The sequence below is a fragment of the Rhinatrema bivittatum genome, chromosome 7, assembly GCF_901001135.1.
Source record: "Rhinatrema bivittatum chromosome 7, aRhiBiv1.1, whole genome shotgun sequence".
NCBI classification, from domain to species: Eukaryota; Metazoa; Chordata; class Amphibia; order Gymnophiona; family Rhinatrematidae; genus Rhinatrema; species Rhinatrema bivittatum.
In genome coordinates this window covers 189,549,050-189,820,598 of record NC_042621.1, presented here as the reverse complement: position 1 = coordinate 189,820,598, position 271,549 = coordinate 189,549,050, and the positions used below count along the sequence as shown (strand labels likewise).

Sequence of the window (271,549 nt, the reverse complement as noted above, 5' to 3'; positions counted from 1 at the left end):
CAAGGAAAGCAATTCATTTGGTAGCTAGTTTTTGTTTAAAAAAAAAAAAAAAAGGAAGAGCGGTGTGGGGAGTTCCTGTTTGGGGCTTTCCCTTGGCGGCAGGGAAAGGAGACACCAGTGGCGATGTGAATTCACCGGGTTCAGGCCTTGGGCCCGCGGGACGCAGATCGGGAGCCCTCCTCTGACTCAGACCAGGAGCAGGGCCGGTGGCCCCTCTCCATCCCTCGGACGACCCGGATGTCTGCGCCACGGCGGATCAGGTCCCTCCGGTGGAGAGTGATAACCATAAGGTGGTCTGCCTGTTTCAGAAGCACAAACTGATGCCCTTAAGTCCTCACATTTTGGCCAAACTGGGTATCGCGGACCCCCTACGGAGTCCGGTTACGGTGGACCCGGTGTTAGCTGGATTACGGGATCTGGCACGTACTTTTCCTCTTCACGAGATGTTACGGCAGATGTTACTCCGGGAGGGAATTCACCAGAAACGGGCCTTAAGGTTAGCGGGGCTATGGACAGGTTGATTCCCTTGCCTGAGGATGTGTTGGAGTTGCTATGGAGTCCTAAAGTGGATGCTTCAGTTTCCGTGGTTACCAAGAGAACTATAGCGGATGTGGCGCTGAAGGATCTGCAGGATCGCAAACTGGAGGGCTACCTCTAAAGGATTTTTGAGGTTTCTGCCTTGGGCATTCAGGCTGTGGTTTGCAGCAGCTACTTGTTTCGAGCAAGCCTTGCAGAATGCCAAGGGTCTTGAGCCGGTGGAAGTGAAGCAAGCAGAGTGGTTAGAGGCTGTGGTCGCCTATGGGTCAGATGCCCTCTATGACCACCTTCGCATATCTTCACGCACAATGGTCTCTGCAGTGTCAGCCCAGAGACTTCTATGCCTGTGGAATTGGTATGTGGATGTCTCTTCCAAATCTCAATTGGCTCTTCCCTTTAAGGGTAGGCTTCTATTTGGGGATGAGTTGCAGCAGCTGATCAAGAATTTAGGCAAAAATAAGCTAACCAAGCTTCTAGAGGACAGGCCATGAGGGCAGAAAATGTTCTCTTCTTCCCGCTCTCATTTCCGGGGACAATGGTGCTTTCTTCAGAGCAGAGCACAGAATGTGGGCAACAGGGAAACCTCGCCGAGGTTTCAGTCTTGGTCTTCAGCTTACCATGGATGGCACATTCCCCGGGGCGGGACAAGGCACCACGGGAGGCAAGTTTTCACAATGAAGTGAGGCTGGCTCACTCCATGGATCCCGTGATAGGGGGACGGCTGTCTTTTTCTCCAGGAGTGGGTCCATATCACATCGTACTGGTGGATTCTCAATGTGATAAAACACGGCTAAACATTACAACTTGCTTGTCCGGTCCGAAATCTGTTTCTGGTGTCCCCGTTGGCTCCCCAGCAAAGGAGTTGGCCATTCGCCAGACCTTGGCACGTCTCCAAAGTCTGGGGGCTATTGTACCTGTTAACATAACATAAGAAATTGCCATGCTGAGTCAGACCAAGGGTCCATCAAGCCCAGCATCCTGTTTCCAACAGAGGCCAAACCAGGCCACAAGAACCTGGCAATTATCCAAACAGCAAGTAGATCCCAAGCTACTGATGCGATTAATAGCAGTTAATGAACTTCTCAAAGAACTTGTCCAAACCTTTTTTGAACCCAGCTACACTAACTGCACTAACCACATCCTCTGGCAATAAGTTCCAGAGCTTAATTGTGCATTGAGTGAAAAAAAAAAATTTCCGATTAGTCTTAAATGTGCTACTTGCTAACTTCATGCAATGTCCCCGTAGTCCTTCTATTATCCAAAAGTGTAAATAACCGATTCACATCTACTCTATCAAGACCTCTCATATGCCCCCTCAGCCGTCTCTTTTCCAAGCTGAACAGCCCTAATCTCTTCAGCCTTTCCTCATAGGGGAGCTGTTCCATCCCCTTTATCATTTTGGTTGCCCTTCTCTGTACCTTCTCCATCGCAATTATATCTTTTTTGAGATGCGGCGACCAGAATTGTACACAGTATTCAAGGTGCGGTCTCACCATGGAGCGATACAGAGGCATTATGACATTTTCCATTCTATTAAACATTCCCTTCCTAATAATTCCTAACATTCTGTTTGCTTTTTTGACTGCTGCAGCACACTGAACAGACAATTTTAAAGTATTATCCACTATGATGCTTAGATCTTTTTCCTGGGTGATAGCTCCTAATATGGAACCTAACATTGTGTAACTACTGCAAGGGTTATTTTTCCGTATATGCAACACCTTGCACTTGTCCACATTAAATTTCATCTGCCATTTGGATGCCCAATCTTCCAGTCTCGCAAGGTCCTCCTGTAATGTATCACAATCTGCTTGTGATTTAACTACTCTGAATAATTTTGTATCATCTGCAAATTTGATAACCTCATTTGTCTTATTCCTTTCCTAGTCATTTATATATATATATATATATATATATATATATATATATATATTGAAAAGCGCCGGTTCAAGTACAGATCCCTGAGGCACTCCACTGTTTACCCTTTTCCACTGAGAAAATTGACCATTTAATCCTACTCTTTTCTGTCTTTTAACCAGTTTGTATTCCACGAAAGAACATCACCTCTTATCCCATGACTTTTTAGTTTTCTTAGAAGCCTCTCATGAGGGACTTTGTCAAACGCCTTCTGAAAATCCAAATACACTACATCTACCGGGTCACGTTTATCCACATGTTTATTAACCCCTTCAAAAAAAATGAAGCAGATTTGTTAGGCAAGACTTCCCTTGGGTAAATCCATGTTGACTGTGTTCCATTAAACCATGTCTTTCTATATGCTCTATGATTTTGATCTTTAGAATAGTTTCCACTATTTTTCCTGGCACTGAAGTCAGGCTCACGGGTCTATAGTTACCCGGATCGCCCCTGGAGCCCTTTTTAAATATTGGGGTTATATTGGCCACCCTAGTCTTCAGGTACAATGGATGATTTTTAATGATAGGTTGCAAATTTTAACTAATAGATCAGAAATTTTTTTGTTAGTTCCTTCAGTACCTTAGGATGCATACCATCCGGTCCAGGTGATTTGCTACTCTTTAGTTTGTCAAGCTGGCCTACTACATTTTCCAGGTTCACAGTGATTTGGTTCAGTTTGTCTGACTCGTCACCCTTGAAAACCATCTCCGGAACTGGTATCTCCCCAACATCCTCCAGCGGAGCAAAGGAAGGGATGTTACTCCATTTATTTCGGTGTCCCCAAGAAAAAGGGAACTTTTCGGCCTATCTTGGATTTGAAGAAGGCCAGTGTTGCCCTCAAGGTACCCTGTTTCCAAATGGAAACGCTTTGATCTGTCATCGCAGCTGTGCGACAGGGCGAATTCCTGGCGTCCCTAGACCTGACAGAGGCCTGTCTTCACACAGGCATTCGACAGGACCACCAGAAGTTCCTCAGATTTATACCATTTGTCCTTGCCACAGCTCCGTGGACGTTCACCAAGGTAATAGTGGTGGTGGCGCGGCATCCCTGAGGAAGGAGGGAGTGCTGGAGCATCCCTATCTGGACGACTGGCTCATTCGGGTGAAATCGGCAGCCCTGTGCTCGCAAGCTGTAGAAATGGTTGGGTGGTCAACCTCACCAAGAGTCATCTTGTTCCCTCCCAGGTTCTGGAGTTTTTGGGAGCCTGTTTCGACACGCAAATCGGCAAGGTTTTTCTTTCTGGGACAAAATCATCAAATTGCGTGGTCAAGTGCAGTCCCTACTGCGTGCCTTCGTGCCCAGAGTCTGGGATTACTTGCAGGTCCTTGGTCCCATGGCTTCGCACATATGAAGCCTCTGCCAGCGGCCTTGTTATCCTGTTGGAATTCTCGGGAGAGTTCTTTCTCCCGTTACCACTTACGGATATTGCCAGGTCCAGTCTCTCATGGTGCCCAGTGCAGCAGCACTTGGAGCGGGGCATGGATTTGGAAATACCCCGGTGGATAGTGGTGACCTCTCTGGTGTGTTGGGATTGGGCAGTGAGGGCCAGTGGTCTCCAGAAGAGTCGTCATGGTCGATCAATCGTCTCGAGACACGGGCTGTTCGCTTGGCTCTGGAGGGTTTCCTCTCCATTCTGAGTCACCAGGCAGTGCAAGTGTTGTCGGACGATGCGATGACGGTAGCCTATATCAACCTGCAAGGCGGAACAAGGAGTCATCCTGTGGTGCTTGAAGCGAATCTATTGATGACCTGGGCAGAATGCCATCTTCAAATGTTGGCAGCATCACACATTACATATAGGTGGACTTCTTCAGTCACCACCAGCTAGACCCAGGAGAATGGGAGCTGTCCGAAGCCATGCAGCTGATATCCCGCTAGTAGGGCAAGTCTCACGTGGATCTCATGGTGATCCATGCAAATGCCAAGGCATCTCACTTCTTCAGTCGCAGAAGGGATTACCAACTGGTCTCCCCGCAGGAAATCTGCAGGGCAGCTACCTAGTAATCTTTGCACACTTTTGCTAGACACTACTGTTTAGATGTCCAGCAAGCGGAGGCTTGCCATTTTGGAGCCAGTGTTGTTCAAGTGGGACTCTCACAGTCCCACCCTGTTTAGAAGAAGCTTGGGTACATCCCAGCAGTCTGCACTGATCCAGGTATGTACAGGGAAAGGAAAATTGGTTCTTACCTGCTAATTTTCGTTCCTGTAGTACCATGGATTAGTCCAGACGCCCACCTACTAATGAGTTGAAGGGTGTAGAAGAAGAGTCCGCTCGAACTGGTCTATGTTCTCTAATTTCTCCTGAAGAGAGGTATAGGTTTGTCCTATCCGTTTTAAGGCTGATTTTTGGTCTTTTTTCAAAGTTCTATGTTTTCACCCTCTGCTCATTTGGAGGGATAGATGTTAGGTTAATTCATGAGTGTTTTATCTATACAGTGATTTCTGCTTGGGTATGAATAAATACTGAAGAGCAGCAGGTGGCTCACCAGGTTGAGAAGGCGCTTTCGAAGTTTTTCTGTCTCCATCTGCTAGAAGGGGGAGGCAAAACCCAGCAGTCTGGACTGATCCGTGGTACTACAGGAACGTAAATTAGCAGGTAAGAACCAATTTTCCTATCTGGGGCTGGTGACTAAAATTGATCAAAAATAAACAAAGTTCTTTTGTCTTTTCTTTGATCATGTTGAGGTTGTGCTGTGGCTGGTGGCTCTCTGAGGTGAAGGGCTGGTGTCTGGTTCTTGTCGAGGCGAGCAGGTCTCCTGAGACAAGGTTGTGACAGGCAGCACTTGCTGAAATTCGTGGTTAAGGCTAAATAGAAAGGGCTTCTGCTATGGGTGCATTTTTGGTGGGGAAGACACATCTGGAGTGCTTCCCTCATATTCCAAGCCTGTTTCGGCACAAATATTCAGGCCTGCAGCAAGGAGTTTTGCTCTCAGCACAGGAAAGTCAGCCATTTTGTTACCTGGTGCAGGGCCATTGGCAGCAGCAGAGGAAGCCCGAGAATCCCCATCGTGACTGCCTCCTGAAGTGGCTGGCCCCTAGGGAGTCGGGGGGGGGGGGGATCAGGACTCAGATATGGAAGATTTTCCCCTGGATTGGGGGACTGAGGCAGAAGATTGGGATTCTGATGTATCCCAGGCCTTAACAGCTGATTTGTTCTCATGCGCAAGGTTTTTTGGCCAGGAAAGCAGCAGCTCATCACTCTGGGTCCCAGCCTGTGGTTGTCTGTCTGCTCCATCTGAGAAAGTGTATGGATGGCATTTGGTGTGTTTTGACCCTTTCCTCACCATCTGGTGGTTAAGGGAACATGGATGACTCCAAGGGTCCTGATGCAGTGGCAGGAGACTCCCCGGATGCAGATGTGGCAGACCTGGATTGGGAACAAGAGGAGGTTCCTGTGTCTGAGGGAGATACCACCAAAGTGGTGCGCCTTTTTCAGAGAGAGGAACTCTGGCCTTTGATTCCGTATGTTAAAGAACTGGGAATCAAGGTATCAGAGAGGAATCTGAAGTGGAGGAAGCGGGTTGGACAGGTTGTGCAGTCTGGCGAAGGCTTTTTCCTTTCATAAGTGAGTGAAGTTGGTAGTTTGGGAGCGGGACACTCTGGAGTCCAGTTTAAGGGTTGGCAGCACTATGGCAAAGCTTTATCCATTACCAGAAGATATATTTGAGTTAGCTCTTCCTAAGGTCGACGCCTCTGTGTCTGTGGTCAGTAAGGAGACCCCTATCCACTTTAAGGGAGTGCACAATCACAAGTTGGTGTTTCACCTCAAAAGGATTTTTGAGGTTGTTGCCCTGGGCATAAGGGCTGCAGTTTGCAGCGGTCATGTCTGTGTTGGATCCAGCAATTGCAGGAAATGCAAGCTACGACAGGAGCGGCAGCGTGGAAGGCCGTGTCTGGAAGAGGCTGTGGTATTTGGGGCTTGATCAGGACGTCTTCCAGGATAGTGTCAGCAGTGTCTACCAGAAGGTTTCTGTGGTTGTGAAACTGGTCACTTGGGGGCTCTTAAGAGCAAGCTCTTGTTTAAGAAGGACCTGGAGAAGATAATGAAGCATCTGGGAGAATCCAAAGTGCATAAGTTGCCAGAAGATAGGCCAAAGGGAAGAAGGCTTTTTCTCCCAAGACAAGCAGGATCATAGTCCTTACATGTGCGTGACATCATTGGATGGATCCCGGCCAGAAAGCTTTTGTTTGTTTCTAGAAGCTTTGACCTGTACACTAAGAATGCCAGCATGCCACTATCTGCTTGTCCACGCAGTTTCCCCCTTCAGTCTCTTTTCCACAGTGCAGTTGCCTTGTGGTTCGTGGAGCTCCACCTTTTTCTTGTTTTTGCTGAAAAGTAGTCTCTCTCCCTGGTTTCATCATCGGGTCCCCCTTTATGGTTGGTCCTTAGCATGGTAGGCTAAAGTTGCTGTTTTTCACTTCTTTGCGGTCTATTCCAGGCACTTTGCCTCTTCGTGACTGCCGGTCATCACCAGCATGTCAGGTACCTTTTATGGTGCCGTCCGGCTTTCGTTGGCTGTGGACCATATCCATCACAGATCTGCATGAGGTTTGTATTCTCTGCCTGGGGCCCTCGTATGACTTCCATGGGTGTCAGCTGTGTGACCAGATGACCACCAAAGGTTGTGCATGCCTTGATAAGATGGAGGAGCTTTTTGGCTCTGCAAAGTCTTCCGCATGCACATCCATCTTGGATTCATTGATGTCGAGGGGAGCCCCTCAATCCATGCCCTCTTGCTACTCCCTTCTTCACCTCGTTGAAGGATTGTGAGGACAGTGACCGATCCTCCATGATCTCACCAGTGTCCCGGACATCGGGATCCTCCGCCTTGGCACTGGGGAAAGACGGGCCGAGCAATGTGGGAGATGCTGCAAGCATTGCCATTGGCGTGTGGTGCCGGTGGCTGCATCACCACTGAAGCAACCCTGTCCATCGGAGGCCCCATCCTCTAATGTCCCTGAGAGTCCTAGGCATTCCTCACCGATATCGGTGCCTGGCACTGTGCCATCTCTGTGGACAGAGGAAGAGCCAGTGACACCTCATCCCCCTCTCTGTCCTGGCCTTCCCAGACTTTCAGGAGGAATTGGACTGCAGCGTGTAGACTGGTGCTCAGAGCTCTTCAGAGCATCGAGCCGCTCGCACCACTGGTCCCCATACCGGTGCTGAACCCCCCACCATCTATCCTAGCACCTCTGCTTGAGGGTCTGGACATCCTCTTAGACACCCTTCTGATGCAACCAGTGCCTGGGGGGCCTTTGGATCCCCAGTGGCCACAGATGCCCCCTTCGAGCGATTCCTATTGTTTCCTCTGAGGAGGAAGATGTGGCCGGTGCCAAGTTCCCGAAGCCTTAGTTCCCCGAGACTTTACCTGGTCTCTCTAGCCTTCCGCAGCCCCTGATCCTCTTGATGCCAGGGTAACCTTTGATTCCCGCAGTGCCCTAGAAACCCCTGAAGCTGTTAGAGCCCAGGGCTGATATCCCCCACAGGCCTTAGTGAGGAGGAAGGACCTTATGATCCCTGGGATAATGATTCCACAGTCTTACTCTGAATACTCAGACGGTCCCCTCCAGAGGATCTGTCCTTCGGGGGCTTGGTCAAGGCCATGGCCAAGGCTATTCCAACTGCTTACAGAAGAGGATGGGTGACAAAAAATGTTGGCCCATGACATATTCAAGGACCTCCTTTTTTGGATGTGGAAGCACCCGATCTCCATCTCCCCCGTCAATAGGAAGGCAGATGCCACCTATGTCTCGGCCCCTCCAGGCTGTGAGCATAGGGAGCTCGCTGCCTTGGGCCACAAAGTCTTCCAGGGCAACTATGCTCATCGCCTGCATTGCCACCTATCAGTTGTACATGACTCAGTACAACCAGAATCTATGGAAGTGGGTCCAGGATGCACTTTCGACTATTGTCCTGCAAGGTTTGAAGGCTGGCAAACATGAGGCACCTATGATGCCTTTGAAACTATTGCTTGTGTAGCTGCTGTGGGCATCAATGCCCATAGGATGGCTTTGCTCAGGGCCTCTGACCTCCATCCGGAGGTGCAGGAAAAGCTAGCTGACCTCCCCTTATCCTCTTTGGGGATAAGGTCCAAGATGTGCTGGCCCAGTTGGACCACATGTCACCCATCAGCAGTTCTCCACTAGTGCCTCCGATGCCCCTTCCTCTGCCAGCAAATCTTCCAGGCCCAGTTCCAGGAAGCCTGTTTACCAGCAAAGGAAATAATATCCTCTGGCCTCCAGAGCTTGCACACTAGCTCTAGGGGCTGCCCTTGTCAGCAGCGAGCACCCAGGCCTCAGCCAGTGCCCCCGTAAGCCTCAGCTGCGGAGTGTTGACTAGTGGTGAGGGAGCATGTCAGCTGAGTATACCCCTGATGCCAGATCCCTCAGGGGACAGGCTCCACATGTTCGCTCATCGCTGAGAGGAAATCACCTCGGACCGATGGGTCCTTACTATAGTCCATCAGGGGTACAGACTCAGCTTCAAACGGCTCCCAGAGACCTCTCCATGTCTGTCGTGGGGTTCATCCGCCCAGCAAGCTATGCTTTGGACAGAACTCTGCCCTTCTCGCGGTGAGGGCAGTAGAACCCATCCCTAAACCTCAACAAGGCAGAGGGTTTCATTTGAGGTATTTTCTTAAACCAAAGAGAAGTGGAGGCCTGTGCCCCATTCTCTACCTCAGGGCATTGAACAACTTTCTGGGTATGCTGATGCTTCTCTTCAGAAGAGGAAACTGGCTCTGCTCCCTCAATCTCAAGGAGGCTTATGCTCATGTAGTGATCTTCCCCAGCCCCAGGAAATACCTCTATTTCATGGTGGGGAAAGCTCACTGCCAGTGCAAGGTGTTGCCTTTTGGGCTAGCTTTAGCCCCTCGTCTCTTCACCAGATGTCTGGCGGTGGTAGCTGCGTATCTCTGTTGTGCAGTACACGTCTTCCCTTACCTAGATAACTGGTTGATCAAGAGCAACTCCTGACCAGGGGCCCTGAGTGCTCTGGATCTAATGGTGCCAGACACTGCAATCCTTGTGGTTTGTGATCAACTACCCCAAATCTGAGCTCTTGTCTCCTCAGCTAGACTTTATAGGGGCTGGGCTGGACACTGCAGGCCAAAGTGTTTTTGCCTCATGACCAGCCCCTTTCTCTTGCTGGCAACCTTTTGTGCGCAGCAACCGGCATGACTGCCCACCTTCTGCTCCGCTTGTTAGGCTACATGGCGGCTTCGGTCCATGTTATCCCTCTTGCCCACTTGCACATAAGAACATGCCATACTTGGTCAGACCAAGGGTCCATCAAGCCCAGCATCCTGTTTCCAACAGTGGCCAATCCAGGCCATAAGAACCTGGCAAGTACCCAAAAACTAAGTCTATTCCATGTTACCGTTGCTAGTAATAGTGGCTATTTTCTAAGTCAACTTAATAGCAGGTAATGGACTTCCAAGAACTTATCCAATCCTTTTTTAAACACAGCTATACTAACTGCACTAACCACATCCTCTGGCAACAAATTCCAGAGTTTAATTGTGCATTGAGTGAAAAAGAACTTTCTCCGATTAGTTTTAAATGTGCCACATGCTAACTTCATGGAGTATCCTCTAGTCTTTCTATTATCTGAAAGGGTGCAGTGGCAATAGGCCTCCCAGGACCTTGAGGCTTCTCTGTCGGTCACAGAGCCTTTGAGGATGTCCCTGTCTTGGTGGGAGAGCATCTCCAACTTGCAGCAGGGAATTCCTTCCAGGTGGCACCACCTCATGTGCTACTCACTACCGATGCATCGCCGCAGGGCTGAGTAGCCCATGTGGATGGGCTCAACACACAAGGTCTCTGGACTGCCCGTGAAGCTTACTGACATTTTACCCTCACCTACATGCACATGAAAGAGAAAAACAAGTGTACGTGCTAGATTGTAAGCAAGCTCTGGCTTACTATTAAAGGACACTTTCTTTTTGGCAGATGTCACAGCTCTTCATGACCTATGACCCCAATTGCATGGGCACAGCAGTGTCAAAAAAACTGGCAAATTTGTTGGGTAACTGCATTCATCACTGTTATGAAACTGCCCAGTTGTAACTCTACAAGCCCAAGTCAGGGTTCACCAGATTTGAGCTACGGCCTCCTCTATAGCAAATCTCAAGACATCCCCTGTAAAGACATTTGCAAAGCGGTCATCTGTACACGTTTTCACTTCTCATTATGGCCTGGACACACAAGCAGCAGTGGATAGTGCTGTAAAGAAAAAAAAAAAAAAGCTGTGCTGTCCAGGTCATTCCACTCAGAGAAGAGGCTGGATTGTGAAGTGAAAAAAACTAAACACATTGCACTCTGCTGCAACCCTCAGCTTGGGACTCCTCAAAGATTGATGGCTAATTCAGCCTACTTACTGATGGGGGGGGAAAAAGCAAGTATTCTTACCATAAACAGTATTTTCCATAGATAGGATGACTTAGCCATGTGCTCTCTTCCCCCCCCCCCCCCCCCCCCCCCCCCACCACCCCACCCCCCCCCCCCCCCCCCCCCCCCAATACAGAGAGTAGACTATAGCTAGTGGGAGCTATGTTACAGACTGAGGAGACTGAAAGGCAACACCCATGTGGGAATTTGAGTATGTTCAGTAGAGTCAAAAACTTTACTAGCTATTGGACTCATGAGTCCTTCAATGCTTGTAAAGTCTGTTCTGTGCCACCAGATGTCACTCCAAAGATCATGGCTAATTCATCCTGCTAACTAAGGAAAACACCCTTTATGGTAAGCAAAAGTGCTTTTTCCATTGGAAGCTGATTGATTTCAAATATTTAGAGTTATAAATGTCAAATGGTATAAATTTGTCCAGAGTTGGTTTGTTGCAGGTTAAACTGACAAGCTGAGGTCAGTGAGAAGGTACATAAGGGGTGACATCCGTAAGTTTGTTCTGTCTCCATCTGTGGGTCAATGGGCATAATCTATAGATCATCAAGGAAAATAAATTAACAGGTAAGAACTAATTTCATCATATTGGTAAACTAATATTTACAAAAGTATCTTGAGTTATCTGTAGACTCCTTTCACTGTTTTATTCCTTTTGTCTATATAGTTTAGTTTTGAACATGATGGTGGCAAAATTGAATTACTTTCAATTGCACAACTTTAGTCTGAAATTGACAAGTCTTTCATTGCATGGGTATGACAGGATTAGTTATAAGTAGAAATTAATCATTCTTGGCTACCTGAAAATTTATGCCTAGCACTGTGGTGGATCAGGTCCAAAAACAGCTGCTAAGCATTTTTTCACTTCTGTAACAAGATCTCAAATTCTCTATGCCTCAAAATGAAGAATAGGGAGGATGATGGTGTGCTATATAAATAGTATTCAAGGTAAAGTGTGTTTTTTTTTAGTATTCAGCATTTAAATTTTCCACGTATGTAATCTTTTTTGGGAAGGGGAGTAGGTAATGAATTGAAACTTTCTCGGCCTGGGTTCTCCCCTTTTTTTTTTTTTTTAAAATATATTTTTCCTTATCTTGCCCTATCACTCTAGACAAGTGTTATGGCCAGGGCCCCTTGTCTTCTATGACTTTGGGAATTTTGGTGGAATTTGCAGGTCACTATGGGAGGCCAGGTTCAGTCTGTTCTCTATGGATAAGCTTCAAAAAGCAGTCAAGGAAGATGGTGATGACACCCTGTGCTTTATTCTTACCTAGCCCAGAAACTTCTAGAATCCCTTCTGACATGGGCAGATGTTCCTGTGCTAATGTTGCCATAGGCCTCTCCCTCAGTCTAATTTCATTCTTTATGAATGGTTGAATTTTTCCACTCTTCTTGTTGAAAAAATAAATAAATAAAAATTCATAGTAGAAAACATCTAACAAAACAGCTCTGAGATCTTCATCTTTGGAAAAGATAGGGAAGATTTCCTTTAAGTTCTGTTAAAAATGCCATCCTCCAATAGCCACAGCTGATCGGTATTCCTTGTGCCCGTTACGTAGGCTCACAGTATATCAGGTGTGCCCTTTGGCAGAATATCACAGAGGTCTCTGATGTACAGCGATTTAAAACTCAAGAATGAGCTTAAGGGTTAAAAAGAGACATGAAAATAAAAAAACATAAAAAGAGGGAAAGATTCCCCTTTGTCTGCTACTTGAACTTCATAAGAACCAGTGATAAGTCATCAGCATGAAAAGATTGAGCAGAAGTCATCTCTGTAAATAGCAACACAAAGGTTCTGAAACAGAAATGGATGTCTGAGCAAGAATGTGCCACATAGGCTGGTACCATTCCTTCTCAGTACCATAGACTATTTACCATCTCACTTGCAGGTCAATACAGTAAAGTGCGGCTGCGGTTACCCTGCTCCTAACCCGCTTTCTACCCACTTTCAGCCGCGTTAGTCCAACCTGCGATACACTATCCCCTTTAACCTACTCTTACCGTGCCTGTAAATCACCGGGTAACCCCTTCCGCCCATGGCATGTATATTACATGTAAACGATTGAATTAGCTATTCCCTCCCATGCAGTAACGTGCGCCCCGACTATCGCTTTTTTACCCTGCCGTTTTGCCGCACGTTTAACCTGCTAACTTACCACCTACGTTCACAGTCTGCACTGGATGCCATGAATGTTCCTCCAATATCCATCAACACAGCGAGGTCTTTGAATTGTTCATTTTGAGTTACAAACGACAACATAGATGACAAATTTGAAACCACTTTGTCTTTTATTTTCTCATCAACAACGAATTTGAAGTCATTGTATTGATCAACTACTGTTAACTCCTCAGGCAGAAACTCTTTATATTGAGCACAAAGTGATTTTATGTTATCAATTCCGAAATCGAAGTCATAATTGACAAGTGACCAAATATCAAATGCAGCCCATGCCTGTACTTCCTCTTCTGGAAACCTTTCATCCAGATGGACACACACAAGAAAGAGACTGATAAATGTGATAAGTGAACTTGTGTCGACTGCACTATTGGTTGGTACCTGTAATAGTGCTTTAACACTGAGTCCACTGAGGTGAGCTTGTTAGATATTGGCTTCTGATCTTGTTCAGTTTGCCTCGAGCTAGATGGTGAGCTTTTAGTGTTGTTAAACCCTTCTTCTTCTGAAGAAGAGACAATGAAGCCAAATCTGATAGAACATCATTCAAAATTTCCAGACCTACCCTAAACTCAGAAGTGCTCAGCTTCTTGAAACAGTAATTGGCAATTGGGTCTTTCCCCCACTCTTCCTCGAAATATTGTAACAAAACAGCATAGTTTTGAATTATAGCTTGCACAGCAAAATGCCTCAACAGCCATTGCACTTCATTTAAAGATCTGAATGCCACTGAATCATGCTCTGAGGCGTCAACGATTTCTAGAAATTTAACTCTTTTCGAAATAGATCTACTAAACTTCGAGAACACAGTTCTGATAAGAGTTTCAATGTCTTGCATCAGTTTGACTTCTTTCCATGTATCAGTTATTCCTAAATCTTCACGATGTGTTGCACAGTGTTGCTGAATTAGGTGTGGGATGTCTTTTTTCAACTGTGCTGCTACTCCATTTTTTCTTCCTAACATAACAGAGGCTCCGTCCGATGTAAACCTAACCATCTTCCTTAAATCAAGCTTATTTGCTGTATAAAAGAGTTTGATGGCAGATACGATTAAAGCAGCATTGCAGTGTTCTAATCGCAAAATGCCACCAAATGATACTTTGTAATCCAAAGCATTGCTAGGCCGATACTTAAAGTATTAAGCATTTGGTCAAAGATATGTCAGTGCTTTCATCAACGGTTAAAGTGTGGAACAATGCTGAAGAAATTTCTTGCATTATATCATTTTCAACAACGCTGTTGATGACTTCAAGAAATTCAAATGTGTAATTTTTACTTCTCCAACTATCTGGCAGCTTTACAAATTTGGTCATGTGTTCATTTATATCTGTAACAGCCAGCATAGAGGAGTTCAATTTGATGGCTAGCAAGACGCTGTCAATCAGGACCTTTATCTCATCTGGATTTGAACGCTTCAGTTCTACAACAATTTGCCTCCTTTGCTTTTCTTCTGGAGTCTCTAGTAACAGGTTCTTCAACCCACCGTGAAATAGTGGATTCATATTTTTCAATTTTGTTACACTGTCAATGTGAGATTTACTTACTAGATGTCTTTTGAGGAAATCCAGTTTCCAGACCTCGTTCCAACTTTTACCGGTAGAAAACTCTCCTACGGCTTTCGCTTCAGCGCAGATCACACAAATGACTCCTTTATCTTCATCATACGAAAAAATTTCGCGCAGAGCTACACGAGTTAGGCCGTGCGACTTCGCGGTATTAGTTTCAACAGTCTTATCTAGCCATTCGGATTTAAATGATGTAGCTGTTCTCTTGTGTTTAACACCTTTACTCATTTTGGTTTTTATGTGTTCAAATCTTATTATCTTAATTGTTATTAACTTAAATATTATCAACTTATTTAAACTTAACCAGTTGACACTAACTTTTTCTAATGTTCTTTATAAATGATTTATATTACCACATGGTGTCATATACTCATAGATTATATGCTGACGCAGAGCATAGATTCTTGTATGTGTGTGTATTGTGTAGCCTAGCAATGCCAGTATTCCTCCCTTCCACACTGTGTTGCTGTACCCTGAACCGCTGCAGCTATGCCATTGGAGGTTGGGAGTATGAACTCTCCCTGACCTCATCCCATTAATGACCTAGCAGGCTAGCAGTCAGTTCTAAGTAACAGGTGGCATCCTGGCCTCCGTCAGAGAGCCGCATCAGTGTGTGCACTTAGGCCTAAATTCACTGGGGTTACAGAAACTTTGGAGCAAGTGTTTAAACCAATACTATGGACTGTGTAGAGATGAGTCAGAGATCTCTTAACCCACAGAGTGGCACAGACATTATGTAGTGCACGTTAGGTGTCTCCCATCATTGCTGTGCAAGTATAATGATTTTATGCCTAATAATTTGCCTAGTTTTTGGAAAAACTCTAGGATTAAAAACTGTGTGCTAAACTTTGTACCATGTGCACGGCCTTCACGGGTCGTGTGCACACGTGCTCAGCTTAGAGGGAACACTGCCGCCTGGCCCCAAGAACACTGTTGTTAGCCCCACTCTGCAGTACTGTCTATCTGTAGAAGTCTGGGATGTCTACAGTGAAGGCTCAGCTCTCCCTCAGGTGACTACCCTGGGACAATAAGCAGATGATGAATGAGTCATTATTGTGGTATGAAGAGATTAAGGAAGGAGTGATCCAAAAAAATGGGAGGAATATCTTGAGTTTAATGACTGAAGGAATGGATGTCTGAGTGATACAGGAGGTGGGAAAAGCCATCTTAAGGGGACACTTCACTTCAGTGGCATTGTTTAAGAAGTAACAGCTGGAAGGCAGGATATTTGTGCTTGAAGTGGAAGCTGCACAGTTAGAAAAGTCTCACAATCAGAATGGTACGGATTGCTTCAAGGCACTGTGTAGGGCTGAATGTATTGCTGAAAGAATAGGTTGCCCTCATGCAATCCACTAAGTTTTTTTTTTGGTTTTTTTTTAAAGGCAATAGGCTGGAAGGTCTTCTGGTAAGGCAGAAGAGTCAAAAGCACTATTAGAGCGCTCAAAGTGAAGGACTAGATAATCTCTACCCTAAAGAAATTATGGAGGAATTTCTGAATTTTTATGTGCAAGGGGAGGCACCTGGAGAAAAAAGGGCAGAATATCTGCTGGATACAAATCTTCCAACATCAGGGGACTGGGAGAGGTCAGATGCTCCTGTTATGGAGTTGAAGGTACTTCAGGCCATTAAAACTTTAAAGTCTGGAAAGGCCAGTGGATCAGGTTTGGCATCAGTTTTTACAATAGACCAAATGGAAAATGAGGTGCAAGGGAAATTACATCCGTACATAAAAGTTTTTATTAGTTCTTCTTTATTGCCATTATATATTGGAAATTTTTCCTGCCTGCAATGGGCTTCAAACAGTATCAGTGTTAGGCACCGATTCTCAAATCATTTACCAAACCTCCCTTTATTAACACGAAAAAAATGTCACCCACAAAAAAACCTGTGAAGGATTTCAAAGGGGCATGGGATAAACACTGGATCCCTAAAAGGCTAGAGGATGGGAATAAATAAAAAAGCTAAACCGGCACGGAGCGACAGTTTCTACCCTTAAGAGAAACATGGGGGTAACCTGCACTGAGCAGCAGTGACTGTCTTGGGAAGCTTGCTGGGCAGATTAGATGGACCATTTTGGTCTTTTTCTGCCGACATTACTATGTTACTATATATATCTTTTTACCAAAAAAAACTTTTCTAAAAAATCTGCTGAAAAACACTTATCTTAGAGAGTGCTGACATGGTCCATGTTTCGGCATATCACGTTGCTTTCATCAGGGGTTTAGAACAGACATCTCACACACTCCTATCTGGGGACAGGGAAATAACTATAGTACCTGAATATAATCCGCTTTGTAGTGCCAAAAAGTGAAATATAAAAAACCCCCCAAAAAACCCCAGACAATTTTAAAAGTGCTGCTCGTGCAAAAATGCCCACATATGTATGTGGGCTGCATGCAAGCAACAGGGATTTTAAAAAGCCACAAACTATGTGCATATGTATCCATGCACTTGTGAAGAATGGGTGGGGGGAAGAAGCGGGGCCAAGACTTACACATGTATCTCTATTTTAATACCAATAACTGCAGCGCACATATGCGAGATATCTGCGTAACTTTACTGTTGCTCCTGATGAGGAGCAAGTCTGTAGATCTCGAGTTTTAGGGCTTAAAGGACAGGGTGAGAGGTCTGAGTCAACTGGGAGGCATGCAGGATGAAGAATCCGAAGGATCTGAAAGACCTTGATAACTGGACAAAACTGGTGGACTAATTGGAAAACTGGGAATGTGCCTTGCGAGTAAAAGCCAACAAAGTCCTATGGAAGACACGTATGCTAGCTGTGTTCGAATAATCTCTTAAAATTAGCATATTATGCACAGTTGATGTAATTTAAAATATATGCATGCAAGTACGTGCACGACTAAAAATTGCAGCGTACCTTTGCTCGCACATCGATGCATGCGTATTATGGGTACATGTGCACTCGTTTTGAAATTACCATCCCTGTGATGATAAAGCCACTGTGATGATAAAGCCACTCGAAATTCTGCACCTACGATAATCTCCAAATCTGAAGGGAAATTTTGTTTTCAACTCTTCCCCTTGTAGAAAGATTTAGGTGCTGTGTTAGCTATTTTCTTTGTCCCTTTTTTTCCTGGTTGGGATTTGTTAAAGCCTATGAGGTTCCTATTCAAGCTGCTGGCCAGCTAGGAAAGTTAGCCCAGGTTTGGACACGCGTTTTCGATGCGCTAGCTTTACCCCTTATACAGTAAGGGGAAATAGCGATATTAAGTTGGAGGCCCCAAAATTTAAAAAAAATTAAAAATTAAAAAACAAATAATTTTAAATCGGCCAGCAGCCCGCGGGTCAGAAGACGAACGCTCAAGCTGGCATCCGTTTTCTGAACCCGTGGCTGGCAGCGGGCTTGAGAACCGATGCCGGAAAAATTGAGCGTCGGCTGTCAAACTCGCTGACAACCACTGCTCCTGTCAAAAAGGAGGCGCTAGGGATGCGCTAGTAACCCTAGCGCCTCTTTTTACTGCAGGCCCTAATTTGCATCTTCTTCCCCCCTGAATCGTGCGCACAGGAGAGCGGGTGCTTGCCCGCTCTCCCGCAACTTTTACTGAATCGGCCCGTAACTTAGTTGGGATATTCAGCAGTGTGGGTGTGCCATTCAATGTACTCAGCCATCTTAAAGTTGGCTGGAAAAGATTATCCAGCTAACTTTAGGATTGTTCTTCAGCTGCCCTAAAGTTATTTGGTTATGTTTGCTAGATAATGCAGAAATTTGGTATTTATCCAGCTGAGGGGCCGATGCAATACAGTGTGCTCAGCTGAGCGCACCGTATAAACCAGCAGTCTGACGTGGGTTGAATAGGCGCTGATGAATCCCCTAATGCAAATTCATGTGTTTGAGGCTATTAGCATTCACTCCAGATGCAAAAAAAAAAAAAAAAAATGTGCATCTAGGGACGCACATCTAGCACTCAGCAATTAACGCCTGTCTGGAGCAGGCATTAATAGCTGAGCGCTCCTTAAACCAGTACAGAAAAACAGAAAAAACGGCTTTTCTGTACTGCCTCCTACTTAATATCGTTGTGATATTAAGTAGGAGGAAAAACAACATTAAATAAAGTAAAAAAAAAAAAAACCAAAACACTGGCAGTCGGGTGCAGGAAACAGAGGCTTGAATGACCAGCGTCTGTTTCCTGAACCCCCCTGGCTGCGCGGCGTTTAGGAAAACCGACACCGATAAACTCTGCGTCTGTTTTCCTACCGACGACAATTGGGTTCGCATTAGCAAGGAGGCACAGGGGCGCACAAGCAACCCTAGTGCTTCTTTACTAACGTGACCCCCTAATTTAAATATTGCATGGCGCCACCCCTTGGGGCGCCTGGGGCGGGTTAAGAAAGCGGACGCTGACTGTTCAAAGCCCACTTTCTACGCAAATTTATTGCATTGGCCCCTTAGCCAGATAAGTGGCTCTATCCCTGTGTTAGCCAGCTAACTTTTTAGCCAGCTGTCTCAGGAATAGTCAGTGCTGCAGAATTTTCAAATCCTGCCATTTGTCTGGCTAAGCCCAAAAGAACCAAACGGTAGTGGCGAGCAAAGGTCTAAGAGCAAAGGTCTAAGAAAAGAGACCATATCTCCCCAGTGCTACAAGACCTCCACTGGTTACCAATTCATTTCAGAGTCATTTATAAATCCATCACCTTGATATACAAAATCATTCACCAACATACCACAATCGATCTACAAATTCCTCCCCGCTTCCACAAATCCACAAGACCGACCAGGGAAGCCTACAGAGGATGCCTCATTGTTCCACCCACGAAAACCACTAATCACAGCACCTTAAGAGACCGAGCCCTTTCCACCGCAGGCCCACAGTTATGGAACTCCATCCCTCCAGAACTCAGAAACGAACCATGTCTCCTAACCTTTAGGAAAAGACTCAAGACATGGCTTTTCAGGCAAGCCTTCTCGAACTCTACCTAATATGCACCATAAACAAACTCTCTACTCAGAGACTGTACATATGAGACACCATATTTATATTGAACTTTTGTACATAATTATTCTCCTCTATCTCTTTCTATTTCTTACATTCCCAGTTCATTAGCCCTTGTTAATTGTAACTGCTTCTCTTCATCACGTTATTTATGTTTTTTGGTTGTATTATCCGCACCCCTGTTTTCTGTAAACCGACATGATGTGAACGAGTTCATGAATGCCGGTATAAAAAAACCTTAAATAAATAAATAAATAAATGCAGTGACGTCCAGGTGGCGGCCCTGCAAATCTCTTGCGGAGAAACCGATTGACTCTCCACCCAGGAAGTAGCTTGAGAACGTAGCGAATGAGCCTTTAGGCCCTCTGGAACCGCCCGACCTTGGCAAAGATAGGCCGAGGAAATCGCCTCCTTCAAACCACCGTGCAATAGTGGTCTTAGAAGCTGGTTTGCCCCGAATGGGACCACTCCAGAGGACAAAAAGATGGTCCGAGACCCGAAAGTCATTGGTGGCCTGAAGATACCGGAGTAGAACTCGTTTGACATCCAGTTTACGAAGATCGCCTCCAGTGGTACCTGCAATCTCCTCTGGGGAGAACGCTGGAAGCTGACATGGAAGGTGGAGACAACCTTTGGCAAGAAGGAAGGCACCGTCTTGAGGGAAACACCTGAATCAGAGAAGCGCAAAAAAGGTTCCCGACAGGACAAGGCTTGGATCTCGGAAACCCGCCGAGCGGAGGAGATAGAAACAAGGAAAACTGTCTTGAGCGTGAGGTCCTTTACCGTAGCCCAACGGAGAGGTTCAAATGGGGCAGCACAGAGGGCCCGGAGGACCAGATTTAGACTCCATGGCGGGCAAGTAATGCGAGCGGGCGGACGCAGGTGTTTGACTCCCTTCAGGAACCGAACCACATCCGGGTGGCCCGCTAGGGGATGACCCTCGACCCGTCCAAGGAGAGAGCCGAGAGCGGAAACTTGCACGCGCAAGGAACTGAAGGAAAGGTCCTTGGAGCGCCCCTTCTGTAGAAAAGAAAGAATCAACGAGACCGGGGCGGAGCGTGCTGAGACACCTGACTCCTCACAAACAGCCTCAAAGACCTTCCAAATGTTGCACGTAAGCTAGAGTCGTTGGCTGCTTCCGGGCTCGCAGCAAAGTGGAGATAACCTCCTCCTTATAGCCCTTACGCCTCAGGCGTCGCCGTTCAAAAGTCAGGCCGCTAGACAAAAGCGATCGGCCTGGTCGAAAAATATGGGCCCCTGCTGAAGTAGACGAGGAAGATGGCCTAGCCGGAGGGGTCCATCCGTCGTCAGGTTGACGAGATCAGCGAACCATGGTCTGTGAGGCCATTTTTGGGTGCTACCAGAACCACAGGCCTTCGGTGGAGTTCTATTCTCCTGAGAACATTTCCCACCAGAGGCCACGGGGGGAACACGTACAGAAGGACGTCCATGGGCCAAGGGAGAGCCAGAGCATCCACGCCCTCCGAGCCGTGCTCCCTCCAGCGGCTGAAGAACCGATTTGCCTTGGCATTGCGCAAGATTGCCATGAGGTCCAGGTGAGGGGGACCCCACCTGTCGACAATCAGATCCATGGCTTCTTCCGAGAGTTCCCACTCTTCCGGATCGAGCAATTGACGACTGAGAAAATCGGCCTGAACATTCTCCTTGCTCACGATGTGGAAGGCCGCCAGGCAATTCAGATGTCGTTCCGCCCAGACGAGGAGATGGCTGGCTTCTAGGGCCACCAGGCAACTGCGGATGCCCCCCTGATGGTTGATGTAAGCCACGGTGGTGGAGTTGTTGGAAAGAACCCTCACCGCTTTGCCGCATATCAGGGGCAGAAACTTCTGCAGAGCCAGACGCACCCCTCGGGCCTCCAACCGAGTGATGTGCCAGCGAGTCTGAACCGGCGACCAGATCCCCTGAGTGGACTGGGACAGGCAGACCGCACCCCAGCCCGAGAGACTGGCGTCCGTGGTTACTATCGTCCAGTGTGGAGATTGAAGGGGCATTCCCTGGAGAAGATGAGGAAGTGAAAGCCACCACTGCAAGGTGGCGATGGTAGAGTCCAAAAGAGGGAGGACTATGTGAAGCTGTTCCGACACCGGCTGCCAACGGGATAGCAAAGCTTTCTGTAACGGTCGCATATGAGCAAAAACCCAGGGAACTAGGTCGATGGTGGAAGCCATGGACCCTAAGACCTGCAGATAGTCCCAGGCCGTTGGAAGAGGCAGCAAAAGCAGATTCCGAACCTGGTCGATCAACTTGAGGGCCCATGCACGAGGCAAGAATATCTTGCCTACTCGAGTGTCGAAGTGGGCTCCCAGGAACTCTAACACCTGGGAGGGCTGAAGCTTGCTCTTGGAAAAATTCACTATCCAACCGAGAGACGCAAGGAGAGCTAATACCCAATCCACCGCCTGTCTGCAAAGAGCCTCCGACTTGGCCCTTACAAGCCAGTCGTCCAGATAGGGGTGGACTGGGACTCCTTCCCGGCGAAGGGCCACCGCCACCACCACCATGACCTTGGTGAAGGTGCGTGGTGCGGTCGCGAGGCCAAAAGGCAGTGCCCGAAACTGGATGAGGATGTGAAAGCGAAGATACTTCTGGTAATCGCGGTGAATTGGAATATGGAAGTACGCCTCTGTCAAATCGAGCGAGGCATGGAACTCTCCGGGGCAACCGCCGCAATGACCGCTCACAAGGTTTCCATGCGGAAACGTGGGATCTTGAGGGCCCAGTTGACCCTCTTGAGGTCTAAGATCGGCCGAAAAGCCCCGTCCTTCTTGGGAACCACGAAGTAAATAGAATGCTGGCCTGTGCCGAGCTCCGCTTTTGGAACCGGGACAATTGCGCCCAGACTCAGTAGTCTGATGAGGGTTTGCTCTATCGCTTCCCACTTGAGACGACCACATGGGGAGAATACGAAGAGATCCGGTAGGTCCCGAACAAATTCGAAAGCATAACCGTCCCAGACAATGTTGAGGACCCACTGGTCCGACGTAATTTTAACCCATTCCTTGAAGAACAGGAAGAGTCGACCGCTCAGATAAGGGACCGAGGAATGGGTCGACTGTGTGGCAGGCTTTGGGGTGGGGCGCTGGAACTGGCCCTCGCGAAAGGAGCGACACCCATGAGAGGGCTGAGACCAAGATTGAGACCGAGAAGAATAACCCCTAGAGGAGCCACCTCATCTGCGGGGCGTATACCTCCTCTGTCCCCGGAAGCGAGGACAGGAGGGTGTAAAGGAACGAGATTGTTTCGGACGGTCCTCTGGAAGCTTATGAACCTTATTTTCCCCCAAGGAGTTGTTAAGCTTCTCAAGGTCCTCTCCAAAATGCAACTTACCTTTGAAAGGCAACGTGCCTAGCCGTGCCTTGGAGGACGGATCGGCCGACCAAGTGCGCAGCCAGAGGAGCCGTCTAGCGCAGTGGTTCTCAACCTTTTTTCTGTCGGGACACACCTGACAGATGGTTCTCACATGCGTGACACACTGACCCATGATCGTCACAGGGCTAGATGTAAATGTACAGTTTGCATCCACGGGAACCCCCCTGATCCACAATAATGGATGTAAAGCAGAATTATGACATTCCCCATTCAACTCATCTACAAAAAGATATTCTGGTTCTGGTGTCATCTCAGTAACAGCAACTCAAACTCCTTCTACTTTCAGGCTCAATAGCCCTACTTATGAAAAGACAGCAGTTTACCACCAATGCATGTCCTCTTGAGAAAACGCAACAAATAAGACTGATAAAACACTTACATGCTAGTAAAATATCTCTGTAACAGACACAGAACCGACCTAACATACTCCCAGGATCTGTAGTAATGCACATAAACTAATACACACACAGTTACACCTGTATTATGGAATACACTCAAACAGGAGCAACCCTATCTATGAAAAGGCAACACTATAAATATTAAAATCAGGCCCTAAAAACCAATACACCTCTTATTAGGAAAACAGAACTAACAAGCAGCTATAGATCCCCACACAGAAATAATTGTAAAACTATACTAATAAGCAGAATAAATGTTTCACAACAACTATGAACAGAATAACATCCAACAATTAAAAACTCATAAAAACTATTAAAAATTCTCCAAACACCAATAAAATATTTCAAAAAAAGCAGACACATCACATAATATTAAATAATTAAAATGGCAGTCAATCAAGAAAAATAAACTTAAAAAGCCACCTTTACTTACCCCCTCCAGCAGCTGTCCTACTCCTCTTCCATGCAGGCTGTAGCACACACCAGAAGCAGCAGTAGTGGCTAAGCTCTATACTCATGGTCCTCTTCCTTAGGGCCCATGTCTCTCACACACACACACCATACCAGTCATGCCCCCATGACCAGTTTCTGTCTCTCACACACCAATCATCTCCCAGTCTTTGACAAACACACCAGTCACCTTCCTGAACAGTTTCTCTCATGCCATACACACACACACAGGCTTCCCACTCCCGTGTTCCACTTACATATATGGGCTTCTCACTCTCATAATCACTTTCTCTTTCTCACATACACTCACCAGTCTCTCACTCCCATGCTTGTTCTCTCCACATGCACAGGCTTCTCATTCCCATAATCACTTTCTTTCTCTCACACATACACACACACCAGTCACCTGATCTCTCTCATGCATACACACACACAGGCTTCCCACTCCCATGTTCTCTTTCAGATATACAGGCTTCTCACTCCCGTGCTGTATCTCACACACTCCCATGCTCACTCTTCACATGCACAGGCTTCTTATTCCCATAATCACTTTCTTTCTCTCTCTCACATACACACAAACACACACCAGTCACTTGATCTCTCTCATGCATATACACACACACATAGGCTTCCCACTCTCATGTTCTCTTTCAGATATACAGGCTTCTCACTCCCATGCTGTGTCTCACACACACACAGGTTTCTCACTCCCATGCCCACTCTTCACCTGCACAGGCTTTTCATTCCCATAATCACTTTCTCTCTCTCACACATACACACACACCCGTCACCTGATCTCTCTCATGCATACACACACACAGGCTTCCCACTCCCATGTTCTCTTTCAGATATACAGGCTTCTCACTCCCGTGCTGTATCTCACACACTCCCATGCTCACTCTTCACATGCACAGGCTTCTTATTCCCACATACACATACACACACACCCGTCACCTGATCTCTCTCATGCATGCATACACACACATACACAGGCTTCCCACTTCCATGTTCTGTCTTACATACACAGGCTTCTCCCTCCCATGCTGTGTCTCACACACACCCAGGTTCTCACTCCCATGCTCACTCTCTTCACATGCACAGGCTTCTCATTCCCATAATCACTTTCTCTGTTACACACACATACACACACACCAGTCTCTCTCTCTCATTTCCATGCTCGCTCTCCACGTGCACAGGCTTCTCATTCCCTGAATCACATTCTCTCTCTCACATTCACATACACACCAGTCACACCGTCACCTTACCAACCAGTCTCTCTCATATACATGCACACACACAGGCTTCCCACTCCCATGCTTTCTCACATACCCAGATTTCTCACTTCCATGCTTTTTCTCTCTCTCTCTCACACACACACACATCCCTGACTGTCTCACATACACATCAGTCATCTCCTTGAGCAGTCACTTTCATTGTCTCTCACATATACACATACATCAGCTCTCTGACCAGTTTCTCTCAATCACACACATACTCTCGATCAAATACATTCTCTCACTTACACACAGGCTCTCAATCACACACATTCTCTCACACACAGGCTGGCTGGCTGCTTCTCTCTCTTTCTGTCACTCACTTCCTCTCTCTCTCCCTCCCCCCCCCCCCCCCCCCCCCCCAACGGTAGCTGCTCCTCCTCCAGCCCCCGCAGGCCAATAAGGAAGAATTCCATCGATCGCGGGAGGCTCCTGCTGCTCTCTCCTCTCCCGATTACCGTCTGCTGCAATAGCTTGGGGGCCGATGCTGCAGCGGCCGCTGCTACTTCATCACGCGGCACGGCCTTTCTTCTTCCCGCGCACCGCGTATCACTTCCTGGTCCGGGGGGGGGAATGCAGGCGCGGGAAAGAAGAAAAGGCCAGCCGCGGATGCCACAGATTTTTTTTTTTTTTGCACCGCTGCCGTTGCCGCTGGGCTTGAACGTGCTGATAGCCCGGCGGCAACGGCAGCGGTGCAAAAAAAAAAAAAATCTGTGGCATCCGCGGCTGGCCTTTTCTTCTTCCCGCGCCTGCATTTCCCCCCCCCCGGACCAGGAAGTGATACGCGGTGCGCGGGAAGAAGAAAGGCAGCTGCTAGTTTATCACGCGGCACGGCCTTTCTTCTTCCCGCGCCTGCATCCCCCCCCACCCCGGACCCGGAACAGGAAGTGGTGCGCGGGAAGAAGAAAGGCCGTGCCGCGTGAGAAAGGCCGTGCCTGCTAGTTTATCACGCGGCACGGCCTTTCTTCTTCCCGCGCATCACTTCCTGTTCCGGGTCCGGGGGGGGGGGGTGCAGGCGCGGGAAGAAGAAAAGGGCAGCCGCGGATGCCACAGCTTTTTTTTTTTTTTTTGCACCGCTGCCGTTCCCGCTGGGCTTGAACGTGCCGATAGCCCGGCGGCAACGGCAGCAGGGAAGAACGAGCAGCGGGAGGGACCGGGAGCCACGCGACACACCTGCCGGTGCTTGGCGACACACTGGTTGAGAACCGCTGGTCTAGCGGATACCGCCGAGACCATCGCCTTCGTCTGGACGTGGAGGAGGTCGTAGAGCGCATCAGCCCCATTTGCGATGACTGCTTCCAGATGTTCAGCCTGCTCCGCCTCTGCAGACGGGAGGTCCTGGGTGCCGAGTAATTGTTGAACCCACCTGAGACCCGCCCGCTGCATGAGACTGCTGCAGATAGTCACTCGGACCCCCAGAGCCAGGGCTTCAAAAATGTTTCAGATGGGCCTCGAGCTTACGATCCTGTCCGTCCTTCAGAGCCGTCGATCCCACCACAGGGATAGTGGTGTGCTTGGTGACCGAGGAGTCCACGGTGGGGATCTTCAACATATCTAAGCATTCCTCCGGGAGGGGGTAGAACTTATCCATAGCCCGCCCCACCCGGAGTCCCGCTTTGGGAGCCTCCCATTCACGCAAGAGCAGCAGCTTGTGCAAAGGATGAAAAAGAAAAGCGCTTGCCGGGGCCCTGAATCCCGCCAGGACCGGGTCCATATTTTTGGGCAAGGAGGCCGTAAGGGTATCCGCAGGGGGCCCCTCCAGCCCCAATTCCTGGAGGACAAAGGGGATGAGGGGCTCCACGCTGAAACATGCGGAGAACCCTAGGATCGTCCCTTTCCAGGGGTGGGAGGGCGCTCGCTGAATCTGAAGTGGGATCTGGAACAACTGGGGCCACCGGGGGTCAGGGATGGGGGGCCACCCCCGGAACCACCTGCACCCGAACAAACCCCGGAGGTTCTGCGGCAGGGCAAACAGGTAACGGCGCGGGGCGCGGAATTTTCGCAGGGGGGAGCCCTCCTCCTCCTGCAAGCTAGCCAAATAGGATTTATGCAGGAGGAGGACAAATTCTGAGGAAAAACAAGCCTTGGATTTCGGGGGGGAGGGGGGTCAGGGACCACATCCTGGGGGGCCTCAGGGCTCAAATCGGGGGGGAAATTGCAAAAATCTGGCTCCCCAGGCAGCTCCGAATCGGGAGCTGCAGAAAAACCCCAAATGGCCGCTGTTCCCGGTCTTTGCCGACTTGGGAACGGCCTGTCCATGCGCTGGGGGTTCTGTCCCCGGGCTAAATTTGCCTGCCCTGCCGAGGAGGGGCCTTCCTCACCAGGCAGGCTGAGCAGAGCCCCTCGCGCAATAGGCGCGACGAGGGCTGCCCACAAGCTAGGCAGGCTGCTGGCCACGGCATCCTCAGCAAAGAGGAGCCGCGCACTGAAGAAAAAAAGTTAAAAATAGAAACGATTGGCAGCCCGCCGGCAGGAGCAGAGGCAGGGGAGTGAAGCCTGCACGCTCCTGTCTGGCTGGCTGCCGGTTCGAATCCCAGGTAAAACAAAAAGTTAAGTCTTCTTATCATTTTATTTATTTATTTATTTTACTTTAAACTCAAACTGAGCACCACAATGGAGCACTATGCTCCCTAGGCAGCCGGGGGGGGGGGGGGGGGAGAGACGAACGACTGGACCACCAGCCTCGGTCCCCACACCTGGAAGCAATCACGGACTCAGGCTATGCTCCGCACAAGGGGCGAAGCCCCCCTGAGTCCGGCAAGAGCCAGGAGACAGGACAGTCTCCTGCAGAGAATAAAAATTAAACTCTTCTATTTTTTGTATTTTTTTTTTAAGAAAGAAATCCCACCAAAATCCCTAAGGAATAAGTACTTGCTTGATCCAAGAAGAAAAAAGAAGGCTGACTAGCCTAAATCAGGAGACCGAAGGGTGAGCTGATCCACCTGCTGGAGACAGACAAATACAGAAGGGCTGCAGGGTAGGCTCTGTCCTCATATAGGATACCCTTTCCGTTTTGGTCTGTCTCCACCTGCTGGAAAGGAGGCTCAACCACGGTCTGGACTGATCCGGGTACGTATAGGGAACAGTCAATGAATTCAAAGGGGAATAGGATAAACCCTGTGTATCCCTAAAGGCTAGAGGACAGAAAAGAAGAAGAGGATGCATGGGGCTAACCTGCACGGAGCAGCAGTTACTATTAACAGAAGGCATCAGGATTACTACCCTCAATCACTAGCCTTGTTGCTTTTAATGCAACTGTAACATCACTCTTCGCTTTGACAGGTGGGGGGGGACGGGGACGGGGACGGACGACTGGATCCAGACAACCACCAACATGGGCCCTGACTTTTATGGTCTGGGGTACTGATATGCAGACCTAAGGGAAAAAGCACAGGATAACTTCTATGGCCAAGTCCCAAAGCAAAGAACGTCAAGCAGCATTGTCCAAATTATCAAGGCGGCTCCTCACCCAGTAAAAATGTTGCTAGCAGTAATTTGGGGTTTGACAGTTACTTGGTTTTGATTGATTGTAAATATTACTATCCTTATCATAAGGCTTGGGGATTACTGCATGGAGTGGAAGTTACTAGCAGATACTACCATAAGAAGCTTGCTGGGCAGACTGGATGGGCCATCTGGTCCTTTTCTGCCATCATTACTGTATCTTACGATCTAGTCAAGACAAACACACATGACAAACAAGAGTCTATAGGAAAGTGCATTTATTGTAGAGAAATTCTTAGGACTTAAAAGCAGCTTCCAAAAGTGAGTTTTTAAACTGAATTTGATTATGGCCAGAGGGGGAACATGGCGTATTGACTTTGGAAGTCTATTCCAGGCATATGGAAAGCACAGAGTTGGGAATTGGCGGTGGAGAAGGGCACAGATAAGAGCAACTTGCTCTTTGAACAAGTTCATGAGGAAAAGTGACAAAGAGATAGGTAAAGGGGAATTGCTTGCACAGCTTGTAGCAAAGGCAGGCAGCTCAGTGGCTGCTACTGTTTCTGGGAGAGAGGAATAGAGGCTGTGAAGCTCAAGGTTTGTGTTAAAACCATTTCATTTGGCACTTTACATACACAATGCTCAGTTCTGGCCTATCAGAGCAGCAGAAGGGGCTTCTTGTGAGTGTGTGGAGGGGCAGCTCTGCTATACCCAGGGTTTACATATTGTAGAGAAAGCAGGTAGCTGAGTGGTAGCTGCTGTTTCTAGCAGAGAGAAATAGAGGCAGTGAAGCTCAAGGTTTGTGCTAAACCATTTCAGTTGGCAATTTAAGATGTCTGTCTGTATATAAACAGCACTTAGTTCTAGCCTTTCAGAGAAGCAGAAAGGGCTTCTTGTGAGTGTGGCATTTTCAACTTTTTTGTTTAAATATGTACAGCTTGAAAATGTCTGCCATGGTTCCTGAGTGCCAAACAGTTCTGAAGGGAGCGTACGTCATTAAAAACTGAATCCCAAGTACTCCATTCTTTGCACGGAATGAAGTTACAGATCTACAGTAACATCTGCCAGCAGAGTGACCATAAGAGCAAGAGTTAGCGTCCCTGTAATTTATAGTGCACCATGTTTAATACTTAGATTTTAAAACTACTGCTTAAGACTGCAGAAAATCATGTGTTTGCTTTCTTTTGGATATGTAGGGTGCATTAACACAATCCATTATTAATAGTTCAGTCCTTTACCTAAATGTCCCAAAAATAAGTGCTCTGTCCAAGTTGCTTGTTAGCAGATGGCTCACAATGTAAAGCAGCGAGAAAAAGCCTGGTGGTGCAGAATCCTATGCCAAGTGAGAAGAACATCTCTGCAGCAGCATCGCATGGCACGTGTCACAGACTCTGACAGGCTTTGGGGATGAAGGCAGAGGCAGTTCATTGTCTGAGCAGGAATTGCAGAAAATTTCACCGCAGTTCCTGCAATGATGCTAAAAAAAAAAAAAAAAAAAAAGTAAGACAAAAGCAGTAATTCAAACTTCTGCATGGACTTCATGTAAACCTATCAAACATTTCAAGCTGTACATAATGAATATTAGTATAGCCTATGCAGGGTCAAGTTTCAGAATCAAGTACTGTAAAATGCATACAATACTGTACACAGATGCTGGCAAATACTGCTAATGTTTATATGGTGCACACCAGTCGGCAAAAATGGGTACCACGAAGCATTTATATCAACATTTTGGGTTTGATTTTCAAAACAACTTACACTGTAACATAGTAAATGAGGGCAGATAAAACCAAAAAATATTCCTCCAGTCTGCCCAGTCAGGTGTTTAGGGTTATAACTGCCGCTCTGTGCAGGTTACCCCCCACCCCCGTGCAGAAATGTTACATCAAAATTATCATTTCCTTCCTCCAGCCTCTAGGGATCCTCTGTGTTTATCCCACACCCTTTTGAATTCTGCTACAGTTCTTGTCCTCACCACATCTTCCGGGGGGGGGCCTTCCAGGCATCCACCACCCTTTCTGTGGAAAAGTAACTCCTCCTTACGCACATACAACCCTGCTTTATGCAAAAAGCATTTTGAAATCAGAGCCCAAGACCTATAAGAGTATGGGCATAAGTCTGTGTTGGGGTGGGGAAACCATATACACATGCACGTTCAGTTTTCAAAAGTATATGTGTAAATCTACACACACATATTTACAGCTGTTCGGAAGCAGATGTAAGTGCAGGCGCACATCTGTAAATTTTCAAGGTGGACTTATGTGCATTATTTTGATTTGAAACTTCAGTCTAAAGTCTACAGGTACTTTGTACACTAAGCTGCAGGAAACTTTTCAAATATTTTTGCACTAGTAGTGCCACTCATGGTGTTAATGACCATTTCATCTATAATATGATGCATCTGTGCAACAGAGCGTAGCCTCAATGCTTAAGTCACAAGAGGTCTTCATGGAAGGAATGGCACCCAGCCAAAACTAGAGGTGAATGAACCATGGAGCACTGTTCATGTTCCTGGGTAACTGTGATCATGCTCCAAGGAAGTCCAGTTTCAGGGACACCATAGACACATCCCACCTGAGTACTGCATTCATACCATTACGAGACTGTATAAAACATTAATTGCCTTTTTTCTGAAAGAAGAATGTACTTTTCTTTAAAACAGTTGGGAGTAAGATTTGTGCACTGTGTAGGAGGAGGCCTTTATTTGCATCCCAAGTAGGGCTATCAGACATCACTGAGTAAGAGTTAACTGATTGATTTAAGGGTAGCTTTGGCTAAACTTTTGTAGGTCGTTGTGATGGATAGTCTTTGTCTAAAGTGCCAGATCAATTATGTGGGGCAGTGCACAGAACTTTGACTAGGCACAATGAGCAGGCCCTATACCACGTGTCCACACGGGGTCCCTCTTCAGCCTCGTAACATAGAATTATGATTAAAAATAAAAAATAGGAGAAATCCAACTCTGCGGGGTGGCGGGTGGGTTTTGTGAGAACTAACATCTTGTTGTCCTTGTAGAACACCTGTTACAGGTAAGCAACTCTGCCTTCTCCAAGGACAAGCAGGATGGTAGTCCTTATACATGGGTGAATACCTAGCTACAGGCTGCTCCCCAACACAAAAGGGGACCAACAGACAACTAACCAGGTGCCAATGGGTGCAACAATACCGGTGCCGTTGGTAACAGAGGGGGAGACAGCCTCAACCCAAACAACGGGCCCTAGGTTGGGAGACATGGGTTCTACACCTCAAACAGCTTCTGAAGGACTAACTGGCCAAAACTTCTGTCACGTCTGTCATTCCTATCCAGACAGTAATGTGATGTGAATGTGGGGAGAGAACTCCATGTCGCAGCCTTACAGTTCTCCTCCATAGGAACTGCTTGCAAGTGGGCCACCGACGCGGCTCTGACAAAATGAGCCTTGACATGACCCCCAAGATGCAATCCACCCTGAGCATAATAGAAGGAGATGCACTCTGCTAGCCAACTGGATAGTATCTGTTTGGCAATGGTAATGCCCAACTTATTCTTAACAAAAGAAACAAAAAGTTGGGTGGACTGTGTATGGGCTTCTGTCCGCTCCAGACAGAAGGCTAAGGATTGCTTGCAGTCCAAACTGTGCAGTTCTCGTTCACCTTGGGGCGAATGAGGCCTGGATTAAGATGGAAATCTGTCACCACCTTAGGCAGGAACTGTTGTGATAAAATTCAGTATAAGTTGGATAAGTCACTAAGGTCTGGAGCTCACTGACCCTGAGTGCTGAAGTGACTGCCACCAAAAATATGACCTTCCAGGTCAGGTATTTCAGGTCACAGGTGTACAGCGACTCAAAAGGAGCTATCAGTTGAACTAACACCACGTTGAGATCCCAAGACACAGCAGGAGGTCTTGAAATGTACAATTATAGGCTGTACAGAGATTGGCATACCATCTACACCAGTGGTTCTCAACCTTTTTCCCATCGTGACACACCTGACAGACCACGCTCACATGTGTGATACACTGCTCATTACAATTCACAGCAGAAATAAAAAAATAAAGGTCCAGTATTATTTTTATTGTTAAGAATGACACAAGGAAAAGATATGTATTCTGTCTGAACAGAAATTGCATAAATAGTAAACATCCTACACCAAAACAGCACCAATTTCCAGCACTTAAACAGTAACCACCTTACCAATATTATGAGCTTCTACTCAAATTCAAAGCTAGCCAGCCAGAGAAAGCTGATGAAACCAAACTTTGTAAAAGATTCTACAAAATTAAATTCGCTTACTGTCCACAACTTTAATTCCTCCATAGTTTGTTTATACCTTTTAAACAAAAGCCAGTCTCTTTACCTGTCAACCCAGTTAATTCTCCAGTTGCCAGTGCTGAAACTGCTATAACAATCAGACATAAAATAAAAAACCAGAGTGCAAATTATACTTTCCCAACACTTCGACTTACAACTTATACTATTGTTATTTTTTCAGTACACATTTTATTAACAAATATACAGACAAATAATTCACAATCACTCTTAATAAGTACTCCTTGAATAGAATGGTCTACAATAGGCATCCCCAAAGTAGAGAAAAAAAAATAGTGCACTGTTGTTTGCAATTGGCCAAAAAGATATCTTTTACCTAGAAAATTACATTTGCAAATTAATTATATAGGCATGATTAACTACTTACAGATCTGTCTTCCCATGGGGTGTACTCACATCTTCCGGATACTACTTTTGTTTTCTTCCAGAAATCAGAAACCTCTGTTCCTAGGTATCACTATGCAATAAACAAAACTACAAAACTTCATCCAGAAATCTTTATCTGGGTAAAGCCTTCGGACAAGATTGGTCCGAGTATCACTAATGGTCCGAGTATTAGTGTTAGATCTGAGCCTGCCTGCAGAATCAGATGCAAGACCCCACAATAGATAGCCACATGTAAAGCAAAAAAAAATTTCATAGATAGCCACAGCTATCAAGTCCCTTGTTCAGAGTGCCAAAAATGTTAAGCTTACTCTGTGCTTATGGCCAGGGACACAAGAACACTCAGACTCAATAAAAGTATAATGGATATTTATTAGTCAATATAAGTGTTCTCGGGAGATGCTGAGTACTGGGTGCCCTCAGGCTTTCGAACTGTCTAGCATCTCCCCGTATACAGAAAATGATCCTTGTTTTATAGATTACATTCAAATACAGGGTAGAAGGTTCCAGAGACTTGCATGACTGCCCAAAGGATCATTTACATAAGTTGTGATGTTAACTGCATGATTAAATCATCGCTAACTATCCCTGATTGGCTTCCCAGGATGTGTAGCCCATTTCCCATGACTTTCTTTGTTCTGGTTAAACTCTTACTGGTCAAGACAATCAACAGGTCTGTAACTGTGTGGATTACAAACTCCTGAGAATAGTGCCTGAAGTTCCCCTGTGGTGACTCTATGAATAGACATCACCTGTCTGGTGCCAGCTTGCCTCCTCAGATATCCAGGGACATTCTGTAAGTCACTCAGAGTCCATTCAGCTCAGGCAGGCCAAAGACACGCAGAGGCTTCTGGGATTTCCTTCTCCATGTTGGTATACTTCTCATATACTAATTTTTGCTCTAAAAAGATGCGTTAGGGCTTATTTTCAGGTGATGTCTTATTTTTCCATAAACAACAATCTATTTATTCTTGAACAAAAAAATCAACATTTATTCAAATATAGTCATCATCACATTCTGGAACATCATCATAACTCTCCAACCCTGACCCTTCACCAAGAAAAGCAGACACCCCCAAAAGAATCGCACTCAAAATAGCCTATGAGACCCAAAACAATAAGGATTAGCAAGTGCCGGGCTCTCACACAGATCGGGTAGTCCTGCTGGCATCACTCCTGTCACACAGACATGCTGTCAAGGTCCCTTGGCGTTTCAGCTGCTCTCTTTCATGTTCCACTGCAGCCAAGTGTAGCAGTTGGCTCCCCCTGGTGACCGGAAGCAGCCACAATGCTCTAATAGAATGGGCTCTGGAGTGACGCCAGAGGGACTACCCAATCTGTGTGTGAGAGCTCAGCGCTTGCTAATCCTTATTGTTTTTGGTCTCGTGGAGTCTTTTGAGTGCGATTCTTTTGGGGGTGTCTGCTTTCCTTGGTGAAGGATCTATCTGTCCTGCTGCATTCTATTGCCAATTGATTTTACTTTTTTACATGGACACTATTTAAATTGACTTTTTTATGAACTGTAACTAGGGCTTATTTTTGGAGTGGGGCTTATATTTCGAGCATCCTCAAAAATCCTGAAAAATCATGCTAGGGCTTATTTTCTGGGTAGGTCTTATTTTTGGGGAAAAACGGTATTAGGAAAAAGGACCAAGTCAGGCTCTATAGAGCCCTACACAGAAACTACACGCCAGCAGAAAACCTCACTTGAATCACATGTGCTAACCCTCACTTAACAAAGAATAAAGAGACCAAAACGCATAGCTAGAAGCATGCAGACAAAAACTGAATTGGAAACCGCAACAAGCCAGAGTCTCTGTTTGCAGGGTAACAAAGGAAAAAAAGAAACATCACCCATCCTTATAAAACAAATCAAGAAATATAAAATCTGTAGCAGTAAAACCATACTAACAAAAATAACAGATTACCGTATTTTTCGCTCCATAAGACGCACCTGACCATAAGACGCACCTAGGATTCAGAGGGAGAAAATTAAAAAAAAAAAAGTGTGCTAAACCAGCTCTGTCTCCGGGCGTCTGTGCATTTTATGGAGCAGATTAGGGGACTGCATAACATTTTTTTTCTCCACATGTTGTTTTCGGGTCTGGGGAGGGCCATTTCGGTCCATTCCCCAGATCAGAAAACCTTTGTCTTTCTATTTCTGTGGGGAACCCCCCCCCCCAAAAAAACCCCTATCCCAACTCTTTAAATTAACTAACAACCCCCCACCCTCCTGACCCCCTGCCAAAAGTCCCTGGTGGTCCAGGAGTGGTCCGGGAGCGATCTCCTGGACTTGGGCCGTCGGCTGCCAGTAATCAAAATGGCGTCGGTGGCCCTTTGCCCTTACTATGTCATTGGGATCGGCCAATGGCAGTGGTAGCTCCTGTGACATAGTAAGGGCAAAGGGCCGTTTTTCATGGTCAGTTTTTCATGGACATCTTCATGGATGGCAATGGCTCTCAACCAAGCCATCCTGCGGGCCCCTATAGCCACCGCCGATGTTTCAAAGGCTTCGTATACTGTGAGTAAGCCCTCTGGGGATAGAGAAATACCTACAGTACCTGAATGTAAACCGATGTGATATCTCAATTGAGATTGAATGTTGGTATATAAAAATAAATAAATAAAATATGAACATAACACCTCTTCCATGTCCATGAAGGGCTGAGGCAGCACAACATCCACGAAGCCCTCATCAAAATGGGGCTTGATAGATTGTAAACACTCATGGAAATCCTGAGTGATGTAGAATTGATGCTGCTGTATTTTCATAACAAGGCCACCTGGAAGGCCTTCCTCCCGAACTTGTCCAGGTAGCGATTGTCCTTGCCAGCAGGACACTGGAATGGAGCCTAGATTTCTTTGCTTTCTTCATGGCCGATTCCACTACAATGGAGGCATGCAGCAACTGCACTGCACCATAAACGGAGATCTTCTCATGTGAAACTTCAGGTTCGTTTTTCTCGATGTTGCAAGTCCCAAGAAGGGGGACTCCCAGGTCTTTTCCATTACCGAATCTAGGACCGCATGAGAAGGCAGTGCCATAGTGTCAGATAGGGCCTCGAAAATTTTCAAGATGCCAAGGACTTCTGCTCTAGGATCTGGTATCTTTTTAGACTCCACTTTGAGCAGAAACCCCACTTTCTCTATAAACGTGGAGTAAGAGAGGTCCTCAGGTGGCAAGGATGACTCCGGAGGTTCCTCAGGCGGGTTGGACGGAGTGCCCGTAGAAGACCCTGGAGAAGAAGGCGGGGAGTGAAGTGGCTCTGAGCTTGACTGTGGTGACAACTGTGGGCTATGGACTATGTTGGTGAGGAGGGGATTTATTCCACGGAGACAATTCCTCCGACGAGGGAGGTGAAGAGTTGAAGAGATTGTTAAGAATTTCTGAAATCTGGGTCAACACCTGGGAGGCTAGGCCACCTTCTGTGGTGGTAAGTTGCTCCTTCTATGCGACAGCCATCGTGGTAGTATGCCAGTCCTTTCCTTGAACTGACCGGGATCATTTGGTACCTGCAGGTAGTGCAGCCAAGAGTATGTTGGAGGTAGCCCCCTGTGTGTGCCCACCGTGCTGGATGGTCTGTGTCTTTTTGCCAAGGGCTCCTGAAGCTGAAGTGAATGTCTCTTTTCCCGGGAGACTGATGACAGATCCGAGTATACCCTTTGCGCTGTCTCCGAGAAGCCCTCCAACAAGGGAGAATCCGAGAGTGTGCCCACATCTGAGAAACCCATGCCCAGAAGTTCTTGCAGTATAAAGACAACCTGAGGGTCCAGCTGGGGTTTTTGCATCGACGTGGGCTGAGTTTGAAGGGGCTTGCATTATCCAGATTCTGCCAGTGTCTTCCAGCTTGATGCATGTGTCATCAGGGTTGGATGCATTGTGGGTCTGTGCGCTGAGTTGGGGGCTCTGCGTCGACGCTTGTTTAGTAGCTTGTTGTGTTGATGGGAGCGGGCTTGGAACTCCCTTTTTAGAGCGTCATGGCCCTTCAATGCATCAGTGCATCAGTACCGACTGTCTTCGACGCATGCGCCTGATCCTTATGATGCAGAGCGTCGTCCTTACTTCGTTGCGATGCATGCTTCGACACAGAAATTCCAGCTTCCGTCCGAGTAGCGCATCTCCCGACTCCCGATGTTTTAGTGGGTCATGGGGGGCAGAGAGTCCTGGGGACACTGGACCCACTCGGCTCTGTTTTTGCTTACCCTGAGGTCTCAGGGAAGAAGCTCTCTTCTTTTTCTCCGAGTGGTCTGTCTTTGGCCCTGGGAACGAGTGGGTCGAATGGCGTTCTGACACTGAAGCATAAGAACCGGCGTCTTCATCCTGCAGGCGCGCAATTTTGTGTGCGCGTTGCCTCTGGGCCCTGGGCGACATACAACCACAGTCTCAACTGGTCATGCTCAGGCCCTAGACAGATAAAACAGCAGTTATGCCTATCTGTGTGGACATAACTTTACCGCACTGACAGTACTTGAAGCCAGGCGGTTTGGGCACCACTGTAGAACTGAAAAGTGCTGTTCGTATTTTTTTTTTTTTTTTAGAAACTCCAAGGAGAGGAGAGAGAACTCCTCCATGTGCGATTGGCAGTGTGGAAAAACAAGACTGAGGAGAAAATGGATGATTGCACGGGAAGACGCATGCAGCTGCACAGAGCCAAAGCTCTGTAATCTCCGAGAGAATTTCCACCTAGCGGCCGCAGGAGCACATCCCAAACAGCATGGCTAATTCAGCCCTACTATTGACAGGAAAATACTTTTTTCTGTATTACATTTTAAATTAATTACTTAAACACTGTCATGTAAATTGTGTTATTTTGACCAATATAAAGTATGCAGAATTTTGCAGAATTTTAAATTTTTGTGTGCAGAATTTAAAATTATTTTGCGCAGAATCCCCCCAGGAGTAAGCATTGCACAGGAGTAAGCAGACAGGCACAGCTGTGGTTACAGTAAATGCGATCCCAGTCTGGCCATCAGAAAAGGAAATATTACAGTAGTGGTGGAATTCCTGCATCATGCTGCTCGGGAAACACTCTTCACTTACCTTCCTCCGTGAGAGAGAAAACTCCTTCTCGCAAAGCTTGCAGCATGAGGCTTCTTCGTCTTTCAGCCAAACCTGTCCCTGGTGAGATAAGAAACTCACTCATTTCTGCAGCTCACAAGTGTCACTTTCATTTTCACTATAAATACACATGCGTATTACTAACCTGCAATGCCTTGTTTGCTTCCTTTATGTCTTCTATTTTAAGCTTTGATCTAAACAAGATTAGGAATAGACATACAATACACATTATTTGAAAGACAATTAAAATGGAGAAATTACTTACCTGATAATTTCGTTTTCCTTAGTGTAGACAGATGGACTCAGGACCAGTGGGTTATGTGCTATTCTGCTAGCAGATGGGTGATGGAGTCAGTTTTCAAAGCTGATGTCACCCTAGATATACCCCTGCAGTGACTTCAGCTCCTCAGTATCCTCCTCGAAAAGCCATTGTGGATATATATCTTGCATAAACAATTTGATTAAACTTCTTAAACTTGATTAAACTGATTAAAAAAACTGGAGACCGCCAGTACACGCAACCAAGTAAACGCCGACACCGGACTAACTGTGGGTGTCTTGAACTAGGGGTAGACAATCTCTTACTTGTAATTGTTTAGTCTCAAGGTTAGCTTTCCGAGGTCCTCCTTTTCTGGGGCAGCCGTAGGTGGGATGCTGAGTCCATCTGTCTACACTAAGGAAAACGAAATTATCAGGTAAGTAATTTCTCCATTTCCTAGCATGTAGCCAGATGGACTCAGGACCAGTGGGATGTACAAAAGCTACCCCCGGACAGGACGGGAGGCTGCCCATGGCCCACTTAGTACTGCCCTTGCGAAGGCTGCGTCTTCTTGGGTCTGAACATCCAGGCGGTAGAACCTGGAGAAGGTGTGTAGGGAGGACCACATTGCCGCCTGACAGATCTCGGCGGGCGATAGCAGCTTGGTTTCTGCCCAAGATACTGCCTGTGCCCTAGTAGAATGAGCCTTAACCTGCAGTGGTGAAGGCTTTCCTGCCTCTATGTAGGATGCCTTGATTACTTCCTTGATCCAGCGGGCTATGGTTGCCTGCGAGGCCGCTTCTCGCCGCTGTGAAGAACGAACAGGCGATACGTCTTGCGCACCGGTTCCGATCTTTCCAGGTATCGCAAGAAGAGTCTGCCAATATTTAGATGGCAAAGAAGGAGGGAGTCTTCCGAGCCCTTATGTTCATCTGGAGATGGCTTGGTTCAAATGAAACTCGGAAACCACTTTCGGTAGGAAGGAGGGAACGGTAGGCAGCTGTATAGTTCGAGGAGTGAATGTAAGGAACGGTTCCTGACAGGATAGTGCCTGCAGCTCGGAGATGCGATGGGTAGAGCATATTGCCACCAGGAATACCGTCTTCAGTGTTAAGAGGCATAGTGACAGAACGCATGTTGGTCTGAAGGAAGCCCCCACTAGGAAGTTTAATACCAGATTGAGGTTCCATAGGGGCACCGGCCACTTTAGGGGTGGCCGAAGTTGCTTAACCCCTTTTAGGAAACGGGTCAAATCCGGATGAGCTGATAGGCGGATTCCGTTCACTTCAGCTCTGAAGCAGGAGGAGGGCTGCTACCTGAACCTTGAGGAAGTTGAGAGACAACCCCTTCTTCATACCGTCCTGTAGGAACTCCAGAATCATGGAGATCTCGGCTGCCCGCGGGAGTATCCCGCGGTCCTCGCACCAGGCTTCGAATATTCTCCAGATCAGTATGTATGCCACAGATGTTGAGAACTTTCACGCGCGGAGCAGGGTGTCAATCACGGCCTTTGAGAAACCGTGCTTCTTCAGGTGAGTCCTCTCAAGGGCCAGACCATAAGAGAGAATCGAGATGGATCTTCGCGAAGAATCGGGCCCTGATGGAGGAGGTCCCTGTGTGGAGGTAAGTACAGAGGACTCCCCGCAAGGAGTCTTTGCAAGTCTGCGTACCATGGGCTTCTTGGCCAATCTGGGGCCACTAATAGAACTAGTCCCCTGTGGGTTTCTATCTTGCGGATGACCTTGCCCAGTAGTGGCCATGGGGGGAAGGCGTACAGTAATTCTTCCTCTGGCCAGGTCTGGACAAGAGCATAAATCCCCTGGGAGTGTGGCTCTCGTCTGCGGCTGAAGAACTTGGGGACTTGGGCGCTGGGATAGGTGGACAGTAGGTCCATGGCTGGGAGGCCCCAGCGATTTACTATCAGTTGGAAGGCTGTGGTCGACAGCGTCCATCCCCTGGGTTCAGGCTCTCTCTGCTGAGGAAGACTAATGAAACGTTGTCTTTTCCTGTGATGTGGGAGGCTGAGATCCCTTGTAGGTTTATCTCCGCCCATGTCATGAGAGGGTCTATCTCCAGAGACACCTGCTGGCTCCTGGTTCCTCCCTGATGGTTGATGTAGGCAACCATTGTAGCGTTGTCCGACATTACTCGAATCGCTTCACCTCGGAGTCTGTGGCTGGATCGCAGGCACACAAGTTTGACTGCTCGAGCTTCCAGGTGGTTTATGTTCCATCCCGCCTCTTCCTTGTTCCATTGTTCCTGGGCCATCAGTTCCTGACAGTGGGCTCCCCATCCTCGCAGGCTTGCATCCATGGTGGAGATAGGCTTACTCCTCTGCTTAGGTGGCCTTCCTGTAGCTACCACTGAAGCTGAGAACGTACCTCTGCTGGTAGTTGGAGGTGAATTGAGTAGTCCTGGGACAGTGGGTTCCAGCGTGAAGGTAAGGAGTGCTGGAGTGGTCGCATGTGGGCCCTTGCCCATGGGACGACCTCCAGGGCTGAGGACTTGAACATAGTCCCATATCTTAAAGGCGTGCATTGGTCATCAATTGTCGTAAGTGTTTCATCAGTTTCCTTCTCCTCGGGGGAGGGAGGAAGACTTTGTTGTTTGGTGTCGAAACGGGCCCCCAGGTACTCTAGAGACTGAGAGGGCTGCAGACTGCTCTTGCCCGTGTTCACAGCCCACCCGAGCTCCTACAGTATGTTCTTGACACTGCTGGTCACCTGCCGGTTCTCTTTCGAAGACTTTGCCCTGATCAGCCAGTAGTCCAGGTAAGGGTGTACCAAGATCCCTTCCTTCCTTAGTGTTGCCGCCATGACCACCATAATTTTGGAGAATGTTCTGGGGGCGGTTGCTAGGCCAAAGGGTAGTGCTCGGAACTGGTAATGGTGACCCAGTATCGTATAGTGTAGAAAACGCTGGTGATCTTGATGGACTGGAATTTGAAGGTAGGCTTCGAAAAGGTCCAGGGAGGTTAGGAACTCTCCTGGTTGTACTTCCATTATTACGGAGCAAAGAGTCTCCATGCGGAAGTGTAGTATCTGCAGATGATGGTTTACATTCTTGAGATCCAAGATGGGTTGGAATGATCCTTCCTTCTTGGGAACGATCGAACAGATGGAATAGCACCCCATATTTTGTTGGGGCGTAGGCACCGGAGTTATTGCCTTCAGACTGAGTAGTCTTGTCAGAGTGGCTTCCACTGCCAGTCTCTTGGTGTGGGAGTAGCAGGGTGACATCATAAACTTGTCCCGAGGGATGCTGCAGAACTCCAGAGATTAACCTTCTCGAATGATGTTTAGTATCCATTTGCCTGACGTGATCTCGACCCATCTTTGGTAGAAGAGGGCAAGTCAACCCCCATTTCCTCTTCCTGTGGATGGGTCGGCCCATTCTCATTGGGGAGCATGGCTGGAGCCTGTCCCTGGGCCTGTTCCTCTCTTGGTCTGTCGGTTCCGAAAGGGCTGGGACCTTCTGGAGAAATGAGGTGCCTGGAACTGCGAGTTCCTGTAGGGTCTAAAGCGTTGAAAACCTCTGCCCCTGGTTCTTCTGGGGGAGGGTAGCTGGGATCTTTTACCCCTGTCTTCCGGTAGCTGAGGCACTGGGGATTTGCCCCTCTTGCTGGCTAACTTCTCCAATTCACTTCCGAATAGAAGGGCATTTTTGTGAGATTCGCTTTAGAGGTCGTGTCAGCAGACCAATTCCGCAGTCATAGTTGTCTTCTGGCTGCCATTACCGAGGCTACTCCTCTGGCTGAGGTACGCACCAGATCTGAGCTTGCGTCCGTCAGGAAGGCTGCTACAGGTTCCATCGTCTCACCAGTATACATTCCGGAGTTATTTGCCTCTCTCGAGAGGAGCAAGCAGGAACGTGCCACCAGTGCGCAGCAGGAAGCAATCTGCAGTGTCATTGCTGTTGCGTCGAAGGCCTGCTTAAGAATGGATTCCAATCATCTATCCTGAGTATCCTTCAATGCAGCCCCTCCCTGAATGGGAATGGTTGTTCGCTTTGAGACAGCACAGACCATCGCATCCACTTTCGGAAAATGCAGGCGTTCCTTGGTTGCTGGTTCCAGAGGGTATAAGGCTTCCAAGGCCTGACCCCCTTAAAGCTGGCCTCCAGGGCATCCCACTCCAGGTCAATCAGTTCCTGGATGGCTTCCATCATTGGGAAGTAGCATGAGGCTTTATGAAGGGACACCAGGATGGGGTTCTTCTTTGGTTCTGCCATAGGGTCTGTGCCTGGAATACCCAGAGTCTTCAGAGTCTGGGAAACAAGGGCTGGTAATTCATCCCTGTGGAAGAAGCGAAGCATGGTTCAGTATGGTTCCAGGCCTGGAGGGATTTCTCCTTCTTCCAGGGAGCCGCCATCATCATCTGAAGTGTCTGGGTCCCCGTCAGGGAAATTTTTGGTTAGGCGAGGCATGTCTCGAGGCATCCGAGTATGGCCAGGAAGATCCTGTGCTTCCGGCAGGGGTTGAGCCCGGGCTGACTGCACCTGATCGAAGGCTTGCAGCCCTTGGAAAAATTCTAACCAGGAGAAGGTCCCTAGGTCCATGTTAATCCAAGGGGGAGTCGGAGTAGGGGCCCCTGAGGTGCCCTCTTGTGGAGAAGCCATCTCGGAGTTGCATAGATCCGGGGAGCTATCGTATGTAGTAATTCCGGACCCATCCTCAGACAGTGAGGGACCAGGCTTTGGTCCCCCCTGGGCTTCTTCGCAATGCTGACACAGTCAGGCAACCAGTTCAGGCTGCGTGGCTCTTATGTGGCAGGCTGTGCAAAGAGAGTGCCTTCTGGCCTTCTTGGACGCCGGTGCCATTGCCTCTATGTCTAGGCGCACAGGTAATGAGCTTCATTGCGAGCGTATAGTTTTGCGCGTGGCTGTGCGTGTAATTGTGCACGTGGCTCAGTTGTGTGCGCGGTTATGCGCGCTGCTGTGCGCGCGTCTGTATTGGACACGCACAAGTTAGGCGCATGGCCATCCGGCCTGTCCCGTGTGTACCGCCGGTCGAGAAGGGAAGATTGTGCTGCCCGCCGCGCGTAAGATGGTGCTCCCCGAGGGCCTCTACGTGTGTGGACCCTTGCACTGGATTGGGGCCTAGCCCAACCAAGGCTGCTCAACCCGATCAGTGCTCCCTTTTTACCTCGCCCGAAGAAAGGAGAATCAGTACGGCAATCCGAACTCTGGAGACCGGAGACCTGAATTTAAAGTTTTCTGCTTACCTGGTCTCGGCGCTTACCGATTGTGTGCCGGACGGTCTCCATCTGCAGGGGGAGAGGGTTTTACCTTCACCGCCGCGCTCGGTTATGCACCTGCTGCCTTTCAGCCACTCTGGGGGCTAAGTCAACGCCGAGAGCCAGCTACTGGACCAAGGCACACCTCTGAGGGATATCGGAAATCACCTCAGGAATTCTCAACTGGGACCCTTAGGTATCACCGCAGGAGAACGGGGTTCGATCTTTTTTTAAGGTAATTTGTCTTCTTGCTGTAATTTTCCTAACACTGTGCTAGTGTATGGGGTAGTGTCCGCATCTGCTAGGAGACGGAGATATACTGAGGAGCTGAGGTCACTGCAGGAGTATATTTAGGGTGATGTCAGCTTTGAAATCTGACTCCATCTCCCATCTGCTAGCAGAAGAGCACATAACCCACTGGTCCTGAGTCTATTTGGCTACAAGCTAGGAAATTAGCAATTTAGCCGGCCTGTTGGCCCAGGGGCAGTGCAGTGCATTGCCATGCAGAGAGACCTGGGCCTGATATTCCACACCCCGCGTCGATGCTCCTGAGGTAGTTCTCTCAGCTCCTGAGGGAGAATGGGGCATGGGGGTAGGAAGGTGTCCTGGTCATCCACAAAGGTTACATCTTATGGCTGAATTTAGAATCTAAGATACAGGGTTCTGGAAGGAGCTCCCAACCTTAGGACCGTTGCTGCAATCACCAGGCTTGGAACAGTGGGAGGAGGGGGTCTAATAAAACAGGGAAACAATCTCAGGCAGCTATGAATAAAGGCTCACAGGTTTCAGAATCTCAGCACTAGTTCCCAGTGAGTTTGAAGAAATCAGAGAAAGGAGGAACTATTTGGCATTAAAATAAATTAGGAATCTGATGATTAGAAAGTGTATTGCATCTCGCTCTATTTCATTGATCAACAATGAAATAGAGCGAGATGCAAATTCTATTCTATTTTGTTTGCTGTGTATGAGTCAAGCATGGGTAGGAACACACAATTTCATGTGCCTGAAATATAGATACAGCAAGAGTAATTTTACATTTAGGTGGCTGAGCCAGACAATTACATTGGGATTTACAGCGTATATCTCTGTAATATCTCCCTCATCTGTGGATTGGGTGTCGAGTCTTGTGTGTTCCCAGGTCTGCTCTGGACGGCTGCTATCGCACCCGAGGCAGTCTTTAATTTGTTAGGAGGCACTGATAACAGTTGAGTGGAAAGCCAGCTGCAGATCTCAGTTTCTCAAGGGACGTTCCCCCTAAGAAGAGCAGTAACTGCCCTTTGCTCCAGCCATACTAGCTTCCAGCGCAGTATGAAGGAATTTTAAATAAATAAATACCCAGGAAGATTGTGGGTCTGCGAGCGCAGCAAGCTCATTCTCAAAGGGAAATGTACTGGGGGAGTAGTCAGTGCATGTACTCATGAAATCTACACCTGCACTGAAGGGGACGTCTGAAAGTCTGCACAGTGATTTCAAAATAAAACCTCCGCAGATACTTTCCTTCTCCCACACTAACCCTGCCCACTTTTTAATGTGGGTAAAAAAAAAAAAATGCCCCTACATTTACCTGCAGTAAGGGGAGCAATGTTCAAACTGTGTTTTATATGCAGGTAAATACGCATTTTCCCAGGTAAAATCTTTGCTTCTGGCATTCGTTAGCACTGTACTCAAACGGCAAAATACTAGCCTAGAAAAGAGGGAGAATGCAATACAGGGGAGGATGTAGCAGGAGGCACAGTTAGAACACTGTGTGGCAAAACTGACCTTCTGCATGAGCTTGTTTTTGACATCCTGAGTTGCAAAAAAACATTTCTAGTAGCAGAGTTGTCAGTCCACTCTCCAGGTTTTCCAACAGTTAGTGCATTTTACCTAATGTTTGCCATTTTTATTCCATAAGGAGGTAAGCACTGTGGATGTGCATAGGGAGGGTAATTTTCAAAGGGACCTTTTCAAGTAAAAGGAGTGCTTTATTTACTGAAATGGCCCTTGTAGAAAATTGCACCTAGATGTACCCATACACACACTGGGGGTAATATTTAGCCACTGGCCGGCTTGCACAGTTAGCCAGATAACATATCAGGCTAACTTTAGTAAGTGCAGCCGCACCATTGAATATAGCCGAATTACCTTAAAATTAGTCGGATAAGTTTATTCAGCTAACTTTTTAGACTGCTCTACAGCACAACCAGAGTTATACAGGTAAATTAGCCAGATAACTTATCCAGTTATTAACTTGTGAGTTATCTGGCTAAATGCTGTTGAATATGAGCCCACTATGCACATAGTGAGGAGGCTTCCAGGGAGAAGACTCTGGGCGCAGTTGGGACTTACCATTATGTTCCAAATTTTTTAAGAGGCTGTCCTCTGAATAGGACACTGGGACATAATATGTTAAAAAGTATGTGCATAAATTCTCTCTGCAAAATTAGGCACACCAAATAGCAAGTCTAATTGTATGCTCCTGGTTTTGCTGGGATAATTTTCTAAATGGACTCATGCATGTAAGTCGTCTTTGAAAATTAGCAGCCTCTTAGGAGGATCCTAAAAAACTATCTCCTTTGCTAATTTATTTTTTTTTGGACTGCAGGAATTGTACCTCTGCCATTTGCTGGAGACAGAGAAATACTGAGGGACTGCAGGTGGCACACAAGGTTCTATGGAGGTCAGTGAAACTTTCTCTGTCTCCATCTGCTGAAAGAGAGGCAAAACCCAGGAGTCTGGACTGATCTGGGTATGAACAGGAATGGCTTTTAGAAAACTGCCTTTATGTGTGGACTTTAACCCACAGGGAGAGAGGCATTGCCAGGTGTGGGGTTGGGAGGGGTTTGCAATCATGTGCATATGTTTACATTTTCAAAAGTATGCACATAACTTTTCACAAATAAAAAAAACCTGCAAATATCAGCAGGAGTAAATACATGCAAGTATTGTTTCTGGGATCATTTTTAAAGGGAAAGTACACATATAATTCAGGGCCAGTGCAAGAGTATCTGGCACCCTAGGCAAACCTTCAGTCATGTGCCTCCCTCTCCATCTTAACTACTGGTGGCAGCTCCAGCACAGCACTCCTTCCTCACAGTGCTCCCCTTCTTTAGCAGTATTAGATCTGGCACAGCACCCCTCTAATCCTTAGGCAGCCGCCTAGCTTGCGTAATGGATGCAGAGACTGTATCACGATCCTGTGCTACGTTAGGGTTACCAGGTTATTAAGCATGCTCTTAGGAAGCAGAGGAGGAAAGACTTACTCGCTTAGCTTGTTAGCGAGGTCTTGGAGGGCTTCCTCTTGTTCATGACAGATCTTTCTCATCTGCTTATTTTCATTCTGTAGTTTAAGAAATTCCTGAAAAACACAAAATGTGGGTTTTAAGGTCTTTAATAAAATCTTGGGGATAGGACGTCTTTTAAACGTGCGCTTGCTGGCATGAGGGAGTTGTGGGTGGGAGGGGGACTTTTTAAAAAGTCATGACCTACAAAATCCTTCAAATAAGAGTAGATTTAGGGTTCAATTCATTCAAACATTATTTTGGCCTCTAAAGGCCAAACAGCAACTATTGCAAAAGGAGATATTATTGAGAAGGTCAATATTTAAAAGCCTCTAAAACAGATATCTTAACGAGCTAAAACTAGCCAAATAAGTGATCCAGATATTCAGCGGGATAAATGTCCCACTGAATATCAATGACTAATGCTATCTGGCTAACTTTTTAAGCTATCCAGCTATGTTTGAATATAGACAGGATTAAAGTTATCTGGTTAAAAATTGGCTGGAAAACTTTAAGCTTAACCAGATATATTCAAAACATATATAGCCGGTTAAGTGGCCACAGCAAAAAAAAAAAACCAAAAACAAACAACAAAAAAGACAAAAAGAGAAGTGTGCCTAATCACCCATCCCCCACCCAAGTGAGGATAAGCTTGAGCCTGCTGGCTCAATCCCCCCTCTTCCCAAGCCCCTTCCCCCAAGAAAATTGCAAAGTGTAAGGTCTGCCGGCTGATCGGTACCCCATCCCACCAGGTTGTTGAAAATAACTTAACCCTGGCCGATCCATCAGCTCGCTGCCTCCCCGTTATGCCTAGCCTAACCCTCCCGCCGCAGCTAGACCCACCTAAACCCCTACACGTGATGGGAAGCTCAGAACTAGCATCTAGCTCCCAGTTCATCCAGCGTCGCCAAAGTTTCATTCTTCCCATTCACAGCCTCACTTTTCTAATTCAAAGCCTCTCGTTTGTTTTTATCTGACTTATGATACTCCATACCTACACTTCACACAAGAAAGGAGAAATTACTACTTACCTGATAATTTAATTTTCCTTCGTGTAGACAGATGGAGTTAGGACTAGTGGGTTATGCTCCCCTGCCAGTAGATGGGAGACAGAGCAAGCTGACATCACAGTATATATAGTCCTGTAGTGACCCCAGCCTGCCAGTATTCTCTTCAAAAGCAACTGAGGACAGACTAGCAAAAAACTTGATTAAAAACAGTCAACCATTACTGTACTCAACCAACAAGAAACACTGAACTCAAGCAAGGAATGTGTGTACCCCAATCTAGGGACTGGAAGAACACTTGCCAGTAATCCCCTGAAAACGTAGCCCCACAGGAGGGCGGGAGGTTGAGTCCAACTGTCTACACTAAGGAAAACAAAATTATCAGGTATGTAGTAATTTCTCCTTTTCTAGAGATGGACTCCTGAATAGGGTGGAAGGCTACCAGTGGTCCAGTCAACACCGCATGTGCAAAAGCTGTGTCCTTCTGGGCCTGCACATGCAGATGATAAAACCTGGAAAAAGTGTGTAAGGAGGACCACATCGCAGCTCGGCAAATGTCGACGGGAGACAACAATCTAACCTCCGTCCAAAACACTGCCTGAGCCCTAGTGGAATGAGGCTTAACCGGAGTAGGCAACAACTTTTCAGCATCCACATATGTGGTTGTGACTACCTCCTTAATCCAGTGAGCTACTGTAGCCGCGAAGCTGGTTCGCCCTGCTTCCTTCTACCATGAAGGACAAACAGGCGATCTGTCTTTCGGAAAGGTTAAGAAACCTCCAGATTCCGCACAATATATCTCTTGACATCCAAGGGACGCAAGAGGTGATACTCCTCCGCATCCCTAACCTTATCCAAGGATGGCAAGGAAATGGACTGATTCAAATGAAATTCTGAGACCACCTTAGGCAAGAAGGATGGAACAGTACGTAGCTATAACACCCCTGGAGTAACCCGAAGGCCTGTAACTTGGAAATTCGACGTGCAGAACATATAGCCACCAGGAAAACTGTTTTCAAGGTCAATAACTGCAAGGAAAGGCCATGCAGCAGTCGGAATATAGGCCAAGAATTCCAACAACAAATTAAGACTCCATAATGGAACAGGTAACCTCATGGGAGGCCGAAGATGCGTCACTTCCTTTCAAAAAACAGGCCTCATAAGGATAAGATGATAAGGAATCACCATTCACCTGACTCCTGAAACAGGCTAGAGCCACAGCCTGAACCTTCAAGGAATTAAGGGCCAATCCTTTATTTAACCCATCCTGCAAAAATTCCAAAATGAGCAGGATCTTAACCGAACGAGGAAGAACACCTCAATCCTCACACCAGGCCTCAAACACTCTCCAATCCTGCACATAGGCCAAGGAAGTGGAGAACTTTCTAGCGCAGAGCAAGGTAGCAATCACTGCAGAAGAAGATCCACGCTTCAACAAGTGAGCCCTCTCAAACCGTAAGACAAAACAGAGTTGGATCTTCATGAAGGACAGGTCCCTGCTGCAACAGATTCTTGTGTGGTGGAAGACGAAGGGGGCTCTCTACCAGGAGTCTTTACAGATTTGCATACCACGGTCATCTGGGTCAATCCGGTGCCACCAGGAGTTCCACCCCTCTGTGGCCTTTGATCCTGCGAATTATCCTGCCCAACAAGGGCCACAAAGGAAAGGCATAAAGTAATTTGTCTTCCAGCCAGACCTGTATGAGAGCATCTATGCCCAGGGACCACGAATCTCTCCTGCGACTGAAGAATCGGGGAACCTTTGCCTTGTGAGAAGTTGCCAGCAGGGCTAACAATGGAAGGCCCCAGCGATCAACTATCAGCTGAAACACCTCGTCCGACAACAGCCATTCTCCTAGGTCCAGACTTTTCCTGCTGAGAAACTCTACTCTTACGTTGTCTTTTCTTGAAATATGAGAGGCTGAGATCATCTGTAGATGTCCTTCCACCCATTCCATAAGTTGGTCTATTTCCTGGAACATTTACTGGCTCTTGGTTCCTCCCTGTCGATTGATGTAGGCCACCGTCGTTGCGTTGTTCGTCATCACTCGGACCACTTGATCCTGTAGTCTGTTGCTGAACTCATGCCAACTGGACCGCCTGGGCTTCCAAGCGATTAATGCTCCAGAGGGACTCTTTGGCATTCCAGCACCCTTGGGCTGTCAGCTCCTGACAGTGAGCTCCCCAACCCTGGAGACTCGCATCTGTCATGAGAATCAACCAGTTCAAGGAGGTCAAGGAAACACCCTTTCTCAGATGATCCTCTTGTAACCACCTCTGGAGGCGAGAGCAGATTTCCATCGGCAAGTGGAGCTGAACTGAATAGTCATGTGACTGCAGATTCTTTTTTTTTTTAATTTATATTTTATTGTAAACAGATAACCATGCCAAGTACAGTCGTTTACCATATTCAAAGCAGAATATAATGTTCAACGCATTCAAGAAAATCATAGGTTGAAACAGGGAACAGCTAACAGCCTGTATGCATAACTATATACAACGTAAATACAATACAACAGAAAGGGTGGTGGATGCCTGGAATGCCCTTCCGGAGGAAGTGGTGAAGTCTAAAACTGTGAACGACTTCAAAGGGGCGTGGGATAAACACTGTGGATCCATCAAGTCTAGAGGGCGTGAATAAAGTGGAGGCATTCAAACACTGCACGGAGCGGCAGTAGCCACAGCGGCATTCAAACACTGCACGGAGCGGCAGTAGCCACAGCGGCATTCAAACACTGCATGGAGCGGCAGTAGCCACAGCGGCATTCAAACACTGCATGGAGCGGCAGTAGCCACAGAGGCATTCAAACACTGCACGGAGCGGCAGTAGCCACAGAGGCATTCACAGAGCGGGATGCCAGTGGCCAGTAGTTGGTGTTCCACCTTCACAGAGCGGAAGGATGGAGGGCTGCTATTTCCCAAAAAAATAAATAAATAAATAAAACAAAACAAAAAATAAAAACAGGGGTGGGTAAGAGTATGGGGCAAGGGGGTGGCCTGCTTGTTACAGCGGTTGCTACCCCCAATTGAGCTGGATGTCACTTGGATGCAGATTCAGAGCTGCTCTCTAAATTGGGTGGAGGGGAATTAGGGCTAGAGGGTACTGGAAGCCAATAGTAACAGGTGGGAGAGAGAAAAAGGGAAAAAAATGGATAAAGTGTGTAGCTTGCTGGGCAGACTTGATGGGCCATTTGGTCTTCTTCTGCCGTCATTTCTATGTTTCTATGTTTCAATGTACATGCGTGTGGTAATGCTTAATACAAACTGAAATACAAAATAGCCTAAGTGGCAATATCTGTTAGATCTTCCATTTTTACTAGGTATTACAGTTCTTATCCCCCCTCCCCAACCCCCCCACCCACCCCAGACTGTGTAGTTCGAAAGGCAAAGGTTAAGGTTAACTTGGGTAGCGTGCCAAAAACAGGTATTCGTAGGAGTACATCGAACAATCGTGGCTAGGGAAGAAGAAACATAACAATCTGAACCGTCTCAAATAGACATAGAAGAAAGCCATGATTCATAGGCATGCTAAATCTTATGGAAAAGAGGCAAATGTTTTTGCTTATATGCAGTGATTTTACTTAGAGAATGCATGACCAATACCTGAGCTTGAATATATTGTAGCGTGGGTATTTGGGGATCTTTCCAATGTTTTGCAATAGCACATCTGGCTCCTGTTACTACATACTTAATAAAACGGTTTTGATACTTATCACAGTTTGTCACCTCGTTATTTAGTAGGGCTTGGGAGGGATCAAGTCTGACAGAGAGTCCTAAAATTGTAGAAAGCCAGTCAGCTACCTGGTCCCACAAAAAGTGGATTTTAGGACATGTCCACCAAGTATGAAAAAATGTGCCTTTGGTAGAGCATCCTTTCCAACACAGGTTGGAGGACCCTGGAATAAAGTGGCTTAATTTATCTGGAGTTACATACCACCAGAATAGCATTTTATAGCTATTTTCAATGTGAGTGGTCGAAATTAGACCCTTTGCCAAGGGAAAAACAATTTTCTTCCAATCCTCTACCAATCAAGATCCTTGTAAATCGGCTTCCCAAGCCCTAATATGTGCAGTGTTTAGGCTGAACCCATCCGCCAGTAGTAGGTAAAGATTCGAGATCAGCTTTTGGGTTTTGTCAGCTGGCCAACACAAATTTTCAAAACTAGAAATCCCAGATGCTAAATCTGCTATGATTTGGTTTTGGAGAATGAAATGTCGGATTTGCAAATAGGGAAATATATCAGACACACTCAAATTGTATTTCTCTGCGAGGGATCCAAACGAAATCATCCCCCTAGGATCACAAACGTGCTCTAAATGTGTTATCCCCTTCCTGATCCAGCTCTGAAATATTGCCTGTGTCTCCGCCGGTTTGAAATGGGAATTGTGAAAAAGGTGCGTGCTTAAGTAATATGTCCTCCGCCCCCCAAGTTTCTGCTTCCATTTATCCCAGATTTTTAAGGACAATTGTATGGTGTCTGGAATCATCATCGGCTTTACCCAGGAATCACTTGGTTGCCAGATTAAGGCGGAGAAAGGAATCGAGCCAAGAAGGGCTTGTTCTAGCACCAGCCATGGCTTTTTCCCTTTCAGTTTGTGCCAATCAATGATAGCCTTTAATTGGGATGCCACTTGGTAATGAAATAAATTAGGCATTCCCAAGCCACCGTGGGTTTTCGGTAACATAAGTATTCGTTTAGCTACTCGTGGATGCTTACCTTTCCATAAGAATTTTAGCAGTCTCCTCTGCCATTTGTCGAGGACCTTGGTTGGTATTTCAATCGGGAGAGTTTGCAACAAATATAACATCTGTGGAAAGATGTTCATTTTGATCACCGCCAGTCTACCAAGCCAGGAGATGTGATATCTGTCCCATTCCTCTAGATCTTTATATATTTTAGACATTAAGGGAGGATAATTAAGCTGGAAAAGGTCAAGTGTACTTCCTAAATATATTCCCAGATATTTTAACTTTACCGGAGCCCAACGAAGAGGATGTGTAAGCTTAATATGCTCTACCACCTCTATCGAGGCCGTGATTTTAAGTAATTCGGACTTATCCCAGTTGATTTTAAATCCTGAAACTGAGCTGAAAGCAGAAATCTCTGCAGATATCGCTGTTAAAGAAGTAATAGGATTAGTTATGGTGAATAATATATCGCCTGCAAAGAGCGATAGTTTTGAGGTAAATTCTCCCACCTGCACCCCTGAGATCTGAGCATTGTTGTGAATGCTGTGTGTGAAAGGCTCTAAAAACAAAGCAAACAATAACGGTGAGAGAGGACAGCCCTGTCTGGTACCTCTCTGCACTGAAAATGACTGCGTGTACCCTCCATTCACTTTTAAACAGGCTTGAGGTGAGGTATACAATTTTTGGATCCACCTAATGAAAGTCTCCCCAAAATTAAAAGGCCGTAAGGTCTGGAATAGGAATGGCCAGTGTACAAAATCAAAAGCCTTTTCGGTATCTACTGCTAAAAGAAGAAGTGGTATGTTCTTAGCTCGGGCCCACCACATTGAATCCACCGTTTTCTGAACGTTATCAGAAGCCATTCTCCCTGATATAAAGCCTGATTGATCGGGATGAACCAATTCAGACAATATAGAGTTAAGTCTATTAGCCAGTATTTTCGCCAATAGCTTCATGTCTAGGTTAATGAGAGATATTGGTCTATAGGAACCACAGACCGACAGGTCCCTGCCCGGTTTAGCTATTAAAGTGACTCCAGCAAGGTTTGCCGCTAAAGAAAAGGTCTCCTGGCCCCTCAAAGAATTAAATAGCCTCACCAGCACCGGAGACAGTGTAGTATTAAATGTCTTATAAAACGATGCGGTAAAGCCATCCAACCCCGGTGATTTCTCTGCCTTCAAATTCTTTATAGCCCAATTCACTTCTACCTCTGTTATTTCTCTATCCAGAGTATCTATTTGGGTCTGCGTAAGCTGGGGTAGTCTTATCTTTTGCAAATAATTGTCTATCTGCTTCAAATTTATCTGGCCATCAGCTTTATAGAGTGTCGTATAGAAGGGTAGAAACCGGCTTCTAATATCCATATTAGTGGTCAAAAGCTGTCCAGTTTCATCTTTAAGTTTAACTATGTTATTTTGATTCTGTACATTCCTTAGCTTTCGCGCCAGTAATTTGCCTGCTTTGTTGCCCCCTTCATAGTGAGCCTATTTGCAAAGTTCCAAATTATGGGCTATTTGTGCCGCATCTAGTTCTTCCAGAGATTGCCTGCATTGATCCATAGCAGCCAATATCTTACGTGAACCATGTTTCTGAGGGATGACCTCCAAGCGGCGGAGCTTCTCAGTGAGTGCTAGTCTCTCCTTATTTTTCAATTTTTTCATATGGGCTCCCCGGGCTATTAGCTTTCCTCTCACTACCGCCTTTAAACAGTCCCATAATAACATAGAGGAAGTTTGCTCATTATCATTAAATTGTAAATATTCCTAAATCTCATGCCTAAGTAGAGGGGCAAACTCTGCATCGTTTATCGTATTGCGTATTGCGCTAGATTAAGTGTCATTCGTTCTGGAGCATGGTCCGACCATGTAATGGGTTCGATAAGAGCTCTGGATATTAAATTAATACAGCCCTTGTCTACACATAGTAAATCTATACGTGAATGAGACTTATGTGCGCGTGAATAGTAGGTATAACTTTTAGATTTTGGGTACCTTGCCCTCCATGTATCTATCAATGCAAGTCTAGCTAAACCGGTCTTCAATGCTTTGCGGTCCTTTTTGGAGAGAGCGGTGAGCCCGATCTAAGCGGATTGTAATTTGTCCATTCTCGTCCGCCGCTGAAGGCTCTGACTGTAAAAGCATTATGCTAATCTTGGTAACCACCTCCACGCAGTCTTGATACTTGGGAGACTCTGGAACGCCACGAAAATGTAAATTATGACGGCGAGAGCGATTCTCAAGATCCTCTACCTTATCCGAAAGTTGCTCTACTTCTTTGATCAGGGATGACTGAGCGTCCCGTGCCATTTTGAGATCTTCACTGTGTGCATCGAGACGGGTCTCGACTTCAAAAATCCGCCGTCCGTTGTCCGCCATTTCTGCTTTCATTTCATCAATGGAATCCATTATTTCTTTTTTGTTGTCCTGCATTTCTTGTTTCAGGTCCGCAAACCAGCGTTTCATTTCGGCTCTTGTTGGTAGCTCATCTTCCGCAAGCGCCAAGTCCTCGGAAAAGGCAGCCGTCGGTAGGCCTTCCGGCTCCTGCACCATGCTTTCAGGCTCCGGCTCATCTCCCTGACTTGATTTCAGATAGGAAAACTTTTTAAAATCCACAGTTTTCCGTTTTACCGACATCTTGCTGATCTAGAGGTTAATATTTGTGAAATATCGGGTGATATCAATAGCGATGCCTTAGATATTCGGAGATTGCAGTTGCTGTTGGAGGAGGCTCCAGATTAAGCTGCCATTAGCTAGGATGACGTCACTTCCTCCGAGACTGCAGATTCTAACAAGACAGCAGGGAGCGCTGAAGAGGACGCTTATACACCCTCACTCACAGCACCACTTCCAGGGTTGCCATCATTAAACCGAGCATCTGTAGATAGAACCACACTATCGGGCGTATAGTGCTCACAACTGACGTACTTTTGACATCAATTTCTGAATCCAAACTTCTGGCAGGAAAGGTTTGGCCTGCCTTGTGTTGAACCGAACACCCAGATACTCCAAGGACTGAGACGGCTGAAGACTGCTCTTGGTCAGGTTCACCACCCAACTGAGCTCCTGCAACTCGGAGATCAACTTGGGGGTCACCAGATGGCTCTCTTCCAGAGACTTGGCTCGAATCAGCCAGTCATCCAAATATGGGTATGCCAGGATTCCATCTCCTCTCAACGCCGCTGCTACCACCACCATAACCTTGAAATGTTCTGGAAGCAGTGGCTAGACCAAAGGCAGCGCTCGAAACTGATAATGGCTCCCCAACACCACAGAACGCAGGAAACGGTGCTCCAAACAGGTAGGAATACAAAGGTAGGCCTCAGAAAGATCCAGGGAGGTCAGAAATTCCCCCGACTGCATGGCCATTATCACTGAGCACAAGGTTTCCATGCGAAAATGAGTCACACACAAATGACTGTTGACTCCTTTGAGATCCAGGTTGGGATGAAAGGAGCCCTCTTTTTTGGGCACAAAATAAATAGAATATCTCCCCATACTTTCTTGAAACATAGGCACTGCAACTACAGCCTGCAACTGGAGGAGACTTAGAAGTGTAGATTCCACTGCCTGCTTCTTCTGTGGAGAGTGGCAAGGAGACACCATGAACACGTCCTGAAGAATACTGCGAAATTCCAGCGCATATCCTTCATGTATCACCACCAGGACCCACTGATCCAATGTGATCTTGACCCAACTCTGATAAAAGAGAGAGAGGCGGCACCCTATCTCTTGTTCCCGAAGGTGGGTCGGCAAACCTTCACTGGGAAGCCCAAGCCAGCTCCTCTCTTGGGCTGTCTGGGTTGAAAGGAGTGAGACCTACCAAAAGGCAGAGTCCTCTGAAACGTTGACCCTCTGTAGGGACAAAAACACTTGGAAACCTGAAGATGACCCCTCATACTAGAAGGGCGCTGTAACTGCTTCTTATTCTCCGGCAACCAAAGGACCAGAGATTTGCCCCACTTACTGGCTTATTTCTCCAACTCGCTCCTAAACAAGAGCAAGTCTTTAAAAGGCATCTTTGTAAGATTAGTTTTGGAGGTCATGTCAGCTGACCAATTTTGCAGCCATAGTTGATGCCTAGCTGCTATCACCGAAGTCACTCCTCTAGCCGAGGTACGGACTAATTTGTAGCCCGATTCTGCTAAAAAGGCGGGTTCCATAACTGCTCTGGAATTCCCTCTAGAATCATCAACTTCCTGAGAGAGAAGTAGACAAGATCGTGTCACTAGGGTGCAACAAGAAGCTATCTGTAAAGTCATCACCACCGCTTCAAAGGCTTGCTTAAGGATGGCCTCAATCCTTCTATCATGCACATACTTCAAGGCTGTTCCTCCCTCCACTGGAATAGTCATCCGCTTAAGAGACGGCACAGATTAGTGCATCCACCTTTGGAAAATGCTCCCTCACCACTGGATCTAGGGGGTACAAGCCTTCTGATGTCTGAAATTGGCCTCCGGAACTCCCCATTCAAGGAGGGGTTATGAAAGCCCTGCTCTCAAGATGCTTGCCCCAAATGAGGCTGCATCCTGATCCTGCACATCCAGATGATAAGGTCTGGCAAAGGAAAGGAACGAGGTCCAAATCTCTTGCAGCAATACCAACTGACAGGAAGCTGCCTGAGCCCTTGTGGAGGGAGCTCGCAAACCTTCTGGAAGTGAAAGAACTTTACAAACATAAGCTGATGCAATGGTTTTCACTGAGCAATAGTCACCTTAGAGGATTTATGACCTTTTCTGTGCCCACTATACAATACAACAGCTGAAAATTATTGGTTACTTTTAAGTAATGCAACAAAGTCCTCTACACATCCAAAACGTGGAGCTCTGTCGATTCACCTACAGAAAATGTCTTGAACATTGGCAACTCCACTGATTGCTCTAAATGAAAAGCAGAGACCACCTTTGACAAAAAAAGAGGGTACAGTATGAATGGAAATCCCTTCTGATGTGATTCTCAAAAAAGGTTCCTTGCAGGATAAAGCCTGCAAATCTGAAATCTGCCTGGCTGAACAAATTGCCACCAAAAACACCACTTTCGGAGTCAAATCCTTCAGCAATGCTTTTTTAAGGGGCTCAAATGGAGCCATTCCCCATGCCTTTAAAACATGATTAAGATTCCAGCTAGTAACCACCTGAAGCAATGGAGGCCAGAACTGCTTAACCTCTCTTAGGAACAGCATGATAATCGGATAGCCACCAAGCATCAACCCTGAATCCACCACTATAACAAAACAATGCTACCACCTGTACCTTGACAGAAATCAAGGCCAATCCCCTCTACAGACTTCTCTGCAAAAACAAAAGGATATTAGGAATGGATGTCTGTAAAGGAAATATCTTAACCTCTTTACACCAAATCTAAAACATCTTCCAGATCCTGAGATAAGCCAAGGATGTCAACTGTTTCCAAGCCTGGAATAATGTGGCCACCACCTCCTCAGAATAACCCTTACTCCTTAGCCTTTTCCTCTCAAAAGCCAAACTGTGAGACAGAAGCAAACCTATTTCCTGCAGACCACTGGGCTCTGATACAACAGCTCCTGTATCTGATCAACCCTTAATGGCCCTTAAATCTTGAGCATGACCAGATCTTCAAACCAAGGCCACCTGGGCCACTCTTGTGCTATAAGAACCATCAGACTCTGATGTCTCTGAACTCTTTGAATGACACATTGCATCAGTGACCAAGGAAGAAAACAGAATCCCTGAAGGCCACGCAAACCAGAGCATCCAGACCTTTTGAACCCGGCTCCTTCATGCGGCTGAAGAATTTTGGCCTCATGATATTTCATTGTGATGTCAGCTAATTCATGAGGCACTCCCAATGTCCTGAATCAACTTGAATGCTATGTCCGTCAACTTCCATTCTTTGGGATCTAAGGTGTGCCTCCACTCCAGCAATGTGCACTGCTGATACTTCCAGAAGATGACTCTCAGACCAGCAAAATAATAGCTTGACTGCTGCTGACACCTTTGTATTCCTGGTTCCTCCTTTCTGAGTTATGTATGTTATCGCTGTAGCATTGTCTAAAAACATACCACTGCTTTTTCTTTTCACTGTCCACTCCAGAGATTCCTTATTCATTCCCCTGGACAAATTGTTTATTGAGAGCCACAAGTTAGACTGTGTCTGGTCTCCAGATAAAGAGGCAACTGAACTTTGTACTCCTGGGAATGAGGAGTCCAATGTGAAAGAGCTCTCTGCAGGGGATGTATATGAGCTTCCACTCAAACGGACCAAATCCAAGGTAAATTCCATCGACCCTAGAACCTGAAGATAATCCCATTCTCTGGGGAGTGGTAACTGCAGAATATGCCTCACCTGGCCCTGGAGCTTGACTATTCTCTCTGTCATGAGAAATACCTTTCCTTTCAGAGTATTAAATTGGGATCCCAGATACTCCAATTCCCGAGTGGGCTAAAGCTTGCTCTTGGAAAAACTGATTACTCAACAAAGATCCTGCAACAGCACCAGCACTCTGGAGGTAGCTAAGTGGCCTTTGCCTTCTGATTGTCTAATCAACCAATCATCAGGCAATGGATGGACCATCAGGCTATGGATGGACCAATACAGCAGTGATGCCATGACCACTATCACACTGGAAAAGATTCTTGGAGCTGCAGCAAATTTGAAAGACAGGGATTGAAATTGAAAATGCTATCCTAGGACTGCAAAGCTCTGATGGTCTTTCTGAATGGGAATGTGAAAATACACCTCAGAGAGATCCAGAGAAGAAAATGTCCTGTGCGAACTGCTATGATCACCAAACAAAACGTCTCCATCTGAAAATGAGTCCCGTAAGGAAGCATTCACCTTCTTCAAATCCAGAATAGGCTGGAATGCACCTTCTGTCTTCAGTACTATGAAACAAAATAACAACCCCTGACTCCATTCTTCCTTTGGCACTGGAACCAAAGCTACTAACGGAAGAAAACGGGCCAGAGTTTCTCCGAATTCCTCTTGCTTTCTCGCTGAAAAACAGAGGAAACTATGAATGCATCCAACACTGGCCTTGCAAACTCTAATGCATAACTGTCTTTTAAGACAGACAGAACCCACTGGTCCTAAGATGGGTCCACTTTTCAGAAAACTGGGTCAATCTGCCTCCAATTTGCAGAGGTGAAGAGTGGACTCTCTGACTTATTGCAAAGTCTTTCTTCCAACCTCTCTACCGCCGGCAGCATCTTGTGAACCTTTATGGGTAGAGTGAAAGGATTGTGGCTTATTGCCATAGTATTTCTGAGAATAAGAAGATGAAGAAGACATTGACCTTCCAGGCCTATACCATCTGACATCCTCCTCCAGAATAAGGATACAACCAGTAAAAGGATCACTAACCCCCCTACTCATCCTTTCTCAGAAGGAGAGGGTCCCAATCACCATGCCAGCTCTCTGAGAAACTGTCCAGCAAAACTAATGACTGCAGGTTTGGAATCTCCACCATTTGCTGAAGAAAGAGAAATAATGAGGAGCTGCAGATGGCACAGTTCCTTATAAGGCTATTCCAGCAAAGCTATTTTCCTTTTGTCTCCATCTGCTGGTAGGGGAGAAAAACCCATGTGTATGGACTGGTCTGGTAAAGATGATTAGAACTGTACACAATAAAAGTTTTACTATCATGCAAGATAATTAGCAGGTGTAAAATTACGTGAGTTGCCAAATCTGTATGTGTGTGTTTTAAAATAGCATCTGTTGGCCCCAGCCTGGAATGCTCATAGCCCTCCAGGAACTTGTCCAAACCTTATTATGTTAATTGTCTTAACCATATTCTCTGGTAATGAATTCCAGAGCTTAATTGTGCGTTAGGTGAAAAATAATTTTCTCCAATTTGTTTTGAATATGCTACCTACTAACTTTGTATTTTTGAAACAGTAAATAAACGATTTACATTTACCCGTTCTATTCCATTCATGATTTTATAGACTCTAGACCTCTATCATATCCAATTGTAGAGCATATAGAAAGACATGATTTAATGGAACACAGTCAACAAGGATTTACCCAAGGGAAGTCTTGCCTAACAAACCTGCTTCATTTTTTTGAAGGGGTTAATAAACATGTGGATAAAGGGGAACCGGTAGATGTAGTGTATTTGGATTTTCAGAAGGCGTTTGACAAAGTCCCTCATGAGAGGCTTCTATGAAAACTAAAAAGTCATGGGATAAGAGGCGATGTCCTTTCGTGGATTACAAACTGGTTAAAAGACAGGAAACAGAGAGTAGGACTAAATGGTCAATTTTCTCAGTGGAAAAGGGTAAACAGTGGAGTGCCTCAGGGATCTGTACTTGGACCGGTGCTTTTCAATATATATAAAAATGATCTGGAAAGGAATACAACGAGTGAGGTTATCAAATTTGTGGATGATACAAAATTATTCAGAGTAGTTAAATCACAAGCAGACTGTGATACATTACAGGAGGACCTTGCAAGACTGGAAGATTGGGCATCCAAATGGCAGATGAAATTTAATGTGGACAAGTGCAAGGTGTTGCATTAAGGGAAAAATAACCCTTGCTGTAGTTACATGATGTTAGGTTCCATATTAGGAGCTACCACCCAGGAAAAAGATCTAGGCATCATAGTGGATAATACTTTAAAATCGTCGGCTCAGTGTGCTGCAGCAGTCAAAAAAGCAAATAGAATGTTATGAATTATTAGGAAGGGAATGTTTAATAGAACGGAAAATGTCATAATGCCTCTGTATCGCTCCATGGTGAGACCGCACCTTGAATACTGTGTACAATTCTGGTCGCCGCATCTCAAAAAAGATATAATTGCGATGGAGAAGGTACAGAGAAGGGCAACCAAAATGATAAAGGGGATGGAACAGCTCCCCTATGAGGAAAGGCTGAAGAGGTTAGGGCTGTTCAGCTTGGAGAAGAGACGGCTGAGGGGGGATATGATAGAGGTCTTTAAGATCATGAGAGGTCTTGAACGAGTAGATGTGATTCGGTTATTTACATTTTCGAATAATAGAAGGACTAGGGGGCATTCCATGAAGTTAGCAAGTAGCACATTTAAGACTAATCGGAGAAAATTCTTTTTCACTCAACGCACAATAAAGCTCTGGAATTTGTTGCCAGAGGATGTGGTTAGTGCAGTTAGTGTAGCTGGGTTCAAAAAAGGTTTGGATAAGTTCTTGGAGGAGAAGTCCATTAATGGCTATTAATCAATTATACTTAGGGAATAGCCACTGCTATTAATTGCATCAGTAGCATGGGTTCTTCTTAGTGTTTGGGTAATTGCCAGGTTCTTGTGGCCTGGTTTTGGCCTCTGTTGGAAACAGGATGCTGGGCTTGATGGACCCTTGGTCTGACCCAGCATGGCAATTTCTTATGTTCTTAAGAATGGGGTAGATTTTCAAAAACGGCGCGTTGGCGTACTTTTGTTGGCACTCCAGGCGCAAACAAAAGTACGCGGGATTTTAGTAGATACGCGTGTAGCCGCTAAAATCCTGGATCGGCACGCGCAAGGCCGCGTAGCCGGCGCGCGCCGAGCTGCACAGCCTATCTCCGTTCCCTCCGAGGCCGCTCCGAAATTGGAGCGGCCTCGGAAGGAATTCGCTAACGCCCTCCCCTCACCTTCCCCTCCCTTCCTCTACCTAACCCAACCCCCCCGACCCTGTCTAAACCCCCCCCCTACCTTTGTTGGGGGATTTATGCCTCCCAGAGGGAGAAGTAAATCCCCGCGCGCCAGCGGGCCGCTGGCGCGCCTAGACACAACCCAGGGGCGGTTCCGGAGGGCGCGGCCACACCCCCGGACCGCCCCGGGCCGAAACCACGCCCCCGGGCCCGCCCCCGAAACGCTGCGTCCCGCCCCGAAAACGGTGCGCCACTCGGCCCCGCCCCCGATACGCCCCCCCTCGGAAAACCCCGGGACTTACACGAGTCCCGGGGCTCTGCGCGCGCCGGTAGGCCTATTGAACATAGGCGCACCGGCGCGCAGGGCCCTGCTCTTAAAATCCGCCCCAAAATGTATACTTCCCAGTATCATTTTTATATTTTTTCGAAACAAGATATCACACCATCTATCTAAACAATTAAAAACTTTCTATCTCATACATCCCCACACATCCGACATCCATACCATATAAAACCACATTTATTAATGTTCCTAATTAGTTATAGACCCAAAAAACAAATCGGAAGCCGATCCAGTTGGCTGTATTAGAGTAAAACAATAGGAATCGGATGATCACACGAAGCCCTTTATTATGTGCCCGACTCTGGCCGAGTTTCGCTCGTAGAGCTGCCTCAGGGGCAACTACAACAAAACAATATATCAATAAATACAAAACTTACTAAATGACGCATTAAAATTAAAAACATTAAAACATGTATAGGTGTACATACTTGTACATACAAGTTGTAAAAAACCAATATAATTAAAAATGTGAACATTTCAACATCAATAATTGTATGAACTCATGGATAATACATAAACATTAAAATAATGTAGACAGAAAGTAAAAAGTGTTCAATGGAACCGGAGAAAGTAAAAAGACTTTCTGTCTACATTATTTTAATGTTTATGTATTATCCATGAGTTCATACAATTATTGATGTTGAAATGTTCACATTTTTAATTATATTGGTTTTTTACAACTTTTCTATATTTATACATGTATTTTATTTTATGATTTGATAAGTACATCTATACATGTTTTTATATTATTTATGTTGGAAGTTTATATTCTAAATAGTTTGTACACTTATACATGTATTTTTTATGATTTGAGTATGTACACCTATACATGTTTTAATGTTTTTAATTTTAATGCGTCATTTAGTAAGTTTTGTATTTATTGATATATTGTTTTGTTGTAGTTGCCCCTGAGGCAGCTCTACGAGCGAAACTCGGCCAGAGTTGGGCACATAATAAAGGGCTTCGTGTGATCATCCGATTCCTATTGTTTTACCCTAATTAGTTATATACTCAATTACAAAATTTCAATAGGGAAGTTGTTGGCAGCTAATGTCTGATATGGTGTGATGGTATAGGTAAGATGTTTTGAGTTTAATCAAGTATATTTATGTGTCCATAGATATTGAATCAAGGTGTTGAAGAGGTGGATTGTATGGAGGCTATGGATTCTGCGGAGTGCCGTGGGCAATAACTACTTGATATAAAGTTTTTGAATGATAGCTTATATTTGGTGAGATTATATATTTCTTGTAAAATGGTGAGTTTTGGATTATTTAGGTAGTTTTTTGTGGTGATTAGAGGTAACGGTTGTATTTTAGGAGTAATTTAATATGCTTTTGATTATTTATTTATTTATTTATTTTTAATTTTTATATACCGACCTTCTTGCATAAAATGCAAATCAGGCCGGTTTACATTGCAAACTGAACAAGCAGGAAATTTAATTCCTTAGTCGGATACATAGAACATCTAGAATTAAAAATGTAAAAGCAAACTTTTTAGACAGCTTAATAGAGATTAATTAAATAACAAACATAACTAAACTTATTTTACACAAAGCACGAAAGTTAGCACGAAGGGGAGCACAAAGGGGAAAGCCCCTTTGTCGCGCCCCTTCGGCGTGCGACGCCCGATGGAACGGCGTCTTTTACCGGCTCTGCCGTTAGCATGATGATGTCATTTTGTGGTCCTTATAGGACAAGATTGGAAGAAATTAATAGATATTTTCGAGTTAGTCCCTGAGGAAGCCCTCATGAAAGAGGGTGAAACGAAGATATCTTTGTTGGACTTGGTTCATAAAAGAAGATTACTTTAAGAAAAAAATCTATATTGGAAATCAGAATAAAGAAGGGACTTGGTTCATAAAAGAAGATTATTTTAAGAAAAAATACATATTGGAAATTAGAATAAAGAAGATAAAAAATTTTGTGTAACTATTGAAATTTTGTAATTGAGTGTATAAGTAATTAGGAACATTTATAAATGTGGTTTTTTGATAATGTGGTTTTATATGGTATGGATGTTGGATGTGTGGGGATGTATGAGATAGATAGTTTTTAATTGTTTAGATAGATGGTGTGATATCTTGTTTCGAATAAATATAAAAATGATACTGTGAAGTATACATTTTCTTCTATGTGTGTTGTTAACTAATATGACAGGCAGCACAAAGAGAAAGTTGCTTAGGTTTCTTAGCCATCGGCACCATTAATCCGTCAGTACGACTGGAGATGTGTGTCCAGCCTAAGCCCCACTGAAACAAAATTTATGCACATAAATTTTATGTGCCCAAAATTTAAGCGTCTCAAGTTTGAGCGCCAAAAGGCTAAGCGCACTGTCACTGCTCCAAATCTTGGCGCACAACAGATATGTGTGAGGGTGCGTGCACAGGTCGCGTGCACAATTCGGACACATTTGCTCGCATTGATGAACATGTAGAGGGCAGCAGACTGCGCAGAAAAAAGTGCATGAAACGCCTCAGTGGCCTACCATGAGGCGCACAAAAAAGAAGCCTAACCGGGCCGGTCAACCTAAAGAGATGGTCTCTGGCTGCGGGGGAAGAGGGCAGCGTTCAACTTCTTGCACCCGCTTCCTTTCAGCTGCTTAATCAGCTAAGTCCACGCCAGCCTATAACCAGCTACCGATCCAAGGCACTCATCTGAGGGATCATGGAAATCACCTCAGGAATTCTCAACTGGGGGGAGGGACCATTAGGTATCACCGCAGGAGAGCATGGCAATCCAAATCTCCAATTAATCCTCCTCTAAATTTGAAGCAATCTCCAGTAGGGTAATGCACGTTCACCATCTGCTGGAGATGGAGAATACTGGCAGGCTGTCACTGCAGGGGTTTATATACTGTGATGTCAGTTTGCTCCATCTCCATCTGCCGGTAGAGGTGCACAACCCACTGCTTCTGGATTCATCTGTTGGACGCTAAGAAATAGGACATTGCCTTCTATTCCATGGCTTTTTAATTTTCTCAGGAGTCTCTCCTGGGGCCCTTTGTCAAACACTTTCTGAAAATCCCAATACACTACATCCATTGGCTCATTATTCACGTTTATTAACCCCTTAAAAAAAATGTAGCAGTTTTTTTTGGCAAGATTTCCTTTCTGTAAATCCATGCTGGCTGTGTCCCATTAAACCATGTCTTTCTATATGTTCTGTGATTTTGTTTTTTAAAATAGTTTCCACAATTTTGCCCGGCATTAAAAGAGTCATCGGTGTATAGTTTCCTGGATCACCCACTTCTTCACTATGCAGTACTAACTAGAGATATTCAGCCCATGGTATTTTTTTCTTGCACTACAAACAAGATATTCTGGTCAGCTCAAAGGATATTTGTTTCTCTCCCTTGGAGATTTATTCCTCTGAAAACCTTTTGTACACATCTGAATTTTGCAGAATAGAACCCAAAGTCTTTTATGCCACAGTCTGTGCTCTAAGTATTGGTCTACTGACCTCTTAACTAGGATACACTATATTATAGCTTAATTTTAGAAAATGTTTTTTATACCAGATCTTGAATAGCACTACAGTATTTTCAGACTACAAAGAAAAGGGTGAATTTGATCACTGAAGAAGGGTCATGTTATTGCAATAGTTACATTTTTCAGGCCATTGATCTGTTGGCTTTCTGTCCGAAGCTGGGCCACTGTCTCTCTCTCCTTCTGCACGTCTTCCTGCATGGCTTGTCTCCACTCCTTCTCAATCTTCAAATCAGTCTTCAGTTCAGCTCTGCAATTGCAAATGAAAACACAGCCTAGAACCTTGTGAGACTCTTGCTGCTGTTCGTCCTGCTCATTTTTCAGAAGAATCTGTGCTTCTTTTTGTTTAATAGCAGTAATAAATGAGCTGATCTAATGCCTGCAATATTCTCTGCAGCTTGATTGATGGATTTTCTCACTATCTCCTGCAGGGGCTGTGCTCTTTTGATACATCAGATAAAAAACCTGAAATATCAATCAAGTCTTTTTGCACACAGTCAATTTTCAAAGGGTTTAGGTGCCTACCTTTGAAAGTTAGGTTAGCACTGATTTTCAATATAAAGCTTCTAACTTAGGCCTAAATTCATCAAACTATCGCAAAGTGTACCATGTTAGCGCTTTGCATAGGTATTACTGCACAGTGTGATAACTTTTTCATACTTTGCGGTAAGTGCTGCAATTTTGTAAGTTTGTAAGTGCAAACTCCTCAGAACTCAAACGGATGAAGCTAGACCTCAGACACAAGGAAGGCACATGGCGTAAGAACCCCAACATTACTACACTATCCAATTATAAACGCACCCTCCATCTCTACAAGACCTCGCTTCTACAGACAAAAAAAGATTATTATTCCAGCAGAATCCATGATATACAATATGATGCCAGGGCTCTATTTTCCTACGTTTCCCAACTCACAAAACCCACTGCCCCTACCATCCCAGATGAACAGGCTCAATCCAAAGCTAATGAACTAGCACGCTTCTTTCAGGATTAAAATCATTAACACACTAGCACTTCTCCCCACCAACACAATACCTCCCGCCTTAAACCCCAACCTTACCCCTTTCCTTGGAGCCTCCCTTGTCTCCTTCGAACCCACTACCCCCTTAGAAATCGAATCCACCCTTAGGAAATTGAAACCTTCCAGCCATCCAACAGACCACATTCCAACCAAACTACTGCTCCTCATCCCGAGCACCATCTCCAGATCGCTGGCTAACATCATTAACTGCTCACTAGCCCATGGAATCTACCCGGATCAGCTAAAAATGGCATCCCTTAAACATCTCTTGAAGAAACCTAACCCGGACACAAAAGAACTCTCCAATTTCAGACCTATATCCAACCTCCCTTTTCTAGCAAAGCTCACAGAGAAACTTGTGAACACACAACTCTCAGAATACCTGGAGGAACATAAAATACTATACCCTTCCCAATACGGCTTCCGTAAATCGTCCAGTACAGAAACCCTTCTTATCTCACTATCAGACCACCTCCTCATGGGCCTAGACAAAGGGCTTTCTTACCTACTCGTCCTCCTAGATATCTCAGCAGCTTTTGATACCGTGAACCACGCCATCCTTCTAAACCGCCTTTCTGACATCGGATTATCTGGACTTGCCCTCAGATGGTTCGACTCCTTCCTCAACAACAGAAGCTGCAAGGTCAGAGTCAACAACAAAGAATCCCCAATTTTCAAATCAACACTAGGCGTACCCCAAGGCTCTTCTTTATCTCCCACCCTCTTCAACATCTACTTACTGACCCTCTGTCAACTACTCACCAATCTAAATTTAATCCACTACCTCTATGCAGACGACGTGCAGATCTTGATCCCCATAAAAGAATATCTTCCAAAAACACTCACCTACTGGGAAAACTGCCTTACGTCCATTAACAGCCTACTCACCAGCCTGAACCTGGTACTCAATGCAGCCAAGACAGAAATCCTTCTTATCTCCCCAGACCACTCCGCCAACTCTGATCAAACAGCCCCTGACACACAGATCTTTCAAGCAAGAGATTTAGGAGTAATCCTAGATAACCAACTGAATTTAAAGAAATCGATCAATAATATCACTAAGGACTGTTTCTACAAGCTTCAAGTTCTGAAAAGACTCAAACCCCTTCTTCACTTCCAGGACTACAGAACCGTCCTTCAATCAACGTTATTCTCTAAAACCGACTACTGTAACGCTTTACTCCTGGGGCTCCCCATCTCCGCCACTAAACCTCTACAGATGCTCCAGAATGCAGCAGCCAGAATCCTAACCAACACCAACTGGCGAGCTCATATCACCCCTATTCTCCGAAACCTGCACTGGTTGCCAATAAAATACAGAATCCTACATAAAGCACTCACTATAATCCACAAAACCATCCACAATCAACTGACACTAGACCTTCACATCCCTTTCAAACTCTACTCATCCGCAAGACCCATCAGAGAAGCATATAAAGGAACTCTACTAGTCCCACCAAATAAATCCGCCCGCCTAACTTCCACCAAAGAGCGATCATTCTCCACAGCAGGCCCAATCCTCTGGAACAAATTGCCGACTGACCTTAGACTGGAAACCTGCCTTCTTACCTTCAGACGAAAACTTAAGACTTGGCTTTTCCTCCAAGCCTTCCCCTAATTTCTAAAGTGTTCGACCCAGACTCAATCCAACTGATGGGACGTTCGCACTAGTCCCATTACTATTCATATGTATTTTACTTCTAGTTAATTGTTAATTGTTGTCTTTCTACTTCCTGGCTACTCTAGCCCCCAAGTTTTATCTCCTTGTTATATGTAAGCTTGCTTCGGCTCTCTTGTTTGGTTTACTAGTTACTCCCCTAAGTTCCATGTAAACCGTCCTGATATGAATCCCTTCATGAAGACCGGTATAGAAATATGTTAAATAAATAAATTGAGAGAGAGAGAGCGAGAGCGAGCACCTAGCTATAAAGCCCTTATAGTAGTTATTTATACCTCTATATCACACCCACTTAGTTACTCGAGGTGAGGTTTAGATAGTAGTGTAGGGGCTAGGGACCACTTTGACATTCAGAGTGAGAAGTACGAACAGAACAGTGCTCTCTTGTGAAGATTTGATGTCCTTCGGAGTGAGGAAACTCACACAAAGATGAGATTTGTATAATGTTCTCTCAACCTAGCTTGATGTCACCCAGGTTGAGAGTCCACATATCGCACAGCTTAACGCCAATGAAAAAGGTGTAGTTATTTCCGGCATTAAAACTTGGACAGAAGTTCCGCCCCAAACTCCTCCCCCTTTTCCAAATTAGCATCGCACCATGCGTTATGGTGCTTTTCGTATGCGAAAATGTCTTAACGTGTGCAAAAAGGCCATAACGCGGCTTGGAAAATAACCCCTTTAGACTCCTAAATCTAGGCAAATGAATAGCAGGTCTAATTTTAGGTCCCTAAATTTAGGTACATTTTCAGCTGAAAACTTAAATCAGGGGTTCCCAACCTTTCAGGGAACATGGACCTCTTTTCAGCTTCAAAAAGTTTCATGGACCCCCTTATGCTTTGTTTTAATTTTTTGCTTGCCATAACAAAAGAAATAATGATATGCAATCCAGATGTATAAAACTTTGATCTAAACTGAATACATAGGGTGGGCAATTTCCAAAGTTATTTAAAAGCTGCCCTCATTATTGAAGGTTGAGGCCATTCCTTCTTCCAGTCCAGCTGCAATGGGGAAAAGGAAGCAAGATCAAAAAAGATTCAGGTTTGCAACTTGGCATGACCTGGCAGCAAATCGGCACTGGTACCTGCAGACTTGCAATCTAATTTTCAAAGGGAAACTGCCCGCAGTGTTTCCTTTTAAAAACTTTGGCCGGCAGGGTAGCGTCAGTATTTTTGTTCCTGTGCACTTTCCATCTGGTTTGAAGGAAGTACAAAGCACATGCATGAAAGTATGCAAAGGATTTCAAAATTAATTCCCTGAATGTACTTTCCCTCTCCCTTGGCAGGTAAACGTCTGCATGCTGCTCACAGTGCAGGTACTTTTACCCTCAGTGGTGGGAAATAATTTTCTAAGGGCCTTTTTACATTGGTAAACAGGTGTTTACCCAAATAAAAAGTTTTGAAACTTACCCTCTCTGACCCCCTTTTAGCCTGCTTTGCTTTTATACTTTATTTTCCTTTATGATTATTATAAACATATACAGAAAATGGCAGTCACTAAATAATTTAGAGGTCCATATTCAAAAGTCATTTAGAGGGATAACTTAAAAGTTATAGCAACACTAGCATTTTCAGCCACTTACCCAACTAACCTCTAGCCGGATAATTAGTTGACCAACTAGACTTTAGCTGGATAAGTTGAAGCATTCTTGGGGCAGGCAGGGGACGCATTCCAGGGAGGAGCGAAGTTAGCCTGATAACTTATCCAGCTAATTCTAATCGTGCTGTGGACCTGTGCTAAAGTTAGCAAGATAAATTTATCTAGCAAACTTTAAGATAGCTGGGTATATTCAGTGCCACTGCTGCACCACTGAATATCCCACTAAGTCAGCTGGATAAATAAATCTGGCTAACTTGCTAAGCCACTCAGCGGCTGAATATGGATTTAGAGTTTTGAAAAAGCAAAACAATAGCCTGCTTTTCAAAGGTAAGAAGGCTGTGATAAATTGCAGGAGGACCTTGTGAGACTGGAAGGACTGGGCATCCAAATGGGAGATGACATTTAATGTGGATAAGTGCAAGGTGATGCATATAGGGAAAAATAACCCATGCTGTAGTTACATGATGTTAACTTCCATATTAGGTGCTACCAACCAGGAAAGAGATCTAGGTGTCATAGTGGATAACACATTGAAATCGTCAGCTCAGTGTGCTGCAGCAGTCAAAAAAGCAAACAGAATGTTAGGAATTATTAGGAAGGGAATGGTGAATAAAACAGAAAATGTCATAATGCCTCTGTATCACTCCATGGTGAGACAGTACCTGGAGTACTGGTTATAATTCTGGGTGCCGCATCTCAAAAAAGATATAGTTGCATTGGAGAAGGTACAGAGAAGGGCAACCAAAATGATAAAGGGGATAGAAAGGCTTTCCTGTGAGGAAAGGCTAAAGAGGTTAGGATTGTTCACCTTGGAGAACAGACAGCTGAGGGGGGGGGATATGATAGAGGTCTATAAAAGACTGAGAGATCTAGAATGGGAAAATGTGAATCAGTTATTTACTCTTTCAGATAATAGAAGGATTAGGGGGCACTCCATGAAGTTAGCAAGTAGCACAATTAAAACTAATCTGAGAAAATTCTTTTTCACTCAATGCACAATTAAGCTCTGGAATTTGTTGCCAGAGGATGTGGTTAGGGCAGTTAGTGTAGTTGGGTTTAAAAAAGGTTTGGATTAGTTCGTGGAGGAGAAGTCCATTATCTGCTATTAATCAAGCTGACTTAGGGCTATTATTGGCATCAGTAGCATGGATCTACTTAATGTTTTTGGTACTTGCTAGGTACTTGTAACCTGGATTGGCCACTGGTGGAAACAGGATACTGGGCTTGATGGACTCTTGGTCTGACCCAGTATGGCAACTTCTTATGTTCTTAAGGTACTTTGTCTGTGTGTCCCCCTAATTAATTTTTTAGTTTAATGTCATATCCAAACCTGGCTGTTGCCTTGTCCTCCCCTCCTTTATCTCTGGACCATGATGGTCCTATACCCCTCCCTCTTTCTCTACCTCTGTCCAGCATGATTCCTGGGGGGCCTCTCCTTCTCTCCCTTGATAAACCGCCATCCTGTTCAATCATGGATTCCTGTTCCCCTCTTTAGCCTCTTTTTCCTTCATTCCTGTCTTATTCCTTCTACTCTTTGTCTTTCCCCTTGTACTGTCAACCACAGTACAATTTTCTCTTTTCTTCCTTTGAGCCATTCTACTCACTTATGGGCCCGATACAGTAAACCTCGCGGGAGAGTCGGTGAGCGCCCGCTCTCCCAACGCGCACCCAGGCCACTCTCCTGGGCGCGCGATTCACTGAGCCAAGGCATGCAAATTAGGGCCCGCAGTAAAAAGGAGACTGTCAGCGGGATTGACAGCCGATGCTTAATTTTACCGGCGTCGGTTGTTGAACCCGCTGACAGCCACGGGTTCAGAAAACGAACGCCAGCAAAATTGAGCGTCCATTTTCCAACCCGCGGGCCGTGGGCAGATTTTTTATTTTTTTTTAATCTTTGGGGCCTCCGACTTAATATCGCTATGATATTAAGTCGGAGGGTGTACAGAAAAGCAGTTTTTTTCTGCTTTTCTGTACTTTCCCGGTGCCGGCTGAAATGAACTCCTGCCTTTGGCAGGCGTTAATTTCTGAAAGTAAAATGTGTGGCCTGGCTGCACATTTTACTTTCTGTATCGCGCGGGACTAATAGGCGCATCAATATGCATTTGCATGTTGCGGGGGCTATTAGTTTCGGGGGGGGGGGGGGGGTGGCTGCGCGTTTTCCATGCGTTATTACCCCTTACTGTATAAGGGGTAAAAATAGTGCGTCGAAAATGCGTGTCCAAACAGGGGCTAACGGTGCGCTCGGCCTGAGCGCACTTTACTGTATCAGCCCGTTTTTTGGTGCAGCCAGTGGCAGAGCATGTGGCAGTAATGGGAGCTGTTTCTCACTGCTATGATAATTCAGCTTTCCTCTGCTTTCCTCAGTGTGCAGCAGAGGCTGAAAAGGTTAGTTGCCATTGTTCCTCTCTTCTCCACATCCTCACGAAGTGCAGCAGTGTGGTTTACAATTGGGTCCTCTCTTCCCCACCTCTGCTAAACATGCAGCAGTGCAGTTTGTGGTTTCTAATGGCTGCAAATGGCCCTCTCTGTCCCTTCTCTTCTTGGTCTGCAGCAATGTGCGGTAAAGTTTTCAGGGCCATTATAGACCCCACTCTCACTCTTCTGGCCTGTGGCAGCAGCTTCGCTGATCACAGGTAGCAGCTAGCTAAACTTTCTGGCATTCCTTCTGGAGGACAGCCTGGGATTGTCTCGTGGACTCCAGGTTGGGAACCATTGACTTAAACACTTCCAAATTTGACTGAAATAACACCCTACTTAGGTTCCTAAATTTAGGAACATAGTAAGAGATGGCAGAAAAAGAACGCCTGATCCATCCAGTTTGTCTAATTATTCCTTTCCACACTGCTAAGGATATATCCCTGCTGCCAGCCATAGAAGCAGTTTTTGTTATCTTCCTCCTTGGCTCTCAACCCTGGGAAGATGAGCATAAGGGATCCCACACCCAATCCAGCCTCTCCATCTGTATCTGTAAACACTGCTGCTATTGCATAGCGCTGTTGTGAGTTCCTGTTGAATGTAAACCGATGTGATGTTACTAAACGATTATCGGTATATAAAAGCCTCAAATAAATAAATAAATAAATAAATCCCTCCATGTTTTATATCCTAGCTTTGTAATAATCTAGACAGTTGTTGCCTGAACATCTGGCCTCCTAGGTCTCCCAGACTTGTTGGACATTATCTGGCCACACCAACCTGCTGGTACCGACCTGGTTGGCTTTCTGGGGTATTGTAACTTCCTGGTAGCAACCTAGTTAACCCATGTTCTGTAATAACATTTGGTCATTCTGCCTTTATTCATCCTTTTGTCCTTATTACCTCTCCCCTTGCCTCTGGTCTTGAAGAATTGAATGGTGAGTTGTTTGCAATACTCAAACCTCCCAACCCTGATCCTATCACTGTCATAGAAGTGGGACAGCAGACAAGGCCCATTGGCCCAATCCAGTCAGCCCCATCTCTCTGCCGGTACAATGCCACAGATGCACCTAATCCCTAACTTCCTCCTCACCTCTAGGGATCCTCTGTGCTTATCCAATGGTTTCCTTCAATTTTTACTATCCCATGCATTCAGCAACCTCTCCATGAGAAATATTTTCCCAAATATTCTGCCCCTGGAGTCCCATACCATGACATCTTGTTCTATAGCATTCTTTCCTCTGACAAAGGTTTGCTTCTTGTGCCTGGTTTTATGCCTCTGAAGTATTGGAATATCTTTACCATCTCGTCTCTCCTCTCGGGTTTACAGATTTAGCAACTTGTCATATCATTTGGCTTTTGGTGTAGACCCCACACCATTTTTGTAGACTCCAGTCTGTCTATATACCTTTGGAGGTGTGGCCTCCAGAATTGATACAATATTCTAGGCGAGGTCTCACCAATGATCTGTACAGAGGCATTATCTCCTCCTTGTCTGCTGCATGTGTTTCTCCCATGCACTTTAGCACATCTCTGGCAAAACACCTGTTTGCTACCTTGAGATCATCAGACACGATCCACTCAAAGGTCTCTCTCATGTTCGGTGCATATCAGTATCTCTCCCTCTACTGTGCACTGTTCCCCAAGATATTTGCACCCCAAATGCACTTTTCTGCATTGAATTATAACTGCCAAATACTCAATCACTCTTCAAGCTTTCTTACATCACATCTCATTCCATCAACACCCTCAGAGGTGTCCACTTTGTTGCAGACCTCAGTATCATCTGCAGAAAGTCAGACCTTTCTTTCTGTTTCACAATATTGCTCACGAAGATATTTAACAGAACCATTCCCAGGCCAGTTCCTGGGGTACTCCACTAATCATCTTCCTTTCCTCAGAGTGAATTCCATCAGTCTCTGTATCTATCACTTAACTAGTTTCTAATCCAGTCCACCACCTTGGGGCCCATGCCTCCTATGTGGGACAGTATCAAAGGCTTTGCTGAAATCCAAGTAAACTACTTTAAGGGTCCTTTAATTCTCAAGACACAGAATCAAAGAAATTGACTAGGCTTGTTTGATGTGATCTTCCAGTGTAGGCTGCCTCAGATCCTGCAACCCCCTGGATTCTCATCAGTGTTACTCAAACACTGGACCGTAGAGCGGCAGTGGTCTTGCTGGTCTGTGAAGTGGCAGTCTTTCCAGAAGGAGGCAGACCTGCCCTGAAGCTGCCCAGGATTCTGCTACCATGAGTGGGACATTCTCTACTGCTACTGGGCCAAAATATCCTGATAGTGGCATCACTCTGGGCCCACAGCATTGCTGTTTCTGGATGCAGGGACAGACTACTGGCTCTAAACAGCTGATCACACTGGTAGACTAATCATGAACATCAGGTTCAGCCAGGTCCCCATGGTCCCCACTCCAGCTCTGTAAATAAACAAACAGGAAATCTCCCAAGTGGTTGCTGGCTATGAATCCATGAAGGCTGCTGGAAGCAGCAGACCCCTCATAGGTGCAGCGTCTACCTCCTCTGCCACCAATGCAAGTACTTTTAGCCCATGGCTAAATTACCCTTTGGAATGAGGAGACCCAATTTTCCCCCCTCCCCTGCTCTGGATGCAAGCACAGCTCCTTTGTCATAATTCTTGTAATTAAAACGTTAAGAGGGTGGCTAGGTTGAGACCAAGGGAGACTCCTGAAGGGGGTAGGAATGCATGTACTACCAACACTGCTCTTTAAGGATGGAAGGGACCATCATGCTCTTCAACCACAAGAAGGGATTCTTCCTCTCCCATTCTTCAGGAGTCTCCCCCTAAATCTACCATGACAGTTCAGGAGGTCAGCTAACCAGTCCTTGGCATCAGAGAGATTGAGAAACACTATTCTAGATGCTTCACTATCCTTTCCTTCAGTAGTGTCTTCATTAAGTTTCGCACCATCAAGGTAAGCCTAACTGGCTTGTAGTTTCCAACCTCCTCTCTAATGCCACTAATATGAAGACGGACCACATTTGCCCTTCTCCAGTCTTGCAGGATTGCTCTCATCTCCAATGAGTTATTGAACAGATTAGTCAGTGAACCCAACAGGACCTCTGTGCTCCCATAATATTCTAGGATGTATCTCATCTGGCCCCAAAGATGTTTTGCCAAACAGCTGCCTTGAAGACAAAAGTCCTTTTTTCCTAAAATCAGTGGGCTCTGAATTTATAGATGATTATTTTCTGCTGCTCGCTATTTTAAATGTGAATTTCCATATCTCGGGGAAGCCAGTATATCTATGGTTGCCCCCATGGCTGTCCCCCCTATTTGTTGGTAAAATTCTCCATCAAAAGTGAAAAAATTTTCTTTTAAAGCTAGCCTAGCTAGCTGAACAACAAGCTAGCTGGCCACACTTGGAGCCAACCATGGCTCCAAGTGTCGCAGCTTATATGTAGGATGGTTTGAAGAACAATGGTTAAAAGTTTGCCCGTATAAAAATAAGATCTTGTTTTGGCGTCGTTTTATAGACGACATTATTATAGTGTGGTCTGGAGAACAAGTGTTGTTTGAACAATTTATAAAGTGGTTAAATTTTTGTGACCCCTCTCTTCAATTTACATATACATTTGGTAATAAAGAGGTACCATTTTTAGATATCTTAGTTTCAATCAGAGCTAATGAGTTCTTTTTTTTCAATATATAAAAAGCCGACAGATCGAAATAGCTTGTTGGAGTATTCGAGTCATCATCCTCAACAGTTAATTCACAGCATACCTTTTGGACAGTTTTTAAGGCTAAGGAGGTTATGATCGACTACAGACAAATTCAAGAAATGCTCAAAAGAGATGAGAGAAAAAATTTTGAGTAGGGGATATCCTGAAAAGGTGGACGGAGAGCGATGAAAAGAGCCCGATGGAATAACAGGAATTTGTTGTTAACTCCCCAGCAAAAGTGAAAAAGAACAAACTCACTTGTGTTTTACCACATTCAGTGGGTATAGGGAAGGTGGTAACCAGCATTAAAAAACACTGGCATATTTTACAAGTACATCAAGTATTTGCAGAGCGTCCATGGATGGCATTCAAAAGAGGAAGTAATATCAAGGATTTAGTAGTTCATTCTATATTTAAAAAACCTCAGGAGAAGATCATTGAGGTAGCAGGTCACTTTCCATGCAATGCTTGTACTGTGTATGTGAATGCACATTCAAATATAGACATCCCAATATCGAAGTTACAATTTTATAAACCTAAAGTAAGATCAACTTGTACCACTCAAGCGGTGGTGTATGCAATCTGGTGTCCATGTGAGTTAGTGTACATCGGTAAAACCGTTAGAAGTTTGAAAACTCGGCTCATAGAGCATAGAAGTGCGCTGAAATGCATGAGGCAAAAAGCCCTGATGGTGCAACATTGTCTGGAGAAGGGCCATGTATTTAACAGCATGAAATGTACAGTGTTAGAAGTTTTAAAAGAGGATGAGCGTGGAGGCAATTTAAATTTAAAGCTAATGCAGAAAGAAATGGATTTTTAAGTTGCAAACCACGTATCCAGCCGGCCTGAACAAAGAGGTTGACTGGTTGGTATTTATGTAGTAAGGGATTTGATTGGCTGAGAGGTTAGGCGAGCGCTTTGATTGGTGAGAGTTTTAGAGAGGTGGGTTTGTTTAAATATCAGGAAGTCCGGAAGAAAATCTTTGAGCGTGGAGACGCCGTTCGGTTTTTGTGCTGCAGGGTGGAGCCGTGAGCGGCCAACTAAATGAGTGAGTCCCGTTGTGTTAAAATGCCAGGTAGATCTGTAAAATAGGGAATAGTGTGATAGTGTGCGTATTGTTTTTTCATTATTAGGAAGAATCCCCTGAAGCAGGCGAGATGAGCCGCCGAAACATTGCAATGTTGGGAGGTTGAAAAGTTTTTAACAGCCACAAAAACAGATACACTGAACGGGTGGTAATGAGCACATCAGGTTTTGAGCCACGAGAGGTGGTGAGGGAAGTAATTGGAGTTTTCATGGACCATTTTTAAAAGATAAGTGATTTAGTAAATTAATGTGCAGTTTTAAAATAACAATAAATAAAAATTGTGGTTTAATGGGAATTGGTAAATGAGGTTAACAACTAAGTGCTGTTTTTGCCATGAATATGGTTGCAGCCCTGTAAGGGCAAGAGCCTAAACGATTGAGCACAAAACATTCTGATACTAATTCCCTGAGTTATGGAGAAATTTTGGAAAAATTGAGTGAGAAATTTGGTAGTCCTCATTTGTTTTGAATATTGAGTATAGGTATACATTGTGAGGAAATAATAGCCCCAATAGCAGGATTATGGGTATATCTCTTACATCTTCCTCAGTGAAAGAATTCATTTAGTCTCTCTGCTATGTCTGTCATCCCTAAGTGCTCCTTTTATCAAGAGCCTCCCTCGCAGGCTTTTTTCTCTTGAATATTCCTGAAAAAGGTTTTATTATGAGTTTTTGCTTCCACGGCAAGCTTCTTTTCAAATTCTCTCTTTGCCTTCCTTATCAATGTTTTGCATCTGACTTGCCAGTGCTTATGGTGTTTCCTGTTTTCATTTGGATCTCTTTTCCATTTCTTGCAAGATGTTCTTTTGGATATTATAGCCTCTCACACTTCACCGTTCAACCGTGCCGGTAATCCTTTAGCCTTCTTTCCATCTTTTCTAATGCGTGGAATACATCTGTTCTGGGCTTCTAAAATGGTATTTTTAAACAACATCCATGCGTGAGCTAAACTCTTAACCTTTGCAGTTGCTCCTTTCAGTTTTTTCCTAACCATTTTCCTCATTTTATCATAGTCACCTTTTCGACAGTTAAATGCTTTTGTAGTAGATTTCTTTTTGCGCTCCCTCCAGTTAAGTCAAATTTGATAATGTTGTGATTACTATTACTAAGTGGATCCAACACTGTTAACTCTCGCACCAAATCCTGTGTTCCACTAAGGACTAGGTCTAAAATATTTTCCCCTCTTGTTGGTTCTTGTACCAGCTGCTCCATGAAGCAGTCATTTATTTCATCTAGGAACTAACTTTACTTCTCATGAATGTCTTGATGTAACATTCACTCAGTCAATACTGAGGTAATTGAAATCAGCCATTATTGCTGTGCTGATTTTGTTAGCTTCCCTAATTTCTTTTAGCATTTCATTGTCTGTTAGTTCATTCTGGTCAGGTGGACGATAATAAACCCTCACTATTATTTTATTCCCTTTTATACCTGGAATTTCTATCCATAAAGATTCAACATTGTATTTTTTTTCCCTGCAGAACTTTTATCCTGTTTGACTCAATGCTCTCTTAACATACAGTGCCACCCCTCCACCAATTTGATACATCCTATCATTTTGATATAATTTATAACTTGATATCATAGAGTCCCATTGATTTTCCTCCTTCCATCAGGTCTCTGAGACGCCAGTTATATCTACATCTTCATCCAGTGCTATACACTTTAACTCTCCCATCTTATTTTTTAGACTTCTAGCATTTGTATACAGACATTTCAAAGTATGTTTCTTGTTTGTATTAACAACCTGCTCATCAGCTGACAGGGGTAATTTGGATTCTTTCTGAACTTCACTTAAAGGCACCTGATCCCCTTTGGAATTTATTGAAACCTCTCTACTGAGATACCCTATTTTCCCTGTTTTCTTAGCATCCTTCAAAGATACATCATTCCGAACTATACGCTTCTGAGCGACTGTCGGCTTATCCCTAGCATCTAGTTTAAAAGCTGCGCTATCTCCTTTTTAAAGGTTAGTACCAGCAGCCTGGTTCTACTCTGGTTAATGTGGAGCACATCCTTTTGAAAAAGGGCCCCCTCCCCCAAAATGACGCCCAGTTCCTAACACACTAAAACCATCTTCCTTGCACCATCGTCTCATCCACGTATTGAGACTTTGGAGCTCTATGCCTGCCTTTGGGATCCTGCATGTGGAATGGGGAGCATTTCTGAGCATACTACCCCTGCAGGTTCTGGATTTCAGCTTTCTACCTAAAACCTTAAATTTGGCTTCTAGAACCTCCCTCCTGCACTTTCCTATGTCATTGGTACCCACATGTACCTAAATAGCTGGCTCCTCCCCAGCACTATCTAAAATCCTATCTATGTGATGTGTGAAACCTTCGCACCAGGCAGGCAAGTTACCAAGCGATCCTCACGTCCACCAGCCACCCAGCTATCAACCTTCCTAATAACTGAATCACCAACTATAACGGCCGTCCTAACCCTTCCCTCCTGGGCATGTGCCCCTGGAGCCTTATCCTCAGTGCAAGAGGATACCTCATCATCTTGAGGGCAGGTTCTAGCTACAGGATTGCTTCCTGCCTCATCAAGCTGATGCTTTCCTTCCAGGTGACCTTTCTCCTCCCAAGCAGCACAAGGGCTACCAGACTGGAGGTGGGACTTCTCTACTATGTCCCTGAAGGTCTTCTCTATATACTTCTCTGTCTCCCTTAGCTCCTCCAGGTCTGCCACTCTAGCCTTCAGAGATTGGACTCGTTCTCTGAGGGCTTGGAGCTCTTTGCACTTATCGCACATACATGACCTCTCGCCAGCTGGGAGATAATCATACATGTGGCACTAGTGCAAAAGACTGAAAAGCCTTCCTCTCGCTGCTGGACTACTTCCTGCATCATAATTTTGTTGATTTGCTATCGACTTAAAATTTCTAAGGGAGCAGGGATGTAAAGCTAACCTAAATTACTTTTAGTCTAATGATTTATTTTATATGTGTCTGGCAATGACCTTCAAAACACTATAATTAATCTACCTATATCTTCCAAGTTACCCAATTTATGAACTCTTGTTTTGAATTAGATTCCTTATATATAAAATCTGCAACAATTTACTCCTACCAAACATAATTACCATGTAAAATCAAAACATATAAAACCAAATAAAAGTAAACAGATAAGGTATAGCAAGGTAAATGGATAGAGTTTATTGAGGAAGTTTGAGATGCGCGCACTTCTGGTTCTCTTCTGCTGCAAATGGTGCAGGGCCTCTGGAAGCTGGGGCCGTGGAGTTCAAAGCCTGGATTGCTCGCTGTGACCGCTGGAGTCCTCTCCCAGGGGCTGCTGGGTAGAATATGCAGACGAGCCTTCCAGTCCTCTTCTGCTGCAAAGCTGGTTAAGCACTGATATTCAGCACTAACCAGATAAACTTAGCCCTGTAAGTCTGGTTGTGGAAAATGCTGACCTAAATATAGCCAGATAAAGTTATCTGGATAAAGTTATCCAAGTATACTCAGCCACAGAGTTATCCAGCTAAGTCCTGCAGAATATCCTGGATAAAGTTATCTGGCTATATTTGCAGCATATTAAATTACTGAATATTGACATCATAACTTCAATAAGAGCCTGTGGAGCTATCAGGGAGAAAATCCCCCAGAAGATACTTCCATTAAAAAAAAAAATGGAAAGACAAAAAATTAAGCTCTTCCTTCCCCGACCTTGAAACTCCCAACCCTAGACCACCCCCAGCTCTTACTTAGCTGGCCCTGGTGATCCAGTGGGGCCCGAAGTGCCCGCTGGAGCTCTGGGCTGAGTGCTGTCATTTTCAAAATGTTGCCAACCAGTTTGTCATAACTTTGCCCTTATCATGTGATCCACGGGTGAGGGGGTGTTTTCGGAAAGGCGGAAGGGTTTGGGTGGGAGGTGTCTGCGCCTGGGGAAACCAAACGTTTAATTATTATTATTATTATTATTATTATGTATTTATTTTTTTTACTTTGGTTGCTTCTGGCAGTGGTGGGGGTCTGTCAAGACCTCTTGGGTTTTTGAAATATTTTACAGGTCGATACAGTAAAGTGTGCTCCGTCGGAGCGCACTGTCAGCCTGCTCTGGACGCGTGTTTTCCCTTACCCCTTATTCAGTAAGGGGAGGAAAACACGCGGCCCACCCGCGGCACCTAATAGCGCCCTCAACATGCAAATGCATGTTGAGGGCGCTATTAGGTATGCGCGCGGGATCCAGTAAGTAAAATGTGCAGCCAAGCCGCACATTTTACTCTAAGAAATTAGCATCTACCCAAAGGTCGGCGCTAATTTCTTCCGGCGCCAGGAAAGTGCACAGAAAAGCAGTAAAAACTGCTTTTCTGTGCACCCTCCGACTTAATATCATAGCGATATTAAGTCGGAGGTCCCCAAAAGTAAAAAAAAGTAAAAAAATAAAATAAAATAAAAATTTGAATTCGGCCCGCGGCTGTCGGGCCGAAAACCGGACATTCAATTTTGCCGGCGTCCGGTTTCCGAACCCGTGGCTGTCAGCGGGCTCGGAAACCGGACGCCGGCAAAATTGAGCGTCGGCTGTCAAACCCGCTGACAGCCGCCGCTCCAGGCCAAAAGGAGGCGCTAGGGACGCGCTAGTGTCCCTAGCGCCTCCTTTCCCTCGTTTGCACCGCGTCGCCTCATTTGAATACTGGATCGCTCGCACCGGCAAAGGGCCGGTGCGTGCGCCGGGAGAGCGGGCGTTCGTCCGCTCTCCCGCGGTTTTACAGTATCGATCCGTTAGTTGGGAAGGAGAGGGTGGGACTTCCAGGGAAAGTTAGCTATGCCTCTCAAATAACACAGCTTGCAAATTTTCAGGCAATCCACTTTATTTGATTAGCACAGAATCAACTATTATGGTATTTTGCAAGCAAATCAGCTCATTAAAATTTCTGCATTGCTCTTTTTTTTTTTTTTTTTAGGGTTGAAGATAACTCACCACGTGTTATCTCTGCATGTTAAAGCCCTAATACCACTTAGTAAATTACCTGCTTAGATTGTAAGCCCTCTGGGGCAGGGACCTGCTAACTCTACCTGAATTTATAACTTGCCTTGAACTCAGAATTTGAAAGGCGAGTAATTAAATCTAAAAATCCAAATCCAAACTGTTCAAAATATACAGGCATATGCTCCCTAAAGCCTGTGTGCACCCTGCAGACCAGGGAAAACCCTTTAGTACGGTGGCTCCATGCCACTCCAATACAAGTGCTGCTAGTTTCACGTATGATGACACAAAAACCCCGGACACGCTGACCCCCACATATTCTGCAAATGGACAAACGGCAGGAATCTACTCACAGTTGCTTCTCCTTTTGGGAAGTTTTTTTCTGCAGGCTCTCAGACTTACTCAAAGACTCCTGCTTAAATTTCTTCTCTTCTTTGAGCGATGCCAGGTGAGCCTTCTCCGATTTCTGCAATCTGGTGTAATTCAAATCAACTTAGGGTAAAACTGAGGCTAGAACTAGGGTGTGCAGGGTGAAGGAGATAAACCAAAGGAGAAAAAAAAAAAGGGAGGAAACAGAGCAATCCTAAATAATAATTAAAAAAAAAAACAACAACAAAGCCTGGGAAAGTTTACAAACAGGAGGATCCACACACAGCCCGACAATATGTAGTGTTTTCCCCAATGTCAGATGATACACCAAGATACGGCTTCAAATTAACCTTTATTGTTCTGTACATGGGTTAACAGAGGAGAACAGCAGGTGGCAAATCCATATTCACCCCAATGTGTGTTTGAATAATTTAATGGCTCGATAGGTGCTAGTGTGGTGCAGATGTTAACAACAGAACATGGCTAAGCGCGCAGCCGTTTCCTTTACAACTCAGCAAAATTTATCCAAATATTTTCTTGTCTGTGTTACCACAGTGCACGTACGCTACTGTCACTAGTTTTAAATGCTGGCAGTCCAGCCCACAAAGAGGGAAGCTGAGGGTCAGAAAGATATATCTTTGACGAGCTTGTACTGATGTGGGGAATCGGAACTGGCACATTTCACAAATGACATTGCAATAGTCCTAGTCTGGTTTAACAAATCTTTATCACTTTGATTATGTAAATCCACAAAAACAACAACAACAAGAAGGAAAGATAAAAAGTAATAAATATGCAAAACGTAAAGGTGGAAAAAAAAAGAAAAGAAATAGCAATGGGACAAAAAGGAAAAAGAGGAAAAAGGATGTCAATAAAAGATGCTCCGGGTCACTAAAGCTTTCTCTAGTCGTCCTGTTTTTGCTTACAGTTCTTTTCCCAGTTGTAATAAAGTTCACACAAATACAGATATGACAGAGCAAGAGAAACAATTTCTTACATCTCACGCTGTGACTCAGATACTGCTGTCCCCCTTGTAAGCTAAACCACGGTATCAGTGCTCAAAGATATGGGGTCAGGTTTTGAAAGATTTAACCAGTAAACCTTGGAGTTAGCCTGCTAAACCTCTACTTTTAAAAATGTTCCCCACTAAGTTTAATCACTTAAATTCACAAAATGGGCAAAAAAGGCACAGCTAACCAGCTAAGTTTAGGCAGGCAATCCCTAGCCAGTCAAATTTTGACCACATTTTCAGCTGCTAATCAAGCTGATTAGGTTTTGGTTGAAAATTCACCAAAAGATAACCAGCTAAAATTAAGCAGTTATCTTATCGGTTCAGTGAACGTGGACTCCTATGTATCTGGATATGCCCTACTGCTGGTTATCTGCAGTCACATGGTAAACTGTTTCACCAGGTGGGAGATTTGTCTTTTTCAACTAACGTATGCGAAGAAGTAACCATCCCGGAAAGCAGCAAAACTGTGTCCCACCAATCCCCTGCCCTGAGAAGCTAATGAGCTGCCAGTAAAGCATTTAGTGAAATTCTCTAAGTGCTAAAGATATGCTGAGCCACTGTCAGCAAAGCTCAAAAAACTGTTCTCTACAGGAGGGTGGCAGGCTTGCTCTGAACAGACTGCCGTGCTTTCATCCTTCATACACCTGCTTGCAGAGGGCTTTCCCATCCTACAAGTACCAAGCAGATTTGGGAGGTTGATTAAGGAGATAAGCGAAAATAAGCCTGGCCATTATCTCTAAGCAGGAAGAAAACCCTCATGTGAAGTCAGGGTACTGCACCATGCTGTCAGTGACCATGCTAAAGCCGGCCAATGCAGATAGTGGCTGTAATGTGCTCCTGGCTAGTGGCTCCTGAAGGAAGACAGGGGAGATATGGTCCACCTACAGGCAAGGCAGGATGCTGTTACTATTTGTTTTAAACAGCAAATACGTTTTTGAAAATCCAGTTGAAAACATGTTGCAGTGTTTGAGGACACTGCCATGCATTCAGGCTTCTTGCTGGAAGTGGGATTTCAGCAGTGATCTTGAGGCAGGTCACTAATCGCACAATATCCCCATCTTCCTCCAATCTCCCCAGATGTCTCTGATTTTTTCAATGCTTTGGGGCAGGGAACATTCTTGCTTTTCCCTGCCCCCTACTGTTGTTAAGTAAGAATTGTGTTACTCTTTTCTTGTATCCCCAGTTTAACTTTCTTTTAAGGCTATTGCATACGCTGACAACTGCAGAAATATCAGTGGGATAATAAACTTTTGGTTGAGGAGGATGTAATAGAGTTAAGAAAGATCTGCTCCATACCTTTGTTCCAGCTGTTTCATAGTTGCAGTAATTTGATTGGTCTTTTCTTCTAGCCGCCCAATCATCACATCCTTTTCTTTCATGGTGTCTTCTGAGCTCTATTTACAAAAAAAAAAAAAAAAAAAGTACCGACTGGACACTAAAAATCTGTCCCCTGTGGCAGGCAGCTCCTTTCCCCTACAGGGGACTAAGACAGAACAAGCAGCATGGGAGTGGAGATGCAGCCCTGCCCTATCTTCTCTCCCCATGCTGAGACCTCATCCCAGCACACTCTCCTTAGCAGCTGCTCTGTGGCTCTTCTCCCACCTCCTTTCTCTACTGTGATTGGAGGCTGTGGGGAGGGGGGATGGGAACACAGCTCAATCTCTTCCTCCTCTGAGCTGCTCTAGCAGCACTTCCTGCATATCTCAGGAATGCCTCAGAGCAGGGGTCGGGAACCTATGGCTCGCGAGCCAGATGTGGCTCTTTTGATGGCTGCATCTGGCTCGCAGACAAATCTTTAATAAAAAAGTAAAAATCTAACAAAACCTCCCACCCTCCTGACGCCCCCCAAGACCTCCAAAATTAATTTACTACAACCCCCCACCCTCCTGACCCCCCCCCAAGACCTGCCAAAAGTCCCTGGTGGTCCAGCAGGGGTCCGGGAGCGATCTCCTGGACTTGGGCTGTCGGCTGCCAGTAGTCAAAATGGCACCGACGGCCCTTTGCCCTCACTATGTCACTGGGGTCGACCAATGGCGGCGGTAGCCCCTGTGACATAGTAAGGGCAAAGGGCCATCGATGCCATTTTGATTACTGGCAGCCGACGGCCCTTTGCCCTTACTATGTCACAGGGGCTGCTGCTGCCATTGGTCGACCCCAGTGACATAGTGAGAGCAAAGGGCCGTCGGCGCCATTTTGACTACTGGCAGCCGACAGCCCAAGTCCAGGAGATGCTCTCGGACCGCTCCTGGACCCCCGCTGGACCACCAGGGACTTTTGGCAGGTCTTGGGGGGGTCAGGAGGGTGGGGGGGGGGTTGTAGTAAATTAATTTTGGAGGTCTTGGGGGGCGTCAGGAGGGTGGGGGGTTTGGTTAGATTTTTACTTTTTTATTAAAGATTTGTCTGCGAGCCCTGGGCCCCCGATGGACCACCAGGGACTTTTGGCAGGTCTTGGGGGGGGGGTCAGGAGGGTGGGGGGTTGTAGTTAGTATGGTTCTCATGGAATTATATTTTAAAATATGTGGCGTTCATGGCTCTCTCAGCCAAAAAGGTTCCCGACCCTGCCTCAGAGGAAGGAAAGAGGCAAAAGAGACGGGATGGGAGAGAAAAATAGGAGGATACAGGGAATGAAGAAGGGAAAAGAAGGGGGAGGTAAAGGCTGGGGGGGGGGGAATAGATATCAAGGGAGGTGCACAGGCTGGATGAGAGAGCCAGAAGAACCTCATGGAAGGAAGGAAGAGGGAAGAGGGAACACAGGGAATGAAGGAGAAAAAGAGAGAGAAGGGCACAGGGACTGGAGGGACAGAGACACAGGGGATGGAGAAGGGAGAAGTCAATAGAGCACAGGGGCTAAGAATGAAAAGACAGGAGGGCACAGAAGATGAGGGGAGAGAGAGGGGCACAGGGCTTGGAGGAGACAGGAAAAGATACTAGGGAGGGCACAGGAGACAGGAGGGAAAGAGATGAGGAGCAGTGGGAGGGGAAAGAGACAGTTAAGCACAAGGAGCAGAGGGAAAAGAGAGGAGACAGAAGCAGGGGGACCAATATATGCAAATTTATGCTAATATAGGAAAGGGATGGGGCACTCCCAGTCCTCAAGAGTTCAGTCATGGTCTATTAAAAAGTTGGTAACCCTAGTCCTGCCCTCATCACTGACTCTTTTTAAATAGAGAAAATTTAGCAGAAGAGTGAGGGCAAAGTTTCAATTCTCAGTTTTTGTTTGGGTTGAAGGATGAGAATTGATGCAGGAATAATTCATATTCCGAATGTGAAAAATACAGTAACATTTCCCATCCAGTCTGCCCAGCATGTTGGCTGAAAACAAAAGCCAGACAAGATTAAATATTCAATGGAAGACATATCTAAAGACTGACTGAATGGGATATGCAAAAAAGACTGAGTAATGATTGCCTCAAAAGCCAGACATGACTATCAGAACTGAATATACAAAGGCTGAACAATGATCACCTCAGTATACATTTAAAGGCTGGCTGAATTGAATAAGGGGTAGATTTTCAAAAACGGCGTGTTGGCGTACTTTTGTTGGCGCTCCAGACGCAAACAAAAGTACGCGGGATTTTAGTAGATACGCGCGAAGCCGCGCGTATCCGCTAAAATCCTGGATCGGCGCGCGCAAGGCTACCGATTCCGTGTAGCCGGCGCGCGCTGATCCATTCCCTCCAAGGCCGCTCCGAAATCGGAGCGGCCTCGGAGGGAATTCGCTAACGCCCTCCCCTCACCTTCCCCTCCCTTCCTCTACCTAACCCACCCCCCCGGCCCTGTCTAAACCCCCCCCCTACCTTTGTTGGGGGATTTACGCCTCCCAGAGGGAGAAGTAAATCCCCGCGCGCCAGCGGGCCGCTGGCGCACCTAGACGCAACCCAGGGGCGGTTCCAGAGGGCGCGGCCACGCCCCCGGACCGCCCCGGGCCGAAACCCCGCCCCCGAAACGCCGCGTCCCGCCCCGAAAATGGCGTGCCACTCGGCCCCGCCCCGACACGCCCCCCTCGGAAAACCCCGGGACTTACGCGAGTCCCGGGGCTCTGCGCACGCCGGTAGGCCTATTGAACATAGGCGCACCGGCGCGCAGGGCCCTGCTCGCGTAAATCCGGGCGGATTTACGCGAGCAGGGCTCTTAAAATCCGCCCCTAAATGTAAGTCTGAAGACTGGTTCAATCATCTCAAGCAGAAAACTATAAAAATAAAAAAAGAGACCAACAGAAAAATATAATACAGAAGAGAAACCAAGAGAAGAAAAATCAAGAAAACAGACGAGAAACCAACACAAGTAGCTGATCCAGCAGGGCATAGAAGAGAAAAGTCAAAAGAAAGAACTTCAGACTACAGCAAGATCCAGGGACTAGAACCAACAACACTGAATAATTCCTGCTTATCAAAGTCACCTGTCAACCCACACATAGAGATCATCACAGAGAAACTACAAACACATTTCTGCAATCATTAAGTTAATACCAAAAGTTCATTTATTATTATAAAGAAAACAGCACTCTCTTTTTGCATATTTCTCCTACAAGATTCTGAAAGAGAAACTGCAGGAATTTGAGTGATACTACGCACTCCTAAATTGTGATAATAGAAAATGGTTAATTGTATGTACATATTATATTATATTATATTTATTATTACTATGTTAAATTGACATCCGGTTTTATTGTTCCTTATGTTCTACAGTTCTATGTAAAGCCCCCATCCGCTGTTGGGCAGTTCATCGTTTTTTGTAAACCGGAGTGATTTGTAATTCCCACAAGAACTTCGGTATATAAAAATAAAAAATAAATAAAATAAATAAATAAATATTGTTGCAGCAAATAGCATTTAATCTATTATCTTACATAAATAAAACAAAACCAGTCTGTTCTTTTAGATTAACCTGCTACCATCTGGGGTAGGAGATATTTATTGCATTTAACTTTTACCTTAATGTTAACTCATGCAAGGAACTGTAATTAAGTAATAACTTCTGTATCTAATAAATACCTGCCCTTCTCATGCAACAGGGTTAATTTGAAAACTTACCCAGAGAAAGCCTTTGAATATAGACCTCAAATTGATTCAATGTGTTAAAGATAAAACCAAAGGAGATTGTTTGATTTTGGTTTAGTAATCCAAGCTTTGTTTTCATGTGCGTTTTTCTAATGAGGATGTTGGGGAGATACCAGTTCCAGAGATGGTTTTCAAGGGTGATGTGTCAGATAAACTGAACCAAATCACTGTGAACCTGGAAGATGTAGTAGGCCAGATTGACAAACTAAAGAGTAGCAAATCACCTGGACTGGATGGTATGATTCCTAGGGTACTGAAGGAACACAAAAATGAAATTTCTGATCTATTAGTTAAAATTTGTAACCTATTATTAAAATCATCCGTGGAGGGTGGCCAATGTAACCCCAATATTTAAAAAGGGCTCCAGGGGCGATCCGGGAAACTACAGACCAGTGAGCCTGACTTCAGTGCCGGGAAAAATAGTGGAAACTATTCTAAAGATCAAAATTGATTACATACATTGTATATTTTGCAAGATTGTATAGTGTTTATTTGCAAATCCCTGTACCATTTTTACGTTGTTTCACTGCAAGGTACTTTTCCTATATTAGTTTAATTTTCTGTCCTTTTTGAGCCTTTTCTCTGGTTCATAGTAGATCTCCATTGTTTTTCTCCTCCAGCTCCATTCTCCCTGTCCCTTTTTTTTGTATTTTCCTTCTGTTGTATGTAAACCGATATGATGTACCCACGAATATCGGTATAAAAAAAGCTATTAAATAAATAAATAAAATCAAGGAGCATATAGAAATACATGGTTTAATGGAACGCAGTCAACATGGATTTACCCAAGGGAAGTCTATTTCAATCCTAGAAGATATGGGCACTTCAAGTTCTTAAAAGCTTCTCTCTATGTAGTCAGTTCCACTATTATGAATCTAAATGGTGTGTCGACCTTTGCTAGTGGTGCAGGCAGGCAGCACTCTGACAAATGCAAAGTATGAATGCAGATACACTTTTGAGAGAACATGGGGAAAGAAAGACTATTAAAAACAAAATATGTGATCATGTTTAAAACAGAGTAAAAATATGTTACTAGTTGTCTATACACGTTTCAATATGTTCGTTATGAATGCATTTTGGAGTAGATTTTAAAAAATTGCGCGTTCGCGTACTTTTGTTGGCGCACCAGTCGCAAACAAAAGTACACTGGATTTTAGTAGATACGTGCGTAGCCGCGCGTATCTGCTAAAATCCAGGATCGGCGCGCGCAAGGCTGCCGATTTTGGGCAGCCGGCGTGCGCCGAGCCGCACAGCCTGCCTCCGTTCCCTCCGAGGCCGCTCCGAAATCAGAGCGGCCTCGGAGGGAACTCTCTTTTGCCCTCCCCTCACCTTCCCCTCCCTTCCTCTACCTAACCCACCCCCCCGGCCCTATCTAAACCCCCCCTACCTTTGTCCACGGATTTACGCCTCCCGGAGGGAGACGTAAATCCACGCGTGCCAGCGGGCCGCTAGCGCGCAGAGACGCAACCCGGGGGCGGTTCCGGAGGGCGCGGCCACGCCCCCCGAAACACCGCGATCAGCCCCGCCCCCGACACGCCCCCAACAAAAAACCCCGGGACTTACGCGGTCCCGGGGCTCTGCGCGTGCTGGCAGGCCTATGGAAAATAGGCGCGCAAGGCCCTGCTCGCATAAATCCGGGCGGATTTATGCGAGCAGGGCTTTTAAAATCCGCCCCTCTATGTATGATGTTGGTTACATTGTAAATCGGAGTGAAGGCAGCCTGCTATACTTCGGTATATAAAAGAATCTAAATAAATAAATATATATAAAATAAAATAAAATGTGAAAGTACAGGAATAAAGAAAGTATAGTAATAAAACTGAAAGAGGAACCAAGAAAAGGCCTAATTGATATTTTGAAGACTCTAGTCAATTCTGCTGTTAGAATAGCCTAGCATAACTTTACTTTTACTTTGTAGTTGGGACTGTTTCTACTACAAGTATTATTCCAACTGCTGACATGCCGGAGTAAGAAACATAATTTCATTTATTTAAATATCAAAATAATACCCCAAGAGCTTCTATAAAGGAAAATTGGTTCTTACCTGGTAATTTTCGTTCCTGCCAGCAGATGGAAACAGATAAAATTTCACTGACACTGTATATAACCCAGTGTGCCACCTGCAGTCCCTCAGTATTGACTTGAACCCAAGACAAGATGACAGCAACAACTCCATCCCCTCCAATGAGGTGAAGTTGCCCAAAAAGACATAACATAAGTGATCAGCACTGAAAACCTCCAAGAACTGCACACTGTATACAAAGCAACAATACAAGCCGAGGGCTCTCCCCCAGTAAATCGGCAGGTCTCTGGACTGATCTTTGGTACTACAGGAATGAAAATTAATAGGTAAGAACCAATTTTCCTTTCCCTGTACATACCCAGATCAGTCTAGACTCCTGGAATGAACCTAAATTCCCCTTAACTCAGGTGGGACCTTGAGAGTTCTACTCGTAGAACACTCTTACCAAAGCACATGGAAGCTGGAGCCCTGATATCCAAGTGATAATGCCTAACAAAAGTATGCAACGACTTCCCAGTAGCCATTCGGCAAATTTATGCGGCGACTACTGTTGTGACTCAGTCCAGGAAGTCACCTGAGAACACACTGAGTGCGCCCCTAGACCCCCCCGGCCACAGGTGTGTTTTAGAAATGTAAGTCCACTCAATTGCTTCCTTCAACCCCGCAAACTGTAGCCTTAGACGCCTTTCTTTCCTTCTTTGGACTACTCTATACAGTTCAAAGACGTGATCCGATCTACAGAAATCATTAGTGATTTTTAGATACCTCAATAATGCATGCCTCCCATCTAAGAGCCTAAGCTCCTCTGCATTAGACGTAGAGGAATCCAAATTCAGAAAACCTGGAAGCTCCACTGTCTGACTAAGATTGAATGCTGAGACTACCTCAGGCAGAAAAGAAGGTACCATGCATAAAGATACCCCTGAATACAACATTTGTAGGAAGGGATCTCAACATGACAGCACCTGGAGCTCCAAAATTCTCCTGGCTGAACAAATAACCACCAAGAAAATCACTTTAAGAGTCAATGTAAGTTTTCAATCATAGCTCTCTTTAATAGTTCAAATCGAGCCTCACACAATCCTCTAAGGACTAGATTCAAATTCCAAGATGGACAAATGTTTCGCATCTGAGGATGCAAGTTCTTAGCTCCCCGAAGGAACCTTATAAAATCTGCATGTGCGGACAGAGGATACCCTTGCACCTTATCCCAGAGACAACCCAATGACCAGGACCTTTCTGTACAAAAGCCAAAATATGTTACACCATAGCCTGAACAGGCTGTGGCTGCACTCCGTCAACAGCAGATCAGGACCCGAAGGTCCTCCAAATTCGCACATATGTCTAGGATGCGGAAGCTTGCCTTGCCTGCAATATGGTGGAAATAACCACTTTGGAATATCCCCTCCATCTCAGTTGTCTCCTCTTAGAAGTGAAGCTGCGAGACAGAAGTGAGGCACCTGACCCGAAAATATTAGGTCCAGGTAGAAAAGAGTCGACTGATGTCCAAACCTCAGGGGTTGGTCTATGTCCATGTTGATCAGACCTGGGAAGTATGGTTAATGTGACCACTCTGGAGCTACAAGGATCAGGTTGCCCAGATGTTTCTCTATCCACCATAATCCCTTGTCCACCAAAGGCCATGAAGGGAAGACAAAGAAGAAACCCTCAAGTCCATGGCAGCTTCAGAGTTTCGATTCCTTCCGAACTGTGTTCTGTTCAGCGGCTGTAAAACCACGACACCTTGGTGTTCTCTTTGGTCAGGATACCCCCATCTTCCTTGAATGAGACACATCATTGCCTCCAACATCTCCCATTCCCTGCAGTCTAACTTTGACTGAGAAAATCCGCCTGAACGTTGTTCACGCCGGTGATGTGAGATGCTGCCAGCTGCTCCAAGTGCTGCTCTGCCCAGAGAATCAACTCTCGGGCCTCTCGAGCCCCTACCTGATTCTTGGTTCCACCTTGACAGTTGATGTAATTTATTAATGAAATGTTTTATGTCCAAATAGTTGTCCTTTAATGTCATATTATTTTATATTTTATCTTGTATCTACTTTTGTCATATTGTTTTTAGTTTAATTCATTATGTGTGTATCATTGTGAACCGCCTAGATAGATTGTTACTAATTTTATTAGCGGTATATAAAATGTTTTAAATAAATAAATAAATGTAGGTCACCATCGTCGCATTGTCTGATAGGATCCATACTAGATGGCCGCATAACCTTGGCAGACAGCCAAGCAACGCAAAATGCACCGCTCTCCTCTCTAATCAATTGATAGACCATGAGGCCTCCTGTTTTGACCACTGGCCGTGCGCCGACTGATCTTGCTACACTGCCCTCCATCCGAAAAAGGTTGCATTGGTGGTGACTATTACCCAATTTGGAACCTCCAATTCCACACCACACTCAAGACTGGGGCGAATAAGCCACCACGAAAGACTGTCCCTGGCACTGGGCACTGAAAGCTCTAGCAGAAGCAAAATCTGACTCTGTAATTTCAGCAATCTCTCTCCGCCAGCATGTCGAACTAAGCTTCCAGATACTCCAGAGTTTGAAAGAGGACTAAATGGTTTGTCTCTAGGTTTGCCACCCAACCTAGAGACTTCATGCGCATCAGTATCTTTTGTACTGATTGTTAACAGATGTCCTCTGATTTCACAAGATGCACCAACAACACACCTTCCTTTTGCAATGCAGCTGCCCCCACCATCACCTTTGTGAAGGTACATGGAGCCTTCACCAGCCATAAGCTGAGTGGATTTCCCAACATGGGCAAAAGCCATAGTAGTCAAATCATTTTGAGAATCTAAACAGCACTGACACCAACAGAGAGCGAGTGAGAACTGAATTGCTATCAGATGGCAAGCTTCAGAAATAGCAAGGCCCTGGTCATCCCCGGCACCTAGTTCTCCTGAACTTCGGCTCTAGTTGGCCTCCTGCATGCACACCTATGCAGACACGGCTCTGTCAAAGCAAGAGATGCCAAGAACTCTCCCTTGCATACCGCTGCTATGACGGACCTCAGAGTTTCTTTGCAGAAATGGGGAACCTTGAGAGCTGCATTTACCTTCTTCAAATCCAATATATCTTGAACTGGATATAGGGGGGAAAGAAACAGGATGCTTAACTTAAAATTGACCACTGGTTACACTAAGCGTTTCAGGGTCTGAGCTAACAGACTCAGCAAAACATCTCTGTGAAAAAAGAAAAAGTCTGAGCAGAGTCTGAAGCAAGTCTCAATCATATGCAATTTCTTCCTCTTCTAGAGGTGAGAAAGCCAATTCCCCATCGGAATCCTCTGATGTCTCATTAATTACATCCCCTTGGGTGTTACCAGGGTCAGCCTCCCTGCGGCATTTGCTCGCCATGACTGACAAATGGGAGGCCCGAGCACACAGTCGCTACATAGTAGGTTGCTTCGCCTTTGCTGGGCGCCTCTGCAGAAAGGTCTGCAGGCACTGGAAACATTCTATCTAGGAGAAGGAGGACGGATCCATACCAGAGCCCATAGGTCCAAACTTGCTCTCTCCAACCTTTCTCTTTTGGGGAGGCCTCTGCCCTCGGGAACACGGGAGGAGGAGAACTGACCATTGCTTTGCTCCCACTCCATGCCCCTCCAGAGACACCATAGGCTGAGGGGATGTCCCAACATGGGCAAAAGCCATAGTAGTCAAATAATTTTGAGAATCTAAACAGCGCTGACACAAACAGAGAGAGAGCGTGAGGACTGAATTGCTATCAGATGGCAAGCTTCACAAACAGAAAGGCCCTTGGACCTGTTCATCCCCGACGCCTAGCTCTTCTGAACTTCGGCTCTAGTCGGCCTCCTGTGCACACATCAATGCACCTGGGTGTATGCGCACAACCCTCCAGCACGCTCACAAATAGGTACTCAAGGCTAGGTCACGATTGTACGCATACAAGTACATGCGCAAATATGTGCTCGTATAGACTGTAGTTGTATGCACACAAGTATCTGCGCAAATATGCACTCAAGTTTAGGTTGCAGTCTTATGCGCTCAAGTACTGTTCAAATTTGTGCTCCAGTCCAGGTTGCAGCCTTACGCGCACAAATACCTACGCAAATACGCACTCAAGTCTAGGTCACAGACATACATGCTCAAATCTAGACCATGGCTTTATGCATGCAACCGCCACGCAGCGAGAATGCGTGCACATGCCTGCGCTCACAGGAAAAGAACCGCTGCTGCAGTCTACCATGCAGCTAAGCAAAGCCTGCCTGCACTTTCAGCGCATTTAGGCTCGGATCCGTTCAACATCTGGCACCAAAATCATCAAAAACCTGAAGAGCTTCTTAACAGCTCAGGCCTCTTGACCGGCTGAGAATCTATGGAGACTGGGGCCGAGAGCCAGCATCCCCTGCTATCTGTTTCTTTAAACAAGCTTTGTGCATAAGCAAATTAAAACTGGCAGAAGACCTCTACCAGAACCAGAAACGTCTCCTCTGTGCAAGTACCTGTTTGCACCTTCGTGGGACAGGGAACCGCCGGTGATAGTTGAGGAGGGGATTTCCCTGCCTCTCCCATCGATGCTACCGACACTGCCTGGTAATTGAAAACGGCCGCCGTTCCAACGTTGACGGGGAAAGTCTCAGTGCTAGACTCAGTCACTTGCAAGCTTGTTCTACCTGTGCGGCTATGCTCGATGCAGACCTCCAAACGCCCTGCCTCTTTTGCTGCACACACAAGCTGTTCCTCCCCACACCACCACCAGCACCTCAATGGCAAGAAGGGGAACAGTCTCCCAGCACCACGGAGTCAACACCCGGTTTCCTCTGCAGGCATTGAAGCTGCTGAAAAACTCTATTGTTGAGCTCCCTGAGCTGCTTAGGTAGCTCCCCGCTTGGAACCCCGATACTGCCCAGATTCCACTAATTAGTTCCTTGTTCTCTCTCTCTCTTTTTTTTTTTTTATACTCTCTGAGAACAAATAAAGATACATAGAAACCAATACTTTCCTTTGGTGCAGAGTTTCCGTTTCCAGGAGCGCAGGCCACATGGCAATCGAAAAGAGCCAGACCACTGGCTATATCAGTCTCCTTTCGCCAAACTTTAGTGACCCAGTCCAGGACAAACCATATAAAAGGGATACTTCTCTGCTCCACTGGGCTTACAGTGCAGAACTGTCAGCTGGTTCCACCGCTGCCTCATGGGGGATGAGGGATCTGGACCACCCCACAGACTTCCAGACCGAGCTACCTCAAACCAGGGGGATGGCCCCACCAGGACCTCACAACCCCCTGGGAGGATCCAGAAATTTTCTTGTCCTTTAATCTTTCTTTTTTTTTTCTCTCTCTCTCTCCAGACTGCAAGCTTTACACCATCTACCATTTGCTGGAGGCAGAGAAATACTGAGAGACTGCAGGTGGCACACTGGGTTAAGTACAGTGTCAGTGAAACTTTCTCTGTCTCAATCTGTTGGCAGGGAGGCAAAACCCAGGACTCTGGACTGATCTGGGTAAGTACAGGGAACATAAAACCTTTAAGCAGAATAAATACAAGCACTGCAAACTTTCATAGGGAGAGCTTTCTCAAAACATTTTTACCTAGCTGAATTTGATTTGACTCAGAAGGAAGGCAAATCATGGGAGTAGGATATGATAGAGGTCTACAAAATCATGAAAGGACTTGAACAGGTTGATGTAAATCAGTTATTTACTCTCTCAGATAATAGAAGGACTAGGGGGCACTCCACGAAGATAGCAAGGAGCTCATTTAAAACAAATCAGAGAAAATTATTTTTTATTCAACGTATAATTAAGTTCTAGAATCCATTGCCAGAGGATGTGGTTATGGCAGTTTGTGTAACTGGGTTTAAAAAAGGTTTGGAAACGTTCCTAGAGGAGAAGTCCATAAACCTCTATTAATGAATAAGGAATAGTAGCTTGGGATCTATTTATTGTACGGGTACTTGTCAGGTACTTGTGACTTGGATTGGCCACTGTTGGACACAGGATGATAGGCTTGATGGACCTTTGGTCTGACCCAGTATGGCATATCTTATGTTTTTATGTATGTTCTTGATGGTGGAGGGGTGAATAATGACATTTCTTGAAAGAACGTTCACTGTTATATATGATGGCAGAAAAAGAGCAAACTAGACCATCCCAGTTGTGATTCTTCCACTTCAGATGAATGAGCATATACATTCTCACATTCAACCCAACACCAGCTCCCTCTCATCTTGACTTTTACCTGAACTTTCAACCTTGTCCTACCACTGTCCTCCATATGAGCCTTAAACATGTCCAGAATCTGTACTGGCCTCCATCACCTCCTCTGGTAGGCCAATTCAGGCCGTGCATCTTCTTCTTTGATTTTTACAAGGCCAATACAAAAACCAGCACCCAGGTCCCCTTCCATATCTTATTACCAAGATTTCTAATAATCCACACAGATACCCAAACTAGCGAAGCCATTATCCAAAACTCCTGGGCGTCACGTTCAGTGAAGTTTGGGTTTTAACCACAGCCACTCCATTACAGGTTACCCCAATGCCTTCTTGGAAGCCTGTGGCAGTCGTATCACTGCTATCCAGTTCGTAACCACTGCTCTGAGCAAGTTACCCCCCTGATTATCCTCATTGCCTGTGGTGCCATTAGGTTATGCTTTCATTCTCTCTTCACAAGTAAGCAGCCTCTGAGATTATCCCATAACTTTATAAAGTCAGTTACAGATTTAGCTTCCAGAATCCATCCAAGTGATGAAGATCCATGAGAAGGCTCCACAGCTATGCATGAAAGCCACATATAGGCAGACAGAAGCACACAGAGGCCCTCCATATAAAGCATCCTTACCACACAGCTAGCATTTACCATAAAGTTAACATCTGCACAGTCCACAATAGCAACAAGCACCCTGGACAATTTTTAAAGACATTTATCATGTGTTACTATCGTAACTAACAAGACACATTTCTTGATTAAGGATGTAAGAGAAGTAATGGGTGCCTGCAAATCATGAAGCAGTGAGTGTAGACAGCTTGTACTGTAGAAGTACATGTTAGCTCAGGATATATCTGCTGGGCTGATCATAAAATAATTTGCTATTTTAATAGTTTTCCTTACAAGTCTTTACCTGCAGCTTCTGGTACATCTCAATGTTAATGGTTTTGACTTCCTCCAGCTGCTCACGAAGCCCTATCAGGGTGTCCTGCTTCTCATGGATGTCTTTCTCCAGCAACTTCATGGCAAGTTCTATCTCCTGCTTCATACTGACTTGGACCATCAACTCGTTCTCGACATCCTAAAATGTAGCAGGCACACAAAGGTAACACGTATCTGTCTACAAAATGTTTTGGAAACTTTCACTTTATGGTTATGCTGAATAGTGGCAGCAAACTCTGTTACTCATGGACAAGGCATTAAGAGTAGAGAGCAGCTTTTTATAGTGCATCACCAGGCAGCACAGGTCTGATCCAGGAGAACTGATACTCCTCGGTACTTCTCTCCACCACTGGCTCTCTAATCATGCGCTATAGCATATTCAACTTATATCGCACAGGCTGGCACCATTTTCATCCAGGGTAAACCTGAACAACAGATAGCAGCACACCAGTGATATAAACTAGAGTGGGTCGGGGTGTCCCTGTGGCTCAGGACAATGCTGCAGTGCTGCGGATCCAGGTTGGATTTCCTGTCTGTTGAGGGATGATCGGCAGACTTCAATCTGCTTCATTAAAGTGGCCAAAGGAGGAAGGCACTGGTCATTCAGCATTCCTGCCAATCACTTCACTCCCCTGGGGTGAGGGGCAGATGCTTCAGCCAATCAGGCCCGGTGCCATGCAGCCTATGGCAGGAGTTGCAGACCCAAACTGGGAGTTTGTGTGTCTGAGTGTCGGTGAGATTAATGGAAGGGGGATTCCATGGCGGAATGCTTGCATGGCGAGAAGGGGAAGAAACACTAAGGCAGGCTGTGAAGATGAAGGGTGATTCTGTGTCGGACTTGTAATTCATCTCTGGCTTGTTGCCAGGTGCAAATTAATCTCACATGGGAAGGCCTGGCCTATATGAGAGGGAGAGAGATAGAATGTGCTTGTCTACATATGTGTGTGAGAGAGAAAGGGAGAGAGAGAATGTGTGTATGTAAGAGAGCCTGAATAGCAGGAACAGGAGGGTAGTGAGTATGGATGCAGTTTTAAGGACAATGGGAGCAAATCTATGCAAATGAGGGGGAGGGGGAGGGACCCCCCCCCCCCCTTCCTCTTCTCCCCCTTCAAGTGTCCAGTCCAGGTCTGTGGAAAAGTTGGCTACTTTAACCAGCCAATTCAGCAGTACTGCAGGGCTGCCACCCACTCTGAGCTACTGCTTTGCTTGCACAATGGGTTGTGCCAGCCTTGCAGGTGTGCCTGAACTCTAAGATAATGATAAAACAGAAAAGAAAACTGGCTAGAATTGTTTTTCTCCCTGTATGGTTTTCTGAAACTTGGAGAGCTTATTTCTGTTCTCACTATATGCAGCCAGTGTTGCAGTGAAGTAGTATATGAGATGCAAGGGATACTTGGCCAGTTAAGCTCCAATCCATGCACTCTGCATCACACTCACTTGCCGTAGCTGGGCTTCTTCTCGGAGCTGTCTGCGAGCCTCATTGTACATTTCATCCAATCCCTGTCTTGAGTGCTTGTACGTCTGGAGCTCAGCATCAACATCTACTTTTGTTACCTAAACAGGAACCACAAAAATGTCAGAATGTATCACATACCTGGTACATTAATGCTCCTAGTAGAGCAAAGGCAAACTTGACTGTGATCTCCTAGGCACACAATCAGGCCAATACAGTACAGTGCGCTCTGGTGTTAGTCCGCGTGTTTTCGACGCACTATTTTTACCCCTTATACAGTAAGGGGTAATAGCGTGTTGAAGACGCGCTGCCAACCCCCCCTCCCCCCCGAAACTAATAGCGCCCGCAACATGTAAATGCATGTTGATGGCCCTATTAGTTATTCCCATGCGATACAGAAAGTAATGCCTGCCCAAAGGCAGGCGTTAATTTCTGCCAGCACCAGGAAAGTGTACAGAAAAACAGAAAAAACTGCTTTTCTGTACATCCTCCGACTTAATATCATAGCGATATTAAGTCGGAGGCCCCAAAAATTAAAAAAAAAATTAAAAAAAATTTTTTAAATGTGCCCGTGGGTCGGAATACGGACGCTCAATTATGCCAGCGTCCATTTTCCGAACCTGTGGCTGTCAGCGGGCTCGAGAATAGACGCCAGAAAAATTGAGCGTCGGCTGTCAAACCCGCTGACAGCCGCCGCTCCTGTCAAAAAGGAGGCGCTAGGGACGCGCTAGTGTCCCTAGCGCCTCTTTTTATTGCGGGCCCTTGTTTAAATACTTGATCACGCACCCAGGAGAGTGGCCTGGGTGCGCTTTGGGAGAGCGGGCGCTCGCCTCAGAGCGCCAGCTCTCCCGCGGGATTTACTGTATCGGCCCGTATGTTAATGAAAATTTAGAAGCTGATATTCAGAGGATGTTCAGTGCTAAAATTTAAGCTTCTAAATTAGATTCCTAACCTTAAGTTTGCAGTGAATATAGGAAACTAAAACTGAGGTGCTTAAATTTAGGTGCCCAGGACTGGAAATCACCACAGAATGTCTAATTTCACTCTCCCAGACCAGGCTCTCACCCGACTCTGTCCACTTTTAAGGCACCTAAATTTAGATGCTCAGCGGGGAAAAAAAAAGTTCTTTTGGCACCTGGATCTTTTGAATATCAGGCTACTATGGATTTAAATATTTTCCATACTGCAGTGGCTGCCTGATTCAACCAACACCTCTCCCACCTTCACAAAAAAAATCCAGCAGGCTGCTGACTGCTAAATATCTTTTTAAATCTCTTTCTCTGCAGTGGTCTGGTTTCCAGGATATCTGTAATGAATATATATGAGACAGAGTGGCATACACTGGAGGCCCAGAGAAGTTAGGTGTGCCTCCAAGACTGGGATGGGAAACACTGGCCTACATATCCCTAAACTCAATCAATAGAGAGCTACCATGTGAAACAGCTAACTTCTATCAGCAAGCAAAGCAGGAGTGTCTGGGAGAGGTGACAAGCAGTAAATTGGATTAGGTCTCTGACCATCACACAGACAAATAATTCATTATGCTCAATAAAAATGATCAAAGTAGAGTTCCATTTGTTGGACTGGGGGCGGGGCTCTCTCATTTGGGAACTTTTGTCCCCATGACCTACCTTTCTCTATTTCTTTTATTAAAACTTCTAGCTCCCTGCAAGAGTTTGAGCACACTGCAACTGCATCGGCCATCCTATACATTGCTGTGTACATTGATGACACTATGAGGCTGATATTAAAAAAAAAATTTGGAGCAGTAAATTTAGGCACCTTTGTTAGGACTCTAGTTTCAGAATCACTAGTTATTTTTGCAGTTAGTTCACCTTCACCTACATGATGTAGACATTGTGACTTTTGAGTTGAATCAGGCTCAGCATTTTTTTGCAAATGCTGAAGTTAATTAAAGACAAAGGTACTACAATGAATAATTCCATGCTATCTCTATACTTAGAAATAGTTTTCTTGCATTTGTAGATTGTCCCCCAAAGCAGGTATATTCATACCAATACATTGATCATTGTTGGATTTTTGGGACGTGAAGTAAAGCTGATCTATTCCAACCTTCTACATCATTAGTGGTTGGGCAGCCACGGGTGCTAAATTCAGCTACATCTCTCCTTGGTAAAAGTTAATTTTCCTCATTAAAGAAGTGGACTTTCCTTGGACATCTGGCACATGATGTAACACACAGACATATTCAGGTAAGTGGCATCAATATAAACTTAGGAGAGGATTATTTATAAGGAAGAAATGCAAAGATTTAAAAAAAGGTAAAATTGTTCTTACTTGATAATTTTCTCTTTGAGTCCTGCTAGCCCAATCCATTACACTTTGGATTTCCATGTTCCTCAGCTTCTGGAGGGCACATCCCCTTTTCATGACCTCACTTTGGCCATAAAAGGAGAGTGGTCATAGGCTCCTGCCAGTAGCCACTTGCCAAGGCTACTGGACAAGGACCCCTTCTCCTCCTCAGACCAATTCCCTTGGGCCAGCTCGTCCTGGCAATGAGCTCCTGTCCACCATGCTGGCAACTGTAGTTAGCATGACCAAGTCAGGCGGTTCCAAGTCTACCCCCTTTATCAGGTTGTGGGGATCTGCCACCAGTCCAAACTTTCCTCTGCTACCCAGGAAACACGAAGGTGGCAGCTGTATTTCTGGGACGCTGGAGACCAATGGGCCAGCAACACCTGTTGCAGCGAGAACATATGTGCCCTGGCCCAGGGAACTAAATCTATCGTGGCTGTCATTAGCTCTAGTAGCTGGAGATAGTCCAATATTCTAGGTGGTTTTAGGGCACGAAATGCGCTTATTTGGACCATCAATGTAATGACTCTTGAGCAGCAAGGACAAGCATCCTCCCTTGTGTTAAAGAGCATGCACAAAATTTCTAATGACAGGGAAGGTTCCAGGCTGCTCTTTACGTAGTTCACCATCCAGCCCAGCTTATCTAGGAGCCGGACCACTGTAGTTGTAGCCTGCTGGTTCTTCTGGGCAGTTTTTGTTTTAATGAGCCAATCATCCAGATACAGATGACCCATTTCTCCTGCTTGAACAGAGCTGCCGCCATCACCACCATAACCTTGGTGAAAATCCTGAGTTTGTTGCAAGTCCGAAAGGCAGGGCCTGAAACTAGAAGTCATGGCCCAGAATGTAAAAACAAAAATAACTCTGAAAGGAAGGGCTCATGGGAATGTGGAGACAGGCCTCTGCAAGGTCCAGTGATGCCAAAAGGTTTCCTTTTCTTATTGCCACCATGATCAAGCAGAGAGTCACCATTCTGAAATAAGGTAACCTCAAGCACCTGTTGACCCATTTTAGGTCTAGGACAATGATGGTGAACTCCAGTCCTCGAGTGCCACAAACAGGCCAGGTTTTCAGGATATCCACAAACTTAAGAGTAATAAATCACCTGGACCGGATGGTATACACCCCAGAGTTCTGAAGGAACTAAAAAATGAAATTTCAGACCTATTAGTAAAAATTTGTAACCTATCATTAAAATCATCCATTGTACCTGAAGACTGGAGGATAGCTAATGTAACCCCCATATTTAAAAAGGGCTCCAGGGGTGATCCGGGAAACTACAAACCGGTTAGCCTGACTTCAGTGCCAGGAAAAATAGTGGAAAGTATTCTAAACATCAAAATCACAGAACATATAGAAAGACATGGCTTAATGGAACAAAGTCAGCATGGCTTTACCCAAGGCAAGTCTTGCCTCACAAATCTGCTTCACTTTTTTGAAGGAGTTAATAAACATGTGGATAAAGGTGAACCTGTAGATGTAGTGTATTTGGATTTTCAGAAGGCATTTGACAAAGTTCCTCATGAGAGGCTTCTAGGAAAAATAAAAAGTCATGGGATAGATGGCGATGTCCTTTTGTGGATTACAAACTGGCTAAAGGACAGGAAACAAAGACAGAACTGAGCTCCCAGATACTTCAGAGTTTGAGAGGGGACTAAATGGCTGTTTGCTAGGTCCACTACCCATCCTGGAGACTTCATGCGCATCAGTACCTTTTGTACTGATTGTCGACAGAAGTGCTCTAATTTTGTACAAATGAGCCAACCGTCCAGACACGGATACACCAACACACTTTCCCTTTTGCAATGCGGCCACCACCACCACCGTCACCTTGGTGAAGGTACGCACAGCCATCGCCAGCTGAAAGAAAGGGTTCCAAACTGAAAATGTTCCTTTAGGATCATGAAACTCGGGAATCTCTGGTGTTGCAGCCTGATGGCTATATGCAGATATGCCTCTGTCAAGTCGAGAGATGTCAAGAACTCTCCCTTGGATACCGCTGCTATGACAGAACTCAGAGTTGGACCTCAGAATTTCTATGCAGAAACGGGGAACCTTGAGAGCTGCATTTACCTTCTTTAAATCCAATATCGTCCAACATGTCCCTTTCTTTTTTTTTTTTTTTTTTTTCGGAACCACGAAATAGATGGAATATAGAAAAATTGCTTCTCCCTCTTTTTAAAACTGGCCAATTAACTCTTGAATTGGATACAGGAGGGAAAGGTCTCTTAACTTAAATTGACCTCCGGCCACAAAGAGCATGTTCAGGTTTGAGCCAACAAACTCAGCAAGACATCTTTGTGAAAAAGGAAATAATCTGAGCAGGGTCTGATGCGGCTCTCCCTCTTCTAGAGGTGAGAAATTCAAATCCCCATTGGAATCCTCTGATGTCTCATGATCCACATTCCCTTGAACCTTACCAGGGATAGCCTCCCTGTGGCATTTGCCTGCCATGACTGACAAATGGGAGGCCCGAGCAATCGATAACTATATAGTAGGTTGCTTTGCCTTTACTGAGTGCCCCTGCAGAAAGGTCTTCAGGGCCTGGAAACATTCTACCCAGCGTAAGGAAGATGGATCTATACTAGAGCTCACAGGCCTAACCTTGCTCTTGCCAAACTCGTTCTCTCAGGGAAGCTTCTGCCACCATGAACAAGGGAGGAGGAGAACTGACCGTTGCCTCACCTCCTACTCCACTCCACTCCAGAGACACCACAGGCCAAGGGGATGTCCCAACATGGGCAAAAGCTTAGTAGTCAAATTGCTTTGAGCATCTAAATAGCGCTGACACAGACGGAGAGACAGCGAGGGCTGAATTGCTCTCATTTGAAAAGCCTCACAGATAGTAAGGTGCTTGGACCCATTCGTTCCTGGTGCCCAGCTCTCCTGAACTTCAGCTCTAGGCAACCTCCTGCATGCACACCAATGCCACCCGAGTGTACGCGCGCAAATATGCGTTCAAGACTAGGTCGTGGTCGTATGTGCACAAGTATCTGCGTAAATACGTGTTCAAGTTTAGGTTGTGGTATTATGCGCACAAGTAGGCACGCTTACGCGGGTGGGAAAAGAACTGCAGCCTACCATGCAGCTAAGCAAAGCCTGCCTGCATCTTCAGCGTGTTTAGGCCTGGATCCATTCAACATCCGGCACCGAAAATCACCAAAGGCCTGAAGAGCTTTTCAACAGCTCAGGCCTCTTGACTGGCCGATAACCCCTGGAGACTGGGGCCGAGACACAGAATCCTCCGCTGCCTGTTCCACTAAACAAGCTTTGCGCATTAAAACCAGCAGAAGACGTCTACCAGAACCAGAGACTCCTCCTCAGTGCAAGTGCCTCTCTGCACCTCTGTGGGATAGGGAACCACCGATGATAGTTGAGGAGGGGATTCCCCTACCTCTCCCGCCGATGCTGCTGACAATGCTAGGGAATCGAAAATGGCCACTGTTCCAAAGCAGACGGGGAAAGCCTCAGCACTAGACCCTGTCACCCACGAGGCTCGTTTAGCAGTCGATCTAGCACTTGGCTCCCCTGAATTGCCTTCCCCCACCAGCGATGCATACAGAATACAAGCCGTCTGAATTTAGGCGCAACAGTGAGTCTGCACACGAAAGGTATTGTCTGCCTTGTGCCATTGCCATGCAGCCCAAACATTGCGCCGCTATCGCCACCCCGTTTACCTGAATCTCAGGTAACCTCTGGGTGACCAGTTTTGAAGCAGTGATCAAGGCCTCGAGTGGCCGGCACAATTCCATTGCCTCCCGTTCGCTCTTACTTGCTTTTTGTTTTTTTTTAAACAAGCTATAAAACTGTATCCAGTGCTGTAACTAGCCCCAAAACAAAGAGGTACAGAAATTCAATACTTCCCTGCTCAGACGGAACCTGAAATGCAGAGCTGCCAGCAGAACCAATGCTGCCTCATGGGGGATGAGGGATCTGGACCATCGGATATACACAGAAATCTTGGAGTGAGCTACCATCAAGGGTCACCAACCCCCTACTCGTCCGCCTCAAACCAGGACCTAACACAACCCCTTGGGAGGAACTGCAGATCTATCGTCTTTTTTTCTTCTTTCCTTTTTTCTTTCCAGACTGCAGGTTTTAACACCATCTACCACCTGCTGGAGACAGAGAAATACTGAGGGGCTACAGGTGTCAAACTGGATTACATACAGTGTCAGTGAAACTTTCGCTGTCTCCATCTTGACTAATCTAGGTACATACAGGGAACAGGGTCTAGACCAAGACCCTGTTTTAGGCCTATCAATATTATCCCCTGGGCCTTTTTCAGAGCACCCTTCCCATAGGGAAGCAACTGAGCCTGGATGCCTTGAAGGCATCTCTTCCTCCTCCCCTAGAATGGGGGAAGCACCCTCAGCCACTGGCCCACTCCCTCCTGAGGCCATTTCCCAACTTTAAGGGGGTTCCCGCTAGACCCTTCCAAGGAAGCCAGGCCTGGGCCAGCATCACAGGTTGGGTAGGAGTCAGATACAGTGGACACTTTTGTAGCCCTGCAGGAGCAACACTTGTGACCTCGGAGCATTGCTGAGGTTCTTTAAGGCTCATCTTTTCCTTTTTTTCTTGCATTGCCGCAACGTGGTGGTTCCATGGAACTACCTCTCTCATACTGCCATGAAGTGCTACATTTTGTGATTTTCTCCCCCCTCCCAGGTTCTTCTGCTTACTTACCACCTCTAGGGACCCCCACTGTGATCAACCAGATGCAGCCTTGCTGCTTACCACAGTTCATCCACTGCATCTGTGCTGTTCCGCTGTGGCTACTGTTGGTCTACCACAGCTTTGCCAACTGCTGCTGTCCACATCTACCTGGATACCTCTCCCAGGGGCCCTTGCTCTTTTTTTTTTTTTTTTTTGCAAAAAGAGCTTTATTCAACTCATCACCTCCAAAGCAAACAACCGAGTGCCAGGGCCCTTAAAGTGGAGCACAGAGAGAGGGAGGACATGGACTCATCTTTCCTTGAAAACAGGCCAGGTCCACCAGTATCCTTTGCCTCTAGGAAGTGGGGGTCCTCCTAGTGGAATCCCCAGTCCCTTGGGAGAACGGATCTATACCTAGGTAGCTGCAATATGGAAAGCAACCCTGAGAGGTTGCTGACCCAGGAGCTCCATAGACTCTACCAAGCCAGGGAAGCACCCTAACTCTGAGAGCTTTCAATCAGTCTGTCTACACTTGTTTGCAGCTACAGGAGACAGAGACTATTGGCAAGGGCCTTCGCCCAATACCCTTTCATAGACAAAGTGAGGTAATGAAAAAGGGATGTGCTTTCTGCTTCCAGCATCTGAGGAACAGGGAAATCCCAAGTGTAATGGACTTTTCTAGCAGGAAGAAAAGAAAAGGGAGCTTATTTTAATCACATAAGAACAAAGTTCACAACAATGTTTGGGAAAGCAGTCAGTGCATGATTATAAGATTTGAGCACTTTAATGATACTGACTCTTACCTATAAGAAACATTTTCAAAACATTTTTGGGTCTTTGGAAAAGGTATTTAAAAAAAAAAAAAAAAGAGAGAGAGAGAAAGGTCCATATTTAGTCACTGGCTGGATTGCAAAGTTAGCCGGATAAACTTATCTGGCTAACTTTGGAGGGATACAGCACAGTTGCTTACCTGTAACAGATGTTCTCCTAGGACAGCAGGATGTTAATCCTCACAAATGGGTGACATCATCAGATGAAGCCCGGCACGGAAAACTTTTGTCAATATTTCTAGAAGTTTTGACTGGCTCACTGAGCATGCCCAGCATGCCACTATCCGTGCGTACATGCGAGGTCCCCCTTCAGTCTCTTAACATAGATAAAAAAATAAGAGTGAAAAAATAAAACAACAAAACGCAGGAGAACCCAACTCCGTGGGGGGTGAACGGGTTTCCTGAGGACTAACATCTTGCTGTCCTAGGTGAACACCTGTTACAGGTAAGCAACTGCGCTTTCTCCTAGAACAAACAGGATGGTAGTTCTCACAGATGGGTGAATACCAAACTCCAGACTGCTCCCGGCAACAACCAAGACCAACAAGGTGCCAACGGGCACAACCACAACTGCGGTGCTGTTGGTCAGTAGGGAGACAGCCTGGTTCCAACCAAGGGGCCTTAGGTAGGAAGAGTTGGGTTTAAACTCGGAAGAGATTGTGTAGAACAGATTGGCCAAAGGCACTGTCTTGTTGATCATCCTTGTCCAAGCAGTAGTGGGCAGCAAATGTGTGCAGGGAACTCCATTACACTGCCCGGCAAATGTCGGCGACGGGAACCGCCCACATGTGGGCTACCAACATCACCATGGCCTTTACAGAGTGAGCTTTGATTCGGCCTCCAAACTAAATGCTCGTTTGTGCATAGCAGAAGGTGATGCAGTCTGCTAGCCAGTTAGATAGAGTCTGTTTTCCCACTGCAACTCCCGGCCTGTTATCGAAAGAAACAGAGTTGAGTGGATTGCCTGCAACCTGATGTGCGTTCCAGATAGAAGGCCAAAGCCCTCTTGCAATCCAATGTGTGAAGAGCCCATTGCCCTGGATGGGAATGAGGCCTCAGAAAGAAGGTGGGCAAAACAATGAACTGATTGATGTGAAAATCAGTCACAGCCTTAGGAAGGAACTTGGGATGCATACACAGGATCACACAATCATGAAAGAACTTTGTGTACGGTGGGTACGTAACCAAGGCTTGAAGCTCACTAACTCTACGAGCCAAAGGGATCACCACTAGGAATATAACCTTCCAGGTGAGGAACTTTGGGTCCCAGGAGCGCAAGGGTTCAAAAGGAGGACGCATTAGCCGCGCCAGGACAATGTTGAGGTCCCAGAACACAACAGAAGGCCAAAGAGGGGACTTTAGCTGAAGTAGATCCCTCATAAATCGACCTACTATAGGCTGCACCGATATGCGTGTGCCAGCGATACCTCGATGGTACGCACTAACCGCACTTAGATGAACCCTGACCGAGGTGGTTTTGAGCCCAGACTCGGAAAGGTGCCATAAATAGTCCAAGAACCTGGGAAGGGGGCATGTGAATGGATCTAAGCCATGCCCCTCTCACTAGGTGAAGAACCTCTTCCACTTCAACCTGTAAGACTTCCTGGAGGAAGGCTTTCTGGAAACTACTTGCACCTGGGAGACGTTTTCCGAGAGGTCCAGGGGCTGAAGGACTAGGCACTCAACATTCAAGCTGTCAACGTTAACACCCAGAGGTTTGGATGGCGCAGGGCGCCCTGATTCTGTGTTATCAGACCGGGCACGGTCCCCAGTCTGATGGGATCCCTGATCAACAGGTCCTGAAGGAGAGGAAACCAGGCTTACCGGGCCAGTAGGATGCTATGCATCATGGTCCCTCAGTCCTGCTGGAGCTTCAGGAGAGTTTTCAAGAGGAACGGAAGAAGAGGGTATGTGTACAGGAGACCTTTCCCCCAATGAAGAGCGAAGGCGTCGGAAGCTGGATGGCCGTCCCACATGAATAGGGAGGCAAAGAGGTCCACATCCGGAGTTCCCCACGGTGGAAAATCTGGGATGCCATGTCTGGGTTCATGGACCACTCGTGTGGCTGGAAAAAGCGGCTTAGGTGGTCTGCCAGCATGTGCAGCGTCCTGGGCAGGTACGCCGCATGTAGAGACAGCCCCTGCGACAGAGCCCAGGACCAGATCTGTGCCACCTCCTGACAGGAGGAACGACCCCGTGCCTCCTTGCTTGTTGATATACCATATCACAACTTGATTGTTCATCCGAATCAGGACTGCCTTGTGGTACAACCGGTCTCGGAATGCCCAGAGGGTGTAACGGATCGCACGAGGCTCTAAGAAGTTTATCTGACAGAGAGCTTCCTGAGTGGTCCAATGGTTCTACATATGGAGGCCGTCCACATGGGCTCCTGAGCCCTGAGGAGAGGCATCGGTGGTAAGGAATCCCCTGCTCTAGATTGGAGAGATTCTCCCACAAGGACAGAGAGATCTTCAGATTGTGTGATGGAGACACGAGCCTCGAGGTTCTGGGAAGCCTGCTGCCATTCTGACCACAACGTCCACTGTGCTCTGCACATGCAAAGGCAGGCTAATGGGGTAACATGGACTAAGGCTGCCATGTGGCCCAACAAACAAAGCAGAAGGCGGGCACTGACATTCTGACTGCTGTGCATCAAGGTTGCCAATGCAGATAGGGCAAGGGCCCGATTGCGGGGCAAGAATGCCTTCACCTGAGTCGTGTCCAGCCTGGCTCCTACGAAGTCCAGCTGGGGAGATGGGCAGAGGTGGGATTTCGGGTAGTTGAGAACAAAACCCAGAGACTGCAGCCCCTGTATCGTCAGGGCCAAAGTGTTCAATACTTCTGCCGGAAGTCACTTTTGACCAACCAGTTGTCCAGGTATGGGAAGATGTGCGCCTGAGGTATGCGGTGAAGATGCGAGGGGCTGAGGACAAGCCAAAAGGCAGCACCTTGTACTGATAGTGAGCCTTCTCCCTCACAAAGTGAAGATACTTTCTGTGATTGGGGAAGATGGCAATGTGGGCATAGGCGTCCTTGAGATTGAGGGAGCAGAGCCAGTCTCCTCTTTTGAAGAGGGGAATCAGAGTGCACAGAGAAACCATCTTGAATTTTTCTCTTCTGAGGAATTTGTTCAACGCCCTGAGATTGAGAATGGGGCACAAGCCCTCAGTCCTCTTCGGTATGAGGAAGTACCTCAAACAGAATCCTTGGCCTTGTTGACGACGAGGAATGGGCTCTACAACTCCCGCTGTGAGAAGGGCGGATAACTCTGTCCAAACTATGATCTGCTGGGTGAACGAACCCCATGATGGACATGGGGGAGAGTCCGCTGGGAACTTTCTGAAATTTAGTTGTTACCCCTGGCGAACTATAGCAAGGACCCAGTAGTCCGAAGTAATGGTCGACCAGTGGTGGGCGAAGTAGAGATATCTGCCTCCCACTGGATGATGTAGCATCAGGGGTACGACTTATTGGCCCATACTTCCTTGCCTCCAGTCAAAAGCCTGTAGCCGGGGTCTGTTGGGGGCCGACTGGGGTCTAGGTGTCCGCTGTTGACGGGAGCGGCCCCTGGAGCTAGCACGGGGGTAATATTTCCGCTGCCGATAAAAGGACTTCCTGGAACTTGGTCTGGAAGATTTCCTGTCAGAGGATGGAAGATCCGAAGCACTAGCGGAAAGTTGTTGAAGGGTTTCATGGTGATCCTTCAACTGAGCTTCCGCATCTCTGACCTTATCCCCGAAAAGGTCTTCACCCGTACATGGGAGGTCAGCCAATCTGTCTTGCACCTCTGGTCGGAGGTTGCACAGAGCCAGGCCATCCTATGAGTGCCGATGCCCATGGCAGCCACCCTGGCCACTGTTTCAAAAACATTGTAGGTGGATCTCACCTCGTGTTTCCCGGCCTCGAGATCCTGCTGTACAATGGTGGTGAACGAATCGATTCCTGTTGCCGTTGAGGCAGTCATTCTGCTAGATTCTGGACCTGTTTCCACAGGTTTCAGTTGTACTGGGTCATATACAACTGGTAGGAAGTGATACGAGCAATGAGCATAACGCCCTGAAAAACCTCTCCCCCCAAAGCATCCAGTTCCCTATGTTCCCGCCCCAGAGGGGCAGAGGCATGGGTGCGGGAGCATTTGGCCTTTTTGAGAACAGACTCCACAACCACAGACTGGTGAGGGAGATGATGTCTCTCAAAACCTATGGCCTGCTGTACTAGATAGGTGGCATCCGCCTTTCTATTCACTGGAGAAATGGATATCGGGTACTCCCACATCTGAAAGAGAAGATCCTTAAAGATGTCATGAATGGTAACAGACACTATCTCCTTAGGAGCATCGACAAATTGGAGAACCTCCAACATTTTATGTCATGCATCCTCCTCTGTGAGAAGCTGGAAGGGGATAGTGTTGGCCATGGCCCTGACAAAAACCGCAAAGGAGGAGACCGATGCCTTTCCTCTGGTGGTGAAGGGTCCAACAGGGGGTCATCAGAGATCTCAGAAGACGACTCTGAAGAATCATCCCCCCATGGTTCGTAAGGGCCTTCTTGGGACCTGTGTGGGTGAGGCCTGTGTAAATCCCTCACCCTGGGCTCTGAAGGTCTCGAAGGTACTGAGGGCACCAAGGGAATCGATGATCCCAATGGTAATGGAGGTACCGGAGGCCGCAGGAGGCCGGAGGGTCTGAGTAAAGGCTTGGGGAACTGAGGCTTCAGTTCTTCTTCCTCGGAGGACCAATGATGGGGATTGCTCCCGAGGGGGACATCGTTGGCTGCTGGGGCATCGTTGGCTGCTGGAGAACCGAGGGTCCCTCGGGCATCGGCTGTGTCAGGAGGGCACCGAGTAGGACATCCACACGCTTGAGCAGGGGGGCTAAGACAGACTGTGCAGGCTCCGGCACCAGTATGGGGGCTGGTGGCAAGGGCAGCTTGGAGCACCACACTCTGCACCCTTGGGTCCAACTCCTGGAAATCGGCGAGACCATAGAGGACCGGTCACCGTCCCCTCGGTCTTTAGAAGATATTGCCGGGGGTATGGAGAGGGGGAGCATATTGAGCGGTTCCCCCCCAACCCCCGGGTGCAAATGACTCTGATGCGGGTGTGGATGGAGCAGATCTTTTGGGACCAAAATGTTTCACCATTTTATCAAGCTGAACACGACGGCTCTTGGGGGTCATCTAATCACACAGCTGCTACCCTCTGACGTCGTGAGATGCCCCCAGGCAGAGGATGCAGACCTCATGCGGATCCGTGATGGACATGGTCTGCGGGCCCTGGGGGCATCGACAGAAGCTGGATGAAGCCATGAAAAATAGCCGGCGCGTGGTCGATGATGGGGGCGACCGAGAAGTGGAATGCTGGGAATCGACTGTGAAGAAGGGAGGAACATTTTTACCTACTGCGCCAAGGAGATATACCGACCGGCAAAGTGGGACCTGGTGATTGAACGGGAGAAAAATTGCTAATTTAGCACGAAAAGGCTGATGAAGCAGAGCTCCAAAAACCACAAGGCAACTGCACCGTGGAAAAAGAGAGACTGAAGGGGGACCTCGTGTGGACACGTGGATAGTGGCATGCTCTATGTGCTAATCAAAGCTTCTAGAAACTTTGACAAAAGGTTTCCGTGCCGGGCTCCATCTGATGATGTCACCTATCTGTGAGGACTAACATCCTGTTTGTCCTAGAAAAATGAGTGGTGCAGCCGCACTACTGAATATAGCGAGTTACCTTAAAGGTAGCCAGATAAGTTTATCTGACTAACTTTAGGACAGCTCTGAGTATCAGAGTTAGGGGCTCATTTACTAATAATTGTTCCCATAGACACAGAATGGGAGAAAAGCCTTAGTAAATCAGGCTCGTAGTTTGAAACATATCTAGCTAACTTAACTCTTCCCAGAAATGCCCCCTAAGTTATACGGCTAAGTCAGACCCGCTCCATAGCAGGTCTAAATTTAGCGGTATATATATGCATATATTCAGCAGCTTAGCCATGCCTTGTAATTTATCTGGATAAATTATATGCGGTTAAGTTACTTAAATGGACAGCTTTGAATATTGACCTCACCATGAATAATGATATATACAGACCATATATAACTCAATAATTATGCAATCAATTATGCAACAATTCTACTACTCAATAAAGGCTCACTCTAAATGCTTCACTCTACTTCCTCAAAGATTTTCTTAAATAGAAAAAATCTTTAAGGCTTTTTTAAAAGCCTGCGTATCCGCAATTAAACGTAAACTGCCTAGTAAGGAATTTTAAAATGTAGGCCCTGCAATTGAAAACGCTCGTTCTTGTGTTTCTGTTAAGCGCACTACCCACAGTGAAGGCATGTCTAGAAGGCCTTGATTTGAGGATCGCAGGATTCAGCCCGATGCACAAACTTGAAGATTATAACTAATCCAAGAAAAAGATACACTGTGCAATAATTTGTGAATTATCATTGCTATTTTGTATCTAATGTGCAACTATACTGAGAACTAAAGGAGGGATTGTAATACTGGGGTGATGTGATCTCTAGCCGGATAAGTGTCCAAAATATTCAAAAGTCGGCATTTAGTAGATAACTTGCAAGTTATTCAGCTAAATGTCTCTGAATATGGACCTCATACTTCCTAGTAATTGTACAGGATATAACTGCACATGTAGAAATCATATTCTCGTTATTTGTCTATTACTGTATATGAAAGAGTACATGGGTTTTGCTGGGTATATACTCCACCTCTGAACACCTCCAGTTAACCTTCTGCAGGTGATTTCACTGTCCAGTCGTGCTGGGCTTACCTACCTCTAAATGATGCTGGGCCTTCATTAAAATGAGCGTGTTTTCATTTCTTAACTGGTGATTTTCCTCTTGAAGTTTGATGATGTTGTTTTTAGCTATTGCCAGCTTGAAAGAAGTAAAAACGATTAACAGTTTAGTGAACATTCCCTTGCCACATACAGGTTTATGATCGAGGGGGGTTACTGATCCCCACGACACTCTCTGACTAACAACTTATGAGTGTATTTTCAAAGGTGTTCCGTGTGTAAAAATAGCATATATGCATGTAAGCAGCTTGTATTCACGCACTGCTATTTGATAAACAATGAAAGCATGTACGTATTTTCGGTTTTGTGTGCAAAAAAAAAAAAGGGTGGTATAGAAGCGTTCTGAGGAGGGGTCAAGAAGTTCGCTCAGTGTTTTCTATTTTATAAGAGGTTTGTGCATATACATTAGCCAACTTGTTTGTACAATTTTATACCTGCTGACTGACAAAAGGCAAGTGAAATTGGATGTGTCTACAATTTTTGGGTGGGAGGTCTGGGTTAATTTGGAGGGTGTTCAGGGTGAAGTGCAAGAGGATGAACTGGAGACTGACTGGGTGAACTGGCGGAGGTATCTGCAAACTGATGATTTCAAGAACACGGACAAGTAAGTATCTTCAAAATGCAAATAATTTATAGGGAACCTCTCGCCGCTTATAAACCAGGGTTTTTAAGCATTCATGTGATATTTTTTTGCATGTAAAATATACACATATATGTTTATAAAACAGCTACAGAAAGCACTTTCAATACATTGCAAATATTTGCACATGCTGAAACATACGTGCCTACTTTCAGAGCAGAACTACACTGTATTTTATACACTGTACTGCAACCCACTGCACAGTTTATAAAATACTAGGATAAATCTCTGCTCATTCATTTACATGCACAAATCCAGTAGCATGAATAGGTTTGAAAGCTAGGCTCTTATTGTCAGAAATGGTAGTACACTCCTCCAAAGTCCCTTTTCCACAGGATCTGTAAGTCTTACTGCAGCAACATTTCTAGTCTCAACCCTTTGAAAGAGATGAAGCACAAGCCATCAAGCAAACCTCTGAGCAGACAGGATGGGCCAGCTGATCTTTATCTGCCACCATCTACTAAGTTATCATGTCTGTTCCTCTTGACTCCCATGAGTCACCACAGAGCATGGACCCCAAGTCTCCAGCTGGAGGCTCTTAGCCTACAGTGTGCCTTGCAGTTCCAAATGTATGGTTTACAAGAACAAGAAACAGAGCAAAAAAACACACGTGGATAAGTTCCTCCCAGAATAGCCCAGACCACAGAGTTATCTTCCATTCCAGATGATGGAAACAGAATAAACCTGAGGTACAGAGTTTCCTCCTTGATAAGAGGGTATATTTACTTTATCTGTCTTAGCTTTGTTCTGTCTCCAGCTAGATGGAGGTGAAATAGTCCATATTTGGTTCCAAAAAACCTTAATAGGCCAGAAGTTGCATTGGTAGTTGTTGCATCAGCAGCAGGCCTGCCTTCCCCCTCTCCAGTTCTGTGCAAGTCTAGAGCTATGGAAGTCTGATTGCAGGCACTAGGAGGGCCAGGGCTGACCTTGCAGTTTGTGGGATCTGAGGCACAGAATGCAGTTGCACTGCCATGTCCCAACAGAGAACTGCAGTCCCAGGAGTGAAGTTACTACAGTGGCACAGTGCCCCCTAAAGCATACAGCCCCATGCAGTTTCCCCAAGAATAGCCCCGAGGAGGGTATTCCCTGAGTGTCAGAGTTCACCTTAGGAGTGCCACATGGTAGTAGTTGACCTCTTTTCCACAGAATCACAGTGGGAAGAGCAGGCCACCTTGGTACTGACAAGCTTATATCTCAGGGGTAGCAAAACATGGCTTTAGAGAGACCAACATGGTAGCAGTAAACATCTGCCCCAAAGCACTATATTGACTGCAGTGGAAGATCATCACAGCAGCGGCAGATTCCTGTCCCAGCAGTAGCCATAGCAGGGGACCACTGCAGCATGGCTGGCACTTACATCAAAGTATCAAAGGCGGGCTTGGAGTAACTACTGTGATAGCGGCAGGCCTTTACCCCAAGGTACTAGAGGAAGGGAGAACTACAGCAGTGGCAGGACCTCTGCCCTAGGAGCAGAAGCAGCAGCTGTGCTGGAGGGACCACCAGGGTGGCAGAAAGCCCCTGCCCCAAGGTCAGCAGAAGCACCACTACAATAGCAGCAGGAGCAAAGGGAGGCATCATCTGTTGGTACCATTTTGAATTCTAAAACTGGTGGGGCATGAGCTACTAGGAATTGCTCCTACCCTCAAAATCCTCAAAGTGCTATTTTGGGTAAAGGGGGAGGGAGCATTCCAGGTGACCTGGGCAGATTGACAGGAGGGATAGGAATGGGTGGGGGTTATGTTTTGTCTTCCAGAGGGTGAAGGGTTTCAAGAAAGAGGATTCGGGGGGGGATGGGGAGGGGTTGTCTGCTAGTCAAAAGGAAGAGGAGGATCTCCTGGGTCAGGGGACATGTTTAATCAGCTAGATGTCCCAGCATGGAATGGTGGGACAATATTATGCATTCCCAAGGCAGAGGATATGCGTACATTACCACAGTTGGTAATGTATATGCATTTCTGGCACAAACAGGATTTACTAATGCTTCTTAGTGGTACAGAAAAAAATTATCTAATGCCTTTATATGATACTTTAACTAAAAAAAAATATTTGACAAAAATATTTTGTGAAGGCAACTGTAATCCGCTCGGTTTTTTTTTTTCAGCGACTACAGGTGGAAATTTTTTCTTGTCCCCTACATTATTGGATGCATTTTTGTGGTCATTTTTTGCTTCTCTGCTCTTGTGTGCTTTCAATATGTTTAATCTCTTATGTACCAAACAGAGGTGTAGTTATGATTCTCAGTTTAGAAATATGTTGGCCTTTTTACAGAAAGGAAGCCTCTGGCTGTGTTTTGCTCTGTTGCTGCTAATGGAAGGGAGGATAATTCCAGGGTCTGGGCTATTCTGGTGGAATTCCAGGAAACCTCATTAGCAGGTAGATCAATTTTTTTGTAAGCAGAATTGAAAAAAAACCCAACAACAACAACAAAAAATCGCATACCTCTTCAATCAGCTTAGTGTTAGACTTCTCCAAGGAATCAACTCTTGTGTGCAGGCTGCTGACGGTACTACTGCAGAGGAAGAAGCAGCAGACATTCAGAAGAGCCCTGACAAAACAAGAGCCGGCAGCTCACTTGAACACAAAAACAAGCACCTTCTTGTGGTAGTGGACTGGATCATTACTGGAGGAAAAATGAAATCTTTTTTTTTTTAATTTATGCTGCTAACGGGGTCTAATTCCACAGTTTTTGTGTACCATGCTATGAAGAAGAGCAAGATGCCTTTTCACGTGGAAAAAAATATGAAACATTCCAAAAAACCTCCGTGGAGTTCCTGGCACTTCCCACCCTTTGTCTTTTCCTCTCCAAAATGATTTTGACACTTCTTGGCTGATTATTTTGGCTGGGGAATTAAGCAGGGTGGCACGAGGAGGAGGAGGAAGGCAAAAATATCAACGAGATTTTCAGCGCAGTTAAAATACTTAAACGACTGCCTTCCCAAAAATCAATATACCGTTAGCATACGGAAGCAAGACACCTTAAATGTGCAGAGTTTTCAGAAACCTACTCAAAACCTGCCGACCGCACTCTCTAGTGCAGGGGTTCCCAAACCGGTCATCAGGGACCTGCAGCCGGCTGGGTTTTCAGGAATCTATCCCGAATACGTAGGAGGCAGACCGGTATGTAACGGAGGCATATTCCAGGTGGATGTCTTGTAAACCCGACCGGCTGCGGGTTCCGGAGGACGGGTAAGGGAATCCCCCGTGCCAGTGCGTTTCAGAAACACCTTGTCTGCACTGTTTTACCCAGTCGGTAGAATTTAGTAAAACTGAATAAAATGCAATTACACGGTAAGCAAGGGGAAAAAATAATTTGTTAAACTCTCCGGTAAAATCCCTCATTTTCTATGATGGCTATTTAAATTCCTTTCCAAAACAGACAATATTAAATATCATTTTAATATTCTCCAAGGAGGCCACTGAAGGGTAAACTGCATTTCCTAGGAACCAAAATCTTTCCTTGGTCATCAGACAAATCAAAGCACACACTGGTAAGAGACAAAAATAGCAAAAAACCTTTTGGAAAATACCTAAAGACAAGCCTAGCTGAACACTTTTCAGCATGGTACATCTTGTGTGTGATCCCATCGTTTCTCCCACTTGGGAAACTGAGGTACCAGATGTTCCTACCCTACCCAAGAGGAAAAGATGGAATATACTGAAGATCTGGCATCTCTAAGATATTAAAGAGGAAAAAAGGAAAATTGGTTCTTACCTACTAATTTTCGTTCCTGGAATACCACAAATCAGTCCAGACAAGTGGGTTTTGTATCCCTACCAGCAGATGGAGTCAGAGAACAAAAACCTTTTTGAAACTGCTACATAAGCTAGAGTGCCACCTGCAGACATAAGAACATAAGTCCCTCAGTACCGAGCTGTACCCAAGCTAAGATGTAGACAAATTCAAAAGCTAACCTAACTCCCTCCTCTACGTGAGCAGGGGAATAAAAGTAGGCAACTTTAGCCCTTTGGACTCCGCCAAAAGGTTTACTAGTTGCTCCAGATCCTAGCCGCAAACTAACCTCCCCTGAAAGAGGAGATCACTGAGCTGGGACTTGACCAGATATCCATTGAGAAATTGCATAACCAAAGAAAACATCTAGCCGATACCAGTGACACCATAATCCCGGCTGATGTGCAAAACAGATCATAAGGTGCATTCGCCACATAAGTCACGGCTGCTCCAGACGTGCCGCTTGCCTAGTGGAGGCTAAGGAAACCTGTGGATAAAGGTGAACCAGTAGTTGTGGTGTATTTGGATTTTCAGAAGGCATCTGACAAAGTCCCTCATAAGAGGTTTCTAAGAAAACTAAAAAGTCATGGGATAGGAGGCAGTGTCCTTTTGAGGATTGCATACTAGTTAAAAGACAGGAAACAAAGAATAGGATTAAATGGTCAGTTTTCTCAGTGCTACAGATAAATAAACTGTATATGATGATGTAATACCCAATCTTATGAATCAACAAAACATCATCTTTAACAGCTGATAAGTGTTTGTGCACAAATTTCTAATTTAATTTTTTTAACTTTTGATTTTTTTTATATTTTTATATATATTTTTTAATTGTTAGTGAGCGGAAACCTCATAAACATTTTAGAGCTTTCTCCATTGTGAGAATAGCTCGCTGGTGAACTGCTGTTCGCTGTTAAACTCACCTTACAATCAAAGGTTAGACATGAGACTGTAAATTGTATTTTTAATCATCGGTAACCACCCACTTTGGAACAACGTGTTTTTAGCAAAAGAAGCACTTATGTGATATCAGAAAGAGCACTTATCGTAGCAGAGCATTGACTCTATCATTAGGAACAACCCGACATGGCTCGTGTTTCGCTTGATTCGTCAGGGGTCATTAATGCTTTGTTTCCAATTTCTAAAGGCACAAAGAAACACAATTCTACTGATATTCATGCATTGATATATTAAATATTTAATGGTTATCTCTTGAAATAACATACGGTTTTCGCTTCAAAATCCTTTTGCACTCTGTTTGCTTGATCTCAGCGTTTCTCAACCGGGATCCGCCATATTTTTTAAAACAGACATTTAAACTTACTTGCAGCTTGAAGATTGGCCTATCACTGCGCTGTGACGTAAAACAGATGTACCAATGAGAAAATAAAATCAAAGATACCCATTCTACACTGTCATTCAAGCCATGAGGAGCCTGAACTGAGAGTTTAAAAATCCACCACTGTTCCCGATAGTTTAAATGGCAATGAATATCACCCCCTCGACTACTCATAGATACCTGTTCTAGAGTGGTCCATTGAAGTTGATCAAAAGTATGGTCTGCCTGCATGAAATGTTTCACAATAGGCGCTTCAATATTAGCTGTTCGAAGGCGACTTCTATGCTCACGTAAACGCTGAGATCAAGCAAACAGAGCACAAAAGGACTTTTGAAGCGAAACCCATGTCGGGTTATTCCTAATGATAGAGTCAACGCTCTGCAACAATAAGTGCTCTTTCTGCTATCACATAAGTGCTTCTTTTGCCAAAAACACGTTGTTCCAAAGTGGGTGGTTACCGATGATTAAAAGTACAATTTACAGTCTCATGTCTAACCTTTGACTGTAAGGTGAGTTTAACCGCGAACAGCGGTGACACCAGGGAGCTATTAAGAACATAAGAACATAAGAAAATGCCATACTGGGTCAGACCAAGGGTCCATCAAGCCCAGCATCCTGTTTCCAACAGTGGCCAATCCAGGCCACAAGAACCTGGCAAGTACCCAAAAACTAAGTCTATTCCATGTAACCATTGCTAATGGCAGTGGCTATTCTCTAAGTGAACTTAATAGCAGGTAATGGACTTCTCCTCCAAGAACTTATCCAATCCTTTTTTAAACACAGCTATACTAACTGCACGAACCACATTCTCTGGCAACAAATTCCAGAGTTTAATTGTGCGTTGAGTAAAAAAGAACTTTCTCCGATTAGTTTTAAATGTGCCCCATGCTAACTTCATGGAGTGCCCCCTAGTCTTTCTACTATCCGAAAGAGTAAATAACCGATTCACATCTACCCGTTCTAGACCTCTCATGATTTTAAACACCTCTATCATATCCCCCCTCAGTCGTCTCTTCTCACAATGGGGAAAGCTCTAAAAAATGTATGAGGTTTCCGCTCACTAACAATTACAAAATATATATAAAAATATAAAAAACCTGAGGTCTCATCAACAAAAATTGCTTCCTTCTCTCCTGTGTTTTCTTCGCTACATCAGGAAAAATTTGTACCTTCATCTGAAGAAATAACTCTTTTATATTTCTGAAATACATTTTCATTACAAGATCCCTATCTGAATCCAACAGGAAGGAAACAATTAATGTTGCAGGTTGGGCCAAGTTAGTGTCCGACGTCTCTAGTAATTCTGAAATATTTAAGGGGGAAAGTATTCTAAATTCCTGGTCTTCAGCAGGTTTTTCCTTCCATGGTATCACATAATGAATTTTTGTTAATGGAGGCATTATCTGATCAGAAAATTTCAATATTTCTTGAGCGTATTTCACCCACATATCTCTTGCTGAGACCAATGGAACCTTTGGGAAGTTTATCAATCTCAGAGTTTTCCCCCGTGCTTGGTTCTCCATATTCTCAAGCCTTTTATCTAGGATTTGGTTTTCTTCAATCAAATTTGTGTATAAATCTTTTAAATTTCCTATATTTTTTTGCACCGAGTCCATTACACCTTGTTGTTTAACTTTTTCTTCTTGCAAGGCTTTAACTTGCAAACCCAGATCTTCAACTTTAGTTACTACAGGGTTTAACTGGAGAAAAATAATTTCATTCAAAACTACTAGCGTTTCCCAGGTTTTGAATATGGGAGCAAAATTTAAACTGAAATTCCCTTGTAAATGTAATATAAGGTACCTAGAAGTTAATTATACATTTTATGTTCCATCCCAACTTGTAAAATTTATATCAGATAGAGTGACTCCCAATATAGAAATAAATCCTCCTGATGTATCCTCACCTCAGTAAGCTATTGTTCTATTTAATTAAGTAGTAAGTCCAACTACTATTTCTTCTGTAATGTTATATTATGAATGAGCTCTCATGAGAATTGGATCCCCCTATCTTGAGAACTACGATGTTAGCCGGTAATTTGGATGGAATTTCTGTGTTTGTTATAATATTGAAATATGGAGAAAGGCTAACTTTTTGTTTCCTGTTCAGTCATGTTTATTCTGATTGTTAAGTGTAATAATATCATAAATAAAAAATTAAAAAAAAAAAATATAAAAAATCAAAAGTTAAAAAAATTAAATTAGAAATTTGTGCACAAACACTTATCAGTTGTTAAAGATGATGTTTTGTTGATTCATAAGTTTTCTCAGTGGACCAGTGCTTTTCAATATATTTACAAATGATCAGGAAAGGGATATGTTGTGTGGAGTGATCAAATCTGCAGATGATACAGAGTAGCTAAATCACATGCAGATTGGGATAAATTGCAGGAGGACCTTGCAAGACTGGAAGATTGGGCGTTCAAATGGCAAATAAAATTTAACATGAACAAGTGTAAGATGATGCATATAGGCAAAAATAACCCATGCTGTAGTTATACAATGTTAGGGGCGGATTTTAAAAGCCCTGCGTGCCGATGGCCTATTTTGCATAGGCCGTCGGCGCGCGTAAAGCCCCGGGACGCGCGTAAGAACCGGGCCTTTCGAAAAGGGGCGGGAGGGGGCATGTCCGGGGGCGTTCCTGAAAAGACGCGGCATTTTGGGGGCGGGCCCGGGGGCGTGGCGCCGGCCCGGGGGCGTGGTCGAGGCCTCCGGACCAGCCCCCAGGACCGGAGGACGGAGCGGGGCTGCCGGCCGACAGGCGTAACTTTGCCGACAAAGGTAGGGGGGGTTTTTAGATAGGGCCGGGGGGGTGGGTTAGGTAGGGGAAGGGAGGGGAAGGTGGGGGGAGGGCGAAGGAAAGTTCCCTCCGAGGCCGCTCCGAAATCGGAGCGGCCTCGGAGGGAACAGGCAGCGCGCGCTGGGCTCGGCGCGCGCAGGTTGCACAAATGTGCACCCCCTTGTGCGCGCCAACCCCGGATTTTATAAGATACGCGCGGCAACGCGCGTATCTTATAAAATCCAGCGTACTTTTGTTCGCGCCTGGTGCGCGAACAAAAGTACGCGATCGCGCAAGTATTTAAAATCTACCCCAAGGTTCCATTTTAGGAGCTACCACCCAGGAAAAGATCTAGGCATCACAGTGGACAATAAATTGAAATTGTCAGCTCAGTGTGAGGTCAAAAAAAAGCAAACAGAATTTTAGGGATTATTAGGAAGGGAATGGTGAATAGAAGAGTGCCATAATGCCTCTGTATTGCTCCATGGTGAGACTGCACCTTGAATATTGGTCACCACATCTCAAATAAGATAGTGTTGCACTGGAAAAAGTACACAGAAGGATGATTAAAATGATAAAGGGGATGGAACAGCTACCCTATGAGAAAAGACTAAAGAGGTTAGGGCTGTTCAGCTTGGAGACGGCTGAAGTAGGATATGATAGAGGTCTATAAACTCGTGACAAGACTAGAAGAGGTAAATAAGAATCGGTTATTTACTCTTTCAGATAATAGGAGGAATGGGGGCATGCCATGAAGTTAGCAAGCAGCACATTTAAAACAAATTGGAGAAAATTCTGTTTTATTTAACGCACAATTAAGCTCTTGAATTCACTGCTGGAGGATGTGGTTAAGGCAGTAAGTGTAGCTGGGTTTCAAAAAAGGTTTGGATAAGTTCCCGAAGGAGAAGTCCATAAACTGCTATTAATCATATTGATTTAAGGAACAGTCACTGCTATTACTGGCATTAATAGCATGGGATCTATTTAATGTTTGGGTACTTGTAACTTAGATTGGCCACTGTTGGAAACAGGATGCTGGGCTTGATGGACCCTTGGTTTGACCCAGTATGGTAACTTCTTATGTTCTTATATGCTGTCTCCCTTCTTTTATCCTACTGGGGTGAATCAACTAGAGGAAGTATAGATTGTACAAGTCAGTTGCTTTGTATGGATCTTATTTGTCTGACAGGAGAAAGACTAAGCAGAATATAAATCAAATAAATAAATATCTAACCAGAATGGAATTGGCACGTGATACAAGTTATGGCCTTTGAACGCAGCATATAATAAAATTGCAAAATATACAATTTATAAAAATAATATAAACACAGATAAATACAGTTTAGATATACAAACAAACATCAGCATTTACCTAAAATATATTACACCAACCATACATGAATGCTGCCCGGACCATAAGGATTAAAATAGATGAGAACGCCCATTCACTGCAGCAATCCTCTTTTTTCCTATATTCAATATCACTATAATGCTCGCTTCATAACTCATCATCAGTTTCTTCAAAAAATCTACTACACTTATCCAAGTCCACTGGACCCATTAAAGCTGATAAACTTTGTTTGGCTTGACCTTAAATCTCTCTTTGGTTTATTTATAATCAGTCAATTTGGTCTGAGAGAGAAGTATTTTGGCATGACACTTCGAATGGCCTGACATACAAAGATTCACACCTTTAACCTCAATATGTGCTGAGATGGGGAGCAAATGTGTTTTCTTTAGGACCATCCATGCAGCCACATTCTGAATTCACTAAAGCTTTTTTTTATCTCATTTGCTAATAATCCCATTAGAAAAGCATTACATAGTCTAAGAAGTCTGTATTCAAAACATATCCTGCTAGGAAAGTTAGCTGGATAAACATATCCACGTTTTATATATACCCAGATAACTGAGCTAGCAGGATAAGTTTATCCAGCTAACTTTAGACCTGCTCAATAGCAGGTCTAAATTTATCTGGCCAACTTAGCCAGATAAGTGTGGTATTGCCACTTATCTGGCTAAAGGCTCGATTCAATAAGGCATTTCTCTCATTCTGTGTCTATGGGAAAATGCTGGATGAATCAGACCCTAAGTTATCCTGATAAGTAGCCCTGCCCCGGAACATCTCCTTCCTGCCACCTTGTTATCAGGCTAAGTGACAGCAGCTGAATGCAGCTGAATATTTAAACTTATCCAACTAAGTGGCATTGAATACCATATCAGGTCCTAATTGACTAAGGACCATGGAATACACAACAGTCTTAAGATTGTTTTGAACTAAATATGGGGCAATTCTCCTCACCAATATCAGCTTCAGTATCTCTTTCATTGCTAAATTAGAAACATGAGACTCTAGAGCTGAGTCCATTTAGATGCCAAAGTTTTTTTAACTTGCTGTTGGGGCACACACGTCATTTATTTTTATCTCTAACAAGGGTGATAGCTGTTCCATTTCTCCCAAAAATATCGCCTTGTTTTTTTCTAACTTACTGTTAAATTATCATCAGCTAACCAATTTGAAATTTCTGTAAGACACTGATTTAAGGAAGTAATAGCTTGGCTTGCTTTATTTCCTATTGGCATTAAGATCTAGAGATCATCTGCACAAAGGTGTCCCTTTCCTAATGATCCCTCCCAGCAAGTGAAAGATGTGAGGCCATCAAGGTGGCAGGTGATGAGTAACGAGGGATTTTATGACAGAGTTCGGTACTCACTTCAGTTGCCTGTTCAGTTCCTCTATATAATTTTTCTGGTCCAATATAGCAGCAATCTGTCCATTCCTAAGGGAGAATAAAATCACACAATCATAAAAAGCACTACTGGATATACCAAAAAGTTTATATGAAGTGATATGAAGGTACCATGATATAGCACCTTAATGATGAGAAAAAGATCAGAATCAAGAGAAATACGCAGCTGCCTACACTACCCAATAGCCTAGAAGAGACCCCCAGCTGCAGACATGCTGCTTTATTCATAACTATGCAGATTTCAGGAAAATAATAATGCACAGCCAGAAGGGCCACATAATATTCTGGCTAAGGTATTAAACAGAAGAGCATCCTAAAACAGTGTTTTAGAGCTGGTGTGACATATAGTTGGTTCCTAGTGTGGCAAGCTTCAGGGGACATCCAAAAATGTCTCCACAGACCTGTACCACTGCTGCTCATCTTCCTTCCCTCTCTTTGTGGACGGTTGCTGCCCTCCTGCACTCTCAGTCTGCTCCTGATGGTCTCAACTCACCTCTCCTCTGAAGCAGCTGGCAGGCCTGTGCCCTGCTGCTGTTAGTACATGGTGGGGCCAGTGGCAGCAGCAATACAGGGATCATGAGCTGGCATGTGATCACAGTAACATAGTAAGATAGTATGATGGCAGCAAAAGGCCAAATGGTCTATCTAGTCTGCCCAGCAATTTTCCTGTGGTAGCAACTGCCGCTCTGTGCAGGTTACCATCATGTTTCTGTTAAGGATAGTAACTGCCGCTCCGTGCATACCATCATGTTTCTGTTAAGGATAGTAACTGCCGCTCCGTGCAGGTTACCATCATGTTTCTATTAAGGATAGTAACTGCCGCTCCGTGCAGGTTACCATCATGTTTCTGTTAAGGATAGTAACTGCCGCTCCGTGCAGGTTACACCCATGTTTCTTTTAAGGGTAGTAACTGCCGCTCTGTGCTGGTTACCATCGTGTTTCGGTTAAGGTTAGTAACTGCTGCTCTGTGCAGGTTAACATCATGTTTCTGTTAAGGGTAGTAACTGCCGCTCTGTGCTGGTTACCATCATGTTTCGGTTAAGGATAGTAACTGCCGCTCTGTGCAGGTTACACACATGTTTTTTTTAAGGGTAATAACTGCCGCTCTGTGCTGGTTACCATCATGTTTCGGTTAAGGATAGTAACTGCCGCTCTGTGCAGGTTACACCCATGTTTTTTTTAAGGGTAGTAACTGCCGCTCTGTGCTGGTTATCATCATATTTCTGTTAAGGATAGCAACTGCCGCTCCGTGCAGGTTATCATCATATTTCTGTTAAGGATAGTAACTGCCGCTTTGTGCAAGTTACCATCATGTTTCTGTTAAGGTAGTAACTGCCGCTCTGTGCAGGTTACACCCATGTTTCTGTTAAGGATAGTAACTGCCGCTCTGTGCAGGTTATCATCATGTTTCTGTTAAGGATAGTAACTGCCACTCTGTGCAGGTTACCATCATGTTTCTGTTAAGGATAGTAACTGCCGCTTCGTATAGGTCACCCCCAAGACTTACATATGAACAACATTTTGGGAGAGGGACCTTCTTGAAAATTCAGACAATGCTGCTCGATATGCTTTTGAACTTGGCCATAGAAGCAGTCCTGTTCTTTTTCCCTTATGTCTGCATATTAGTATCCCAGACCATAAAAGTCAGGGCCCATTCTGGTTGTCCCCTGAATCCAATTCCCCTTTTCCCCCCACTCCGTCAAAATGGAGAGTGATGTCAAAGTGGAGAGCAGTTGCATCAAAAGCATCAAGGCTAACTGATTAAGGGTAGTAATCCCCATGCATATTGCCACTGAGCAGGCTACAAACATGCACCCTTTTCTTCATTTCCATCCTTCAGCCTTTAGGGATCCACAGTGTTTATCCCATGTCCCTTTGAATCCTTTGACTGTTTTGGTGTTCACCTCCTCCTCCTGAAGGGAATTCTAGGTATCCACCACCCTTTTCATGAAAAAATATTTCCTGGCATTGGTTGTGAATCGTCCCCCCTGGAGTTTCATTTCATGACCCCTAGTTCTACTTTTTCCTTTCCAGATACCTTTTCTGGTATCTGAAGGTTTGTATCATATCTTCCCTGCTGCACCTCCTCTCTTCCAGGGTGTACATATGCCGATCATTCCACCTCTCCTCATAAGTCTTCAGATACAGAGTCCACACCATTTTGGTCGCTCTTCTTTGGACCGCCTCCATCCTGCTCTGTCTTTTTGAGATACGGACTCCAGTACTGAATGCAGTACTTCAGGTGAGACCTCACCAAGAACCTGTATAAGGGCATCACCACCTCCATTTTCTTACTGGTTATTCCTCTCTCTATACAGCCCAGCATTCTTCTGGCTTAAGCTATAACTGTCACATTGCTTCGCTGCCTTCAGATCACAAGACACCATCAACCTAAGGTCCCTCTCCCAGTCCATGCACATTAGTCTTTCACGCCCCATCACATACAGCTCTTTTGGATTACCGCACCCCGGATGCATGACTCTGCTCTTCTTGGCACTGAATCCCAGCTGCCATATCCTTGACCAGTCTTCAAGCTTTCTTATATCACTTTTCATTCTCTCTACTCCTTCAGGCATGTCCACTCTGTTGCAGATTTTAGTATCATCCGCAAATAAACAAACTACTTTCTATTCCTTCCGCAATGTTGCTCACAGAGATATTGACCAGAACCAGACCCAAAACCGATCCCTGTGACACTCCACTTAACACTGTTCTCTCTTCAGAGCAGGTTTCATTTACAACTGCACGTTGTCTCCTGTCAGTCAACCAGTTTGCAATTCATGCCACTACCTTGACATCCACTCCCAAGCTTCTCATTTTGTTCACGAGTCTTCGATGCAGGACCGTATCAAAAGCTTTACTAAAATCCAAGTAAATCACGAGTGCTCTTCCCTGATCTAATTCTCTGGTCACCAAATCAAAAAAAATCAATCAGATTTTTCTGACAGGACCTTCCTCTGGTAAATCTATGCTGCCTCGGGTCCAGCAACCCACTAGATTGTAGATAGTTCACTATCCTTTTCTTCAGTAGTTTCCATTAATTTCCCCACCACTGAAGTGAGGTTAACTGGCCTGCTTCCACCCTTGTGAAGCGGGACCACCACCACTCTTCTCCAATCTTGTGGCACCACGCCAGTTTCCAGGGATCTACTGAACAGATCTTTCAGCACACCTGCCAGCGTATTTCTGAGCTCCTTCAGTATTCTGAGATGTGCCTCATCTAGACCCATGGCCATTGTCCACTTTCAGTTTTCCTAGCTCTTCCCATATGTTCTCTTCTGTAAATGGAATTTCATCTACTTCACCTTCCATCTAGTCTTATCAACCAGCGACAGTCCTTCTCCAGAGTCTTCTTTAGTGAACACCAAAAGGAAAATTGGTTCTTACCTGCTAATTTTCATTCCTGTAGTACCACAGATCAGTCCAGATTCCTGGGTTTTGCCTTCCCTCCAGCAGATGGAGACAGAGAAAGTTTCACTGACACTGCCACATAACCCGAGGTGCCACCTGCAATCCCTCAGTATTGATATGTACCCAAGCCAAAAAAGGAACAAATACCAATAGAAAAACCAAATAATATATCCCTGAAAGGAAAATTAGTATCCTTACCTGATAATTTTCGTTCCTGTAGTACCACGCTCCAGGCCGATTTCACCCCTTGCTACTGTGCTTGTATATTGGGCAAAATCGACCTGAAACAGGATGTATTAAGCGCCTGTTGCAACTGTGGGCGCCCGATGCATTTGAGTGCTAGGGACCCACAATTCTTTCCTAGCGTGTCCTTTTTTAATGCAGCAGCTCCTTTAAATATTGCATTGGGTGCCCAGGAGATGTAGCTGTGCACACGTTAGGAAAACAGGTGCTCAATATGAGTGCCCGTTTTAATGCACGTCTTACTGCATCAGCCCCAGAGAGAGATCATTGTCCTTGTGGCAGCACCACCTCCTCCTGCTCCCATATGGCTTTCCATTTCAAACAGGAAGACTGAGTGGGAGAAGGTGGGATTGCCACAAAGCCTGTGAGTGCATACTAAGCTGCCCCACTGCTCTGGAGGAAAACAGGTGGGTAAGGGGACATACGCGGCAGTGAAGATACAGAGGCACCACACTATGAAGCTACTACCTAAGGCAGCAATGTCGAATGTACCAACCTTGCAGTGTTGGTTCAACAAGATGTCTGGTTACAAAAATGAAAGTTAATGTCAGTTTAGGGACTGCTGCCTATTTGGGACCAGCATAGGACTGTGCTGCTTTATGCATGGAACTCAGTAGAGGGGAGACAACATCCTCAGCAGTCTTTACAGCACTGTGGCCTGTTGCCTCAGTCCAAGGCTTGCCTTTCAGGTCTGAAAGGATCATACAATGGGAGGCCGCTGGAGATACTGTACCTTTGCTCGCTCGCAAGATCCTCCTCCTCATTCTTTAAATACATGGAGAAATCAATCACCCCAACCTGGTTAAAATAAAATAAAGAAGGAGAGGAGAGGGTTCATCTATTTATTTCAAAAATGTATATCCATTTCCATCTGCAGTTCTGGGCAGGTAACACAAACATTCACAGCACAGGAAAAACAGGACAACAACTTATAACAAAAGCAACATAAGTACAAAGCTTCACACTATAAAACAATCATATTTTAAATATACAGTAATTAGAAAAGCATAAAAACACATAGCTACTCTACTCATAGGTCTGTGAAAAGGAAAGAGCTGGTCACTGATATCTCCTGAGTGATTTGCATCAAAATTATCTTTAGTAAACCTGATTATTGAAAACAGCTTGTGATCAGTGGATCATCAGAGGGTGGAGGAGTGAGGAGAATAGGGTGTTCTGGGCATTTAAATGATTAGAGATATTTCAGTGATTACTGACTTGGAGACTTGGCAATCTTGTAACTCTTTAAAAGGGAATATCATATTCAAGGGTACTTTATTTCACAAATTATCAGCTGATAGCCTGTGCAACAGGGTACTTCTCAGTTCTACTTCCTCAATTGTAAATCACTTTTTTTTTAAAAGGCTACCCACTGACAGCTGAACAGTCCCAAGTGCTAGGATGGCTGTTCTCACAGCCACGTCAGATCTGGCTTCTAGCAATGCCCAGTTGTTCTCTCTTCCCCTCCAACACTGTCTTATGAGCATTTTAAGAAACAGGAAGCCAAGCAGTGACACAGGGAACTGAGACTGGCATAGCTGTAAAAGATAGCCACAGGAGTCCTATCATATTGTGCAACCATTAGATGCTGAAAAATACCAAATTTACAGCTTATTTTAGAAGTATTGGACAGCACCCAGCTTCACAATAATAACTTCTAAACAGGCTGCCATTATGAAGTCTTTGAAAAGGAGTACTTTAACATTAAGGTCCACTGTAAGGTTCTCATTGTGGCTTTTTCATGCTACCCTTTTCAAAACACAACATAAAATGCAATTAAGACAAATAAAAGAACATAACTTTAGAATGAGACTCCTTTGAGAATTAACTTGCTGCTAATGTGCCTCATGGAAGTTCAAAGGCTGTGGACCAGGGGGATATTTCTAAAGCAAGTAGTTAGGATGAAAGAGGATGGATCTGCTCTGTTTACTAGCTTAGAAAAAAGACCAGTAAAGTAAGTTATCTAGTTCCCCTCCCTGTTTTGAACTATTACTAGTAGCTCAGAACTCATTCTGGTGAATTTTATATTTTACGGTGACACTATTGCCCTGATACTCAATGGGGTAGAGCCTTCAGCTGCATCTCTAGCTCTTTGACCCCCACCTGCCAGCTAGCCATTCCCAGGAGACTCCTGCTCCCTCATGTGACATGGGCCATGTTTTAGTAAATGCCCGTCTCAAGGGAAAACTGCTATAAACAAATCAGTCACGATCTTGCTGTCATAAAAGCGGACCTTGCAGCCTCACATACCTGTAAACCAGGAAAGACAATGAGTTGAAACTCTTCTTCAGGTTCATAGCCATAAAAACATGTTGCTCAGCATTGCATGATCATTGGTTTGAACAAGGAAAAATCCTTAGCCGAGGACACGACCTCCAACACAAAAGAATAGGCAAGAGGATAGCGAAGGCGGCCCCATGATGTGGCTGTGCGACCATTTTCTTCAAAAGTGGTTTGGGAGTCACAGAAAATCTAAAGACCAGGCTTCTGGATGCAAATTACATTTCTTGGGGAAACACATTCAAAGAGGGGGAAAACTTACTAGTGAATCCAGATCCTCTCCCTTTACACACAGGTTAGCATCAATGACATTGAGTCCAACCAGCAGCCCAACTATTACTGCCCCTTCCTCTTCCATCATCAGTGCATGGTACTCGTAAAACTCGCTGCGGAGAGGAAGGAAAACGCATCAAATTGTTGCACCTCTGTGATGGGCTCTGGGGCTAAATATCACATGAATGCTCTGTATCTATACGCTCCAAAAAAATTCAATAAATACCATGGTAAAAAAAAAAAAGAACAATCAAAATGCCACAACTGAAGAAACGTTTCCTGAAATCCCAAAGGTTGATGTGTTGTTTGGCAAGTATGAAGGCAGCGAGTCTTTGGGGGTTACAGAGTGCTCTGCCCTGTCTTGTTGCAAATAAGAGGAGTGGGCATCATTCAGATTATAGGAGTGATAAAGGCCTTCCATTCATGGGCGAGGTGTGAACATGAAACGCTGAAAGATAGTAACATGATGCTGAAAGATGGTAAAGGAAAATTGGTCCTTACCTGTTCATTTTCCTTCCTGGAATACCACGGATAGTCCAGACTCCTGGGATTATGCCTCCCTTTCAGAAGATGGAGACAGAGAAAGTTTCACTGACAAAGCCAGTACCCCAGAATGCCACCTGCAGCCCCTCAGTATTGACCTGTACCAAAGCCAAGATAAACAGATGCATTTCCCCAAACAAGCGAGGGAAAATGAGGATAAAACCTTTCCCAAAAAACTGATCGCTCTATAACTCCACAACAGGAGAACCGGCTTGAACCGTAAGCAGCTCTGCAGCCTATATACAAGAGAAACCTGACAGAAATACGAGCAGACTCTCATCCACACCAGGGTGGGACTCTGGACTGATCTGTGGTATTCCAGGAACAAAGATTAGCAGATAAGAACCAATTTTCCTTTCCTGTTCATACCCGGATCAGTCCAGACTCCTGGGATGTACCCAAGCTTTCTTAATTAGGGTGGGACTGTGAGAGTCCCGCTCGAAGAACACTCTCACCAAAGCCCTGGGTCTTGGACATCCAAACACGAACGTCTGGCGAAAGTGTGCAACGACTTCCAAGTAGCCGCCCGACAAATCTCTTACGGCGACACCAGCTGGCACTCAGCCCACGAAGTCGCCTGAGACCGAACTGAATGAGCTCTCAATCCCTCCAGGACCAGCGCCCCTTACACATATAAGTGGAACTTATTGCCCCTTTCAACCACCTTGCAATCTTAGACTTTGATGCTTTCTGCCCTTTTTTGGAGCCACTCCATAGCACAAAAAGATGGTCAGACAATCTGAAACCATTGATGACCCTGAGATAACGCAACAAGGCCCGTGTGACATCCAAACACCGCAACTCCTTAGTGTGCGAAGACGACATGTCTAGATTTGGAAAGGCAGGTAGCTCCATGGACTGGTTCAAATGAAAAGACGGTACCACCTTTGAAAGAAAAGAAGGCACCATCCTCAAGGAAATCCCAGAGTCCAAGATTTTCAAAAAAGGTTCTCTGGACAATAACGCTTGCAATTCTGAAATCCTCTGGGCAGAACAAATGGCTACCAGAAACACTACTTTCAACATAAGATCCTTTAATATAGACATTTTTAAAGATTCAAAAGGAACCACACATCCCTCTAAGAACCAAATTCAGATTCCATGAGGGACATGTTTTCTGTACCGGAGGTCGCAAATGCTTAGCACCTTGATGAAAACGAACCACATACCTTATCTCGGCCGCAACCTGAACCTTCAGCGAGTTGAAAGCCAAGACTTTCACCAGACCCTTCTGCAGAAAAGCTAGGATGTGAGGAATCGAAGCCTGAGTCAAGACTATTCCTCGAGCCGAACACCAGGATTCAAAGACTTTCCACACCCTCACATTTGACAATGAAGTGGAAGTATTCCTAGCCTGCAACAAAGTAGAAATGACATCCTCTGGATAACCCTTTTCTCTGAATCGCTTCCTTTTAAAAGCCAGGCCGCGAAACAAAAGCGATTCACCCGATCCGAAAATATTGGACCCTGACGTAGTAGGTTGGGCAAATGGTCTAGCTTCAGCAGACCGTCCACCGTCAGGTTGACCAGATCTGTGAACCACGGGCACCTTGGTCACTCTGGTGCCACCAAAATCACTTTCCTGGGGCGATTGTCTATGCCACAAACCAGTTTGCCTACCAGAGGCCACAGAGGAAAGACAGAGTAGAATTCCCTGAGCCAAGGCAGAGCCAGAGCATCCATGCCTTCTGCTCCATGCTCTCTTCTGCAACTGAAGAACCGGGGTGCCTTGGTGTTCTTTCGCGTCACCATCAAGTCCAGGTGGGGAACACCCCACATGTGACTTATCAGAGCCATTGCCTCTTCCAACAACTCCTATTCCCCCGGATCCAGTTTCTGACGACTAAGAAAGTCCGCTTGCACACTGTCTACTCCAGCAATGTGAGACACCGCCAGCTTAACTAGATTCTGCTTGGCCCAGAGAAACAAATCCTGCGTCTCCTGGGTCACCGCCCGACTCCTTGTTCCCTCTTGATGGTTGACATAAGCCACTGTGGTTGCATTGTCCAATAAGATGCGCACTGCATGGCTGCTCAACAGAGGCAGAAATGCAATAAAGGTGTACCAAACTGCCCTCTTCTCCAAATGGTTGATAGACTAGGATTCTTCCTCGGACCATTGCTGACTGATTCTGGCATATCACTCCCCAGCCGGAGAGACTGGCATCCGTGGTAACCACCACCCAGTGTGGCACTTCCAGGTCCACTCTGCGCCTCAAATGTCTTGACCAAGCCACCATGAAAGACTAGACCTGGCGGGCTCCTCAAGTGAAAGAGGAAGATGAAACTCCTCTGATAAAAGATTACAATGGGAAAGGGCCTCATATGCGCAAAGACCCAAGGATCCAGCTCCAACATCAATGTCACAGAGCCCAGGACTTGTAGGTAATCCCAGAACATGGGCATCCTCACGCCCAATAATCTGTGCACCTGCATCTACAGCTTGATTATACTATCCTCTGTAAGGAAAACCTTCCCCACCTTGGTATCGAAGTGCGCTCCCAAGAATTCCAGAACCTGAGTAGGGGTGAGGTGACTTTTTGCCAGATTCACCACCCATCCCAGTGACTTCAATTGTTGCAAGACAAGATCCACTGCATGAAAACCCAGGGCTTCCGACTTTGCCCGAATGAGCCAGTCATCCAGATATGGATGAACTAGGATGCCTCTTTTTCTGAGCACTGCCGCCACAACCACCATCACTTTGGTGAACGTCCGCGGTGCCATAATCAAACCAAACAGAACGGCACAAAATTGGAAATGTTTCCCAAGGATCATGAAGCGCAAAAACCTGTGATGCCTCGGATGAATTGGAATATACAGATAAGCTTCCATCAAGTCCAGAGATGCCAGGAACTCTCCCTTGCGCACTGCTGCAATCACCAACCACAGTGTTTCCATTTGAAACCGAGGAACCTTGAGAGCGACATTTACCTTCTTTAAATAAAAAATTGGACGGTATGAACTGTCCTTTTTTGGGACCACGAAGTATATTGAATACCTGCCTGTCCTTTGTTCCCCTACCGGGACAGGAACCATGGCTCCCAATGCTTGTAACCATTCCATGGTACCTTGAACTACCTTTCGCTTCCTGACCTGGGTGCAAAGGGACACCATGAACAAGTCCTGTTACGGACAAGAGAATTCTAACATGTAACCAACTTTTATCAAGCTGAGGACCCACCGGTCTGATGTGATCTTGGCCCACTCCTTGTAAAACAAAGTCAAACAGCCTCCAACCGGAGGAATCGAGGAGTGGACCGGCCTTGCTTCATTGGGTGAACTTGACTCCGCCAGAGCCCTGGCCGAGTCCCTCTCTGGATTTCCTACCCCCACGAAAGGGTTGGTTCCAGGACTGCTGCCTCCTGGAGCCTTGCCTCTGAGTTCCTACCGGCGGCCCTCTCGGCCGAAACTACTGGTTTGATCGAAACTGGACTCGGCCCGTAAAAGAACCTTTACCACCTTTAAGCTGATCTTCTGGTAGCTGATGCCCTTTGGTCTCACCGAGATGCTTCATGAGCTCCTCCAAGTCTTCCCCTAACAGAAGCTTCCCTTTGAAGGGTAAGCTCCCAAATGAGACGTGGACCACACATCCATTGACCAATTCCTTAACCAAAGGAGTCTTCTGGCTGAAACTGCAGACATAATTCTCGAGGAAGTCTGGATGAGGTCATACAAAGCGACTACTACATTTGCAGCTGCTGGCTCAAGACAGTCCGCCGGATTAGCTTCGGACCGAAACAGCAATCTTGTAGCCTGCAACTGCTGCACCCAGGACAAAACTATCCCTCCCTCTGCATGAAACTACTGCATATTGCTGCTCGAATGCCAAGCACGGACACCTCGAAAATCTTGAGATGAATCTTCAACTTCCTGTCCTGAATGTCTTTCAGCGCCGCTGAACCCAATACAGGAATAGTAATCTTCTCTGTGACCGCAGACAGTGAAGTGTCCACCTTAGGGATCGCCAACAAGTCCAGGGTATCTTCCAGTAACAGATACAAGTTAGCCATTGCACGACTGATTTCAAGCCCATCTCTGGAGTGTCCCACTCCCTGACCACCAGCTTTTTCACGGACTTGTGAAAAGGGAAGGCTTTTGCCAGACCCTGCATGTCATCCATGATGGGATCTACACCCTCCTGATCGGCCTCCTCTTCAGGGACTTTAATCCCCAGCTCTCCAAGCACTTGTGGAATCAAAGGCCACAACTCCTCCTTTCAGAACAATCGCACCACCTTCGGGTCATCTCCTTCTGCCACCGGCATCTGGTCCAACCCACCATCTGGATTTGGACTATCCAGATCAACATGTGGAGTCACCGGATGATTGTCTTCCCCTATAGGGTCAGGAACAGCTACCCCTTGAAGAGCCCCTTCCGAATCATCAGAGTCAACACCTGGATGGGAGGACACTGTGCTCAACCCAAGGATCCTAGGCATCCTGCGTGGCACCGGCCCCTCAGACCCTCCAGATCTCTTAGCTGGTCGCTGATTGCCTTGCGTGCCAAAAACGCCTCGTGCATCAAAAGAACAAATTCGGAAGTGAAAGGGGTGGGATCCTCATAGGCATCATCAGAAGGATCCCTCTCTCCATCCAAATCAGGCTGCCTCCAATCAAAAAAGCCTTGCCCCACTGGGGACAACGTAGGAGGGAGGTCATGGCCAACTTTCCCATGCCTGGCGGGGGAGGGGTGACCAACTTTAAAGATGCTCCCATGTGAACTCGGCTTTGCCTGCTGGATTGCTGCGGGCTCCGATGGCCTCCTCCGCTTTCTCCACAAGAGAGGCAGCAGGAGCACAATCCATTGTAGGAGAGATGCACTCGCAGCATGGTATCACTGCTGCAATAAGGCGTGCCGACTTTGATCAGGCCCAACCACGTGGTTAAAGAGAACAAGCTCAGTCAGTCTGTCTGCACTGCGCTGCTAAACAGGTCCACCGCCCATGCTCCCACCTCAGCAGAGCAGCCTCCCAACTCTCCACACAGTCTCCCGGCTGCGGAACCCTCCAAAAGATTCTGCTAAAGAAGCTCTTTTTTTTTTTTTTAAACTTTACTAACGCACAGGAGAGAAGAAACCAATATGTCCCTGACTGAGAGCTGCTGCTGAAGAGCCAGAGTTCTCCTGTGGGAGTGGGGGAAGGAGGGAACTGGCATCACCAGCTATACCTCCTCTGGCGGCAACAGACAGACAGAGGTAGCAGTCCAAGTAAGGGTCCCCGACACCCGTTGCCCTCAACACCAAGGATAGCCCCAACAGGGCCTAACAACTTCCTGGGAGGAAATTTAGAAGAAACCCCTACTTTTTTTTTTTTTTTTTTTAACTAATCAAGACTGCAGGGATTGCACCTCTACCATCTGCTGGAGACAGAGAAATACTGAGGACTGCAGGTGGCACTCTGGGTTATTGGCAGTGTCAGTGAAACTTTCTGACACTAGTTCCTTTTCAGGTTTAAGTGAAGGAATCTTTTTAGTCTTTTTTTAAGCAATTAAAATCAAAAAAAGGTCCCAGGTGTTAACAAATTATACACCCGACATGGCCGGTGTTTCGCAGTGCAGCATTTTGTTAGCATTTTGTAGTAGGACATCTCATCTCAACTGGAAATCATAAAGTCTTTTTTGATTTTAATTGCTTAAAAAAAAGATTTAAAAATTCCTTCACTTATACTTGAAAAGGTGGATGATTGATAGGTCTGGGCGGTCCTAGCACTGTAGTGCATGACACGCTGTCAGGCTTGCTGACACCTTTTTCACAATTTGCCACCGGAGTCTAAAACAAACAAAATATGGGATCAAACCAAAGTTATGTTGGGTTTTGACCTAAGACTGAGGTTGTTTTGCACTCTCTTTAATTTGTGGTTAAAAAGAGCACCCCAGGCTCAGAACTCAAAATAACTAAATTCTTCACCAAATTGAAAGTAGGCCCTGTTCAGACAATACATAGATGCCTGCAGATTGCAAGTCTCCTTAGCTTGGAGCCCCACTACCAGATGGCTGAAGTATTTGGTTTCATGCTCACACCTCACTCACTAGGGGAAGGCCTTTATAACGCCTATAATCTGAATGATTCTCAGTCCTCTTATTTGCCACAAGAGAGAACAGGTATCACTGTGTAATAATGCTCTGGGGTATATTACATGGTCAAACACCCAATAAAATGTTCTCGACTGATACAAACCTGAGGAGATCCCTATGAATAATTAAACAGCGCAGGTAGTCGGCCATCTTTTTCTGCATCAGTGCCAATCTTAACCATGCGCGGGCGCGGCCTAATGGAGTTCTATAACACAAAACAAAAATTAATCCTATATCAAGACTAGGAATTCAAAGCATAGACAGTACAACAGACCTCCTGTTCCTCTGCAACTCCTAAATATAAAAGCCCCAATTCAAAGTCCAGTGCATGTCCCACGCAGAGGGGAGTGATGGGTTGGAAACTACAAATCAGTCACTGGCCAAGCCAACCTTTCCCAGCACATATATTTCCTCTCCACAGGAAATATTCGCCAAAACAAGCAGATTGAATCTACAGAAACATGGGAGAGGGACTGCACCAGCACCGCTTACTCCTCTGTGAAACAGGCTAGGCCAGGCCATATTGGGCTGCTGCTTCACAGGAATCCCAGGAAAGCAATTCCCAGAGGAGTAGAACTGCTCACACTCCATAAACAAGGGCTAGAAAAATATCTAGAAAAGGGGGGCACCAGACAACCGGGACGATACCGGTTAGCTGGCATTTGGACTCGCTAGCTTTACCCCTTATTCAGTAAGGGGTAATAGCGCGTCCAAAACGCGCGTCCCACCCCCCCGAACCTAATAGCGCCCGCAACATGCAAATGCATGTTGATGGTCCTATTAGGTATTACCGCGCAATTCAGAAAGCAAAATGTGCAGCCAAGCCGCACATTTTGCTTTCAGAAATTAGCGCCTACCCAAAGGTAGGCACTACTTTCTGCCGGCACCGGGAAAGTGCACAGAAAAGCAGTAAAAACTGCTTTTCTGTGCACCCTCCGACTTAATATCCTGGCAATATTAAGTCGGAGGTCCCGAAAGTTTAAAAAAGTTAAAAAAAAAAAAAAAATGTAAAATGGGCCCGCAGCTCGAAAACCGGACGCTCAATTTTGCCGGCGTCTGGTTTCCAAACCCGTGGCTGTCAGCGGGCTCGAGAACAGACGCCGGCAAAATTGAGCGTCGGCTGTCAAACCCGCTGACAGCCGCCGCTTCCGTCAAAAAAGAGGCACTAGGGACGCGCTAGTGTCCCTAGCTCCTCTTTTTACCGCCGGCCCTAATTAAAATAAATTAAAATACTGAATCGCGCGCACAGGAGAGTGGCCTAGGCGCTCGCCCGCTCTCCTGCGATTTTACTGAATCGGCCCGAATATGTTTAGGAGCTACAGCAACATTTTCTTCTGTGTAATCTTTTTTTTTTTTTTTTGCTTTCCCATCCCCTCTAGCTTCATTCCACTCCCTTTCCTCTCCTTCCATTCTCTTGCCACACCCTATAGCCTTATTTCTTCCCCCTTCCTTCTCTTCAGCTTCTCCTGTGTGGATAGGAAGTAGCCCCCCGACTTGGACCGGCTACTGAAGCAGCAGTGGCAGCTCCTCCCGGGCCCAGGTCAGTGGTAATCACCAGGCACCAAATTTTAGGCACCTGAGTGAACTGGTGCCCAGGATTCTTTCAGCCCTGCCCCCATTCAGCATTTTCTCAACTTTCAGTACAGTGTTCCTCAAAATGTGGTCTGTCAAGGACCCCTTTGACATCCAAGTTTCCTGGGCCCCCTTCCATTTTTTCTGGGCCCTTCAGATACTTAATGCTGATGACAGCAGCTTGATCTCTCTCTCAACATATCTGAGAACCTTTGAGATTTGCTCACTGAGATTTGCTAGAGTAATGAAGGAGGAGTTTCACTCAGCATTTTTTGGTATACTTAGGTTCAAAATTTGCTGGATAAACAGCAATGCTTCTTACATCTGAGTAGATACAACAAGAAAATAAAGGGAGTCAGAATCACTGTACACCTGCACTGTTAGAAGATGTCTCCAGGTAAGGAGTTAGCAGCTACACTATCCTGTGTACCATCCTGTGTACCAGAAAATGCTGTGTAACCTCACTTTCCCCTGATCAGGATGTTTTGTCTCCCGCTTCTTCTGGGACAGGGATGTGCCATCCCTTAAGATGATTTCTCACGCATCCCTTCCCATACCAAAACAAATCAGTTTACAAGTATTTCATCCTCAATAAAAGTTAGTTGTTTTGGGAACCGCTTACAAAAGAGACATGAGAAGATAACAACTAGGCTTTCCATATCTTTTTTATTCTAAGTTCATTTAAGAGGAACGTCAGGGATACTGGTAAAATGTGACTCTTAAAATAAAAGCAACTTTTAAGGACTATGGGTAGAAGCTACTGCCTCACAATTCTGTCCCTACAACAGCCCGTGTGTGATACAACAGTCAGCAGCTGAACTTGTAGAAAGAGAGAAGTTCTGCAATCTCAACTTTCTGCCTTTTTCTTCCCCACACACACACACTGATAATCTCAGAGGTGCCATCCTCGGAGGCACGGTGCCTACTTGAGACCAGGCAAATCTCGGACACTGGCCGCTATCTCTTCTGCTTCTGGGCACAGTTTCTCCACGACTTCCAGAGGGCCCCAGATCGTTTTATTGAAACCCAGAAATGATTTTTTCACTGAAATAGAAAACAAGGAAGATTATATTTTACCTCACTGCTTGTTAAAACTTTCAGCCCAGAGGTTGCAAAAACTGATTTTTTAAAAAAGTATACTTAGTAAGTCAATTACGACTGTACATAAGAACATAAGAAATTGCTATGCTGGGTCAGACCAAGGGTCCATCAAGCCCAGCATTCTGTTTCCAACAGAGGCCAAAACCAGGCCACAAGAACCTGGCAATTACCCAAACACTAAGAAGAACCCATGCTACTGATGCAATTAATAGCAGTGGCTATTCCCTAAGTATAATTGATTAATAGCCATTAATGGACTTCTCCTCCAAGAACTTATCCAAACCTTTTTTGAACCCAGCTACACTAACTGCACTAACCACATCCTCTGGCAACAAATTCCAGAGCTTTACTGTGCGTTGAGTGAAAAAGAATTTTCTCCGATTAGTCTTAAATGTGCTACTTGCTAACTTCATGGAATGCCCCCTAGTCCTTCTATTATTCAAAAGTGTAAATAACCGAGTCACATCTACTCGTTCAAGACCTCTCATGATCTTAAAGACCTCTATCATATCCCCCCCTCAGCCGTCTCTTCTCCAAGCTGAACAGCCCTAACCTCTTCAGCCTTTCCTCATAGGGGAGCTGTTCCATCCCCTTTATCATTTTGGTTGCCCTTCTCTGTACCTTCTCCATCGCAACTATATCTTTTTTGAGATGGGGCGACCAGAATTGTACACAGTATTCAAGGTGCAGTCTCACTATGGAGCGATACAGAGGCATTATGACATTTTCCGTTCTATTAACCATTCCCTTCCTAATAATTCCTAACATTCTATTTGTTATTTGACTGCTGCAGCTCACTGAGCCGGCGATTTTAAAGTATTATCCACTATGTTGCCTAGATCTTTTTCCTGGGTGGTAGCTCCTAATATGGAACCTAACATCGTGTAACTACAGCAAGGGTTATTTTTCCCTATATGCAACACCTTGCACTTGTCCACATTAAATTTCATCTGCCATTTGGATGCCCAATCTTCCAGTTTTGCAAGGTCCTCCTGTAATGTATCACAGTTTGCTTGTGATTTAACTACTCTGAATAATTTTGTATCATCACGCATTTCAAGCGCATGTATCACAGTTTGCTTGTGATTTAACTACTCTGAATAATTTTGTATCATCACGCATTTCAATCACGCATTTCAATTTTGTATCATATCATCACGCATTTCAATTTTGTATCATCACGCATTTCAAACTCCAATATGCTAGCTGTCCGATGCTGTAACCATAAATTCTCCTGTCAGTTGTACTTTAATATGCACCCATGCTTATTAAGTCTGTCATAAATCCGAGTTTGTTGACTGTTATTTGTTATTTGTAAAAATTTTAAGTCGTTCTCAGCTTTATCTATAAGTTCTTACAAAATTAGCCCTGTTATTTGTACCCTCTTGTTCGATGTAATTTCCAACTTTGGTTCTATGTAAACCGACGTGATATGTACCAGTACATGAACATCGGTATATAAAAGCCTTTAAATAAATAAATAAATAAATCATCTGCAAATTTGATAACCTCACTCGTCATATTCCTTTCCAGATCATTTATATATATATATATATATATTGAAAAGCACGGGTCCAAGTACAGATCCCTGAGGCACTCCACTGTTTACCCTTTTCCACTGAGAAAACTGACCATTTAATCCTACTCTCTGTTTCCTGTCTTTTAACCAGTTTGTAATCCACAAAAGGACATCGCCTCCTATCCCATGACTTTTTAGTTTTCGTAGAAGCCTCTCATGAGGGACTTTGTCAAACGCCTTCTGAAAATCCAAATACACTACATCTACCGCTTCACCTTTATCCACATGTTTATTAACCCCTTCAAAAAAATGAAGCAGATTTGTTAGGCAAGGCTTCCCTTGGGTAAATCCATGTTGACTGTGTCCCATTAAATCATGTCTTTCTATATGCTCTACGATTTTGATCTTGAGAATAGTTTCCACTATTTTTCCTGGCACTGAAGTCAGGCTCACTGGTCTGTAGTTACCCGGAAAGCCCCTGGAGCGATACCATTGAATTAAAGACAGTACCTTGATACCATTGAATTAAAGACTGTAATACACGATTTGGTCATCTCAAAACTGCATTACTACAATGCATTATATGCATGGATGCTGGGTAAGGTCATTTAAAGGTTACAACTTGTCCAAAACTGTGACAGCTCAAGTGGTTACTGGGATAAATTATAGAAAGAGAATAACACCAATCTTTTGAGATCTCCAATGGCTGCTAGTAGCCTTGTGGGCCAAATTTGAATTCCTGCCACTATCATTTAGATCATTAAAGGGGCAGAGGCCATCCTATTTGAGAGACTGCCTTCTCAAGCACTGACATCTTCTCTGATGACATTCCTGAACATTCCAAAACTAAATGAAATTAGATTATCGAGAACACAGGGCCACTGTTTTTCTATGGGTGTGGTCCCTTTGCTGTGGAACTCCTTGCTGTCAGAATTGTGTTTTTTAAAATAGACTTATTGACTTTAGGAAGAGGTCTTAAGACCTGACTTTTTAGATTAGCTTGCTCTGACTGATTTTAATTTTATCATAATTTTTTTAGGCTTATTTCTGCTCCATTTAAGAGAGAGCATATCAGGGAACTTATTTTTCTTGTTTTAATTTAATTTAGGATATGCATCTTGGGGTCAATATTCAAAAATGGCCAAGTCCCTAAATTTAGAGTCCTAAGTTTGGAGCCTATTTTCAGCTGAAAATTCACAGAAATTTGGGATCCTAAATTTAGGTCTACTATTTATTTTCCTAGATTTAGGGTCCTAAATTAGATGCCTAGTCCTGAAAGTCAGTGCTAAGCTCCTAACATTCGGGTCAATACAGTACAGTGCAGCCAGAGTGACTCACTGCTCTCTTGATTAACAAATGTTGGTCCCTATTCAAACCCAATCACACTACCTCAACACCTTTCCAAGGTGAGTAACTGAGCTGAACTATTCAACTTTTTTACTTAGGTATACACTGCTCCTAGCTTATTTCTAGCTTCTGGCTACTTTTTGGGTTGGGTTTTTTTTGTGGGGTTTTGTTTTTTTTTCAATACAAACATTCAGTTCGTTAAAAGTCTGCAGAACACTCAGTTCTGCAGACTTTTAAAAATAAACACACTACCTACTGCTTACTAGCTACCTTATTGACTGACTATTTAAAAATAAAAACAGTCTAACTTGTTTATTCACTGCCTTTCTGACTATTAAAGGCACAAACACACAAACACACTAAATAATATTCCCAGATAGTTAACTTTGCCCAATACTTTTAAAAAAGACAATGTAATTTGCACAAACATAGGGCCTCATTTTCCAACGCTAGCACACGCTTGCGTTTAAAGGGATGTACCCAAGCCCCTCTATACTGGGCGGGAACCCGAATGACCTGCGTGCAACACACTTTCCCCAAAAGCAGCCTCCTCTAGCACCAGTACATCCAATCGGTAATGTTTGGTAAAAGTGTGAAGACCATGTCACTGCTCGACAAATCTCCTGCAGAGAAATCAGTTGACACTCCGCCCAGGAGGTTGCCTGTGCCCTAGTGGAATGCGCCTGCAACCCTTCCGGCACCAACCAACCCTTACAGCCATCTTGCAATTGTCCCTTGGAAGCCTTATTTCCCTTCTTTGCTCCACTGAATAGGACAAATAGGACAAATGATGATTTCCAAAAATCATTTGTCACCTTAAGATACAGCAAAATAATTTGCTGCACATCCAATAAAGAAGCTCCCTCGCCATAGGAGCATCTGGTGACAAATTTGAAAAGCCGGTAGCTCGACCATCCGGTTAAGATGAAAAGAGGAAAACACCTTAGGCAAAAATGAAGGAACCGTACGCAATGACACTCCCTCCTCCGAAAAATGCAGGAAAGGGTTCCTACACGACATTGCTTGCAGCTCCGATTTATTTATTTAGGTGTTTTATATACCATTATTCCAAACGTAGATAACAATGGTTTACAAGATCTGCATACATATTCATGGTCAACAATCACATACTGTGGGTTAGCATTCACCTTCTAGTTCGACACTGCCAAGTAAACATATTCTTGTTCAAAATCATAAGTATTTTAGGGAATTACACTAGTTACTGTATACTCTAGTTCATATTTGTGCATTTTCTACTCTAGTTCATTTTTGTGCATATTCAAGGTCGACTTTCCAGGAATACAAATTCTAATCCTACTAACAGTGTACATCACACCATTCATAATTATTGCTCACTCCAATAACATCAATGTGCAACATATTATTCATTACTTATTGCTTACTCTATTACATCAATTGCTTACTATATTACATCAATTTACATCACTCCATTAATATTATCTCTGGTACTGATGTAGATGTTATCAGATTATTGCTCTTTTACATTAAATCATATGCTTTTCTGAAGAGTCATGTTTTCAGTTCATATTTGAAGTTCTTTCTAGCAGTTATTTGACGTATTGACTCTGGAAGAGATATCTTTCTAGCTGAACAGACAGCCACCAAGAAAACAGACTTCAAAGTTAGATCATTTAAAGAAGCCTTTCTAATTGGTTCAAAGGGAGGACCACACAGAACTTGAAGAAACAGATTAAGGTTCCAGGCTGGACATTTATTTATGTATTTATTTATTTAGGCATTTTATATACCGTCGTTCCAAACGAAGATCACAATCTTCCAGATCGGAGGACGCAGATGTTTTGGCCCTGGAGGAACAGCACCACATTCAAATGAGATGCCAACGGTCTTCCCTGAACTTTACCTCAAAGAGATCCCAAGGCTGCCACCTGAACCCAAAGACCAATCCCTTAGACAAGCCACTTTGTAAAAAGGCCAAAACCTGCAGAACATCCACCTTGCAAAACAGGGTGTAAAATTTAAAACACCACGACTTGAACACTCTTCAAATGCAGATATAAGCTAGCGATGTGGAGGACCTCCTCACCTGAAGCAAAGTCATAATCACAGGATCCAAGAATCCCTTCAAGCGGAGCTGTTGCCTCTCAAAAGCCAAGCTGCTAGACAGAAGCGATCTGCCTGGTCTGAAAATATGAGTCCCTGCCACAACAATCCTGGCAGACGGGCCAAGCGAATGGGACTGTCTACTGCTAGATGAACCAGGACTGCAAACCACGGCCAGCACAGGCACTCGGGTGCCACCAGAATCACCCTGCCCAGGTGAAGCTCGATGTGACGCAACACTCGACCTATGAGGCACCATGGGGGAAATGTACAGCAACAGCTCTGTCGGCCACGGCTGGACAAAGGCATTGATGCCCTCAGAGCCGATGTCTCTCCTGTGACTGAAAAACTGAACCGTCTTCGTATTTCCTAGGGTCACCATGAGGTCCAATTCTGGCCTGCCCCACCTGACTTGAATAAGGGCTAAGGCCTGTTAAGCACAGCCTATGCTCATATCCAGGGATACAAGAACACTTAGACTTTGTAGAAATATCATTTTTTATTGATCAATATAAGTATTCTTGGGAGATGCTGGATGCCCTTTCTCTGACAAACTGACCAGGATCTCATCATGTATATGAACTGATCCTTCTTTTATAAGTAAAATACAATATAGGACTAGGTTTAGAAAATTTGAGAAGTGCGTGACTACCCAGAGAATAATTTACATTGGTTGTCATGTCATCAGCATGATTAGATCATCCCTAAGCTACCCTGATTATTTCTCCAAGATGGGGCCCATTTACCATTACTCTCTAGACCTTTGTTCTGTTAGAATCTTGCTGGTCAGGGCAATTATCATTTCTTAGGCTGTATTTACAGATGCCCCTGAGAAAGAATGCCTCTATTGTGACTGTATAGGCTGAAGTTCCCTCCGTTGCCTTCTCCTTTTTATGACCCTATAATTAGGCATCATAATGTGGCTCCAGCTTCAACTGCCTGTCCAGGTGTCCTGGGAATTCCTCTAGGTCAGGCTCAATAAGTCACTTTGAGGTCACATAGGCTAAGAGAGCAGAGGATTCTGGGTCAGTTGCCTTTCTCCATGTTGGTTTTCAGGCTCAGGCACACTCATCAGGCCTCTGCCAACAACTCCCACTCCCCAAGATCCAGACACTGCCTGCTGAGATAGTCCACCTGCACGTTGTCCACTCCGACCACATGCGACGCAGCTATTCCCGCTAGATGGCTCTCCACCCCCAACAAATGTTCTTGCGCCTCCTGCGCCACCAGATGACTTTTCGTTCTGCCCTGACAATTGATATATGCCACCATCATCACACTATCCAAGAACAATTGCATCAACTTTCCTTGAATGAGCAGGAGAAATGCAAACTAGACTTTGCGAACTGCTCTGGTTTCCAAATGATTGAAGGGCCAGGAAGCCTCTTCTGGCGACCACTGTCCCTGGGCTGATTTCACTTGACAAATCGCCCCCCAACATGTGAGACTGATGTCAGTGGTCACCACTACCCAGTCAGGCATTTCCAGGTCCATCCCTTTCTCCAGACTGTGCCGAGACAGCCACCATGAGAGACTGGATCTGGCCTCCTCCGGAAGCAGTAAAAGAAGCTGAAAATCCTCTGAAAATGGATTTCAATGGGATAACAGAGCCCTCTGCAGAGGTCGCATGTGAGCAAAGACCCATGGAACTAACTCTAGTGTATAAGTTATAGAACCCAGGACCTGTAAATAATCCCAGACTCTGGGAACAGAAAGTCGCAGAAGACGAAGCACCTGATTCTGCAACTTGACCACGCTATCTGTGGTCAGAAACACCTTCCCTATCCGAGTATTGAACCAAGCCCACAAATATTTCAAAGACTGGGCCGGCTGCAAATGACTTTTTGCCAGATTAATCACTCAGTCCAATGGCTCCAGGAGCTGCATGACCCACCAAACTGAATGACAACACTCCACTTCCAACTTTGCTCAGATAAGCTGATCGTCCAGGTACAAGTACAGGTGTACCAGGATACCTTCCTTCCTGAATGCCGCAGCCACCACCACCATCACTTTTGTGAACGTCTGGGACACTGTCGCCAACCCAAAGGGAAGGGCCCAAAATTGAAAGAGCTCCCCTAGAACCTTAGAAATCTGCAGTGCTCGGCCAGAATGGGGATATGGAGCTTGGCATCATTGGATTTGATGAAGGCCTTTGTGCACTGCCATTATCACAGTGTTTCCATTCAAAAACGCGGCATCCTGAGGGTAACATTGACCTTCTGAAGATGGAGAATGGGCCAAAAGACCCCTCCTTCTTGGGAACCTAAAATACACGGAGTGTCTTCCCTGTCCCCTTTCCTGAGGGGGGCACCAGAATGATTGCGCGCAGGAGCTGAAGACGTCGCAAAGTATCCCACACCGCTTCCCGCTTGGAATGGGAGATGCAGCGGGAGATTACAAAGGCGTCCCTGAGAGGCAAGAAAATTCTAAGGCATAGCTGTCTCTTACCAACCTCCAGAACCCACTAGTCTGTTGTGATCCTGGTCCACTCCTCGTAAAAGAGGAACAGTCTCCCTCCGATAGCATCCAGAGAGGAGCGGACCAGCCCACCTTCATTGGCCAATCTTACTTCTGCCTCCCCCCTGGGCACCAAAGTCCTAAGGTCTACATTGTTCTCGAAAGGACTGCTGCCTGCCTGAGTTCTGCTTCTGTGCTGGAGGCAAAGGGCTTCTGCTTGAAGAAAACTTCCTCGCATCTCAGAAACAAGCACACGGGGAAAAGGACTTTTTGGTAGTTTTCTTGTCCTCGGGTAACTTATTGCCCTTCAACTCCCCCTTTCATGAGTTGCTCCAGATCCTTTCTGAATAGCAATTTGTCTTTGAAGGGAAGATTAGACAGCTGGGCTTTAGACCACACATCTGCTGACAATTTTGCAACCACAGAAGCTGCCACACCACAACCGCAGAGACCAAATTCCTGGCAGATGTCTAGATCATGGCATACACCACATAGGCCACTCCCGCTTCCAAGTGGGCAGCCTGAGCGGTGTCAGCCGCTGTCCCCGACACCTTCTCATGTGCCTTCTGCACCCAGCACAAGCAGGCTCTCTACATCAAGCCCCTGAAGACCACTGCCTAAAGCTTATAGCTAAAACCTCAAAAAGCCTCTTCAGCAGAATTTCCAACTTCCGATCCTGGATATCCTTCAGAGCAGCTGAATCTGCCACCGGGATGGTCGTCTTCATGTTCACTGTGGACACTGCCGCATCCAAAATGCCAAGGTCTGTTTCAGCAAGGGATATAACTTAACCATAGCTCTGGCTTCCTTCAGGCCCGCTTTGGGAGACTCCCACTCCCGATCCACCAATTTCTTTACCTTCTTGGGCAAAGGAAAAGCCTTAGGTGGTTACTGCAGCCCCTCCAGGACCAGGTTCACCCCCTTATTGTCCAAATCTTCCTATGTGACCTTAATCCCCAACTCATCCAACACCTGGGAAATTAGCGGACCTAGTTCCTCCCTACGGAACAGCCTGACCACTTGAGTATCGTCGCCCTCTGCAATCAGGACGTCGTCTGAATTCTGCATTGGATCCACCAAAGCGCTAACAGGTCCTTGTCCAGATCCAGCAGACTTCCCTGCAGCTAATCGGGGTCATCCGCCTCATACAACGTGTCCCCCTCCTCAGCAGTGTCTGAGCCAAAGGAGTCAAAGGATCTCTTCCGATCCTGCCTGCCTCTTAACCTAGGCTTCTTAGCTACACAGGTCTTCCTGGGAAGCGGCTGCTTGGATCCTGCCTCCTTCTTGGCCAAATAGGCCTTATGGAGAAGCAGGACAAAATCCATAGAAAATTCCTCCGGATCAGAAGAGGTCTGATCCTGCTCCGAGTCTCCCTGTGCCTCTTCCCCTTCCCTGCCACCAGCAGGACACTGATCAGCAGGAAACAGCAGGGGAGGAGAGTCCCGAGGCTCCCTTACAGTCGCCTGACTCCGACCATATGCAGACAAATCAGTTGCCAGCTCCTCCGAACCTCCCTCGGGGTCTCCAGCACCAGCCCAGCTGACCTCATGATCCGGCAGCCCCCCCCCCCCCCCAAGGGTCCCGTGGAAGTCCCAGCCCCTCCTAAGACACACTCCAAGCAAAACGTGGCCGCGCTGAAGTGCACCTGTTTGGTGCCACAGCTGCGGAAAAGTTTCCTACACTGAGCAGGAGGCGGCATGCCGACGTGATTGGGCCTAAAAATAGCCTCTGCCGCCGAAAACTGCCAGCGGTGTGCTCCTGACGCTGTCCAAGCACCCGGCTTGGTGGTCGGATGAACTCCGGTCCCACTCACCCAACCCTGCCTCCCGGCAGGGTTGGGTGAGTGGGACCGGAGCTCTGACAGAGCTTCCTCCACCAGCTTTTCTATCTTTTTTTTTTTTTCCTTAAAGGAACATCCACCAAAAAAACAAACACACAGCAAGCAAGGAAACCAAAAGAAATACTACCCTGCTTCTGGATGCCAGGAGGAGACTGCTGACGTGGTAAGGACCCAGAGAGGCTGAGAGAACCAGGACCTCTGGCTTTCACCCTTCCGACCGACAAGGGCTGAACTAGCTCAGGGATCACCAACCTCCTGCTCGCCCTGCTCTACCCGAGGGATGGCCCACAAAGGAACCAACACCTCGTCAGCCTTCCTGCTAGGAATCTTCTCTTTTCTTCTTTTTTTCAGTCTCAAAACTCCAGACTGCAGGTTTGAACCTCTACCATCCTCTGGAGACTGAGGGACTGCAGGTGGCACTCTCGGTTATATAGCAGTGCCTGAAGTTTTCATTCTCTGCCTCCATCTGCTGGAACGGATGCAAAACCCTCTTGTCTGGACTGAACTGGGCTATGCACAGGAACTGCTATCAATCATATTGACTTAAGGAATAGCCACTACTATTACTGGCATTAGTAGCATGGGATCTATTTAATGTTTGGGTACATGTCAGGTACTTGTAACTTGGAAACAGGATGCTGGGCTTGATGGACCCTCGGTCTGACCCCGTATGGCAACTTCTTATGTGGTTTTATGATGCCTTTTTTGATTGTGTATTGTACAAATAAAGTTTTATGATTGTTTTCCTTGTTCTTCACCATAGGTGGGTTACTTCCTGGAAAAATGGATTGTAAATTTGACAAATAAAATAAAATGGTTGAGCATGCGTGAAACAGTACATTTAGTTTACTTATGCCAGAAATAGTAAGAGCTGTCTGGTGCTATGGTATACATTAAATAGACTGGGGTTCTTGTCTCTTATCTTACTAATAGCAATACTGCGGAAAAGAAGACAAGTGGGGGAAGTCAGAAGTCAGCCTGCTGTGCCTGATGAGCCTGTGATAGCACTCTGAGGCAAGCTTTGCTTCAGGTTGTGCAGAAGGCTTTGCGGACAGGCACACACTGACTGAGGATTCCTGCCAGAGCAACAGAACGGAGGAAGCAATTGAGCAAACTGTCCCTGTGAGCTGCCCGTCATCCGGAACGTGAGGGGGTTTATTAAGAATTAATGCCATGTAGCAGAAAGGAGAGACACTAATCAAGTCAACATCCAACCCACAAAATGTGAATATTAAAAATTGAAAAACAGATAACTTGGGCCTTACTTACTAAGCTTTTTTGCCCATTTATAACTAACTGTGCATGTTCAGGTGAAGTATGCACATGTCTTTTACGCACAGACTTTATCCAACGTTTTCTGGGTGAACCTTTGCGCGTAAGTTCGTTTTGAAAAATGACAGGAATTTGGCCTGGTATCTACAGAAAATAACTGGCAGAAAGTTATACCTGCTGTTTGAAAGATGTAACTTTTATAGGTTAACTTATGTGCAGTTTTTTAAATCAAAAAGGAATGTGCACCAAACCCAACTCTGTCCCAAATCCGTCCCCCTCAATGCCTCACTAGTTCATGTAAACGTGCTTGTGAAACTAGGTTACATGTGTACTTTTATGAGCCCCATGCTATTTTAGAAGAGCTATTTACCCACATAAAACATGGTGGCTTAATCTGGCTAGAATTTAGCCGGATTAAGTGCTGAATATACCCAGGTAAGCCATTTAGATGGATACTATTATGTTAGCCATCTAAATAGCATTTGAATATGGACCTCTTGATATTATGCCCATAGAGAGCACTGCTAAGCCATACAGCCTTAAAAATCATACGTCACAATAACAAATGGACAGATACTGCAGGCTTAATGCTAAAATCACTGAACATCTTCCCAGACGTCAGAAGTTGCATCCACACCACAGCAATGCAATGGTGCCACCTCACCCAGTATCTGGGTGATGTTGTCCTGTGTCTCCTACGTGAAGTCAGCACTACAGGTATCAAAATGCATCTCCCAAATGATCCAGAACCTTCTAAAAGAAAGCCAAAACAGAAATTTGGCAAAAATGATAATCCCTTTACAAAACTTAACACATCTTTAAAGATACCATAGCAGTCTCAAAAGTTTGTATTACATCGTTTTAAGGCCCTTGGTAGCCCCAATAGTTTTTGTCTTTTAAAAATTCATTATTATTATGACGATACAAACTCTGCCAAATTCTATTCTTGGCCTTCTTTGACCTAATTGTGTTTTTAGCAAGCTGACGTAGTAATCCTTTCCTATTTTGTAAAATTCAGTGTAATTTTTCCAGCTTATATATTTTGCATATTCAGATGGAAATCACAAAAATAGTGTTTATTCAGTAATCCTCCATTTATTCAAAACAGGTAAAACAAGGGCAGTGGCCATGAAATGGACCTATCTCCAGCCTACCAACATGCCTCAACCTTTGTTCTGGAGGGACCATGTCCAAGGACAGGTGGATAATTTAGTAAGTATGCAAGCCCACTTTGAAGATAGCGCCAACAAAGATGCCAATTAGTGCCAAATTATGACCGTGAGCTGGGAACTGGACTGAGACCACCAACTCACTTCACAAGGACTTTTTGGTCACTACTGATGCTACCTAGATTGGATCACATAACCTGGAAGCCACAGGCTCTGGAATCTTGTGCCAGTCCACCGAGCCATCTATTCCAATGGGCATGATCTACAACTGTGATCTCAAACCACAATGTTTTTAGCAAAAAAGGACCAGTTAGAGAAATACCATTATTGGTAAAATACTTGTTAATTACCTTTCAATCCATGTTTAAGGCAATGCTCCATGACAACAAAGAACTGCTGCAGGGGGGGATAGTCTGAATCCAGTGTGCGGCCAAAGCTCAAAGCAGATTCAATTAGGCCTTTGATGCTGAGTTTTGCCATGTTCAGCAAATTTGTCCGCTCGACAATGGTGGGATCCTTTACAGCTGTAACAACAAAGGGGATAGCTGGACATCTCTTTCAGTAAAGCAAGACGTACACATACTAAACAGGTTACCATTCAAACCTTGTCTGAAGCTCCATAAATCCAGACAGAGAAATCCACAATCACATGATCTGAAACTGTGTGAGATACAAGTGTGAGAGCATCTCATAGTCCAAGGAGAGGAGCGGAAGACAGAAAATTGGCTGTTACTGAGCCACCGGCACTGCTTCCTGCATCATGCAGCGTCCCTTGGAAGGCTCCCATCCAAATACTCCCCACACCTCCTAAGGTCTCTCAGGATCAGAACCTACAGTGGGCTCCTCTAACTTCTGAGAACTCTTTGGATCAGAACTCAGGGTGGGCTGGCAGCAGGTCAAATGGTGATCACTCACTTGTAGTGATCGATTTTCTTTGGCAAACACAGTCCTGTTTCTGTTTCTCATGAGATGGGGGCCATTTGATCTTGGCAATCAAAACAGACCTTGCCCCAGTCGCTCATTACTGCATATTCCACGGCAGCCCTGTTTTTTTCCAGCAATAAACTGAAGCTTCTTCATTCCTCCTATACTAAATAAATCCCCAAGCACAGTGTCAGGCGGCCTGGGCTGCTGTGAATGCGGACTTTGGGAAGAGACTTTAAACTGTCTATTCTGTGGATATTCCACTGTACCAGCACTGGAATATTAATTACAGTGTCCTGGCTAGATTACAAACAAAGGGTGTATATTGAGTCTGTTGTAATTGCTGTACAGAAAGAGATTACACTATCAAAAAACTATCCCATTCACTGCATAGTGTTCTAGATAAAAGTGCAAAAAAATTGCAATAGAGCAAAACACGTCAATTTACAAATCACAAGTTTTCTGTATTACCCCTGCTGCATGCATAAAGGCAGACCGGTGAGCGGGAAAGTTACATGGGCAACTTTACCCAGATATTCAGCAAGACTTATCCAGTTAAGTCTGCCACTAAATACATCTGGCTAAAGTTGATTTTTAGGACAGGATTTTTTCCAACCATTCTTACCTAGCTAACAGTGTCTAGGTAGCGTTGAATATTGGTGCTGCCCAGGCAAAGTGAAGCCATAACCCAGAAACACTCTCAGTGCTGCCTCTTCGTAGGAGAGCAAATTTTGCACGGGTAAAAAGTTACCTGGAGAAAACTTAGCTGGAGGCAGGGGGAAATTTGCAAAATATCCTTTTTTGTCCGGGTAATTCCAAAAGCCTTTGAATAGAGACCTCATAGAGTTCCTTCTGTACTGTGGCCAGATTGGGAGCCAACATGATTGTCATAGAGAGTTCGTTACCAGGGTTGCTGGAAGGATTTTTATTATAGCTGGGGAACAGACACCTGTTTTTTGGCCTGGAATAATAGAATCTTCACCAGTACCAACACCAGCGTTTCAATTAAAGCAGCGAATATAAAGTCTCCTTTAGGGGCTGTAGCAGCAGCAGCAGTTTGAATGCTTTTGGTACAGAGGCAATTACACTATAATATACTAAACATATCATTCCATTCCTCAGTTTCAGGCCGATACAGTAAGGACGCGGTAGAAAGAGTGCGGCAGTGCCGGGCGCCCGCTCGTTTGCCGCATGCACAGTTCGGATCACATACCGCTCGATACAGTATTTAAATGGCATGCAAATGCAAGCCGCGTCCAAAGCGTGTCCAAGAAGCGTCCATGAAGCGCAATCCATTTTACTGTATAGAGCGCTATACAGCGCCTATACAGTATCCTGGGTGCGCTGGTGCCTGTCATTTCAAATGACAGGTACCAGGAAGTGGATCCCAACTTTAAGCAAAAGAAAAGGATGTGCTTGATAAAACCTGCACTCAACAGGATCGGGCAAACTTTCCCCCAGCCCCCGCTCACCTGCCCTGGCCGCGTCCAAGGGTGCCGGTCTCCGGAGCAGCCCCAGTCCTCTCTCCCCTCCTCCTGGGGGCAGCCGGCGGCGAGAGAGGCTTCAGCAGCCCGGGGCGGATCGGGCGCTCCCCATGCGAGGCGCGGCTTCCAGCAGCCCTCGCCGGCGATGGTGAATGAGCGTACGCCGTGACCTCTGACGTCCAGCCGGGCGCTCAGGTCACGGTGTGCTCTCATTCACCATCGCCGGCGAGGGCTGCTGGAAGCCGCGCCTCGCATGGGGAGCGCCCAATCCGCCCCGGGCTGCTGAAGCCGCTCTCACTCTCACCGCCGGCTGCCCCCGGGAGGAGGGGAGAGAGGACTGGGGCTGCTCCGGAGACCGGCACCCATGGACACGGCCAGGGCAGGTGAGCGGGGGCTGGGGGAAAGTTTGCCCGATCCTGTTGAGTGCAGGTTTTAACAAGCACAACAATGCTCCACCACCCTGGGTTTGAAAGTTATTTTTCAGAATACTGTTTGCATTGCAGTGGAAAGGAGAATGCATTGATATAGCGGAGAGAGGAACTGGGACGCTTAAAAAAATCTTTCGTCCTTCCAGTGATGGGATTAGTCGCGATCTGAAGAGTGGCTTTCCCGGTGCGTTGGATTTTAGGTTGGGCAGGCAAGAGTTTAGGTTATGCTTGGAAACAACAGGTCCTTCCTTCCTGCTCCGGAGCTGTCAGCGCACCCGCACGGGAGACCGGCACCCATGGACGCGACCAGGGCAGGTGAGCGGGGGCTGGGGGAAAGTTTGCCCGATCCTGGCTCCTCTAAAGGTCTTGTCCCGGGGGGTGAGGGGGTCGTTTGCCCGTGAAATTTCGTCTCTCTGACCCGACGCTCCAAACTAACGCAGGGGTAAGGGTAGGCGGTAAATTAGCAGGTTAAACACGCAGCAAAACTGCAGGTTAAAAAGGCGATAATCGGGGCGCACATTACTGTATGGGAGGGAATAGCTAATCCGATTGTTTACATATCATATACATGCCGCGGGCGGAAAGGGTTACCCGTTAATTTAAAGAAGCGGTAAGGATGGGTTAAAAGGGATAGTGAATCGCGGGTTGGACTTACGCGGCCAAATTGTGGGTAAAAAGCGGGTTAGAAGCAGGGTAACCGCGGCCGCGCTTTACTGTATCGGCCTGTTTGTTTGGTTTTTTTTAAATAGCTCTAGTCCCGATTGTTGATTATATATTATCCATCATTTTTCTTAATTCTGCTTTGATCGGAGGTCGACAAATAAATTAAAAAGAAAATAAAGAAGGTACACTCTCAATTAATCGTTGCCACTGAACTCCTCTCACTGGAAGAGATGTCTAACTCATGCTTTAGGGAGACCAAACTGTTTTTTTGTCCTCTTACTTTAGAAATGTGGATGATGACACTCATATGATACAAGAAACTTAAGAGGAAGCCATTAAGGTTCTGTATAGTCATTCAGAAGAAGCCAACTCTTCAAACTTAGTGCTACAAACATAAACCCACTGGGACTTTCTATCACATGAGCAAAGATTGACAATTCATTCATGACAACTCTACTAGTTTTTAACATTTCCTTGGCACTATTAGGCATACGCAGCACTATACAGTGACATAAAAGAAACAGTCCCTGCTCCATGGAGTATATAATAAACAAGATAGTTGCAGGAATGCAGTATTTTAGCTTCCCATTCACTAAGCTCCACCTTAATCCCCAAACATGACAGCAAGCCCTCTGAAAGAGTACTCCTTGTGATGGGCTCACCTGAAGAACCTCAAGTAAAAAAGGATCCAACATGCTAATTTAGCTATGTAACATATATTGACGAGTTAAGCCAATAAAAAAATGTATCACCTATAACTTTAATTCTATGAATCCATATAGACTAATGCAGTGATTTTCAACCAGTATATTGCGACACACCAGTGTGTCACCAAGCACAGGCAGGTGTGTTGCGTGCTACTGGTCTCCCGCTGTTCTTTCCTCCTCTTCCTTCACCGAACGAGAGGTAGACAATCTTCCACTGCTGCAGTTGCCGGCCAGGCTATCAGCACGTTCAAGCACAGATGGGAACGGCAGCAGTGTTAATGGAAGCTGGCAACTGCGATTGGCCTTTTCTTCTTCCCACACCTGCCCTCGTGGCCCGAAACAGGAAGTGATGCGCAGTGGGGTGCGCGGGAAGAAGAAAGAGCCATGCTGCATTGAAAAGTAGTGGTGGCAGCATCGGTCCCGAGCAGTAGCGTGGGCCCGGAGCAAAATCTGAAGCAGCCAGCAATTGGCAAAGGAGAAAGCAGCATTAGCTTCCATGGCCGATGGGATTCTTCTTTCTTGGCCTGTGGGGGCTGGAGGAGGAGGCTGCTACAGCTACTATTTGTGCTCTGAGGGGGTAGGAAGTGAGAGATAGAGAAAGCCAGCCAGCCTGTGTGTAAGAGAAAGTGTGTGTGTGATTGAGTGTGTGTATGTGTAACTGTTATTGAGAGACTGTATGTGAGAGCATGTATTTGATTGAGAGCATGTATGTAAGTGTGAAAGAGAGCATGTGTGTGTTTGAGAGAAACTGGTCAGAGAGGTGAAGTGTGTATATATGTGAGAGACAATGAAAGTGACTGGTCAGGGAGATGACTGGTGTGTGTGTGTGTATGTATGTATGAAAGACAGCATGTGATTGAGAAGCCTGTATATGTGAGAGCAAGCTTGGGAGTGGGAAGCCTGTGTGTGTGTATTCATGAGAGAGACTGGTTTGGGAAGTGACTGGTATGTGTGTGAGAGAGAGAGAAAGAAAGTGATTATGGGAATGAGAAGCCTGTGCATGTGGAGAAAGCGAGCATGGGAGTGAGAGAGAGACTGGTGCGTGTGTATGTGAGAGAGAGAGAAAGTGATTATGGGAATGAGAAGCCTGTGCATGTGGAGAAAGCGAGCATGGGAGTAAGAAACCTGGGTGTGTGGGGGCGTGTGTGAGAGACAGCATGGGAGTGAGAAGCCAGTATATGTAAGACAGAACATGGAAGTGGAAAGCCTGTGTATGTGTGGGTGTATGAGAAAGACTTGTCGGGAAGGTGACTAGTGTGTGTGTGTGTGTGTGTGTGTATATAAAAGAGACTAGTCGGGAGATGATTGGTGTGTGAGACACAAAAACTGGTCATGGGGGTGTGATTGGTATGTGTGTGTGTGAGAGACAGAAAGACTGGTCGTGGGCTCTAAAGAAGAGGACCATGAGGACAATGCTTCAGCCACTACTGCTGCTTCTGGTGTGTACTACTGGCCTGCATGGAAGAGGAGTAGGAAAACTGCTGGAGGGGGTAAGTAAAGGTGGCTTTTTAAGTTTATTTTTCTTGATTGACTGCCATTTTAATCTACAATATAAATGGGCTCTGACCGACGGCCTGCAAATGCGCAGTAGAGAGCAGCTCTACTGCGCATGCGTGAAACAGAGAGTGCTGCCCGACGTGCCGCGCATGCGCGGGCGAGACAGCACATTGGGCACAGCGGCGGACGCAGTGTTTTGTGGGCTCTGGATGATGTGGGGTTGGACTGAGGCAGAGAATATGCGGCGGTATCTGAGCGTTGGGCGGGCCAGCAACGAGCCCGATGGTGAGGCATGCGTGAGAGAGATCCCTGGAGACCTCTCATCTCCGTGTCTGCGCTGCCCAGCGAGAGCAGGGCCGTGCTTAATGGGACCCTGGGGTGGCGGGCGAGTGGCCAACGTCTTGCAGGAGGAATGAGGGACCCGAGGAGCTGCTGCCGTTTGTGCAACAACATCAGGAGAGGGAAGGGGTTGTGAATGAGGTGAGAGGGGAAGGAAAGGGAAGAGGAGAGGGGATGGCAGGAAAAGATAGGCTCTGACCGATGTGCCGTGCATCTCTCTCCATGGAGACGAGAACTGCGTGAGTTCTGCGCGCGGACAAGGAGTAAATGAGGGGGGAGGGAGTTGGGAAGGCAGGAACGTCGAGAGCTCTGACAGACGTGCTGTGCTGCAGGGGAAGGAGTGAGTCACATAGCGTAGTGACTCAGAGGGGACGGGAGGGGATGAGAGTGAGGGATGGAATTGGGAAAGGGTGGAGAGTGACTGAGGAGGGAAGGGGAGTGAGTGGGAGTGAGGGAAGGGGTATCAGTGAGAGGGAAGGGAGGCAGTGGGAGAAAGAGGGTGAGTAAGACTGAGGGAAGGGATGAGTGGGGGCAGGGGAGGGAAGGGAGGTGAGTGGAGGAAGGGGGGTGAGTAACCGAGGGGGAGGAGGATGAGTGACCGAGGTGAATGAGCAAGGGGAAGGGGGAGTGAGGGAGAAGTGTAGAAGAGTGCCGTTTCCGAAAACTGAACCAAAAAAATATTTTTTAATGTAGCCCGTTGTTACGGGCTTAACGGCTTGTTATTGAATATTATGTGATGTGTCTGCTGTTTTGAAATATTTTATTGGTGCTTGGAGAATTTGTAATAATTGTTATGAGTTTTTAATTGTTTGATGTTATTCTGTTCATAGCTGTCTTCAAACATTTGTTCTGTTTATTAGTATAGTTTTATAATTATTTCTGTGTGGGGATCTATAGCTGCTTGGCTAGTTCTGTTTTCCTAATAGGAAGTGTATTGGTATTTAGGGCCTGACTTAATATTTGTAGTGTTGCCTTTTCATAGCTAGGGTTGTTACTGTTTGAGTGTATTCCATAATACAGGTGTAACTGTATGGGGATTAGTTTATGTGCATTACTGCAGATCCTGGGAGTATCTTAGGTTGGTTCTGTGTGTGTGTGACCCAGGTGAGGAATTTTACTAGCATGTAAGCAATTGTATCGGTCTTATTTGTTGTGTTTTCTCAAGAGGCCTTGCATTGGTGGTAAACGGCTATCTTTTCATAAGTAGGGCTATTGAGCCTGGTAGTAGAAGGAGTTTGTGTTGCTGTTACTGAGATGACAACAGAACATCTTTTTTGTAGGGAAAGTTGTACAGGGAATGTCATAGTTCTGCTTTACATCCACTACTGTGCATTTCTGTGGATGCAAACTGTACTTTTATATTTATCCCCATGATGGTCATGTGTTCAGTGTGTCACGCATGTGAGAACCATCTGTCAGGTGTGTCCCGACAGAAAAATGGTTAAGAACCACTTGACTAATGACCACTGCAACACTTTATTAAATGAAACAATGAGAATCTGACTCTCTTTCACATCAACCAATTATGTTCTAAGTCATCAAAAGTCAAAATTCACCCAAATATTTTGTCTTAGGAAACTTAACAAGAGAATGTGAAAAGATAGCTTGTGTCATTAGCTGGACAAATTATGTGCTTTTTTTTCTCCAAATAACTGGAAATTGAGGACATTAATTGGAACACTGAAATACTGAGATGTGTAATACTTTTGCTTTAAACTCCTTGCAAAATGGCATCTAACTTGAACTTATAGCTTCTGAGCTTTCCAGTTTTACAGTCAAGTTTTTACACATTTCCCAAAATAATCTGATACTGTGCTTGTATATGGGAGTACATGATAGAAGAATGAATCCAGAATAGACACCTGGAAGCCCAAGGTGCAAGGCTGTTTTGGTTGTCAGTGTGTCTGTCCAGGAAGTAGAAAGGCCTGCTTCAGATGTCTGAGTGATTCACCCCCTCTCAGAAAAGGCTGATCGTGACACCTTTTGAATTTTGTACAGGTCTGCTTCTGTCTGGGAGAAGAACAGGACTGCAGATATAATGCACTCAGTATGATTTTTAAACACTGCAGTCACTCTGTGCAGGGCTCTGGGGGTCTCCATTTATATTGGCAGTAACATACGACAAGAGACATGAAAGGATTTTGATGTCTTGGGACCAGAGAAGGAAGCTAGGCAATCATGGGGCAAGGTGATACCTTTAACAAAGGTAAATGGCTTGGGTAAGGACATCATCAAGGCTAGTACAGTGCTTCCCAACCAGTCTGCCTTAGACCTGATCAGGGGTGCCACAGAAAAGTCACCACTGCCTGATGCTCACAAGAGTCACCAGCTGTGGCTCTTAAACATGTAGGAGTTCCTTTCTAAGAACATGTGTAATCATGCATGCCTCTTCTTCCTAACTACAGCAGGAGCCCTGGAGTGTGGTCATTAATAGGCAACATGCAGGGCTTGGCTAGCCAGGCCCTGCTTTGTGTGGCACACACTGTGCACACAGCACCTCCTCATCTCCTCACCATCCTCATCCTTCCTGCCTGTGTCTTACCCCAGGCTAAGTGAGACAGGGAGAGCGTACTCTGAGCACTAGATGTGACTCACTCTGAGTGTTAGGAGCAGCAGCATTGAAGGAGCTCTAGCAGCCACATGCGGCAGCCAAGGTAACTGACTGAATCAACTGCCTCCATCACACCAACTTCTCCTGCACTTGTATTCAGAGGGAACTGGTCCATTGTAACAAGTTAAGGCGTGTCTCTGCCCACTAACTTTCCTTTGATTTAAAATTTGTTAGAAAGACTTATGGGGCTGTCAATACTTCCCTAGATTTTCAGTTGACCATGAGTCCTCTCCATATCTATTCTGCCTGCCATGTGGAGGCTGTTGTGCCTGGAAAACACTGGGCTATTTTTCAGTTTGATTTTGATTGATTAAAATTTATAGTCCACATAGATCAAAAAGTTTCAAATAAAGAATGTACATAATCGTAACCATAAACAATACAAGAAACAAACTGTAAAATGCAAACCTGAAACTCATTAATGGAGAAATTACTACTTACCTGAAACTTTTGTTTTCCTTAGTGTAGACAGATGGACTCAGGACCAGTGGGTTATGCTCCCCTGCCAGCAGATGGAGACAGAGCAAGCTGAAGTCACAGTATATATACCCTTGCAGTAACACTAGACTGCCAGTATTCTCTTCAGAAGCAACTGTGGACAGACTAGCAAAAAACTTGATTAATAATAAACTATGGGGGTCATTTATCAAAATGCGCTAAGGCATTTTCGCATGCATTAAGGGCTTATCGCATGCGAAAAGCCCCGTTAACGCATGCGATAGGCCCTTACCACATGCGAAAACGTCTTTAACGCATGCGATAGCACCATATCGTATGGTGTGATGCAAATTTGAAAAGAGGAGGCGTTAGGGACGGGGAGTGGGCTGGGTTTGCCTGTCTGCGAAGTGCTATCGCACAGACTTAACGCTGATTTTAACTACACATCTTTCAGTTGCGTTAAGCCGTGCGATAGCTTGTGTTACGGGGCAGTAAGGTTTTATCGCATTTCACGATGTCTCCTACAAGGCCTGTTTTAGTTGATTTGATGCTCCCGGAGCACCAGCCTAGCCATGGTGAGAGAGAAAGACTAGCCATAGTGTCCTCTTCATAGATAGGTATTTGTATCCCTATGGTAGGCCCACCTAGTAACTCGAGGTGAGGTTTAGGTATTAGTGTAGGGGGTTAGGGGCCACTTTGACATTCAACGTGAGGCGTAAAAACAGAACAGTGGTCTCTTGTGAAGATTTGATGGCCTTCAGAGTGAGGAAACTCACCCAGAGATGAGATTTGTGCAATGTTCTCGCCACCTAGCTTGATGTTACCCAGGTAGAGAGTCCATCAAGCTAGGTTGAGAGAACACTGCACAAACTCATCTTGGAGTGAGTTTCCTCACTCCAAAGGCCATCTATGGAGAGGACACTATGGCTAGTCTCTCTCTCTTTCTATGCAGGGTTGGTGTTAGGATATCAAGGTGTTTGGTGGATTCTTAGGGGCAACAGTGATAGTGACTCCTATGGGGAGGAGCCCTGTAGGGAACTGTAGCACCAGGAAAGACTCAGATGCACAAACACAGAGAATATATCTTTATTATGCAGCTTGTATGGTTCACCAGAGGTGGCAGTAGAGAGTGGATTAGATAGCAGCAGTCCATGCAGGCGGAATATGTGGCTGATGAAAAGCTTTGCAAGTTCACTGGTAGATGGTAAGCCAGGAAGCGCCACAAAGTGAGCCATCTTTGAGAATCTGTCTACCGTTACCCAGATAGTGCTGTTGTCCCCGGAGAGAGGTAAGTCCACCACGAAGTCCGTAGCGATGTGAGTCCAGGGCTCATCCGGTATGGGTAAAGGTTGTAGCTGACCCCAAGGACGTCTGGGTGGAGGTTTTTGTCTGGCACAGTTGGTACAGGCCACTACATAAGCGAAGGCGTCTTCTCTCACAGACAGCCACCAGTAGAATTTTTGTAACTTTGCCAGGGTTCTCCGTTGACCGGGATGTCCAGCCAGTTTAGAGTGGTGAGCCCAAGCTAGTACTTTCTTCCGGAGGTTGATAGGCACAATCGTTTTGCCCGCAGGTACTAGATGAGTAGCTAATAGAATGACTCTCTCAGGTTCAATGATGTGTTGCGGCGCATCAGGAACATCTTCAGATACGAAGGAGCGAGAAAGGGCATCCGCTCTGACGTTTTTATCTCCAGGTCGGTACTTTAAGATGAAATCAAACCTGTTAAAGAACAGGGACCACCTCGCCTGTCTATGGTTGAGGCGCTGGGCATGACAAAGGTATTCTAGGTTTTTATGGTCAGTAAAAACCGTAATCTGGTGTTGAGCAGTCTCGAGCCAGGGTCTCCACTCTTCAAACGCCATCTTAATCGCCAACCATTCTTTGTCTCCGATTCCATAGTTCCTCTCAGCCGGTGTGAATTGTCTGGAGAAGAAGGAACATGGCCGCAGGATCTTGAGATACTGGTTTGACTTAATACAGCCCCTATGCCAACATCAGAGACATCCACCTCGACAATAAAGGGGCGTGTAGGATCCGGGTGATGGAGACATGGCTTGCTAGAGAAAGCATCCTTCAGCTTTTGGAAAGCGTGACAGTCTCTATAGACCAATTGGCAACATTGGCACCCTTCTTTGTCAGAGCTGTTAAAGGCACAGTCAGTGAGGAGTAATTCTTAACGAAGGTTCTATAGTAATTTGTAAATCCCAGAAACCTTCTGAGAGCCTTTAGACCAGTAGGTTGGGACCATTTCTGAATGCTCTCCAGCTTTTGTGGGTCCATCTGGAACCTCTTGTTAGATACTATGTACCCTAGTAATGGTACAGATTCCTTGTGGAATTCTCATTTGAACAGCTTAGCATATAGATGGTTCTCCCGCAGTCTTCGTAACACTCTCTTGACATCCATAATGTGGGTATTCAGATCTTGAGAGAAGATCAGGATGTCGTCCAAATAGACAACAACATATTGGTAGAGTAGGTCACGCAGGATGTCATTCATCATGTTTTGGAAGACAGCTGGGGCGTTGCATAAGCCAAAGGGCATCACCAAATACTCAAAGTGTCCGTCCCTGGTGTTAAAAGCTGTCTTCCATTCGTCACCTGAACGAATACGAACAAGGTTAAATGCTCCTTTAAGATCCAGCTTGGAGAAGATCTTAGCCCCCTGTAGGCGGTCAAACAGCTCTGAGATGAGTGGTAAGGGATAGCGGTCTTTGACCGTGATCTCGTTTAGACCTCAATAATCAATGCATGGACGTAAGGTTCCGTCCTTCTTCCCTACAAAGAAAACCCCTGCTCCTGCAGGAGACTTGGATGGCCTTATGAAACCTTTTTACAGATTTTCTTGGATGTATTCAGACATCGCTTTATTTTCCACCACTGAGAGGGGGTAAACGCTTCCCTTAGGTGGTTTGGTATTCGGTTTCAAACTGATCGCAGTCATAAGATCTGTGTGGGGGAAGTATATCAGCGGCTTCTTTAGAGAACACATCTTGAAACGATGCATATTGGGGTGGTAACCCAGGCTTCAACGGAGTTGTAGGCATACAGGGTAATGGTGAAACTTCCTTCAGACATTTGCCATGACAATCTGGGCCCCTAAGTGAACGCTCCAGAGTAGCCCAGTTGAATTGAAGCATGTGCAGTTGTAGCCATGGTAACCCGAGTACTAAGGGGTGTATAGCCTTTTCTAGCATGAAGAAGGAAATAGATTCCATATGAAGAGCTCCAGTCCTTAAACTGACCGGTTCTGTTTGTAGGGTTACTTCACCCGGAAAGGGCTCCCCATGGATAGAAGATAACAGAAGTGGAGGCTTCATAGTCTTAGTGGGGATATGCAGATGTTCCATTAGACGTCTCAGTACAAAAATTCCCCCCCCCCCCTGCTCCAGAGTCCACTAGGGCAAGAGTCTGGAATTCAAGTGGTCCGTTTATCAAGGAGACTGGCAGAGAGAGAGGATGAGAAGGTGCTTTTAGACCTAAGAAGAGTCCTTCCACAGGACTTAGGTCTGACCGTTTCCCGGACAGATAGGGCATGTTTGTATCGCATGGCCTGCTTGACCAGAATACATGCAGAGGCCTAATCTTCTCCGCGTTCTTCTCTCCTTAGAAGTCAGGTGACTACGGCCTAGTTGCACAGGTTCTTCTTCGCCAGCAACCGATTTAGACTGAATAGGCTTAGGTATAGTTTTGACTCAGATTTCTTCCTGGCTAGGTCTCTTGGATCCTTTAATCTCTTGAACCTTATCCCGAAGTCGTTGATCAATTCTTGTGGCTAACTTCATCAGGTCCTCCAAGGTCTCATGCATTTCTCAAGCCGCCAATTCATCTTTCAGCCGGGAGTTCAGGCCTTCAAAGAAAAGAGAGTCTTCAGGCATCTCACTTCAACTCTAAAGCCAAAGTCTTAAACTCGATGGCGAAGTCTGGTAAAGGGTTATTACCTTGCTGTAGATGAACCAATGTGGATCCTGAGGTTGTGTACCTGGCAGGGTCATCAAATATGGATTTGAACAGTTCCAAAAACCCAGCAAGGTCCCTCATGATGGGGTCATCTCGCTCCCATAGCGGTGAAGCCCAAGTTAGTGCCCTTCCATCCAGATAAGACAGGATATACATGGTCTTGGCATAAGCTGTGGGAAAATTATTAGGTTGAAGTGCAAAATGAATACAGCTTTGGTTGAGGAATCCCCTGCATCTCCAGGCTTCTCCTCAGAAGCAAATAGGAGCGGAAAGGGGTACAACTGTTTTAACCATCACTTCTGGCGGTGTTTCTTCTTTACCTGTGGTAGTAGATGCGTTCTTCTGTGAGTGCAGTAGATTAAAGGCCACAGTCAAGCTATCCAGCGTGTTCTGTTGTTCAGTGATTCGCTGGGCCAGGCCTGGAATGGCCTGCAACTCGGTGAGCTGAACCGAATCCATGGAGTTAGCAATCTGTTATGATATTGAGGTGTTTGGTGGATTCTTAGGGGCAACAGTGATAGTGACTCCTATGGGGAGGAGTCCCGTAGGAAACTGTAGCACCAGGCTAGACTCAGATGCACAACATAGAGAATATATCTTTATTATGCAGCTTGTACGGTTCACCAGAGGTGGTAGTAGAGAGTGGATTAGATAGCAGCAGTCTGTAATCCTCAGCGGAGGAGACCCATCCCACAATGGTGGTATAAGGTCCCGATGCAGATGTCCAGTGAGGCACTGTAGGAGAGACAGACTGGCAGATGTTATAACACACTCCCTTGTAGCTGAATAGATAGAGTTCCCAATAAGAAGTAGAGAGAGGATAGGTAGCATCAGTCTGTGAGCCTCAGCAGAGGAGTCCCATTCTACAATGGTGGTGTAGGGCCCGATGCAGATAGACAACGAGGAGCTGTAGATGAACAGACTGGGAGAAGTAGTACTCACTCTCTGTAGCTGATAGGTAGTGTTCCAGCAGGTAGAAATATTGGTAGCAGGCACCAGGATAGAAACACAGGGCCTCGAGGAGCAAGTACCTGGATTCAGGATAGACACCTGGAAATAAGCAAAGGGCCCCAGAGGAGCGGGTACCCAAGTCAGTAGAACCCCGGAGGGTGTAGATAGCTTCCAGCAGCAGCAGAAGCGGCAGAGCAGCTTCAGACTGGATCGAATCCAATCCGTTGCTAACTCGGCGAGAGTCAGCAAATGGGCAACCTTTGTAGTCGGAAGCAGTGACGTCACTCGAGGAGGATGCCCCAGAGGTTCGCGCCAACACTTCTACAAGACGAGAGGCGTGCACGCGCGCCCTTGGAGGCCTCAGGTCAACATGGCGGAATGCCGCGCCAAAGCCACTCTGGGAACACCAGAGGGAGCGGCAAGGAGACGCTACGGACGCCATTCTCACGAGGCTGGTGGAGAAGGCTGAAATAGAGGTTAGGTATGTCGGGCGAAGCCGTCTGAGACTGACCGACACAACAGTTGGAACATAGGGACTGCCAAGAAGTCCAACACCAAATTAAGACTCCACAAAGGGACCTCAAGGGAGGCCGAAGATGCTTCACTCCTTCAAAAAATGGGCCACATCAGGATGAGATGATAAGGAATCACCTTTCACGCAGCCATGGAAACAGGCAAAAGCTGTAACCCTTACCTTCAAGGAATTAAGGGCCAAGCCTTTGTTTAATCCATCCTGCAAAAAATCCAGAATGAGTGGAATCTTGACCGAATGAGGGAGAATACTCCGATGATCACACCAGGCCTCAAACACTCTCCAAACCTGCACATAGGCCAAGGAAGTGGAGAACTTCCGAGCGCGAAGCAAAATAGCAAACACCGCAGAAGAATATCCCCACTTCAACAAGCGAGCCCTCTCAAGGGCCAAACCGTAAGATAAAGCCAAGTTGGATCTTCGTGAAGGACAAGTCCCTGCTGCAACAGATTCATGCTTGGTGGAAGATGAAGGGGGGTCTCCACCAGTAGTCTTTGCAGATCTGCATTCCACCATCGCCAGGTCCAATCAGGTGCCACCAGGAGTACCATCCCCCTGTGGCCTTCGATCCTGCGAACTATCTTGCCCAACAAGGGCCACGGAGGAAAGGCATAAAGAAACTTGTCTTCCAGCCAGACCTGTACGAGAGCATCTATGCCCAGGGACCACAGGTTTATCCTGCGACTGAAGAATCGAGGAACCTTTGCACTGCAAGAAGTCACCAGCAGGTCTAAGAACGGAAGGCTCCAGCGATCCACTATCAGCTGAAACGCCTCGTCCAACAACACCCATTCTCCTGGGTCCAGACTCTCCCTGCTGAGAAAGCCTGCTCTTACGTTACCTTTTCCTGCAATGTGAGATGCCAAGATCATCTGAAGATGTCCTTCCGCCCATTCTATAAGTTGGTCTATTTCCTGTGATACTTGCTGATACTTGGTTCCTCCCTGTCAATTGATGTAGGCTTCCATCGTTGCGTTGTCCAACATCACTCGGATAGCTTGGCCCTGTAGTCTGTGGCTGAACTGCAAGCATGCCAACCGGATCGCCTGGGCTTCCAGGCAATTAATGTTCCAGAGGGACTCTTCGGCATTCCAATGCCCTTGTTTTGTCCGCTCCTGACAGTGAGCTCCCCAACCCTGGAGACTCGCATCTGTTATGAGTATCAACCGGGTCGGGGAGGTCAAGGAAACACCCTTTCTCAGATGAGCCTCCTGCAACCACCACTGGAGGCGATAGCAGATTTCCGTTAGCAAGTGGAGCTGAACCGAATAGTCCTGAGACTGCAGATTCCAATGAGACAGCAGAGAGTGCTGAAGTGGACGCATATGTGCCCTCGCCCACAGCACCACTTCCAGGTTGCCGCCATAAAACCGAGCACCTGTGGATAGGACCACACTGTCGGGTGTATAGTGCTCACCAACTGATACACTTGTGACATCAATTTCTGAATTTGAATTTCTGACAGGAAAACCTTGTCCTGCCTCGTGTCGAATGACATGTCTGAAGACTGCTCTTGGCCAGGTTCACCACCCAACTCAGCTCCTGCAACAAGGAAATCACTTTGTGGGTCACCCGGTGGCTTTCTTCCTGAGACTTGGCTCGAATCAGCCAGTCGTCCAAATACGGGTGTACCAGGATCCTATCTCTTCTCAACGCCGCCGCTACTACCACCATGACCTTGGAAAATGTTCTGGAAGTGGTGGCTAGACCAAAAGGCAGCACCTGAAACCGATAATGATGCCCCAGCACCACAAAACGCAGAAAACGTTGGTGCTCCAAATGGATGGGAATATGAAGGTAGGCCTCGAACAGGTCCAGGAAGGTCAGAAACTCCCCTGACTGAACGGCCATTATCACTGAGCGTAAGGTTTCCATGTGAAAATGAGTCACCTTCAAATAACGGTTGACACTTTTGAGATTCAGCATGGGACGAAAGGAGCCCTCCTTCTTGGGCACAACAAAATTAATGGAATATCATCCCTTACTTTCTTGAGATGTAAATACTGGAACCACAGCCCTTAACTGGAGGAGCCTACGAAGCGTAGATTCCACTGCCTGCTTCTTCTGCAGGGAGTGGCAAGGAGACACCACGAACACATCCCAAGGAATACTGCAAAATTCCAGTGCAAATCCTTCTTGTATCACCGCCAGGACCCACTGATCCGAAGTGATCGCGAGCCACCTCTGATAAAAGAGAGAGGCATCCCCCTATCTCTTGTTCCAAAATCTGGAGCAATCCCCATAGGGACATGCACATCCACCATATGCTGGAGACGGAGAATACGGGCACGATGGTGTCACTGCAGGAGTATATTATACTGTGATGTCAGCTTGCTCCGTCTCTATCTGATGGCAGGGGAGCACAACCCACTGTTCCTGAGTTCATCTGTCTACACACTAGGAAACATTTATTCAGAGCAGTGGTGCAGCAGAAAAAATATGTAAACTGAAGAAACCTGATTGACCTAGCCTACTGGGCTGCAGCTGAGTCTCCCATGCTTCAATTTACAGACTATGGATGCAAACACCAGTCATTGTACCCATGGCTGTAAAACATTATCACTGTCATTACAAATTTCAGCTAAATACAGACCAGAGTTAATTGGTTAGCAGAAAAGAAAACTAGAATAAGGCATTTTCTAGAGCTTTTCAAATGCCCATTTTACAAGCTCCTGCAGAGTGAAAGCACTCAGCCTCCTTTCTAAGGAGCTGATTTATAAGCAACTGTTTTTTTCCATGGATACCAAATAGAAGAACTGGGCCCCATTGTGGCTCAGATTTTGTAACATGGTCATTCTGTTGTGGGCCTCTCATCATTCAGTCTCATTTCTATATCTGTTTCATAAGTTGCACATTTTTATCATGCTCATGTTCCTTTTTTCAGTTGTGGGGGATCTTTTGGGCCTGGCAGTCTCTTCCTGTTCCGCTGTGTCTGCAGCTCACTTGGAACCAGGGCTCAGATTGCACGCCATGAGCCTTCTTTTGAACCACTCTTGGATACTACCCACCCGTTTTATATTCCCTTCCAACTCACCTAAGCCCAGTTATTGCAGCGATGGTCCTCAGCCAGCAGCCACACTCCATTCTGGAGCTCTGCAATCACAGACCCTAAATCCAACCACTAGGTGTCACCATTGCATGACCATCAACTCCCTTCCCCAGGGGCTGTGAACACTGCTTCTGCTGTATCCCCAGCCTCAGGGGGTCTGAATGGTCTGGGAATAAAATTTAGGTCCTCCAAATGGCAGTGCACACTGAGCCAGCCCATTACCAGATTTTTACCATCTTCCCCGAGGTCACATGTGCATGGTACCAGCATAGCTTTATAATGATAAGTAGTGGAGCAGATCTCAATAATGGAAACAGTTGAGTGAAATTACCCTAAACTCAAAATATGCACTTAATACTCAAGGAGATAAACTTAATTATTGTGTGCTTATTGCTAAATCATTTAAAACATGCTTGCGACATCAATTGATGACACTTGCAGTCTGGTATATTGTTTAGCACATGCTGCTATGGCACCACAGTATTGATTATGATATTAAAATTCTGGTCATGTCTTTACAGTATATACATTTTTTTGTAATGCAATGTGGGTTGCCTGGATACATATAGTTTTAGCTGGATCTTCTCTACTATTCTATTCTTAGGTGAAAGACTATGCAACAAAGATCAAGGCAAGAAAGCAGCTCAAACGAAAATGTGTGTGGTATATAATAATTGATGCACACATTAACATCACTTCTTGATTTGTTTTTTTTGTAACCATTGCACTGAGGTTTTAGTACAAGTCATGTGGCAAAACTCCCCAGTGAAAGAATATCAGATCTCCAGGCTGCACCAGCATCAAGCTTGCCGCACTCAGAACCAGTTGAAGCAGCCTCAGTCCATCCCCTTTCCTCAGGATGACAGATCCCCAGGTTGCACCTATCCTTGCCTTTTGCCCTATTCCTCAGAATGACAAATCTCTAGGGTGCAGCAGCCTCAGTCCAACCCCTCTCCTCAGGAAGATGACAAATCCCCGGGTTGCACCTGTCTCAGTCCTCAGAATTACAATCTCCGGGGATGCTCCTGGTCCAGCCCTAGCCCTCAGGAGGAGGACGACAGGCGATCTTAATGCCGCACCTGCTTCAGACCAGACTCTCTTCTCATCAACTCTTTCCCCCCAGACATAAAAAATAATGAAAATGCTTGTTTTGCTAATAAAGATTTCGCCCGCCTTGTTAGCGCTTTCTTGGGCGCTGCTCTTAATAGCTCCGGGTAGTTAAATCACGCACCATCCCTATAATCAGCTCGTAGAACACAATAATAAAATGACGCAAAAATGCAAACCAGCAGCAGGAAACCTCAGAAGCTACCTCCCTCCACGTAGAACTCTTTAGACCACGTCCTAACTCTTGACTCGATTATAACATAGGCCAGGCCCAGTCTACGAGAAAAGTAAGTAAACAACACGTCCCTGTCCCTGCCCCTCCCCCCAGCTGACCCCCACCCGCGAGCCGCCGAAAGAGGGAAAGGGAGAGCCCCAGTGCCCCCTTGCACGCACTCGCCGCCCCGGGCTTCCTACCCATGGCAGGCAGGCGTCCGGCTTCCAAAAAGCTGCCACGCTGTTCGCCTGCTTCCCCGCCGCCGCCGCCCGGCTCCTCACAGCCCCATCCTGCGGTGGGAGGACCGGTTACCACGCAATGTTACCAATTTAGCGATTAGTAAAAGGTAGCCTTCTCCTTGTCTTCTCTCATGCAGCTGCTGTCAGTCTGTCGTGAGATGCTAATAAAGTTGCAGCATCTGCCTTTTTTTTTTTTGCTCGCTGTTTCTTCTTTCTCCTTCCAGCAGAGAGAGCTCCGCTGTGACGTCATCAGATTCTGGGTGGGGAGACTTGAGCCAATAGAACCTATTCTGAGGACTGCGGGGCTGTGGCTAGCGGAGAGGGCGCACCACTCTTGCACTTTTCTGCTTCCAGCTATGTTTCAAGTAGAGAACCCAATGGAACGTGGTTAGAGTTGTAGTTAAATTGTCCAAAAATAGAGAAATTAGCATTCACAGCTCTAAAATCTCCATTGGGTTCAAAAAGTCGCTAGACATCCACAACATTTTTAATTTTTTTGCTGTGCTGCTGGGAGTCAGGGAAAGGTCTCTACTCTGTTAAAGTCAAGCCTTTGTGTGAGCTGGCTGGACTAGTTTCAAAGACGGGCAGCGGAGCCACTGACCGTGGACAGAGTGAATGGCGACAGAGAGTGTTCTGAAGAGCTGGAAAGGAGAGGAGGAAGAGTAAAGTTGACTGCTGCAGGCTGAGGAAGGACTAGCAGCAACTGCAAGAACTTTACATGATGATGCTGTAGTGCCCTTTGTTAGCCAGCCCAGGGGAATGGGATGGACACTCTCTAACGGGCTGATGCAGTATGGTGCGCTCGACCAAGTGCACCATTAAGCCCCGTTTGGCCGCGCGTTTTCCACATGCTATTTTTACCCCTTATACAGTAAGGGGTAATAGTGCGTGGAAAACGCATGTCCAAACCCCCCCCCCCCCCCCAAAACTAATAGCGCCTGCAACATGCAAATTCATGTTGATGAGCCTATTAGTCCTGCGCGATCCAGAAAGTAAAATGTGCAGCCAAGCCGCACATTTTAATTTCGGCCGGCACCAGAAAAGTGTACAGAAAAACAGAAAAAACTGCCTTTCTGTACACCCTCCGACTTAATATCATAGCGATATTAAGTCTGAGGCCCCAAAAATAAAAAAAGCTGCCTGCGGCCACGGATTAGAAAACAGATGCTCAATTTTGCTGGCGGACGTTTTCTGAACCCGTGGCTGTCAGCGAGTTCGACAACCGACGCCGGTAAAATTAAGCATCGGCTGTCAAACCCGCTGACAGCCGCCGCTTCTGTCAATAAGGAGGCGCTAGGGACGCGCTACTGTCCCTAACGCCTCCTTATTACCACGGGCCCTAATTTGCATACCTTTGCTTAGTGAATCGCGCGCCCAGGAGAGTGGCCTGGGCGCGTGTTGGGAGAGCGGGCGCTCGCCGGCTCTTCCGCGCGGTTTACTGTTTCGACCTGTAAGTGAGCACATAAGCATCAGAAGAGCCTGGGGGTGTGTGTGTCAGTGCCCGAGGGAATCTTTATGTTTGTGTCCGAATATCTGAGAAAGTGCAAAAGTGTGTGACTGAAAGTGTGTGTCTGTTTCAGAGGGAGCAAGATTGTGTGTGGAATGTGAGCCACTTCACCCCTCCAACATTAGGGTGACAAACTCTGCCAACACCACTACACAACAACATGTTTCTTGCAACTTTTTATCCAGTCTGGAGATTTTTCACAGTTCTGACGCAGGAGTGGATCAAACTGAGGCAGGAGAAGGGGAAGAAACTTGCTAGGTGAGGGGGGAGGGGAGAGGAGAGGGAGACTGTTAGAAAGACACAGGGTTGTCGCCTCACCCCAGGGTCACTGAACAGGTTGGTCTCCTCCAGATTTCGCACAATGGCGTGCATGGTCTTGTAGTTCTAGATTTCTTAGCAAAATCAATGGGAAAATCAAAACTACAACGCTGTGCAAGCAATAGGTCAAAATCAGGAGTGGACCAACCCGTTCAGTGACTAGGGCTGGATCTGTAGCAAAGGCAAGGCAAGGCAAAGCAGGATGAAGATATCCCTTGGAATCTTCAACCAAAAGCAAGCAGAATGGGCCCTCCCCTGAAAATTAAACCTCTCCTTGGATACATGCACATTGCATTTTCTGTGGTGTCACTGCCCATTAGTGGGGGTCGACACCGTTAGGCACATGCTTACTCTGCCTAATTGGAAATCCAGACTGGCCTAAGATAAGGTGAGAACCCTATTCAGGCAAGGGACAGAAGCACAGCTAGGCACAATAGCAAAGGAAATAAGTAAAAGGACAAAAGAGGAACAGAAAAAAAAGATGCACAAGGGATAGAGAATTGTTTAATTTTTGGTGAGGATATATATATTTTTTTTTTAACTGTACTTGTGATTGGCTCGGCATCAAACCATACTACTTGGCTAGCCTCTATAACTTCTGGCCTGGTTTTTAGTGGAAAGGAGGTTCTAGAGCAGAGGTCCCCACTGTGGTGCATGGAACAATTTTATCTGGCCTGTGGTATTTTCCCAGACCAGGCCTGAGCAGCATCACTGGAGGAAAGAAGAGGGATGCCAGGGCTTGAGCATCACCGCCAGACTGAAGGAAGAAGCCCAGACCCGAGCATCACCAGCAGCCCGAAGAGAGAAGCCCAGGCCCAAGTGTTGCTAGAAGCCTGTAGAAGAAACTGAAAACTGGAGAGCCAGAGAAGCCAAGCTGGAGCAGCCACAGCAGTAGCAATATCATCCCACTGTCCGAGCAGAACTACAGTGTAAAGACGCTTTCCACCAAACAATACCAAATGTAAACAAAAATAACCAGTCTAGAAAGAGATGTATTTATTTATTTATTTAGGTTTTTCTATACCGGTGTTTGGAATTACCGTCATAGAAAACTGCATGCAGAAGAAATAATTGCACATTCTTAAACTCTATTTTTATCTTGTATAGAAGAAAGTCCCTCCCCACCTTCAGTCAGAGAAAAAGGGAAGGAAAAAGTGGAGTGGATCGCCACAAGATGTCAATCCAGTGAATGTAAGGGATTTCATATATTTGTAGGCACCCATTGATTATGGAGCTCTTTGCATTTTTGCTTTTCAGATAGAATTCTGCAGTCGGAGGAGCTGGTATGAATAAAATTAATTTGACATGTTTTCTGTTCAGCAAAAGTGTGCCCAAGCACACTAAAGGAGGATTCCCTATTTTCCACCAGTTGACCTAAATGATAAAGCTCAGCAACCAGGGCAAGGTGAGAAAAGTTAAAAACCTTAGCTACTGGACCATCAGGCTCCAAAGGAAAAGTTGCAAACACAGGAGTAGAGATGGTGTCAAGACAGGAATGTTGGAAAGGTAAGACAATTTAGGTAACCAATTCATTGTGATAGCCGCAATCTTGTCGAACCACATCAGACCCCTCCCAGACCACATATCCACATCCTTCTCTAAGTAACCGATCAAGAAGGGATAATTAGCCTCATCAAGGGATTTCAGATCCCTTGTCAAATATATCCCCAGATATTTAATTATTTTTATGCCCAGTAAAATGGGAGTATGTTCTGACAAATTAATGTTCAGTGCCACCGTGTTATCAAAGCTAGCCTTGAATCCAGATACAACTATCTGACATCTCTATGTAAGAAGTGAGTTACGAGTAAGCCTTGTAAGACCTCTGCTGAAACTAAATAGAAGTATACATTGGCTCAGGCCACAGTGATTGGTGCAGGTTACTTGCATTCAAAACTCCTGTCAAATGTGCATATTGCAGTGGCAATGCACACGATGCCAGGAAAGTGGGGGAGAGGAGGCTGCTACTACTGCAGGGAACTCAGCACACAGTGGCCATGAGGGTGAGCCTTGCAGGAGATTCCCTCTTGGATGGGAAGGGCAGATGTGTCAGTCTGGTAGGATAGGGGCTCTTTGTAATGGGTATTGGTTGGGGGAGAAAAGTACATATTCATGTACATCTTTTTTGAAAACATGGCCAACTTAAGTCCTTTATCTAGTTTTCCTAATACAGAATTTTTGTGTAGTTAAACAGAGCCAATGATCCTACCTACAGTCCATAAACTATTCCCAGCAAGGGGCTTATATGGCAGCCCAGACTTGGGAGCAAGCCCTAAAACTGCAGTGTAATAGCATCTTTTTTTTAAAAAGGTACATATAATGTATTGTTCCCTGTACGTAGCTAGATCAGACCAGACTCCTGGGTTTTGCCTCCCTGCCAGTAGATGGAGACAGAAAATTTTTACTGACACTGCTACTTAACCACGTGTGCCTCCTGCAGTACCTCAGTATTTCTCAGTTTCCAGCAGATGGTAGATGGTGTAAAACCTGCAGTTTTGCAGTCTGAACGGTTTTTGGTTTTTGAGCCTTCCTCCCAGGGGGGTTGTGGATCCTGGTGGGTCCTTCCTGTCTGGTTGAGGTGGATGAGCTGTGGCTTGGTGACCTTTTTGTGTGCTCCATCCTTGCACCTGTGGGGCGTAAATCTGATGGACCAGATCCCTCCATTCATGAGGCCGCTGAGGTGGCTGCAGGCTCAGGATATTTTTCCTTTGAGGCAGCCTATTCGTTTGGCAGCTCTGTTTTCCAGCCTTGGAAGAGGTTTAATAAAGTTAAAAAAAAACAAAACCCAGCTAAAGCAGAAGTATAGCGCTGCTTTGTAGTTGACTTCCTCCTTGTTGCGTTGGCAGCTGGAGTGCTTAATTTTTGTGGTGTTTGAGCTTGCTGGTGTGTTGCCTGCTCTGAGATAAGCTTTTCTCCGCGATCACTATGGGACGTGGGACGCTTGCGCGGCTCAATAGGGAAGGGATGTGATCCAGCTATTTGGTGGGCGAGGAGGGTTTGTCTGACGGCTGGGTGAGGGCTAAAACGCAACGGAGGGCCTCTGCTTCGGCTTCAATATCGGATCGGGGCTTGCTTTGGGGTGAGGATCCCTTTCCACTCAGCACGGGAACGGTTGCCATTTTGGATTCTTTTTCAGCCATTTCCACGTCGTCGGGGGGGGAGGAGGATGTTCCCCATGGGGCTGTCCCCGGCGTGTTCAGGCTCCGGGGGAGATCAGGGGAGCTCGGATGGGGAAGAGGTTCCCATCATGCCCATTCCTGGATCCTCTCCTTCTGTGGCTGGAGCCTCAAAACATTTTTCTGCTGATTTTGTTTTGCTGCTGCATGAGGCCTATCTGGCTAAGCAGCAGGCCGCATCCTTCGTGTGGATTCCCAGTTCCGGCCATCTGGGGGGCATGCTATGGGATCCAAGCCTTATCGGTTCACACGTTTCCCCTGACCAAAGATTGTTGGGTCCTTCTTCTGGGTTAGGATGTGTTGGGGATAAGTTGGAGGACTTGAATGATGTCCCAGTGGAAGCAGGAGAATCTCCTGAGCATGGATTTGCCTGTTGATCATGGGCAGGAGGTAGTGATCAGGGGGATGATCTGGAGGGAACTCCGCTGTCCGAGGGCAATGACCCTAAGGTGGTTTGTCTTTTTAGGAAGGAAGAATTAGGGCCTTTAATTCCTCAGGCTATTCAGAGCTTGGGGTCAAGGTGCCTCAGGACGATTCTGAAATGGAGGATGCAGATCCGGTCCTGGATGGCTTGTGGGGTCCTGCAAAAGCCTTTCCATACCACAAGTTGGTAAAAAAGCTGGTTGAGAGGGAATGGGGACTCCGAAAGCAGGTTAAAGGTAGAGAGAGCCATGGCGAAGCTCTATTCCTTACCTGAGCAGACGGTGCTTTTCGACCTTCCTAAGGTCGATGCTGCGGTTTCAGTAGTTACTAAAAAAATGACTATTCCTGTGGTGGGATCCACAGCGATGAAGGACGTGCAGGATCTTAAATTGGAGGTACACCTCAAGAGGACTTTTGAGATTTCGGCCCTGAGCTTGCAAACTGCTTTTCTAGTTTTATGCAGCAGGTTTGTCTGCGCTGGGTTCAGCAGCTGCAGGAAAATCAGCTGAAGTCCAGCAAGGAGGCAAGCGGGGCTGAGCGTGTAGAGGCAGCGGTGGTTTACAGGGCGGATGCTCTGTATGATTTAGTAAGGACCTCGTCTTGGATTATGGTGTCTTCCGTTTCGGCCAGAAGGTTGTTATAGTTGAGAAACTGGTAGGCAGATGTGTCATCCAAGTCTCAGTTGGGGGTCTCTGCCTTTTAAAGGTTGGCTCTTGTTTGGTGAGGACCTGGAACAGTTGATGCAGAATTTGGGTGACACTAAGGTGCATATGATGCCGGAGGATAAGCCTAAGGGCAAGAGATTTTTTTCAGGCTCGGTTTCGTCCGGCAAAGGGGTCATCAGGTCCACAAAAGCAATTCTCTCTTTGGGGCCAACCCCGGAGTCAGTCCTTTCGGGGGGGGGGGGGGGGGGGGCTGAAGACCCTTCCAAGGTGCTACCGGTGGTAGCGTAGCTGGAGTTAAGACCTTGCAATGAAGCGAGGCTGGTTCACTCAGTTGTTCTATTATAGGAGGTTGCTTGGCGTGGTTTTACAGGGAGTCCATCAAGATTACACAGGACCAGTGGGTCCTCAGCATAGTAAGAGACGGCTACGCATTACAATTTGCTTGACCCTTCTGCGACTTGTTACTAGTTTCACTTTGTGGGTCCTTAGACAAACAACTTGTGGTTCGAGAAACGCTGGACCGATTGCAAAAGCTGGGGGTAGTGATTCCAGTTCTCCATGAGGAGCAAGGCATGGGAAGGTATTCCATTTACTTCGTGGTTCCGATGAAGGAAGGCACTTTCCGGCCAATTCTGGACTTAAAAAGGGTAAATGCAGCGCTCAAAGTACCTCGTTTCCTTATAGAGACCCTAAGGTCAGTTATAGCGGCAGTTCGCAAGGCTTCTCTAGATCTGACAGAAGCGTATCTGCACATCCCCATTCATCCAGACTCTCAGCGGTTTCTGTGGTTTATGGTTCTGGGTCAGCATTTTCAATTTCAGGCCCTTCCTTTCGGGTTGGCCATGGCGCCACACACCTTCACCAAGGTGATGGTGGTGGTAGCAGCAGCTTTGCATCAGGAAGGTGTTCTGGTGCATCCTTATCTGGACGACTGGCTTATCAGGGCAAGGTTGGAAGATCTTTGTCGCCAGGTGGTTCAGAAAGTGATCGCAATTCTTGAGTCACTGGGCTGCATAGTGAATTTGGCGAAGAGTCACCTGGTTCTGTTGCAGTCCCTGGAGTATCTGGGAGCTTGGTTCGACGCTGGAAGTGGCAAAGTGTTTCTCACAGAGGAGTGTGTTTGGAAGCTATGGGGCAGATTTGGTGCTTGTTAGGTTGCCAATGCCCAAAGTCTGGGATTATTTGCAGGCTCTGGGCTCAATGGCTTCAACCCTGGAATTGGTGCCGTAGGTATTCGCTCATATGAGATCTTTACAGAGGGCTCTTTTGGTTTGGTGGAACCCAATTTCAGAGGAGTTTATTATTCCTTTGCACTCAAGGACATCGCACAGGACAGTCTGTCTTGTGGAAAGTTTGTTCATCCTGGAATCTTAATCTTGTCCTCAGGAGTTTGTGTGAGGCTCCTTTTGAACCGCTCAGGAGGGCAACTCTTAAGGATTTGACTCTTAAGGTCATTTTTCTGGTGGCCATATGTTCGGCTAGGAGAATATCCGAGCTGCAGGCTTTGTCGTGCCATGATACATTCCTTCAGATTTCGGGGTGTCATTGCGGATGGCACCTTCCTTTTTACCCAAGGTGGTGTCGGCCTTTCATGTAAATCAGACAGTAGAGCTTCCAGCCTTTCCTGTGATGGACACTTCCACACCTCATGCGAGGGAGCTGAATTTGTTGGACGTGCAGAGATCGTTGTTGAGTAACTAATGACTTTAGGAGGTTGGATCATTTCTTTGTTCTGTGGAGCAGTCCAAAAAGAGGTTTGCAGGCATCTAAGGCTATTATTGTGCGATGGCTTAAGGAGGCCATTGGATCCACTTACATTGTTAAGGGTAATCCGGTTCCTGAGGGTTTGCGTACTCATTCTATGCGTTCTCAGGTAGCCTCATGGGCGGAGGCTCAGCTAGTTTCACCACAGGAGATTTGCAGAGCAGCGACATGTAAGTCGCTTCATACTTTTGCAAGTATCTTCTGGATGTGGGGGACACGGGGTCCCGATCTTTTGGCAAAAGTGTTTTGCGAGCGGGACTCTCTGGGTCCTACCCTGAGTAGGGAGCTTTGGTACATTCCAGGAGTGTGGACTGATCTGGGTACATACAGGGAAATGAAAATTGGTTCTTACCTGCTAATTTTCATTCCTGCAGTACCACAGATCAGTTCAGAATCCGCCCGATTTGTAGAGGAGGAGAGTCCGCTCATTCTGTGTTTATAGTATGGAATACAGACTTGTTCAAAAAACTTTTTTTTTTAAGTTGTTGATTGTTTATATGCTTAGGTATAGGACAATGCTGAGGAACTGCAGGTCGCACACATGGTTAAGTAGCAGTGTCAGTAAAACTTTCTCTGTCTCCATCTGCAGGCAGGGAGGCAAAACCCAGGAGTCTGGACTGATCTGTGGTACTACAGGAATGAAAATTAGCAGGTAAGAACCAATTTTCCTTTATGTATAATCCCAAGGACAAAAAGAGACCATATGTGAGATGAAGGTAATGTATAGAGGCCCAGCACTACATCTAGACTAAAATAATGTGGCAAAGGAGACAGCTGATTTGTTTAAACTCTCAAAACCTATGGGATTGTGCATTGTTTATCACATTTTGATTTAGTGAGCATCACTTTTGAGTTAGGCCGTACTGTTCAAACAAGATTTTCATTTCTGAAACAGTATTTCTGCACAACCTAATGGTAAGAGAAATGATCTGCCTATTGCTTCTGTCTTGTAGCATATTCAAAACCTACCTAATTATGTCCAATTTGGCAGACAACTGTTGATTTATTTTAGAAATGGATGCATTGGTTGATTTCAAAAAAATGTGTTAACCCCTTGGTTAGCCTTGAATGCACTAGAGAGTTGATACGCGCTATGTGCTGTAGATTCCTGAGACTATATTCCATTGCTGGTTAATGCTAGATAGACTGGATCTAGCTTTATTTGCAGACCTCTTTTACTTCGTTGGACTTAAATGTTTGCTTATCAAGTCTTGCAACTAAAATGCAAGACATGAAAAGCAAACGTGTTCTTAGTAGTAACATAACACCACTTTATGAAAGTATATTTGTTCATTACAAGGTCTCCAAGCCGGCATCCGTTTGTGTTTCCAATAGTCTGACACACCTTTTCAACTCTTGGTGCTTCACAAGAAGGATGTGACATGTTTCATGCTTTAGAAAATCAAAACTTGGCAAGATTTGCTTGATGAAATGTCACGGTTGATTTCCATAGCAACAGAGCCAGAAGGAACAGCTCACTAAGGTTTTATTAAACCAGAGCTGTAAGAAGGCAAAATATGTGCACACGTCTGTTTTTCCGCAGCAGACAACAAGGACGGACGCATGCTGTATTTAAAAACCAGTGATGGGCATGGTCCTACTGCCTGAGGGGCTTTGCCAATTATTTCAAATCGGTGCACAAAGCTGGGGATGTCTATATTGTAAACTGCGCACGATGTAACAAACATTGAAGTGTGCCCTGCTGTATTTACTTCAGATTTCCGTTTCATCAAGAGCAAACTTACGACACGTTGTTGTTTTATTGCAGAGGAAACTTGGCAACCATTCATCTTCACAGAAAGAAAACGCTGTCATTGGGGATTCTGGTTCCCCTTAAATGGCTCAGAGCAAGAAGAGAAACCGCGCATGCAGTATTTGCGCTGGCTTGCAAAGCCACAATTCTGCAAGCATGGACTAAGGAAGGGTTTTACTATGGTCCGAGCCCTGGCTAGGACCATGCGTGGAGCATGATGTGCGGATTTCAGCCCCAGCTGCACTGCATATAAAAATCACATATAAAAAAATGACTAATGTGGGAAACGGACCACAGAATAGGGGAGGCATCACTGGGGGGGTGGGGGGGAGGGGGGGTCAGTCACAGGCAATGCTGCCCAGCGTGGGGGAGGCCGTGAATTTGATATTTATTGTGGACTTTTTTTTCCTTTGCATGCTGTGGCTTTTCTCCCACTCTCCTTTAACATGGTTGTTAATTTTCTGCCTTTCTTTCTCGTTCAAGGGGAATCTATGTACTGTATAAAACGCCATGATGGCGGTTATCCAGCACTAACTAAATCTGTCCATACATTTTTCAGTCCTGACTGACCTAGACAATTGTTTTGGTGTTGGCAGAGGGAATTGTTTATTACCTGAATTTGGTTTGGCTGGCAGTAACTGGTTTCACAATTTCTGGGAATTCTTCTTGCGCTGAATTTCTACAGCATCCCCATCCCCTGTATTTGAAAACATATACCAGGATAAAACCTTACTGGAATGAGTATATCTTGTTTTCAAGTGGGTCAAAAAGAATTAAAATGAGTCACTTTGCTGTTTGAATAGGTAGCAATTAACTAATTACTTTTAACATTTAAAACCTTTACACTTGATGACCACCTTTATGCCATTTCACAATGGTACTTACACAGGGCCGGTGCAAGGGATTGGGCGCTCTAGGCACCTTCAGCCGCCCCCCTGTCGTGCCCCCCCATTCTACCACCAGGAAGACGCCTTCATTCTGCGAGTACCTCCACGATCCAGCGCTCCAACTCCACCCACCAGCCACGGCGTTACCTGCACTGTGGGCTTCTGCCTATCGTGAACATCTGGGTGAGACCATACTTCTGAGCCTGTTGAAAGTACTGGCACTTCATGGATCAGTGCCTTACCTTCCTGCTTTCACCATCTATCTACAGCAGTCAATAAAGACTTTATCCATACTGTGTCTGCTGTCTGTGTCAGCCTATCACAGTGGTTCCCCACAGGGCTCCTCCCCATGGGCGGAGTCATCTCCACTGCGACCAAGGTTCTACAATGCAACAAACACAACAGATTGCTAACTCCATGGATTCGGCTCAGCTCGCAGCCCTGCAGGCCATCCCTGGCCTAGCCCAGCAGATCACAAAACAACAAAAGTCTTTGGAGAGCCTAGCTACTGCCTTCAATCAGTTAAACACTCAATTGAACTCTTTAGCTCCTCCTGGGAAGGAATTGCTGTCACCAGTGGTAACCCTTAAGACCACTGTACCTTTATCCACACCTACCTGCTTTACAGGTGAAGTCAAGATGTGCAGAGGGTTCATTAATCAATGCAGCATGCATTTTTCATTATAGCCTACTCTCTTTCCCACTGAAGCTTCAAAGACCACCTAGATCCTGACGTTCCTTAAAAGACAAGCCCTGGCCTGGGCTTCAACAATATGGGAACGTGAAGATCCTATTCTGAATGACCTACCAGAATTTCTACAACTTTTTAAGTCTGTGTTTGATGACCTGGCTCACTAACCATCCTAAACCTGTGCCTATTGCTTCCAGCTTACCGTCTGCACCCCTAGAGGAGGAAGAGCCTATGCAAGTAGGCCGAAGCCACTTGACCTCTAAGGAGAGACGTTATCGCAAGCGCATGGGGTTGTGCATGTACTGTGGCCAATCGGGTCATACAGTCCAAACCTGTCCCATTTGTCCAGGAAACAAACGGGCCTGGGATCTGCAGAAGGACTTCTCCTAGGCCTCACCTCTCCTACTCCTCTGTTATCATTACCAGTATCTCTGCTTTGTGGCGGTCTCGAATTTCAGACTCTCACTCTCATTGACTCCGGTGCCAGAAGTAATTTTATTCTGAAGCGCTTGGTTGAACATCTACGGATTCCTACCACACCAATAGCTAAGCCTCTGCTATTGTGATCTATCCATGGAGAACCACTTCCTGGAGAAGTTTCATTGACCACCCAGGCCATCGGCCTGCCCACTGAAGCTCTACATTCAGAATCAATTTCTTTTCTGGTGTTAGAAAAAGCCATGCATCCGGTGGTATCGGGTTTGCCGTGGCTTCAAGACCATATGCCACAATTTAATTGGGCTACCTTAGAACTGTCCCAGTGGGGACCAGACTGTCATGGTCGGTGTCTTGTGAGGTTTCACCACTCATCTGCATGCCCATTACCCCATCATTACCTGGCTTACTTCCACAATACTCCTCCTTTCAGAATGTTTTCTCTAAGCAAGCAGCCGATGTTCTTCCGCCACACATAGAGTTAGATTGTGCCATAAATCTGAAGCCAAATTCAGAACCTCCCAAAGGAAGAGTTTACCCTCTTTCAGTAGCTGAGATCAAAGTTATGTCTACCTACATACAAGAAAATCTACAAAATGGATTTATCAGACCTTCCAAATCTCCTGCTGGTGCAGGCTTCTTTGTTGTAGGGAAGAAGGATGACACCTTACGCCCCTGCATCGACTACAGGGGTCTGAATGAGATTACCATCAAGGACAGGTACCACCTGCCCTTAATATCTGAACTGTTTGATAGACTCCAAGGGGCCAAAATATTCTCCAAATTGGACCTAAAGGAGCTTACAACTTGGTGTGTATTCGAGAAGGAGACGAATGGAAGACTGCTTTTAACACCCGTGATGGACACTTTGAATACTTTGTCATGCCCTTCAGTTTAAGTAACGCACCTGCAGTCTTTCAAAATATGATGAACGACATCTTACGGGACTTACTGTATCAATGTGTAGTAGTATATCTCTGTAAAGAAATATTTTCTAAGATTACTCCTGAGTACCCCCTTTCAACCTCATCGCATGACCCCTCGTTCTAGAGCCTCCTTTCCATTGAAAGAGGCTCACCTCCTGTGCATGGAGACCTTTGAGATATTTTAATGCCTCTATCATATCTCCCCAATCTTGCCTTTCCTACAGGATGCACATGTCTATCTCCAGGGTGTACAGTCTATCCCCATAAGCTTTAGAACAAAAACCACTCACCATTTTAGTAGCCACCCTCTGGATCAGCTCCATCCTGTTTTATATCCTTTTGAAGGTGCAGTCTCCAAAATTATATGCCAGTATTCCAAGTGAGGTCTCACCAGGGATCTATATAGGGGCAGTATCACCTTCCTTTTTCTGCTGACCATTCCTCTCCCTATGCAGCCAAGTATCTTTCTGGCTTTTACTGTCATTTTATCCCTTGTTTGTCCACCTTAAGATCATCAGATGCAATCATACCCAGATCCTGCTCTTTGTGCTTAGAAGAATATCACCTCCAATACTGTATTTTTCCCTTGAGTTTTTGCATCCTAAATGCATTCATTTCCTAAGGATTTTGGTGTAGAGCCTATACCATTTTGATAGACCCTCTTTAGACTGCCTCTCCGCTATAGCTATTTGGGAGCACAGCCTCCAGAACTAGTCACTTTACTCACTACTTTTTCCTGCTGGTTGTATCACTCCCTAAGCATGCAGCTTAACATTCTGCTTTGATCCCTACCAAAGCCACACTGTTTTGCAACCTTAAAATGGGTCATCAAATATGATGATCACCTCCTCAGTCTCTCTCCTGTTTGATGCAGATCGGTATCTCACTCCACATCACGTTCTTCTTCCTTGGATTTCTGCATCCCCAAATGCACGACTCTACCTACACCTTTTTTGCGTTAAATCTTAGCTGTCAATTATATCACCATTTCTCCAGCTTTCTTAGCTTGCTCCTCATTTTTTTCTGCTTCCTAAGGAATGTCCACTCTGTTGTAGTTGAAGTCGTGCATTCCCACCCATTATCTTCCTTTGAGAGTTCTGTGATCCTTCTAGAACCTGAGGGATTGTTATCTGTGATAGGATTCAGACATTAGCCAGGCGCAAAGAACCCAGGACATGACATGACACTTATGGATGTGTTAACATGTAATACCTTTGGCACAATAGCAATAGTCTCCTGCAGCTGTGCAGCTCAACTGGACTAATGTCTAATTGGCTGTGTTCGACAGCCTTTTTAAAGTAGCATGGAAAACTACAATGATCAGAAGCAATGAAAGAACAAAAAGCAGCACAGATCACACAGCAGCTTTGGGAATTTTTTTTTTTTATTAAGCACGCTATAAAATAAAATGAGAAAACATTTTAAAAATCGATAAACTCTCCAAAAACAAAGGTAATGAAAATCGCCGTTGAAGTTCCAGTTGTACTTTATTGCTCTTGATGCTTCTCAGCCAGTTTCATTGCCTGGGTAACATCTGCAGCAGCCGACTGTCTCGAACTCAATTTGTTGTTTCTGCATAGGTCCTCCAAGAAGGGCATCGTTTGTGCTGCTCCACTCAGTAATGATATCTTCCACACGACTTACATAAAGCAGAGACAAAAGCACCCCAAGGAACTGGAGAACAGAACAGCTCATATAAACAGGATGTAGAAGTCCAATAATTAAACAATAAAGCACTCAGGTCAGTACTGTGGCGATGCAGAAATATCCATCAGTCACTTGGAAAATGATACTACGCCAGGACACAAAACCCAAGTATCTTCTTGCTTTCATAAATTAGTTACATGGTCTATTCTGGGAAAAGACCAAGCAAAAAATATTCATATTTCCCCTCAATAGTCAAGTAATAAAATAGTCTTATCTGTTTCTTTGACCTTATCAATGCATTTTGCTCACTCTGCCGGTTTTTTTATTTTGTTGTATACCTCTTTCTATAGTTATTTTCCCTCCTAAATAAGTAACTTTTTTTAGTTTGACAATTTCTGCTTCCCAATTTTTCCTACAGCAGTTATCTGACACCAAGGCTGCTTCAAGGGAAACCTGAAAATATCTGGGAAAATGGGGAATAAAAGCCGAAGAGCTGAATATGGTCATTTTGGCTTTTGGATGTGTAGTGCCCCCCCCCCCCACCTCAGGTAATGCGGGAGCCCCGCTGCCAAGGGTGGGGATGCTATATCAGAATAACTCTACCTGCCCCTGTGGGTGAGAGAAGACAGCGTGGGGAGTTCCTGCTTCCTGTGTAGCCACTGAGAGAGAGAAATCTTGTGCCCATCAACTCCACGGGCCCTGTTTTTGTGGTCTCGGGACCCCCCTTCACTACATCCTATTCCGGAGAACAGGGTATAGCAAATGCAATAGCAGCACCAATGGCAAACTTTTCCCCCCCCCCCCCTAATCCCATATCGTAGCATTCAAGGATAGAAGGAAGAACATTTAAAAGTCAGCAACTAGGAACAATAATGCAATCATAGAATTAAGTACTCAAGTGTGACTTAAGTAAAGGGAAGTCTTGCCTAACAAATCTCCTTTATTTTTTGAAGGGGTTAATAAACATGTGGATAAAGGTGAACCGGTAGATGTGGTATATTTGGATTTTCAGCAGGTGTTTGACAAAGTCCCTCATGAGAGGATTCTAAGAAAACTAAAAAGTCATGGCGATGTCCTTTCATGGATTACAAACTGGTTAAAAGACAGGAAACAGAGAGTAGGATTAAATGGTCAATTTTCTCAGTGGAAAAGGGTAAACAGTGGAGTGCCTCAGGGATCTGTACTTGCACCAGTGCTTTTCAATATATATATATATATATATAAATGATTTAGAAAGGAAATACGACGAGTGAGGTTATCAAAATTATTCAGAGTAGTTAAATCACAAGAGGATTGTGATACATTACAGGAGGACCTTACAAGACTGGAAAATTAGGCATCCAAATGGCAGATGAAATTTAATGTGTTGCATATAGGGAAAAATAACCCTTGCTGTAGTTACACGATGTTAGGTTCCATATTTGGAGCTATCACCCAGAAAAAAGATCTAGGCATTATAGTGGATAATACTTTGAAATCGTCAGCTCAGTGTGCTGCAGCAGTCAAAAAAGCAAACAGAATGTTAGGAATTATTAGGAAGGGAATGGTTAATAAAACAGAAAATGTCATAATGCCTCTGTATCAGTCCATGGTGAGACCGCACCTTGAATACTGTGTATAATTCTGGTCGCTGCATCTCAAAAAAGATATAGTTGCGATAGAGAAGGTACAGAGAAGGGCAACCAAAATGATAAAGGGGATGGAATAACTCCCCTATGAGGAAAGGCTGAAGAGGTTAGGGCTGTTCTGCTTGGAGAAGAGATGGCTGAGGCGGGATATGATAGAGGTCTTTAAGATCATGAGAGGCCTTGAACGAGTAGGTGTGAATAGTTTATTTACACTTTCAGATAATAGAAGGACTAGGGGGCATTCCATGAAGTTAGCAAGTAGCACATTTAAGACTAATCAGAGAAATTTATTTTTCACTCAACGCACAATTAAGCTCTGGAATTTGTTGCCAGAGGATGTAGTTAGTGCAGTTAGTGTAGCTGTGTTTAAAAAAGGTTTGGATAAGTTCTTGGAGGAGAAGTCCATTAACTGCTATTAATCAAGTTTACTTATGGAATAGCCACTGCTATTAATTGCATCAGTAGCATGGGATCTTCTTGGTGTTTGGGTACTTGCTAGGTTCTTGTGGCCTGGTTTGGCCTCTGTTGGAAACAGGATGCTGGGCTTGATGGACCCTTGGTCTGACCCAGCATGGCAATTTCTTATGTTCTTATCTAAAGATGCAGTGTTTATCGAACTGGTCTTAAAAGTGGGTACCCAGGAAAAATTATGAACTTTTCATGTACTGTCACTGATTCTTGTCTACAAGAGCAAACATCATCTGCTGCAGCCCAGACAGTCTTAAAAGCAGCTGAAAAGAAACAAGAAAACTCGTTGAACACTGCACGATAACCAACTGGTCTATGTCTCCGAAGTCAAGTCCTTTTCACCTCCCCTTATTTGCCTTTTGCTGTGTCTCTGGGTTCACAAAGTTCCTTTTCCTGCTCTTTGCTGACAACTTCGCAGGCTGTGGGGATCTTGCAGCTGAACTTTCAACCTGGCGACAGGCTGCTATAGACCTGTGAAACCAGCAGGATCTGAACTGTTCTTTAAGGTAACAATTCCCTCTGAATGTCTTTGGCACTTATCTTTTCCTTTTTCCACTGTGCAGAGCGGTCCACATCCAATTCTGGGATCAGGGGTCCTGAAACACCAACTCTTATCTCTTTCAGCTATCTGATCTCTCTCTCAGGCTAACAGCTCTAGCCACTGCCCTAGAAAAAGGCCAGCTCTGATGCCCTCTTCCTGGGGGGTTAGTCAGCTCCCACAGGCTCATGATGTTAGGTAATTTCCATCCCTCTGTTCAAACTATGGCAGTGTGGATCTTCTTCCAGCTTGTTCGTTGTAGGTGCTGGTCCTGAAAAGAGGTTTGTTTGCTCTATGCAAGTGAAACAAGTCCTTAATTGTTATGACCGTCGGTCGCAGACGGCTGTGACCACATCTAGTCACGTCTTGTACTGCTCTGCTTCCCTCTCCGGGCCTGCTCGCAGTGGGGGCTAGCCTCTACCGCCACATATCTCATGGTTCCTCGTGGCGGCTGGATCGCCACCGCCACCCACGCCTACTCTGGGCCTTCCTAGGTGCATGTGCACGCCAGCGGGCCCTCTTTTGATGTTACTATGGCGGGAACCTCAGGGGCATCCCTGACTGATGACATCACTGGGTCAGGGTTCTTAAGTACCGCCTTCGCCCCCTGCTTGCCGACTTGGCAACAAGTTCCATCGCTACTCTACTAGCTCCTGTCTCCTCGGACCTGTGGTGACTGTCATGGACCCTTCTTGGACTCTGGATGCTGGCTCAGGTTCCCGCTCCTCGGGGGCCTGCGTGCGCTCTCTCCGGAGACCCGGTCTCCTGGCTTCCCCCACTCCTCGGGCTAGCCCTGTGCTTTCCAGGAGTCCTATCCACTGGCTTCCCGCTTCTCGGGGTTGCCTCTGGGAAAGCTCTCACCACTTGGGAGACCTATCTCTGTGCTTCCCCGCTCCTCGGGGCAGTGCCTGCGTTCTACACAAGAGACCGTCTGTGCTTCCCCACTCCACGGGGCAGTGCCTACGTTCTACACCAGAGACTGTCTGTGCTTCCCGCTCCTCGGGGCAGTGCCTACGTTCTACACCAGAGACTGTCTGTGCTTCCCCGCTCCTCGGGGCAGTGCCTACGTTCTACACCAGAGACTGTCTGTGCTTCCCCGCTCCTCGGGGCAGTGCCTACGTTCTACACCAGAGACTGTCTGTGCTTCCCCGCTCCTCGGGGCAGTGCCTACGTTCTACACCAGAGACTGTCTGTGCTTCCCGCTCCTCGGGGCAGTGCCTACGTTCTACACCAGAGACTGTCTGTGCTTCCCCGCTCCTCGGGGCAGTGCCTACGTTCTACACCAGAGACTGTCTGTGCTTCCCCGCTCCTCGGGGCAGTGCCTGCGTTCTACACAAGAGACTGTCTGTGCTTCCCCACTCCACGGGGCAGTGCCTACGTTCTACACCAGAGACTGTCTGTGCTTCCCCACTCCACGGGGCAGTGCCTACGTTCTACACCAGAGACTGTCTGTGCTTCCCGCTTCTCGGGGCAGTGCCTATGTTCTACACCAGAGACTGTGCTTCCCCGCTCCTCGGGGCAGTGCCTACGTTCTACACCAGAGACTGTCTGTGCTTCCCCGCTCCTCGGGGCAGTGCCTGCGTTCTACACCAGAGACTGTCTGTGCTTCCCCGCTCCTCGGGGCAGTGCCTGCGTTCTACACAAGAGACTGTCTGTGCTTCCCCACTCCACGGGGCAGTGCCTACGTTCTACACCAGAGACTGTCTGTGCTTCCCCACTCCACGGGGCAGTGCCTACGTTCTACACCAGAGACTGTCTGTGCTTCCCGCTTCTCGGGGCAGTGCCTATGTTCTACACCAGAGACTGTGCTTCCCCGCTCCTCGGGGCAGTGCCTACGTTCTACACCAGAGACTGTCTGTGCTTCCCCGCTCCTCGGGGCAGTGCCTACGTTCTACACCAGAGACTGTCTGTGCTTCCCCGCTCCTCGGGGCAGTGCCTGCGTTCTACACCAGAGACTGTCTGTGCTTCCCGCTTCTCGGGGTTGCCTCTGGGAAAGCTCTCACCACTTGGGAGACCTATCTCTGTGCTTCCCCGCTCCTCGGGGCAGTGCCTGCGTTCTACACCAGAGACCGTCTGTGCTTCCCCGCTCCTCGGGGCAGTGCCTGCGTTCTACACAAGAGACTGTCTGTGCTTCCCCACTCCACGGGGCAGTGCCTACGTTCTACACCAGAGACTGTCTGTGCTTCCCGCTTCTCGGGGCAGTGCCTATGTTCTACACCAGAGACTGTGCTTCCCCGCTCCTCGGGGCAGTGCCTACGTTCTACACCAGAGACTGTCTGTGCTTCCCGCTCCTCGGGGCAGTGCCTATGTTCTACACCAGAGACTGTCTGTGCTTCCCGCTTCTCGGGGTTGCCTCTGGGAAAGCTCTCACCACTTGGGAGACCTATCTCTGTGCTTCCCCGCTCCTCGGGGCAGTGCCTGCGTTCTACACCAGAGACTGTCTGTGCTTCCCCGCTCCTCGGGGCAGTGCCTACGTTCTACACCAGAGACTGTCTGTGCTTCCCCGCTCCTCGGGGCAGTGCCTATGTTCTACACCAGAGACTGTCTGTGCTTCCCCGCTCCTCGGGGCAGTGCCTGAGTTCTACACCAGAGACTGTCTGTGCTTCCCCGCTTCTCGGGGCAGTGCCTATGTTCTACACCAGAGACTGTCTGTGCTTCCCCGCTTCTCGGGGCAGTGCCTATGTTCTACACCAGAGACTGTCTGTGCTTCCCCGCTCCTCGGGGCAGTGCCTGCGTTCTACACCAGAGACTGTCTGTGCTTCCCCGCTCCTCGGGGCAGTGCCTGTGTTCTACACCAGAGACTGTCTGTGCTTCCCCGCTCCTCGGGGCAGTGCCTACGTTCTACACCAGAGACTGTCTGTGCTTCCCGCTCCTCGGGCAGTGCCTACGTTCAAACCGGTGATTGCCGGTACTTCCCCGCTTCTCGGGGTTGTCTACATCATTGCCTGGAGACCTGACTCGGGCTTTCCCGCTCCATGGGTTAGCCTACGTCATCGCATCAGTACCTTTCTCGCTACGCAGCTCCGCCCCTCGGGGTTGCCTCAGCAGTATACCTCCTGCACTTCCTGCTCCTCAGGCCTGCCTAGCACCACCCTCTCGGAGGTCTCCGCCCAGGTACTGCTCTCCAGCCCAACCTGCTTTCTGTGGGGTTCCTCATTGCTGTGTCTCTCACCCCGCTCCTCGGGACCTCCCCACAGATTCTCTCCCAAAGCTCCTGCTGTACCTGACCTCGCCTCCCGACGGTGTGGACCTGTGGGGCTCCTCCCCACAGGTGGTAACAACTCTCACCTCGGGCCAAGGGTCCACGAAACCCACAAACCATAACATTAACAATATACAAACAGTTCTTTAGACAATTTTTTCTTTTCCCATCATGAGACAGCAGGCTGTACAGTCTCAAAACTCCTTTAGGCAAGTCTGTAGTTCAGTTTTAAGCACCTGTCTTTGGATCACACTCTGCAGTTCCAGCAGAGAATAAGTTCATGGGGCAAGGCCCCTGTCACAGATACATTCTCTTGTGTAGGCTATTTGCAGTCTAGTCTAGCATTCAGACTCTGCTGATACAACAGAATGAGCAATTGCACTAACATTACAAACACAGTGGGCCTGACTTACTAAGCTTTTTTTCCTTCACAGACACAGAATGGGAGAAAAGCCTTAATGAATCATGCCCAATGCCTTGAAAGTGGCAGAAACAAGTATTTATTTATGTATGAACATTAGATATTCTGCTTTTTGCCAGGTTTAGGAAATGGCAGCAAGCAGAGCAAAAGAATTATTGCTGCTGTTACAGTCAACTGAAGGAAAAAAAAGAGCCTGCCATGCTTCTCTGATGTCGCCTATGACAAGGTATGGGATTTACGTTGCCCTGGGAGTAATATATATTTAATGATGATATTGATCTTTGACAATAGATTATTCACATGCTGTGACCAGTCTTTTGTACTGCTTGTTTTTTTAAGAAATTGTAGAAATGTATTATCAACATCGATGATGCCGAAATGAGAATTAAAGCCCCGTGAAGAAGGAACCCGCTTTCCGAAACAGGGACCGTGTCGGGCGATTCTTATCAACTTGGACAATGACTAATTAGTTCTTTTGGGCTGACAATTGTTTACTGACAAGAACTACAAGCTAAGTGGCTTCCTACTACCTCCATACTTAATGTAACCATGTTTTCCGGTTATTGTTGAATTGAAATGACTATTATAATATCATTCTAATAATCAAGATATATGGGAATTTTTATAACGGCACAAAAATTTATAGCATCACAAAAAATATGACCGATGATTATATCTGGTGGCAAAACTCAAAGATGCGCTATGCACATTAAATGATGTGTATCCATGAACACATATAATGCCCAATAGGATGGTCATAAAAATTTCAGTAAAATAGTTTTGGTGTGCTAGTTTTTTCATCTTTAGTATACATTTTGACTACTACCATTGGAAAAAATAGTTGTATTAATTAATTTGTGACACTGGTTTTGGAGTGATTATTTATCATATAACATCATTCACAGTATCGCAAAACAGAAAGCACAAAGCAATCAACTTTAGATATGAGCCAATGGAAGGATAAATAGATCATTTATTTATCTTGTAGTGGGAAGTTGTATATTTTATTTGTTTTATCTTATTACTTTATTTCTGTTTTGAGTTGGTGTAAGGTAATTTTATTGGTATTGTTCTTCCCTCTAGAGGGGAGGGAAAAGCCATGGGGGACCAACAGAGCGTAGAGGTGGCAAAAACCCTACATCGGTCACTGTGCAGCAGAATAAGGAACGCCATGGAGGGTGTCCACGAAGTGTGTGAAAAGAGAAGCAGGGGTGGGCAGGCAAGGGCATGGGCAACCCACATGGGAACTGTCTTTTTATAGGGAAGGACAACGCATTTTGGGGGCAATTTCCAGAACTATGCATTCTGATGCAAAGTGTGCATGTTTTTTTACCCACAGGCTTTGCACCAGCTCTCAAGGGAAAAATACCCACAGAGAGTGGCACCTGCCTTTTCTGCAGATACTTTTCCCCTGAAAAACAAAGCACCTAGATTTGAAAATGCAAAATTAGGGGCATTGTGCCATTTCCCACCCTATCCCCACCTCTGGGGTTTACCGCCACACAGTGTGGGCAAAAGTGTGTGCATTGTGGTGCAATGCGCCTTTTACCAGCATCTAGGGTGGGAAATTTTCAAAAAGTCCTTTTACCTGGGTGAATGGTTTTTGAAAATTGCCTTCCCTAAGTCATGATATCCCTGAAAGGTTAAAAATACAAAGACAAGCATAGCTGAAAACATTTGTATATATTGCCTTTAAAAAAAAAAAAAATCTGCTGTAACATTGGAATATGTTTTATAATAAAAAAAAAATCTACAAACTATCTCCAAAGGGGGTAATTTTCAAAAGGATTTACATACTTAAAATTGCGTTTTACATGTATAAATGTACTTTGTGTAAGTGGGCTTTTGAAAATTGCTACAATATATGCCATTGAATTGTCAATAGGTTTTACACGTGTAAGTAAACTTGAAGTGCGTAAATGGGCTTTTGAAAATTGCTACGATAGTATGTTACATTTACACGCATAATTCCTTTGAAAATTACCTCCTTAGCCTCTGGTGGTGTTTAAAACCAGGCCACTGCTGCCTACATTCATCTTTCTTTGTAGGAACTTGCAGGAGATTCCCTACAGATGCTGCCCCAGTGCATTCTTTACCGCTGTGAGCACAACCTCAGTATTCCCAGTCTCCTGATCATCACACGGGTTCCCATGCTGAGCCCTTTCTAGCTCAGGAATACTTTTTACAGCAACCCAGGCTTCAGGATTTGCCCAGCTAGGCTGGTTTTCAGGGTATACACAAGGAATATGCATGAGAAATATTTGCATACAATGGAGGGAGTGCATACAAATATATATTAAGCATTTTCTTGGTGGATATCCTGAAACCCAGACTAATTGGACAGGTTCCAAGATGTAAGCTGATAAGCAGTGCCTTAAAGTATCAACAATGGATCAGAAGTAGAAGCAATACTTATTGTGCACCATTTTGGATGCAGCCAAGCTTTTTTTTTTTTGTGTCTACAATGCTGGCTGTTTGATTTTAGGACACTTATAAACATTTGTGCAAAAGTATTGTTTGTAAATTCACAACTGTATGCCATTCTGTGTGTACACAGTCTGCCAGTTTTAGTATCCCTAATTGCACAATTGCGTTATGCACCACTCTTTTCCCCTGCTCCTATTGTAGTGGAGCTGCTGTGCTCATGACTACCTTTCTGTTGTCATTATTTACAAATTCAGAAACCAACCTAATCGTTTAAAAATTGAGCCAAAAATAAATGCGGTGGGTATTAAATGTGGAGAACCCCGATGTGGATGGGGGGCGTCTGTAAACCCCATATAGGACTTAGCAGTTAAGGGGTTAAAGCTGTCAGATCAGGTGCGCTCTGTGCTTGCTGGAAGGATCCAGCTCTCATCACTTAGCAACTGACCAGAGAGAAACAGGCAGGGGCTCCTGCTTGTGATGCACAGCTAGGAAAGTAGATGGTTTTCCCCCACAGGGACAAACTGGTGAGGTTTTCCTTAGGAAAGGACAGAAAGAAGCATGAAAGACTGCAGAAAATTCTCGAGGGAGGACATAACAAAAAAAAAAAAAAATAGAGATGTACAAAGACAAGTCATTAAAATCCGGAGGGTGAGGGGGCGCAGATGACTGCTCCTTTCCTCCCTCTGCGGACACCCATGACCGGAAGCAGAGAGTTCGCCTGCTTCCTCAAAGCAGGGATTGTTTTGATTCACAGCTGTGTATTTCTGTTTAAGAAGAAAGGCCCATCTTACAAAAATAAACCAAAGTCAGGTTATTTTTCTGAAAAGAAAGGGGATCTTCTAAGCACCATATAAGGTCTGGTATGACCCCAGGCACGGAGGACCCTCTCTTAAATCTGCCTTCAACCTGGATAAAAAGCACATGGGACGACTCACAATCCCCTGTAAAAACTGCTGAGGCAAGACAGGGATGTTTTTTTCTTTTAAAGGACCAATGCCAAAGCCTGCAAGTTTGATGCTCTGACTAAAAGGACACCCCTTACAGTAAAATTCCAGTGAATTTCACCGTTTTCATCACTTCCCAGACTGGCCTGGCACAACAGCCTGTTAAAAGTAACTTTCTGGTTACATCCAGCCAACCGGTTGTAAATCCAGCTGAGTAAGCCACCCTGGTTCCTTGACAACCTATGTGAAATTGTTACTAATGGGAAAAGCAAGACAGCAACAAAAGGTGACCTGCTCCCATTTCTGATTTATATCGTTGTTCATCCTTAGGCAGATGACTTTAAAGGATATATTTTCTCCTGTGCCTTGAGAGTATCTCAGAGCAAGAGTATGCATGTATTTCTTGCCTCGGAAACACTGAGGCTGATTTTTCAAAGGGTTTAGACTCCTAACTTTTGAAGTTAGGCTCCTAAATTGGATTTTTTGAAAATTTGTTAACTTCCTATCTTTAGGCTCCGTTTCATTAGGCTCCTAAACCTAGGAGCATAAAAAATGGGTGGCTACAGGGTTGCAGTTAGGGTGGGGAAAAGAAAGTTAGGGATTTAGCCCTGATTTTCAGCACTTGGAACCTAATTCAAGATCCTAAACAGTGGTGAATGAGCTGTGCACCTAAATTTAGACACCTACATTTTAGCAGTTTAAATGGAGGTGAATTTCCGCTGAAAATGTAGGCTACTACGTTTGGCTGAAAATAGGCATCTAATTTAGGTGTCTAAATATAGGAACTCAGCTGTTTTTGAATATCAGCCTCATTGCAACCCCTGCTGTGTCCTATCGGTGGGGCTACACTCCCTGTGGAACTGGTCGACAGGATTCTGCTGGGGGTCAAGGCACGGCCTCTAACAGAAGCAGAAAATTGTAGAAGAAAATAATTTTCATTTAGCAAAGTTTCCTTTATTTCTAAGGGTGTATAGTGCTGCACAATGAAGCACTATAATGAAGCCGAAAATGCCTCAGGATCATCATCAGTCCTATGCAATATGCTCCGCATGACAGATGATTTAACTTAAGTCTTGCTAGCCCAAATAAGCTTTCTGCTGTCTCCATTATTACATAGTAATTGACCCCTGACAAAGATATACTGCATCGAAACGCCACAGTGTTGGGTGTTCAGGATGATATAGGAGACAATTTAAATGTATTTATAACAACTGTTTCCTGTGGACTTGAAGTTCTTTGCAGGCAATCTACTTATCCTTCTGGGGTTTATAAGCTAAGTACTCAGACTTTATCTCTGCTTTGTCACATTTTTAATTTGCATATAAACATTTTTTTCTCCAAAAATATACTTGGGACCCCCAGTAACAAGTGTTATCCTGGATCGATGATTATCAATAACGGTGCAGTCAATGTGCCTATTTGTATGAGGTCACCTTAAGCAGAGCATTCAGTATTATTCAGCAAGCGCTGTGTATTGTTTATTCAAGTGAAATCTTTGGGTATGCACAATGAAGCTCGTCATCCTTGGGGAGCTTTTCCATACAGGTGGCATTCGAAGGTTGGCTCGGGGGCAAGGCCATGCACCACCATGTGGAAGATTCGATGCCTGTGCCTGCCTTCTCCTCCCGGGGCTGCCCGAGGCTAGAGATGCCAGGAGGGCAGCATTCACAGCCCTCGTGAGTAGGAAGTCTCAAGCATCACTCAACGGTAGCACCTACTGGCGGGATTTAAGGTGTGGGTCCTGCACTTCAAGGAGAAACACAGCTTGTGGGCACTGGCCAAGGTCCATCACTCTGATTGCTAAATGGTGTGGGGGGGGGGGGGGTAGATGGGGGTGAAGGAGAAAGAGTTATAAAGATTACAGGGAAAGCCCTCGGGGAGGTCTGAATGAAGGCTCACGGCACCATAGCTCTGTAGAGGCTGCTTCCTGTTGATCTGGATTCCCAAAGCAACAGGAAGAAACTTCCAGACCTCCCTCCCCCCCTAAAAGAAAAGTGGCATCTGAGTGGGCTTTCTGGATGTGCTGCATTAATGGCAACATTTCTTCCATTTCATAAGGCCTCACATTTACCAATATGAATGCATTTCTTATGTTAAGAACAATGAACCACATGTTTGCATTTTTTTTCAAAGTGCAAAGTGATATTCAACCTTACCTGTGGTACCAACACACCAAGCAAGACAAAAGCCATGATGCTATAGTTGTCCAAAAACCAAAGGATTACTGCATCGGTGCATCCTCGAGTGTATATGATATGTTGGACACTTAGGCGCTGGAAATTAGTGAAACAGAGAACAGTTACCACATGAGCCATCAAAGCTGCCCATTTTCCCTGCCTCTTACGATACCACAGACACTGCTTCCCTCCCTAGTCTTATTCTTTGCTTTCCCAAAACTGCAGGGGATCCTCCGTGATGCGTTTCTTAAATTCGGATGCTGTGTTCACTTCTCCTGAGAATGCACTACCCTTTCTGTGAAGAAACATTTCCTTTTTATGGTTTATTAAAATGTATATACTGTGATGTCATAAATCTCATAGCGGTTTACAATAAAATGAACATAGTCATATGAAAACACATAATAAAAATCATGTTATTCCTGAGTCTAACCCCTTTTCAGCCTCACAGTTTGACATTCATATTCTAGAGCAGGGGTCCCTAAACTATAGCCTGCAGGCCAAACCAGGCCCGCCAAGCTCATTCTTCCAGCCCGCGAACAGGTTTCACTTTTTTTTTTAATCATTTTGAACAAAAAAAAAAAAAAGCATGGTGGTGGCTAGTCTCTCCTTCTCCTTCTGACTCTTGCACTAGGGAGATTGAGGCTGTACAGACACAGAGGTAGGGCGGGAAGAAGCCACTGGAGCAGTGACCTGGCAGACATATTGTCTCCATCCCTGGCATGGCTCACATCACCATTCCTGAACTGCTGCTGGGAACAAGGAGAAGTGGCTGCAACATGGACTGACCATGTCAAAAAAAAAAACAACCCAGAGGAATCAGATATAGGAGGGGGAAGGGGAAGGAAGAGGGGATCACAAAGGAACCAGGTATGATGATGGGAGAGACAGAGGGGAGATGCAGACTGATGGGGGAAGGATAACGGGGCAGAGGGGCAATGTAGGCAGGGGAGGGTCCGGCAGAGGGGAGATGCAGGCAGGTAGGGCCAGGTGTGCTGGTGGGGAGGTAGAGGGTAGCACAGAAGGGAGGTAGAGGGTAGCACAAAAGAACCAGGTATACTGGTGGGGAAAGGGGAGGGAAGTAGAGTGAGCAAGAGTGTATGGGGGGTGCAAGAGGGATAGTGCCCTGCCATTCACCCCTTCCCAATCCCCAGGGGGCAGATGCTGATGCTGAGCAAGAGGGAAAGCAGATGGTAGGGGTTCCCTGGGGTGTGCCAGGGTTGATCCATTGCTAGAAACATTTTTCCTAATATCCTATCTGCCGTACCTCTGTGGGAATCCTGGCCCCATCTCCCCCTCTTCCACAGCATTTCAAATCACTAAAGGGGACAGACTCCAAGGGCTCTCTCAGTGATATGAAATATCGCATGTGGCTCTTCCCTTAAAAAGTTTGGAGGCCCTCTGTTCTGGAGCTTCCTTTCCAATGAAAAAAAAAATCTTGTTTCGTCTGCATTATGTATAACTCTCAGCTATTTGAATGTCTCCATATTTCCCTCCCCCCTTCTTCTGTAGGGTACACATATCTGGATCCTTACGTCTCACTCAAAGGGCATACATTTGGAAGCCCTTCGCTGGACTAACTGTAATCCCTCTATATCTTTTTGGAGATGCTTTCTCTGGCGCTGGACAAATGGCTTAAGATAAAAATTTCACCAAATGATTTGTCTAGAAGCTCTGTCACCACCTTTTCTCTGCTGGTTATAAATTGCTTTTCTTGTGCACCCCTCGCTAGCTTTTGCCACTGCCTCGACATACTGGTAACCTTGTGATCATCAGGCTGGTATGAATAATCCCAGATCCCTGTCCTGCTATGCATTTTTCTCCCTGGGTTTCTGTTCCCCAAATGCATGACTCTGCACTTCTTATTGCATCTAACCCTAATAAAGAGGAAAGTTACCCTGCACTTGCATAGCTGATATGCAAATTGAGCTCTGCAGGTCTGCCCTACGCTCCAGCTCCACCCCTCTGTATGGAAACTGAGCTCCACTATTCCCTGTTCTCTCTAGCTCCGCCCCTCTTTGTATTCTCCAATCTACAGTCTGCTATAACATGGAAAATGACCTTTATCCCCTCTCTCTGGGGCCGATGCAATAAAGTCACGTAGAAAGCGGGCGCTGAACAGTCAGCACCCGCTCTCTTAACGCGCTCCAGGCGCCCCCAAGGGGGGGGGGCGCCATGCAATATTAAAATTAGGGGGTCGCATTTATCGGCGTCGGTTTTCCTTACCAGCGGACAGCCACAAAAACAGACACTGATAAACCCAGCATTGGTTTTCGTGACTACTGTTCACCGGTAAGGAAAACCGACGCCGATAAACTCAGCGTCGGTTTACGTGATGGGTCCGACTGTCAATTTTTTTTTTTTTTACTTTTATTTTTCATCCTACTTAATAGGAGGCAGTACAGAAGAAAAGCAGTTTTTTCTGCTTTTCTGTACTTTTTTTTTTTGATGTGCACAGCTATTAACGCCTGCTCCAGACAGGCGTTAATAGATGACAGTTAAATGTGCGTCCAAGATGCACATTTTTTTTTTTTTTGCATCGGGAGTGAATGCCTAATAGCCTCATTCACATGCATTTGCATGTGATGATCGCTATTAGATTCACTCCGCGTTGGATGCGCGTTGAATATGCGCTAATCCCCTTATTGCATTACGGGATTGATTAGCGCCTATTCTACCCGCGTCCGACTGCAGGTTAACAGTGCGCTCGGCTCAGCGCAGCGTACTGCATCGGCCCCTCTGTCTGTAGTCTCCGGCTCTGCCCTTCTCTCTCTAAATTATCCAATCCCCTCTCTACTACCACACATCTTAATTGTGCATGTTGTACACTTCATAGTATTTCCCTGTCCTTGGACAGGATTTTACTACTAGTAAAATCATAGTTGCCAAACTTTTGACCATTGCTCAAAATGTCTTAGACCACGCCTTAATTTTTCTACTTCATCTGGAATGCCCATCCTGTTGCAGATCTTGGGTGTCATCTGGAAATAAGACCAACCTAACCTTTAGTCCCTCAATGATATCGCATATGAAAATATTGAATGAAGATGGATCCAGGACTAATCCCTCAGGCACGCCCTGATTGCTCCTTTTCCTTGGAACGAGGTCCATTTACCACTACCCTCTATTGCCTACCACTCAGCTAGCTCCTAATCCTTCTCATGACCCACCCCCAAGGCTGCTCAGCTTGTTCATGAGCAGAATTTTAATTTGTGTTGCAACAGACATATATTTGAACGTTAAGATACAGCACCTCAGCTGTACGGAGAAGCAATTTAAACCGTGCTCTCATTTCACAACGTGAGGATGTCACAACCTGCAGCCACAGAGCTGCATAAACTCCAATGTTATGGCCTCAGTTTTCTAAATGAAGAGCTGAAGAACTGAATTAGCAGCACGGGGGCTTCAAACTACTGCAGTAAAATTCGGTTTATTCGTGTTTTCTGAGGGCCAAGCAACACCCAACCTGCGTTACAATCGGCCTAATCCCATAGGGGTTCCAAGTGTCTTTTTTTACTTTTTTGCAGGGTTTTCTCTTTGGTACCTCAGCGGTGTATGTAAATACAATCTACATGTTGTTGTAACTGAATACTGTACTTTGAATGTCCTTTTCTGTAAAATCTGCTATAAATGAATAATTTTTGACTGTGGGGAGGGTGGGACCTTGGGAGGGAGGTGCAAGTCTGTAAGGTTCCCCCTAGGGCACCGAATACCCTTGGCACTGGATCTGTTTGCATTGCAAGAGGGGCCCCCAGCTTTAAGCGCCTTGAAGAGGGCCATCCCTACCCCCACCCCCGCCAAAGGAAACAGAGAGCCCCCATGGGTTGCACGGTAGCCCCAGCTGCCCCCTGATGTGCCCCTTTGTCCTGTCCAGAAAAGAGAGGGGGTTACATATTCATTTCTCATTCCAAAACCGCATCCAAAAAAATCATCTGAGCTTGACTGATTTTATTGCTTTCTTTCATGGCTTTTATTTTTCATTTTATTCTTTGGTCTTTTTTAAAATTCTGTTTGATAGGACTGTTTTCTCCTCCCCCCTTGGGCTTCCAGCTCAGTGGGAACCAGGGCCAGGATCTGGCGCCATGAGCCTTCATTCACAAGCTACCTGGGGATTTTATATTCCTTCCCAACTTGCTTTACTCCAGCCCTCTGACCAATGGCTGCGAGTGCTCTCTCTCTCTCCAGCATCCCCAGCCCTGGCCAAATGAGACCGCAGACGACTTGATATGGGAATTGAACCATTCTGCATATCGAATCCAGGAACAAAACAGGAATTCAGTTATAGCAAAACTCCGCCAAGTCAATTTCTAGCTAACAAAGGATTCTCCCTCTCTCTTCTCTATGATACACATTTTTTAGGTCCAAGGGACACAGGCAGTGCAATTCTGATAGTCCTTCTCTGGACTTCTCACATCCTTTTGGAGATACAGACTCTAGAACTGGAACCCAGTTCTCCACATGAGGTTTCACCAATGACTTTTACAGCAATACTGTTGCCTCCTTTTTTCCTGCTGGCAATGCCTCTCCCTGGGCATCCTCGTATTCCTTTGACTCTGGCCGCTGCCTTGTCACACTGTTCTGCACCCATAGATCATCAGCCATGATCACTTAACCCTCTCTGTCCTGTTTGGTGAACATCCGTATCTCGCCGCCCTTGGATTTCTGCTCACAGGGATGGGAAATTTCAAAGTCATTTCTGCAGATAAAATCCTGCTGTACCCGCAGAAATGGACTGATTGCAAAATGCTCGCCCTATATATGGGTAAAAATGCATGGGAAGGGCCTCTCTGCACCTGCCATAACGTGCAGTAAACACAGGAACCCCTTACAGTTCCTGGGGGGGGATTGGAACTGTGCATATAGGGGTAGATTTTATAAACTTGAGCGTGCGCGTCCATGTGCACGTGCTACCCGGACGCCCGATTTTATAACTTACACGTGCAGGTGCGAGCATGTTATAAAATCGGGGGTTGGCGCGCACAAGGGGGTGCACATTAGTGCAACTTGTGCGCGCCGACGCCCGCAGCCTTTCCCTGTTCCCTACCCCTTCCCCTAACCTTCCAGCCCCCTAGCCCTATCCTAACCCCCCCAAAAAAATTCTCATCTTTTGCGCCTGCTCAAAGCAGGCGCAGGTTGCGAGCATTGGCACGCCATCCCCCAGCTGTGCCAGGGGCCTCTAGCCCCGCCCCCGGACTGCCACTTTCCTGAAGCCCTGGGACTTGCACACGTCCTGGGGCTTTACACGCTTGGCCGGGCCTTTTTAAAATAGGCCCGGCGCGCGTAGGGCTTTTAAAATCTGGCCCATAATTTTGAATTTTCAAAAGTATATGCATAGTCTTTGCTGCACAAATTAGCAGGTACAAATGAGAGTGGGTCCTTTTTCTGGGCTAAATTTCAAAGAAAAACTATGCACATTCTTTCCCTTTGAAAACAAGTGCAAAGTCTATGGATAAAAATGACCCACGGACTTTGCACTTATGTGGACAGTCTTAAACATAACCCCCGATGCATAACTCAATATTCTGCTGCATTGCATGTAAGCTGCTGTGCACTCCACCAGGCCTCCTGTAGGAGAGTCACTGTGCTGCAGACCTCATTAACATCTGCAAAAAGACAAAGCTTTCCTAGTAACCCCTCTGCAATCCATCACGTGACATACGAAAATATTGAACAGAACTGACCCCAGGACGGATCCCTTGAGGGTCCTTCACTAATAAACCTCTCTCTCAGGAGTGAACTTCATTTACCACTACCCTCTCTTGTCTGACATTCAGCCTGTTATTAACCCACTCCGCCACCTTGGAGCCCAGCCCTAGGCTGCCTCTTATATGAGACAGTGTCAGACAATAGGACAAATTACTTAACCTTCAAAAAGCTCTTCTACCAAACAGAAGGAATCTAATTCCTGTAATCCTTTTATTCCTTGATGGAGAAGTTTGGATATTTTATGGTTTATGTCTTGTCTGGCAAAATTGGGGTTTTCACTGCTTCTTTTTGTTGATAATTGAAAGAATACAGTTTTGCTACGAGTAACTACCCTTCAAGCAGGAGGAATAAGCCTGATGACTTGCACTTTTTGCTTCTTGTAGTGTTAATTATATATGCTGAGTAGCAATACAATACAAACAATGGACCTGCCTAAGGTTTGCTCTTTTTATTTTGGATTAGGCTTTGGCAGTCCCTGTTTTGTATTGGTTTGGGAACACAGCATTAAAATGATTCAATAGCTTACACTATTTCCTGTCTAATTAAAGTTATATAATGCTTGTGATAGTCTTATATTGGCATATTACCTAACTTTAATCTGATTTGCTTGCTTGTATTTCCCAAGATAGGCTGGGCCCCTGATCTGATTATGGGGCCTATTGATAAGATTACGATAAATATTTAACACATATTGAAGTAGATCTTAAAAAAGTACGCCGGATTTTATAAGATACGCACGTAGCTGCGCGTATCTTAAAAAATCCGGGGTCGGCGCACGCAAGGCTGCGCAAAATCGGCAGCCTGCGCACGCTGAGCCGCGCAGCCTGCCTCCGTTCCCTCCGAGGCCGCTCCGAAATCGGAGCGGCCTCGGAGGGAACTTTCCTTCCGTGTCCCCCCACTTCCCCTCCCTTCTCCTATCTACCCCATCCCCTAGCCCTACCTAAATCCTTCCCTACCTTTTGTTGTGCAAGTTACGCCTGCTTGAAGCAGGCGTAACCTGCGCGCGCCCCCTCAGCATCCCCCGGCACAGGCCACAGTGCCGGGGGACTCGGGACCGCCCCCGAACCATCACCACGCCCCCGGACCCATCCCGGACCACCCCCTGACCCCCAGACATGCCCCCAGGACACACCCCTGGACTGCTGACACGCCCCCCCGGACACGCCCCCTCCCGCTCCTTTTACGAAGCCCCGGGACTTGCGTGCACTGGCGGCCTATGCAAAATAAGCGCGCCGGCTCAGGGCTTTTAAAATCTAGCCCATTGTTAGTAAATGGGGCCTATTTGCTAACAATGTATATTGATAAGTAGGTCCCTGTCTTTGTCCGCTTTGCCTCATTGAATGTAAACCAGTATTTCTGGAGTAGCTATCTTTTTTGCTGGATTTTTCTACAATTCTATTTGTCTTCCAAAAAATATACCAAGGTGCGTCTTGCTACAAGAATGATGCATCACTGCAAAACTAGGGAGAGAGTGTTCTCTGAGCAGGGCCAGAGCTGTGGAATGCCCTCCTAGAGAAGCAGAGGGCTGAAACAGATCTGAAGATCTTCAGAAGAAATCTAAAGGTATATTTGTTTGCTGAGGCATTTATGTCTTGCTCAGAAACAACAAAATAATTGCCTCTACTGACAGCTGGTTAGCAGATATCTATCATAAGAATGCTACAGTATAAAAGTGAGAACAGGTCTCTAACATTGTCCATCAGTTTGGTATACCTACCAATTGGTATCTTTATTAGTTTTAAATGTTTTATGTTTGTTTTAATTTAATTTTGTAAGTTTTTAGTTTATGCGTGTTTGCTTGTAATTTGCTTAGGATATGAAGGAATCATTTATATTTTAAATAAATAAATAAATAAATGGATGGATGGATGAACTGGAACATGAACTTTTTTGATGTTCCCTGAAAAATAAAAACCCTCTCAAAGGTCTTAAAGACCAACAGTTAGATGGAAAGTGAAAAGAACCTAGATTATTTACTCACTCAAATTTAGCCAACACTACTAACAAATATCTTGAAGCGATTTACATAATATATATTGCTCATATAAATCATACAATATACAATAAGCATAAAATCTCAAATTAATACAAGAAAAGGTGAATTTTAAAAGTCCGGCGTGCACATCAATTAGGGGATGTATGTACAAGTATGGGCTTATATGTGCTGATCAAATTTTAAAAGCTACTCAGATGTATGTGCATCTCCTGCTGCATGAATATCTCACTTGGATTCAAAAAGGGGCGTGGCGTGGCGTGGCCAAGAGATATGCGCATAAATACTTACACACCCACAGGTCCAGGGCTGCGTAACTTTGCTTCTGCTATTGACAAGGTGTAAGTCTTAATAAAAGTATTTCTAGGCATCGCAAAAGGGCTTTAGGGGTCTGGGTTAACTGGGGAGAGTGTAGGCTATTAATGTTTAAACTTTATTGAAAAGCCATAATACAGCAGACAATCGTGTAGTGCTCAGTGGTTTCTGACGCACTCTACACATAATTGCAAAGTGTACAATTTTAACATTTGAGTGTAGGCTATTAAACTAGGAGAGTTTGGAGGCCCTAGTTCTAGACTGGGTGGACTGGTGGATGAACTGGTGAAACTGGTCATGGTATGGATGCGCACTGGTTATACAATTCCCTGACTTACGCAGCTGAAACCCGATTTACGTGGCTGGGTGCGCACAAACTTAAAATTGGGTGCATATGTGCACGCACCCAGGCTATTTTATAACTTGTGCGCATATGTGCGCCCACACGCCGTTTGAAAATTAACATCCCTGACAGCATCTAATAAATAAAGAAGAAACACAGCTATCTTAAATGTTTCCCTCTCTACCCTGGTCAACTTTTGATGTTATTGCACTATTATAAATAATTCATTCACTACCTTTTTGAAGCATTCGACAATATAAACATTTTAAAACTAGCATGAAGGTCTGAAATAATTACCTCTTGGTTGAGAGTTTTATAGCCACACAAAGTGTTCATGACAGCGGTCTAAAATAAAAATAAAATGACCTTAAAAACTGAAAAAAATATTTCACATTTCTATGCATTATCTTTTTATTGTGGGGGTAATTTGTGGGATAACAAGCCATTTAAACATAAATAACTTGGGTTTATGCACCTAAATGGCTTGTTATAACATTGCCTTGGGTTTGTCCACATGAAAATATGCACATAGCCCCAGGGTCGGTGCTTCCGTTAGGCAAACTAGGCAGTCGCCTAGAGCGCCAGAAATGTGGGGGTGGCAAAACCCTGCCATCATGAGGCCCAAAGGGGTGCTGTGTCAGAGCTGATACCGCCAAATAATGGAGAACTGTGTAGGAGCCACTGCCGCTGGTAGGAGGGAGTGCTGCGCTGATGTTGCCATCAATAGGTAAGTTGGGGGAGGGGATATTTGACTGAAGGTTCGCTGAGGATGAGAAATACTCTTGCACTGGCCCTGCATAACCCAAAGTCATGCATATTTTTATGTGCACAAAAAAAGGTGTTCCTGGAGGCAAGGTTGGGGAAGAGTTGGGATTTATATGCATGCTTTTGATTTTAAAAAGTATACGTATAAATTAACATACATAGATGATGCTTTGCAAAGAGCCAGTGTAATTTTGTGCAGGTTAGCTTGTGCCGGTTCTTAGGGAGAATTTTCATAGTGAGCTTATGCATAAGGCCGCTTAGAAAACTGGTATAATGAATGTGAGTAGGCAAGCATAACTTACATGGGTTATTACAAAATCATCCTCTTTATCCATTCAACATCTGCCAAAAGTACAATGAAACAATTCACAAGTTATTGTTAGATGTGGTAGTAAAAAAATTCTATTGTCTCAGAGTTTTAGGGGGTATGCACACTTTCTTTTGTTTCAGAGGAGGCTTCTGTTGGGGTATTTTTTTGTTTGATGTCATCTTGTTTTCCATTTGCTTGTGCACATTTTGCAAATAACATGCACAAAATTATTTTGCATGCACTATTTGCATTTTTATGCATGTTCAAATGGAAAACAAAATTCAAATGAATTTCATCTGGGTTTTTTTTGTTCCCTTTTGAAATTAGCCTTTCATGTCATTTCAAAACGATTCACACCCTTAAAGGTTTCACTGTTGAATGTGGAATAGTTAAACTTGTTCTAGTACATTCTCCTGTAGGGCCTTCGCTACCATAACAGTAAGTCAAAAAATAATTCATAAGGCAACAACTACTGCTTTATAATTTAAAGCAGACGTGCTTGTTTTATTTTAAGAGAAGGTTTAATCCTCCTGGTGGGCCCAATGTCTAGGTTCTAAATTTCAGCCAAAAGGTCAAGAAGGGACCTTCCTTAGCTCATGACTTAGACTTGTCCCTTTACTTAAAAGAGACCATCTGTATGTAAAAACAATTGCATTTTTCTGTGACTGGGCCAGCCCTTATTGTGGAAAAGGAGGAGAATTGAGGTAATGGTGTTTTCTGAAGCAATTGTGATTTAAAAAAAAAAAAAAAAAATCACAGTTCATAGTTGTGTTCTGCATTTTCAGATTTTATTTAAAAGAATCCAAATCTGCACATTTTTCTGGGTTTTTCTTCCAAACATAAAAACTACATTGAAATTGGGATTAAAAAGAAGAAAAAATTGGTTTAAATTGTGGAACTTAATAATAATAATAATAATAATAATAATAATAGAGGCTGATATTCAAAAAAAGCTGCGCTCTTAAATGTTGGCACTTAAGTTTGAAGCCTATTTTCAGTCAGGAGTATTCATTTTCAACTGAAGATTCACCTAAATTTAGGTCCCTAAAACTCAGAGCCCAAATGTAAGCCTGATATTCATTTGCTAGATTTAGGTTTCTAGCAGGTCGATACAGTAAGGCCGCGGTAGAAACAGTGCGGCAGTGTCAGGCGCACCCTTCCTCCCCGCACGCACAGTCCTCTAGACCTAGCGCCTGATACTCTCTTCTAATCGCATGCAAATGCATGCCGCGGCTGTAAAGCGTTAGGGAAGGGTTATGCCCGCGCAACCCATTTTACTGTATAGGCGCTTAATACAGCGCCTATACAGTAACCTGGGTGCGCTGGTACCTGTCATTTCAAATGTCATTTCAAATGAAATTTGAAATGACAGGCACCGGGAGGAGGGAGGCGGCGAAGCGACTTACTTCCTGCCTTTGGTTTTTTTGCTTTGCCGCTGTGTCTCACCTCCTCCCGGAGCAGGGCACGAAAGCAGTCTTGCTCCGGGAGGAGGTGAGACACAGCGGCAAGCAAAAAAACCAATACTTTTCTGAGCCATCAGCAGCGGCGGCGGGATCCGGGGGGGGGGGGGGGGGGGGGGGGGGGTACGTGTTCGATCGGGCGAATAGGCAGGTAGGCGACAGCGGCGGCGGCGGCGCAGCAAAAAAAACCAAAGCGACAAAAGTAACTTACTTTTCCGCGGCAGTGGGGCAGGGGCAGCGGGATCGGGGGGGGGGGTAGGCGGCGTGTTCGATCTGAGCCATCAGTAGCTCCCCCGATGAAGATGGCCGCCTGCACGGGGGAAAGCGTGCAATTGGCCGCTGAAGACGTGACGTCACGACGTTTGGCGTCACGGGGTGTGACGTCACGTCCTCAGCGGCCAATTGCACGCTTTCCCCCGTGCAGGCGGCCATCTTTTTGTCTTCGTCGGGGGAGCTACTGATGGCTACTGATGGCTCAGAAAAGTTTTTTTTTTTCCCCACCTACCCACCCGCCCGATCGAACACGCTGCCTACCCCCCCCCCCCCCGATCCTGCTCCCGCTGTCGCTGCCCCGCAAAAGTAAGTTACTTTTGTCGCTTTGGTTTTTTTTGCTGCGCCGCCGCCCCTGTCGCCTACCTGCCTACTCGCCCGATCGAACACGTACCCCCCCCCCCCCCCGGATCCCGCCGCCGCTGCTGATGGCTCAGAAAAGTTTTTTTTTTTCACCTACCCGCCCGCCCGATCGAACACGCCGCCGCTACTGATGGCTCACGCCGCCGCTGTCGCCTACCTGCCTACTCGCCCGATCGAACACGTACCCACCCCCCCCGGATCCCGCCGCCGCTGCTGATGGCTCAGAAAAGTTTGTTTTTTTTTCCACCTACCTGCCCCCCGATCCCGCTGCCCCTGCCCCCTCGCTGCCTACCCTATGTTCTTTAAATTATGTGGATCAGTTACAGTGCAGATAAGTGTGGGATTGGGGAGAGGTCCCCCAGAAAATTAAAGAACCCCCCCAGTGTTTAAAAAATTATAACAGTTCTTAATAAAAGTAAAACCTCTCTTTTCCCGTTCCCTTGCGATTTTGGCACTACACTACACTAACACCTACTAGGGGGAGGCGGTAAACTAACATGTTAAGGCCGCGGCAAAACAGCAGGTTACTGAGGAGATAGTATCAGCGCCCGTTACAGTATCGGAGGGGAATAGCTAATTCCTTCATTATACAGCTTTTTCGTTCATTTACATGCTGGGTGCGGAAAGGGTTATGTGTCTATTTTAGGAAGCGCTAAGGACGCGTGAAACTGGAGACTGGATCGCTGGATGGCCTTACTCGTCTGTATTGTGCGCTCCCAGCACGTTACAGACGGGGAATCTTTAACTGAACGTTACTGTATCGACCTGTAGGTTAGGTGTCTAATGCTGAAAATCAGTGCTAAGCACCTAATTATTTTCCCCTGCCCCAACTGCTTCCCTGTAGCCACTCACTCTTTAGGAGCTTAAATTAAAGCACTTAGACCTAGTACATTTTCAAAAGGGCCAATTTAGAAGCCTAAATCTCAAAGTTAGTCAACTAAACCCTTTGAAAATGGGTCTCACTACATTTGAATCCATATATACTTGCAAATAAAGTTTTCTTATAGGGAGATAAAGGGTAGATGCAGAAGTGAAGGATGCCTTTGCCTTGTCTCCATATAAGCAACTTCTCCCTGCAGTCAGTAGCACCGAAGGAAGGGATAAGCTAGGGTTTTTCCATCCACTGACTTACCTGCCCTGGGGGCAATACACAAATACCTAACAAACGACACATTCTCCTGATCTGCAGTTGGCTCTTTTAAAAAGAAGGAAGCCTCTGACCCTCCCCCCCCCCAGATGAAGCAGACATCCAGTTTTGAAATCATTTAGCTAGCAAAAATTTCCAGGCCTTCAGTTTTGTAGTCCCCCCTTGAGAGCTGCACCCTCTCCCAAATTCACAGGCCGATACAGTAAAAGTTGCGGGACAGCGGGCGAGCGCCTGCTTTCCCGGCGTGTGCACAGGCCACTCTCCTGTGCATGCGATTCAGTAAAAAAAAATATTCAAATTAGGGCGTGTCCCTAGCGCCTCTTTTTTGACAGGATTGGTGGCTGTCAGCGAGTTTGACAGCCGACGCTCAATTTTGCCGGCATCGGTTCTCAAACCTGCTGACAGCCACGGGTTCGGAAACCAGACGCCGGCAAAATTGAGCGTCTGGTTTTCAACCCGCGAGCCGATTTAACTTTTTTTTTTTTTTAATTTTTAATTATTTTTAACTTTTGGGACCTCCGACTTAATATCGCCATGATATTAAGTCGGAGGGTGTACAGAAAAGCAGTTATTACTGTTTTTCTGTGCACTTTCCCGGTGCTGGCAGAAATTAACGCCTACCTTTGGGTAGGCGCTAATTTCTGAAATTAAAATGTGCGGCTTGGCACATTTTACTTACTGAATCGCGGGAAAAACTAATAGGGCCATCAACATGCATTTGCACGTTGCGGGTGCTATTAGTTTTGGGGGGGTTGGACGCACGTTTTCGACGCGCTATTACCCCTTACTGAATAAGGGGTAAAGCTAGCACGTCGAAAACACACGTCCAAACGCGGGTTAACAGTGCGCTCCACCGGAGCGCACTGTATTGTATCGGCCTGTCAGTGTATCGGTCAGTGCTGTATCAGCAAGAATGCAGATAGGTTTCTCGGCAATTGTAGCGTCTTTGATGGAGGAGATCCAAGGATCCGTAGAACAGCCAACATTGGCATTGTAGTGGACATAGGTGGGATTTGCTCATTCCCTTGGCAGTTCCGCCTGAGAATCTACTGCTACTGCCAAGCATGGAGAGGATGAAATTTAGTCCACATTGAGTGAGCCCTCAGGAAAAATACATACTTCTGCTTTTTGACATTACAAACAAAGCAGTTGCTAAAGCAGTGAATACTGTAATGGACCTAGACTAAATAGTAAAGTGAATGGCATCCCTCCTGCAGGAGTTAAAGCATCTTCACTTCTGGAGCTAGCACTTAAGCAGGCCACTTCCCCAGCAAAGATAACTCTCAAGACAATATGAAGTGACAGGATAAAGATTCTTCCATTCTTAAGAGCTCCTCAAGCTTTCATAGGCACAAGGAGCATTTATTACTGGAGATTATCCATACATACCTTATTGCTTACACAACAAGTGTAAGGAACTCCACAAGCTAACGGCCCTGGGGCAGAACATTCGTGATATGCATTTGTGTCCCAGTCTTTAAAATCTGCACCACCGCAGCACTTGAACTGAAATAAAGAAATAAGCTACTGAAAATGTTGCATTGTAAGAGAAAACATTTGCTAAAAATTCTTCAGTTGTAAAAATAATTTCTGATAAGGCAGTATCAACTCAAGAAATGCCATAGCAACCAATTCTTGCTTTAAGGGTTCAATACCAAATCAAATATGGATTCGACTGGAAGCATGGTCAAGTAACGATTAATAGAAACTATAAAAATAAAAGCACACACACCTTCACCATCAAAGGATAGTCACAAAAAAAGATGAAGGGCTAAAACCAGCCAATCAGAGTATCAGGCTTGGGGCCCAAGATGGCGGTGTGAACAGCTGCAAGGGAAGTCGCTCTGCTCTATTCCTGCTACCTGTTAATGATGCCTCCAAAAAGAAAGGGAAAGGTTCGGGTCTTTCCCCCGGAGTCAGCCTTACCTTCTGGGCAGAGACCGATAACATCCTTTGCGACGTCAACAGTGGATGTAAGGAGTGAAACTGTCCCTGCTTTGGCATTTGGAGAGGGAGCTCCGGTGCTGTATGGGGAAACCATCTTGAGTCCCCCTGATTATCGGCCACTACCGCTACCGGCGTCGCTATTACCATCACAAGGTGCAGCGCAGAGAGATGACATCATCCCCGCGGTGGGTTGGGGAAGCCAAAGCAGAGGAACAACGCTGCTGCCTCAGTTCTCCTCCAATATGCTGGATGCAGCAACGCTGAAAGAGTCTGAGGAGTTTGAATTGCCAGTATCACCGGTGGACCTTGTGGATGAAGAAAGAAAGATCTTGGCAATGGACCCTTCTGGAGCGGCTGCTGTCAGGAAAGGGAGTGAGTTTTACCAGTTGCCCCTGAAACTGGCCGTGGTGACCCTAGAAGCGTTATGGGATCTGGTGGCTAGCCTTGGAGGGCTAGTGAAGGACTGCCAAAGTAAATATGCAAATCTGGCTACAGAAGTACAAACCCGTAACCTGAATTTGGGAGGTCAGATTAAGGACTTAAATAAGAGGGTCAAAGTGGTGGAGCAAACTACATTGCAAGCCCAGGCTATTAATATTAAATTGGTAAAGGACTATGGAATTCAGATTAAAAGATTAGACTATCTGGAAAATCATGTCCAGCATCTAAATCTAAGGTTTTTAAATTTTCCTCGTGTGCTGGGAGAAAATACTGGTAGCATTCTCAAAAAATTCATTTTGGAAAATTTAAAATTTGAAGATGTGAAAATTCCATTGGTAAATAAAGCTTATTTTAAATCTAACGTTAGTAAAATTCCTAGAGCTAACTAGTTAGAAGCCATTATTAATCTCACCCAATTTTTGGAAAATTCAACAGCAGCGATCATTGATCGTGCAACGTTACTTGGGTCCTTTGTGACAGAAAACGATGTGAGCGAAGTAATGAGACGGTACTTCACCTTCATCTCTCACCTTCTATTAGAAGGTGAGAGATATATTCCAGAAGATAAATTCCAGAAGAAGAGACCACATCACCCCCATTCTAAAAGATTTACACTGGTTACCTATACACTTCAGAATTCTACACAAGTCCATCACCATCATCCATAAAACCATCCATTCCCAAGCCCCGCTAAACCTCCAAATTCCCCTCAGACTACACACTTCATCCAGACCCATCAGAGAAGCATACAGGGGTTCCCTGCTTATCCCACCAACTAAATCTACACACCATCTAGCACTCAGAGACTGGGCCTTTTCTACAGCGGGCCCCTCTATCTGGAATACCTTACCACCCGATCTCAGACTGGACCCTTGCTTATTAACATTCAGAAAAAGGCTTAAGACTTGGTTATTTAAACAAGCCTTTCCAGAGCCTAACTAAGTCACTAATATCCATTAAGAGACCTTACTGCATAATGTAAATTATTTACTTCTGTAAAAATATTTGTTTTATTCTTTTCTCCTCCCCCTCTAGTTCCAGAAACCCTGTTATAATGTAACTTTTGTTTGTTTCCTCTGCACTTGTTAAATGTACAAAGTTATTGCACCCCCCCCCCCCCCCCCCCCCGTTATCTGTAAACCGGCATGATATGATTTTATCATGAATGCCAGTATAGAAAAGCTCTAAATAAATAAATGATCGAGCTGTTATAATATTTCCTGATTTTTCTAGGACCACCCAATTAAGGAGGAGGGAATTTCTTAGTATGAGACCACAAGCTTTACTTCTGGGATATACGTTTGTGTTAAAATACTCTTGTAGATGTATTGTTCGAGGTAAAGAAGAATGTTTTGTCTTGACTTTGTTGGAACAGTTGAAATCCTTCTTAAATGCCAGGAGCTTGAACACCAATGCTGGGTAACAGATCCCTAAGATAATCGAGTAATTGTTTATTCACCGTATCCGTTAAGGTGTTTTTCTGTTTCTTTATGTACTCCCCTTAGTATTACTGGGCCTCTTTTTCTTTTCTTGAATTTACCTCGTAGAAAAGTGATGTAACTTTTGTTGTTATCTAGTGAATTGGAGATTACGTTAATGAGTATGTATGGTATGTTACATATCTTTTTCTTTTCTGTATAGAGTAAGATGTATGCTTAATTTATGAAAAATTAATAAATTGTGAATTATAAAAAAGAAGAAAGACTAACACATCTCAGATGAAGCGAATTAAAAGGTAGTAACCAAAATGATGCTATAAGTTCAATCTGCAGTCTTCTGCCTGCAGTGGGTTCTAGACCACATTTGTAAAGCACACTATAATTCTTATCATCCTTTACCACTCACAAAAATTATTATTTTATTAATGCCTCCCTCAGGAAATGTTAGCCATTAAAATATCCAAAATAACTCCAAATACTCATCAGCATCAATGTTCCTATTAGACTTTTGAGCCACATTCAGCTCAGCTACAAAGCTCACAAATGACAGTTTAGCTGCATATTACCCGACACTGACGGGATTTCAGCAATCAATCGCCTGCATCAGGAGGGTACATTCCTTAGCAGCTCTCTAAAACTGAAAACAAAAGAAATCTCTCTAAAGATCATTTTACATAAAAACAATTCACATAAAACCACTGGGGCATTCATATATTAAATCAAAAACCTACCTTCCAAAGTCCTATGAATGCAGTCAACATGGCACTGGGCAATTCCCAGCCTTATATATGTAACCCTTTTGTTTGACATGGCATTATCCTTCAGGGCACACAAAAATAATGTATATCTCTGGGGCTGTATTCCTTTTGATTTCCCCTCTTTTTTTGTGACCCCCAAGGGTGAGTCCTCTCTGTGGGGGAGAAGCTGTTGCTTTTTCGCCCAGGCAGTGGTGGAATCTCTCTCCCCGTGTGTCAGTAAATCTACTGAATTGCTGAGGTGCTGCAGGACTGGGAACAGATGAGCAGGTTATTTCAAACTGAATCAATGTCCAGCTCACAAATAACTTGAAAGTACAGGTGAATTTGTCCTCCCCTCTGCGTACATGGTGATGACTCAGGTTCCTGGGGGATTCCTAACACTCCTGAAGTAAATGTGTAAGAGGCCCAGTCTCTGAGAGAAATCCTGCTCAGCTTGGGATCTCCTCAAAGCATGAACAGTCCTACCTGAGTTCCAAGCTGTTCTCTCCTACCCAGCCTGTGCCTGTGTCCCAGGGGGGAAATCCAGTGGTTGGTCTCCGATGTTGGTTCGCTTCCTTCTTCCTCTACACTCCGTTCTTAGTGACCCTCCAGAGGGAAAGGTCTGTTGATGCCATAGATCAGGCATTCTGCCCAGTCTCCAAGTGAGAGAAGGGGTGAGAAAAACCTCCTCTCAACAAAAGGGGAAAAACTACTTCACTTGTCTGACCCAAAACAACTCTGGCAGTACTACTGCTACCTCAGTCCTTCTCTGACTTAGAAGGGAACTTTCAGGTATTCAGTGTCCTGGCCTCCAGTTACAGGGAATGTCCATCTTCAAAAGAAACCAGGCTGCACTCAAGGAAAATAATTCTCTGCATGAAAAATCTGCTTAATTCAAGTTATTACCAACCCTTTACTTTATAAAAAAGTCAATCATAGAAAACAAACCAAAACTCAAAAACCCCTTCTTTAAAGAAAAACACTTCAATCAACCTCTATATTAAGACCTAAAGGGGATAGAATACAGAGTTTGTATATCCATCTTTGTTCACAATGTAAAAGTTGTTTGTTACTAGTTGATTTCTTGGGATTCTGTCCCTCCCGACACAGCCCATGTGGCGAAACACAGTCCCTGTCAGGGGACCGAAACTTTTCTTCAAGCATTCATGAATAAAGATGGAAATGCTGAATTTAACCTCTTTTAACGCTTCTTCTTTTGAGTAATCCAGTACAAGGTTCCGTGAACTTCTTTAGCACTATACCATTCGCTATTGTGGTTTATAGCAATTGTGTATACTGCTCATCATCTCCACTTCCCATTGGCACAATGTAAAAGTAACATATCAAGGTTACAACCATGGATACTAAGAGAAGGCTTATCCAATACAACAAATTTAAGATTGTCAAAATTATGCCCTGCTCTCATAAAGTGCTTGAGCAATGGGGCCTCCATCTTCTGTTGGTAAATGCAGCTACACTGTTCTATCATTTTAATTTTCAACATTTGTTGTGTTTTACTGCTATACATCAACTGGCATGGACACTATAGTAGATATACCCAGGGCCAGTGCAAGGGTGTTAAGTGCCCTAGGCAACCTTCCTCCTTGAACGCCCTCCCCAACACTCGCCCAAAGTCCCTGGTGGTCCAACGGGAGGCCAAGGAACGAATTCCCGTTCCTGGGCCGTCAACTGCTTGTGATCAAAATGGCACTGGCAGCCTTTTGCCCTTTCCATGTCACAGAGGGCTGCTGATGCCATTGGCCAGCCTTTGTCACATGGTAGAGGTCATCCATTGCCCCTACCATATGTTAGGGACTGGCCAATGGCACCGGTAGCTCCCTGTCACATGGTAAAGGCAAAAGGCCGCCGGCGCCATTTTGATCACTGGTAGCCGACGGCCTGGGAGCAGGAGATCGCTCCCGGGCCCCCTTCTGGACCACCAGGGGCTTTGGGCGAGTCTTGGGGGGGGGGGGGCCTTATACTTAATTAAATTTGAAGAGAAGGGGCGGGTTTTGTTTGTTTTTTTTAAAGCAAAATTAACAGGGAAAAAAGTTCGGATCCGGGGGTGGACTGAAATGGCACAACCCCAATCCGAAAATGAAACTTGCACAAAACCCCCCCCCCCAAAAACTATGCATGCTAGTTCTCACCCGACCTGACTCAAGCCGGTAGTCAAGTTGGGTGAAGACGGACGGGTCCACTTGGTCTGCAGCAAGAGAGATGAGACAGCCACGGCAGAGGCTGTCTCTTCTCTTCTCTCTTTTTACCACCCCTGGAACCCTGGTGCCTTAGGCCCCCACCTAGTCCGCCTAGTGCTTCCGCCAGCCCTGGGTATGCCACACCACTGGTAGCACATGTAGTTGGACATTTCAACCAATGTTTAAATAAATCAGGAAATGGTAAAGTAGCCCCTTGAAAAGCCTATGGGCACACTGAACATTGGACCACAAAGGGCAAAATTCACTCCATTAGCGCAAAAGTCATCAGGTTCATTAGCAGAACTAAAAATAGGGTGAACCACATTATCATTTGTGGACTATGTAGCTGAGTCGTATGTGACTTGATGAAAGGCACATATGAATGTTGATGCTGATAAGTATTTGGAATTATTTTGGATATTTTTATGGTTAAGGTTTCCTGAGGGAAGCATCAATAAAATATTAAATAATTTTTGTAAGTGAAGCGAGTAAGTGGTAAATGATAAGAATTACAGTGTGCTTTACTGATATGGTCTAGAACCCACTGCGGGCAGTAACACTGCAGATTGCAAGCCCAGCACCATGCTGGTTGATTCTATTTAATTCACTTCATCTGAGATTTGCAAGTAGCAATTATAGCATACTATTGCCAGTGTGGACCCTTGGACTGAGGTGGGATTGGTGCAACCTATAGGGAGAAGCTCTGCAGGTCCCTACCATCGGGCTGGCAAAGCTGGTTGTGGCAGAGGCCCAACTGGAGCTTCACCTATATCAGCCCTCGTTTCCCTTGGGTTGGGTCCTTGGGTACCAGGGCTGGTAGGACTTAGGCGCGAGCCTCTGTTGATGAGGTGAAGATCCGTGGAGAGAGTTGAGTCTCAGGCCAGGGTGCAGGACAGGCTGAATATAGACGGAGTCAGAGCTAGGCAGTGGTCAGTGGTCAGTGGCAGGCGGAGTTCACTCAGAGTCAAGAGTCAAGCCGAAGTCAAAGCCAGAGATCCGTCCGAGGGAAGACAGGATGGATAGACAGGTAGGGGGTCAAGGAACAGCACAGGCAGGCAGGAAAAGACACTGAAGATTGACCACAGGATGAAGATGAAGACTTCAGGACTGCCCACAGGACAAAGACGAAGAACTCAGGAAGGAAGACCAGGGACTGCCAAGAGAAAGACCAGGATCACAGGAACAAAGACCAGGAACGCAAGAATGAAGACCAGGAACATGCTGAGGCAATACACTCTACAGGAGGTAGTCGACCTATTGCTGAGGCAAGGAGAGGAGGCTGAGGTGGCCTTTTATAGGCCCATACCAGTGATGTCATTATCCGGTGCCACCGAGGTTTTCCCGCTTTGAGCCCTTTAAGAGGAATGCTGCCGGGCGTGTGTGCAGCTTAGGGAACCCCAGGTAGACAGTGGTGTCAGAAGTGCGGGGGCCTGCCGAGTGTTCAGGTCAGCATCAGTGGGAGTGGCCAAAGAAGGCGGAGGAGCATGGCAGCTCGACGCGCGTCTGTCCAGGGGCCTCCCCGGTGGGAAAAGGAGTCTCATTGGGACTGGGGTTGGAGGTAAGAGCAGCGGTCTGTGGGTCTGCCCTGCGGACTGCCGAATGCAACACTTACATAATGCAACAGGTGCCAAATAGCAAGTCACTTCTTATAGTAGGTAAAATTAAAGAAAAACAAGATTGCTTACTATGTCAGATGCTTCTAACTTCAGAAGAATGAGGAGAAAATGAAGCAATATTTATACATAGCTATGCAAACCATTGCTATGGAAACTTTTTTTAGTGATATATTGTAGACATTTTTAACCATTAGGAACTGGTCTGAAAGCATCATCTTATTTCAAATAGACATAGGCCACTGAACAGCTTTCAGATGATAATGACTTTCAGTCACTATTGGCCTTAGCCAGATCAGAACAAATGACTTAAGGATGGAAGATTCTGTAGACTTGTATTAAACCACTAAGCCAAGAGGTGGTCAACTCAGGTCCTTAAGAGCCACAAACAGGCCAGATTTTCAGGATATCCACAATGAATATGCATGAGATAGATTTGCATACTATAAAGACTTTGCATGCAAATATATCTCACACATATTAATTGCAGGAAGACAGGAGAAAACAGGAGACCTATGCACTCAGCTTTCCAGGCATCTGTTCTGCAAGTTTTAAGAACTTTGAGAAATTATTCAAATTTTATATACTTTGAATAATAATGAAAAAAAGGTTACTTGAACCTTAACTTCCTAATGGTTTCTGGTTAATGTCAAGAGACAAGTAATAAAAATAATTTGTTTGACACCCTCTCTACATCCAAGAGTTGTGGAGAAGGTTTTTGTAGTCACACTTCTCAATATTTTACTTGTTTTTCCTCCAGGGACTCTAAGCAACAGAAGAATGGCAGGATTATGAAGTGATATAATAAATATGTTAAAGAGTAAGAGCAAGGCTCAGCAGCATTTGGCAAGCGCTATGCACTGCCCTGCAGAAGACCTGGCTTACCTTCCTGGATCAGGCTTCTGCTCCCCAGGCTAGCCAAGACTGGGGATCCTGCAGAGGCAGCAATCACAGCCCCTGGTGGAGATGAAGTCTTGGCCATCGCATAATGGTGACGCTGGGTGGCCAGATTCAAGGTCATTCTGGAGGAAGTTGTGGTGTGTGGCCACTGGCCAAGGACTGTCACTGCCATGGCTAGGCTGAGTTGGGAAGTGAGTATAAAAATAGGGGGAACCCCCCTAAGAAGTTGCAAATGAAGGATTATGGCACTGTATCCCAACAGAGGCTGGGTCCCGACTGGGCTAGAAGCCCAAAGGAGAAGGAAGAGTCTGCCAAGCCAAAAGAACCCCCAGAACACAGCAGTACCAGCAGGTTCTGCGATGAGTTAGGGGATGGGTGAACCTCTTCTGATCCAATCAGGCTCTATGACTAGTGAACTGCAATTTATTCAACTTATCAGAATATGCTTCCTACTGAATCTGACTGCAATGTTTTGTAACAATCATAATCTACTCCAATCGCTTCTTCAGCCGTTTCCTACAGCAGTACCAACCTATGAATATTCTCATCCAAACCAGGCAAATACCGAGGATTTGGGTCAAGCTTGATCTATCAAACCACAAATACCTCGGATTTATTCCATACCACTTGCAGCTTTCTCCAGTTTTCCTCTGATGATCGGAATGTCCCCTCCTCCTCTCTCAGATGATGAGCTCTGGCTTTTATTTGAACTGCTTCTTCCATTTCCCATATGCAGGGACTGAAACATATGCCCGAGGTGAACTGATTTTCACTGCCAGCGAGAACCAGCAAACGCCCTCTCTCTGCTACCCAGAAGTCGCAGCAGAGCGGGGCTGCCGGGAATGCCCCTGCCTACAGGAAACAGCCCTTGCCAGAGCAGGGCCACCAGGAACAAACCCCACCCAACAGAAGGGGCAGCACAGTTGAGTCGGGCAGTGGGAACACCCCCATCTCTGAACGGGAGCAGGGGGAGAGACGGGGAGCTGAGCCGCAGCACCTGCCAACACCACCACCCCTCCCGCTGCTGAAGGTAGAGCAGAAGGCAGGTTACCGGGAATCTCCTTCCTCAGAGGAGAGGAGCAGCGGGAACTGACTTGGGGACCAGGGATGGGGGGAGAAAGATATGAGGGTGGGAGGGGAGACTGGAGAAGAGAATGAAAGCTGCGCCTGAGCATGCGAGTGTGTGTGAGGGGGTGGGGGGAGGGTTGGTAGAAGAGAAGACAGCACCCGTGTGGGGTAGGGGTGGAAAGGGAGAGAGAAGTGAATCAGATCGGGGCATGTTAAGAAGAGAGGTGGGATGGGATGGGGGATGTCCTCCTCAGAAAAAAATGCACTCATCGTGAACTCCTGCCACTCCCCCCCCCCACCCAAAACAAAAAGCTAATTATTGGGGCGGTGGGCGAGTTGGAGTAAATGGTGAGTGCATTTTGTCCATTGGGAGAGTGAGTCCTGAAGAAAATGTTCAAGCCCCGCTTATATGCATGTTATTACATAGAAACATAGAAATGACGGCAGAAGAAGACCAAACGGCCCATCCAGTCTGCCCAGCAAGCTTCACACATCTTTTCTCTCATACTTATCTGTTTCTCTTAGCTCTTGGTTCTATTTCCCTTCCACCCCCACCATTAACGTAGAGAGCAGTGATGGAGCTGCATCCAAGTGAAATATCTAGCTTGATTAGTTAGGGGTAGTAGGGGTAGTAACCACCGCAATAAGCAAGCTACACCCATGCTTGTTTTACCCAGACTATGTTATACAGCCCTTATTGGTTGTTTTTCTTCTCCCCTGCCGTTGAAGCAGGGAGCTATGCTGGATATGCGTGAAGTATCAGTTTTTTTTTCTCCCCTGCCATTGAAGCAGGGAGCTATGCTGGATATGCGTGAAGTATCAGTTTTTTTTTCTCTCCTGCCATTGAAGCAGAGAGCTATGCTGGAAATGCGTGATGTATCAGTCTTCTCCCATGCCGTTGAAGCAGAGAGCCATGCTGGATATGCATCGAAAGTGAAGTATCAGGCACATTTGGTTTGGGGTAGTAACCGCCGTAACAAGCCAGCTACTCCCCGCTTTGTGAGTGCGAATCCTTTTTTCTTCTCCCCTGCCGTTGAAGCTATGCTGGATATGCGTGAAGCATCAGTTTTTCTTTTCCCCTGCTGTTGAAGCAGAGAGCTATGCTGGAAATGCGTGATGTATCAGCCTTTCTCCCATGCCGTTGAAGCAGAGAGCCATGCTGGATATGCATCGAAAGTGAAGTATCAGGCACATTTGGTTTGGGGTAGTAACCGCCGTAACAAGCCAGCTACTCCCCGCTTTGTGAGTGCGAACCCTTTTTTCTTCTCCCCTGCCGTTGAAGCAGAGAGCTCTGCTGGATGTGTGAAGTATCAGTTTTTTCTTCTCCCCTGCCGTTGAAGCAGAGAACTATGCTGTATATGCATTGAAAGTGAAGTATCAGGCTTATTTGGTTTGGGGTAGTAACCCCCGTAACAAGCAAGCTACTCCCCTCTTTGTGAGTGCAAATCCTTTTTTCCACGTTTCCTCTTGCTGTTGAAGCTTAGAGCGATGTTGGAGTCACAGTAAGCATGTATATGTTTATTGAATAAGGGTATTGTCTCCAGGCAGTAGCCATCATTCTGGCGAGTCACCCACTCTTCATTGGCGGCCTCTTGACTTTATGGATCCACAGTGTTTATCCCACGCCTCTTTGAAGTCCTTCACAGTTCTGGTCTTCACCACATCCTCCGGAAGGGCATTCCAGGCATCCACCACCCTCTCCGTGAAGAAATACTTCCTGACATTGGTTCTGAATCTTCCTCCCTGGAGCTTCAAATCGTGACCCCTGGTTCTGCTGTTTTTTTTCCTACGGAAAAGGTTTGTCGTTGTCTTTGGATCATTAAAACCTTTCAAGTATCTGAAAGTCTGTATCATATCACCTCTGCTCCTCCTTTCCTCCAGGGTGTACATATTTAGATTCTTCAATCTCTCCTCGTACGTCATCCGATGAAGATCCTCCACCTTCCTGGTCGCCCTTCTCTGTACCGCTTCCATCTTGTCTTTGTCTTTTTGTAGATACGGTCTCCAGAACTGAACACAGTACTCCAGGTGAGGCCTCACCAAGGACCTGTACAAGGGGATAATCACTTCCCTTTTCTTACTCGATATTCCTCTCTCTATGCAGCCCAGCATTCTTCTGGCTTTTGCTATCGCCTTGTCGCATTGTTTCGCAGACTTCATATCATTAGACACTATCACCCCAAGGACCCTCTCCTGCTCCGTGCACATCAGCCTTTCCCCCCCCCCCATCAAATACAGTTCATTCGGATTTCCACTCCCCATATGCATGACTTTGCACTTCTTGGCATTGAATCTCAGCTGCCATATCTTCGACCACTCTTCCAGTTTCCTTAAATCCCGTCTCATTCTCTCCACTCCTTCCGGCGTGTCCACTCTGTTGCAGATCTTAGTGTCGTCCGCAAAAAGACAAGCCACAGCAATACGGTGTACAGTGCATCAAAGCCTTATCTCGGCTCTTTTCTAACAGCATTTTCATCTGCAGGTGATAGGAAAACATTCTTCCACAAATAAATATCCTTCTGCTTTTTGATCTGTCGGGTGTATCTTGCCTTTCAATATATTTTGCTGTGACATCACCCTTTGATATACAATAACTGGAGGGCATTCTGTGTACGGCACATTGCTCAGATCAGTCTGAAGCCTCAACTGTAAACTTACAGCCATTATCAGAGGCCACTCCCTTCTTGGCTGTGTGGCTGAGATTGAGAACTGTATAATATGGGCTGGGGGAGAGGGGGTTAACACCCTGTAACCCGACCCCACTGTGGCACACAATAAAGTTATGACCAAGGCCAATGCAGGAGGATTAAAATTCCTGTTAAATATAAAATTAATCTTACTCTAAACACTGTAACTAGACTGAAAAAATCCCCAGCAAGAGCAGTGTGTGCCTCTCTGCAGTCATAAAGCTATTGTCTAAGGGGAGGACACTGAGTTTTGTGTTTTTGCTGAGCTTTTTCGCCACTTTTCTGCACTGCAGGGTAGTTGTGTATCAGAGGCGAGTCGTGCCGCCTCGGTTACCTCCAACATTGGTAGAATTGCCGGTAGAAAGCCCCCCTGGCTTCCGGTCAGGGCTATTCTCTGTACTGCGCCAGTGTTACATTCAGAAGCTGAAGGGAGGGCCCCGCAAGCCACCTCACTCACCCCCCCGATGTGGCTGGACCAATCCCGGGTCCTAAGACGCCGCCAGCCGCAGCTCCCGCCACCGTCATTTCGGCGCACACATGTGCGCGCGTTATATAGGCCCCACAGCAGGTAAGGCTGAGCGGCGCCCTCCAATGACATCAGGCTGATTGGCCTATTTAACCGAGGGCCTGACAGTACTAACTTGCCTCAGGTACAGGTCTCCTGCCTTGGCAGTGCATGTTGCCTTTGAATTCCTGGTTCCTGTGTTTCTGATTCTTCATCCAGCTTTGTGTGGTCCAGCCTTGCTCGACTCATCCAGTGTCTGCCACGTGTCCTCGTGCAATCTTGGCTCGACTTCAGGCTCTGACCACAATTACCTGCCACCTGGACCTGACCTCCCTTGCTGTCTGCCGCCTGCCCCGACCTTGGCCTGCCTCTCACTCCGTTACTCTGCCGCCCGCCCCGACCTTGGCCCGCCTCTCACTCCGTTACTCTGCCGCCCGCCCCGACCTTGGCCCGTCTCTCACTCCGTTACTCTGCCGCCCGCCCCGACCTTGGCCCGCCTCTCACTCCGTTAGTCTGCCGCCCGCCCCGACCTTGGCCCGTCTCTCACTCCGTTAGTCTGCCGCCCGCCCCGACCTTGGCCCGTCTCTCACTCCGTTAGTCTGCCGCCCGCCCCGACCTTGGCCCGTCTCTCACTCCGTTAGTCTGCCGCCCGCCCCGACCTTGGCCCGTCTCTCACTCCGTTAGTCTGCCGCCCGCCCCGACCTTGGCCCGCCTCTCACTCCGTTAGTCTGCCGCCCGCCCCGACCTTGGCCCGTCTCTCACTCCGTTAGTCTGCCGCCCGCCCCGACCTTGGCCCGTCTCTCACTCCGTTAGTCTGCCGCCCGCCCCGACCTTGGCCCGTCTCTCACTCCGTTAGTCTGCCGCCCGCCCCGACCTTGGCCCGTCTCTCACTCCGTTAGTCTGCCGCCCGCCCCGACCTTGGCCCGCCTCTCACTCCGTTACTCTGCCGCCCGCCCCGACCTTGGCTCGCCTCTCACTCCGTTACTCTGCCGCCCGCCCCGACCTTGGCCCGCCTCTCACTCCGTTAGTCTGCCGCCCGCCCCGACCTTGGCCCGCCTCTCACTCCGTTAGTCTGCCGCCCGCCCCGACCTTGGCCCGCCTCTCACTCCGTTAGTCTGCCGCCCGCCCCGACCTTGGCCCGCCTCTCACTCCGTTACTCTGCCGCCCGCCCCGACCTTGGCCCGCCTCTCACTCCGTTACTCTGCCGCCCGCCCCGACCTTGGCCCGTCTCTCACTCCGTTAGTCTGCCGCCCGCCCCGACCTTGGCCCGTCTCTCACTCCGTTAGTCTGCCGCCCGCCCCGACCTTGGCCCGCCTCTCACTCCGTTACTCTGCCGCCCGCCCCGACCTTGGCCCGTCTCTCACTCCGTTAGTCTGCCGCCCGCCCCGACCTTGGCCCGTCTCTCACTCCGTTAGTCTGCCGCCCGCCCCGACCTTGGCCCGCCTCTCACTCCGTTAGTCTGCCGCCCGCCCCGACCTTGGCCCGTCTCTCACTCCGTTAGTCTGCCGCCCGCCCCGACCTTGGCCCGTCTCTCCCTCCGTTAGTCTGCCGCCCGCCCCGACCTTGGCCCGTCTCTCACTCCGTTAGTCTGCCGCCCGCCCCGACCTTGGCCCGTCTCTCACTCCGTTAGTCTGCCGCCCGCCCCGACCTTGGCCCGTCTCTCACTCCGTTAGTCTGCCGCCCGCCCCGACCTTGGCCCGTCTCTCACTCCGTTACTCTGCCGCCTGCCCCGACCTTGGCCCGTCTCTCACTCCGTTACTCTGCCGCCTGCCCCGACCTTGGCCCGTCTCTCACTCCGTTACTCTGCCGCCTGCCCCGACCTTGGCCTGTCTCTCACTCCGTTACTCTGCCGCCTGCCCCGACCTTGGCCTGTCTCTCACTCCGTTAGTCTGCCGCCTGCCCCGACCTTGGCCTGTCTCTCACTCCGTTAGTCTGCCGCCTGCCCCGACCTTGGCCTGTCTCTCACTCCGTTAGCCTGCCGCCTGCCCCGACCTTGGCCTGTCTCTCACTCCGTTAGTCTGCCGCCTGCCCCGACCTTGGCCTGTCTCTCACTCCGTTAGCCTGCCGCCTGCCCCGACCTTGGCCTGTCTCTCACTCCGTTAGTCTGCCGCCTGCCCCGACCTTGGCCTGTCTCTCACTCCGTTAGTCTGCCGCCTGCCCCGACCTTGGCCTGTCTCTCACTCCGTTAGCCTGCCGCCTGCCCCGACCTTGGCCTGTCTCTCACTCCGTTAGTCTGCCGCCTGCCCCGACCTTGGCCTGTCTCTCACTCCGTTAGTCTGCCGCCCGCCCCGACCTTGGCCCGTCTCTCACTCCGTTACTCTGCCGCCCGCCCCGACCTTGGCCCGTCTCTCACTCCGTTACTCTGCCGCCCGCCCCGACCTTGGCCCGTCTCTCACTCCGTTAGTCTGCCGCCTGCCCCGACCTTGGCCTGTCTCTCACTCCGTTAGTCTGCCGCCTGCCCCGACCTTGGCCTGTCTCTCACTCCGTTAGTCTGCCGCCTGCCCCGACCTTGGCCTGTCTCTCACTCCGTTACTCTGCCGCCTGCCCCGACCTTGGCCTGTCTCTCACTCCGTTAGTCTGCCGCCTGCCCCGACCTTGGCCTGCCTCTCACTCCGTTAGTCTGCTGCCCGCCCCGACGCCGGCATCCCCATTGGACTCTTGCTCTAGCCACCGCCCTAGGGACCTGCCTGAGACCTGTCGGCCACCAGAACCCAAGGGTTCAACCTGCGGAGGTGACTGGTGAAGGCGAAGCTCCAGTCTGTTCTGCTACAGGACGCGTTCGCCAGCTGCCAACGTAGGCCCCGTGCCTACAAGGCTGTGTCACTTATGCCGCATCACAAAGGGCTTACACCCAGGCCCCCCTTCACAGCCAGACCCTGCGAACAAAAGGAACTAACAGAAAGAAGATGAAAACAAGAAGCAAATGTCATATACTTACTGAAACGTTGTAGAGAAAAGGCATATTTACTCCAAAGGAAGAAAAAACAAACCTGCTTTTGAACAAAATCCATGATGTTCTTGAAATCCAAATCATCATAGTAATTTTTAATTCCCTTCCGAATATTACTGTTAATAAAGTCCATGGTCTAAAAAGAAAGCAACATTCAAAATCAGGATGCTAACATTTGACTGCATATTCTGTATTATTATTATAGCGTGAGTCTAGATAATAGGTTTAATAATTAATATGGACTGTCAAAAAAACAACCCTTTGCATAATAATTCATAGCGCAAGGTGCAGGGCAGTAGCTAGAAAACCTAAGAGTGAGATGATAACTCAGTGGAGTGAGACTGGGAAACGAGAACTATCAACCCGCAAATATTAAGTTTGAGATGGCTGTGAATAGCTATTTTTCATATCAGTCCAGTTCTCGGCGGATAATGCAGATACCCCGTAAATGCATGTTCACATTGTAATGGATATGGAATACTAAGGGTGTGCATGAAATACCATTTTGTTTCGTGTTATGTCATTTCATTTTGGTTTTATATTTGCAAAGTTTTGTTTTTCCCATCTATATTGTTTTCTTAATTTTTTTTTAGTGTCATTTGTTTTTTGTAGCGCGCATTGCATTTTTAAAACATGCGTATCTTTTTAACAACATGCATAGATTTTTACATTGCGCATATCTGTGCACATTTTGCAAACAATACATGCCAAACAGTTTAGCCCAAGCTGAAACAACAAACAATTTCTGTAGTTTTTTAGTGCTAGTTTGGATGGGAACGACAAAAAAAAAGAAAAATTGAGTACATTTTTATAATGGCCAATTTAGGAGCCTAACTCCCAAAATTAGGCACCTAAACCCACTGAAAACTGACCTAAGGTACCATGAATGAGCTACATATTCCTAACCAGCTTCAGATATCAGCCTGAGGAAGACATGGAAGAAATGAGGGTAGCGGTTTTGTCTGCTGACGCCAATGCTTCTAGGAAAAATTCTGACCAGGATGTAACATCTCAGATTCTGAGCAGTCGCTTTGATGAGGGATCACTTGTTACCAGGAACTCTTTGGGAAGGATTATCAAAACATCCAGTAAACTCACTCAGCAAAATTCAATAAGATAGGCGAGGGTTTACTATGAAGTAAGATAATTCTCAATTGCTAACTGGTTGTTTAGCTTAAACAACTTTTTCATGTAAATGCAAAGTTGTCATAGATAAGTTTATGAACTGAAAGGGGGAGGAATATGTTATGATGAATAATGTGTCTTTGAGAAGTTACTTTCTGCAGGAAATCTGAAAGTGCCGGACCCTTTGAGGTCAGACTTGGGTTCAGTTTGTTGCCATGGGTTGATTGAAAGAAGTTGTAGTGCTTGTCTGCTCTCAGTACCCACATTTTGTTGCAGCAAACAGCTTTAGCATTGGAGAGGCTTCCCTTCAATCCTTGTCTCTCTGCTGAGACCCAGAGAGGGCTGTATTCATTAGGGATGTATTGTCATTGTAAAAAGACTTGAAAACATCAACAGTATTTGTTATATCTAGGTGAATTTTCATCCAATAATTTAGGCCCCTAAATTCAGATGAAAACAGGCTCCTAATTTATGTGCCAAAATGTAAGGGCTCAGCTATTTTTGAATATCACCCTCTTAGAATTCGTCCATCATATGTATGAACATGGAGCCATATCCTTCTATTGGCCACTGTTGGAAACAGGATGCTGGGCTTGATGGACCCTTTGTCTGACCCAGTATGGCATTTTCTTATGTTCTTACTGCCCTAGTGCCCAGTGATTACCATCCAAGACACAGGCCAGGGTCACATCATTTTCTCTCAGAGGTTGCAGTGGTTCACTATCATGGTCATGATACGTTTTGGTGAGCTTCACAGGAACTGAGGCTAATATATGTCGCAGCATTGTCTGGAGATTTTTTTGCTGCACATTCATTCAACAAGGCAAGATATGAGTCTGTATTTGTCTCTTGTTTTCAGTAGATGTTTCATGAGCTTTGATCTCCACTTAGCATGAACTTTAGGTTGTGAAAAATCACGGGCAGATACAATATTTCAAAATGAATAAGTTGGTTTGCAAAATTTGGAATTCACAACATTAAGACTGTGAGCCATTGTTGGACTTCATAGTATTGGGAACATCATAAATGGCAAACTTAGGTCTGATAAGCATTAAGATGCACTTCACAGTGATAGTCCCTAACAGTCAACTTCTAAGTTTTCCTTCTTTGTAACAGAGTGGAAAATTTGTGATCAGGCTGACTTATTAACAGACAGCGTTGTGCAGTCAGGGCTGTCAGATTATTCAGTGAATCCCTTAGGCTAGCTGGAAGATGAGCTGGCCACACATACAGGGTGATGCAATATGGACGCACTAAAAATGGTTAAGTTCCGGTTTGTTTGCAGGACGTAGACGGAGACATTTAAAAGCTAGCGCCGTGTGATTCTTAAGTGCCTAACTGAAGTTTATTGGGAATAAGAAAGATGGTGACGTCAAGAAGAAACAGTCAAGCGCTTCACAAGTAGCTCTGTGTAAATAATTGCATGGTACGGAGCTTTCTACGCTTCATGAATTTTGTGGAAATAGAGGCTGAAATGCACTGACAAACGTGCATCCAAAAAGGAACACAATCAATCGACAAGGAGTAAAAAGAAAATTCAATGTGATTTTCACAACATTTTTTGAGACTACATGAACACCTCACACAGTAGCCCCTGAGGCAGCTCAATGAATAGAGTGAAACTTGGCCAGAGTCGGGCCTACATATTGTGATAATAAAGAATCTTTGCATTTTACCGATCTTTCTACTTCTTGGTTCTCTGCCATATTGGATCAGCTTCCGTTGTGTTTCCTCAGAAGAAGAGTTGAGCAGGGCAAGGAGAAAGGAGGGAAGAGAAGAAGAGGTAGATGTGGGGGTGCCTGTTGGTGAAGTAGACCCTTGGGTTGAGAGGGAGTTGGCACTACCTGCGGGGAGGAGCCCCACATGTCCCCACCGTCAGCAAGCAGAAGTAACTGTAGCAGAAACTCAACTGGAATTTTGCCAGTATAAGCCCACGATCCCCTTAGGTTGAGCCCTCAGGTGCTGGGGCTGGCTGGTCTTAGGCATGGGCCTCCTTGATAAGTAGTAGCGAAGTTATAGGTGCAGGCCAGTTCTGAAAAGAAACCAGGTAGAGGATAGGTTCCAGAGGCAAGTCCAGACAGTAGTCAATGGCAGGCAGCCCCGGAATGGAGTGTTATCCAGCTGAGGGATGAGGTCCAGGCTAGTGGATGTAGGACCGTGGTCCAAAGTGAGGTCTGTGGCAGGTGGTCCTGCTGAGAGATGAGGTCCAAGTGAGTGGACTTAGTATCGTGATCCAGACTGAGGACTGTGGCAGGCGGCTATGGTCAGATTCCATATCCAGGCAGTGGTCAAGGCAGGCAGCTATGTTCAGTCGGTATCCAGGCAATGGTTGGAGACAGGCAGAAGTCAGCAGCGTCAGGTCCAGAGCCAAGGGTCAAACCAGGAATCCAAGAGGAAACACTGAAGGAGACGGAAGACCACAGGGGGATGCTGAAGGAAGATGCCTGTTGCGTCTGTCGGTCTTCGATGGCTTCGCCCCGCTTGTTGCACCCCTATCTCGGCTCCTCCCACTTACCTGGGCAAGATGGCTACCGCAGCGTCGTCAAGCCGACTTCTCTGGCGTCCCCAGAATGGCTATGGTGCAGCTGTATGATATTGCTCCTCCCAGGTACCTGCTAGGGTGCACGTGCAACCCACGTCTAAGTACACCCAGTGGCGCGAACCTCGAGGGCGTTCCCTCATCTGACGTCACGCCAATCCGGGTATATCTACTTCTCAAGATTGCTAGCTCATTGAGTTGGCAAAGGCTCGAATAGACTCATGAACTGTTCCTGTCTGCGCTACTCTGCCACTTCCCTGCTGCCTGCAGGAAGCTCTCCTTTTGCCCTTCGGGGTTTTGCTACTAACTAGGGTACCCGCTCCTTGGGGCCCGCCTGTTCTATTTTTCAGGTGCCATTCAGGGAACAGGTACTCGCTCCTCGAGGGCCTGCTCTCCCTGCCTCAGTGCCTGTACCTACAACAACTAACTGGTGGAATTGCATCCATAACAGCTAACACCGAGTGAGTACTCTAATATCTCATCTGTCTCATCCACAGTAACTCCTTGTTGTGGAACCTCCTGACGTCACCTAGGAGAGAAGGGCTCCCTCTGCCAAGGTCCCTGAGACTACAACTCACCACTGCCACCTGGTGGCTATCTTCAAGCTGTATAATAAAAGAGTTCAATTCCAGTGTTTTGTGTACAGAGTCTAGCCCAGTGCTGTGGCTCCTCACGGGGCTCCTCCCCGTGGGCGTGGTCATCTCCATAGCACCCAAGGATCCACTAAAGCACACGTAATAACAACAACGCCAGGGAGATCACACAGGAGAAGACTGACCACAGGGGAGACAGGACCAGGAAGCCAACACAGGAACGCAAAGACAAGGCACAGGAAACACAATCTGGAACACAGGAACACAGAATGGCAACTAGCACTACCAAGACATAGTCGACCTATTGCCAAGGCACTGGAGTGAAGTATGAAGCCTGTTTACATAGGCCACAAGGATAATGTCATCAAGGGATGCCATTTCCCGTTTCCCGCCACTCACTCTTTAAGAGTGTGAGAGATGGGCATGTACGTGCCTATAGAATAGCTGGAGAAGGAGACATCATAAACAGGCCTGAGGCAGAGGCCCTACACGCCAGCCGGTAAGAGACTGGGGTCACGGTTGCGGGCTAGGAGGCAGCCAGGAGAATGCAGTGGTCAGCTGTGGCCTAAGAGCGGGGCCTGCCCCGGCGTTTGGCAACGTCGGGCACTGGGCAAGGCAGCAGGTGAGTGTGGTGGATGGCAGGGGAATGCCACAAGCCAGAAAGCACAACAGTGCCTCCCAGAAAAACACATTTCCACTCCCCCCCTACTCCCAGCGGGACTGGCCTTCTGCCTCCCTCCCCAGTGGCAGGGTATTTCAGAACAATGAGAGGCGAAACAGGCAGCAGGATCGCAGAGTGGCAGAAGTGGGTGGCAGCACTCTCAGAACACTCACGCTGTGGCTTCTCCCACGCTTCATTCTCTTACTCTGCTCTGGAGAACCAAATGAGCCACTGGCGGTGGGAGAAGTGGCAGTTTGCTGAGGAGCGCATCAATCTACTGCTACTCCTTTGTTGCTGCAGTCTACGGCCTTCCTAATACCAGCTGCGCTTAAATATATCGATGGCGATGGAGGAAACAGTGGTGAGCACCAGAAGGGGAGGAAAGGGAAGAGGAGCAGAAGGGGTCAGGGAAGAACTAGGGGAAGGATGAGAAAAGAAAAAGCTGGAGAAGGGAAGAGGAGACGGGAAGAAGAGGAGAGATCTGCAGAGATTATAGAAGGAAAGGGGAGGGAAAAATGAGAAAGCAGGATAGAGAAGACATACATTCTTCTTAAAAAGCAAACACAGCTTGGGTAGACAGGTTGGCCTATCCAATCCTGCGCACTAAGGGCCAGATTTTGTAACCTACATGCGGTCGTAGATTTGTGTGTGCAACCCGGCGCTCACAAATCTACGCCCGATTTTATAACAGGCGCGAGCAGCCGCGCGCATGTTATAAAATTCAGGGTCGGCGCACTCAAGGGGGTGCACATTTGTGCACCTTGCGCTTGCCGAGCTCTTGGGGAGCCCCGATGGCTTTCCCCATTCCCTCCGAGGCCGCTCCGAAATCAGGAACGTTCCTTCCACCCCCCCCCACTTCCCCTCCCTTCCCCTATCTAACCCGCCCCCCAGCCCTATCTAAATCCCCCCCTACCTTTGTTTTATTGGCCCAGCGGCAGTGGCAAGGCCTCTGGCCATGCCCACGCCCCTCCCCTCCCCACCCATTCCCCGCTCGTTTTTTCAAGCCCCGGGACATACGCACATCCCGGGGCTTGCGCGCGTCGCCGAGCCTATGCAAAATAGGCACGCGCAGGACGGGTTTTAAAGGGTTACACGCATATATTACACGTGTAACCCTTTTAAAATCCGCCCCTAAATGTCAATAATAAAGCACCCTAAAAACAATATCCTTCCTCCCCACAAATCTTGTCAGATTGGTTTTGTTTCGCTGTCATTTTTGACAGTCACTTTCATTAGTTTATTTAAAAACATTGCTCTGGAAGTATTAGCAGTTCTGCAGTTTCCTATGCAAGATTCAATTAACACGCACTTGAATCTGGGAAGCCCTATTACCAGTCATCAGGGCGTCGGCCTTAACTACTAACGATCTGCAAACATTCGAATGCTGAGCTGATAAAGTTGAAGCCTTGGCGATTGCTGCAATGGCTCCCGAGTTTCTAGCTTGTGCCAGTTCCTCCTTTTTTCAATGCTTGTACTACCAAGTGTCAAATATGTATGAATTAAAAAAAAATTTTTTTTAATGGAAATTGTCCCCAGTCGTTAAGATGCAATCCTTAATGTTTTTCTTGTATCGTTGACTACGTCCATGCAGGTTATCAGTGTATGCGAATAAGCAGATATTTATTCCAAGAGTTTGCCCCAGAATGAAGAGGAAAAGCATGAGATATTATCCTTACCTGATGTCTGAAGATCAAGGCCACAATTCCACCTGTTAGTTCAAGTATGAGACAAATGCCAAGCGTGTACATGAACTGGAAAAAGATAAAGCAAATATTTTTCCTAAACCAAGTCACCTCGTTTACAATATGTTTCATTACTCAAAATCTTTCTTCTAGTTGCTTGCTTGCTTGGGTAAAACTCGGGGATTACTAATCACAAGTATTTCCCTTCTAGGTATTGATTGCCTATTTAAAGCCTCCTAGGATTAGCAAAATTCTAATTTTTCACGAAGAGGAGGAAAAACCCCATTTTCTTCTTAAATTGAACAGTTTTAAAAAGCATTTTGGTTCTTGTTAAATAAATTTGGAGTATCTTTATATAAATCCTATATAACCAATGCCACATGGATGTAAATGAAATGACTTAACGATGGTACAATCTTATGGAGCAGTTAATATTAAACATTAAAGAGAACTCATACAAGGTTCTGCACCACATCTGAACTTTCTCTCCCTTTACCTTTAATTTAATCATTTATCTCCTTCTGAAAACTGTCCTTGTTTTTGTATTTTTTCATGGAATTAAAATGAAAACATGGGCAGCCTGTTATGGTGTCAACTCATAATGCATGAATCACAATGTCTTGGAGATTATGTACAAGGAAGGCCGGAGCATTTATTTTAAATCCGGTCGACTTCTCCCAACGTGCTCAACGCTGGCCGCGTTTCGACCAACTTCTTCGTCACGAGTCCGTGCTCGTCTGCTGCGTAATCAGAGAGTTCGCTGAAACTGCAGAGCATACAGGCATGGACCCCTGAAGAAGTTAAGCTAAAACGCAGGCAGCACTTTGGGAGAAGTCGACCAGATTTAAGATAAATGCTCTAGTTCCTTGCATATATTCTCCAAGAGATAGTGATTCTTATATTATGAATCAGCACTATAACAGGCTGCCCGTTTTTCAATGATTAAGAGGACAGTTTTCAGGAAAAGAAGACAAATGATTACATTAAATATGAAAACAGAGAAAGTTCAGATGTGGTGCAGTGCCTTGTATGAGTTCTCTTTAATACTGTGATGGGCATTATATTCCCCTGGTGAGTACAAGAAGGCAGGCTGTAAGGAAAACCTGGGAAGGAGATCCAGTATTTAACAGAAATCAGAATAGGAGGTGGACCCCAACTCCCAGAAGGCTCAGGGGTTCTGAAGGGGGAGGGGCTTCCCAGGCATTGTCCTATTGAAAGGATGAGAGAGTTCAAGCACGGTGGGAGAAGGGTGAGAGCTTGTCTGAGGCAGGGCCGAGGCAGGAACAGAAAGGAGTCCTACTAGAACCAGATGAAGAGAGAGAGAGAGGACATGGAGGATGAGGTGTTAAGCAGCCCTGAGGATGAGCAGGAGCTGATGGACTTGAGAGACGAGTGGTGGAGACCCCCTTCAGAAGATGATACACTCATGGAGACTGCAGGAGTTTTAAATGAACACTGGGGTGGATATAGTTGCAGCCATAGTGAAAGAGGAAGCACAAACCCCAGCTGCAGACTATAGTGGAAGGTGGCAGTAGGGCCTGGTTCACAAAGTATCAGGCTCATCAAGCACAGCCAAGCTTAGATTGTGCAGGAAGCAACTATGAGCAGCTTGTGTGAGGATTAAGGCAAGAGTTGCTTTCTTAATGTATGAGTTTGGGACTGATGTGGTTTGATAAAGTAAAGCTATAGAGATAACCTGGGATTATGTGTGCTTAAGCCCAGCTCATCAACTGGGGTGAGAGAATTTGAACCCAGAGCCATGACACTCTGGAAGGAATGAGGTGAAGTATAGACAATAGAGACTGCAGGTACCTGGCCTGGGAAGCCTCCAAGGGTGGAACTAGGGAAGCTACAAGGAGAAGTCAGGCAGCGGGACCATGGAAATGCAGCCCCCAGAGGCTTAACCACTGGTTCAGTTTCTTATGTGATGAGAAATCCAGCTGGACTGCGACTGGGAACGTGGCTATTAGCACGAACCTGCAAAAATACTTAATATTAACTGCTCCAGAAGACTGTACCAATGTTACGTGATTAAATACATTTGGAGCCATGAAGATGTCTGGAATTCCCACAATTACTAGTACTTACAGTATTGTTTCTATAGTGCTGTTAGACATAGTCAGCGCTGCACAGATGCACATAAAAGAGAGTCCTTGCTGTATAGAGCTTACACTGTAGTCAAAACACGACGACAAGAGAAAAATACATTTCCTGAAGTAACCTATTATTCAAAACATGGTTAAAACCAAGAAAACTATGAACATGGAGAGAAAGGGTTTAAGATTTAAAGTAACCTAAAGTTAGTTTCAGGAGAGATTTGAATAAGGCAAATCTGACACACCAACTTGGGAGGTCTATCCCAGGCATATGGCACACCGAGGTGGTAGATAGAGAGTCTGGAGATGATGATAGGGGGGAAGGGCACAGATAAGTGCAGCTTGCCATATGAACAGAGGTTAGGGGAGGAATGCAGAAGGCTATATTATAGAAAAGATAATGAAGAGCTGCAGAGCAAAGGAACTTGTAGCAGGCCGATACAGTACAGTGCGCTCCGGCGGAGCGCATTGTTAACCCGTGGTTGGACGCGCGTTTGACGAGCTAGCTTTTCCCCTTATTCAGTAAGGGGTAATAGAGCGTCGAAAACGCGCGTCCAACCCCCCGAAACTAATAGCGCCCGCAACATGCAAATGCATGTTGATGACCGTATTAGTTATTCCCGCGCGATTCAGAAAGTAAAATGTGCAGCCAAGCCGCACATTTTACTTTCAGAAATTAGGGCCTACCCAAAGGTAGGCGTTAATTTCTCTCAGCACTGGGAAAGTGTACAGAAAAGCAGTAAAAACTGCTTTTCTGTACACCCTCCGACTTAATTTAAAATAAAAAAATGTAAAATCAGCCCGTGGCTCGCGGGTTGAAAACCGGATGCTCAATTTTGCCAGCGTCTGGTTTCTGAACCCGTGGCTGTCAGCGGGTCCGAGATCCGACGCCAGCAAAATTGAGCGTCGGCTGTCAAACCCACTGACAGCCGCCGCTCCTGTCAAAAAGGAGGCGCTAGGGACGCGCTAGTGTCCCTAGCGCCTCCTTTTACCTAATTGTATTTACTGTATCGCGCGCACAGGACACTGGCCTGGCGTGCGCTGGGAGAGTGGGCGCTCGCCTGCTCTCCCGCGTTTCTTTCTGTATCAGCCTGTAGGTGAGCAGAAGCTTGAGCAGGTGGTGAGCCACAAAATAATGATTTGAAAAAAAGAGGATTACATGGTTGTAATGACACTGGAGGAAGATAAGTCATGGATGTTAAAGATTCTTTAAAACCGAAGTGGTATGCAGTTAAAGATTCTTTAAAACCGAAGTGGTATGCACAAGTGCATGAACTCCGGTATATAAAAGCCTTTAAATAAATAAATAAAACAAAATAACTGACTAGCCGGTCCCATGGAGGTAGGGTGACACCTGGTGGTCAGTGTACATCACTGCAGGATGTGTTCATCTTTCCACCTCCCTTTTTTAATGTCCTGAGTTTGAAAAGTTGTGGGGTTCTGGGATGATGAGGGGGAGAAATTATTTTTTGTCTGGATGGGACTACAAGAAAACAAGCAAGCCTCCATTTCTCTGGCATTTAGCTGCAGGGTTTGAGACGATTGCTTTGGAAGGTGAAGCTCAAAAATTGATTTGTGGATATATTGATATTTTTTTAACTTTATTTTTATTGCATTTAAATACATAAACAAGAGTCCTTGTTACAGAAAAGGCTGAGAGGATCAAAGAAAAATTATATAAATTGAATCAAGCACAGAAAGTTCCCAAAAGAAATAAACTCCTCTTATCTTAAGGTAAATGGGAGGAGTCAAGAACAAAGGAGCATAATAAAAAGGTAAGACATAAAAAGAAAACTGAGAGGACCAGCATCGCATTAACAATAAAGCCAAAATAACAGGCACTAGCCGCTATTAACTTGAGCGTCTAGATAGGATCTTAATTGGGAGGGATAAAAGTAAACATACTTCACATTAGGATGGTTCAGCAAACATTTACTTGGAGACTGTAAAGAAAATTCTGCCCCCAATGCCACAACTTCAGAACGCATAGCCAAAACATTATTCCTACGATCCTGAGTTACCCTGGTAATATCTGGGTAGATCCAGATTTTTTGCCCTTAAAATAAAATGGTACTATTTTGAAAGAAAAGACTCAAAACAGAGTCCCGATCTTGAGCAAAAACAAAAGAAACCATGAGAGTAGCTCTGTTAGACACTTGAACTTCACATGATGTTTCTAAAAGTTCAGTTAGACTTAAATTGTGAACTTGAGCTTGATTAGGTACATTTTGTCTTGTTCCAGATAATACATAGTAAGCCTTGGCAATAGGCGGGGTCGCCACAGAGGACATTTTAAGTACTTCAGAGGTATATCTTTTAATGAAATCGATCGAGGAAATATAACCAAAATAGGAAAATTTTATTAACCGAATATGTCGGTTAATATCAGAAGTCACATCTACCAGAGATGAAATGGATTTTTCAAGGGGAACCGAAGCAGTCCCAATACATTCTAGTGTAGTAAGTCACGTTTTGCTCAAAGAAACTCTATAAACAGTGCTCACCCGATCTGCAACACCAATGTCTCGAGCAACTAGGCCTGAAGCAGCTTCCCCTCTACCAAAGAGGTCGACGCCAGAAGCGAGGGACTTTGACGTGCATCTCCTTTCAGCATTGACTTGCCCAAGTCTCCCGTTGGAGAGAAATGCTGCACTAGTCTCTCACTCCTCAGTTCCTCGAGATCGAAGGCAAAGGGCTCCCCAGACACGCCCTGGATGGACTCCTTCTGACTTCCCTTCTAAACAACCTTTTAAGAGGGAACCCAAAAAGTCATTCTTCCGTCCACGGAAGTATTATCCCCCACACACCAAGTCTAGGTCAACGAGGCCATATCAAAAGCCTCAGCCTCGCCAACCTCGAAAGCAAAAGCCCACAACAGCTCTGCAACCAGGCCCTGCGTCGGGGTTTTGACTTTCACTTAGAGAGCAGATGCCTAGTCCCTCTACCAAACATACCAGTAGGAGGTCGACTAAGCCACTTTACAAAAACATGGCATCGCATCACCACAGATCAATGGGTGCTAGCGATAATTGCACAAGGTTACCATCTAAACTTCCTAACTCTTCCTTCGGACTCTCCACCTCTACAAGCGTGGAGACTTACCGACCACTCTGTTCTTCTAGAGCAGGAAGTTTCCCTTCTCCTCCAGTCCAACGCTATAGAACCCGTTCCTCTCTCGCAACACGGACTAGGGTTCTATTCCAGGTACTTTCTGATCCCAAAAACGTCAGGAGGACTTCGACCAATCCTGGACCTACGGGCTTTCAACAAGTACCTTCACAGAGAAAAGTTCAAGATGGTAACCCTGGGCTCGCTTCTCCCTCTGCTGCAAAGAGAGGACTGGCTCTGCTCTCTAGACCTCAAAGACGCTTATACCCACATTGCGATAACTCAGTCTCATCGCAAATACCTCCGATTTCTAGTAGGCCAAAACCACTATCAATACCGAGTGCTCCCATTTGGCCTAGCATCCGCACCACGAGTTTTCACCAAATGTCTCGTAGTGGTTGCAGCGTTCCTCAGGAAGGCAGGCGTCCATGTCTACCCCTACTTGGATGACTGGTTGATCAGGGCCACAACCCAGCAAACCGCTCGGTCTTCTCTGACCCTGACAATCCGAACTCTAATTTCTCTAGGATTTCTTGTCAACTATGAGAAATCCTACTTACTCCCATCTCAAACCTTATCCTTCATTGGAGCAGACTTTGACACTTTACAGGCAAAAGCCTTCCTTCCTCATCAACGTGTTCAAACCCTTGTGTCCCTAGCTTGCCAGTTGCAGTCTCAACCCACAGCAACAGCTCGCCAATTTCTCATCCTGCTGGGACACATGGCCTCCTCAGTTTATGTGACTCCAATGGCCCGTCTGGCCATGAGAGTCATGCAATGGACTCTGAAATCACAATGGACCCAAGCCACTCAGCCTCTGTCGACTATTGTTCGCATCACCGATGCACTCCATCTGTCTCTTGCCTGGTGGAAAAATCAGTCCAACCTCCTACAGGGCTTGCCCTTTTACCCACCAGATCCTCAAATAATTCTCACCACCGACGGAAGAGGGAGGCTGAGGCTGAGCCGGAGGGACCACCGTCACCGGTGGAATCGCGGCTCCCAAACCCCGATGGGGAGAGGGTTGCCTCAGTGTCTCAGAAACAGAGGTGGACGGTGCCTCTTCTGATCGAGACTTCTTCGGTGGCGGCTCAGACGGTACCGAGGTTGATGACTTCGATTCCTCGATGGTCCAAGACTTGCGATGTCGATGACGATGCTTTTCCCTCCGATCCCCACGATCATCGGGGGAAGGGACGGGAGTCGATGGTCGTGGAGACGTCGATGGCAGATGGTCACCGGGAGGTTGCCGACGATGGAAGGACTTCGACGGTGCCGGTTCTGAGGACGTCGATGCGATGGACGGCATCGGAGTGTGAGCATGGAATAGGAGTCCCATCTTCTCCATTCTGGCTTTGCGACCTTTTGGTGTCATAAGGGCACATTTGGTGCAAGTCAGGACATCATGCTCACTCCCTAAACATAATACACAGACTCTATGAGGGTCTGTGATAGACATGGTGCGCGTACAATCTGGGCACCGACGGAACCCCGACGCCATGGCCATTGACCAAAAATTTAGCCGCGGGACGGTCGACGGCCAGCAGGCTGCGAAGGCCAAACTCGACGGTAATCGCGAAAAAACGGCAAAAAAAAACTTACCGAAACACCGCGGAATGTAGTAAGAGCTCCTTAACCGCGTGGCTACTGCTGCGCGGAAAAAAGAAGACTGAAGGGGGACCCCCTGCTGGCTGCAGGGTTAGTGCCGTGCTGGGCATGCCCAGTAGGGGCCAGTCAAAGTTCCAGAAACTTTGACAGACGTTTTCCGTGGTTGGGCTCCATCCTCGATGTCACCCATTTGTGAGGACAACCATCCTGCTTGTCCTGTGAGAAAGAGCCATGACTGAGAGCCCAGACCCAGTACAGCTTTTACCTGGTTCGTGCCAGCTTTCTTTAACATGCGTTTTGCAGCAAAATGTTGTGAGGAAGCTCCGCCAGATAAATATCAGGCAAAATATCAGGAGCATCCCTTTGAGGTCATAAAGAAAAGGTACATTTTTTTCTCCAACAGACATGCAATACCTTATAAAGTCATTTATGCTGACTTAGAGTATAATACTGTTTATAAAAATCAGTTCAAGCTTCCCTTACCTCTAGGTGCCTTCACCCTGCAGTACCTCAGTCTCCTCTCTTATCTCTTCCATTGGTTGGATAAGGCACTCTTATCTGCGCCCTTCTCCTCCATTGGCAAATCCTGATGCTACACTTTCCATCTGGCTACACCATATGTCTGGAATAGCTTTTCTTTTTTTTTTTTGTATATAATCTGTTTTTATTTGCAGGTCACAAAAAACAACAACATGCGAGTTACATACTAGCAGCGGAACCTACTGCAACGGGATATTTGTGATAACCGAAAGAGGAACAAACATGAGCACAATAATCATGCCAATACAGTACTGCAGCCATCCAATGCAGGAAAGATGAAAAGGCAAAACAGCTTCCCCAATGATAAACTGCATGTAAAAATGAAACAGATCAGACCAGTACATGAAGTAGAACCAGAAATATCCCCCCAACCCCCTCCCCCCTCCCCACCCCACACTGGTATTACTGCTAACAGAAAACAGTGGTACATATATGCAAATGAGACTACAAGTGGCACCAGCGGCAGGCCGATGAACACTTCAAGACTGCGCCTTGGGACCTCATTGAAGAGGAGCGTCCGCAAGCCATTTTTGAAAGGGGCCCCAAACCGCTTGAAAGGAAGGTATACGATTCTGATGGACTGCAGTGAGCCTACCCATTTGGCATAGTAAGAAAAGACGGTGTTGAACCGCCGCAAGTGTGGGGGCCTGAATTTGCTTCCAGTGGATAGCCAACTCTGTCCGAGCTGCAATAAAAATTTGTAAAATCAGTTTCTGTGTTGTCGTGTGTAGATCCGGCATAGGGACCCCCAGTAGCACATGCCAGGGCTGTGCCACACAGGGCACATTTAAAAGCTGGGAGATCCACTGGAACAGCCCCTGCCAGTAGGTCTGAGCACGAGGGCAGGACCACCAAATGTGAAGGTAAGTGCCCTGCGCCCCGCATTCTCTCCAACATCCATCGGGCATATGAGAGTAAAATCTATGTAGGGCCATGGGTGTATAGTGCCAACGATAGAGCATTTTATAACAGTTCTCTTGTACACTCGCTGAGATAGAACATTTGCCAGCTAAAGTATAAATATGATCCCAATCCCGATCGTCCAAACTACCCGGGAAATCTAAGTCCCATAGCGCCCTATACTTGTGGACCACCGGAGCGATATTAGTAAACATGGTATAAATTTTGGATATAATCCCCTTGAGAACCGAGGCATGCTGGCACAAAGTCTCAAATAGGGTGTTCTTAGCCCTCAGGGAACCCTTCCTCAGGCTAGTGCGTATGAAGGAGGAGATTCTAGCATAAACCAAAAAGTCAAAGGTTCTCCCAGGGTGCAGATCAGCAAGTTGGTGTCTGGAGAGAATCTGTCCCTGGTGCATCATCTGCCCCAAGCGTAAAATCCCAGACTGCCGCCACTGTCCCAGACCCACAGAGCACTCGGAAAGAGGGACGACCGTATTGGTAAATAAGTGGGTGAGTAGAGATAGTTGTTCAGGGCCGACCAGCTTAGATTGCCAACCGTGCCAGATCTGCATGGTAGTACGCAAAGCAAAGGGAAAATACTCAAACTTGCCCCAAGTATTGGGAGGCTGCCACGGCAACGCCGTAATAGGGAGGGACCCTAGCAACCCTTGCTCAAACCTCACCCACTGAGGAATATCTTTAGTTCCATGGGAGGCCACCAAAGCGCGCAACTGGGCCGCATTGTAATACCATAATAAATTAGGAAGATGCAGACCCCCCCTATCCTTAGGTAAATACAAGATAGATCTCGCCACCCGTGGTGGGCGTTTCCTCCATATAAAGCCACAGACTAATTGCTGCCATTGCTTAAGCTGGGCAGAGGGTACGCTGATAGGGATAGTAGTGAAGAAGTACAGAAACCGTGGTAGAACGTTCATTTTAAGAATGGCCAACCGACCCATCCATGAGAATATCTGACGATCCCAGCGTCTTAGATTTTCTCGAATATTAGCCACCAAGGGAGTATAATTGAGATTAAATAATTGGCTAACATGAGGACCAATCTTAACCCCAAGATATTTCAAATAGGAGGGGGCCCACAGGAAAGGCAATTGCGTTTTAAGAGCTGTTGCCGCAGCAGGTGGGAGCGTTAAGTTAAGGATTTCTGACTTATCATAGTTAATGCGCATCCCAGAAACCGCCGAAAAACCTCGCAGTTCAGCCATCACGCCTTGTAAAGACTTCTCTGGGTCAGAGAGGGTCAGCATGACATCATCTGCAAAAAGTGAAATTGTGGATTGAACTGTACCTCCCCAGATCCCTGTAATATTCTCCGCCGCCCGTATCCTAATGGCAAAAGGTTCTAGAAATAATGCAAAAAGGAGGGGCGATAACGGACAACCCTGCCTCGTTCCCCTCTGGATAGCAAAGGGAGGACCATAACCACCATTAACCTTGACCCGGGCTAAAGGAGCCTCGTAAAGCTTCCGTATCCAGTTCAAAAAAGTAACCCCAAAGCCCATCTTGCCCAATACTTTAAATAAAAACCCCCAGTGAACCAGGTCAAACGCTTTTTCTGCATCTAACGCCAAAAGCACTGCTGGTATTTGCTGTTGGTGGACTAAATCAACTATGTTAACTATCCGCCGCACATTGTCCGCCGCCAGGCGGCCCGGAACAAAACCCACTTGGTCGTTGTGGATTAGTTCAGGAAGGACCCCATTAAGCCTGGCCGCTAAAACTCTGGCCAAGATTTTCAAGTCAATATTGATTAGGGAGATGGGGCGATAGGAACTACATTTAGTGGGGTCCCTCCCCGGTTTTGCCAACACCGTAATTCCAGCGGTATTAGAGTCGGCCGTTAAAGTCTTACCCTCAAGAAGAGAGTTAAAGGCCCTAGTGAGGGGCTCAGCAAGTTGAGAGGCAAATTGACGGTAGTACCCACCCGTGAATCCGTCTAGGCCAGGTGCCTTGCCAGGTTTAAGGAGCTTGATGGCGGCTAAGACCTCCTCCACCGCCAAGGGTCTTTCTAAATGTTGGTGCCATTGCTCACTAAGGACCGGTAACTGTACCGTGTTGAGGTAACCCTCCATAGCCGCCTCACTAATAGTAGAATCCCGTGTGTACAGGGTAGAATAAAAGTCAGTGAAGGCTCGCCTTATTTCCTCGGACACGGTAAGCATAGCCCCTGGAGCTTTTTGTATCTTGGGGATGGTCGTCCTAGATTGCACCGCTTTTAACTGCCGGGCCAAAAACTTTCCCGCCTTGTTCCCCCCCTCATAGAATTGATGTTTAAGAAGCGTCAATTGATGGCTGATAGCAGTATCATCAAGAGCTCGCAATTTGTCCTTGAGGGCTAAAATTCGCCGGTAGGCGACCTCTGACTGAGTTCGACTATGAATTTGTGTCACGGAGGCCAATTCCTGTAGCCATGCTGCACGATTACCCTCCCTTTCCCGATTACAGTGTGCTGCACGGGCTATGCACTCCCCCCTGACCACCGCTTTGGAGCATTCCCACACAACCACTGGGGACATACCCTCTGTTTGGTTGGTCTGAAAATAGTCTTTCAACGTAGAGTCCAGTTGAGCGGTAAAGGTAGCGTCTTTGAGCAGGCAGTCATTAAGACGCCAGGGCCGGAACCCCCTGTCTAAATCCCTAAAATTACACAGCAACCAAATTGGGGCATGATCCGACCAAGTAATGTTATCAATATCAGTTTGGGTTACCGAATTTTGAAGGGTTTTGGACATAAAAAAGCAATCTATGCGAGTATAGGTACTATGAACGTGGGAGTAAAAGGTATAAGCTCGAGACGACGGATATCTGACCCTCCAAACATCCACTAGGTTCCAGTCTTCCAAGAGCTCACCCCAGCTGCGTCGAGTTTGAGGGTCAGAAACCTTCCCGGAACTGGAGTCGAGCATGGGGACCTGTACAAAGTTGAAATCACCCCCTATTATAAGTTCCCCCTCCACATGACTGCGCAATAAGGCACGAAGCTCCTGGAGAAAGTGGGTCTTGGAAGTATTAGGAAAATAGACATTAACCAGTGTAATAACCTGTTTACCCACACGAATCTTAACCAGCACAAATCTCCCCTGGGGGTCACAGATAGAAAACAGTGTCTCGTGAGCAAAAGCGGACGCAAAAAGTATACCTGCCCCCGCATACTTAGCAGATTTCGTGCTGGCTGCCCATAACGCCTCTGTATATTGCGGGAAGTGCAATAATTTTTGATGATGTTTCCGAATGTGCGTTTCTTGTATAAAGACTATTCCCGCCCCTTGCCGGAGAAGTTCCCTCTGTAATAAATGTCGCTTACGCGGCGTGTTAAGGCCCTTAACATTAAGGGATACTATTTTAGTCGCCATAAGGACCTCCGAAAGTAGGGGGTTCACCCCCCCCTCCCAAACCAGCCTCCAGTACCTCAGACCAGATACCCCAGATACGTGAGGTCATCCCAGCGAGAGTGCGCCCATCTCCTGTCCGACGCCTGTCACCGCCCACATGAGTAGCCACACCAACCATTCCCGATAACCAATGAATACCAGTGTGTCCCCCAGGAAATCCAATAGTATCCCATGCCCTCGCGAAGGGATACTCCACCATTGGAGGTCTATTGTGGTGCATGCGAAGATGACCCCACCCCCCCACTTCCCCCTCCCGCCTAATGAACCAGAAGCAAGAGATAAACAGAAAAAAGACCTAAATAGAACAATAACAGTGTGGCAGCACTTCATGTGTCCCATGGACCAGTCAGTAGCAAAATCCAAAAGAACCGCAGAAGAGTCCCTTCCATCGTAGTGAAGTGGCTGTGATCACTGGGGCATCACTCGTAAGGGCTGAGATAAGCCAAACTTTCTTGGTAAAAGAAAATAAAAAGAAATGTCAACCCTTGTCTGGAGCACCGACACCAGGCGGCCCAGTCTGTCTCCTCAGGCGACGTCCTCCTTTTTCCGCCCTCTGCCACCTGGGCGCCTCGTCCCTCCGGGAGTGCGTCAGCTTCGGATGGGGATGCTGAAAGTGCACTGGCAGCTGAGCCTTGGAAAACACTCCAGGCGCGTCCTCCAGGGAAGTAATTTTATAGCTCACACCCTGGACTTGAAAAGAGAGGCCAAAGGGATAAGTCCAGCGGTAGCGAATGTTCCCCTCACGCAGCTGCGCTGTAACTTCCCGCAAATCGAATCTTTTCTTCAGGGTGACTGGTGATAGATCCTGAAATATGGAGATTTGATGATTTTGCCATTTGAGTTCTTTCAGGGTCCTGGCCGCATTATATATCCGTTCCTTAAGAGGAAAGCTAGTAAAGCACAGCACTATATCTCTCGGCCTCTGATCCGCTCTGGGCCCCAGTGCTCTGTGCGCCCGCTCAAAGCGGATAGCATCGTCACTGGCAGCTGTCGACGCCGCTTCCTCCGGTATTTGTTGGAGAATAAAAGTGCAAATTTGTACGGCCGTCTCCGCTGCGCCAGCATACTCTGGAAGCTCTGGCACCCCTCTGATGCGCAAATTATTGCGCCGGCTGCGGTTCTCTAGGTCCTCCACCTTGCTTTGCAGGGAAAGTAAATCCGACGAGCAAGTAGTTTGTTGGGAGATGAGGGAATTAATAGAGTCCCCTTGGCTGTCCAGCCTGACTTCAACCTCATCCACCCTATTCCCCAGGGCAGCCAGGTCCTCCTTTAAATCCGCTATGGACGCCATGAGGGCATCCCTGTGCTGCTTCAAGTCGGCCCGGATTTCTAGGAACCAGTTTCGGGCCTCAGAGCGCGTGAGGACCTCCGAGGAGTCATGCTGTGGGTTCGGCTGGTGGGATTCCGCGGCCTGCTCGATATCCGCCCCCTGATCGCACGGGTCACGGTCCTCGGCCCCGGCGCCATCTTGCCCTGCATCCCCCGACAGCGGTTCGTAAGAGAAGCGCCGCAATTCAGTAATTTTGCGCTTGCTGGCCATCGCGGTGTCCTGCCCTGGGGTTCCACTTACGATTGGACGTGTTTCGCCGGATTTTTGAGCGAGTAGAAGCAAAGTTTAAGGTCTTTTGGCGGGAGGGTTCGCGGAGCGAATCAGTCACACGTTCACTCGCATGCGCCGCGAACAGCGCCCCCCCTGGAATAGCTTTTCTGAGATAGAGCACCATGCTTGCTCCTCTGGCCATATTAAAATCCCACCTAAAAACCCAACTTTTGGAGGCTGCTTTTAAGCATTAAACCCTGGCTCTTTCCGATCATAGTCTTGTTGATTTTAACCATGTTTTCTGTAATAAATACATTTCCTGAAACATGTGGCCTTTGCTAGATCGTAAGCTCCATAAAGCAGGGACTGTTGCTTATGTTTATCTGTTCAGCGCTACAGAAATGAGCAGTAGTAGTAGTACTGACATGTTACACTCCGACACACAAATGGCATTTATCACAGAGTATCTTTACAATAGCAGCTACATGCAGAAATAAAAACAGAGGATGCTTACCACTTTAAGAAGGGTTAAATTGTCTCGGAGGGAAGCCAGCACTCCAATGAAGGATACAACAAACATTACGATGCCCAACAATATTAAAATAATTGCGGGGGCGAGGAAAGCGCCTTGGAGGGTTTTATATTTCTGCCTTTCAATTTCTGCATAGATGCCAACAGCAAGCACAAATGATCCTATCAACTGCAAGAAGAGCAAACAGAGGCACATAGTCAAGAATGAGGAGCCTACTCCACTATTTATCTACTCTCTATTCCAACATACAAACGTTCAGTTCAGCAAAACTTCCGGCTACCCATGTGAATCCATCAATAGCTTATCTGAGCTCATGTTGTCTTAAAGCAGCACATTATTTATTTGTTTATATTCTGCATCTTCCATTACATATGTCCAGCATGTATTGCACAAGATACATTCATAAAATAACCACAAAAATACAAATATACAGTAAACTAACGACTCTCATCCTAAAATTAAGCTTGAGCATCATCAACTGAAAAATCATCTGCACCGAGGTGCTCCCTCTCTGCTTTCAGTAGAGTGTGCTCCCTCTCTGCTTTCAGTAGAGTGTGCTAATTATCATAAAGAAGTAAAATAATTATCATAAAGAAGTAAAATAATTTTTCTGAATAAAACGCTATTTACCTCTGCATTAGGGAGCAGCGCAGATGGTTTTCTTCCTGGCTGGGACTGTCCGCACAATGCACATCCCCCTCCTCCAGGAGGAGGATCCTTCTAGGTCCAGCCAGGACTTTCAGCTCTCCTGGGAAAGGCGTTTTCAACTCTTGAGCATGAGGTACCGCCTCTCCTTCTCTACCCCCCCCCCCCCCCCCCCCCCCGAGTATGAAGGTAGCCAAAGAGTTTTAAATTAGCCCTCTTCATCCATGGAGCAGCCCTCCAGCAGAGCACACAGTCATGCTGGCTACATCGAAGTGCTGCTTTAAATGTAACCATTAACCTACAATGTATTTCTTTTACAGGATTTTGAATCCACCTCATATAAGTCCAAATTTTCAAAGCCTGGCGCGCGCAAAAACTGGTTGATACGTGCATGGCAGGGCTAAGAGGGCGCCGAGTGCATTTTAAAAACGGTCAAAGCCATGCGCATATCTCCCGATACGCACAGAAGTGCCAGGCTCCTTGAAAGGGGCGGGCCGGGGAGGCCGCCCAGGACAGCGGCCATTAAGCCCTGTCCTGGGGAAGCGCGCGCCCGCAGCTGGCCGGAACGTGGAACTTACTCCTGCTCGGAGGAACGGGTAAGTTCTAAAACACAAAAGATTACGATAGGATAGGTTTAGGGGTCGGGGAGGAGAGGGGAAAAGCGAGGAAGGCTAGAAAGGGGGATAAGGAAAGTTCCTTCCCGTCCACTCCTTAACTGGGAGAGAACTGGTGTAGGCCCGATCATGACGCCACGCGTTATTTTTTTTAAATCCCCGCCCTTGCGCATGTGAGACGCCACCCACACGCCAATATTAAAATCGGGTGCGCATGTGAGCACGGGAATCGTATTTTATAACATGCGCGTGTCGCCGTGCGCATGTTATAAAATCACCGCGTCCATGTGTGCGCGCCGGAAATCACGCACACAGGGACGTACGTGCAGGCCTTTGAAAATCTACCTCATCATTTTTAGCTGTTCTCAGCGGTGTACAGTAAACCATTAACAATCTTGAAAAGCTTTACTCACTTTAACAGTCAAACATAAAACATTATTACACAATAAAAACTAAATTAAATGAAAACTAAGTTAAAAAAAATGCAAAAATGCTACTGAAAACCATTGCTATCAGTCAGATGACCAGAAAAAAACCTGTTCAAATAAAAATGTTTTCAATTTCCACAGAATTTACTTGTCTGTCCTGTGAAGCAGGTAACTCAGATACAAGATTCATTTGTATATTTATAATTTATTTTTAATGTTTGTTTTATAGTTTATGGTAGTGTTTCCTACCCTTTTCATGCCCAAGGCACACCTACAATAAAAAAAAAGTCATGTGGCACATCAGCCTTCATGGGGCAAGCAGTGTGGTGGATATAGAGAGGACTCATATTGTCAAAAGAAGGGCTAGGGAAGCACTGAAAGCCCCACCACTGTCTCTGTGAAATTTTGCAGTGAAGTAAGAGAGGGGGGCCAAGCCAAGACACACATAGTAACGTAGTATTGTCGGCAGAAAAAGACCAAATGATCCATCTAGTCTGCCCAGCAAGCTTCCCAGGGCAGGAACTGGGTTGACAAAACGTCTGGGTGCTTTACATTTTTTCACCACAGGAAGTTTTCAAAATCCGGTTGGTATCGTTGCGGGGATGACCCAAGCCTTTTTCTTGCAGCATTTCGCACAGGTCTTGAAGGCAATGATGAGGCAGATGAAGAAGTACATCACATTTCCTGAGGACCCAGTGCAACTGCAGGAGATCCGCAGTGGGTTCATGCCAAATGTGTTGGGTGCCATAGGCTACACCCATATTGCATTGACCCCGAAGTCAGAAGAGAAGAGTTCCTTCCGGAACTGCAAGCAAATCCATTCAATGAATGTGCAAGGTGTATGTGATGCACACAGTGAGGGGCTATGATGTTCGCTAGAGATGTGAATCAGAACCGGAATCGGTTCCGATTCCGGGTTCGGGGACCATTGGGAAATTTTTTGTGTGCGGTCCGATCGTTTTTTGTTTTTTTTTAATTGGCTGCGTCCGAGCCGATAAACAAAAAACCCACCCGACCCCTTAAAACACATCATTTAGCTTCCCCCACACTCCTGACCCCCAAAAACTTTCCTAAAGTACCTGATGGTCCAGCGGGGGTCCCGGGTACAATCTCCCGCTCTCGAGCCGTCGGCTGCCACTAATCAAAATGGTGCCAAAGGCCCTTTGCTCTTACCATGTGACAGGGGCTATCGGTGCCATTGGCCGGCCCCTATCACATGGTAGGAGCAATGGATGGCCCGTGCCATTTTTAAACATGGCGTGGGCCATCCATTGCTCCTACCATGTGACGATATTTTCAATCATCAGAAAAACGATTCACATTCCTAATGTTCGCAGAAGGATCATTGCGACTTATTTCTCCTGTAAGTTATCAATTACACCTATAACCCTTGACCCCTTGTCAGGATATTCATACAGTCCTGATTCAACAAAATGCCTCTGAAAAACCTTTTTATATTTTCCTTATTATTACAGTAGGCTTGATTGGAGTCTCCCCCTGTCATCTCGGCCTTGCAATATCCCACCTACTCCAAATGCTTGCACTACCCCCCTTGGCCTCTCCTAAATCCGATGGCTGGGGAGCAAAAGCTAAATCCTGTTTTGTGTTTTATTTCAGGAGCTGTGATCAAAGGATGATAGATGTACCCGGCGTCCAAACGCATTATATATTATTTTTATTTTTTTTCTAAATGTGTCAATAAATGTTTTGAATTTCTTTACCAGGCTCTGTTCTCTGTCATTTACATCCCTCTCTCCTTGTGCCAGATACTGCCCTTGCTGCCCAAGGCCTTTCCAAGGCGTCCTTGCTTCCGGCTGCCTTGGATGTTCAGTTGTCAAGAATGTGTAGAGTCTTCGCGGACACTGTGAGCATGGTCGGTGTAGATAACGGATGCCCAAGAACGGCCTTTCCAAAGCGTCCCTCCTTTGGGTATCCAGGAAGGCTCCACACATCCTTGACGTCTGAATGCCCAAGGCCTTTCCAAGGCGTCCGTGCTTCCGGCTGTCTTGGACGTTCAGTTATTAAGGACGTGCAGAGTCTTTGCGGACACTGTGAGCATGGTCGGTGTAGATAATGGATGCCCATGAACGGCCTTTCCAAAGCGTCCCTCCTTTGGGTATCCGGGAAGGCTCCACACATCCTTGACGTCTGAATGCCCAAGGCCTTTCCAAGGCGTCCGTGCTTCCGGCTGTCTTGGACGTTCAGTTATTAAGGATGTGCAGAGTCTTCGCGGACACCGTGAGCATGGTCGGTGTAGATAACGGATGCCCAAGAACGGCCTTTCCAAAGCGTCCCTCCTTTGGGTATCCAGGAAGGCTCCACACATCCTTGACATCTGAATGCCCAAGGCCTTTCCAAGGCGTCCGTGCTTCCGGCTGACTTGGTCGTTCAGTTATCAAGGATGTGCGGAGTCTTCGCAGACAAGCATGGATGCCTTCCCGGTTGGCGTAGATAACGGACACCCAAGAATGGCCTTTCCAAAGCGTTCCTCCTAACTCCAACCACAGATAATGAACGGTAAAGTGCACGAGTACTTGCATAAGTTTTATGAATTTAGAAAGAGAAAAAACCCAGGTCTTTCTGTGAAAATTCAGAATATTTGCACAGATACAAAGTTTCCTATGTATTTTTGCCAAGAGGTGGCTTAGGGAAAATTACCATCAAAATGAGTAAAAATCTTTTACTACATCAGTCCCTAAGGTTTCTATTCTGTAAAAATCCTGACCCACATGAAACGGCTGTCTGGAGATATCTGGCCTGTGACATTTTTAGTCTTTTTTTTTTTCTAAACAGAAAGTTGCTTGTGTATTCACTCACTTTGTCTGTCTGTCTGTGTACACATTATTATCTTCTGAACAGGGCCAGTGATTGGGTAGGATGCAGTGGGTGGTCGCCTGAGGAGCCATGAGTTGAGGGGCATTCAAGGCACTGCCAGCATCCCGCAGTGATGGAGCCACACTTGATTCCATCCTGCCACAGTTGAAGAAGCCACAGTGGACGCCATCTTGTTGTGGCTAAAGAGAGGCCCGGGGAAACACCATCAGTTGGAGGAGGGGGGGGGGGGGGAGTGTTTTTTGCCCAGGGAGCCATTTGCACTAGAGCCAGCCCTGCTCTCAAACTGCTCAGCCTATAGCAATCATATTTTCAGGATAGGCATATCATAATAAAAGATTTTTCATAAACTGTATAGATCTAACCCAAACCTGAAAGCATAGTGACTTTTTCCTATTAAGCTTATAGACCTAGACCAAAAGTGAAAAAAAAAAAATATATTTTTTTTTTTTAGAAAAAAGCACTCATAGAAATTGTTCTATGATTCTTTATTGTTTCTCTTGCTGATATCTGGGATGGCTTGACAGGATATTTTGCTCTCCTCTGAGATGTTTTACACCTGTGCGTAATTTTTTGCACCCCTCTGAATTTGTTGGAAGGCAGACCATTAATTTTGTGTTAGCAAACAACCTAAGGCTGCCTTTTTATTATAAACACCAGGAAAATACCTGTGTGTATTTCCTTTATATTAAGTTATTTGATTGGACTGATAGTGAACAGCTGCATCATATAAGACTTTTCACTCACTGGTTTCAGCATTTTGCTACTGAACAAATCATCTTTGTCTTGGAAATACGTAAAAATGATAACATGAGCCACATGCAAAACTGCCAACTTGGCTTAGTAAATGGGAAACAGCAACATTTACAAATATTTTCCTTAAACTGTTATGTCTTTTGTTCTATTTTGTTATGCCGGAGGTGGACCCTTGGGTCGAGGTGGGGTTGGCGCTACCCGCAGGGCAAGCCTTAGGGGTCCCCACTGTCGGAAGGCGGAGCTGGCTGACTGAAGGAGGCCGACTGGAGCTTCGCCAATACCAGCCCTCGTTCCCCGCAGGTTAAGCCCTTGGGTGCTGGGGCCGGCTGGAGTTAGGTGGGCCTCTGTCTGAGGTCTTCTTATGGATGAGGAGGAGGTCAACCAGGGGCCAGCAGTGGTAGGAGTAGAAGGTCTGGTCTGGACAAGGCAGAGCCCCAGAGACCCGCGCGCCTAATGGAACGAGAGTCAGACAGAGGGCGCCTGAGTATAAGAACAGGCCGAAGCGGGAGAGACTAAGTCCAGAATAAGTATAGCAGAGGCGTCATTGAAGAAGCTGGAGTCAGGGCAGGCAGCAGGCAAAGAAGAATGGTAAGGCAAGGCAAGGCAGCGGTCAGGTCCGGGAGATAAATCAATAGCGTAGTCAGGCAAGGCAGAGGTCGGATCCTGCAGATGATCAGTAGCGTGGTCAGGCAAAGCAGAGGTCAGGTCCAGGAGATGATCAGTATTGTGGTCAGGCAAAACCGAGGTCGGGTCCAGGAGTCAATCCATAGAACAAGTAGAGTAAATGCAGGACACAGGAACAGGGAAGAATATCAGGACCAGGATCAGGAACACAGACAAGACAGGAACCAGAAGACGAAAGAATCACCAGAGGAGGCAACGAAGTATACAACCAGCATGGAGACCTGTTGCAAAGGCAGGCTCTGACTGTCAGAGCTTGCTTTAAGTAGGTCTAGATCAAATGACATCATCTCTGAGGGCCGGCAATCTTTGTCTGCTGTGGGCCCTTTAAATAAAGTAAAGGGGCGCGCGCGGCTAAGGAGCTCAACACGAGGAGCAGTCGGTGGCAGCTTCTCCGCCATGCTCCCAAACACGCTGGCGGCCAGCAGGGCCGCAAAGAGAAGTGCAGTGCAGGGGCACCCCCTCCGCAACGTTGGAGAGTCAGGCCTGCCCCCGGCGAGGCAGCGCAACGTTGGGTAGGGAAGGCCGGTCGCTGCGTATGCGGCTGGCTAACACAACATATTTTAGTACCGTTTGTGAAATATATATATATATATACACACACACACACACACACACATACACTATATATCCCACATCTATCAGCCACACACGCACAGACCCTATATATCCCCACATCTATTGGCCACACACACATACAGACACTATATATCCCCACATCTATTGGCCACACACACACACATAGACACTATATATCCCCACATCTATTGGCCACACACACACACACTATATATCCCCACATCTATTGGCCACACACACACACACATAGACACTATATATCCCCACATCTATTTATTTATTTATTTAACATTTTTATATACCGGGCTTCATGCAGAATTGCATATCAGCTCGGTTTACATTGTAACTGAAAAAGACATGCATGAAGAATGCAAGTTACATAGAACAGGGACTTAAAAACTTGGAACAGAATACATGGGTAAAATAACTTATAACATAATTGACGAATGAGAAACTGAAAATTATCTTTGATTGTGAAGTGTTATGTTTCAGGCTTGGTTGAGAGTCTTTGGATGGATTATTTGCTAGTGTGTGGATGTTGATGTCTATTGGCCACACACACACACACTATATATCCCCACATCTATTGGCCACACACACACATACAGACAGACACTATATATCCCCACATCTATTTGGCCACACACACACAGACCCTATATATCCCCACATCTATTGGCCACACACAGACACACACACACAAAATATATGTATCCCCACATCTATTGCCCTCCCCACACACACACACACACACACTATATATATCCCCACATCTATTGGCCACACACACACACACACTGCACATCCCCACATCTATTGGCCACACACACACACACAACACACTGCATATCCCCACATCTATTGGCCACACACACACACACAACACACTGCATATCCCCACATCTATTGGCCACACACACAACACACTGCATATCCCCACATCTATTGGCCACACACACACACACAACACACTGCATATCCCCACATCCATTGGCCACACACACAACACACTGCATATCCCCACATCTATTGGCCACACACACACACACACACACACAGACACTGCATATCCCCACATCTATTGGCCACACACACACACACACACACAACACACTGCATATCCCCATATCCCCCACCACAAAGGACTGCTTTTACAAACTGCAAGTCCTCAGAAAACTAAAACCCCTCCTTCACTTCACCGACTTCCGGCTAGTACTTCAAGCCATCATACTTTCTAAGCTCGATTATTGCAACTCCCTCCTTCTCGGTCTCCCCACAAATACCATCAAACCCTTACAAATGGTACAGAACGCCGCTGCCAGAATACTCACAAACTCTAATAAAAGAGATCATATCACCCCAATCCTTCGTAACCTACATTGGCTTCCTATTAATCACAGGATCCTCTATAAAGTTCTCACAATCATTCACAAAGCAACATACAATCTTGCTCCGATCATGTTAAGCACCCAACTTCAACCTCACACATCATCCAGTCCAATAAGAAGCGCATACAAAGGCACGCTGCAAGCCCCACAGGTAAAATCATCACTGAGCAAAAGAGCTCTATCTTCAGGAGGCCCACACCAATGGAACGCACTCCCCCCAGATCTAAGACTAGAACCAAGTCATCAGGAGTTAAAAAAAAAGCTAAAAACATGGCTTTTCCGTCAAGCTTTCCCAGACATGTAATGCTACCTAGTCAAGACTATAAACCCAAATTTAGTGATAACTCACTGTTTTTTGCTATTATGATTTTTTCAACTGCACCTTTATTTTGAGCGCTTTCATCTTTTGTATTTATACTGTATTTACACTATATTTATATTTATTTTCTATATAATATTTTATTATTATATTACTATGTTTAATTAGTTATTTGTTCTATTTGTTCCATTGTTATTGTTACTTTTCTATTGTTCTATGTAAAGCCCCTACTCCTTTTGGGCATTTAAAAGTTATATGTAAACCGGAGTGATTTGTAGCTCCTACAAGAACTTCGGTCTATAAAAATTAAAAATAAATAAATAAATACATAAATAAATCTATTGGCCACACACAGACACAGACACTGCATATCCCCACATCTATTGGCCACACACACACACACACAGACACTGTATATCCCCACATCTATTGGCCACACACACACACACACAGACACTGTATATCCCCACATCTATTGGCCACACACACACACACACACTGTATATCCCCACATCTATTGGCCACACACACACACAGACCCTGTATATCCCCACATCTATTGGCCACACACACACAGACCCTGTATATCCCCACATCTATTGGCCACACACACAGACACACACACAGACACTGTATATCCCCACATCTACTGGCCACACACACACACACAGACACTGTATATCCCCACATCTACTGGCCACACACACACACACACACAGACACTGTATATCCCCACATCTACTGGCCACACACACACACACACACACACACCACACACACAGACACTGTATATCCCCACATCTACTGGCCACACACACACACACACACACAGACACTGTATATCCCCACATCTACTGGCCACACACACACTGTATATCCCCACATCTACTGGCCACACACACACACACACACACTGTATATCCCCACATCTACTGGCCACACACACACACACACACACTGTATATCCCCACATCTACTGGCCACACACACACACACTGTATATCCCCACATCTACTGGCCACACACACACACACACACTGTATATCCCCCACATCTACTGGCCACACACACACACACACACACTGTATATCCCCCACATCTACTGGCCACACACACACACACACACACACACTGTATATCCCCCACATCTACTGGCCACACACACACACACACTGTATATCCCCACATCTACTGGTCACACACACACACACTATATCCCATCTACTGGCCACACACACACACAGACACTGTATATCCCCACATCTACTGGCCACACACATACACACACACTGTATATCCCCACATCTACTGGCCACACACACACTGTATATCCCCACATCTATTGGCCACACACACACACACACCCTGTATATCCCCACATCTATTGGCCACACACACACACACACACACACACACACAGTCCCTGTATATTCCCACATCTATTGGCCACACACACAGACACTATATCCCCACATCTATTGGCCATTTTCCACTTTTGGGTGCTCTCTAAGAAGTGTTTATTTAATTTTTGATTTATGAAATTTCAATTATAACACAAGAACAAACTTGATTAGAAATATGAACTTAGAAACAAAATACATAAGAAATGCAACACCAAAGACAATTAGGAATTAAGCAATTTACTTAAAGTGACCCCCTTTTTAAGAGAGGACCCAAGCAGGTTTGGAGGAAAACCAAACAAGGAATAAAACTTTAATAAGGATAAAGCGGAATTACTAATCTAAAAGAAGTCCATAAATAAATCAGGATTGGAAGGGTTTCCTGGCATCCAGGAATGCTGGAAGTTGTGCAGGCTCACATACAAACATACTTCACACCATTTAACTGCAGAATGCATTTACAAGGGAAACGTATAATTATAATACTGCACCAAGATCTGCTGCGTCCTGGTGCAGGGCATCTTGGCAACATCAGGGAAGAGCCACACCTTATAACCACAAAATAAGGCAGCTCTATTACAAACGTTTTTCATACCAAAATCCTTATCCTGGGGATAAACAAACAAAAAACAAACAAACCCCAGGAGTTGCTTTATTTTAGCAGAACTAGAACGTTCCAAAATGTCAGTAAGATTCAGTGTTAGCTGAAGGAGAACCTCCATCCTGGGAACCGCCTGTATTCAATTCCCCTGGTGCAGCCAGAAGAAAAAAAAAGACCTTACTAATGGGTGTTCTGGCCTCAGATGCAAGCATGCATTTTTCTGCTTCCTCACATAAATGTTGGTAACGATGCTCACATGGATAGAGAGGGGGAGCTGTTTTGCAGGTGCACTTCTGCTGGGAGATTGGAGGTGCACACTTTCACCTAGAATTCAAAGTTCGGACTGACAAACTTCCCAGAGTGAGTCTCCCTTTAGTCCTCAATTAGCAAAAGTGGAATATTTTGAACAAGGTAATCAATCAAGTCTCTGAGGTACAGTCTGACATTACATAAGAACATAAGACTTGCCATACTGGGTCAGATCAAAGGCCCATCATGCCCCATATCCCTTTTCCCACAGTAGCCAATTCAGCTCACAAGTACCTGGCAGGATCCCAAAGGGTAGACAGATTCCATGCTGCTTATTTCAGGGAAAAATAGTGGATTTCCCTAATTCCACCTTAATAATGGTTTATGGAATTTTCCTCCAGGAACTTGTCCAAACCTTTTTTAAACCCAGTTACACTAACAGCTTTCATCACGTCCTCTGGCAATGAGTAAAAAAATATGTTCTCCTGTTTGTTTTAAATGTACTACTTAATAACTTTACTGCATGTCCTGTAGTCTTTGTACTTTTTTAAAGAGTAAACAACCAATTTCAGTTCACCCATTTCATTCCATTCATTATTTTATAGACCTCTATCATATCTCCCCTCAGCTGTTTCTTCTCCAAGCTGAAGAAGGGAAAAAGGAGAATTGGATTCAGACCACAGCCCATGCTGGACCCCAACTTTTATGGTCCAGGGTACTAATACACTGGTATCAGGAAAAAAAGCACAGGGCTGCTTCTATGGCCAAGACCAAAAGCAAAGCACATTCCAGCAGCATTGTCTGAATTATCAAGAAGGCTGCTCATCCCATAAAAATATTAGCAGTAATTTTGACAGTTGCTTGGTTTCATTTGTAAATATTAGTTCTCTTAATATAAGGCTTGGGGGTAACCAGCACGAAGCAGCAGTTACTACCATAAGAACCATGCAGGGCAGACTGGATGGATCAGTCTTGGTCTTTTTCTGCCGTAATTACTATGTTATTATGTTAACTTCTTTAGCTTTTCCTGAATAGGGGAATCATTCCATCACGTTTATCATTTTGGTTGCCCTTCTCTGTACCTTTTCTAATTCTGCTATATCTTTTTTGAAATATGGTGACCAGAAATGCACCCAATTATCAAGGTGAGGTCACACCATGAAGCGACACAGAGGCATTATGAGATTCTCCGTTATATTCTCTATTCCTTCCCTAATAATTCCCAGCATTCTATTTGCTTTCTTGCCTGCCGCCATACACTGAGCAGAGGATTTCAACATATTATCCATGACGACACCTAGATCCCGTTCCTGAATGGTGACTCCTAATGTGGAACCTTGCATTGTGCAGCTATAATCTGGGTTGCTCTTCCCTAAGTGCATCACTTTGCACTTGACAACATGTCATCTTCCATTTGCATGCCCAATCTTCCAGTCATGCAAGGTCCTCTTGCAATTTCTCACAATCTTCTTGTGATTTAACAACTTTGAATAATTTTGTGTCACTAACAAACTTGATCACCTCATTTCTTGCTCCCATTTCCAGGTCATTTATAAATATATTAAAAGGCAGTAGTTCCAGAACAGGTCCCTCAAGCACTCCACTATTCACCTTTCTCCACTGAGAACATTTTACCATTTAGCTCTACTCTGTTTTCTGTCTTTTATCCAATTCCCAATCCACAATAGGACCCTGCCCCCTATCCCATGACTTTTTAATTTCCTCAAAAGTCTCTCATGAGGGACTTTGTCAAATGTTTTCTGGAAATCCAGATACACTATATCAATTGGCTCATTCTTAGCCACACGTTTATTTATGCCCTCAAAAAATGTAGCAGATTGGGGAGGCAAGATGTCCCTTGGCTAAATCAATGTTGGCTTTGTCCCCTTAAATTATTTGTAACAGACAGCTAATTCTGTTCCCATTATTTATTTATTTATAACTTTTATATACCGAGGTTCAATTAACAAGATTAATTATCACTTCGGTTTACATTACAACCAGCAAAAAAATAACAGAGACAATGGCCTGGTGAACCCTTAGTTTAGCTAGTGAAGATCAGGTTAGTGGATAGGGGGAAGGTTATTCAGATACAGCCCTTCCCTTCGAGGGTTCTGGAATGGCTGTCCCCTTTGAGAGGTTTTTGAAAGCAGCCCTCTTCAGAGGTTCTGGAGGCAGTTCCTTATGGTTTGCTTTGAGTTAGGAGGTAGACAGGAGCTTTTGCTTAAGTTGTTTACCCTGACTGGGGATACTGACCAGGGTCGGGAGGGTTTTCCTTATCCAGTCCCATTTCCTGGCTGGTTAGGATTTTTCCTCTGGGTATATTTTTGGGATTTTTGCATTTTAAGTGGTAGGAGCCTTGCAAGAACTTGTGCACCACCTGGGTTCAAGGCATGGGGACCCTGTGTCTGGGGCTGTCCAGGTTAGGGAAGACCTACTCTTTCTTACCCTCGGGGATGGAGTTGGTGGTTACCCACTGCAGGGAGGAACTCCAGTGTTAAGTTAACTTAATTTTTGAGATCCAGGATGAAGGTTTTGACTGCCCCTTCCATCCTGTTAGAGCAAGGAGCACTGCCTGCTTCCAGGGGATCCCTCAGAGTCTGAAAACATAGAGAGAATATCTATCTGCTAATCATGAGTAAATCCACCCTTGAGACCACTGAGGACACCCATCCAATGGCTTCACCCCTGGGGAGAGAGAGAGAATTGCCTCTCTGTGCCAAGGAAAGTTTTAACATTTTTGCCAGTGCTGGAGAAGTTTCCTGCCCACCTAAGGATTCCCCCGTCCACCTGGGAACTTTACTTTTCAATACTGTGGATGGTGGAAACTTCCCTGCCCTGGTAACAAATTACTCCTGCACAGACAGAGGGAAGGAGGACTGTAAAGGAGAAGGAATTTTGCAGTGCTGAAGATTAATTTGCTGTGCCACATCTCATCAGTGTTTAAAACAGTAAAGACTATTTTTGGGACACTAAATAAGTGACTCAGAGTAGTTATTGGCACCTGCAGCACACATTTAGGACATAAGCCCTCTCCATGGGGACACAGAGACAGAGAAGTGAGACCCCCACTCTCAGGGACAGTCCAAGGAAAGTCACTCTTAGCACTTGGGGTCCTGAAAGTTAACTCTTTCCCTCCCATAAACAGAACTCCACACTCTGGGGAAGGAGACGGCAGGAACAGCTAGAGAGGGTTCCAGCCCAAAAGAGATTACAACTAAGTTTATGGTCCCTTCGGCGTGCAACCTGCTTCCCGGGATGAGAGACTGTCAGCTTCTCTACTTCATCTTCATTAAAAGCTGTGCTAGCTCCTTTTTAAAGGTTAGTGCCAGCAGCCTGGTTCCACCCCGGTTAAGGTGGAGCCCATCCTTTCAGAAAAGGCCCCCTCCTTCCCCAAAATGTTGCCCAGGTGCTAACAAACCTAAAGCCCTCTTCCCTACACCATTATCTCATCCACACATTGAGATGCTGGAGCTCTGCCAGCCTCTGGGGTGCTGCACGTGGAATGGGAAGCACTTCTGAGAATGCAACCCTGGAGGTTCTACCTAAAATTCTAAATTTGGCTTTCAGAACCTCCCTCCTGCACTTTCCTATGTCATTGATGCTACAAGTACCAAGACAGCCAGCTTCTCCCCAGCACTGTCTAAAACCCTATTTATGTGGTGCGTGAGGTTCGCCACCTTCGCACCAGGCAGGCAAGTTACCAAGCAACCCCATGTCCATCAGCCACCCAGCTATCTACATCCCTAATGATCGAATCACCAGCTACAACGGCCATCCTAACCCTTCCCTCCTGGGCATGTGCCCCTGGAGACATATCCTCGGTGCGAGAGGATATTGCATCACTTTGAGGGCATTATTGCTCCCTGGTATACCTGGAAGGAGATGCTCTCCTTCCAGGTGACCTTTCTCCTCCAAGGCACCATAAGGGCTGCCTGAGTGGAGGTGGGCTTGCTCTGCAATGTCCCTGAAGGGTCTCTTCTATGTACCTCTTTGGAAAAATCTAAAATAGCCAAAAACAAAGATTGTCAATGCTCACAGATTACAAGCTATGATCAGATGTACAAAGCATCCCCATTCCCCCCAGTTAGGCACAAAACAGGAAACCCCAGGGCTGGTGGAAGCATTAGGCGAACTAGGTCTTGGCCACCTCTTTGCCGCTGTGGCGCTGCCACTCGCTGCCCCACACGGCTTATGCCCCCTAATGGGGGTGGCGGCACGAGTTGGGGGGGGTGGCACTCCTCGTTGCCGCTGCGGCTTTGCCACTTGCAGCCCCACATGGCTCGCGCCCCCTAATGGGGGTAGAGGCGCAACCAGGTGGGGACGGGCACCTAATCCCATGCACTGGCCCTGGGAGGAAACCCCCCCCCCCTCTAGTACAGCTGGCCCTGAAATCACTTGCCTGCTTTTGACTCTCCTTATTTCATCGTATTGCTATGCCTGTGATTTCCCCTCCCCCAAGCAGGTTTTATTTCTTATATTTTTACACTTTTCCCCCCCCCCCCGAAATGGTGTGGATTGTGTGTCATGGGCCTGTTTCGGTTATAATAATCTCCTTCCTTGAGTCTTCTGAGCTTTATCAGCCGGCTGCCTGCACGGGGGGGGGGGGGGGGGGGGGGGGGGGATCGGTACAGGCCCGCCCGTCACATTTGCCTAGATAAACAATGCTGGGCGCGCCGGGGAAGGGAAGGCGAGGGCAGGAATATCCTCTCTCAACGAAAGAAAACGCAGAAGGCTAACGAGGGTTCGTGCCTTTTCTTTTAACGCTTCACTTTTCCTAAGAATCCGTGACAACAGATTGTATGTTATTCCAATAAACCTAACCATCAGAGGTCTGCCACTGCCGCACTGGGGAGCAGTTCTGGTGCAGAAAGAAAATCCACAGATTTTTCTACGGGGGGGGAGTAATCTGGCCGCTGCGTTAGTCCCCCTCCGACATAAAAGTCAAAGACACACAAACAGATGCAAGGTCCTAGTCCTCCACTTCTTGAGCAGGTGTTGGGAGCTCCACTCCATCAGGTGGAAACTCGATGAGAAGGCGAGAGCGAAAAGCTGAAGTGGGAAATGGGAGCGAATTACTTGCGGGAAAAAAGCCCCAGTGCTGAGAAAGATTAGAGGGAGGGACGCAATACAAGGATTCGCGCTGATGAAAAACACCCGAGTAACCGAGGGTAACTTTTGGGAAAGACAGCGCTGAAAGCAGAGTTTGAAAGGAAGTTTGCTGGTAGTTTTGTAACAGGAAGGCACAAGTTAGGTAGGAACAGGATTTTCACAACTGGAGAGCTTCCTTCACTGCATTCAGGAAAGACATCCCATTAGAAATGTGGATTTCAGTTTTACCATACATATAACGCGATTTTCTTTTCTTTTTATGTAGCCTGGTGAAGCGTTTTTTTTCTCTCTCTCTTCACAGGGGGAAATCAGTTTGGAACCGGGCTCGTATCCTGCGCCCCCTGACCGTGATCCTCACGGTGCTACTCACCCAGAAAAGCGTGGAGTACGCGATGAGCGTGAACTTCAGGCAGAGATAGGAGAAGCGCGCACAGTAGCGCACTTGGCCACCGTCTGCGGCCATTCCGGCGGGGCCGAGCGCCGATTTCTGGGGATTCCACTTCCTGCTTTCCCACTCCCGGCCAGGAAGACGCCGGTCTCGCCCTAGCCTGGCCCCTGCCGGCACCTGCTCTCTCTCGGCTCTGTCGTCCTCCCTGTCCCCTGCAGTCAGTGCGCAGCCGTATCGCCTCTCTCTCTCTCTTCCTTGTTCCCCGGGGCGATCCTTTTTGTCCTGCCCGAACAGGATTTCGTTCTGCGGGTGGCTTCGGTTTCTCTTTCCTGCTCAAGGGGAAGGCGCTAAGAGCTCGCTCTCTCCGGAGGGGACCCCTGTGTCCGTGGGAACCGCCTCGATCCGTCCCTGGCCTGACAGCCGCTCAGTGTTTGCGCTTGCCGGGGTCACAATCTGGCAGGAGTAGCCAACTTTAATTTGCACAGCATGGAGGAATTTCGCTCACGTTATTTGTTCTCCTGCTAAAGAAAATACGTGCACATTTGTGAACTGATCAGAAAAGGAGATGGCTCTTTTAGCTGAAAGTTTAGTACTGAAAGTTTTAAAATGTATAGTTATATGAAAGTCCCACGGTTGTGCATTTGTGTCAGGACTATGAGCAAAGCTAGACAGCAAGGGCTGGAAATCTATAAACAGGTCAGAGTATGGCTGCCCCTGGCATGCATGCATAAAGTAAGCAAGCAAGCAAAAGGGGAGACAAGATCTACTCTACAGGGAATTGATAGGGAAAATTATTAGCAAGGCAGAAAGGCTTCAAAAAAAGCAAGTTCATTAGAGGTCCGGGAAACAGGTGGTAGTCTGAGTAGTCAGAAAATCAAGGAATGTTAGAGGCTGAAGAGTACAAAAACAGCCGTGAAGAGAAACACGAGGCTTTAAGAATTCAGTAGGAAGTAGAAGGGGTAAGCACGAGTCTCAAATCAAGAATCGGAGTTTGCCAGGGAGACCTTTTTGTCAATAGAAGTTTTTTTTTACATTAGCCTGACCATAGTCCTGTCTGAGCAGGTAGAAACGCCAATAGTTCAGAGTCTTACAAAGACATGTCTGAGTAATGCTAGAAAAGTCTGACAGGAAGTTCCAGCCGGGACTGAAAGGAGTCTTATCTTCCCTGGTATGCAAGGGCATGCTCTGCACACATGCATGGCTCTGAAATATCTCTCTCTCTCTCTCTCTCTCACACACACACACGTTATTAGGGTCTCCATCTAGCCCAGTAGCCCACCTCTGACTGTGGTGAGCAGCAGCTCCTGGGAAGTGGTGGGCGAGTCCTCAGAGCCATGTGTAGGGTGGCCTTTCTCCATCATCATTCCTTTCCAGCTTCAAGCAATCAAGATTTGGGAACCCTCTAAACCCAGGCGACAGCCCTGGCTGTTTGTTTGGTTCCGCAGTAAAATATTCTTGTCTGCTGAACAGAGCAAGAATATGACCATTATTAGTTATGGTGTGACTGACTAATGTGACCAGAGAGACTCTTCCATTCTTAATCATTGTTGTGACAGGAGCCCCCAGTCCATCACTGGATGCCCTTGTTCCATTTCCAGAGATGCAATGTATTGAGCTATCCTTCCAATTTTGCTGTCCTCCCACCTAGGAGAGCCGGGATTGGTTGCCCATGCTTTTTATAACTAGCCATTTTGTGACTAAAGGTGTGGCTAGAGTCAGATCAGAGCAGACACAGAACAGGAAAGATGTAGATATATTTTTTTTGTCCCTGCCTCACCAGTTTCCCTTTTTGGAGGGGGGTACACTGTGCACAACCTGCCAGTGGATTCTAGGTTTTTAGTTTCAGTAAGGTAAGCTTTTAGCCTGAATCCTTTTGGAACTTGCACTCCTTGACTGCAGACCGGTGGTCCCATTCATTCCTTGAATGTGGCAAGCACCTGCAACAGGCTTGGCTGTGTGAGGTGCGGGAAGGCTGGGAGAACCGTTTTGTAGAAGGGACTGTGTTTAACCCTGTCCCTTTGAAGAAGGTCATCCTCGCTGGACTCAGAGTACAGGGACTGAAGACCAGTGAGTCCGTTCACCCCCTGAATGTGGCAAGCACCTGTGACGGCACAAACACCAGTGTAGGAAGATTTTGACTAGAAAGTATTTCTCTCTTGTGGTAAGGAGGTATTTTTAAGCCACCCCTCCTCACTGGGAACTTGGCTGGATCAGCAGGTTCCTAATCACAAACTTTTCAATCCGAGGAGTCACCTTTCAGAAGAACGAAAGGAACCAAGAAAGAACCCGGAGACCCCATCTGGCTCTCCAACAACATGGGACCAGGATACAGGGCTGGGTGTTTGGGATGAGGTAGGACTGTTCTGAAATGCTGGAAGGGGACCCCTGACTTAGGAATCCCGGTTAAGCCGCTGGGAGAGCTTTTAATGCACATTTTACTTCGCCATGGGAAGCTCAACCAGTTTGCTGAGGAAAAGGACACCTACCCAGTCTGAAACACCCTAACTTTACAAAAAAATCAACTGTAACTGCGCATTTACTTAAAGATGGACTTTAACTTGCATTTAACTAATCAGTAAAATTATTATTTAACACCCAGTGCCTGGTCCTGCCTGTTTTGTTATAGCATCTTCCTCCAGCAGATGCTGCAGCTAACAACACGCACAAGAGAAATCACACCACTCTCTGGGGGCCATAGATGAGTCTCCCCCGTAAACAGAATTCCCCCCAGGGATCAAGAGTCACCTTTGGGATGCAGTTAGCTAGCCAGAGCAGTCCCAAAGGTTATAAATTAGATGTGTGCGGTCGTAGTTGTCTTGTCTTGATCTGATGTATGTTGAAATTCAATAAAAAGTATTACAAACAAAAAAATGAGATGTGTGCCCTAAGGGAATCACCACTCCCAAAAAAGGGGTTACATTGATATCACCTAGAAATCAAAAACCTCCTCAACAGCCTCAATCTGGTACTAAACTCCGCCAAAACTGAAGTATTACTCATAACTCCTGATAACAATCTCACAACCTCTCTGCCAAACAACCTACAAACCACTCATGTAAGAGATCTAGGTGTGCTAATCGACAATAAACTAAACTTCAAAGCCCACATCAATAAAACCACCAAAGACTGTTTCTATAAACTGCAAGTTTTAAAAAGGATAAGACCACTCTTCCATGCCAAAGACTTCAGAACCATCCTCCAAGCCCTCATTTTCTCAAAATTGGACTACTGCTGCTCCACTTTACTTGGCCTCCCCTCCTCATACACAAAACCGCTCCAAATGGTCCAAAACGCAGCAGCCCGTCTACTGACAAACACTAAGAAAAGAGACCATATCTCCCCAGTGCTACAAGACCTCCACTGGTTACCAATTCATTTCAGAGTCATTTATAAATCCATCACCTTGATATACAAAATCATTCACCAACATACCACAATCGATCTACAAATTCCTCCCCGCTTCCACAAATCCACAAGACCGACCAGGGAAGCCTACAGAGGATGCCTCATTGTTCCACCCACGAAAACCACTAATCACAGCACCTTAAGAGACCGAGCCCTTTCCACCGCAGGCCCACAGTTATGGAACTCCATCCCTCCAGAACTCAGAAACGAACCATGTCTCCTAACCTTTAGGAAAAGACTCAAGACATGGCTTTTCAGGCAAGCCTTCTCGAACTCTACCTAAGATGCACCATAAACAAACTCTCTACTCAGAGACTGTACATATGAGACACCATATTTATATTGAACTTTTGTATATAATTATTCTCCTCTATCTCTTTCTATTTCTTACATTCCCAGTTCATTAGCCCTTGTTAATTGTAACTGCTTCTCTTCATCACGTTATTTATGTTTTTTGGTTGTATTATCCGCACCCCTGTTTTCTGTAAACCGACATGATGTGAACGAGTTCATGAATGCCGGTATAAAAAAACCTTAAATAAATAAATAAATAAATATCTATTAGGGATGTGAATCGTGTCCTCGATCGTCTTAACGATCGATTTCGGCTGGGAGGGGGAGGGAATCGTATTGTTGCCGTTTGGGGGGGTAAAATATCGTGAAAAATCGTGAAAAATCTAAAAATCTAAAAATCGCAAAACCGGCACATTAAAACCCCCTAAAACCCACCCCTGACCCTTTAAATTAAATCCCCCACCCTCCCGAACCCCCCCCAAATGACTTAAATAACCTGCGGGTCCAGCGGCAGTCCGGAACGGCAGCGGTCCGGAACGGGCTCCTGCTCCTGAATCTTGTTGTCTTCAGCCGGTGCCATTTTCCAAAATGGCGCCGAAAAATGGCGGCGGCCATAGACGAACACGATTGGACGGCAGGAGGTCCTTCCGGACCCCCGCTGGACTTTTGGCAAGTCTCGTGGGGGTCAGGAGGCCCCCCACAAGCTGGCCAAAAGTTCCTGGAGATCCAGCGGGGGTCAGGGAGCGATTTCCCGCCGCGAATCGTTTCCGTACGGAAAATGGCACCGGCAGGAGATCGACTGCAGGAGGTCGTTCAGCGAGGCGCCGTTTTCCGTACGAAAACGATTTGCGGCGGGAAATCGCTCCCTGACCCCCGCTGGACCTCCAGGAACTTTTGGCCAGCTTGTGGGGGGCCTCCTGACCCCCACGAGACTTGCCAAAAGTCCAGCGGGGGTCCGGAAGGACCTCCTGCCGTCCAATCGTGTTCGTCTATGGCCGCCGCCATTTTTCGGCGCCATTTTGGAAAATGGCGCCGGCTGAAGACAACAAGATTCAGGAGCAGGAGCCCGTTCCGGACCGCTGCCGTTCCGGACCGCCGCTGGACCCGCAGGTTATTTAAGTCATTTGGGGGGGGTTCGGGAGGGTGGGGGATTTAATTTAAAGGGTCGGGGTGGGTTTTAGGGGGTTTTAGTGTGCCGGCTCACGATTCTAACGATTTATAACGATAAATCGTTAGAATCTCTATTGTATTGTGTTCCATAACGGTTTAAGACGATATTAAAATTATCGGACGATAATTTTAATCGTCCTAAAACGATTCACATCCCTAATATCTATCTATCTATCTATCTATCTATCTATCTATCTATCTATATATATCTCAATCTACTGCTGACTGAAAGTATTTCTTTAACTTGCAGCTATAAATGTATTGTCTCTAAATCAACAATCTTCTTTAGTCTTCCTTCTTACAGGAAAAAAGGCTGATCAAAATAAAGGCATAATACAAAACAATTTATAGAGCCTTAACTGGACTTCATGCAGAAGAAGAACGAGATGATAATGTTTAATCATGACACAGGATATGGGTAGCATAGCAAATGCAATGACATGCTTAAATGAAGTTGCATTCAGATGCTGGGACACATTTTTGTGCATGCGTGGACTGGAGTCAACTTGAAATTCAGCTCATGGAATGAGAAATGATATCTGGAAACCCCCCCCCCCCCCCCCCGATTTGCCTTCCTGTTTCTCACTCATTTTCATGGGGTTTTTTTTCATATCGAGGAAGTGATTTTATATGGCTGGATGGGGTACTTTTCAAGCAGCCTGTGGTGCTGCAAACTCTCCATGTCGAAAATTACAAAGTGCAAAGTCTGCACATTAAAAGCATCTGCATAGGCCATCTTGGTGGCAGTGCAAATGTGGAAGGCCCCCGGTTCAGTCCCTGAGCTCCCGAGGTCGGCTGGTGCAGGGGATATTTTGGAGGCGGATTTTCACAGCCACACATGGGGGAGGGAATCATGGTCACCACGCGTGAATGACATCTAGTGGCAGGATTCAGGGCCTATGACTGCAAAGGCTCCAGCCCAGGACCCTTTCTGCAATGGCCAGACTAGGGCAGTGGTGAAGACAATTTAATGATACACAGTAAATACTGGAGGCAATGGAGAATTTTATCAAGGACAACCTTCGCTTTATCGTTTTTCCCAGACTGTTATATGTTCTACCTAAAGACTTACTGAGGAGATACTTGATTGAAGCACTGAAGTTCCCTGAAGAGGCTATTCCACTAGTTTCTAAAATATATCTTCTCTTTGTGGCTAATTGCAGAAGGATAAGGATCTGCTCACATTTCACGTGATAGCTTCAATTTTACTGATGTTTAGCATGATCAGTAGAAGATATTGACTCCAAGAAAGCTTTGATAGTGACCTTTAGAGCCATATAAAGATTGGGTCTGAAATGATTCCTTATTTTTAGGTTTCGTGTTTATAAATGTTCCTGATATCAGTAAAATGACTTGGGCAAGACCTAAGACATTTTTTTGCGCTGTAGGAAAGGGTTACTGCTATTGGGGCAGAATTTGGGTGTACATTTCTTTGTAAATGTTTGTTTTTATCATTGCAGTAAGTTGTACCCACAACAGTTTTAATCCTTTTTGAGTGGCAAAGTACAGGTTAATCTGATTTTGACTAGTTTCTATTCTTTCTTGGTTTGCTGGGGGGATGTATTTCCTTTCTAGTCCTACAGGTTTACTTTTATATTAAAAGACTCAAGGAGAAAACAATCACATTGCCAGCTTTTACCTCTTTCAGGGAAGTACTCAATAGGTAATATTGCAACGGCTTAAATTATTGGATAATTTGGCTTACTAATACACAACAGCCTCTGCTTCCCTTGATCTACCTTAGCACACTGTACAATTGCTGCTGTTTCGAATATTGATGGTTTACCAGTGCAGCATTGAGTCCCTGTTGCATGTATGAAAGCCATTATTCATTACAACAATAATGAAAAAATATGATTTAAAATAAGTTGAAGGAGAAACATTCTATCTTGCCTTGGTTCTAGTCCCAATGCATTTCTTATGCCAAAATGTGCAACTTTGTCTCCCTCCCATACTTTCCAGAAGCACTGTCCAAGTTTGAAAATGGAAATGGTCTAATGTCACCCCAATGACCTAGTTCCTTACCAAGTTTGGTTGACCTAGGTCCAACCATTCAGAAATTATAAACAGGGAGTGGGAAGACACACACACACACACAGATAAAATCACAACACATATAGATCTTAATATAATCTGATAGCCTCTCTGTGTCAAACCAAGGCTAAAAATCCTTCCATGACTATTATTTTCATATCTGACATGTTCTACTGTTTGAACCTTGGACTCTTGTACCAGTGCTACGAGATACACGTGACTTTATATCAATGTTTACAGTTCTGCAGATTTATCCAGCAGGCTGGTAGCTCGCTTACTAGATATGCATACACTCAAAACACAGCAGAAGACACTGTGCAATGACTGCTCTGAAGCAGACAGATATATATCATCACAATTCCTTTTCATTACAGTAATGCCGAATTAGAAATGTCGATAGAGGAATCATCCTGCAGAAAGGGCATAAAATTATATATAATTCCAAGAAAGAGGCTACTACATTATTGCCAATGTCTTATGTGTTGAAGAGAGTGACTGGGGCCTTTCAGCCTTCTCCTTAAATGACAAGAGAAGAAGAATGGTCTCCTCTACAATCTATTTATTTCAAAATGTTTATATTCCGCCTACATCGACCAAAATATGCTGGGCGGGTTACAAGTACATCTACAGTTCTCTTCTAACACTAAGACCTGACCGAGCCCTTTGTTTTTTCCTCTTCATTTGGCTTTGCATAAATCATTAGATTCACTTCTGTCCTTGCTACAGTAGTAGCACAAGGACCACCCATTCACAGTGACAGGCTTTCAGAGAAGATGCTACATTTAAGTTCCCTGTTGCTTCTGGACTCCATAGTAAAATGGTGGCTTAGCTCCCCCCCAACCCCCCCCCCCCTTGATCAGACAAAAAAATTGGATGTCTCGACCCCTGGAAGAAGGGGAAGAGAGCTTGTGCTGGAGAAACAGAATTTCACATGCAGGTAGCTTGGATCTGTAATTAGCTAGATATAATTGGCTAACAATCAATTGTTACAAATAAATAGAACAGATAACTTAATACTTGCATTTATTTTCACAGGAACACTACTAGGGCGGATTTTAAAAGAGTTACGCGCGTTATAAATTCGGGCGTACATTTGTGTGCGCCGGGTAGCGCGCAGGTTATAAAATCTGCCTCTTATTTCTCACTTCCTGTTCCAGTCTCTTCCCTATGTTATACTAAAATCACCAGCGCATACATGAACATTTTTTTCCAGGCCTTAGTCCTTTCAAACCCACATTATAAACTTACTAGCCATTTGCTATTAGCTAACACTTTCCCAGTTTGCACCAGTAAGTCCCAGAAACACTGTCTCCCACCTTCTGCCTTGCTCCTGCATCCAGTGACCCAGAGCGAGGAGCGAAACCAACAGCAAACACCCAAGCAAAATGGAA

At 46.0% G+C, this 271,549-nt stretch overlaps 2 protein-coding genes and 1 long non-coding RNA gene across 6 annotated transcripts; 1 reads left to right on the top strand and 2 right to left on the bottom strand.

Moving 5' to 3' along the window:
* Nucleotides 1-28,762: 28,762 nt before the first annotated feature.
* Nucleotides 28,763-171,990, bottom strand: RUFY2 (RUN and FYVE domain containing 2). 4 transcript variants are annotated; one of them, XM_029609665.1, is made up of 18 exons: nucleotides 171,856-171,990; nucleotides 152,975-153,148; nucleotides 140,761-140,878; nucleotides 138,366-138,467; nucleotides 131,636-131,759; nucleotides 129,827-129,891; nucleotides 125,404-125,469; nucleotides 117,282-117,351; nucleotides 114,180-114,281; nucleotides 99,568-99,684; nucleotides 98,102-98,269; nucleotides 85,211-85,308; nucleotides 82,887-83,006; nucleotides 66,235-66,364; nucleotides 46,987-47,081; nucleotides 38,397-38,445; nucleotides 38,234-38,311; nucleotides 28,763-29,975 (listed from the first exon to the last, which is right to left on the bottom strand). In XM_029609665.1, exons 2-18 carry the CDS (start codon nucleotides 153,102-153,104, stop codon nucleotides 29,832-29,834), a joined length of 1,776 nt encoding a protein of 591 aa, XP_029465525.1. In that variant the 5' UTR covers nucleotides 153,105-153,148; nucleotides 171,856-171,990; the 3' UTR covers nucleotides 28,763-29,831. The 4 variants fall into 4 exon arrangements, with proteins under 4 accessions (XP_029465525.1, XP_029465524.1, XP_029465526.1 ...); XM_029609664.1 differs by having other exon boundaries at nucleotides 171,731-171,985; XM_029609666.1 differs by lacking the exon at nucleotides 28,763-29,975 and adding an exon at nucleotides 34,000-34,093 and having other exon boundaries at nucleotides 171,731-171,985.
* LOC115095655 lies at nucleotides 171,501-193,192 on the top strand. The gene is made up of 3 exons (XR_003857836.1): nucleotides 171,501-171,603; nucleotides 192,338-192,444; nucleotides 192,558-193,192. It is a non-coding gene; the product is annotated as an uncharacterized LOC115095655 (long non-coding RNA).
* TSPAN15 (tetraspanin 15) lies at nucleotides 185,675-263,657 on the bottom strand. Its single transcript, XM_029609668.1, has 8 exons — nucleotides 263,238-263,657; nucleotides 247,246-247,431; nucleotides 233,518-233,592; nucleotides 226,964-227,059; nucleotides 211,828-211,944; nucleotides 206,421-206,468; nucleotides 197,746-197,862; nucleotides 185,675-185,988 (listed from the first exon to the last, which is right to left on the bottom strand). Exons 1-8 carry the CDS (start codon nucleotides 263,328-263,330, stop codon nucleotides 185,821-185,823), a joined length of 900 nt encoding a protein of 299 aa, XP_029465528.1. The 5' UTR covers nucleotides 263,331-263,657; the 3' UTR covers nucleotides 185,675-185,820.
* Between the last annotated feature and the right edge of the window lie 7,892 nt (nucleotides 263,658-271,549).

Bases quoted from the DNA above. Each gene is read 5' to 3' on its own strand.
- RUFY2 (XM_029609664.1), bottom strand. The intron at 98,270-99,567 runs GTGAGTGTGATG...GCTACATTTTAG, and splicing joins AAGAAGCCCAGCTACGGCAA to GATGTCGAGAACGAGTTGAT. The intron at 29,976-38,233 runs GTAAGTGAAGAG...TTTTTTTTTTAG, and splicing joins TTTCTCTCTCACGGAGGAAG to CATCATTGCAGGAACTGCGG.
- TSPAN15 (XM_029609668.1), bottom strand. From the start codon at position 263,330: ATGGCCGCAGACGGTGGCCAAGTGCGCTACTGTGCGCGCTTCTCCTAT. The intron at 233,593-247,245 runs GTAAGCATCCTC...ATCTTTTTCCAG, and splicing joins ATTTAACCCTTCTTAAAGTG to TTCATGTACACGCTTGGCAT. The intron at 227,060-233,517 runs GTAAGGATAATA...CTTTCTTTTTAG, and splicing joins CCTTGATCTTCAGACATCAG to ACCATGGACTTTATTAACAG.